Here is a 288,358-nt window from a genome sequence, read left to right on the forward strand (position 1 = left end):
TGAGAATGAATAGCGCAACTGACTGCACATAGTACAGCATAAAACAGCTACCTCAGGAGCGACATGCAGGAAATCAGTGCAGATAAAGGCACCTTCAAAAAACTGGCACAAGTTAATAAATCCTGTAGTCTGTCAAACGTTTCGGTGCACAATGTTCCTGGTGATCTAAGTAACGTTAGGCGAGTCTAGTTACACTGACAGAAAAAAAATGGCAAAAAGTAAAAAAAATAGTTAATGCAGGGTAATGAACTTCCGGGAATACATTTATTTGGTAACATACTGAAGTGATAAACATTACAAGGACACAGATTAATGTACGGACGAGACAAGCCACTGCAAATGTGAAATGATGGTACATCTATAAACGTAGTAACCGCCAGAATGTTGAATGAAAACATGAAAACGTGCATGCATTTTGTTGTGCAAGTGCCGGATGTCAGTTTCCCTGTTGCACTTGGTCGACCAATACAGTAACGACTAACAGTAACACTGGAGTTGTAGTCCGATGATGGCCCATGTGCGCGTGACTGGAGGTAGATCTGGTGATCGAGCAGGCCAAGTCAACATGTCGACACTCTGTAGAGTATGTTGGATTACAACAGCGGTATGTGGGCGAGCGTTATCCTGTTGGGATGCTGTTCATGAATAGCAGCTCAGTAGGTCAAATCACCAGACTGATGTATAAATTTGCAGTCAGTGTAGGGGGATAACCGCGAGACTGCTCCTGCTGTCGTATGAAACCACACCCTAAGCCATAGCTCTAGCTGTAGGTACAGTGCGTCTAGCACACAGACAAGTTGGTTGCAGGCCGTCACCTGGCCTCCTTCTAACCAACACCCGTCCCACTGTCATGGAGGCAGAACCAGATTGCATCGGTAAACACAACAGATCTGCACTCTGCCCTCTAGTGAGCGCTCGCTTGACACCATTGAAGTTGTAAATGGCAGTGATTCGGCGTCCATGGAATGTACACTACAGGGCACCTAGCTCGGAGCTATGCTTGAAGTAGCTGATTTGTAACATTTCAGTGGTAATCTGTTAATCACTATCTCTGGATAATTGATTTCACTTAAACTTTACATGACCAGTGAACAAACAATTTAAACAAAAGAGAGGACGTGAATAGTCCAATATACACTTTCTTACCCATTTACTTTTAAGAAGATACAGGAAAATTCTACAATCAATAGCAAAATCTGTATAAGCCTAAATTCTAGAGATGGGCAAAACTGTTCTTTTCAGTGATCGGATCAGAACTGTTCACTCCGTGAAATGAATTAGCTCTTTTTCATGACTCACCACTCATTTACAATAGAAAATAAATGGAAGGCACATTGTCCTTTAAACTTGGTTTATTCCAGTACTACACCTGTATTTTGATCTTATTTGATCCTATTTTTAAGTAACACAGATAATGAGTAAGAATTTTGTATTGTTTATTGAAATTTCCACTATATGACAAAGTTTTTGATTATTGATTTATTTTGCACTATCGTGGTTTTTTTGGGTGATCGGAAAATGTTGTAACTTGAGATTTACATTAACAATATATTTGGCTATAATGTATTAAAATTTCATTAACCTCGTACAAATACATCGCAAGCCATATATTTTTAAAGTGAACATTTCCCTCCAAAGACGCCTAAAATCGCAAAATCCGTATTACAATAAGAAAAAAAATACATAAATTTGAGTGTAAGACCAAAGTGCTGCATATAGCCTTCTGCAGAATAAAACAAGGAAAAATTGGGGTATCACTTTTGCTATACGTTTATCGGTTCGCTCGTAATTAAAGTGTAAATTCGAGTGACCATAATAAAAAACCCTATAGTAAGAGGAGCCATCAGGAACCTAATCTGATCAGTTTAAACAAATAAAAATAAAATAAAAACAAATGATGTATACATAACATAATTATGTAATATACATAACGGTATTACTACGAAGAACAATATCCAGTAGAGACGAATTCCGATGCAGAGGCGCTGAGTCAAGCAGGTCGAGCCGCGAGCTGTATTACTGCGCGAGCTAAGACGGCAGAGACCAGAGTGACACCAGAGTTGCTTTGCTCAACGCTCTGGCTAGAGTCGAGAACGGTGGGGTGAGCGTTGAGCGGGCGAGTTCCGAGGGTTGGGGGGAGCGGTGAACGGCCACCACTCACCCGCTCGGAGACAAATCGTCCGTTCTCTTGCGAGCAGGTTGTTGCAAGTAGTTCTTATGTTCTCTGCTAGGAGGCTCTCTGTCCTGTTGCTCGCATCAACTGCCCAGAGGGCAGGACGTGCGACTGAAACGATCGCTGACGGAGTTCAGGTGCGCCAGACACTGCACGCGGCAGAGGAAGCACAGAGACGGCACGACATGTGTGAAACACAAAATCCAATGGGGCACTGCACAATGCAGGCAGCCAAGGCAGAAGCAGGGTAGAGGCTGGCGCTGGCTGTGTTGTGTGGCGTGCAGTGTGCTCTGACCAGCAGAGGCCCCACTGGTCTGCTCCGACTCTCTCTCTCTCTCTCTCTCTCTCTCTCTCTCTCTCTTTCTGCTGTGGGAAACGTTTGGAGCTACCGTTCTTTTTTTCTGAATCACTGATTGTTCACTCCTTTGAAAGATTCAACTCTATGAATTAGTTCAGGAGCGGATCCCCCATCTCTACTAAATTCAGCGATAACACATAACACCTCGGTTAAAAACGTATAATCTCTGGAATACGTTCAGGCTACAAAGTGAGAAAATCGCTGTACGTTTTTAAAGCTACAAGAAACTCAATACGACGACAAGAATCACTGTACATTTCTATAGCTACAAAAACCTCAATACGACAACAAAAGAAATGTTAACAAGATCTTTTCTGCTCCCATTACCTTAATTCTCCGAGACCCTCAGAAAAACCTGTGGTGATCATGGAGAGAACAGGTTGTAATACGTCCGACCACGGCCCCTTTCGCAAACTCGCAGCGAGCAGCCGAGGAGGAGCAGGAGGAGGAGGAGGAGGGAGCCGGACATCTTGGGGCGTGTCTCCGAAGAGAGGACACTGCAGTCATTCTGCAAAGACGCATGGGAAGCCGAGCGGACTCCCTCACCTCACTCAAGGAGGGACACGTTGCAAAGGGCCCGTCTGACAGAGAGAAGCGTGCGGAGAACTGATGGACACTGCAGCCATTAGGACGGAACGCTAAGCATGAAAGCGCGAAAGCATCTGAGTTCTTCTGGCCTGGCGCCAGTCATTTTACCTGCCTTAGAAAGAAGGAATGTGCCGACATTTCCAGCACCTCATGGGCACAGCGAGAAGCGAACACAAAGCGCGGGGAATTGGCACAGGGAGGCGTGTGAAAGAAGTCTGCGTTCTTAAGATGATGTTTTTCTCAACAGTGAGTACATTCCTTATAAATAATGGACGCTAGCTTATTTTGAGAGACAGCCCAAACATGAGCCTGTCATGGCCTCACGCAGAGAGAGCCGTTTTAAAGAAGTGTTGTGTAGCTGGTCTCCCAACAGCCTCGGAATGCAGGAAAACATCTTAAGAATGTGAAATCGTGAGAAAGATGCCGATTCACAAGCCACACACCAGTCCAAGCTACATAGGAAATTTCTACCCTGCACGGAGGGGCGTGGCTATGAAACGGCGATCTGTCATTGTGCTGTACTGAAAATTTTGTCCGCCAATCACAACGTCAGGAAGGAAGAATGTTTCGAAGATCAGTTGAGCTGAGAGATGGTGGAGAAGCGAGAGGGGAGTCGTGGAGACACCGCCGAAGCGAGAGGACATGGGCGCTCGCTCTTCCACCCATCACCTACATTCGCCTTCCGACACCGTGAGAGCACAGCTTCGGCCACGCAAGAGGCAACGTGCAGTCAACGCGGAGATCGTACCTGGGACCCACCGCAAAGCCGCGATTGCTGATGAGGGCAGCCGACTCGCGCAGCACAGCTCCGAGGCGATGCGCCGTACCGACAAAGCGCCTGCCACCGACAGCAGTGTACGACGAACAATAACGAAGAATGGTGAGACGATTCGTTCCCTCCTCCTTTCCCTTAATAACTGAGTCGTGTAATTTGTAATTTTGTTTTGGTTTGTGTAAACAGCACGAAAATAAATACAACCATTTTTTGGTTTAATCATACAAACGATCATTTACGTCCATACATGAACACCTTAATTTCGTATCATTAGTGTTTGATTTTATTTAATTATTAATACCAATTAATTGTTGACTCCTAACGTTTGGCAATCTCGTCTGTCATCTGCTCGTCATTTCACATCCGACAGCAGAGAGAAGAATTCACAGTTCAATAAATCTTTGGAGCCCAACGTGAGGCGACATCATTGGTAATTTTCTTTGTATCTGATGTCAGAAAATAATTTCTCGAGCTCACTGCAAGAACAAAAAAATCTTTGAAAAAAAAAATCGGTCAAACATGTTGTGAAATGATGTCTCTAAAGGTAAGAAACGAAACAGATTAGAGAATTATTTCACGGACCTCATTTGGTGTACATGATTTCGAGCATTATGAAAAGTCACGTCAAATGTTTCTCCAATCTATTTTATTTATTACATTTAGAAAAACCATTTCACAAAACATTTGACCGATCTTTTCAAATGTTTTTTAATTTTTCAAATTTTGTACAGAAAGTATCTTACTGACACCTCCTTTTCTTTCCTAGAATATCTTGTTCACCTAATGTCCTGAATTTAGCACTTGATTCAGGTAAACCCATTTTGACAGTTAACATCACAATAATGTAACTTTTTAAACTTTTTACGCGCCAAATAGCTAGACTTTGAAAAAATAAATTTTTTGTCACCTCATTTGTCTTCCTAGTGCCTGCTGTTCTCGAAATGACATTAACATAGTACCTGTTTCGAAGGAGGCCGTTTTAAAAATCAAATGTCACGCCAAATAGCTAGGCCTTCAATAGATGAACGTTTTGACACTGCAGCTACTTTCCTAGCATCTTATGTTTGCAAAGCATCCTAAATTTAGTACTTTTTACGAAGGAAACCGCGCAAAATAGCTGGGCCTTGAAGATGAACTTTTCGATACTTCATTTATACGGCTCGCAGCAGCTGTTCATGAATTATTTCGATTTCCATTCAAATCACTAATCACGTTTTTATTGATCATCCTGCTTGTTTTCAAGTATTTAAATATTTTCTGGTAAAATTAGATGCCGCGCGGAGTGGTCGCGTGGTTTGAGGCGCCATGTCACGGATTGCGCATCCCCTCCCTCTGGAGGTTCGAGTCCATCCTCAGGCATGGGTGTGTGTGTGTGTGTGTGTGTGTGTGTGTGTGTGTGTGTGTTGTTTGTAGCATAAGTTAGTTTAAGTAGTGTGTAAGCCTAGGGACCGATGACCTCAGCAGTTTGGTCCCTTAGGAATTCATTCACACATTTTAAAAATTAGATCTAAATCAACACTAAAATTAATTAAACTTTTTTAAGTTGTATACCATAGCCTTCGGTAAAAATGAAGTATAAATAGGTTATCGAAACGCAACAATAAAGAAGCGTGATCTGCGCTCTCAGAATCGAAATAATTACGATCTTTATCCATTTGTATAAAAAGAATGAGCGTTTTTTGGTTCATTGTCTTCTCGATTCTGATGTACTAGCTGACGGACGCTTATTGTTCACGGTCTGTAATTCATACAATTATCTGTAGCAATATTAGAATTTGTTTGAATATATATGAAACTAATGGTTATAAAATGTATTTTTGTCAGTAGTGAGCACCTTTCCTGAATGTGATTTAGTTACGTAATAATTAAATGTTGCCCTGGCCATTTTTGTGTAGGTTCATTGTTGTAGCGACGCCATTAATGAAAAAAAACGATATAAACTCTTTTAATAGTCATTTCATGTTAAAAGTATTAAAAAGAACAATCTCAATAAATGGAAAACGACCTCTTGTAATATTTTCTAATTCATATTAGGCTAGAGGTACAGTTTTGTTATTAGCAGGAATTTCTACAAATGCTTACGCTGCCATTGCATATAGGCAGCTATCATGCAGCATCAAGCCTCACAGAAAAAAAAGCATTCTGTTTAATGGATTACCGCGTAATATTAAAGACAGATTTTTATTCCATCGTGAGGAAGACGGATATCTTACCTTTGGATACATCTATCATCTGTGGCGATAGCGCCCTGAGAAAATTTAGCCGCGGCTTTTAAAAAACATAAAAGAGTATTTTCAAAACCATTTCATGGAATAGGAATAACGCCACATTTATCGTTATATGAATTAACAGCATTTTCAAAAAGTTACGCGATAGTTGGGATACTCATTTCCAATGATAGAACACTACTACAAATTTTGTTTGTGATGACTGCCGGAATTTCAAAAAATGGTTCAAATGGCTCTGAGCAGTATGGGACTTAACATCTGAGGTCATCAGTCCCCTAGAACTTAGAACTACTTAAACCTAACTAACCTAAGGACATCACACACATCCATTCCCGAGGCAGGATTCGAACCTGCGACAGTAGCAGTCGCGCGGTTCCGGACTGAAGCGCCTAGAACCGCTTGGCCACCGCGGCCGGCGCCGGAATTTCGTTCCTCATTTACTTTTATTCAATGTTCACCTCTCTCTGTCGCCTTGATCTTCTTCTTTAGTTGCCATCGGAGCGAAATGCACACATTCTGTCTGTGTCTGTACGGCTATTTGACTGTACAGGAATCTGAGTATCGATGTAAAAGAACTGCATCCTGAGAAGCACGATTAAAAAATAAGATAAAAAATATTTATGAACTTGCAGCACTCTGAAGGAAAAAAGCAGGCCCGCAACTTGCATTAGAATTGAAATAAAAGTTTGTAGTTCCGTCATAAGTTTCAGTAAGAAGCATCTTTTTTATTTTTTGATTACTAGTTTCGGACACCTATGTCCATTTTCAAACTATCTGTAAATGTGACAAATGCGGGCGATAGCCCATGTACAAAAACTGCCCCAGCAGTAAAAGAAGCAGTACTCAACAAAATCAAAACACAGCACATAGGACAATCAAGAGGGACTTTATTATATGTACGTCCTATGTGATGTATTTTACTGCTGTTCAGTCGGCCATAGTACTACTCTTATCACTGCAGGAGACGTTTTTGTACATAGGCTATCGCCTGTATTTGTCACACTTACAGATGGTTTGAAAATGGACGAAAAAGATGTTTCTCTATGCAACTTAATGACGGAGCTACAACCACTTACTTCAAAAAATATATCCTGTGCGATTGATTTGTGGCTATTTAATACCTGAGTTATGTATTTGAACGAATGTTTAAGATTCAGTGCTTTGTGTATGTTGTGGCTGTCCATGTCTAACTACTGAGGTGGGATGTAGGCATAGTGTCAAGAATTATCAATGTTCACGAAGTCATCTTTCATTGCTGTAATTCTAGATAGCCTAGTGTGCAAACTTCAGTGAAGTTAGTACTTGCTATTAGATTTAAATCGTTTTAGTTATCCATTCTCCGCAAATAACTTATCATTAACTTAACGTGACACCATTTTTAAATTGAACTGCATTACTGGAATATTTTTTATGTACATTTACGTGGATACCTTATTGGCGACCATACAAAAGGACTCTATTGTTGTCCGCTAACCCATGCGTTGCTTTCTGTTTCATGCATAAAATCCTGATTCCAACTATTTTGAGTGGTCGGAGATATAGCAGTGGAGAAGGAAGGAAAAAAGTTCCAGACGAGCTAGATGAAAACTTCCATCGCTGGATTTGTAAAAGCTCAAAATTTTCCTTTTCTATCTAGTCTATTTTATGCGCAAAACAGTAGTAATAATTTTGTTCAGTGCGCTGGAAGTTTCTTAAAGATGACAATCTCAGAATTGTTGTTTGATTGTAGCAGTAGTCCACGTAGTGGTGGCATTCCTGTGCGTCAAGCTGTAAGGAAAGAAGTGTCACTGGTTTGTTTCATTTAGTATCTGGGCACCATTACATGATGTATGGCTAGAGCGAGAAGATTCCTCGCATGGAACGCCAAGTACCATAGATTCGGTTGCTTGTGTAGGTAAAAATTAATTATTATTCTGTGCAATTTTTTGTAATTTTTGTTATTCAGTTATCATTCATAATGGATTCTGATTATCAACATCAGCAGCAAGTTAAAACTTCCGTAAAATTTACGAGATTCTAAGAAAGCTCAAAACGCTCATAATAGCGATGAATACTGTTCTACAAATGCAACAACAGACTAGGCTGCGTTCACACCGCCGGCCGGGCCGGGCCGGGCTGACGCGTACTGGCTCGGCTCGTGCCTAGCCAGCTTAGGCCGACGAGTAGTGCATTCACATTGCGCGCCGCGCCGAGCCGGGACGGCGAAATGGGGGAAAATCCACTTCTCCGATTTTCATGTTTTAAAAATTCTTAAAAATGGTTCAAATGGCTCTGAGCACTATGGGACTTAACATCTATGGTCATCAGTCCCCTAGAACTTAGAACTACTTAAACCTAACTAACCTAAGGACAGCACACAACACCCAGCCATCACGAGGCAGAGAAAATCCCTGACCCCGCCGGGAATCGAACCCGGGAACCCGGGCGTGGGAAGCGAGAACGCTACCGCACGACCACGAGATGCGGGCTAAAAATTCTTAGCGGTATATAAGACTTCGCCACATCGTTTTATGAACTTATTTTTTCCTTAAAAGCGTTACTTACGTCGTGAAAAAAGAAAAGTCTACTTTTCGTTTCGCGTGATTTCTTAGTTTCGTAACGCTTCCCAACCGATTTTGAAGAAAGTATGCGGCTAAAGAATCTGATTTTTGTACACGTGGTAGTGCAACATCTTAGCTTCGTATTGAATCATTTATCTTTCCATATTTCTTAACAGTCATTGTGAAATGATGCTATTTGTCAACGTTGTGCACTTGATTTACAAATCTTGTAGTGAAAAAGTTATGTAGCGATTAGCTTACTGTTAGATCCGTTTTAGACCATACATTGTTGGGAATGAAATGTAGCTAAAAGTACCAAAAAGTTTTTGAAATGATAATGATACTGATATCTGTCTCTGGTCTCAAGTAATGCGAGCTATTCAGTGGCGTCAGTGCCGCGTCCGCAAGCCACGGAGTTCGCGCGGTTAAGCTTGGTTTAGTGTAGTCATATAATGCAGGACAGAAAAAAACTAATTACTAAAAATGGTTCAAATGGCTCTGAGCACTATGGGACTCAACTGCTGAGGTCATTAGTCCCCTAAACTAATTACTAGTGATCAGCGCAGACCTAGTGCAGGTCCCTCTTATTATTTTAATGGTCTCATTCTCTAGACAAATCCAAATGTATAAGAATTTTTCCCTCGGCTACTGGACAATTCATCTGCTATGCTTTTATAATTGGCCACACGTTGCATCACAAAAGACAAACAATTATTTGTCATCAACATCCTACAATTAGTATGATGTACATTTCGTATTTCGAACTAAAAGATAACTGAAGCTCAGTTCTGTAGTCTCGTTGTCTACTTTGACAGAAAAAATAATGGAGAGTTAATGAAACTACTGTAGATCGGCTAGATCGGCACAGATGTGCGTTTCATTGTTCTTCATTGTTTTTTTTTTCTTCCTTGTCGGGCTGCGCTGCACTGTCAAGGTAATCCCCATTCTTTGGCTAAATGGCTGGCGGGAGGCCAAATAAATAAATTTAAAAAGATCTCCACCCTTCGACAGCTGACAAGCAAGTCAGTAGAAAACGCAGCTGCAGTCAACAGTTGCTCGCCTTTAGCTAGTCTGTGCTGTCGTGTAGAACAATGTCTACACTCTTTTATTGGTATTGTTTTGACTCTGCAGTAACTCGTCGAATTTTGAAGTACAGAAGAACTAGGAGGTTATGGATTCATCCTATGAATAGCGACAGACATTTAGGAGAGTTTTTTTCTTTATATGAAGAACTTAAAAACTATCCTGAAAAATTTTATTCAAATTACAGAATGAATCATAATACATTTCAGTATGTGCTGCAGAACATTCAAGACAAAATTTCTAAACAGAACACAAAGTTTCGCAGAAGTATAACAGCAGAAGAAAAATTGTGTATAACGATAAGGTAAGATTCGTTAGTACACACTTTTTGGTTTGCAGTAGAACTTTGTACAGCATTCACTACCTCCAATTAATTGTAGTCATGCTTTTGTATTTTAAATTTCACAAACGCTTACCTCTGAGGGGAAGAGAGTTTATGGGACTCCTGAGAATCATTAGGAAGTAATTAGCTTCGTCATTTAGGGTAATGTCTTGCTGTAACTTCAACGAAGAATCGCAGAAATACTCCTTCAAAATTTTCCAACTTTTTTCTTCTTGGCAGTGGTGATGGTTGATCATGTGGAGCCACTGATGACCTCACAGAATTCTTTTCATTACCTTGTAAGATAGACAGATTGATAGGCGAAGAGTTTTGAGATAATGCCCTTTGACTCAGTGGTTCTATCTCCACTGATAAGGAACTGCCACAGCATGACTTTACAATGCATTATCATCTGGTAGGGACACATTTCCGTCCCTCAGTGACACTCATATCTGTCTCCGTTTACAAGTAAATGCGAACTATTCAGTGGCGGCAATGCCGCGATCGCTGGCAAGCTATTGTTGTAAATGCATGTAAATACGGTAGATTAAATAAATGAAATAAAAGTAATTTCGCATGTATCATCATAATAAACGTAATTTTTCCTCACTGATTGTGAAATGTGAGGTAACATCTTAAAATAAAAGACGTGTGCAGTCACACTTGTGATGAGAGCAGAAGGGAGACGTGTGATGCGTGTACTGCAGAAGCTGCAGTGCTGCTCCACAGGCTCGCGCCTGCGGTCGGCTCGCGCCGGCAATATGAAACACTCGGAATGTCGTCGGCTCGGCTCCGGGAGGCTCACGCCGTGTCGGCGAGGCCCGGCCGCCAGTGTGAACACCGCAATTCAAAACCAAGTGTTTGATATCGAAGCGGGCGGCGGCCCGGCCAGGCTCGGCTCGGCCCGGCCGGCAGTGTGAACGCAGCCTAAGTCAGAATTAATGAACAGTGGTGGCTGCTGTGTAAGAGCACAAGAGCACGTGTGCAGATTTTTAAAATATTGTTAAACGTAACGTAGATGCGGTAATCCGAAATAAATGGCCATAAACCTAGTGCACCATGCTACATTGCTACTCTAGACTTCGTGAACTTGGCATCAGCGTCACGAGCACACCTTCAGTTGTGCATATTTTTAGGAACTTTTGCGCATACGCAACTGGAGTGACGTAATTGCCTTGCAAGCCAAATACATACGGATTGATAAACAATGTGCACATTCACGGCGTCCACAGCTAGCCCTCACAACTTAGCTGCAAGTTTACATCAATGGCACCAGGTGGTAGCCCACTGCAGCAGACTTTTACCCCTATCCACTTGGCATAAATCCCGCTAGACGGTATCGCACACCTCAGATATGTCAATTCACTCACTATATAGTAAAATTAGATCGGACGTTAGCATATGTTTCAGTTATACTGACAGAAAAACCTATTTTGTGGATTTCTGAATTTTATCATGGAGTTATCCATTTGAGGCGCTGAGAACCATAAAGTACATCATCGTCGAGTCTGAGATTGTGGCATCTGTTCATCCTTCTGACATCTGTTGACTTTATGGTGGATCAGGTTTATCTGTGCTGTAGTCCCACTATTATATAAACATTCACGAAAATGTGCCTCATTGGTTTTTCTGATATTCACTTAAATGTGGGATCGACGACGTTGAGCTTTTGGTCCTTATGTTCCTCAGCACCTCATTTGTATTCTAGTGAAGTGAACATGTTGGCAGAGATTACTACCTGAGTTTAATCACTCCCACAACGGGCAGCTTGGAGTTAGTTGTTTATTGTACTGGAATCGGCTTTCGTGTGTAGTGTCAACACGGACTCTGTTGAATCTGTATGTGCTAACGGAAAAGAAAACTACGACGGTAAGGAAGTAAGGCCTCCGCCGGCCGCTGTGGCCGAGCGGTTCTAGGCGCTTCCGTCTGGAACCGCGCTGCTGCTACTGTCGCAGGTTCGAATCTTGCCTGGATGTGTGTTGATGTGTCGACAGAAGTGCCGACACAGTGTGATTTGAGGGGACCGCAATGCACGCTATAAACACACGAAGGATGGCGTGAGGTCTGAAACAGGATACGTAATGAATGCTATAAAGAAATGTACGTAGCTTTTGGAATACTTAACTTTAATCCATCCTTGTTGTATACATCGTTCTTGATGAGACATTCTTTATACGATAAGTATCAATTGCTATGTAAGGCTAATGGCGCCTTGCTAGGTCGTAGCCATGGACTTAGCTGAAGGCTATTCTAACTATCTGCTCGGCAAAGGAGCGAGGCTTCGTCAGTGTAGTCGCTAGCAAAGTCGTCCGTACAACTGGGGCGAGTGCTAGTCCGTATCTCGAGACCTGCCTTGTGGTGGCGCTCGGTCTGCGATCACTGACAGTGGCGACACGCGGGTCCGACATGCACTAATGGACCGCGGCCGATTTAAAACTACCACCTAGCAAGTGTGGTGTCTGGCGGTGACACCACATGTGTGATGTCCTTAGGTTAGTTAGGTTTAAGTAGTTCTAAGTCTAGGGGACTGATGACCTCAGATGTTAAGTCCAATAGTGCGTAGAGGCATTTGAACCATTTGAACTAAGGCCTCCCAAATCAGATTCGTTGCCTCAGAAAGTGATGAAACCAAAAAAGCGAGCCTACAAGCAACATGTAACGAAGAAGTGTATAATAAGCGTAAGTTGTTGTGTTGGTTGTCGTGTCCTGACATAGGTGGGAGAGGGAGAAAGGGGTATGTTGGTCAGTCTGCGCTCCCTAGCGGTATACAGCAGAAGGTAGAAGGACAATTCACATTTAATTCTTTTCTTCTATCTGAGCCAACACTGGTACAGGCATTTACTAGAAATGCAGGTCGTGAGACTTGGTAGGTAACTCGTTGTGGAGACTCTTGGGCAATCAGGGTTTTGAAATAGTTGTCTATTCCAGACAGGACTAACTAATACAATGGAGGCTAGTTCTAGGGTTAGAAGAAGCACGAATAACCCTGTTACAACAGAAGCCAGTGCAGAAGTCCCAGGAGTGGACGCTAACCACAGTAGCAAACACCAGCAGCATCTTAAGGCAACAACTTAGTTGCGAAACAATACATACTGAATGAGACACTGTTCACTGAGGCACTCCAAGTGAGAGAGCAGACTTACACGAAGCTGGACTGAGACTGGAGTCGACGGAGGCGGATTCGGCGCGCAGGACGTCTGACTGAGAACTCCGCCAAAATGCGGAATCTAAGGGTTTTAAAGAGTCCCGTGGGGCCACTGTTTTTCCCACTTAAAGCCACCCAGCCAATCCCGCAGGTTTCTTGCAGGCGCCTGCCAATCAGTTTAGTTAGGTCACCTCTACTGCTCCTAAGACGGGGATGTTAATGCAGTTACACTAACAAAGTCCGTATTTGGTATCAACATTCTGCAGCTGAAAGCTAAACTGCTCTGGCAAATAAGGCTTGCAACATTATTGTTATACGCCATTTAGCCCCGCCCTTCGGGCTCCCCGGAGTAGGGACTGCTAGGTCAACAGTTTTTTGGTGTTTTAGCTCTATTTCTAACCCTTGTGAGCCTACTGACGTTGCTGTTCTCAGGCCTGGTATCAAGCTGGCTTTATCGCTAATACGTGCCTGTTGGTTACAAAGCTCTACGGTGGCAACCTACCACAGCGTCTAGACGTCATATGAAGTTGCATGTTAATTCCTTGAAGAGTAACTAATGCCCTGAGACCGTGTCTGGGGGCGTCTGCATTTTCGCAAGGCTCTCCCCTTACGGTTTACTGCATGTAACAATATCTCTCCTAGTTTCGTCTGCCCTCAGCATCGTCTATGCTTCCGCGCCTGTCCTCCTTTCTCACAGCTTCAAGATAACACTACAGTAGCAAGGAATAATCAATACATTCCACCTCCCCTCGTGGAAGAAATTTGTTGACAATCACTTGTCAACAAATTTGTAAACTGGCTTCTGTTGTGCTTAAAACATCTTATCTCTAGAAATGATATTAATTATGTTCACTTTTTGCTTAACACTTCAGTGTATGAACAGTCCTTTAGTGTCTTGTTGCAACATAAAACACTTTTCACTGCTCACATAGATCATCACTATAAAATGGTTCTCTTTTGTCCAATACACTTTACATGAAAACATCGTTGTCATACATTCTTGTACAAAATGTTCACTTTACAAATACATCACGTATTACTTACGTAATTGCTATTCTTGGTTAATTGTTTTTGTTTATTCCATAACATTTTTTTTTCATCACAGATACACAACAAAAAATGGTTCAGATGGCTCTGAGCACTATGGGACTTAATTTCTGAGGTCCCCTAGAACTTAGAACTACTTAAACCTAACTAACCTAAGGACATCACGCACATCCATGCCCGAGGCAGGATTCAGACCTGCGACCGTAGCGGTCGCGCGGTTCCAGACTGTAGCGCCTAGAACCGCTGGCAGATACACAACAATACAGAAGTTGTATGTTACATTTAATATAAGCAATATCAAAAGAGTATACGTCTTTACATTATTCAGTTTACATAGAGTGACATGAATTACCATATTGGTTTCTTACGTACTAAGGTTTTTTTTTATCTTTGATCCCTACGCGGAACTGGCATCGGTAGCGGGATACTTTCTTCATTGCGTGCTGAAGTAGCAGAGTCCTCATTTCGCTCGTCACTACTTCGCCCGATGTTTCGGAGGGATCGTCTATTCCGGATGCGTGTCATTTCTGACCCTTCGCACGTATCTACTATTGTTGTTCGCAAACATATTCGGCCGCAACAATCATCTCCAGTGCCTTTCCACACGTATTTGAAACAATCTCGGAAACATCTGCAATATCGGTACGAACAACATATAAACAAAATAGTCAGTATTACAACTCTTAGGTAAGACCAGAACATATAACGATACCAAGAGATTTCCGAGAAACTGTGCTGTTTCCTCTATTTCGGCTATTTTATGACCAGCGACCTTGAGGTCGTTTAAATGCTGTACTACATGCTCTAACGGCAAGTCTAACTTCAGCTCCGATATTTTTCTTTGTTAATTATACAACAATCAATCTGCATGTTTATAGCGGGCACTATATCCTCACTGGTCACCTTAGTTCTTAAGATTTGTTCAGATTGTATGAACACTTGTGCCCGTATCCCTTGCACCTTCCATAAAAGGTCAGTTTTCCTGTACCTTTTACTAGTACAGCTGTGAGCTTGTTATCGTTACACAAAACTGTCAATCCTTCCTCTTTCGGGGCAAAAACCACTGATCCTGACTCAACCAATGTTCAAATGTGTGTGAAATCTTATGGGACTTAACTGCTAAGGTCATCAGTCCCTAACCTTACACACTACTTAACCTAAATTATTCTAAGGACAAACACACAGCCGGCCGAAGTGGCCGTGCGGTTAAAGGGGCTGCAGTCTGGAACCGCAAGACCGGTACGGTCGCAGGTTCGAATCCTGCCTCGGGCATGGATGTTTGTGATGTCCTTAGGTTAGTTAGGTTTAACTAGTTCTAAGTTCTAGGGGACTAATGACCTCAGCAGTTGAGTCCCATAGTGCTCAGAGCCATTTGAACCATTTTTTTTTGACAAACACACACACTCATGCCCGAGGGAGGACTCGAACCTCCGCCGGGACCAGCCGCACAGTCCATGACTGCAGCGCCTTAGACCGCACGGCTATTCCCACGCGGCTCCTGACTCAAGAGAGTCCATATACTATCATTCAGTTTCACAAACTTTTTAATGCAATCGCTAGGAAATTCCCTTAAGGGTTGCAACATTCTAGCTTCACACGTTTCATGTTCGTACGTGGACATTAAGACAAACTTTTGCTTACAAATTTTTCGAACACGATCTATTTCCTTACGCAATAGTTGTTCGCTACGCAGTTTGACATAGTGCAGCTTAGTTTCGTCAGTTAACAAATGCCGGCCGGTGTGGCTGAGCGGTTCTAGGCGCTCCAGGCTGGAACCGCGCGTCCGCTACGGTCGTAGGTTCGAATCCTGCTTCGGGCATGGAGGTGTGTGATGTCCTTAGGTTGGTTAGGTTTAAGTAGTTCTAATTTCTAGGGGACTGATGACCTCCAATGTTAAGTCCCATAGTGCTCAGAGCCATTTGAACCATTTTGAACCAATTAACAAATAATCTTTCTCGAGCTGTATGTACATGAATAAATTCCGATTTCCATCAACTTCTGAAGGTAAAGATAACACTTTGTATCAACTGAACAACTTATTTTCCACTAATGGAACATTTAGTACATAACTTAGTATATTGCCTGACAAGAAAGGCGCTTCCCACGCCCGGGTTCCCGGGTTCGATTCCCGGCGGGGTCAGGGATTTTCTCTGCCTCGTGATGACTGGGTGTTGTGTGCTGTCCTTAGGTTAGTTGGGTTTAAGTATTTCTAAGTTCTAGGAGACTGATGACCATAGATGTTAAGTCCCATAGTGCTCAGAGCCATTTGAACCATTTTTTTGACAAGAAAGCATCAACATCAAATATGCGTAGCAACTGGTACCCACTATGTTCTGTGAGTGCATCTGGATACTTCTTATCTTAAATGCCATCCCGTATTAATTGTAAGTATTTAGCTATTTGAACCGGATTAATTAAATGAGGTTCTAGTATTCCTTTTGTGCGTTTACAATTGCAGCAATTAGCAACTCGTATTCCCGTTATGATTCCATAAATATTGATACCAACTCTATCAGTTGTTCATTAACAGTATTAAGAACAGCTAAGTGTTGTGTTTATTCATTCATGTATCTATGAAGTTTCTCCGTGTTCTTGACAGTAATTTCTTCGTTACATGCAGGACTAGATATTGTGTGACTGAAACTTGTCAAAGTGGCTTTGACTACGGTAACTTGCTCTTTTGTCAGCTTAAGCAACTGCCTCTGTTCGCTTTCAAATAAATCAATCTTTGATTTAAAAAACAAGGCATCCTGTTCGTCTAAGGTTCCAAACAGAATATTACTGATTTCTCCCACAAAATTCAAGACACCTCTTTTTCTACGTGTCTCATGCCTTGTTAATTGCCCAATTAGACCTTCTGCAGTTCGTATGTTTCGGACATGCCATTCCAAAGCCTGTTCCACTGCTGTGCATCCCGATCACCAATTCCCAGACTGGTTAATTTCTGTTTACTATAACTAATAGACAAATGTGCAAATCTCTCTGTTTCATCAGCTTTTGCTTGGAGTTCTCCTAAATGAATATAACTCACGATTTTCCACGTCACACTGTAGATCTGTACCTTGCCATTGCTGTCATAATACAAGCCTGGGGACGAAGGGAATTTTTCCACACTAAAATCTTGATAGTGTCCGAGGGTGTACACGGCGGCGATACAGCTCACCATGTACAACACTCACGTCAGTTTCCTCATCTGTAATTTCAAGGAAACCCGGTTTTAATAGAATTCCTTTAATCTGTTGGCATGTTGTTGTTGTTGTTGTGGTCTTCAGTCCTGAGACTGGTTTGATGCAGCTGTCCATGCTACTCTATCCTGTGCAAGCTGCTTCATGTCCCAGTACGTACTGCAACCTACATCCTTCTGAATCTGCTTCGTGTATTCATCTCTTGGTCTCCCTCTACGAGTTTTACCCTCCACGCTGCCCTCCAATATTAAATTGGTGATCCCTTGATGTCTCAGAACATGTCCTACCAACCGATCCATTCTTCTAGTGAAGTTGTGCCACAGACTCCTCTTCTCCCCAATTCTATTCAATACCTCCTCATTAGTTATGTGATCTACCCTTCTATCTTCAGCATTCTTCTGTAGCACCACATTTCGAAAGCTTCTATTCTCTTCTTGTCCAAACTACTTATCGTCCACGTTTCACTTCCATACATGGCTACACTCCATACAAATACGTTCAGAAACGACTTCCTGAAACTTAAATCTATACTCGATGTTAACAAATTTCTCTTCTTCAGAAACGCTTTCTTTGCCATTGCCAATCTACATTTTATATCCTCTCTACTTAGACCATCATCAGTTATTTTGCTCCCCAAATAGCAAAACTACTTTACTACTTTAAGTGTCTCATTTCCTAATTTAATTCCCTCAGCATCACCCGAGTTAACTCGACTACATTCCATTATCCTCGTTTTGCTTTTGTTGATGTTCATCTTATATCCTCCTTTCAACTTACTGTCAATTCCGTTCAACAGCTCTTCCAAGTCCTTTGTTGTCTCAGACAGAATTACAATGTCATCAGCGAACCTTAATGTTTTAATTTCTTCTCCATGGATTTTAATACCTACTCCGAATTTTTCTTTTGTTTCCTTTATTGATTGCTCGATATACAGATTGAATAACATCGAGGAGAGGCTACAACCCTGTCTCACTCCCTTCCCAACCACTGCTTCCCTTTCATGTCCCTCGACTCTTGTAACTGCCATCTGGTTCTGTACAAATTGAAAATAGCCTTTCGCTCCCTATATTTTACCCCTGCCACTTTCAGAATTTGAAAGTGGGTATTCTAGTCAACATTGTCAAAAGCTTTCTCTAAGTCTACAAGTGCTAGAAACTTAGGTTTGCCATTTCTTAATCTAGCTTCTAAGATAAGCCGAAGGGTCACTATTGTCTCACGTGTTCCAATATTTCTACGGAATCCTAACTGATCTTCCCCGAGGTCGGCTTCTACCAGTTGTTCCATTCGTCTGTAAAGAATTCGCGTTAGTATTTTGAAGCCGTGACTTATTAAACTGATAGTTCGGTAATTTTCACATCTGTCAACACCTACTTTCTTTGGTATTGGAACTATTATATTCTTCTTGAACTGCAGATCTAGTTGGCATATAAACTTGAACTACTCTACTAGGCGTGGGCTTCGTGTCTATCTTGGCCACAATAAGGCGTTCACTATGCTTTTCGTAGTAGCTTACCCGCACTCCTATTTTTTTATTCATTATTGAACCTATTCCTGCATTACCCCTATTTGATTTTGTATTTATAACCCTGTATTCACCTGACCAAAAGTCTTGTTCCTACTGCTACCGAACTTCGCTAATTCCCACTATATCTAACTTTAACCTATCCATTTCCATTTTTAAATTTTTCTAACCTACCTGCCCGATTAAGGGATCTGTCATTCCACGCTCCGATCCGTAGAACGCCAGTTCTTCCTCCTGATGACGACGTCCTCTTGAGTTGTCCCCGCCCGGAGATCCGAATGGGAGACTATTTTACCTCCGGAATATTTTACCCAAGAGGACGCCATCATCATTTAATCATACAGTAAAGCTCTATGCCCTCGGGAAAATTACGCCTGTAGTTTCCCCTTGCTTTCAGCCGTTCGCAGTACCAGCATAGCAAGTTCGTTTCGGTTAATGTTACAAGGCCAGGTCAGTCAATCATCCAGACTGTTGCCCCTGAAACTACTGAAAAGGCTGCTGCCCCTCTTCAGGAACCACATGTTTGTCTGGCCTCTCAACAGATACACCTCCGTTGTGGTTGCACCTATGGTACGGCTATCTGACACCTACGGTACGGCTATCTCTATCGCTGAGGCACGCAAGCCTCCCCATCAACGGCGAGGTCTGTGGTTCATGGGGTGGGGGTGGGGGTGGGGCGGGGGGGGGGGGGCGGTGTCTGTCTGCATGTACTGTTAAAAATTTGCTTCTTCTTAAACAGAAAACTACATTCGGGCCTTTTGTCCTTATTACAGTGAAGGGGCCACGCCACTGGGTGCCAAACTTACGACTTCTACCTCTTCTGACACTTCCATCATACAACAGAACCTGATCACCTGTTTTTAAGTCTTTGGCGTTTTCGTTCTATCATAGTATTCCTTATCTTTATGTTTACTCTGTTTGTTATGATCCCTTGCGCACTGGTGCATTTGCCTCATTTTTCCTTTTAATTCATGAACATAATCATCGTAATTAGACTTAACGCCTGTCTAAGCGCGCGACCGCTACGGTCGAGGGTTAGAATCCTGCCTCGGGCATGGATGTGTGTGATGTCCTTAGGTTAGTTTGGTTTAAGTAGTTCTACGTTCTAGGGGACTGATGATCTTAAAAGTTAAGTCCCATAGTGCTCAGAGCCATTTGAACCATTTTTTAACAGATGTCTGATCTCTCTGCAATGTTCTAGGTATTTTGCATTCTATACCGAAAAACAACTCATGGGGTACGGTATATAATTGGTTGCACTATGGGGCGTGGTATTGAACACGAATTCAGCGAATTGAAGCCAGTCGTCCCAGTCTGTTTGATGTCTGTTGATATAGTGTCTTAGGAATTCTGTTATGGTGCGGTGCGACCTTTTCAATGCGCCTTTCGACTGCGGGTGGTAACAAGAAATTTGCACTCTGTCAATCCTTAACATTTTGCACACTCTCTTTAGCGTGTCACTCAAGAAGTTGCTGCCGTTATCACTGAGTATTACCGATGGCATTCCAAACTTCAAAAATTATTTTTTTCCATGAGGACGCGAGCCACAGTGTCTGCGTCCTGTTTTACTGTGGGTTCGGCCACAATGAACTTCGTTAGCGCGTCTTGAAATGTCAGTATTTATGTGTTTTTTTCTCGGTTCCCGTTAATGGGCCGACAATGTCAATATCACACCGCTCAAATACGCCTTGCGGCGATGGTGTTATAACCAAAGGCATTTTTGTCTTATTCTGTGTTATTGCCGCGCTGGATTAGCCGAGCGGTTACCGGCACGGTAGCTCAGCGTGTTCGGTCAGAGGGTTTAACTGCTCTCTGTAATAAAAAAAACTGAGTTAATCGATTAACTGTGGTGTCACCGCCAGACACCACACTTGCTAGGTGGTAGCCTTTAAATCGGCCGCGGTCCGTTAGTATACGTCGGACCCGCGTGTCGCCACTATCAGTGATTGCAGACCGAGCGCCGCCACACGGCAGGTATAGAGAGACTTCCTAGCACTCGCCCCAGTTGTACAGCCGACTTTGCTAGCGATGGTTCACTGACAAAATACGCTCTCATTTGCCGAGACGATAGTTAGCATAGCCTTCAGCTACGTCATTTGCTACGACCTAGCAAGGCGCCATTACCAGTTACTATCGATGCTGTAAAACATGTACCGTCAAGAGCGATGTTCACCATTTATGGATTAAAGTTAAGTATTCCACCAGCTGCGTCTGTTTTTCTAAGGTCTAAATTCCTTGTCCTGTTCCAGACCTCACGCCAGCCTGCGTGAGCTAAAACGCGTGCCTTTCGGCTTCCTTTCATAGGGGGTTGGCTGTCTTGCCAATCCACAACATTAACAACGAACTTAAACGGATGTCTTACGACGTCCACCCCGAGCAGATGCAACAAACAAAAGCGAACAAAATAAAAAAAAGCGGTCTAAGGCGCTGCAGTCATGGACTGTGCGGCTGGTCCCGGCGGAGGTTCGAGTCCTCCCTCGGGCATGGATGTGCATCTTTGTCCTTAGGATAATTTAGGTTAAGTAGTGTGTAAGCTTAGGGACTGATGATCTTAGCAGTTAAGTCCCATAAGATTTCACACACATTTGAACGTTTTTCAGTGTCATTTTGTTTTTCTGACAACTGGGGCATTTTCTAATATAGTCCTCAATGTGTTTCTTCATATGGGGTCACGTTCCATATTTTCGTATGCTATCGTAGGTTCTCACGATCCCTTGATGACCACATATGGGTGCGTCATGGAATTCTAGCAAATTTTCGCCTTTTCTGCATCAGTTATTTCCTGTTGTTCGTCAGCCTCATGTACCGGTGTTTCCTCAATTTTGTTTATATCTTCCGCCGTAACTGGCTCCGCTGGTGCACGGTCTCCTTGTGAGTCCGGGACCTGCTCTATGGCTGCCTCTTCGGCCGCGCCCTGACCTATGCTACTGTCGCCGTCCAGGTGGATATCAGACGCCCTGAGCTCTCTCACTCTCTAGAGTGCGTCAGCAACCTGATTGTTTTCCCCCTTTTTATACACAATTTCGTAATCTTATTCTTCTAATTTCAGTCTCATCTTCATTAAATGTGAGGACGGATCGCTAACATTTCTGATCCGCTGTAATGGCTTATGATCAGTACAGACGGTGAACTTGCGACCAAACACATACGGTCTGAAATGTTTGACAGCCCAAACCATGGCCAATAATTCCCGTTCAATTGTACTATAATTTCGATCTGCATTGTTTAGGTTTCTGGATGCAAAGGCCACGGGGAGGTCTTTGCCTATTTCTCCTTGTGATAGAACAGACGCTATCACGAATGTACTCACGTCAGTTGTAATGATAAACGTTTTTGAAAAATCTTAATATTGTAATATCGGGGGATTAAGTAGCTTCTCTTTTAGCATTGGGAACGCATTTTCTTGCTCTGTGCCCCATTAAAACTTAACACCCTTTTTAATAATTCATGGAGTGGTTTTACCACTTTGGTGAAGTCACTCAAGAAACGCCGATAATACCCTATTAATCTAATAAAAGATTTCAATTCTTTTGTTGTTTGTGGCTGCGGAAACTCCGCCACTGCTTTCAACTTGTTTGAGTCCGTTTTTAACCCATCTGCAGTCAAAACATGCCCCAAAATATGTGACTTCCTACCTTAAGAATTCACATTTACCAACCTGCAACTTCAAATTATGTTGTCTTAGTCTCTCGAAGGCTTCACCCAATTGGGAATTGTGCTCCTCCAGATATGGACCAAAGACTACTATGTCATCTAAATAAATAAACATTTTGTCACCCTGCAACCCCGTTAATACGGCATTCATCAATTTTTGGAAGGTGGAAGGAGCGGAACGAAGTCTCATGGACATCCTTTTATAATGAGCATATGATGTACTAAAAGCTGTAAGTTCTTTATCTTTTTCTTCTGATAACACCTGATAATGTCCTGTTGCCAAATCAAGCGTTGAAAAATATTTTGCTTTGCCCAAGCCTTCCAGAATGTCATCGATACGCTGAAGTGGGAAGACTGTGTTTAGCTTCCTGAAGTCCGAAACTACTCGCCATTTCTTTTTACCTGATGCATCCATCTTTTTTGGAATCATAGTTAAAGAAAGTTCTAACGCTTCTTTCTGTGCTTCCGGGATTCGGTATGGGCGGGAACAAATAATTCGCCGCTGTGCCTCAGGAATCAATTGTATCTTATGTCGAAGCGTCTCTGTATGTATCAACTTGTCCCCTGGCAGATGGAAAATATCATTATATGCAGAACACACCTCTATTATGGATTGTTTTTTTACATCATTCAAATGATCCAATAGTAAATTGGCGAGGCATTCGTCTTCACAGACGACAATTCGCTCCCCCATTGTGCACATCTTGTGAACGACTTCCTTCAGGATAACGACATCGCTGGACTAGAGTGGCCAGTACGTTCTTCAGACATGAACCCTATCGCACATGCCTGGGGTAGATTGGAAAGGGCTGTTTATGGACGACGTGACTCACTAACCACTCTGAGGGATTTACCCCGAATCGCCGTTGAGGATCGGGACAATCTGGACCAACAGTGCCTTGATGAACTTGTGGATAGTATGAAACGACGAATACAGGCATGCATCATTGCAAGAGGACGTGCTACTGGGTATTAGAGATAACGGTGTGCACAGCAAACTGGACCACCTCTGAAGGTCTCACTGTATGGTGGTACAACATGCAATGTGTGGTTTTCACGAGCTATAAAAAGGGCGGAAATGATATTTATGTTAATTCCTATTCCAATTTTCTGTACAGGTTCCGGAACTCGCGGAACTGAGGTGATGCAAAAATGGTTCAAATGGCTCTGAGCACTATGGGACTCAACTGCTGAGGTTATTAGTCCCCTAGGACTTAGAACTAGTTAAACCTAACTAACCTAAGGACATCACAAACATCCATGCCCGAGGCAGGATTCGAACCTGCGACCGTAGCGGTCTTGCGGTTCCAGACTGCAGCGCCTTTAACCGCACGGCCACTTCGGCCGGCGTGATGCAAAACTTTATTTGGTATCTGTGCATTTTTTTGAATATAGTGTGGGTAATGTTGCACCAATTAAGACAGACGCACCGTATTGTCCAATGTTCTCTGAGCGCCTCTAATTATGAGGGACTGTGTCTTAACCAAATGAACTCTCTTTTCAAAAAGAACACTTGATTTCGTACGTCTAATGTTTCTTGTTGGGTTGTTGGTACGTTTTACGTCTGGGTCACACTCGAACCACTGTCCACATCCGGGTCACTAGCTCTGCTTCACCTGTCTGATGTCACTTCTGTCACTCTGGCACTGCTACTCTGGCAATGACGACAGTTGCTTTATCTTCTGACCAGCGTCATTTTCCGCAAGTTTCGGTTGGTTTCCTGTGGGACTCGGGTAAATACCGGGGTGTAGCTAAACCACCATTTCAGGACATTCCCACCATTTGGGCGGCATGAGAAAAAGCGATTTTGTAGCATCCAGGTTGCCTAAGTTTAGGTATAGTACAAAAAAAAGAATAACAAAAATTTTTGCCTGTGTCTCCTGGGACATTTTGAGAGACGTTTCATATGATACAGACCTTCATAAAAAAAATCAAAGTATTTTAAGTGACGAAAGGCAAATTTGTAAATATACCCAGTCCGTTGGTAATGATTGCACCCTATTCAAAATATTTTTGTGTTATAAAAAGAGAAAACGTAAATGTTTCCTGTTTATTATACTTACGTTTTTTCATGTGTGTTTAGCTATTGGGGTAGGTAATCAAGGTAATTACACTGCTTGTTACAGTTTTGTTATTCATGATATTAAGTATTGAACATGTATGATTGTTTTTCTGCCTAGATACATAGATGCACTACAAATTAAAACACTTGCCACATTGCTAGCTTCGATGTGGAACGTCTTCCATTTCCCTGCAGGACAAACGAATGTCTTTGAACACTGTAATTCAGAATGAGTATGATTAGTCTGACTTTTACTACTTTCAATCATTAACCAGAAGCTGTTAACATTTAATACAGAACTCTCTGTGTTAAGTTTAGATTGAAGTTCTGCATGGACAACAAATGTGATTCATGTATCCCTTAGGGGCATAGTAACATCAACACTAAATTAATTAAACTTTTTGAAGTCCAAAGACTCATTTTGAAAGATAGAGGATGAATAGATAATTTTTATGTAATTGCTGCAGGAATTTCGCTCCTCATTTGTTTTTATTCGATGTTCACTTCCCTCTCTCTTCTTAAGCTTCTTCTTGGATTGGCAACGTAGCGAGCTGTACAGATTCCGTCATTGGTCTATGCGACTATTTAATTGTACAGTAAACTGATTCGAGTCGCTATGTAGTTACATCAGGAGCACGGGTAATGTAAATGAATCTGTCGTATAGCACGCCATGTCCTGAGAAGCAAGATTAAAAAATAATGTAAAATATTTTTCTTATGTAATTGATTTGTAGCTATTTAATACATGAATACACTCACCATATTTGCATCTGACTGAATGTTTAAGATTCAGTCTGTGGTGTCACCGCCAGACACCACACTTGCTAGGTGGTAGCCTTTAAATCGGCCGCAGTCCGTTAGTATACGTCGGACCCGCGTGTCGCCACTATCAGTGATTGCAGACCGAGCGCCGCCACACGGCAGGTCTAGAGAGACGTCCTAGCACTCGCCCCAGTTGTACAGCCGACTTTGCTAGCGATGGTTCACTGACAAATAACGCTCTCATTTGCCGAGACGATAGTTAGCATAGCTTTCAGCTACGTCATTTGCTACGACCTAGCAAGGCGCCATTATCAATTGCTATTTATCTTGTGATGCATGTACCGTCAGACCGATGTTCACCAATTATGGATTAAAGTTAAGTATTCCAGAAGCTGCGTACTATTTTTGCTACTATCAAGACCTTGTCCTGTTCCAGACCTCACGCCATCCTGCGTGAGCTTAAACGCGTGCCCTTCGGCCTCCCGTCCTAGTGGATTGGCTTTCTTGCCAGTTCACAAAAGTTGACGACGAGGATTTTGCGTTCGTATTGATATTGCCCTGATTTACTTGTGTCATGGCTTCGCCACAATCTCCAGGTGTACTGTCCGAATTTTATCGCTTGCAGAATCAGCAGACGCAGGCCTTATTGGACGCCCTTGGACAGCTCGTCCAGGGTCAACGTGCAATGCAAAACGATGCGGCAGCCGCCGCTCCACCGCTACCACAGCCACAACACACTGTTGCACCAACTTTTCGTCCTTTTGATGCTGCACTGGAAAGTTGGACGGAGTGGTCACGCCAATTTGGATTCCATCTCGCCGCCTGCAGAATTCAAGGTAATGAGCGGCAGCCTTTTTTGTTAGCATCCATAGGCGTCCAGTTGTACCGTGTGATAGTGAAATTGTTTCCCCGACGCGACGTAGCAACTCTGTCCTACGAAGAAATTTTGTCTGCATTAGACACCTATTTCAAAGAATCAGTCAATGTAGTTGCGAAATGGTATACCTTCTTTCGTACAAAACGTACGGCCGGTCAAACTAATCGGGAGTGGGTTGCAACTTTGCAAGGCCTTACTAGGGATTGTGCTTTTGAGTGTCAATGTGGACTTCCTTATTCAGATACTATGGTACGTGATGCAATTGCACAGAACATTTCTGATGTTCGTATACGGGAACAGAGTTTGAAGCTAGTCAATCCCTCCCTTCAAGAAGTGATAGACATATTGGATCAGCAGGACACACTTGACTTTGCTCAGGAATCATTTGAAACCTTACCAGCCATGTGTCGCATTCACCGGCCCGCCGGGCGTGCTGCACGGAACAGTAAACAGCCCCCGCGCCCGTCCGCGCAGCTGCCGCGCAAGCAAGCAAATGCAGTGCTAAAATCATGCCCGCAGTGTGCTACTAGACATTCGCGTGAGAATTGCCCGTCACGCCAGCCTATTTGCTTTTCCTGTAATAAAATAGTACATGTTCAAAGTGTTTGCCAGAAAAATCTCAGAACGGACACTCACAACCATTCCAGGCCCTTTGCTTCGCGCCGGAATCGGAATCTAACCCAGAATACTCAGGCTCGTGAACCTTCGCCCATGGAAATTCATGTAGTTCATTCCACTCCGCCCAGTGCCACTCTCTCTAACAGTGACTGTGTTCGTCCCACAAATAGTGTGCGTCGACATCGCCGGAAATCCCGTCAAGTCGCAAGTGATTCTGTACCAGTGTCAGTTCACGTTGCACGAGACAGTCGCTCTTGTCGTCAGCAGGACAATAAACTTTTTGTAGATTTGGATGGTGGTGGTGGTGGTGGTTGTTGGGATGTTTAAGGGGGACTAAACTACGAAGGTCATCAGTCCCCGTAGATTTGGACACTAACGGCAAAGTGATCCCATTCCAGCTCGATACCGGAGCTGCAGTTTCACTGATCAATCACGACATGTACAAACAGATGGGCACACCTCCGTTGCGTGCCGCAAATGTTAAGCTCAGTAGTTATTCAGGACAAGCAATCCCTGTGTTAGGACAGTGCAGCCTTCTTGCAACATGCAAAGGACAAACAAAACTTGTGTCATTGTACGTTCTTCGTTCTAGTTCTGCATTGAACTTGTTTGGTTTAAATTTATTTCAGTTGTATAACTTGTCTGTAGTCAATCAGGTCCTATCAGTGAACCAAACTGTGCCTTCAGACAGTGTTTCTCGTCTATGTGAAGAGTTTGCAGACATTTTTGCACCGGGCCTTGGTTGCGCTAAGAACTATAAAGCACATTTGGAACTGAAAGTAAACGCGCAACCGAAATTTTTCAGAGCGCGCGATGTTCCCCACGCATTGCGTGATAAGGTCGCAAGAACATTACACGATTTGGAATCACAAGGTGTGATTGAACGTGTGCAGGCTTGTCTCTGGGCGTCATCCTTAGTAATTTTGCCAAAACCTTCCGGAAAATTGAGACTTTGTGTGGGCTTCAAGGCAACAGTGAATCCACAACTAGTGATTGCAACTTTTCCTTTACCCTGCCCGGAAGCTCTTTTTGACAAACTGTGCCCGGGTAAATATTTTTCGAAGTTGGACCTAGCAGATGCGTACTTGCGACTACCGGTGGACGAAGAATCCCAGCACGTTTTGGTGGTTAACACGCATCTTGGTTTGTATCGATTCAAACGACTGCCAATCGGGTGTGCATCCGCCCCTGCATTGTTTCAGCAATATCTACAAACTGTTTGTGCGTCAGTCCCTACTGCAGCAAACTATCTGGACGATATTGTGATTTCCGGAAAGTCGGATGAAGAACATTTAGCCAATCTCAGAACATTATTTCAGGTCTTGCGCCAAAATGGTCTTCGCTTGCGGAAGGACAAATGTGTGTTTTTTGCTCGTGACTTACCCTACCCTGGTCATGTACTCAATGCCCAAGGCATACATCCCAGTCCCGAGCACCTCCGTGCCATACAAGACTTGCCTTCGCCGCAGAATTTGAAGGAGCTATAGAGTGTGCTGGGAAATATCAATTATTATCATCGCTATGTGCGCCACTCCTCTTCCATTTCAGCTCCGCTTCATCGCTTACGCCGTAAAGGTGTTCCGTTCGTCTGGACGACGGAATGCGAAAGCGCCTTTCGCCAGTTGAAATCGGCGTTGCTTTCCAATACTTGCCTCACGCCATTCGATCCCCGGAAGCCCCTTTTGTTGATGGTGGATGCATCGGATTTCGGGATCGGTGCTGTGCTTGCGCACAAAGATGGATCGCAAGTTCGCCCTATTGCTTTTGCGTCCAAATTGCTCTCGTCTGCGCAAAGAAATTATTCACAGATCGAGAGAGAAGCTTTGGCTCTCGTATTTGGTGTTACTAAGTTTCATGATTTCTTGTATGGTCGTCACTTTACCATGATCACAGACCACAAACCTTTGACATCCCTTTTTCATCCGAACAAGCCTGTACCTCCACGTACAGCGCAGAAATTCATTCGCTGGTCTATTTCCCTCTCGCAGTACCGCTACGATATCTTGTATCGGTCCACTGCTAAGCACGGAAACGCCGATGCGTTGTCCCGTTTGCCTGTTGCTGAGGATAGAGCATTCGATTCCTCCGAACTTGCTTGCATGTTCATTGATTCGGAAACCGATGACGTGGTCGAATCGTTTCCGATTGATTTTAGTCGTGTAGCTACAGCCACAGCTGCGACGCTGTCCTTGCTACCGTTCTGCGTTTTGTTGCTACGCAATGGCCCTTGTCTAAGCTTTCACGGATCGAGGATCCGTTGGTTCGCCGATTTTTTGCTCACAAGGAGAGGCTTTTTGTTCGACGTGGTGTTTTGCTGTTGCGTTCTGATAATGATCAGTCCAGGGCCGTGGTCCCACGTTCGTTACAGTCCTCTGTCTTACCGCCAGACACCACACTTGCTAGGTGGTAGCCTTTAAATCGGCCGCAGTCCGTTAGTATACGTCGGACCGCGTGTCGCCACTATCAGTGATTGCAGACCGAGCGCCGCCACACGGCAGGTCTAGAGAGACGTCCTAGCACTCGCCCCAGTTGTACAGCCGACTTTGCTAGCGATGGTTCACTGACAAATAACGCTCTCATTTGCCGAGGCGATAGTTAGCATAGCTTTCAGCTACGTCATTTGCTACGACCTAGCAAGGCGCCATTATCAATTGCTATTTATCTTGTGATGCATGTACCGTCAGACCGATGTTCACCAATTATGGATTAAAGTTAAGTATTCCAGAAGCTGCGTACTATTTTTGCTACTATCAAGACCTTGTCCTGTTCCAGACCTCACGCCATCCTGCGTGAGCTTAAACGCGTGCCCTTCGGCCTCCCGTCCTAGTGGATTGGCTTTCTTACCAGTTCACAAAACAGTCCTTTGTACACGTTGTGGCTGTAACTACTGAAATTGAGTGTAGACATATAGAAAAGTATAGTGTGAAAAAATAAATCTTTTATTGTCATAATTGGAGGGAGCCTAGAATGAAATCTTCGCCGGAATTAGTAGTTGCTATGAGATTTAAATCTTTTTGATTCTTCGCTCTTTTCAAGAAACTTAGCATTAGCATGATGTGACATCATCACTATATTGAACTATATTACTAGAATAATTTCTATGTTCATTTAAAGGGACGCTATATACACCATACGGTAGTCAATTTGATACCCCGTTTGTCTATTGCCAACTCTTCGTTAGGGTACGAAAATTCAGACAAAAATTTTACCCAAATCAATTGTTAATTTTTTCTTTATTTTCTTGATTCCTTTCAATCAAGTAAACAATGTTTTGCTATACTAAACTTCTCGCTGGTCAGTTTGATACCTCATTTGCCCATGTCCCACTCTTCATTTGTCTATAAAAATTCTGACAAAAACGCATTATAAGGAGTCTTGTTTTCGCTCCACTCAAGCATCTGAGCAACAAATATAGCTGATGCAGAATGGTTACTGGAAATATCTCTAAGTACTGCCGACTCTGAACTAGTGAAATGAACATAACTAGGGCCTGCATTCAAACCCGCTGCTTTTTGTTGCTTTACGATACTGCATTGCGGCGGGACCTGACGCAAAACTATAAATCAACACTGCAAGGCAGATATGTAGAATACAAATTCACGTCAACTACAGGTGGGATGTGCCTATAATTAATAGTAGTGTGTATGCTAATAGTACCCCGTAACAAAACGTTCTGAGACGGAGTTTGTTCATGATGTGTATGCGACGTCAGCGTAGTAACTACGGTAGCATCTTGAACTAAGAACTGTATACAACAAATGTGCATTAGACTTGTCAGTTGTGAGCAGATAGAGTTAAGCAGTGAACGTGCAGCCATAGTGTATCAATGTAGTACCACAAATCGCAGTGGAGCAATATCTCTAAATCAAGTGTTCAAGACATTCTTCAGAATGATGAGCCATTGTGTTATCAATATGAACCTACTGCAAACGAGAAAGTGCAGAAACTTCCACGAAGGATTAACGCTCTGATGATATAACTGGCATTCAAGACGGTGTGATGCCCAAGTTGAACAACATCCCAAAGAAGGAGTTTTCTGACAGTTTCACATGGTTTATGAACTTCACGGGGGACACCTGAGGCATCTTAATGTTTCTCAGTTCTTATTAATCCAGCGTTGAAACGCCTTGGACTGAAGATGTATTTTGTAAATTTGACCCTAGAGAAAATATGCATCTAGTAGATTTTATGAGAGACTTCAAAGTTGTTTTGTCTGTGCTCTGGACTAGTAGAGAAAATAATTAATTTCTTAAAGAATATGTGGTAGAAGTCGCATACAGATGGTCTCTTGATGTAACAGATTTCTGTTGGCCAGTAGCTGAACTGGAGAGTATGAACAAGATCAATTACTTAGATAATAAGCTGGATGAAGAAAATATTTTTTTTTAGAGGATGACTTACCTCTGAGAGTATCTGTATCCACGGAGTGGGTTTCAGGTTAAGAGTGGAAAGTAGTTTATGACTGGCAGTCTCTAATTTACAGCAAGAACATTCCAGCGTTACTTTATAAGTATATGTATTCTTAATTTTCGAAAAGGTACAGTAGACGATATTTGGGAGGGTTATCAAAAACGCGGTCGATTTCATAGACGAGACATAGAGGTAACGATATTGCTAATAGAACTGGGCGAATGTAGGTGAAAATATGCAACATTAGAATGGTTGGAGAAATAGCCAACTCAGACGTGTTTAAACGAATTCAAAAGGCCGAAACGAAGGTCTGAGTATTAGAAATAGGAAGTAGTGACGGTCAGACAACAAAATGAGGAGATTCTGTCTCACAGTCGCTGACGTACAACAAAAATATTCCAGTGTTACTCTGTTAGTGAATGGAAACAAAGCACTGCCATCCATACGTGTCAGGGTTGAGAAACTGTGTTGTAATGATGGAGAAACGGAAATCAAGGAACAGTAGTCAACTGTGGGGTCCGGTTTTGTCTCTGGTTTTAGTGATTTGATTAATGTATGTGCAATAAAGAGTTGTTTTTACAGCAGTGTTTATATTCCTTGTAGCTGTGAGTAGGATAGGGAGAATCTATGACTGAAAAATTCCAAAGGGTGTGTTTTACATCTTTAATTTCAATCTCATTTTGGAATTTATTTGTACTAGCCAACAATTTTGTTGAATGTTGGATGGGGACTTCTTCGGTGATCTCTATAATATACCACTTCTAAAGCAGGTGGGGTCAGAAAGTGTTACCGAAAAATACCTGCTTAGCGCCATCACGTTGGCCATCTTCGTGTCGGTTTAACTGCAGCCTCCACATCTTCTGATAGTGCTCTTAGAATTTTGGAAAAAGAGCCAGTCAGTATTCAGGGCTTAGCCCAGCAAACAGTGTGCGTGTACTTCAGGATTCTGTTTTCCGTCTGCCAAGAGTATGGCAAAACTGGTGGTAGAAAATGCCCCTTCCTTTCAAATATAAATTCTGTATTACCGAAAGAAACGAAAATAATTCACTGTAGTGTATAAAAAGGATGCCTTACCTTTCCTTTTTCTTTGTGTTTGCTTGTATAGAGAGGGAATTGATTCGGATAATCATCAAAACTGGCATAATTTCGATGTTTCCATTACGTCCAACAATTATTTATTCATATTGTGATGAGTCTCATTCTTACATTCTCATTCTCTTTGTTATTTAGAACCCAAACATGTTTCAACATTGATGTAGCATGATTAACAGGCGTTCCATTTATCCTTACGGTATATTCTTTATTTTCTGTGGCTGTAATTATTAAGCTGGAAAGACATGCGGGCCACAGTGCATGATATCGCCTGCGAAATTCAACAGTAGATAGTTTTCGCTTCAGATTTATTACGAGCTGTTCTTTGCAGGTCAGTAGTGCTCATTGCAGTTTTCTCTTTCTAGGCTCAGTTTTATTGTCTGTATTCTTCTACATACTTTAAATGTAGAGATTCGTGAGTTTTTATAGTTCACACTCCTTAGAACCTCCATGTCATGGTTGTCCCTTTCTCACTCGTTTTGCAGTTTAAGAACAAAAAAAGTAGTAGAGAACATTGCGAGGAACGTATCACACAGAATACTAACGTCTGCACATTACTGTTAAGAGTTCAGTGACGTAAAGAGTGTTCAATATTTCATTTTCACGTTAGTATAGTCGTGTGGTTTACTCTTGTAACACTATGTGATCACCGTTAACTTCTCACGTGAACAACGCTCTTACTCCAACTATGCTTTAGTCTCTAAAGACTTTCAGTGACTTTATTATGATAAGGTTTAAAAAGAAACTATCACTACAACACGCACCATTCCCTGTGGCTTTTAAAACTAAATAAAATACATTTAATTTTGACGTCGTTTTATTGTGAGTAGTGAAATATTGATACAATTATTTGACAGAATAAAGTCCAGACATAGAGTGATGCGAGTAAAAAACTGTTAAGTGTTTCACTGAGTGCACTGAACATGAAAGTGGAAGAATGTCTTTTAGCAGGACGCATTCGGCAGGACAGCGGTGGCGGATTTAACCGGTCATCATCTCCATGAATTCTGAAACAGAGAAAGCAGCGTTGTAATGATATGGTTAACCGGCAACACAACAGGAGTCCTGTGGGGAAGAAAACCAAGCAGAATTATTTAGTTCTCGCTTAAACATCACACTGACACTTCAGAAATAACTTGTAGGCGTTGCGAAGAGTCGGACAACTACTACTCAAACTGGAGCTGTCATTTGTGTACAGAATTTTATATGATAATAGCTGTTCTTAAATGTCGTTTATGCCACAGTGGGTAGCTATAATTTTGTGGGAGGTAATGCCCGACCGTGCGGGACTGTCACAAGACGAACTGTAGATTGCTGACGAAGGAAACTGAATAAAAGACATTCAGATTTTGAAGCAATCTGTGAGTGTATTGGATGTTGAAAATCCAATAGGGACATATCATAGCACTGTGAGCGTTACACGCACCTATTAAAAATGAAAATGGAATTGCCCCATGAACTACACTGGAAACTGAAACGTAACAGCCCATTAAGACCCACTTAAAACGAACATTTTTCAGTCTAATTCAGGAACACGCATGTAAATAAAATATGTAATTTGTCTAAAAAATTGTTGTTACTAAACTAATTATTGCACCCAAATTACGTTAAAGTATAGAAGCTGTAAATGAAGGGAACATTTTCCTTGAAGGGACCCTCTAGTAATTAATAAAATATGAAAATATATTATTGTAATTTCGTATTCGAGAAGTTATACTTGAATAAAATAACGGACATAAACTAATATAGAATTGTACTTGTGTTCTGGAGCAAATATAAGTTTATATATTTATTTCCAGTTTTTATATGTTAATTTTAATTGTTACTTACCCAGAAAATCATTTTAAACAATGCCGAGGATTGTTCGGGATTGTTAATAAAGTATAAATAGTTACAGCCGTATTGACGTAGGGAGTCAGTACTTTGTGTGTATTTGGACAATAAGCATGTAGCTTGTTGAGCACAATTCATTTCATTATTGTAAGTATGATACATCTTATTTCAGATTTGTCAGGATGCTTTTATTTACTTTGAGACTGTAATAAATATTCAGCTGAAACACTATACTGGATTAAATATTGTTTTAACTTTATAGTAAAAACCCACTGCCGCTGTTTTGCAGGACTTCCGCTGTGACAGACCGTCGGCTACAATGAGTACTTTAACTTTAATCAAAATTAATTCAATAGTAAAGTTTTAAAACTCTTCAAATACTAAATCGCTACAAGATGGATACCTCGAGCATTCACATATGACGAGGCAGATAATATTTAACTTTTGCACTTTACTGACATGTGGTAAGAAAGCTCTGTCGGATTGTACATATGAAGTGGGTGAATAAAAATACAGAAACACCAAAAACGGAACACATTACCATGCCTAAAGCGCTGCAGGAAAACGGTAGGCATTCAAAGCAACCCCCAATCATATTAGAACGAATAAGCCCTCTGTGACAAATATTAAGTCAAAATTGACCAGGTTTCGACGCTACTATGAGCGTCGTCTTCAAAATTAAACTAACTGTTCTAAAACGTATTAGGTATATAATACATTAATAAAATTAAAGTTTGTACTGACTGGAAAGAGATGCAGTACTTACAAGTCACATCTTAAAAAATCTAAGGCTTTGTTCACTCAAGTACGAGCAGCCCTTAGCGGCTCGCCGTCTTATTTACAACTATTCGTGACGTCGCCTTTCCGGCTTAGATTTTTTAAAATGTGACTTGTAAATACTGCATCTCTTTCCAGTCAGTACAAACTTTAATTTTATTAACGTACTATATACCTAATATGTTTTAGAACAGTTAGTTTAATTCTGAAGACGACGCTCATAGTAGCGTCGAAACCTGGTCAATTTTGACTTAATATTTGTGACCGAGGACTTATTTGTTCTAATATAATTCTGACACGGTCACTGAACCTTAACAGCTATGTTCAAAGTTCAACCCCCAGTCGTTTCACAATGGGTAAATACAGGCCATGTATGGTTTTCAACGGTATATTATAGCGTTGTTCCCGCGGAAACAATGACAAATTCAGCTAACGATGATGGAGGTGGATAGCGATCACACCCTTCTCTGCAAAGTGGACCACGAAGTCTCAATAACTCTGAGGTATGGTGACTGTGGTGCAACGGCAGATGCGACAGTTGATCCTGCCGATCAAAAACCAAGTCCTGGACGATGTGAGCTGTGTGAACAGGGTCCCGCCTTCTTGGAACACAGCTTCACCATTGCGCAACAAACATTGACCCAAGGGATGGAAGTGATCAGCCAAAATGGTCACGGAATCCTTGGCACTAATGCGACCTCGCAGTGTAGCCATGGGGCTCATGGAATACCATGATGTGGCTACCCAAATCACCGGCAAACTCCGCCATATTTCACTCTTGGGACGTAAACTCGGGGAGAAGTTGGAAACAGTGTGAAACAAGACTCAGGCGACCAAATGCCTTTCTTCCATAGCTCCATAGATCAGGTTTTATGGCGTCGGCATCACGTTTTCGTGTTACGGGCATTTGCATCACTTGTGAGTGGTTTTGGAATTCCACCTTGCCCTGCAGTTCCCTGCTCGTGGAGTTTCCCACGTATTGTTTTGGTGCTGACAAAGATCGTGAGCGTGACACTAAGTTCTGCAGTGACTTTTGCACCACTCATGCTATTATTTTTGGCCACAAGCCTGTTCAGCAACTGCCTGTCACGATCATTCAATACACTTTCGTCCGTGTTGTGACAGGCTGCTCTCACAACAATACAGGACACTGTTCTGACCGCGACTGACACCTATAACGTACTGACGACATTGCATTGGTGCCGTTCGTGGTCCAGTACAACAGCGCAACAAGGAGGCTTGGCTACCATCTGCATTTATGTTAAAGGATGCATTTTCCACGGTGTTTCCAATTTTTTTCTCCAACTGCTGTAGATACACAACGCCGCTTGAAATCCCACTTACTAACTCTTTCGACATGTAGCGGATGATGGAGCAGATATTATTTTGAATAAGAGCCCATATCTACAAAACTTAGTGTGTGATGAGTTAAAGATCGGTGGTAATCAACTGCGACTCTCGTAATTATTACATTTGCAGCTAGCGGAATTCTAACCAACACTAACTGTGACTGTAGTTGTCAGATGACTTCTGGACTCGTGCCTTAGCACTGAGCATTGTTACAACAATAGATAGCTGATTACAAATGCTATCGCCGCTCCACCTAGCTGTCAAGCGTTCTGGAGCACATTGTGTTCCTTGTTTTATTCATGAAACACCACAACGGTTCGTCTACGGACGTAGGTTAATGTGCAGATCACCTACCTGGCCCACCCTATATATCTTAGGATACTGTGAGAAAAATTGTGTTTTTTTTGCTGCCAATGTTAATCGTACATTGGAATTACGTATAAAAATAGGGCAGGCAAATGCTGTTAATGGCCATTTTTGTCCCTCGTTGATTCCTCCTGGAGGTTCGATCCATTCCCGCTTCACAGCGAGAAAAATAAAATCAATGATATAATTTGAACTCGTGTGGTAAAACTCTTAGCAAGTGTTTCTATCCATACAACAGTTTATTCTTTGTTGCTGATATAACACATAGATATCAGGAACGTTCACAGACTATAAAGCAATATACAGCTAAGGCCGATTTATGGCTTAAGCGATACAAGCCCCACTTGGGGCACCAAGCAGACAGGGACGCCATAACTGTAAAGGTTTCTACACAGGATGTGTCAGAAGTAGTAACCGCCGCTTGGGGCGCAAGAGTGAGAGGGCTACCAAAGTGCAAGATTTGTATGTTTAAAACAATTAATTGTGAAAACTAATTCGTGTGAAACTGTACAAGGGAAAAGGGGCGAGGAGGGAGGGAGTAATGACAAGTCGCTTATATGGGAATGTGGGTCGTCTAAGGATTCCTATATACAGGTTTCATGACATTTTCGTATCCTTAAGTGAATGACGTGTTGCTACATGGGCTCAAAAGGGGTAAGTCGACCCAGGGGTTCTCTATGCAAACTAGGAGAAGGACGTTCTTTGTTACAGGGATTATGTCATTTTCTTATATCTCTATTAACTAAACAGAAGCCCTGTAACGATAAATCTCTTTCACACAGTCCGTATTTTGTGTCTCTGATAACGAGAGCTGCGAACGAATTGAAAGGAATCGGTTCACTATCGCAGCACAGTAGAGTGTCATAAGCAGGATTGGTTAGTTGGTTTGTTGAGTTGCGGGAATGCCCCAACCATGAGGTTATCCGTCCCAATGGTTTAGGAAAGGATGGGGAAGGAAGTCGGCCATGTCCGAGGCGATTTAGGAATATCACGGTAAACCTAAATCAGGATGGCCGGACGCGGGTTTGAACCGTCGTGCTCCCGAATGCGAGTCCTGTGTGCTAACCACTGCGCCACCTCGCTAGGTGTCATAAGCAGGATGCCTCGTATGGTTTCAATGTCATGAAAGTAACTACTAGTTTTCGAGCAAGTGTTATGAAAATCAAGGATGTTTTGATAGTCACCCGATGCACTTGAAACTCCTGGTAAATTGTTGACATTACGAAAACTGCAGGTAACGATACGTCAGAGCAACGTCACCTAGAAGAATACACTGGTGTTTCCAATTTTTTAAACGTACAGATGGAGGTTTTTTTTCAGTTACCGATTTATGCGAAAGGAAGGAAATGTAAAGTTAGTTTTCCTTTTATCAGTGAAACATATTAATGAAAAAAGTGTGAAAATATTTCAGTCGTAATAAAAAAGTAATGACTGAGCTTAAAATAACTGAAATGAGAAGTGACAATAATTTATTTCTTTACCAAAAACGTCGTCAAATGTGAAGTTCACCGATATGTAATTCGAGTATTTTGGTTGTAATCGAGGAACGCCTCAGTATAATATATGACGCAAAAATAATACTATGTAGATACTCTAGGTGCTTCCAGTTTTTTGCTGCATTCTTTTCAAAATGCTGCTTTCAGATGCGTGTTTAAAGTACTGTCTTATGTTCGATAAAATTATGAGCTTCTTCGTTGTGATCTATCATTGCCTATAATGTATGGTCTCAATCTTTTCAGGTCAATGAAACGAAGTTATGTTTTGACTCTCCAGTATGATTGATTATAAAGAGCCTATCTGACGCAGTGTGCCACAAGGCATTCTGGCAGCGGACGATAAATGCTGTGCTGAACCTGATATGGCATTTTTATCATATTTCTCTCCTAAGTCGTTAGGAAGACGCAGCGGGAAGGTATGCTTCATGTACAGATTGTGTATTAGATGCCAAATAGTTAGGAGTAGTGCAAGATACGACAAAAAGGTAAGATGAAAATTTTGGAAATGGCTTCTTACAAAGACGAAACGTCAGAAAAAGCCCTCGAAGGATTCAAAGTAATACCAGCGTCATACGGAAGAGGATTGCGGAAGCGTTGAGAGATGCTGCACCGAAATCAGTTCGTCTTTCCACACATAAGCTTCGCAAAAGACAACTCATTATATTGTGTTATATGGTTTGAGATCTCATAACGACAAAGTTTCTGACACTCGAGTGCTTGGATATTTCTGAGAAATATTCTGAAAGAAACGATTAACAACATTTCTGCAATTTGCTGTTACGTGTGTCGCCGTGATGCTACTGATAATATTTCCTAGCTACTGGACATACTCGTTCATAATACTGTTGGGTCTTGATTTGACCAGTGAATCAATATAAAAGCAGACTAATTTTGATGCCCGTTAACTTGGGATGACAACGATGAAAAGTGATGAATCGGGGATTGATTATTCCATCAAGGCATTGCCGTAGCATTTTAAGTTGCCAAACAAGCGTCTTAAATAAGGATAACTAGTCTTTTAACAGAAATTGTGATGTTATTTCAAGGAGTATATTAACAAGAAGAAGTTGAGCGCTAGCTCTATACGGTGAAAATAAATGTTGTTGTTGTCGTGGTCTTCAGTTTAGAGATTGGTTTGATGCAGCTCGCCATGCTACTCTATCCTGTGTAAGCTTCTTCATTTCCAAGTACCTACTGCAACCTACATCCTTCTGAATCTGCTTAGTGTATTCATCTCTTGGTCTCCCTCTACGATTTTTACCCTCCACGCTGCCCTCCAATGCTAAATTTGTGATCCCTTGATGCCTCAGAACATGTCCTACCCACCGGTCCCTTCTTCTAGTCAAGTTGTGCCACAAATTTCTCTTCTCCCCAATCCTCTTCAAAACCTCCTCATTAGTTATGTGATCTAGCCATCTAATCTTCAGCATTCTTCTGTAGCACCACATTTCGAAAGCTTCTATTCTCTTCTTGTCGTTACTATTTATCGTCCATGTTTCACTTCCATACATGGCTAACCTCCATACAAATACTTTCAGAAAAGACTTCCTGACACTCAAATCTATACTCGATGTTACAAATTTGTCTTCTTCAAAAACGCTTTCCCTATCATAGCCAGTCTACATTTTATATCCTCTCTACCTCGACCACCATCAGTTATTTTGCTCCCCAAATAGCACAACTCATCTACTACTTTAAGTGTCACTTTTCCTAATCTAATTCCCTCAGTATCACCTGATTTAATTTGACTACATTCCATTATCCTAGTTTTGCTTTTGTTGATGTTCGTCTTATATTCTCATTTCAAGGCACTGTCCATTCCGTTCAACTGCTCTTCCAGGTCCTTTGCTGTCTCTTACAGAATTACAATGTCGTCGACAAATCTCAAAGTATTTCTTCTCCATGGATTTTAATTCCTGCTCCAAATTTTTCTTTTGTTTCCTTTACTGCTTGCTCAATATACAGATTGAATAACATCGGGGATAGGCTACAACACTGTCTCACACCCTTCGCAACTACTAATTTTCTTTCCTGTCCCTCGACTTTTGTAACTGACATATGATTTCTGTACAAATTATAGATAGCCTTTTGCTCTCTGCATTTGCCCCCTGCCACCTTCAGAATTTGAAAGAGAGTATTCCAGCCAACATTGTCAAAAGCTTTCTCTAAGCTTACAAATTTCAGAAACGTTGGTTTTCCTTTCCTTAATCTATTTTCTAAGATAGGTCGTAGGGTCAGTATTGCCTCACGTGTTCCAATATTTCTACGGAATCCAAATTTATCTTCCCCGAGGTCGGCTTCTACCAGTTTTTCCATTCGTCTGTAAAGAATTCGTGTTAATATTTTGTAGCCGTGACTTATTAAACTGATAGTTCGGTAAGTTTCACACGTGTTGACACCTGCTTTCTTTGGGATTGGAGTTATTATATTCATCTTGAAGTCTGAGGGTACTTCGCCTGTGTCATGAATCTTGCTCAGCACATGGTAGAGTTTTGTCAGGGATGGCTCTCCCAATATTGTCTTACCATTATATAATCTGTCTGAAACCTTCCAGTGTCTCCAGGCCTCTTCCACATGTACAACCTTAAGGAATGTTGTCTACTCCCGGGGCCTTGTTTCAGCTTAGGTCTTTCAGTGCTCTGTCAAACTTTTCACGCAGTATCATATCTCCCATTTCATCTTCATCTACGTCCTCTTCCATTCGCATAATATTGCCCACAAGTACATGGCCCTTTATAGATCCTCTATATACTCCTTCCACCTTTCTGCCTTCCCTTCTTTGCTTAGAACTGGTTTTCCGGCTGAGCTCTTGATATTCATACAAGTGGTTCTCTTTTCTCCAAAGGTCTCTTTAGTTTTCCTGTAGGCAGTATCTATCGTACCTCTAGTGATATATACCTCTACATCATTATATTTGTCCTCTAGGCATTCCGGCTTAGCCATTTTGCGTTTCCTGTCGATCTCATTTTTGAGATGTTTGTATTCCGTTTTACCTGCTTCATTTACTGCATTTTTATATTTTATCCTTTCATAAATTAAAATCAATATCTCTTCTGTTACCCAAGGATTTCTACTAGTCTTTTTACCTACTTGATCCTCTGCTGCCTTCACTATTTCAACTCTCAAAGCTACCCATTCTTCTTCTACTGTATTTCTTTCCCCCGTTCTTGTCAATTGTTCCCTAATGCTCTCTCTAAAACTCTCTACAGCCTCTGGTGCTTTCAATTTATCCAAGTCCCATCTCCTTAAATTCCTGCCTTTTTGCAGCTTCTTCAGTTTCAACCTACAGTTCATAACCAGTAAATTGTGGTCACAGTTCACATCTGCTCCTGGAAATGTCTTACAGTTTAAAAACTGGTCTCGAAATCTCTGTCTTAACATTATATAATCTATCTGAAACCACCCAGTGTCTCCAGGCCTCTTCCACGTGAACAGCCCTTCTGTCATGACTCTTAAACCAAGTATTAGCTATGATTAAGTTACTCTTTGTAAAAAATTCTACCAGGCGGCTACCTCTTTTATTTCTTATCCCCATTCCATTTTATTTATTTATTGTTGCCCAAGACATCATAGAATAGAAACAATCAAATTATTAAACAAAATTAAAACAAACATAGTTAACATAACAGAGCCACCACATGAAAATATATTACGTAATACTATTATATGTCATGTAATAACGAAAATGGTGTACACCAAGGTCTCAGGTGTTCAAATTCCAATATTAGTTCAGAAAATATCAGCCGGAATAGATTTGTAGCTTGCTGCATCCAAGTTGTCTTAGGACCACGGTACATCCAACTTTCTGCACATTTACAGGTGGGATAGATCTTGTAGTTCGTCACATTCACAGCTTTTATTAGCACTAATGTAGCCCCGTTTCTTCGTATGATCTCTACAGCTGGCTACGCCCGTCCTTAGGTTTTTCAGGACATTCAAAGTATATAAGGATGTTAGAAACCTTCATAAAATTCGGATTATTCCGTGGGCCTATTAGGGGAAGTTCCTCCACGGTTCTACACGACGTTTATTGGGTGGTAATGAACTTGCTTTGGTTGCTTGCAAAAAGCTCTCTATTGATTTCAGTCTCAGCGACTGAGGCATATGTCCATACTTTGGGTTTGTTTTCGGTTTTCAATCTCTGCAGTTGTTCTTCTCCATTGTTCTGGGGGAGCCCATAAACCCAGAAGCTGATAGAACTGAATTACAGGGATAAGGCGAAGACAACCTGTAATGATACGTCCTGTCTCGTTCCAGGGCACAGCTACTTGTCTTGCGTGGGTAGAGTTTCGCCAGACGGGGCCCACATACTCCGCAGCGGAAATACAAAAAAGACAAAGCAGAAGTACGAAGGACAGAGGATTGTGCTCCCAATCTACTGTTTATCAGCTTCCGTAATATGTTGTTCCGGATACATACTGTGTTCGTTACAGGTAAGGATGTGATCATGTTTGACTCCTAGATATTTCTGGTTAACGCAATGGGAGAGGCGATATCCATTCCACGTTATATTAACTACTCTCTTTGCCTGTCTGCTACGCAAAAGGAAAGCGCAGATTTGTGTTTCTTTTAGTGTTGGGCTTTAGGTGATTATTATTGCAACAAACGCTAATTATTTCAGGCACTCCCGTTAGTTTCAATTCTAACTCTCCGAAAATTTTGTCCTGAATGGAGATATCTGTATCATCAGATTACATAAAGAAACGGCTGTCCTGTTTCATGGGCTGGTCATGGGTCTATGTGTTAAACAGCAGAAGAGATAGACGTCTTTTCAGTGGACGTGGCCAGTGAAAAGTAGGAGACTTTTGAAAGCCTTACTTTGCGGCAGTAAAATTAATGCGGTTATTATCTTCTTCAAAAATTAATTTAACTTGGTGCTCAATATCACAATACTTCCATTATATGACATAATCAGTCGCAGAGCCGCAGTTCTATTTCGCTAACTAGGTTGAAATTTCGATGTTTCGTAACCAGATGAAATTTATGTGTTCACTTTAATGCTAACATGTTCATTCATTACTTACCTGTCTTTATGCTGTGTTTCTTTGGTCGCTTGGACTCTCACATTAGGTATCTTGAATCAGAATAAAAGAGCTTTCGCGTTTATATTGTTATTTAATTTATTTATCTGCCATATTATTATGATGGGAAGCTTCATGTTCAATGACTTATAACATCTTAGGAGTCAAAGAACGTTTCGACTAGCGGGGGATCAAGTGTTTCTCTAGATAATATAGGAATAGAAAATTAAAGAATATGCAAAAGTAGCTGCAGGTATAGAAGCTATAAAACAAATATCGGTGGATGCGATTGGAGGAAATATTTGTGACCAAGAGCAGAAGACAGATCTATACAAACTGCTGATCTAAATCCTTTACATTTTCGAACGTGATTGAAACATTCTATATCTTTCACATTCACTATCTGCACTATTTGAAAACATCTGATTTAAAAGCATTCCATCCATTTAGGTATGATCTTCACAACGGCGCTCCGTTGACTGTTTCCGCTCAGTAACATTCGTACGTGTTCTGTACGCGTAGATGGATTTGGCAAATCATCCACACTTTTCACTGTTCTAGCTTAAACCAAACACCTGTTATTTCCTAACGCTTCCTAAGGAAACGTATAGTAGGTTTCTGTGGGATGATCGCGGCTGTGATGTTACGGTATACTCTATAAACTCCTGTCGACCATGTTAGCTGTGTTCCCGCCAATAGTATACGATCTGTCTCAATCTGAGTCAACGTGGTGCTGTGTTAGTTGTCAAACTATACACATCGGAACATTTTCCCATGTAACTTCTGTTCTTGGTCCTATTTTTATCACGCTTCTGGACAGTATTTTCGTCATGCATGTTAACATCATATCACAGAAGAACAAAGAGCTGTTTTCATGAAATAAATATTTTTTGAATCACACGTTTACGTAGACATTTCTTCATCTCTTTTTCCCAATAACACCGTGGTAAGTCTTTATAATTATTTTTCTGGTACGTTGTGTTTTGGAGATGAAAAGAATTGTCTGGCTACGGTTGTCAACGTGTGTGGGAATCACTAAATCTTCCACAGTGATTAAGAGAACCCAGTTCCTAAATGTCGCAAATGGATCTTACCATCGAAGTCGACGGTGCCGGAGCCGTCGGAGTCGATCTCCTCGATCATGATGTCCAGTTCCTCCGACGTCAGCTGCTCGTCCAGCTCGTGCAGGATTTCCCGCAAGCAGGTGGTTGGTATGTAGCCGTTGCCTGCAACAGATCACCAGATAACTTTAGTAGTTGTAGGGTAGTCTGTAGAACTGGACACAGCGTTAAAAGAACAGCTGGAGGTTCAGGAATGGACCTTCTCCATTAGGCAGAAATTGTTTAAATTACATTTGCACTGAAAATCTTCACAATCTCTGGACAGATTTTATTTGCCATAAGATACATCTTGTCGGGTGAAAGTCTCCAGAGATTCCTATACTAAATGTTCAAAACACGTTTACCACTTCAAAAGAAATAAACTAGCGTATGTCTTTTGGGTCTGAGAAACTCAAATCGATATTGTTGTGGCAGCTCATCCGGAAAAAGGGGCCGAAACTCCAGTAAGTAAATACGAAATACTCGGGTCAGAGATAATGCTCCTTTTTCATAGGTGTTACTAAATATAGCAAACCGTCCATTCAAGTGCTTCAAGTTAGATGCTTCTTCCGCACGTGCGCGTAGCTGAAACATTCCGACAGACGGCAGAGCAAAAGCAAACCATCAAAATGGCATCTACGCAAAATATTCATTAGAAATGACCTGTTGTAATTGAATTCTTGATTTCGGAAAGAGAAACCGTAACTGCAGTCCTCAAACGTTTGTGTGCAACGTTAGGTAATCAAGCAGGTGTTAGGAGTGCGTAGAGTGATGAGTAAAAGAGATTAAAGCATCTCAGGAAACACAGGAACTGAGCTCCATGATCGGTCACGATCCGAACGTCCTGTCACAGCCACCGCTCCCGACACGATGAATCGTGCGGATGCCAATATTCAACACAGCTCCTTCTGCTCACCAACTAGTGCTGACAGTCTTTTGGGATAGCGATCATGATCATATCTTGTATTCGTTGACAAAAGGGTCAACGTTTAGTACAGAATCATAGATGAAGACTATGAACAAACTCAAGAACATTTTTCAAGTATAGCTACGCCCCGTGTTCGGTCTGACAACGCTCCAACACGACAATCACTCCGACACACAAGTTTCAGAACCTGGGAATCTATCGCCAAATTAGGTTGGACATCGTTATTTCACCACCCTACAGCCCAGATCTGGCTCCCTCGGACTTCCATCTGTTTCTTCATTTTTGCCTGTTACTAACATCGATACTGACGAGATATTAGTCCCAGGAATTCTAAGACATTCAAGAATGCTTTAATTTCCATTTTGATGTCGGATAAAAAATCACAAATACTTTTTTTCGTGTGATATAATGACAAATTAAAAAGTTTCGGATTATTCTCTTTAGTTCTACTGCGAAACTTTACTTCTTGCCAAATTTCGTGATTCTAGGTTAACTGGAACTACCATATAGGTTTCAGTGAGTGAGTTTGCGAGTAACAGAATATGTGACGTACAGGGCGACAATTATTGAACCATGTGAAATAAAATCGTCATAACTTCTGAACGTCTTGCGTTAGGACGTTCAAACTGCACGGTTGGCCTCGAGGCATGGTTAGAATTAAGTATGCGCAGTATGGTTTGGTGTAACGATGAAACTCACTTTCATTTGGATGGGTCCGTCAATAAGCAAAATTGTCGCATTTAGGGGACTGAGAACCCGCATTTCGCGATCGAGAAATCTGCTCACCCTCAAAGGGTGACAGTGTGGTGTGCAATGTCCAGTCGCGGAATGATCGGTGCGATATTTCTTGATGGCACGGTGACTATCGAACGGTACGTGAATGTTTTGGAAGATGTTTTCATGTCCATTATTCAAAGTGACACTGATTTCGATAGTAGTTCATGCAAGACGGAGCTCGACCCCATCGAAACAGGAGAGTATTTGAAGTCCTGGAGGAGCACTTTGGGAACCGCGTTCTGTCTCTGGGGTATCCAGAGGCCACTGGTATGGGCCGCAATTTTACGCCATATTCTCCGGATCTGAACACATGCGCCTCCTTTTTTTGGAGCTATATTAAAGGCAAAGTGTACAGCAATAGCACCAGAATCATTTCTGAGCTGAAAACAGCCATTCAGTAGGTCTCGACAGCATCGATGTTCCGACACTTCAGCGGGTCATGCAGAATTTCGCTATTCGTCTGCGCCACATCATCGCCAATGATGGCAGGCATATCGAACATGTCATAACCTAAACCCAAATATTTGTAGTGACGTTTATATGTTGAGTAAAATGTGTGCACGCCGTATTTTGTAACTAATTTACGTTTTTTTCATACAGTTCGATAATTGTTACTCTGTGTATTACTTCCAAAATTTCCGGCACCTCCCTGATTCTGAGATCTCTGTCTTAGTTACGACTGCCGGAAGTAGCGTTAATCTTCAAGAGCTCACAACAAAGTTATCAAGCGAGTGAGGAAGCATTCCTCGTCATGTTATCAGTAGGTAGCGAAATAGTCTTTCGATTGGTTTCTCTTCATTGATTTACGATCAATCATCTTAAGGATTAAGCCTGCTAGGCCGTTTGTTTTGTAGACGACAATGTCAGTTCTCAACAGACTCTGACCGGCAATGGAAGAGAGACCCAGTGACGGAGGCGAAGACAAGTATAGCTACGCCCCGTAGCGAACAGTCAGAAGAGAGAGCGTCGGAAGAGGAAGGGGGCAGGAGTGGAGAGACAGAAAGACGTAGCTCTTGTTCCATTTTGAGAATAGGGGGCACAAGAGCGACGAACTGGGTCGAGTGGTTGGCTTGGCAGCCCAGTTAGCTTTTGGAGTGTGGCGCAAATGTCTGCAGCAGACCTGCAGACGCGGGCAACATCTAGCACGAATCGTTTCGCCAGGGACACATGGCCAACCCAAGACATTTGTTGCTCAGGTCGCGACGAAAATTAGCACTTAGCATTAGCTGTAGCCAGTTGTACGCTCCTGAGCAGTATATGGAGCTTAATAATACACTGAACAACATTGCACCAGTATTTGTTTCATTTGCAAACGAATAATTATAGCTATTAGGAATATTATCTTTAGGTTGATTAGTACCTTCAGGTACATGTAGCAAGAACAAGCCATTAATGCTTATTTTCGCCTGGGCAGCTGGTCAGATATTGAAGCGTGAATGTGTGGACGCAAAGTGGGTAGTCTATACTGACAGGTGTTGCCCATTTAGTAGTACACTTAACACCCGTGCACAAAACATCAGGTCGAAAAATTTATGACGAGTTTGTGGGAAGACTGTTCGACACAAAGAAAAAATAACTAACACACTGAACTTGGCGTATATTAAGATACCAGTAACCACAAAATCTGCACTTTACCCTAACACCCTCTTTATCTACGCTCTTGAATAGTTGGCGGAAAGATCAGTTTGGGTTTGGCATATTTGCGGAAAGTTAAAACTTCGTGATGTACCAGGACTCAAGATATCCAAACAGGCCTCTCTGACAGACAAAAAAAGCGACTGTTTGCTACCAGTTCATTTCCATTCCTCTGCGTTCCAGAACACAGTTTTAATAATCACGAATATTAAGCACAGGGTGCACTGCAGAAAGAGTAAAGCGTGTCATTTTGGAATAATTATTTTTTTACATATGCCGGTTTAACATATATTTTCGTTGTTATGTTTCATTCTTATTCAATGTTTGTTGTTGTTGTTGTGGTCTTCAGTCCTGAGACTGGTTTGATGCAGCTCTCCATGCTACCCTATCCTGTGCAAGTTCTTCATCTCCCAGTACTTACTGCACCCTACATCCTGTGAATCTGCTTAGTGTATTCATCTCTTGGTCTCCCTCTACGATTTTTTCCCTCCACGCTGCCCTCCAATGCCAAATTTGTGATCCCTTGATGCCTCAGAACATGTCCTACTGACCGGTCCCTTCTTTTTGTCAAGTTGTGCCACAAACTATTCAATGTGCAGGGCGTGAAAAACAGTATAGACACCTCGTTCGTTTCTGGAGCCTGTTTTCTAACTTATTTCTAGCGCACATACGCTGTGGGAATACGCGATTCAGAAGATGCAAGGAAACACCAATCAAAAAGAAAAGCAGCACAAGAAAATATGAGGGACTTTAAGTCCGATACGGCAAGTGAGAAAGGTTTTATTTAGAATGATGACTAGAGGGATGTCTAGAAACTGAATAGCATCATCGGAGAAGAGGATTATGGTTTCAGACAAGGGGATAGGCACGAGAGATGCTGTAGGCTTACTACTAGTCCCAGGAGAGGGGTACATCGAAAAGAGTAGGGAAATTTTATATTGTGTTTGGTTATGTGGAAGAAATTTTTCTATTAGCTGAGGAGGGATGGGTTCATGCTTATCCTAAGAAAACAAGCCATCGACTGTAGAGAAATAAAATTGATTAAGGAGCTATATCTTCAGCAAAACCCAGTCAAAACTGGTGGAGAAGAAACGAAGGGAACAGAAATAGGAAGAGGAGTCAGGCTGGTGTGTTGCCGTTAACCTACGCTTCTTAACGCCTCTCTGGAAGAGATCTGTGTAGAGGGAAAGGGTGGGACTACACGAGACGAGCGAGCGGGTGGAGAAGGCAAAATGCTGGAATGTTCACGTTTCTCTGGCGTATTGGTGGTGTTGGCGGAATTCAACAAAGTGCTTAATAAATGGTGTAAGACTTAAATACAAAATGCGATAAATTAGGAATGAAAATAAATGAGAAAAAGAGTGCAAAATGATATTGAGAGGGAAAGGAAAGAAAAAGATATCTGGCGAGAACAGAAACCTCTCACACGCCATAAAGAAAGGAAAGAAAATTGGCCAGGTTACATCTTGAGGTGGTAGTATTTTATCCAGAAACGAACTGAATAGTTGGTAAAAGGAGAGACAGAGAGAGTGAGAAGAAGATACCAACTAACGGATACTGCTAGGAAGAAAAGCGCAAGACAGAGGTACCACGTCTGGACTCATGATTCGCTGTATTTTGCTATCTCGAATACTGTATGTAACATCTCTAGAGGTTCGTCAGTGGTCGTGGTGGTGCTGTGGTGTTCTGTTGCCATGTCAGTCCTCGTGGACATCCAGTGAGGTCAATCTGCCCAATGCTCCATAACAATCGTAAGTCTTCTAGAGGTACATAGCGGTGGGCTAATTTATAATACAAGGGGAAACTTTGAATGCTAAACACAATAGTCATGCGATCAGTGATCTTACCGACAGAGATACGAAAAAATTAAATAGGTATGTTACCACTAGTAAGCAGACGACCGTCGAGAAAAAGTAATTACTGAGCTTAATGTAAGTGTAGAGAACACATGGTTCAGAGAACACAACATGTCGGGAACTAAAAAAATCCATTATTCGTAGAGCAGAAATTATCAAAGTTCTTATAATCTAACTGAATTCAAAGGAGAGACTCCTGCCCTATGGAAATCTATAAGATGGTCTATGTTTGTAATATTCTCCGCCGCAGGACGTTGTTGCGTATGGAGAACACCAGATAAAAGGAAAAACCTGATATCTCCTGTTCTTTCTTTCTACTGTAACATCAAGTGGTTGTTTTTGTAATAGTTTGGATAGTTATCACACGATTCCTACGGTCACACTGAAAGATCTGATAACTGGTAAGATGCATGGAATCATTTTAAAGTGACGATGTTCAATCAATAGTCCGTTCGTTGTCAACAAGAGGTAACTGGGTCTCCCAAACTGATAATGATCCCATTAAAAGTAATATAAATATCCATAACCGGTTTACTTAGCACGAGGATGAAATACAACGTATTCTCTGCTTCGCACAGTGATTGGATTTGAAAAGTACACAACCATTGTTGTGCGTGCTCTGCAACCAATTATTAACTCTTAATCCTCTTCTAGAATATTTCTAGGAATCTGGACAACCTTCTTTGAGTAGAATGCCACAATATCCATTTGATCTCCAGGTTTCATGTGAGTCGATCTCCAGTGGGATCAACACCAATCTGGATGTTGAAGATGAGCTTGCTCAGTGTTTTGATGATTGCGATGTTACAGTGAAGCAGGAGGAACGTGCGCAGCTCACCTTGCTTGTCGTAGAGACGGAAGGCTTCGCGGAGCTCCTTCTCCATGACTTCGTCGTCCTCCTCTATGATGAACCTGGCCGCCAGCGTCACGAACTCGTCGAACTCAAGGCGGCCGGACTCTGCGGAGGGAGACACACTTTGTAAACAACCTGGTGATTTCGAACACATCGTGTAGCGGTTGTTGACATCTATCCTTGACCAAACACGGCATAAATATCAATGAGGAAATTGGCAATATACATCGCAAACAAACAGACCCGTCTTTTGTGTCGGTTACAGTGACAACAGAATTCATTGTACTGTTTATGAAACAAACTCTCTTTATTGAGATAGAGAGAGCAACAGAGGTGAGATAATTTGCTTGTTACTACAGTTTAAGAAAATCTCAGTATCAAACAGAGAATTTACAACAGATATACCAATGCTAATGCACGAATTGTGTCGTTTCTCCTTATTACATTTTACATAACAACATCTGCAATATAACAAAATTGTACACGACGTAACATTTTACAGGATGCCTCAAATCCATATGTCAAAATTATACACATCGTAGAGGATTGGAAACTGGGAACTTGCGGATAAAAAACTAATGATAAAAATAAACATGTAGTTTTTTTATTTACACTTGACAGAAATGACTTAAGCTAATAGCAGAATGTACTGGCTGCCACTCACGCATGCTTTACGACACATGAAATTTTGCCGCCATATGCACTTCAGAGACAATTGGGTATCGTTTTTATAGGAGGCGCTAACAATGTCGATACGTCAGGCAGTTCTTTGTTATGGACCATAAAGCAGTTTGAAACTAGTACCTAAAACGTTTTTCTCACTCAAGATCTTGAACCGCCTAAACTATTTATCTCCATATCTTAAACTACTCTGCTGAGAATCTACAGTCTATATAATTATAGCAGGTCACCAACTGGAAGCAGTTAATTCCATAAATTATCTGGGAGTAGGCATTAGAAGTGATTTAAAATGGAATGATCATATAAAGTTGATCGTCGGTAAAGCAGATGCCAGACTGAGATTCATTGGAAGAATCCTAAGGAAATGAGATCCGAAAACAAAGGAAGTTGGTTACAGTACACTTGTTCGCCCACTGCTTGAATATTGCTCAACAGTGTGGGATCCGTGCCAGATAGGGTTGATAGAAGAGATAGAGAAGATCCAACGGAGAGCAGCGCGCTTCGTTACAGGATCATTTAGTAATCGCGAAAGCGTTACGGAGATGATAGATAAACTCCAGTGGAAGACTTTGCAGGAGAGACGCTCAGTAGCTCGGTACGGGCATTTGTTGATGTTTCGAGAACATACCTTCACCGAGGAGTCAAGCAGTATATTGCTCCCTCCTACGTATATCTCGCGAAGAGACCATGAGGATAAAATCAGAGAGATTAGAGCCCACACAGAGGCATACCGACAATCTTTCTTTCCACGAACAATACAAGACTGGAATAGAAGGGAGAACCGATAGAGATACTCAAGGTACCCTCCGTCACACACCTTCAGGTGGCTTGCGGAGTATGGATGTAGATGTAGATGTAGATTCTAAGGCCTTGGTACACATTGTACATCACCTTAAGAGGCTTGGTCTTGGTGCTTCACATCGCGTGTTCTAGTTGGATTCACATCCATTCACGGGTGGAACGTGAGATGGATGGCTTTTTCTCATGCATATGACTATACGTATGATTCAACAGCATGCTCCATAAATTGTCGATATGTAGGTGGCGAATCATATGCGTCTTGTTTCTTGAGACATTCGGAACATTTGTAGAGCAAATATTGCAACAAATATCAGGTTTACCCTCTGAGAAATACGAGGGGTATTCGCAAATTAAGGTTTGGTCGATCGCGAAATGGAAACCACATCGAAAAAATCCAATGAGGCTTTGCATGGATATGTTGGACAGTGTCTCTTATATGCGTCGTAGATCGCGTCAGCTCCGAAAGCATAGTGAGCACGCAAACATGCCTAGAAAATTGTATCGCCTACCAAGTATGAGTGCCTGTGAGAGACTTCGCCTGTTTTTTATGCAACTCGCATAATGTAACTGTCATACATTCCTCTTCATGATAATTCCTGACTGCACACAGCAAGGACAATGATGACGGTCCTACAGCGTTTTCAGTGGGAAGTGTTTGGTCATTTCCCATACACCCCGAACTTAACTGCTTTGGTTTTCATCTCTGCTCACAGGAACCGTTGCATATGAAGACAGCATTTTGGCACAGACAACAAGCTGCAGATCAACGTAGAGAATCTGCAGAAAGCACACGCGGCCGCCTTCTATGACGAGGGTATTGGAAAGCTGGTGGAGTGCCACGACATATGACTCAGTCGGAGCGGCGACTTTGCAGAGAAGTAACTGGAAGGTGTAGCTAACTGTCGCAAATAAAACATTTTTCATTTTCACTGTGGTTTCTGTTTCGCGACCAATCGGATCTTTCTTTCCCAATAACTCTCGTGTTACCAGCTTCACAACTTTCGATTTCACATATCCATCGTGTGATTAGTTTTCTGAATTCGAGCGATGCCAAAACACTTTGTATGCTAAATAGCACGCTAAAAACTCGGAATGAAGGCGGATAAGAAAGCCTCTTGTATCGCTGGTACTCTCCAGCACGCTCACTGTAGACATGTCGAATTAATAATTACGCATTTCACATATTTGCAGTTCAGAATAACTTTAGAACGAACCAGGAAAACTCAACAACACGAATCTCGTTTAATGAAAATTCTAAGCAATCTATAGTAGTCCATCATAATGCTCCAACTTGCATTTAGAGCACTAAGCGGCGTGAAAACGAATTCGACGACGTCCCAGACATCACAGTGAAATTTAGACGGGGCAACAGAACTGAAGAACCACTTTTTCGAAACTCAATATTTCCCACCCATTGGGAGGCTTAATTTTGAAATTTGGCTCTAAAACACAACGTTCGTTTGTAATGGTGCAAAAGTGTAGCGCCGTACGACGTCACCCTAGGGCTCAACGAAACTGCAGGGTATCGACACATGCTAAAAACGGCCGAAGCCTAGAAGTACCAAAAATCACTACAATTCCTGTCCAAGTCACTGAGGATGTGTCACACGATGGAAACGTATTCGCAGCCCCTCTTGCCCAAATTTCATCCCTTCTTTTGATGCATATGCGATGGTGGTCAGTACCGCGGCAAACAGCGTTGAAATCACACGGTTTTTCTTATGATCGGCCGAGGAAAAGATTCCAGACACATCACCGCTCAAAATCGACACGGAAAGGCCTTAGAGAGCGCTATAAAGGAAAACAATCCCTTCCACTGGGGCCTCGATTCCCGCGCATTTCGCCGTCGAAAAGGGCCACTCGCAGTGCAGTCACCAATAGGAAGACGTTTTTCACAAATTTTGACACTGCTGATACCCTTCTCTAACGAAATTGCGTGGCTGAATATCAACTACAAGATGTACAACTTTGCTTCCGCCGTTTCTTCCCAAACATTTAAGGCTTTAATGAAACAAATTGGTTACACATGTATCATTCAAAGTATTTTCCATCGCTGGCGACTACTTTCTCCCATCTTTCGGGCAGTGTACGAATCCCTAGTCAAAAAATTGTTTATCTTTTGAAGCGATCCACGAATCGATCCAATTTGTGACTTCTTCATGAGATCGGAAGTGCTGGTCAGCCAGGCCATGCACCATTGATCTAAACAGGTGATAGTCAGAGGGAGCCGGCCGGTGTAGCCGAGCGGTTGTAGGCGCTACAGTCTGGAACCGCGCGACCGCTACGGTCGCAGGTTCGAATCCTGCCTCGGGCATGGATGTGTGTGGTGTCCTTAGATTAGTTAGGGTTAAGTAGTTCTAAGTTCTAGGGGACTGATGACCTCAGAAGCTAAGTCCCATAGAGCCATTGGAACCATAGTCAAAGGGAGCAATGTCTGGAGAATACGGCGGGTGAGGTAGGACTTCCCATTTTAACGTTTCCAAGTACGCTTTGACCTCTTTTGCAAAGTGGGGTCGAGCGTTGTCGTGCTGCAAAATCACTTTATCGTGCCTCTCGCTGTATTGCGGCCGTTTGTTTTTTAATGCTCAGCTCAAACGCATTAATTGCGTTACATAAGGAGCACCAATGATTGTTTCACTTGGTTTTAAGACGTCAAGTACACGACGGCAAGCTGGTCCCACCAAATGCAAAGCATTATCTTGGAGCCGTGAATATTCGGTTTGACCGTCGATGTGGAAGCATGGCCGGGATATCCCCATGATTTTTTGCGTTTAGGATTATCGTAATGAACACGTTTTTCGTCCCTGGTCACAAAGCGATGCATAAATCCCTTCCGTTTTTGCCTCTAAAGCAACTGTACACAATCGCACAAACATCGTTCAATGTCTCTTTGTTTTAGCTCACACGGGATCCAAGTTCCTTCTTTCCGACTCATGCCTATAGCCTTGAGACGTTTTGAAATGGCTTGCTGTGTCAGTCCCACTAATCGTGCCAATTCTTCTTGACTTTGATGTGAGTCTTCACTCAGCAATGTTTCCAATTATGTATCTTCCAAAACATTCTCTCTTCCACCACTATGCCGGTCTACGACGTTAAAATCACCGTTCTTGAAGCGTTGAAACCACTCACGACACGTTCTCTGACTAATAGTGTCCTTACCATACGTACTTGGTTCAAAAGGCTCTGAGCACTATGGGACTCAACTGCTGAGGTCATTAGTCCCCTAGAACTTAGAACTAGTTAAACCTAACTAACCTAAGGACATCGCAAACATCCATGCCCGAGGCAGGATTCGAACCTGCGACCGTAGCGGTCTTGCGGTGCCAGACTGCAGCGCCTTTAACCGCACGGCCACTTCGGCCGGCCATACGTACTTGAGTGCATTCGATGAGACTCAGCCGCTCTTTTCTTCATACTGAAACAAAATACCAACACCTCCCGCAAATGACGAGAATTAGGCTCATAAACTGACATTTTCAATCAAGAACAACTTTATGATGCAAGCACAAATCGACTAATGTTTGAATGAGATTATGTTGACCGAGGTCTAAGCTAACTGCCTGACATCTGCGATCTGTTTCTTTCGACCGCTACTTACCGTTATCGCCACCTATCGGCATACGGCTGATGCAAAGTAGTAGAGCTTGTAAACGTGATCTGACCTCTTTGGAGGACAGTGCAAACGCAATTTTCTCTCTCTCTGGTACAGGTTGGAACCAACATGCACAAGTCAACGCCATTCGACGGAATTTGAACGTGATCCGAAGCAGAAAAGGGTGCTTATTGTTTTTCAACTCTTCTATTTCGCGTCCTCCTGTGGCGTGATCACTGGCAGGGGTAGGGAGGGGGAAATGTGATGACACTGACACATAGGTGAATAAAACGGCAAAGTGTCCTCCTAAAATTCTCCAGTTCGGCAAAACTCTCTGTGCCATCCACCCGCCTTTGTCGAGCAGCTTGAAAACGCACCTGTACAGACAGAACCCGTGGCGACAGTATCAAGCGCCTGCAGCTAGGCTACACTGCTGCTCTTTCGCCGCTGCGCTTTTGCACTTACACCTGTTAGTGGGCCGTCCTGAATCGGAGAATGTCGAAGGGACTGCCGGTCTGTAACTGCCAAGGACTCTGTCACGGTTCCGTCTGTACAGCTATATTTTTAAAATTCTCAATGAAGGGAGGACGGTGCCACCGAGGGTTTTGGATTTTGCCGACATGGGGGGTTTATTCACGCATGAGTCAATGTAGCCTCTCTCTGTGATCACGCCACAGAAGGACACAAAATCGGAGGGCTGAAAAAGTATAAACACTTTCGCTGTTTCGGATCACATTCAAATTTCGTCGAATGGTTTTTAACTGTCCGTAGTAGTTCCACCTAGTACGCGACAGAAAAATCTGCTTGTTCACTGTGCTCCTCCAAATGGGTGCGATCACGTCCGGTGGCGATGCAGGTCCGAAATGTCCTTAGAGGAGGGTTGAAAGTCAAAGGCTGTGAAGAACGTCTTCCTATCGCTCGTAGTACTGCGAATAGTCGTTTTCCACCGCGGAACGTGTGTAAGCAACGTCCCAGGGAAAGGAATGGTTTTATAGACACCATTTATGCCAGCCACCGTTACTCTCTGCAGTGTGTCTCGAACGTTTTCTTCGGCCACTTGACAAGAAAACCGCGTGATTTAAACGCTGGGCGTCGCGGTCTTGGCCTCCTTTGCAGAAGCGTCAAAAAAAGGGGTGAAATTTGGGTAAGAGGAGATGTGACGACCTTCCAAGCGAGTGACACGAGAAAGGTCGCAGTCGGCAGAATTGTGGTGAAATTTGATGCCAATGAACCCACCTTATACGTCACATGATCTTCTTAACCGTGATTTTTTTTTCGAGTGTTTGAAGCGTTGTCGAGACCAAAGGGTGACGTCGCAAGGCACCATGCTTTTGCATCATTACAGAAGAAGGTCTTACGCACCTTTGAACCAAGTTTCAAACTTAAATGTCGCAATGGATGGGAAATACGGGGTTTCGAAAAGGTGATCCTTAATTCTGTTGTGCAGTGTATTTAGCAACTGTGACGTAGTTTTACTAAAGAAGATACAGATGTATTTCCCAGTTTCACTTCTCGCACCACTAAAAAGATAAGTGATAGCGAATTTAGTGTCAATGACGTTGAGAAACACCTAAACGTGCTTAAATTAAACAAACCTACAAGGCGTCATGAGATCCCTGTCAGACTCTGTACAGAAATTGCTGTTGGGTTGGCTCCCATTTTAACCCTAATATACCGTAGATCCTTTGGACAAAAAACACTGTCCACTGATAGAGAAAAAAGCACAGGCCACACATACCTACAAGAACTGTGACAGAAGTGATCCACAGATCTATCGTCCAGTCTTATTGACATCCATCTGTTGTAGAATCATAGACATATTCTGTGCTCAAACATAATGAAGTATCTCGAACGTAATGAGGTCCTCCGTTACAACCAGCCTGGATTATGTGAAACCCAACTGGTGCTTTCGTTACATGATATAATAAAATCCGTGGATAAAGGAAGTGAGGCACATGGAATATTTCTTGACCTTCGAAAAGCATTTAACACGATGCCACACCAATGCTTATTAAGCAAAGTGCGATTATACGGGATATCAGATAAATTATGTGACTCAGTCGAGGGTTTATTGGTAGGCAGGATGCAACATGTTACCTTGGATACAGATTAATCTACAGAAGTAGAAACAATGTCAGGAGTCGTCCATGGAAGTGTGGTGTGATCGTTATTGTTGTACAATAATGTCTTTGCAGTCAATATTAATAGCAATCTCTGACTTTCCGCAGATGATGCGGTTATCTATAATGAAATAGTCTGAAGAAAGAGGCAGAAATAATCAATGAGATCTTGATAAGATTTCAAATTGGTTCAAGGTTTGGCAGCTTGCTTTAAATGTGCAGAAGTATAAGATGATGCACTACAAAAAACTAAAAAACATAGTATCATATTAGTGCAATATCAATGATACACAGCTAGAATAAGTCCACTTATACAAATACCTGGGAATAACAATTTGTGGTGATCTGAAATGGAATGATTACATAGGGTCAGTCGTCGGTAGGGCTGGTGGCAGAATTCGGTTAACTGACAGGGCACTGAGAAAATGCATTCATTCTACAGAGGGGAATGCTTACAAATCACTTGTGCATGCCGTCTTAGGATACTGCCTAAGTATAAAGGGCGATAAAAAAGCTCCGTTTCAAGGCGTTTCTGCAGCTTACATGCAACGTAGGGCGACTCTTGTGTGGCTATATAGGCACTGACATGTTGGAAAGGGATAAGTACGACATTAGTGACTTTCCGACGTGCGTGCGGTAAATGCAGAAACGTGAACTATGGTAATGGAAATGAGCGTTTGGTGTCATTGGTCGGGAGGCCCCTCCTACGGGGCGGGTCCGGCCGCCTTGGTGCAGGTCTTATTAAATTCGACGCCACATTGGGCGACCTGAGACCCGGATGGGGATGAAATGTTGATGAAGACAACACAACACCCACTCCCTGAGCGGAGAAAATCTCCGACCCAGCCGGGAATCGAACGCGGGCTCCTTAGGACGGCAATCCGTCACGCTGACCATTCAACTGTCGGGGCGGACACTATGGTAATGTTATTACCAGACGCGTTCGAACATGACCAACGTGCTGTTATTCTTTTCTTGGCTGCCAAAGGACAAGCAACGGCAGGCATCCATCGGAGAATGATGAATGTGTATGGGGCAGCATGCCTGATGGAGACAAGGGGTGCTGCTTGCTTCATGATAACGCACGTCCCCATATCGCAAATATCGTAACGTAGAATTTACGCCAACGCTAGAGGGAGACTTTCGAGAACACTCCCTATAGTCTTGGTCTCTCTGCATACAATTATCAAGCCTTCGATTCTAAAAAAGCCTTGAAGTGTCGAAGATTCCTGTCGGACGAGGATGTGCATCAGACAGTTACGGACTTCTTCACGCAGCAGGACACAGTGTCTTAGCGAAGGGGTACCTTTAACTTGAGGGGTCGGTACGATGATTGCCTCAATGCTGGCGGAGATTTTGTCTGATTCTGGACTGTACGGAAACTTTTAGATTGCTCCTTATATATGGTACCCATACCAAATAGAACTAACAGGGGTTACTGAACGTATGCAAAGAAGGGCGTCACGGATACTTTCAGGTTTCTTTGATTCACAGGAGAGACTCTCAGAAATGTTGAAAAATGTGAATCGACCGACAGTTGACAATAGACGCAAATTATCCCGTAAAAGCCTGCTTACATAAATCCAAGAACTAGAATTAAGTGAAGAACGCAGAGACAATCTTCATCCTCCAGCGAATCGCTCCCGTAGAGACCGCGAAAACAAAATCAGGTTAATTACAACACACACACATACACACACACACACACACACACACACACACACATACACACACACACACACACAAAGGAATTTAAACAGCAATTGTTCCCGCGTTACATACACGATAGGATCGAGAAGATCCATGTTATCCATTGAAAATACCCAGTACCACGCGCTTCTCAGTGATTTGCATAATATATAGCGGGAGCGCTCTTTCAAGGTGCACCGAAAATTTTCCGGTAGAGAGTTCTCGAGATGCTATACATCTTCTTCGCATCCATAGTCATGTTGGTGCAGACAGCGTGGCGGTTTTGCAGCGTATTGATGAGTATACTAGGAGGGGTGAGCGGTGGTGGTGACGGGTCGGAGACTCCAGTGGGAACACTACCGGCAGTAAAGAATGCTTTCATTCCACCTCGCTACGTCCTTTGTCTTGGCTGAGCGCAGCGAAACACGCGCTCTGGCTACTTCTTATCACTTTTGCTAAAAGACGACACTTAAGTATGACGGCCGCTGTCTCGCCTCTTGTAGCTAGTTCTTTTGTTATCTTTTCAAAGACAAAGAAGCATCTGCTACCCCACTGGCAATTTTTTCCTCCAGTTCAGTTAATTACTTGCACAAAATGAAAATAACGGACCGCTCTATTTCATTTACTGTTGTTGATTACCAGTCACAGAAGAAACGCCCTTCTCCTCGATAGTGAACTGCGTGTTCTCCGTTTCTTCTGAGACAGACGTGCCGCTCAGAAAAACGACAGGCTATATTTTACTTGCGTGAGCCATTTGTTAGCTGTCTCCTCTGAGGGCACGTAAAATTTGTCTTGACAGAAGTCTGGAAACAATAACGTTACAGAGCTTCTGCTCAACTTGTTTCAACGAATTTACAAAAGACTTAAAAAACTGTCCACATAAGTGTTATAACTTCTGTCATGTTTGCAGACGGAAGCATTTAAATTGGCAGTAATCTCTGATTCGTTATGGTACAGTAACAAAGGATTGGGCCAAACGTTTCCTGCACAAATCCGAGCAGAGTTTCTCGATATTATAGTGACAATTGTGGAATTACTCATAAGAGAATTTAGTGCATACACAGGGGCGTTTAATAAAAGTGCCACATATTCCTATAGGAGGTAGTATTAGTAAAACTGTACTCAAGAGCCAAACAAACTGCTGCACCTGCTTATGTTGTATAGGGCCCCCGCGAGCACGCAGAAGTGTCGAAACGTGACGTGGCATGGACTCGACTAATGTCTGAAGTAGTGATGGAGGGAACTGACACCATGAATCCTGCAGATCTGTCCATAAATTCGTAAGAGTACGAGGGAGTGCAGATATGAACAGCACGTTGTAAGGCATCCCAGATGTACTCAATAATGTTCATGTCTGAGGAGTTTGGTGGCCAGCGAAAGTGTTAAACCCCGGAAGAGCGTTCCTGTAGCCACTCTGTAGCAATTATTGACGTGTGGGGTGTCGCATTGTCCGGCTGGAATTGCCCAGTCCGTCGGAATGCACAATGTCCATGAATGGATGCACGTGATCAGACAGGATGCTTACGTGTGTGTCACCTGTCACAGTCGTATCTAGACGTATCAAGGGTAACATATCACTCCAACTGCACACGCTCCACACAATTACAGAGCCTTCACCAGCTTCAAAGTCCCCTGCTGACATGCAGGGTCCATGGATTCATGAGGTTGTCTCCATACCCGTACACGTCCATCCGCTCGATACAATTTGAAACGAGACTCGTCCGACCAGGCAACAAGTTTCCAGTCATCAACAGTCCAATGTCAGCGCTGACGGCCACAGGCGAGGCGTAAATCTTTGTGTCGTCCAGTCATCAAGGGCATACGAGTCGGTCTTCGGCTCCGAAAGCTCATATCGATGATGTCTCGCTGAATCGTTCATACACTGCCACTTGCTGATGGCACAGCATTGAAATCTGCAGCAATTTACGGATGAGTTGCACTTCTGTCACGTTGAACGATTCTCTTTAGTCGTCGTTGGTCCCGTTCTTTCAGGATCTTTTTCCGGCCGCAGCGACGTCGGAGATTTGATGTTTTATCGGATTCCCGATGTTCAGGTACACTCGTGAAATAGTCGTACAGGAAAAATCCCTATTTCATCGCTACCTCGGAGATGATGTGTGCCATCTCTCGTGCGCCAATTATAACACCACGTTCAAACTCACTTAAATCTTGATAACCTACGATTGTAGCAGCAGTAACCGATCTAATAACTGCGCCAGACACTTGTTTTATATATGCCTTGCCGACCGCATCGCTATATTCTGCCTGCTTACATATCTCTTTATTTGAATACGCATGTCTATACCAATTCCTTTTGCGCTTCAATGTAGAAGAAAAGTTTCTATAATGATCTGTCTGGAAACTAATTCCTATTGAGACATGAACCAATTTGTCCTCTCATTTCCGTCTGTCTGTTACGTAGAAGTAGACACTATAGGGAGTGCTCCATGTGATTACCACACATCCTGAATTATCCTGCAGCCCTTCTTCGTAGTGAACCTTCAGATACATCTGGCTCCATTTGAGTTGCGTCACATGCACTGCTCACCCGCTCCGTCGACGAGTTTCCAGTTCTTTATAATGTTCCATAGCCATAAATCCAACGGATTCAGGACCGGTGAACGGTGAGGTCATGCTACAGGACTTCCTCGCCCAATCCATCGCCCATGAAACGTTGCGGCGTGGTACTGCTACACGACCCGTGGGAAATAGGATGGTGCCCCGTCATGCATAAACAACAGTCGTTGTCTTTCCGCGAGGGTAACGCTCTCCAGCAGTGCTAATGATTCACCGAGCAGAAATCTGTTAATCAATCTGGTAAAGTGTATGGCCCTGTGTGTCTCTCACCGAGAATTCCTGCCCATACGTTGATTCTGAAGCGATCTCGATGTGCCACGTCCATGATTGTTCTAGGATTTGTATCTCCCCACACGTCCATATTGTGGTAATAAACACCATAATTTCTTATGAATCGTGCCTTATCTATAAATACAATGGAGGGATGCGAATTATAGATCTTCAGAGTGACGATTTTTTTAAAAATACCCTGTAGAGACAAAGCCAGAACGTCTTTCACTCGATGTGTTAACATTGATTAAGGATTGAACCAAAGGTTGATGTGGAATTTCTGACAGACCTGCATGATATTATGGTTATTAAAGTCGATAGTTGCCGCGAGATGAGAGTGCACTGCGAACCTCATAGACGACGACTGTAGACGCTCAGTACTTCGCTCTTCTCATGGCTATTCCAAGTAGTGACGTACTGATTACCAACAACTTACCTTAGAAATGAATAACTTAGGTTCAGTCAACTGAAATGAAATCACTGCGAAACGAATGAGTGGTGCGCCGTTGTGAAGCGCTTTCTAAGATTCTGCCCATGGATAACAGGTTTTTCTCCGATGTCCACAACCGCAACTGTGTAACTCCACAATTAGTATTTCAGGGACACTCTGCGTAAGCTGATGTACATTACTTGTTTAATCATACGGATCTTAAAAAAAATTTCTCTGTTGTCGAACTTGAAGTGTGCAAAGCAGTAACACAATCTAGTGATCAACTTCATGAAAACTACTTACAATAAAATTAAAAAAAATCATGAACATTGTTTATGAAACGTGCCAACAGTCCTTTAGGAGCCGTCGATGAAAGTGAAGATGTGGCACTTACTGTCTGCGTCGACTTCCTCTATCATCTCGGCCAGGATCTTCTTGTTGAAGGGCTGCCCCATAAGGCGCAGGATCTCCTCCACCATGTTGGTCGAGATGCTGCCATTCTTCTCACGGTCGAAGGCGTCAAAGCACTTCTTCAGCACTGCAAGCAAAACAGTAAGTGGTGTAAGTAATGTGGTTTGTCATCCGTTAGGCAGGGGATGATGGCAGCAAAGCAAGGTAGCGTGGACACAAGGAGGCAATCATGGATTCGAGCACGAACAATCACACGCAATTATTCCCATGACTGCCTCGTCGTGTCCCTACAGGATATGACGTAGGAGACTACATGCAGGAGTGGTATACAACAAAACAGCGCCGTAGATTTCTGTCTAGCCGACAGATGTGACTAGATTTACAAAAGCTGCATACACGGCGCATATTGTTTGCTGAAGCAAGGTCAACAGTTTGTGAATCGAGGTTTGAGAGAAACGGTCTTAACCAGTAGGCATGTAGCACGATCACGGAAACGAATGTCTAGAAGGACTGCTCTGCGTTTGGTTCTGTTTGCCGTGCAGATTGCATAGGGCGCCTTTGTTGTTAATCTTGTTGTATCCCTACTGTCTCAAGAGGAGAAAAATGCAGATTTTGTGAAGAATTATACTTTGTGTGTCATTTAGCATCGGTCCCGAGTACACAATTAATTCCATGTGTTTTCCTCCGTAGCTTGTGTTGTAAAATAGTACATTTCAATCAGAACTTCTGAATTACCATAATATTAGCAACAGCATCGAGAATTATGACATGTAAATGTAACATACAGAACGTAATGTGCACCATCATCATTCCAAGTAATCTAAAAATGGCAGATCAATTATAATATCGCAAAAATTGTAATTAACTCACACTGATCACCAGATCTGGAAGGATGGCGAATACTTATTGTCGAGGGAACGATAGCCCACGTCTAAGAATTTGTAGGTAATCGTAAAAACAGTTACCGTGAGGAAATTAGTAGCAGGGACCATCAACAGAAATTTTAATTCTTTTAAATAATTTAGTTGCAGTTATCTTTTGCATTGCCCTTGCGGTTGAAACGGGTACATTCATGAAGGAGAAAAAGTCCATGGGTTTTGTTTAACACCGCGCCACGAATCTTCGACTTCACAATTTCCTGACGACAAATATACACTCATGCTCATAAATTAAGGATAATGCTGATATATGATGAAACGACGCTCTGGTGGGCAGTTTGCGGGTTGAACTCACCTCGAGGTATGACCATGCGGTGCATTGGACCTGCGGTCGTCGCACTGTGGCGCCGGCAGCAGTCCACATACGCAGAGGTGTGTAGGTGCATGTCAGCGTACGATGCAGCGAGTAAGTGTGCAGACGTTTTCAGAGGCACTAATGGTGACTGTGTGTTGAAAATGACTCAAAGAACACATATTGATGACTTTATGAGGGGTAGAATACTAGGGCGACCGGAGGCTGGTCAAACACAACAGGTCGTAGCACGGACCCTCCGTGTGCCACAAAGTGTGATATTAAGATTATGGCAACGATTCCAGCAGACAGGAAACGTGTCCAGGCGCTACAGTATGAGACGTCCACAGTGTACAACACCACAAGAAGACCGATATCTCATCATCATTACCCGCAGACGGCCACGGAATACTACAGGTAGCCTTGCTCGGGACCTTACAGCAGCCACTGGAACGACTGTCTCCAGACACAGTCTACAGACGACTGAACAGACATGGTTTATTCGCCCGGGGACCTGCAAGGTGCATTCCACTGACCACTGGTCACAGGAGAGCCAGTAAAGCCTGGTGTCAAGAACACAGTACATGGTCATTGGAACAGTGGTCCCCAGCTATGTTCACGGACGAGTCCAGATATAGTATGAACAGTGATTATTACCGGGTTTTCATCTGGCGTGACCCAGGAACCAGATGCCAACCCTTTAATGTTCTTGAAAGGGACCTGTATGGAGGTCGTAGTTTGATGGTGTGAGGTGGATTTATGATTGGTGCACGTATACCCCTGTGTGTCTTTGACAGAGGAACTGTAACAGGTCAGGTGTATCGGGATGTCATTTTGCACCAGTATGTCAGCCTTTTCAGGGGTGCAGTGGTCCCATCTTCCTCCTGATGGATGAAAATGCACGGCCCCACCGAGCTACCATCGTGGAGGAGTACCTTGAAACAGAAGATATCAAGCGAATGGAGTGGCCTGCCTTTTCTCCAGACCTAAACACCGTCGAGCACGTCTGGGATGCTTTCGGTCGAGGTATCGCTGCACGTCTTCAAAACCCTAGGGCACTTCAGGAGCTCCGTCAGGCACTGGTGCAAGAATGGGAGGCTATACCCCAGCAGCTGCTCGACCACCTGATGCAGAGTATGCCAACCCGTTGTGTGGCATGTGTACGTGTGCATGGTGATCATATCCCATATTGATGTCGGGATACATGCGCAGGAAACAGTGGCGTTTTGTAGCACATGTGTATCTGGACGGTTTTCCCAACTTGTCACCAATACCGTGGACTTACAGATCTGTGTCGTGTGTGTTCCGTATGTGCGTATGCTATTAGCGCCAGTTTTGTGTAGTGCCACGTTGTGTGGCACTACATTCTGCAATTATCCTTAATTTACGAGCATGAGTGTAGTTCCAACAAAAATTTTCATCACCACAAAACTGTTATTCAGCTGCGCTTTAAACTATAGGTTTTCATGAATTTCCCATCCTCCAAGTTGCTAACGGCTAAAAGCAGAAACTGTGTCGACGTGTAAGTGTCGATATTCTTTCATTGGGTAGGGGCCGAGATCAAGACTTCGGGACCCAAGATCTACTCCACTGTCAGAAATGTTTATTTTTCTTCTCTGTACATTAGCTTAACACATTCTGCGTAATGGACGCTACAAATGTTCTACTCATGCATCTTTCACTTTAAAAAAACGAGCGAGGCGGCCCAGTGATTAGCATACTGGACTTGCATTCGGGAGGAGAGCGCTACAAACGCGCATTCGGTTATCCAGATTTAGGCTTTCCCTGATTTCCCTAATTCACTCCAGCCAAATTCCGGAATGGTTCCTTTGAAAAGGGCACGGCCGATTTCTTCCCCCCTCCTTAACACAATCAGAGCTTATGCTCCGTTTCTAATGACCCGAATGTCCACGGGAAGTTAAACCCAATCTTCCTTCCTCCTTACTACTTCCTTCATTTAATTAAAATGTCTAGTATCGACTGCAAGCTTATGTCTGGTCGTGGCACTACTATAGTGTGAACTAGGCTACTGTTCCGCATCACTACGATTTATCGTAACTTGAGCTCCAGTAAGCTCCTCTGTACTATAAAACGCGAAGGAGATAAAGTTGGAGAAATTGATAGTATTTTGCGGACCTGAACGCATGTTCCCCATTCTTCTTCTTAAATCAGACTGTTAATGGTAGATGATTTCCTCTCACAGCGAGCTTTAGTTATCCCGACAACTTTTCAAAGGAACTGTGCATTGTATCTTCGATTCTGTGTTTGTACACACAAGTCTCCGAGAACAGAAGTTTGAGGAGCTGTAGACGCTTTATTCTGCCATGGGTTTGCAGTAAAACGTAACGGTAAAACTCGGTGAGCGAAAACCGATGCAGCGAGAGTGCGGGCTCGCCAACCGCCGAAGGTTACTTGTCTTTTTGCAGCCGATGCGGGCGGACGAATGGAAAGTCGCTAGCACAGGTACACTAGATCAGGCGTGACGACCTGATGTGTCTCCTCGATACATATACGACGGTGAGTCAAATGAAAACCTTAAATTTGTAATAACAAATCGGAATTTTTCGCCGTTATCCTGTAAGTTGGTAAGCGTGCCACAAACAGCGTGCAGAATAGACTACAGGTGGCAGCATAGTGCAGACGCACACATACTGTCGCAGTATAAAGATGGCCGCCCCACTTGCGACTTGCACCAGGGAAGAACAGCGTTCTGTTATTCGGTTTTTGCGTAGTTAAGGTGTGAAACCTATTGAAATTCATCGACGAGTGGAGGTTCAGTACGGTGATGCATGTTTGTCACAGCAGAAAATCTACGAATGGTGTAGGAAGTTCGCAAATGGCGTGACTTCAGTGGAAGGTGCTCCTCGTCCAGGTCAGGCACAACGAGTTGTGATACCACAGAACATTGCAGCAGTTGAAGCCATAGTGAAGGAAAACTGCCGAGTGACACTGAATGACATTGCAGCATGTTTACAGATTAGTCATGGGTCAGCACACCACATTGTGCACGATGTGCTCCAGCTTCACAAAGTGTTTGCAAGATGGGTGCCATGGCAGCTGACTCCTGAAATGAGAGTACGACGTGTTGATGCTTGTGAAGAACTTCTTCGGCGCTTTGAACGAGAAGGTGATGGCTTCCTTGCAAGAATCGTTACTGGGGACGAAACCTGGGTTTACTTCCACCAACCGGAAACGAAGAGAGCGAGCAAGGAATGGCGACATTCCTCATCACGAAAACCAAAGAAGTTTCGAACAGAACCATCAACAGGGAAGGTTATGCTGACTCTCTTTTGGGACGAAAAAAGCATCATTTTGGAACATTACATGCCTAGAGGAACCACTGTCACCAGTGCATCATACACAGATATCCTAAAAAATCATCTGCGGCCTGCAATCAAATCATAGTGACGTGGATTGCTGTCAGCAGGTGTCCTTTTGCAACATGACAATGCAAGGCCCCACACTGCCCGTACAACAGTTGTAACAATCACAGACCTGCATTTTGAGTGTCCTCCTCATCCACCATTCTCACCACACGTTGCCACAAGTGATTTCTATATGTCTGGGCCACTCAAAGACGCAATGGGAGGAAAGAAGTTCCGTTCTGATGAAGAGGTACGCCACGCTGTGCATGAGTGGTTGTGCGGACTACCAAAAGAATTTTTTTCTAAAGGCATTTATGCACTTGGTAAGCGCTGGGGACTTGCATTGAGCGTGGGGGAGATTATGTTGAAAAGTGATACAGCTTTGTACCATTTCTGCACAATAAATAATATTTAAGGTTTTCATTTGACTCACCCTCGTACACTTCCGGATAAAAATTAGTACATCTGGAAAGATGACGTCGATTTTGATACCATGACCCCAAATGTCAACTGGGGGATAGTAGATGTAATGATAATGATTTCAACGTCGTCTGCCAACAGGGTACATCGTAGCGTAGCTACCAGAACTCCGTCTGCGTCTACCCTTTAACAGGGAACGCTCACAGCCAAAAGCCTCAGTGTTGGTGCAAACTCGAGAAGGAAGCAGGCAACTATGCCACACAGATACACTCGTGCTTCCTACTGTCAACTGAGCAAGCTTGAGAGGGATCGATTTGTGGCCTTCCGAATGGATACTCAAGTTTGACTTGCTGCGACAGTTGCGCAACGATGCTGGTATCAGTGGTCACGTGAACATTCCCACACCCATGAACGAGGTTCTGGAGGTCTACGCAGCAAAGACGACACCCAGGACAGTCCTTTTGTAAGGGCAGCAGTGGCAGATCGTACAGCTACCACAGAACAGATAGAGGGCATGTGAGCTCAGAGGTGTCAACACGGACTTTTGCGAACCGATTATTAGCAGTGTCTCTAACCGAGCACGTGCAACCAACTACGCTTGCTTGACTAAGTGAACAGATCGAGCAGGCGTGGCATAACGTATCCCAGGACAGTATTCGCGACCTGTACGATCGACTGGACGCCAAAGTCAGCTCCTGCATTGCCACCTGGTGGGGGCTACACTGCGTACTAATATGGGTGTTTAAGCATGGAACGATACCTGGTACCTCTGAACCGCTCGTACTGTTGATCTGCAAATGTAATCATTTCATGTGCTCCATATGCACTGTTGCAGCAATAAATCTTAAGTGAATTGCATACTTCTAAAAGGTGTACTAATTTTTTTCAGGCTGTGTAGACGTCACAAGTGATCCAGTTTTAGAGTCAGAGTGTAACAGACTTTGGAACACATGTGGTCAAATAAGAAGGAAGACATAGATAACATTCTTCCAAAATTTGTGAAACCGCTGGCGAAAACAGCAACGAAACGATTATCCCAGTTGGTGAATAGAATACATGAGATTACAGACGTATCGCCGGCCGCTGTGGCCGAGCGGTTCTAGGCGCTTCAGTCCGGAACCGCGCTGCTGCTACGGTCGGAGGTTCGAATCCTGCCTCAGGCATGGATGTGTATGTTGTCCTTATGCTAGTTAGGTTTAAGTAGTTCTAAGTCTAGGGGATTGATGACCTCAGATGTTAAGTCTCATAGTGCTTAGAGCCATGTGAACAGATATATCATCAGACTTTCGGAAAAATATCATCGGCACAATCCTGATCAGTAGATTCCGGTGAACATTAATAAAACCGACAAACTGCAGAGACGTATTCCTGACTGGAAATGAAGGAAAGAAGAAATGGTGTATAGAATACATGAGATTACAGACATATCGCCGGCCGCTGTGGCCGAGCGGTTCTAGGCGCTTCAGTCCGGAACCGCGCTGCTGCTACGGTCGGAGGTTCGAATCCTGCCTCAGGCATGGGTGTGTATGTTGTCCTTAGGTTAGTTAGGTTTAAGTAGTTCTAAGTCTAGGGGATTGATGACCTCAGATGTTAAGTCTCATAGTGCTTAGAGCCATGTGAACAGATATATCATCAGACTTTCGGAAAAATATCATCGACACAATCCTGATCGGTAGATTCCGGTGAACATTAATAAAACCGACAAACTGCAGAGACGTATTCCTGACTGGAAATGAAGGAAAGAAGAAATGGTGTATAGAATACATGAGATTACAGACATATCGCCGGCCGCTGTGGCCGAGCGGTTCTAGGCTCTTCAGTCCGGAACCGCGCTGCTGCTACGGTCGGAGGTTCGAATCCTGCCTCAGGCATGGATGTGTATGTTGTCCTTAGGTTAGTTAGGTTTAAGTAGTTCTAAGTCTAGGGGATTGATGACCTCAAATGTTAAGTCTCATAGTGCTTAGAGCCATGTGAACAGATATATCATCAGACTTTCGGAAAAATATCATCGGCACAATGCTGATCAGTAGATTCCGGTGAACATTAATAAAACCGACAAACTGCAGAGACGTATTCCTGACCGGAAATGAAGGAAAGAAGATCCTATGAACATGTGTCCAGAAACGCATCGTTGCCACGGCAGATGACACAGACGAAAGACAGTTCCTCTGACCACGTGCCGAGTGTTCCTTGAGTGTTGCAGGCTGTGCGATTGACGCAGCGTACTGTAAGCAGCAGAATGGTCCGGTATTCGTGTCGGGAACAAGCCGAGGTGGTGTTTGTGCGTGGATAAGCAGATGGAAACGGTAGAGAGGCAGCATGTCTGTATCAAAACAAGTACCCTCACAGGCGCTAACCACATCACACAACATTTCAAGCCATTTTTGGGCGTCTGTATGATCATGGATCTTTTCAGACAGACGAATGTCCAGGGAGGCGGCGGTCTGTGCGTACACCAGGTACGCACAGACACGGAATATTGGATCGAACCCTGGTACAGGCTCCAGACAAATGGCCTGCCAACATGGTGTTAGCCAAAGAACGATTATGCATGACAACGACTACGATCTCCATCACCTGCAACGAGTGCTAGGACGCTGAAAAGCGCCCTCTATTTGTAGAGAGTGGGCCGTTCTAATTCGTGAGAAATGTCCCTTAGTACAGCATACAGAATTGATGTGGAATTTAAGGGTATTAAAATATTTTAAAAGAACTTTATAAAAGAAAGAAATTAAATTATTTTATAGAAAACCATACTGGTGCAAAGATTGTAGCGCTCGAAAGTGCCCTCTGTGGACTGGTATTATACATAAAAGATATTCCCAAATTTAACAAATGAAACGTCGATGAGGTCATTATTATTAAAAGCTTTGAAAGAACTTTAGAATATTCAAAAATATTTTCTGCTTTTTCCATCTGACGATCATAGAACAAGTGGCGCTCAGGAGTACCCTCGATAGACAGAAATAATTCATACATAAAAATGTTCCTCAGCATAACATACAAAAAAATCAGGGTATAATATCAATAAACTTTAAAAGTAACGTAGAAACTAATAAAATTTTCTTTTTTCCTCTTATTTGGCGCTTGTAGATTTACTACTGCGCTGTAGACAATGCAGCAATCAGATTTCTCAAGAATTTTTTTATAAAGACGTAGCAGGCCAGTTAGGACAATGAACTCTAGGTTCCACAATCGACACGTTACTCTGAAACTGTAACAAATAATATGTTGCACAAATTTGTATTATAACTGATTTCTTAGAAATCTTGATTTCTAAACCTACATTTTAAACCATTTGTAATTTGGACCATTTTTAATTACAAAATGATTTTTTGTAATACATCTGAAGATGGGTAGCTGCCCGAAACCGGTGATATGGAGATACAGGACAGCGACCTGAAAACTGCATTGGGGCACTTTTTTTATTTATAACTAACGATTGCGGTAAATGGATCAAGACGAGTAAGTTTAGTTTTCAGTGCAGCGAATATGCAACCAAAGTTGCAAATTTCACTTTTTTAGTTATTAGAAGCCTAGTTCCTCGCCGGGACCCACTTTCAAATCATCGTAAAAGATAGTCAAAATGGTATACCAGTAGATACTAAATCATATCAAAAACATATACTGGGAGGGGCAAATAAAAGTGGCCTGGACAAGTGGATATGATTGGAGGTGAATGCATGCACTTAACCACGCCCTGTGATGCGCACACCTATAGGATGGAGCAACTACCCATACAGCCGGTCGAATCTTGGAGCACATTTACACAGTCTTCACGCCTGTCAGAGTTGTTAGCAGACGTCTGTCTGGTCGCGGCCCTAGCTGGCCACCCAGGTCACGTGATCTGTCAGTGTGCGATCACTTAGTGTGGGGAGTCCTCAAGTCTAGGGTGTATCGCAACAACTCTCATAGTCTTCAAGTACTGCAGCAGAACATTTCGGATGAGATTGCAACAATTCCAGCAGTCCAGCTCCGACCCGCCTTCAGCAACCTGCTGACCAGGGCCCAAAAGTGCCAATAGATGAATAGTGGGTACTTTCACCGTCTTCTGTAGTCAGATTAGTACTGTATTTCCTTTCCTCTGCTGTGTTCCTTTGTACCCTGGAACTCTGTCCTCCGGGCCACTTCTATTTGCCCTACCCTGTACGTATTATGAAGTGCAAATGGACAGTTACAGCGCTTTAACTGGTCATTAGCACTTGATAATATGTGTTTATTTTTCACATGATTTTTGTATTTCCGGAAATACCATTTTGACTATCTATTACGGTGATTGTAAATGGGTCCCGGCCCAAAACCAGTCATCGAGTAAACAAAAAAAAAAAATTCCAACTTCTGCTGACTTTTCGTTGTATTGATTAACAGAACTTGATAACCTGCAATTATTCCACCATGCTGGAAGTTCGTACATCAAGTTTTGATTTGGGTAACGTGCTTTCCCCTCTCTGTAGCCATTTTCAAATCAGAAACATCGTTACAATTTGCAAACCGTTCACACAGTCAAGTGCTTCAAATGATCAGATGGCAGCTCATATCTTTTCGGCAGGGCGTTGTAGATGGAGTGCGCTGTCAGGTTACTGTAGACAAAGTCTGTGCGCGTGCAGTAGTGGTTGTGCACGCAGACGTATCGGTTAGTCCGGCGACTATTGCTAAGGAAATACCTCAGCAACAAACTGTCCCGAAAGAGGAGACATTTTAATACATTTGTGAAGTGCAACATTTATGATCATGTCTGAGAGACTAGTTACGTGATGTCAGACTCTCAGCTGCTGAAAGAAGAGAACGCTTTTTGTGTTATACGACAAAAGCGGAATCTTCTTGCATTTTATTCTCTTCGCGACAGAAAGAGTTGTACGCAAAAAAGTTTTCACAGAAACCTCACCCCAGAGGTAAATAGGATTGCAGCTGAATTTCAGTTTCTTCTTCTTCTTGACGATAACCTGTGTCGTACGGGATCGCTGTACTCAAGATTTGGCAAAATCGCGGCCGAATGCCACTCATGTCGCCGCGGTTGTCACTTACCTAACGGACTCGTGAAGTTCTCTGGTCTGATGCTTCTGTGATCTAGTAATGTGTACTACATATGAGATATTTTACCTACTTAGAGGAACAAATTCATTTTAACCTGGTAACCTTGTGAAATACATGGACACATATCTCCATCAATATCACCCACAAAAGACTGAATTTTTTTCGTTTGGAATTTATTTCACGATGTCGGTCGGTGAGGCTTGGCACGAAGTAGGCGTTCCAAAACATGCCAAAGGTGTTCTATAGGATTCAGGCCAGGACTCTGTGCAGGCCAGCCCATTACATGTTTGTTATTGTCGTGTAACTACTCCACCATAGGCCGTGCATTATGAACAGGTGCTCGATCGTGTTGAAAGATGCAGTTGCCGTTCCCGAATTGCTCTTCGCCAGTGGGAAGCAAGAAGGTGCTTGAAACATCAATATAGGTCTGTGCTGTGATAGTGTTACGCAAAACAACAAGGGGTGCAAGTCCCCTGCATGAAAAACACGACCACACCATAACACCACTGCCTCCGAATTTTACTGGTAGCGCTACACACGCTGGCAGATGACGTTCACCGGGCATTGGCCATACCCACACCCTGCCATCGGATCGCCACATTGTGTACCGTGATTCGTCTCTCCACATAATGTTTTTCCATTGTTCAATCGTCCAATGTTTACGCTTCTTACACCAAGCGAGGCGTCGTTTGGCATTTAGCGCCGTGATGCGTGGCTTATGAGCAGTCACTCGACCACGAAATTCGAGTTTTCTCACCTCTCGCCTAACTGTCATAATACTTGCAGTGGATCCTGATGCAGTTTCGAATTCCTGTGTGATGATCTGGTAGATCTCTGCCTATTACAAATTACGAGCCTCTTCAACTGTTGGCAGTCTCTGTCAGTCAACAGACGAGGTCGGCCTGTACGCTTTTATGCTGTATGTGTCCCTTCACGTTTCCACTTCACTGTCACGTAGGAAACAGTGGACCTAGGGATGTTTAGGAGTGTGAAAATCTTGCGTACGGATGTATGACACAAGTGACACCCAATCACCTGACCACGTTCGAAGTCCGTGAGTTCCGCGGAGTGCCCCATTCTACTTTCTCACGATGTCTAATGATTACTGAGGTCGCTGATATGGAGTACCTGGCAATAGATGGGAGCATAATACACCTACTATGAAAAAGGTATGTTTTTGGGGGTGTCCGGATAGTTTTGATCACATAGTGCATGTTTAAGGATGTTATTCAGATAAACAAATAGAAACACATGCACATACCCTTAACCAGGCATGTGCAAACTTCACTGGACGCGCGGACATGATTCACGTATTCAGCTTGCGGGCCGCCTCGTCGCGTGATGCTACAGCAGCGCTCATAGCGCATGAAGTCAAAAGTATAGCGTCCCTGACAGTTTTTATGGCGTAACACAGCGACTTGAATGGCACCTCTCTCCCGATACGCCTCGCCAACAAATTACGCCTCAAAACACGCGCCATAGAGAGTACATTCACTTTATGTTCAACCCATTTTCAGATGTTTGCATTTTTTTACGCGTCGTGGACATTGTTTCTTTACTTACATGTTACAATAGCTGTCTTAAAAACTTCAGTTGCAAGATTCTGCAGCGCCACGCAAAAATTTCTTCAGCGGGCCGGATTAAAGCTAACCTCTGGCCCGATGCAGCCCGCGGGCCGCCGGTTGCCCACCGGTGCCTTAAACACTCTGAGAGGTCTTGACCACAAGTTTATGATGAGAATAATAAAACTGTGGTCAAGACATCTCAGTGTTTAAGTGCATCCAATGGTCGCTTTGTCTCAAAGTGCTTTTATGTAAACTGTAGCATATGCACATACAGGTTCAAAAATGGCTCTGAGCACTATGGGACTGAACTTATGAGGTCATCAGTCCCCTAGAACTTAGAACTACATAAACCTAACTAACCTAAGGACATAACTCACATCCATGCCCGAGGCAGGATTCGAATCTGCGACCGTAGCGGTCGCCCGGTTCCAGACTGTAGCGCCTAGAACCGCTCGGCCACTCCGGCCGGCCACATATAGGTTACCCAAAATGAAAATGACTTGTAATATGTTTTCAGGGATTTCGTGACAACGTAATCCGAAATGCAAACATGTCGTTGGGGAATTATTCGGAAGTCCAGAGACCTGAAAACATTGCTGAAATTTACTTCAGCTATGTCTCTGTCTTTCTTATTCGTGCTTCCAATGTACTTCATTCGTTTGATATTTGTAATTTTATGTAGTCATTTAGGTTACACGTCTTTATTATTATCATCTTGTACGGACATTACAAGTCCTATTCAGTAATGTACACCATGTATCACTTTCTGTAATTATGTTTTTGAGCTCTACTAGTGTGCTGGTCTGTTATTTTGTTTCTACCTAATGTTCACATTTTGCAAACACCCATTACTTCGTAGACTCATTGCTTCTTTTCCGACGGCTCTGAAAATATAGTTATGAAAACGGTTGACATCGTTTGTTCTCTTTAAAATTCAAATTTGTAGCCTACATCCCATGCAATTTAATGTTTATTGAAATGTTACTATACTGTGGATTCTATCTCCTGGTTTACTTTAATCACTGCGTATACACCCAGGTGACAGAAGACATGGGATAGCGATATGCACATATACAGATAGTAGCAGAGTCGCGTACACAAGTTATAAAAGAGCAGTGCATTGGCGGAGCTGTCATTTGTACTCATGTGATTTACGTGAAAAAGTGTCCCACGACATTACAGCCGCACGATAGAAATTAATAGACTTTGGCGCGGAATCGTCGTTGGAGCTAGACATTCCGTGTCGGAAATCATTAGAAAATTCAATACTCCGAGATCCAAAATATAAAGAGAGTAAAAATAAGAATACCATATTTCCGGTATTGCCTCTCACTGCGGTCAATTCAGTGGCCGACGAGCAGCGGCGTTTAGGTAGAGATGTCAGTGCTAAAAGATGGCAACATTGCGTGAAATAGCCGCAGAAATGAATGTGGAACGTACGGGGAACGTATCCGTTAGGACAGCGCAGCGAAATTTCGCTGTGGCAGCAGACGACCAAACCGAGTGGATTTTGCTAACAGCACGACATCATCTGCAGGGCCTTTGCTAGGATCGTGACCATATCGATTGGACCCTAGACGGTTGGAAAACCGTGGCCTGGTGAGATGTGTCCCGATTTCAGTTGGTAAGAGCTGATGGTAGGGTTCGAGTGTGGCGCTGATGAAACGGGGGCATGGACACGAGTTGTCAACAGGGCAATGTGCAAACTCATGGTGCCTCCATAATGGTCTGTGTTGTGTTTGCATGGAATAGATTTGGTCCTCTGGTCCGACTGAACTGATAACTGACTGGAAATGGTCATGTTAGGCTACTTGGAAACCATCTGAAGCCATTCATGGACTTCATTTTTACAGATGACAGTGCGCCATGTCACTGGAGCACAGCGGTTCGCGACTGGTTTGTAGAACATTCTGAACAATTCGAGCGAATGACTTGGCCAACCAGATCGTCCGACATGAATCCCATCGAACATTTATGGGACATAATGGAGCGGTCAGTTCATGCACAAAATCCTGCAGCGTCAACACTTTCGCAGTTCTGAGGGCGATAGGGGCAGTATGGCTCCGTATTTCTGCAGGATCGTTCCAATGACTTGTTGACTCTATGCCACGCCGAGTTGCTGCACTACAGGCGATTTGGGTGGCCAAATCATTCGGTCGAATTGTCCAGAATGTTCCTCAAACCAGTTGCGAACAATTGTCGGCTGGTGATATGACAGTTGTTTGGGAACATGAAGGATATGAATGGCTGCAGATGATCTCCAGGCAGCTGAACATAAAGATTGCCAGTTAATGATTCATTTGACTCAGAGGAACCAGTCCATTGCTCGTAAATACAGCCAACACCATTGCAAAGCCGCCACCAGCTTGCACAGTGTCTTGTTGACAAATCGGGTCCATGGCAGCATGGGGTCCGCGGCACACTCGAACCCTACCATCAGCTTTTACCAACTGGAATCGGGACTCACCTGACCAGTCCACGGTTTTCCAGCAGTATAGGGTCTAGCAGACATGATCAGGAGCCCAGGAAAGACGCTGCAGGCGATTTCGTGTGTTTAGCAAAGGCACTCGAGTCGACGGCCGACTGCCACAGCCCACTAGCTTCATTGACCTAACGAATACGTTCGTCGTACGGCCCACATTGATTTCGACTGTTATTTTACACAGTATTGCTTGTCCGTTAGCAGTGACAACTCTACGCAAACACAGGTGTTCTCGGTCGATAAGTGGAATCCGTTGTGCCCGGTGAGGGGTAATGCCCGAAATTTGGTATTCTCGACAAACTCTTGACACTGTAGATCTCGGAAAACTGTATTCGCTAACTGTTGGAATGACTCTTGCGTCTAGCTGCAACTGCCATTCCGCGTTCAAAGTGTGTTAATCCTTGTCGTGCGGCCATAGGTCGGAAACCTTTTCGCGTGGATCACCGGAGTACAAATCACAGCTCCGTCAATAGCCTGCCCTTTTATACGTTGTGTACGCGATACTATCGCCGTCTGTATATGTACATATCGCTATCCCATGATTTTTGTCACCTCAGTGTAGTTTTGATACAGCGATACCAGATGTCACAGTTGTAATATTTGCTGGAGAGACGCGCACGACGTGTTAATCGCCCAAGGACCTCGGTCTCCGTGAGGGGTGAGTCGAGTAGCCAAGGGGGCAGGCCATCAGGGAGCGCCGCTGCCCTTCCACCCCGGCGGCGACAGCCACTCACCGGCGATCTGCTCTGGTGGGAGGTCCTCCTGCAACACAAGGAAAGCGGTGTCTCACACTCTGCGACTCAACCGCAACCAGCTCAACATACATTCATGTCACATTAAGGTCTTGTGCAAAATTTCGGGATGTGAATTATTCAACGAACACTTTTCTGATCAGAAGTGATCGGACAAGTCTCTGCGGAACTGACCGACAGATGTAACGAGAGGCGGACCTGCCGGTATAAAAGTAGGTGTGGGAGAATTATGTTGTCAGTAGAGAAGCAGTAAGCACAGGATCGGTCCGACAGGCGGGCTCAGTGACTTCGAACGCGGTCTAGTCATTGGATGTCTACCTGAGCAACAAAACGTTTCAACCCATCTGAAGCTGCCCAAGTCGACTGTTGGTGAAGTGGTTATGAAGAGGAAAAGCGAATGAACAATCATAGTTAAAGCAAGACCAGGTAGACCTGCAAACCTCGCGCACTAATGGACAGGGACTGTCGAACATTGTGGAGTGAGGTTGTAAAATAAAAATTCCCATGAATTCAGCGGAAGGAGTGAGTTTCAAAGTGCTAGCAGAAGTCCAGTTAGCTCAATGACTGTGGGCAGGAAGTTAAAAAGAATGGGATACACTGGTCGGGCAGCTCCTCGGGAGCCACACATTCATGTACTCAGTGCGAAGCGACGCTTCAGGTGGCGTAAAAAGACGCCATTGGATAGTGGATGACTGGAAATGAGTGATCTCGAGTGATGAATCGCGCTGTACCTTGTGGCAATCAGCTGGAACAGCGCCTGGAGAATTCTACCTGCCTTCATGTGTAGTATCAACGGTGGATTACGGAGGAGGTTGGGTTACGGTAAGGGGATGTATCTCCTGGGGGATGATCCCTCTATTCCACTTACGAGAACGGTAACTACGGAAGGATATCAACATATTTTACAACACTGTGCACAACATAAGCAGAGGAACATTTCTAAGACGATGATTATATCAGCATGAGAATGCATCATGCCACACAGCAGCATCTGTGGGGCAATGGTTTTGTGGACAATAATGTTCCTGCAATGGATAGGCTTCACCAGAGCGCCAACTGAACCTGACGGGAAACTTTTGGGATGAGTTAGAACGTTGACTTCGCTCCAGATCCCAGCGTCCAACATCACTGTCTTCTTTGGTTTGGGCTTTTGCGGAAGAATAGGCTGCCAATCCTCCATAGACATTCAGAAATCTTATCGAAAGTGTCTCTTGTTCAGTTCAAGTAATTATAAGTGCAAAGGGTCGGCACACCCATATTAATGTCCACAAATAGCTGTCCGGGGTCTTTTGATCAGATGAATCTCGATACAGACCAATTAATCACTACATCATACTTGTAATCCTTAAAAAGGGTCATTACTCAAATGACAAAATGACAGCGTGTACTTCAGTGATAGTTACTATAACAGATATAATAATAACAAGTATAATAATACCAATACATCAAAGTAACAAACTGAAAATCAAAACATCTGATCCAATTGTAGAGGTACCCCCTCTGATGAAATCATACTTAGTACAAGATAAAAATTAAAAAAAATAAGACTACAATCACTAATTTCATATAGTTGCAAATTTATAAAACTCAGAATTTCCTTTTTATAGAAAATCTGTAGCAAGAAATATTTAAAATGTATGACTACTTAGAGACCAAAAGGAAGTTCTCGTATACCCAGTACATCAACAAAAACGCAATCCTACCGTATTTGCCAAGTACAAAAGTACCTCACTGCTACACACAGCGAACAAAACTCTTAACTCACAATTCAAATTGAACATATTCTTGATAATGCGCAAGCAATTTCCGAAGAGTCCTATTTATGGTTGACATATATACACAAAGGAAAGAAACAGTAATATGATCAGGAAGTACACTCACGATTTGTCGACTTCAAAAAACGGTTTGACAGTGTTAAAAGAAACAATTTTTTACACGCTGTGAATGTACTTCGGATCTTGCAAAAACCTCTAAATCTAACTACAATATGTGCCTTAAATGCCAGTTTCAGAATCAGATTTACAAGTTTCGTTGCTTATGGCTAGAATAATGACTCTTTTGTCGAGCAAGAACACACACAATGTACCACCATATTTCTTCATTAGTCAAAAGGAGTGATCTGTCACATTAGACAACTAAACGATGGCAAAAAATTTAAAAAAACTTAATATTGGGTTGTTTTGATGTTATACGCATTAAACTTCTCGCTTAAATGACGCTTAAGTAATTGCATGCGTCGTATTCATAACCTCAGTAATGGTACCATCACCCATCTCACATCAAGTAGTTTAGATCTTGTCCGTCGTTGTATTCAGTTTCGAGCATTTGTCTCTGGCAAATGATGTGTTCTTAGAGAATGCTTTTATTATTTGTGGAAGATGTTTCACCTATGAACTTATAGAAGCATACAGTTGAATGTAGTTCATATACATCAGCTGATTTAATAGCTTAGGCCGTTGAAGCTTTTTTGACTGCAAATCGATATCCGGTTGAAGGGAGCATTGATAACAGTGAATGAAGCACTAAACAGAACCATAAGGGGCTCTTATTCATCCCAATTTATTCTATTATCTTTTTTATTTTGCTACTTTGTACCCGCTATATGTCTTCTGGTGCTTCATCGTGAATGAGAGTCATGACTGAATTGTTTGTCTTATAAACATGTGTGTCTCTAGTATGCCTATCTGTCGTATTCACGTCGTACTTTTGAGTTCTGAGCGCACACTGGGGGTATAGAGATGCTTAGAAGAATAGCGTCTGATTTTTCATAATTTCATGCAGCCCACATAAAATAACTTTCACGAATTTCCTTCTTCATGACAACGCCCGGCCGCACAATGCAGGTGGAACAACGACGTTCTTGTAGCGTTTTCGATGGGAAGTGTCTGATCATCCACCGTACAGCCAGGCTCTCTTTGATTTACATTTCTTCGCTCATATGAACCGTTGTGTATGAGGACAGCATTTTGGCACAGACAACGAGCTGCAGAACAGCGTAGAGAACTGTCAAAATCACAGGCGGCTGGCTTCTGTGACGAGGACATTGGAAAGTTGAAACAACACAATGACAAATGTCCGATTCAGAAGGGCGACTATGAAGAGAGTTGCTGGAAGGTATAGCTAATAGGTGCCAATAAACACTTTTGATTTTCGCTGTGATTTCCATGCTGCGATCGATCGGAGGCTGGAAAAAAGTAGCCCTCGTATTTAATTCTGTATCTTTCATTCTGCTGGCAAATCTAGAAAGAAGTTGCGCTGAACGTTTGCAAAAAGGTTCTTGGAGAACTGACATAGTAATGACGTGCTGTTTAAATCATGTATCATGTTAAAGTGAATTACTCAATAAATAACAATGCTATTATTGTTGATAATAATAATATCCTTCATCCATAAGGCATCTAAATTTCCAGTTACTTTATTTGAGCAACCAGTTCCAGCACCACATTACGCAATCTTCAGACACCTTGACCGACGTGTAGGAAGAATTACACCTCTGGTCCCTCCAAAATAGTGACAGACTCCAGTGACTGGTATCCGTTGATCTTTGACAGAGATCCCTTCGATCGTCACTTGCCGAATAGTTGGCAAGTGATGATCGAAGGGACAAGAAGAGATCCTCGTGATACCACTCACTGAACGCTGGTCCCTACTTTGACTAGACCAGAGGTGGGATTCTTCCTACACGTCGATCAGGGGCCGTAAGATGAAATAGTGTAGCTCTGAAACTGGTTTCTCAAATAAAATAACAACTGGAAACCTGGATGGCTGAAGGTGTTCTGGTTCTACTTTTCGTAATGGACAGCCGAGGTCCCACAACCACCTGTATAAAAATGGACGTACAGAGATTAGGAGGAAAGACCTACTCATAGTTAAATGTGGCCCTCATAGCTACGATTAAGCTATTACATTCTTCGAAAATAGTGCCATATGCTTAGATTTCGCACTGAGATGACAGAAGTCGTAGAATAGCGATATGCACATTTACAGATGGTGGTAGTATCGCGTACACAAGGTGTAAAAGGGCAGTGCACTGGCGTAACTGTACTCAAGTAATTCATGTGAAAAGATTTCCGACGTGATTACAGCCGCACGACGCGATTTAACGGACTTGGTGAACGCGCAATGGTGGCTGAAGGTAGACGCATGGGACATTCAATTGAATGGAAATGGTTATGCTCGGCTGCATAGGGAACGTTTGCAGCCATTCATGGTAGTCATGTTCCCAAATGACGATGGAATTTTTGTGCATGAAAATGCGCATGTAATCAGGCCACAATTGTTCGCGATTGGTTTGAAAGACATTCTGGACAATTCGAACGAATGATATGGTTACCCAGATCGCCCGACATGAACCCCATTGAACATTTATGGGACATAATCGAGAGGTCAGATTGTTCACAAAATCCTGCACCGTCAACACGTTCACAATTCATTATGGACGGCTATAGAGGCAACATGGCTTACTATTTCTGCAGGGACTTCCAACGGCTCGTTGAATCCATGCCATGGCGCATTGCGGCGCTACGCCGGGTAAACGAGGGTCCGGCACGACGTTAGAATCTCATGACTGTTCTACATCTACATCTACATTTATACTCCGCAAGCCACCCAACGTTGTGTGGCGGAGGGCACTTCACGTGCCACTGTCATTACCTCCCTTCCCTGTTCCAGTCGCGTATGGTTCGCGGGAAGAACGACTGCCGGAAAGCCTCCGTGCGCGCTGGGATCTCTCTAATTTTACATTCGTGATCTCCTCGGGAGGTATAAGTAGGGGGAAGCAATATATTCGATACATCATCCAGAAACGCACCCTGTCGAAACCTACACCGCGATGCAGAGCGCCTCTCTTGCAGAATCTGCCACTTGAGTTTGCTAAACATATCCGTAATGCTATCACGCTTACCAAATAACCCTGGATCTTCTCTATCTCCTCTGTCAACCCGACCTGGTACGGATCCCACACTGATGAGCAATACTCTAGGTCGAACGACTGTTTTGTAAGCCACCTCCTTTGTTGATGGACTACATTTTCTAAGGACTCTCCCAATGAATCTCAACCTGGCACCCACCTTACCAACAATTAATTTTATATGATCATTCCACTTCAAATCGTTCCGCGCGCATACTCCCAGATATTTTACAGAAGCAACTGCTACCAGTGTTTGTTCCGCTATCATATAATCATACAATAAAGGATCCTTCTTTCTATGTATTCGCAATACATTACATTTTTCTTTGTTAAGGGTCAGTTGCCACTCCCTGCACCAAGTACCTATCCGCTGCAGATCTTCCTGCATTGTCTCCTCAGTGAATGATTACTAGCAAGAGGAAGGCTCTACTCCGATAAAGGAACGGGGTGTATCTGTCATTCTAGTCGTGGCAAATTACATAACTTAAGAAAGCATCATATCCAAAATGTCAGATTTTGGTTCTTGACATACCTAGTCCTCGTACGTATGGTACCAGTCCACAATCCAGCTTCACTGTTCTTTATACTTTTTACTGTTAATTAGCAGCCTGAAAGATTCCCTCTCTGTCTTGGAAGCTAGTGGCTAACGGCAGGTTTCTAGAGTTCTATTATTGTTCTCGGGAATCGCGACTTCTTTTATTTTCTCCCTGTTGATGGTGAGCTGTTTCGTCTCGACATGAACTCACTGTTCGCACACGGCATTACGGCTGCAGAACGTTTGTTTTAACTGTTGCAAGATGACCCCTAAAAAAAAATACCTAGCCCCTGCTATCTGGAACTGGATCCTGTAGCGTTTGGAGTAACGATCGGTTCTATTTGCGATCACCGTAGATAAATACACTTCTCCTTCCTGTTTAGTTGAACTAGTTAGAAACGGAAGGGATAAGAATAAATTGTGATTAAACAAAGTAACTTACAGCTGAATAGTTTTTACAGATGTCAGAACTCTGTTTTCTTAACAAGGGCTAACCTGCTTACCGCTAGCGAACATTGTGTACCGTCTCCAGTACAGTAGGGATTGCGTGTATGCTAACAAACACATACTTTAGATGAACGTTACGGTACTGATTTATGACACCAAGGGTGAAACTTTCCTTGGTAAGGATAAGCCGAGTATTGAGGAAAAACGATATTTATTAATCTCCACAACGTGGATCATGTGCATGTTAGCTGAATAAAAATATTTTCGTATCAGAATATAGTCTGTGATTACCTTTATCAGTAATTGTGGCATGTATGTAAATAACGGATCAAGCGCCAAAAAAGGGAAATTTGAGTTATTGGTGAAATTCCACTGTAAATGACAAATCCAAAACCATATATTCTCACGTAAGTGCCAGAACAGCTGGAAACAGAGTATACAACTGTCTAGAGATGGCATTCGTGTCTAAGACCAACATCGACGTTCAGATAATGAGTCACGTGCCAACTCTCTGTTAGTGTCTTGGTGTGCACTTGTGTGAGCTGCAGACTATTGAAGTAACTCTGTGGCTTGTTTGGAACAACAGCGCATTGATGAAGTAATCATTACTTGTAAATAATACACAGTATAGCAAAAAGGAAAGGGAAACTGTGCCAAAACGGAGGAAGAGAGGTGTAGGTAGTGCTCAAAATGAAAGAAAGAAAGTGAGCCGCGTGGGTAAGGAATATACTCGAAAAGACAATAATGGGGTTCCAGCTAAAGAAGCTCTCAAGCACCAGGTAGACCTTTGCTGACACTTTAACATTTATTGTAAGGGTTGGAATCAAAGTAAATTTTTCTAATGCGTTTGATTTATTATTGAAACGAATTTTGTATCGACAACAAGCATCGTTCTGATTATGAGGTTATAATTAACCATTTGCATGGAATCGTTTACTTACCTAACAGAAAAGGGTTACTTTACGGAAACAGAACATATATTTCTGGTGAAAGGAGACTCTTGTCTTGCGATCTTGATTTTGCTCCCATTGAGAACCGAAAGAGTCTAAGTATGTGTGGAGTTCGAAAGATTTAGTTAGCCTCATCATTGAGTCTACGCCCGCAACGTCATTCACATCGACTGGTACGCAAGAGAGAGATTTTTACGAACTATAAGTCAGCTGCTGAAAAAATATGAATTTCACCACCGTGCATATTTCATGCGAACAGTGGATCGGACTAAGTGCTGAATGGATAGGGGTACTACAAATTTGGTAAAATCTCAATGCAGTTGAAGAATTCAAGGAAAGAGGAACGGTGTGCCTTGTGATGTTCAACAGATGCCACTGGAAACACTACACTGTGAACCTAGGTTGTCTGAAAAAAAGAGAAGGGATTTAGCTAAAATGTTCCTATTTGCAAAAGAGGAGACTAAGTTGTTTTATGAGAACTTTGTAAAATGAATGAATATGGGTATGATGGTACTTGTGTCGCTATTTATGTTACGTTTCAGTTTCTTCGAATAAGGTATCATTTTGTTCTTAAACCAAATGACGTAGAAGAAACACACACACACACACACACACACACACACACACATATATATATATATATATATATATATATATATATATATATATATATTATTGATTACCTCTAAATCATAATTTTGGCGCTTGAGCCAGTATTTAGTTATATGTCACAACTATAAATTAACAACTAATTTGATGTGATTGTTTTATATTATTGAGTCCCTGGTAGCATGGGCATCTCTATTGTTTTTAATCCGTTCGAGACCGAAAAAATTTCATACATAAGTTACACAGCTGCTGCTAAATCCGTAGTATTATCTCACTGCGATCAGCCACCTAATTCTACAACTGGCTAAACGAGAGGTGTAGCAGAATAACTGGAAATCACTTCTGGAGGTGTATGAGGATTCTGTAATGAATAAAAAGCCCTGTTTTTTAAATTCCAGAAGGGAATGGGTACAAGTGACCCCTGTTGCCCCCCTCACCCCCTCACCCGTCCTCCACGCGTCCTTTGCGGACACCTATAGGAAGACCCTTCTTTTGCATAATGTAAACTTTCAAAAGTAATTAGGCGACGAGTTTATGAAGTTTTTCTTGGATGTTTTTGTACGGATAGTTCACCATTCTAATAACGTGAACAGCGTAAGTTAATACTGACAATTTCAAGGACGTACCAGTCTTGTCTGCTTTCATATTGGGTTGGTGTTCTGTAGCCTCTCTTAACATCGGGCACCGCACCTCCTCCGCCCCCGGTAGCTGAGTGGTCAGCGCTACAAGATGTCAATCCTGAGGGACCGGGTTCGGTTCCCGGCTGGGTCGGAGATTTTCTCCCCTCAGGGACTGGGTGTTGTGTTGTCCTAATCATGATCATTTCATCCCCATCGACGAGCAAGTCGAGTGGCGTCAAATCTAAAGACTTGCACCCGGCGAACGATCTAGCCGACGGGAGGCCCTAGTCACACGACATTTATGTACTGCACCTTCTCATTGTTTTTGTCATATATCTTTTAATGTAATGGGCACCATTGGTTTCACAAGCAGTCAAATAGACACAACTGACGTTTTCTTCTTGGATCGCTGTCAGTATTCCTTATTTTGAACAGCAAATTTAAGGACTGATGCCCAAGATAACTCGAAACAGACTGTATAAAATACCATGTAATGGCCAATAGGAAAGTTTTGTCTCGTTGAACGAACTATTAGCAGCAAACTCCTTCACAACTGCATAGTTTCCCAATTATATTATTGAAAGGGCTACAAAGCTCGTAATGTCCAGACGTGACTCAAGTAGTGGAAACGTGTCTTTCTTTGTAGTGAATAAATCAAAACTAAGTTCGGTTTTGAACTCCCCCGGTACTGCTCAGTCGAAGCACGCCGGCCGCGGCTGGGATTCGTGCGAGCAAATCTTCGTCTCATTCTGCTGGTCTCTTGTAATTTAGACTATTCGTGCCGTTCCACAAGGAAAAAAGCGCCCGCAGCTAAATCCGGCGACCGCGGAGGCCAAACAGCTGGGCCGCCCCGTCCTATTCATCTTCTGCCGAATCTTCGGCCGAGATCACGTCTGCCTGCGCGTGCAGTGTGCGAACACGCGCCGCCATCCTGTGCTATTACGAGTGCGGGATTCACGCATGTAACAGTTTGTGACTCAGCCGCAGTTGCGAAATTTACATAACTGACCTGATTTTTTAATGTTACAAATGTCAAATCGTATATTTCTAGACATAGTCAATATTCGTCACAACCTCTCAAAGTAATAGAAATTTCTAAACATCCGTACATCGACGCAGTTTTCCTTCGCTTATCGGTAACACGATAGTACTTCGTATGACTGTGACTTCGTATGACTGTGAAACATTTGACGCATTATTCGCCGAAATTTGCAAAACAAGAAAAAAAACAACAACATACAATTAAAACTGGTGAGAGATCCAATATTAAACTGCTTCACAGTCTAATGTTCTCACACAATTAAAGAAAATATTAATTTCAGTTTCAATTATAACCAATTACATCAATGTATTAAACATAAGTTACAAAAGTGCTTCTGTAGAGGAAGAAAACGACGTAGAGGCTGTATGTTAACTTTCTCTACGTCCCCGTATTTAGTCTTTCTGTAACAGTTCGGTGGTTTCTATTACGAAATTATTGAAGCCCATGACTTCATATCGAAAGTTTATCCACCTCCCTTCCGTTTCTTTCTCTAAAATTAAAGAGCCTTTCTTAACTAGAATAGAACTTATAAAATCATGTTCTTAATTTGATACTGTATTTATAAATACATAGGAGGATAGAACCTTTACTAAATAATTGTTTCATTGTTAATTGTATTTATTTTTAGTTCTTTCCTTTACATTAAAACAAAGCGGCCATACGTTTTATCAGTCCCATCTACAGAGTAACAATATGTGGTGCTGTTAATGTACTGACAAATCTAAGAGTCCGCTTTGGTATGTTCTTAGCAGAGTCTGAAAATGATACTTCGGAAATGATTCAAAACATTAGTATAAAAAGCCTGATATTAATGTTTTATCTTACAAGGAGACCACATAGCAATCGGATTTTCGTATTTTTTTATATTTATGGTTCGTGAGGTTCAGAATTCAAATACGAGTCCCACAAAGCAGTTACATGGAATTCTCAAAAATTGTCGAGAAAATGGACTTTGAAGTTTCTCCGAGCATCTTTAACATTCAAAAGTAAGATCGAGTTCTCGACAGGCAGAGTGGCACTCTGATCAAGTTCTTGTCAACCACGCGGGCAGCCCGGTGCGACCGCCAGCAGTGACAAGTTTTTAAACAAAGATTCTTGGTCTATGTGCATTTATGTGAAGAATAAGATACGTAAAGATGACAAAAATAAATTATAATGTTTTTTTAATTGAAAAAAACTTTATTAACAAACTTCTTAACACATCGGTAATTAAGAATTTACACTAAGTGACAAAAGTCGTGGAATACCTCCTAATATCGTGTCAGACCTTCTTTTGCCGCCGTATTGCAGCAACATGACGTGGCATGGACTCAACAAGCAGTTAGAATATTGAGCCATGCTGCCCCAATAGCCGTCCATATTTGTGAAACTGTTCGCGTTGCAGGATTCTGTGCACGAACTCATCTCTCCATTATGTCCCACAAATGTCCGATGCGATTCATGTCGAGCGACAAGTGTGGCCAAATCATGCGCTCGAACTGTGCAGAATGTTTTTCAAACCATTTGCGTATACGTGTGGCCCGGTGACTTGGCGCACTGTCATCCATAAAAATTACATCTTTGTGGTGTCACCGCTAGACACCACACTTGCTAGGTGGTAGCCTTTAAATCGGCCGCGGTCCGTTAGTATACGTCGGACCCGCGTGTCGCCACTATCAGTGATTGAGGACCGAGCTCCGCCACACGGCAGGTCTAGAGAGACTTCCTAGCACTCAGCCCAGTTGTACAACCGACTTTGCTAGCCATGGTTCACTGACAAAATACGCTCTCCTTTGCCGAGACGATAGTTAGCATAGCCTTCAGCTACGTCATTTGCTACGACCTAGCAAGGCGCCATTACCAGTTACTATTGATACTGAGTCATGTACAGTCAAGAGCGACGCTCATCATTAATGGATTAAAGTTAAGTATTCCACCAGCTGCGTCCGTTTTTCTAAAGTCTAATTTCCTTGTCCTGTTCCAGACCTCACGCCAGCCTGCGTGAGCTAAAACGCGTGCCTTTCGGCTTCCTCTAGTACCCGGTGTTGGCTCTCCTGCCAACCCAAAACAATCTTTTTTTTGGGACCATGAAGTCAATGAATGACTGTAAATGGTCTCCAATTAGCCGAACATCCAGAGGAACCAGTCCATTACATGTAAACATAGCCCACACCATTATGGAGCCACTATTAACTTGCACAGTTCCTTGTTGACAACTTGGGTCCAAGGCTTCGTGGATTCTTCACTACACGCGAGCCCTACCATCGTTTCTCACCAACTGAAATCATGACTCATCTGACCAGGCCACGGTTCTCCAGTCGTCTAAGGTCCAACAGATACGGTCACGAGACCACAAGATGTGCTGCAGGCCATGTCGTGCTGCTAGCAAAGGCAGCCACATCGCTCGTCTGCTGTCATAGCCCGTTTACGCCAAATTTCGTCGAGCTGTCCTAACGGACACTTTCGTTGTACGTCGCGCACTGACTTATCCAGTTATTTCACGCAGTGTTGCTTGTCTGTTAGCACTGACAACTCTACGCAAACACCGCTGCTCTCGGTCGTTAAGTGATGGCCATCGTCGTCTTTGTTCTCGGTGGTGAGATGTAATGCCTGAAAATTAGTGTCTCGGCACTCTCTTGATATCGTGGATCTCGGAACATTGAATTCCCTAACTATTTCCGAAATCACCCTGAAGCGTCTAGCTCGAACTACCATTCCATTTTCAAAGTCTGTTAAATCCCGTCTTGCGGCCATTAACCTCGTCGGAAACGCTTTCATATGAATCATATGAGTACAAACGACAAGGTCGCCAACGTACTGATCTTTTATACCTTGTGTACGCGATATTATCGCCCTCTGTATGTGTGCATCCCTCTATCCCATGACTAGTTACCTCAGTGTATATTTGCAATAAAAACTGTATATTTGTGTGCGATACTTAATTAGAAATAAAAAGACGACTGTTTTCATAAAAGTCATAATTCGGTAGTTTATTTAGCATATTTGTGTTAAATTTATTATTTAAATTGAAAATCTCTTCTGAAAAGCACGTTCCAAGGCATCCCAGATATGCCCTTAATGTTCATGCCTGGGCAGTTTGGTGGGCAGCGGAAGTATTTTAAACTCAGAAGAGTGTTCCTCGGACAACTCCGTGGCAATTCTGGACGTGTGGGGTGTAACATTGTCCAGCTGAAATTTCGCCAAGTGCGTCGGAATGCACAGTGGACATGAGTGGATGCAGGTGATCAGACAGTATGCTTACGTACGTGCCACCTGTCAGAGTCGTATCTAGACGTATCAGGGGTCCCGTATCACTCCAACTCCACGCGCCTCACACCATTACAGAGCCTCCACCAGTTTGAATAGTCCCCAGCTGACATACAGTGTCCATAGATTCATGAGATTGTCTTCTCATCCGTACGCTTCCATCCGCTCGATACAATTTGAAACGAGACTCGTCCGACCAGGCAACATGTTTCCAGTCATCAACAGTCCAATTTCGGTGTTGACGGGCCCAGGCGAGGCGTAGAGCTTTGTGACGTGCAGTCATCAAGGGTACACGAGTGGGCCTTCGTCTCCAAAAGCCCATATCGATGATGTTTCGTTGAATGTTTCGCACGCTGACACCTGTTGATGGCCAAGCATTGACGTCTGCAGCAATTTGCGGAAGGGCTGCACTTCTGTCACGTTGAACGATTCTCTTCAGTCGTCGTTGGTCCCGTTCTTGCAAGATCTTTTTCCGACCGCAGCGATGTCGGAGATTTGATGTTTTGCCGGATTCCTGATATTCACGGTACACTCGTGAAATGCTCGTACGCGAAAATCACCACTTCATCGCCACCTCTGAGATGCTGTGTCCGGTCGTTCGTACTCCAACTATAACAGCATGTTCCAACTCACATAAATCTTAATAAGCTGCATTGTAGCAGCAGTAACCGATCTAACAACTGCGCCAGACACTTGTTGTCTTATATAGTGGTTGCCGACCGCAGCGCCGTATTCCGCCTGTTAACATATCTCTGTATTTGAATACGCATGCCTATACCAGTTTCCTTCAGCGTATATAGCAAAGGATGAACACAGTAGAAGATTCACTGACAATAATGATATATCCCGTTGTTGTTGTTGTGATCTTCAGTCCTGAGACTAGTTTGACGCAGCTCTACATGCTGCCCTATCCTGTGCAAGCTTCTTCATCTCCCAGTACTTATTGCAACCTACATCCTTCTGAATCTTCTTAGTGTATTCATCTCTTGGTCTCCCTCTACGATTTTTACCCGCCACTCTGCCCTCCAATGCTAAATTTGTGATCCCTTGATGCCTCAGAACATGTCCTTCTAAATGGTCCTTTCTTTTTGTCAAGTTGTGCCACAAACTCCTCTTCTCCCCAATTCTATCCAATACTTCATCATTAGTTATGTGATCTACCAATCTAATCTTCAGCATTCATCTGTAGCACCACATTTCGAAAGCTTCTATTCCCTTTTTGTCCAAACTATTTATCGTCCATGTTTCACTTCCATACATGGCTACACTCCATACAAATACTTTCAGAAACGACTTCCTGACCCTTAAATCTATACTCAATGTTAACAAATTTCTCCTCTTCAGAAACGCTTTCCTTGCCATTGCCAGTCTACATTTTATATCTTCTCTACTTCGACCATCATCAGTTATTTTGCTCCCCAAACAGCAAAACTCCTTTACTACTTTAAGTGTCGCATTTCCTAATCTAATTCCCTCAGCATCACCCGACTTAATTCGACCTCATTCCAATATCCTCGTTTTGCTTTTGTTGATGTTCATCTTATATCCTCCTTTCAAGACATTGTCCATTCCGTTCAACTGCTCTTTGCTGTCTCTGATAGAATTACAATGTCATCGGCGAACCTCAAAGTTTTTATTTCTTCTCCATGGATTTTAATACCTACTCTGAATTTTTCTTTTGTTTCCTTTACTGCTTGCTCAATATACAGATTGAATAACATCGGGGAGAGGCTACAACCATGTCTCACTCCCTTCCCAACCACTGCTTCCCTTTCTTGCCCCTCGACTCTTATAACTGCCATCTGGTTTCTGTACAAATATGTAAATAGCCTTTCGCTCCCTGTATTTTACCCCTGCCACCTTTAGAATTTGAAAGAGAGTATTCCAGTCAACATTGTCAAAAGCTTTCTCTAAATCTACCCCTCCGAAACGAAAACCAGCAAGTACTTTAATTTCTTGGAAATTAAGGCAGATAAGAATTTAATTTGCGGATTCGCTCTATTTCCTCGAAAACAAGCAAATTAGAACACCTTTGAGAATTGTAGGCTACTTTGAGTCTCTAAAGGTACTACAGTAAGACGTCAGAAAAGTAAAGGGAGGGATGTCAAATGTGGCAGAATATGCTGATATGTTCGAACCTCTCACGATTCGTCCAACCAACATCTGAGAATTTCTGTTATAGATTCAGCTGTCAATCAAGTGCCTTCTTTTGTGATCTCATTACATGCTTATTTAATTTCCAAAGCTCGCCAGTATTAGTTCAGTTTTTGTATCTGTAGTGTACTTCACGATATCTTTTGTCTAGCATTCCTATGGCGCTTATACGTTCTACCAAATGTGTTGCAATAATATTTGCATCGTTCTTTCCTACAAAGACCATATCAAAGACAAGATAGACCAACAAATGATCAAAAGAAAGCCAGCACAAATCAGAGCTTTAAAGCAGAGCACTAGGCAAAGAATGCAGATAGGAGACCGTTGTACTCTGGCCAGTCCTAATTCCGCCATCCCGCCGCCACTCGCGTGACAGCTCACGTGAAGGCAGGAAGCAGCGCGCGCGTGGCAGGGCGGGCGGCAGGGGCGACGGGATATTCATAGCCGCTTCCGCTGCGCGAGCGACCCGCCACCGAAAACAGGTGTCACGCGACTTTGTCACCTGTTAAAGTATCTTTCCGCGGTCCAGGTGTGTGACGCAACCCGTGTTTTGAAGAGCACGTTTTTGCTCCGGTCATCGACCCTGAGATTGGCCTCGATGCTGTTCGCCATTTCTGTCGCTTGCAAGCTATTCTCTTCATTCCAGAGTAACTACTGCATCTAATACCATCAGAGATAAGCCTTATTTACATATACACTGATGTGTCGTGCTGTGCCGTTGGACGCTGTGGTTGCTGGTCCTACGCTCTCATGGGTTTGTTTGACGTGGGTGTGATCCCCAATGACCACCACACATATATGCTTTCATTTGGTGGCACCTGAAGATGAAGCTTTAAGCTGCGAAATCGGTTTTGGAATGAATTAAAAAAAATTACTAGCAACTGATGCGGATTTTATTCTCCAAATATGTTCCTCAGTTGCGGCTGTCCACCTGATCATATACTTTGTTGTGAACAGTGTCCACCTCAAGAAAAGAGATGACTGCTGAATCATTCTACAGGATGAAAAGTATTTAAACCGACAAACTCTGGGAGGTTGTAGGGGACATCAAAACAAATATTTTCCCTAATGCCATTTTTTCTTATGAGGAGTATTTAAACCGATAGAGGAAGATTCTGGTGGCAAATTAATTAAACCGACAAACACTATTCCATTTTTTTTATGACCAAGAGACAACACATTAACACAACCTAATTTCAGTTACAGTAGATTTTCAAAAATGCCTCCATTGACATGTAAACAAAGGTTACACCGTTGGATCATGTTCTGTCTGACACGGGCAAAACCCCCAGGACTATCCTGCTGCTACTATCCGGGCATCCAGATCCTCTTCTGATGCAACAGGAGTTGCGTAAACAAGGTTGTGCATCTTTCCCCACACAAAAAAGTCCAGAGGGGACATATCTGGGGATGGTACAGGACCACCTCTGCCAGTCCACGTTTCTGGGAACCGTCGGTCCAGGAATCGACGCACACGACGACTAAAATGTGCCGGCTCCCCGTCATGTTGGAACCACATGCGTTGTCTTGTAGGGTGCGGGACGTCTTCGAGCAATTCTAGCAATACTCTGACGAGAAAATTGTAATAGTGCCTGCCATTTAATGGCCTAAGTAGCAGCTACGGCCCAATTAAACAGTCCTCAACAACACCGACCAACACATTAACGAAGAACCGCACTTGATGAGCGCTAGTAGCTGTGGCATGTGGGTTATCCTCACTCCAAACATGCGAATTGTGCATGTTGAAGACTCTATCACGCCCGAACGTTGCTTCATGGGTAAACAACACAGAAGATGGAAATGTAGGATGCATTTCACACTGTTCCAGGTACCACCGCGAAAACTGTGCTCTGGGTGGATAATCAACTGGTTCCAGGTTGTGGACATGCTGTAGGAGAAATGGACGTGACAACTGTTCTTGAAGGACTGTTCTTACATTCGTCTGATTCGTCCCTATGTTACGTGCAATTGCACGAGTGCTGATTGAAGGATCCCGCTCCACATGCTGCACGACAGCTTCCTCAAATTGCAGCGTTCTTACCGTGCGACGGCGTCCCTGTCCAGGTAATCTGCTAAATGACCCGGTCTCACGCAGACGTTGGTACACAGCAGCAAAGGTCGTATGATGCGGGATACGGCGATTAGGATATTGTTGTTGATAAACCCGCTGTGCAGCTCGTCCGTTGTGGTGCGCACCAACCATGTCAGTGTACTCACTCCAGGTGTATCGCTCCATTAGTAAACAGAACAATGCACTACTACACTGGTGGACAGCAGTTGCCTACAACTGAAGAGCGTAACACGCCCTCTAACAACTGAAGATCGTAATACGTCCTCTAACAACTGAAGAGCGTAATGCGGCCTCCACCGGTTTACATAATCCTCATAGGAAAAAAATTACATTAGGGAAAAATATTTGTTTTGATGCCCCATACAACCTCCCAGAATTTGTCGGTTTAAATAATTTTCACCCTGTAGAGACGACAAGGGGAGCAAGTGGGGAAATCCACCGACATAAGCGACGGGCAGATTGTTATGGCCCACCGCCTGGGAACGAGGATCTCAGTAACGGCTGTTCGCCCGTTGTTGTCCTGGGGATCTATCAAAAGTGGTTGAAAATCTGTGAAACAATGAATAGGCGACAGCGTGTTGGATCTCCATGTGTCGTCACAAAATGCGGCTGAAGGCTGGCCGCTCCGTTAAGTGGCACAGACGGCGACGTGTGGCAGATCTGACGACTCTGTATAATGATGGTACAGGCACAAGCGTTCCGGAACACACCGTACAAGATGTACACACCGTTGAAGATGTGGGCTCCGTAGCAGATGACGTCGACATGTTCCCTTTTTGAACCAACAACATCGTGAATTACAGTTGTATTTAGCAGAGGTCCATCGAGATCCACTCGCCGTTCAGTGCAAACATGTCACCTGGTCACATGATCCACGTTTCTTGTTACATCAGGGTGATCCTGCCGTCCGGGTACGCCTTTATCCAGGAGAACGGCTGCTCGGAACATCATTCACTGGACCAGGGAAGCAGGGCAGTGTAAGCAGTATCATACTATGGAGAGCATTCACATTGGCTTCTCCTTGGGATCTTTGGTAGTAATCGAAGGCATCATGACACCAGTGGCCTACGTGAAAGTTATTGCGGACTACTTGCATTCCTTCATGAGTGATGTATTTCCCGATGGCGATGTTATCTTCCAGCAGGATAAATGTCTTCACTTGAACGTCAGAATTGCACTCCAACGGTTTGAGGGGGCCGACAGTGAAGTCACGTTGATGTCTTGACCGTCAAATTCGCCTGATCTTAATCCGATGGAACACATCTAAGACGCTATATGGCCACAGCTCAGCGCCCTCAAAAGCAGGTCCCAAATTGATAGGAATTTCGTGATCTGTGCTTAGACATCTAGTGTTACGTATCTCAAGAAACCTACCAAGGATGTGTCGAATTCAATTCACGCACAGTCGCTACTGTACTGCTTTCTGAAGTTGTAGCAAAGCTCTGTTAAGTAGGTAGTCGTGATGTTTTGGTTCACGACCGTTTCTGCAGCTTGATGTGTTTTGCTAGTTAGGCATCACACTGAATACTAGCTATGTAGTGGCGGATTTAGTCAGGCCCCACGCTGAGTGCCACTTATATGTCTATTGAATACAGCATTTATTGTTTACTAGCCTTTCCCGAGCAGCCTCGCCAGCATAAGGGTTTGACACATAATTTCTGTATATTGAACACATCACCTCCTCAAACTCTCTCTGTCCACCTATTCCTCCCTGTGTCTGTTCACATCCTCCCACCTCTATGTGCCTATCTCCTTGTCCCCACTCTCTTTCATCACCTCCTCCCTCTCTCTTTGTCTATTTCCTCCATCCACTCTCTAAGACCATATCTTCCTCTCTCTGACAATATCTTCCTCCCCCTGCTACTTCCCGTCTCTGCCACATCTCTTCCTTGTCCACCTTCCCACTACTCCTCTATACCTTCCACCTGGCTTATGCATCCACCCCTCATCCCCTCTTTGTTTACTTCCTCCTCCACCTTACTCTGTCCATCATATCCTCTTCCCATCTCAAACTGTCCACAGCCATGCTGATTGACACAGATAGCCACTGCAATATAGTTCAATAAAGCAAGACCATACTACTCCAGTACAACATGCCTGTTGTACAGGGTAGGATGCATACCAGGTCCCAGAAAACCGTTTCTTGCCCCTGACATGTAGGCTCCCTTGCAAACCAAGTTGATCTGCTGTGCAGGGCACCCTATATACCAGGGACTGGGATAAACACGTTTTGCTCGTATCTCTGCTCCCATATGAGCTAGGGCGTTTAAACCCCATAGTGCTGATACTTGTGACACCTGCTGTTTCTGGGGTAACTTTGGTTGAAATAGATTTGAGGGGTTTGGAAGGAGATCCCAGACATACACACATACACTATCCTTTATAATTCTAACAGATATTAGTATAGTACTTGAGTGCAGCATCTTAAAAAACATTTCATATGCAGATGAAAGATTGTTATTGTTGGTAAAACTTTAGCAGATTTATGGAACCGATTTAAAAATAGCTCTGAGCACTATGGGACTTAACATCTGTGGTCATCAGTCCCCTAGAACTTAGAACTACTTAAACCTAACTAACCTAAGGACATCACACACATCCATGCCCGAGGAAGGATTCGAACCTGCGACCGTAGCAGTCGTGCGGCTCTGGACTGAGCGCCGAGAACCACTAGACCACCGCGCCAGCACTGATTTAAAGGAATGAGTATACATTAAATACATACCTACAATACTGAAATGTGTACAAGAAGCATATCTGCTGCTATAAGTCATAAAACGTGCCATACATATGCTGAAAATGAAATACTAAAAAAATATGCAAAATATGGGATAGTAATTGGCAATGAGATGTGCTGACTGATTACATAAAGTGGTGGGATCAGAGGTGTCTGGAGGAAGGGGGTCAAAAAGGACGCACTTTCCCTCCTCCATCTCTCCCCAGAATTTGAAGTACAAAGTTTTTATCCATTACAGAATTCTAACACACTTCTAGAAGTCATTTCCTGTGATTGTGCTAAGGCTCTCATTTAGCCAATTGTAGCATTATGTGGCTGATTGCTTTGAGACAATACTCTGGCGGTTCGAGACAGACGATCTCATTTATGTCGAAACGGCGTTTTAAAGTCTTTCCTCCTCCTGGGTATCGGTTGGGGTGACAGGTGGCATCTAGCTTATGCAAAGGACGCAGTGCGGATGATTACCAGTTAGTCTGACTCACTGGAGGGAATCACTGGAAATGATGAAAAAGCTGAACTGGCAGACACTCAAAGAAAAGCGTCCTATGCCTCATGAAGCCTAATTAGAAAATTCAGAGAATCTGCGGATATTCTCGAGTCCCCTGCGCAACGCTCTCACTGCCGTACCATGAAGATAAAATTACGTTAATAATACTTCGCTCAGTTTCATGCAAGCAAATATTTTTCCGGTCTGCATTAAGAAACCCGAACGTGTAATACAACGAAAAGTAACTTAAGACATGCAATTCATAAAAAGGGCAGAGTTTATATATAAATTCAGAGACATGCAACAGGTCATATGAGTGTTGTTAAAGGAGAGTCACTGTTCACATAATATAATCTGAGACCAGGAGGAATCTAAATAACAGAGCGAATGTCGACTGTTTCAGTATAACAGCTAGAAACGCAGCTAGAAACGTTTATTCATAGACAGTTAATGAAAAAGAAATTCTTGCTCTCGCTCGCTAATGATATTATTAACCTTAGTAGAGAGTAGAATGTAAAGTAGAGGACACCCAGTTCTCGTCACTGTGTGTTATATGGTCATCGGCGAACGGCGTAAAATAGGCCAAATGTTATTCAAGACCTGTATTATCCTTTGTCAAGACATTTGCAGATTGTAAAGACAAGAGATGTGAGTCATTTTATTAATAAATGTACATCATGATAGTGAACAAATTCGAAATAATTTCTCACATGCTCCGAAATAGACAACATTTGTTAAAATATAATATTCACATACACTCAGTCACTTTGCGCAATGAGCAACACAGTATTCTATTCGTTTTCACAGTGGTTTTTCTGAAATCCAAGCCATGGTGGCGTTACTTCATTATTCCGTTTACTCTCCTCCGCTTAGTCATCACTTCGAAACCGATCACTGTAATCACTTTTCATATGTTTTTTCTAACGTGTTGGAATATACTCTGGTAGTGTCTCTTTCCCTCGTTCTGCGTAATGGATCAAGCCCGTACCTTCTTAGTGTGGATGATTTTGATACGTTCGTGGTACAGTATAACATGATGTTTATTTCTCTGTGGGTGCTATGGATGCTTTCATTTCCAATCTGTCAAAATACACTGACATGGCAGTGAATCTACAAGTTAATGAGATTTACTGGTACAAAAAATTGTTCAAAAGGCTCTAAGCACTATGGGACTTAACATCTGAGGTCATCAGTCCCCTAGACTTAGAACTACTTAAACCTAACTAAGGACATCACACACATCCATGCCCGAGGTAGGATTCGAACCTGCGACCGTAGTAGCACCGCGGTTCCGGACTGAAGCGCCTAGAACCGCTCGGCCACAGCGGCCGGCTTTACTGGCAAACCTCGGAACGTAACTAATATGGCGTTGGCGGTGTGCAAATCTTTGCATCCTGCTACTTTGAAAGTATCAGTAGAAAATTTCTGAGTCAAGGTAGCAGCAATAGTTTTTTCGTGTCTTTAGTGCTGGCGTGTAGACGGGAGGTCGCGGTAGAGCTTACGCAGCGTAGTGGGGAACTTTTCGATGAGAAATGTAAAGCTACATGGTTCTTTTTGGATTGTGTGTGAAATCGTTGTCCATGGTGTGATACGGGGTTATTTTAATCTTCATTACTAAGCACTACCTGAAGTGTGATTAAGGTGCGAAAGACAGCAAAATTAGCGAATGAAGTAGTTTAAACCGATAGCAAATTTTATTGCCAGGAACGTCAGTAATTAGTCCGCTTTGAACTATTGGACCTACTGATAGACGAGAACTTTAACTTGTTGTTACGATGAAAACTGACAAGTAGATGCTAGAGAAACGAAATACACGTCTATTTCGCAACCTGCTTGAAAGCAACAGCAGTACCCTTTCAACATACACAAGCTAGGGAACGATCTTCACGTCATGAGCACATTTTAAGTCTGAAAAACATGCAGCACATCGAACCATATATTTACGAAGGGCTTTTAGAAGATATGTAGTCAGGAATTTCATGTCTACAGGAATACCTTGAACTTAATTAGTTCACTGTAGCTCATTAAAATGAAGTTTAAAAGTACGACAACTGATCATATCAAGGGCATTCGTTTTTATTTACCTGATCCGGCCACTCTGATTTGTATATTTTAGTGTATTATTTCAGGTGAATGCGACTGTCGTTTCTGCTAAGTGGAGACAGTCTCTTTTCTTGACATTCATTATTGTAAAAGGAAGTAAATTATTTTTCTGTGAGTTCAGTATTGTTACTGTTAGTTTATTTACTATTTTCGTTCTGTGACTTCTTATTTTACTGACAGAGAGGCCCAAACGAATTAAAATAACATTCAAGAAATAATGCAATATGAAAGAATAAGATTTTGGGGTTCCTATACTTTTACGAGAGGTGCGACTATTTGAGTAAGAGTTTTGTTACATTTTGTACCTGTGTAGCAGCTGAATGTATATTAACACTTAAAATGGGAGGGGAGAAACTGTGTGTTAGCAATCAGTCGACACGGATGTGCATTTGTTAATGTGTTACATGAAACGCAAGATAAGATCAGATAGTGTGAGCATTGCTTAGTGTGAAACTCGCTCACAGGGGACTGCCCTGTTTCAGAGTGAAAATAGATATTGGAAATTTCATTGGCTAATTATTGCTCATCGTGATTACCCAAATATGTCTGATTTCCTTTCTTCCATTTGTATTCTGCATCTGTCACGTACTTTGAAAGCAACTTCATGGTTACAATTTGTTTTCTTCTATATATATATATATATAGTCTCAAGCGACTGGAAAAAAGCGCAAATGATTCCAGAATATAAGATGAGTAACAGAACAGACCCGGAAAATTACAGACCAGTATCCCTAACTTCGGTTTTTGGTGTAGAATCCTTGAACATATTTTCATTTCGAATATACAAATTTTCCTGAGACTGAGAAGCTTATGTCCACGAATCCGCACGGCTTTAGAAAGCACTGCTCTTGCGAAACTCAGCTTGGTCTTTTCTCACGTGATATACTGCGAAATATGGATGAAGGGCAACAGGCATATTCCATATTTATAGATTTCTGGAAAGCTTTTGGCACGGTGCCCCATTGCAGGTTTTTAACGAAGGTAGGAGCATATGGAGTAAGTTCACAGATATGTCAGTGGCTTGAGGACTTCTTAAGTAATAGAACACAGTATGTTTTCATCGACGACGAGTGTTCATCAGAGGCAAGCGTATCGTCAGGGGTGCCCCAGGGAAGTGTGATAGGACCGCTGTTGTTCTCTGTATACATAAATGATTTGGCGGACAAGGTGGGCCGCAATCTGCTGTTGTTTGCTGATGATGCTGTGGTGCACGGTAAGGTATGGAAGTTGAGTGACTGTAGGAAGCTACAAGACGACTTAGACAAAATTTGTAGATGGTATAATGAATGGTAGTTAGCTCTAAATGTGGAAAAATGTAAATTAATGCGGATGAGTAGGAAGAACAAACGCGTGTTGTTCGGATATAGTATTACTGGTTCAAAAATGGTTCAAATGGCTCTGAGCACTATGGGACTTAACTTCTGAGGTCATCAGCCCCTTGAACTTAGAACTACGTAAACCTAACTAACCTAAGGACATCACACACATCCATACCCGAGGCAGGATTCGAACCTGCGACCGCAGCGGTCGCGCGGTTCCCGACTGTAGCGCCTAGAACCGCTCGGCCACCTCGACAGGCAGTATTACTGGTGTCCTACATAACACAGTCAAGTCGTTTAAATATCTGGGCATAATGTTGCAAAGCGATATGAAATGACACGAGCTTGTGAGAACAGTGGTAGAGAAGGGAAAGGTCGACTTCTGTAAATTCGGAGAATTTTAGGAAAGAGTGGTTCACATTTAAAGGGGACGCATATAGAACGTTGATGCGACCTATCCTTGATTGCTGCTCGAGTTTGAGATCCGTACCAGGTCGGACTGAAGATATACATCGAAGAAATTCAGAGGCAGGTAGGTTCGAACAACACGTAAGTGTTGCAGAGTTACTTCGGGATCTCAAATGGGAATCCTTGGAAGGAAGGCGACGTTCTTTTCGAGAAACGCTGTTGAGAAAATGCAGAGAACCGGCATTTGAAGCTGACTGCCGAACAAAATACTACCGCTAACATGCACTGCGGGTAAGGACCACGAAGATAAGATTCGAGAAATCAGGGCTCATACGGAGACGTATAGATAATCGTTTTTCCCTCGCTCTATTTGCGAGTGAATGCTGATAAAAGTCAGACGATATCGTCTGAGGGAGATTCGTAGAGATCCACCACAACTGATGGTGTGCGGAACATTATTACATTGTATGTTGGCGTAGAGTGTCTTAGGATCACTGGATGAGCGGTTATTGCGACGAACGATAAGAAGTAAAATAGAGGGTAGAATGAGGTTGTTCTATCATTAGACGTAGCGAGGAATGCTGTTTTGTCGAAAATTGGCATGGCGAGACTGTGACTGAAAATACATGTTGAGCTTTACAATAAAGTAAAAACAGCAACCAGCTACTCTCAATGAAGCCATTTATTAGAAACAAATAGTGCCGCCACACATTTCGAACCGACAGATTCATATTCAGACGGCTGTTCACATTTAAAATTACAATATCCTGTACAAGTGACGTTTGCTGATTTTAGCGATGGTTTCTTAGGGTGGTAGTGTTCTACTGAAAAAAAATCTAAGAAAGAAAGCCTATATTATTCTAACTATACATTGCACCCTGTTGAAAGAGATAGGCCCTTGGATCCCCTTGAGCATACACAAAAATACAGACATAAAAGAATTTCACCACATCATGTTCTTAATGAAGAGACTGAATTAGCCAATTCAGCAAAGTAGTTCCTCAGTTTGCCTCACTAGGGCTGAGTGCACACCAGTCACCAACAGTGCTTGGCAGTCCCGGACGGTCATCCATCGAAGTGTTAACCAGACCCAACAGTGATTAACTTCAGTGACCTAGAGGTAACCGGTGTTACTACAGCGTCAAGTCCATTGGCTCCTAAAACATAGCAGCCTGCTCATTCACGTGAAACATTTTTGCTAAGGTAATGAAGTAGTTAAATTAAACAAGACTTTCAAAACGCTGTCACACTTTTTGCTATATGTGTGAAGTTGTATCTCAGCTTTTCATATATATTGTCGAATATTGTGTTGAGAGTGGAGAAGCAGTAACAGCAGAATGTGTCAGTCACGAGAGTTCAGTGACTTCGAATGTGGAGTAGCCATCGGATGTCACCAGAGTAACAAACCCATCGGGGACATTTCAGTCGTTCTGCAGCTGCCAAGTCGACTGTTCGAGAAGTGACTGAGAAACATAAACGCGAGGGAACAACCATAGGTAAACCAAGACTAGGCAGACCTCACGTACAGACGGACGGGGACTGTCAAGCATTGCGGAGGGTGGTTGCGAAAAATCCCGTATAATAAATAAATGGATGACACGTGATTTCCGAAATACTACTACCAACAGTCCAGTTAGCACAATGTCTGTGCGCATGGAGCTAAAAAGAACGGAATACTATCGTCGCCCAACTACTGACATCCCTATAGTCAGTGCTAAGCAATACTTGGGGTGGTGTTAATATTTGAAAGTGAAAGAATGAAATGATTGTATGGCACTGACGTCAGGGAGGCCCAGCCTGGGAAAGTTCGGCCGCCGAGTTGCAAATCCTTTCAGGTTTGGGGGACTTGCGCATCAGTGATGATGAGATCAACACAGCAACCGGTCCCCGAACGGAGAAAATCTCTGACCCGGCCCCCGGAATCGAACCTGGTCCCAATGCATGACAGACCAATACAGTGACCACTCAGCTAAGGGGGCATACGCTTGAAAATGGTCGTCTGGAAGCGAGTTGTTTGGAGTGATGAGTAGCACTGTGCTCTGCGGCAATTCGATGGAAGGGTTTGGGTTCGGTGAATCCCTGAAGAACTTGCCATCATGTGTAGCGACAACAGTGACGTACAAACGAGGTGGTTTTACAATTTGGGGATGTTTTGCGTAATTAACGTGTGGTCTCGTAACTGTTTATAAGAAAACGCTACTTACGGAGGGATACAAATACATTTTACAGCATTGTGTACTGTGTCAGGTAGAGGAAGAGGTCGGAGATAATGACTCCTTGTATCACCATGGCAGTGTTACCTGTCGTCTAGCAGCGTCTGAGAGCCAAAGCTTTGTGGACAGTAAAGTACCTTAAACAAGCTAGCCTACCCAAAGTCCCGACCAAAACCCAATGGAACGCCTTTGGGATGAGATAGAACGTTTGTTAACTGATTGGTCGATTCGGGGGTGAGAACCAAACAGCGAGGTTATCGGTCCTATTGGATCAGTGAAGAATGGGGAAGGAAATTGGCAGTGCCCTATCAGAGGAACCATCCCGGCATTGGCCTGAAGCCAATTAGGGAAATAACAGAAAACCAAAATCAGGGTGGCCGAACGTGGGTTTGAACCGTCTCCTCCTGAACGCAAGTCCAGGTACTAACCACTGCGCCATGTCCCTTGGCGTGGTAGAATGTCTACTTGTCTCGAGACTCCAGGTTGAACATCACTATCATCTCTGGTTTTGCCTCTTGGGGAAGAATGGACTCTCATTCACACATTTAGACACCTCATTGTAAGTGTCCTTGGGAGAGCTCAAACCAGTAGGCAGGGAACGGTGGACACACCCCATCGTCTCTGGTTTTGGCTCTCAGGGAAGTATTGACTGTCATTCATATGTTCAGACACGTCATTGTAAGTGTCCTCAGGAGAGTTCGCGCTAGTGCAAAGGCGAAGGACGTGCATATCTATTATTATCAGGTGTCCGGAAACTTCTGCACTGATAGTGTTTGTGTATACACTATGTGATCATAAGTGTCCAGACACCCAAAGACATAGGTTTTTCATATTAGGTGCATTGTGCTGCCACCTGATGCCAGGTTCTCCATGTCATCGACCTCAGTAGTCAATAGACGTCGTGAGAGGGCAGAATGGGGCGCTACACAGAACTCCCAGACTTTGAACGTGATCAGGTGATTGGGTGTCACTTGTGCCATACGTCTGTACGCAAGATTCCACACTCTTAAACATCCATTGGACCACTGTTTCTGATGTGATAGTGAAGTGGAAATGTGAAGGCATACGTACAGCACAAAAGCGTACAGGCCGACCTCGTCCGTTGACTGACAGAGACTGCGGACAGTTGAAGAGGGTGGTAATGTGTAATAGGCAGACATCTATCCGAAAAATCAAACAGGGATTTCAAACTGCATCAGGATCCACTGCAAGTACAATGACAGGTGAGAAAACTTGGATTTCATGGTCGAGCGGCTGCTCATAAGCCACACATCACGCCGGTAAATGCCAAACGACGCCTCTCTTGGTGTAAGGAGCGTAAACATTGGATGAGCCGGCCGGTGTGGCCGTGCGGTTCTAGGCGCTTCAGTCTGGAACCGCGTGACCGCTACGGCCACTGGTTCGAATCCTGCCTCGGGCATGGATGTGTGTGCTGTCCTTAGGTTAGTTAGGTTAAAGTAGTTCTAAGTTCTAGGGGACTGATGACCACAGATGTTAAGTCCCATAGCGCTCAGAGCCATTTGAAACATTGGATGATTGAACTGTGGAAAAGTGTTGAGTGGAGTGACGAATCACGGTACACAATGTGGTGATCTCATGGCAGGGTGTGGGTATAGCGAATGCCTGGCGAACGTCATCTGCCAGCGTCTATAGTGCCAACAGTAAAATCGGAGGCAATAGCGTTACGGTGCGGTCGTGTTTTTCATGGAGGGGGCTTGCATCCCTTGTTGTTTTGCGTGGAACTATCACAGCACAGCAATTCGGGGATGGTGGTTGCATCTTTCAACACAATCGTGCACCTGTTCAGAAAACACGGCCTGTGGTGGTGTTGTTACACGACAATAACATCCCTGTAATGGACTGACCTGCACAGAGTCCTGACCTGAATCCTATAGAACACCTTTGAGATGTTTTGGAAGGCCGACTTCGTGCCAGGCCTCACCGACCGACATTGATACCTCTCCTCAGTGCAGCACTCCGTGAAGAATGGGCTGCCATTCCCCAAGAAACCTGATTGAACGTATGCCTGCGAGAGTGGAAGCTGTGATCAAGGCTAAGGGTGGGCCAACGCCAAATTGAAGTCCAGCATTACCGATGGAGGGCTCCACTAACTTGTATGACATTTTCTACCTGGTGTCCGGATACTTTTGATCACATTGTGTTGATTTAGATGTAGGTCGTATTTTATTGAACTCGACCCCACTCTTGTTCTAATGAAAATAGTGAGAAACGTTCTCTCAGCAAGTTAAGATTGTCACTGTAGCGGTGGCGATCGCGCGAGCGGGAGCGGCGGGGTAGGGCGGCGAGTGTTTACAGGCTTGCTGCCGCGCAGCGCCGCGCCGTCTGCGGAGGGCGGCGGGGGCGTGGCTGGGAGCCCGCGCTGCACAGCGCACAGCGCAGAGCGCGCAGCGGCCAGGTTAAATTTGGGCTCCGCGGCGGCTTCGGCGGCGGCGGCCGGCGGCGAGGCCTGCAGCTCGAGTTTCGGGGCGGCGCCGCTGCCTCTCCCACGCCTCGCGGCTGACACACGTCGAGGCAGCTCTGCGGGCCTCTGAAGACGTCGCGTGTCGCGCGGGAAACAACAACAAAAAGCTGGCGCTCATCGTCGATCATCTCGAGAGCCGTCTGTTACAAACGTCTTTCGTGTTGCGCATAGAAATCAAAAAATACAAGAAGGGCGACGCCCGTGTTATGATAGGGAAACAGAGAACGACAGCAGCGCTCCTAGTGCCCTGGCAGCCAACTTTAAATACGAGACAATATGGCGCGAAAATCTGTATTTTTAATTCGAACAGGGTGGTGATTCGTATGGAAATCTGTAGTTCTCAGGAAATTACATTTTACCCAGAAAAATGAGGGAAATGTCAGTGAATTTCATGTTTTTATAAAATCTCAGGATATTCTGTGTTTTTAACCTAGCAATAAATGTGAATTTTACTCAGTTTTAAAATCACGAATTTTATAATGCACAGAATATATGTGTTATAATCATATGAATCTTATTCCATATAAATTAACGATGTTTAAAAACTGCTGTTAAATATAGCTCAGCTGAGAGGAAAGAAAAGTCATTATTGTATTGCCTCCCCCCCCCCCCCCCCCCTTACTCACCATCAATTTATCAGGAGCATCTTCCTGTTCGAAATTTGGGATTCAGAAGACATTACATTTATAGGTCTATTTTGTGAGTTGGCCTCATAGTCTAGCAGTAAAATGACTGCCTGGAAAGATTTATGTGATTTTGTAAGGTAATATATTCCAGAAATCCAACAAAAAATAACTAAGGTTAACTTCTCATAGGTGGGGTTCCCACTCAATTAAAATTGTGTAAATGACATCGTGCCCCCCTCTTGACGGTCAAATTATTATATTGCTCTTTCCATCTGCGGCCATTATCAAGTAGGAATAACTGCGCTTTTGCACATATCAAAATCTAATAATCTGGCACGACATTTCACGGAAGCTGTTTTCCCTTTCATTTATGTTTCTGTTTGCAACTTCTTCTTACTACTGCAATATGTTGTTTGTATTCTGCTTTGTTGTTACACGCATCTCTAATAGTGTATGGAGTAAATGATTACGTATTTGTTTTTCTTTCATGTAAAACGGGAACTGGTTTCAACATTTGTTCGTGCTTACAAATCCTGTGTGAACCGCTCGATTTAAATGCGTTGCAAGTATGTTGTCCGTATTCTATTTTATTTTAGTTCACATCCATTTTTCGTACTACGTTCTCGCATTTAGTGGACAACTCAATATTAGCAGCTTTTAACAGATTTGGTATTTTATTTATTACATATTGCCACGGAATGGGTATGTATTTCTGCTTTAAATGCTGTTGCTTCTTGCTAATGAGTATTGTTCGCAGTCTTAAAGTCTAAGGCATTTTTCTTTGCAAATGCTAAAAGTGCTACATTAGTTACGTAAATGTTTTGAAACCTTATTAACAGATACTCCAAACAATAAATTTTAGCAGAAATCAATGTACTACAGCTATCCTTCCTCTCCCATGAAAATTTAAAAGCAAATAATAAACACTCTAATGCTTTCGTCATTGGATCTGCTAGTGAATTGGCCGGGCGGGATGACCGAGCGGTTCTAGGCGCTTCAGTCTGGAACCGCGCGACCGCTACGCTCGCAGGTTCGAATCCTGCCTCGGGCATGGATGTGTGTGATGTCCTTAGGTTAGTTCGGTTTAAGTAGCTCTAAGTTCTGGGGGACTGATGACCTCAGATGTTAAGTCCCATAGTGCTCAGAGCCATTTGAACCATTTTTTTGCTAGTGAATTATATGCAACTACAGTTTACCAAATGCAGTATCATTAAATACCTAACAGTGTCATTTACAAATATACACTTCGATGGAGAATATTTTTGCTGCACGATAATACCTAGCACAATAACTACTTACTCAGTCGCAAATTGTACAAAGCACTGGCAAAAGACAACACCAATCAAAGCAGAAATACATAGTCACTCCGCAGCAAGATGTAATAAAGATGAATACCAGTTCTGTCAAAGGCTGCTAACATGGAGTTCTCCATTAAATACGAGAAAGTATGGAAAATGAATGCGAACTAAAATAAAGTAGAATACCAATAACACACTTACAACGCCTTTAAATCGAGCAATTATCACAGAGGTTCGTAGGCAGACACAAATGTACGCAAAACACTATGCTACGAAACTCGTTTCTGTGTTATATGAAACAAAAACAAATACGTAACCATGTATTCCATACAATATTATTGATGCAAGCAAAAATCAAGCAGTTTACAAGCAAAATATTCGCAATGTAAATCAAAGAGTTCAACACATACACAAGAAATAGTAATTACTAATTAGAAACACAATGCTATGAAGCCAGCTTCTGGTTTGAACGAAATAAAAACAAAAGTGGAAGACTTAAAAATCAGCCAATAAGAAAGCTAGATGATGGACTGATAAACTTGCAGCGCTCCAAGTGGCCTGGCAGCGAACCAAGGTTGTGTTACCGGAAGCGCTACGTGAGTTTCACCTCCGTGATGTTATGTGCGTGTTGCGAACCACTAGAATGACTCAAACACCTTACAGTCCATGCTTTCGTCTCTGAGTGATCTTTGGCTGACTAGAGAGAAGCGTGTATTCCGGCAGTACATTGGGGCCAGAGCCTTCTGAGCCAATCAGACTGCATGACGCAGACTTCCAAGTTCCACTGGGCAGTGTGTTCTGACAGACGTCATGTTCTTCTTTTTTAATTTCGTCTGGTCTGCGCCGTACGTTGCTTATGTCGTACACTGTCTGCCAACAATTTGTACAGTCCAGAATTTTATTCTGTGGATTACTTGCCATGAGCATGATTAAGCTGCAGCGCCTAGCGTTATTGGTGGAACATTGCTCAATTCAGATACAATGACGTGATTCCGTATTACGCGATTTCTCACATGCTGCTGGTACTCAATTGTTTATGTACGTGAAGGAGGTCAGGAATTTGTTCGGACCGCGTCTTTGAATATGCGAGCATCAATATCTGTTTTTCAGTGAGTTATCCGAAGCCGTAGGTCGCGTTGATGTCAGTTTTTCCACTCTCTAAATACTATTAAGGGGATTATAAACCAGTTTCTTTCTTTATTTTTTGAGCCATCCCTCTACTGTCTGGTTTGATGTTGCCCGCCACAATTTCCTCTCCTGTGCCTAGTTTTCATCTCAGAACAGTACTTGCAAACTACATCCTCAATTATTTGTTGGATGTATTCAAATCTCTGTTTTCCCCTACAGTTCCTACCCTATACAGTCCCCTCTAGTACCACGATGCTTTAACATATGTCCCATTATACTGTCCCTCCTACTTGTCAGTGTTTTCCTTATTTTCGTTCCTTGGCCGATTGTGCGGAGAACGTCCTCTTTCCTTATCAGTCCATCTTATTTTATTCATTCTTCTGTAGCACCACATCTCAATCACTTTGATTTTCTTCTGTTCCGGTAAAGCATATGGGATTATTGTTCTGTTTTTCCTGAATCTGGTCCATCAGAGGACATTCGTGTATGCTGTTCATGAATTCCGTGTCTGATTTCTGAATAATAACTGAAATTAATTTAAAATATCTTAGTAATTATTTCCCTCTCAAAGTTATTTTTCAGTTCTAGACTACATATTATCTGCTCATGCGCATACTTGCTCTTTGTTCATGCTAGTGCCAAGTGCGTATGCAGCTTATTGAAAAAGAATTTCCTTTAGTAGAATTAATAACGCATTAACCTCTTCTCAGGAGGTACGGTATATTCCTGTTTTACGTACAATTTTCAAGAAGAAGACAAGGGCGCGTTGTAGAGAACATCAAAATGGCTCTGAGCACTATGGGACTTAACATCTGAGGTCATTAGTCCCCTAGACTTAGAACTACTGAAACCTAACTAACCTAAGGACATCACACACATCCATGCCCGAGGCAGGATTCGAACCTGCGACCGGAGCAGCAGCGCGGTTCCGGAATGAAGCGCTTAGAACCGTTGGGCCACAGCGACCGGCAGAGAACTTCAAGACATGTACTGCAGCAGTAAAGGCTTCAAGACTACACTGCACTGATCCATTTTCTTGCCGTTCGGTTTTAGGGCATTCCATGTGCAGGTATATCTGCATAGCACTCACCCCTTCTACAAGGAGATTGCACTCATTGGTTGTGTTACGACGGTTGAAAACCTTGGTTGCGATTGTTCCCCTTTAATTCATGTAAGACGCCAGTTTTATATAATGGGCGATCAAAAAGTTTCAGTTCGAAGGCCGTACAGTCCAGAATCGATATGCCACTCAGGCAAAATCGTCGCGAGCATTGAGGCAATCATGGCGTCGACGCACCGGGATGAAGATACCCGTTTGGTGAAACACCGTGTCCTGCTGTGTGAAGAAGTTCGTCACTGGTTGCTGCACATCCTCGTCCGACGCAATGGTCGACGCTTCAGGGCCTTTTTTTTAGGGACCGCAGGCGTAACAATCTCGTGGGGAGAGATAAGGGCTGTAGAGTGGATGCTCGAGTGTTTTCCACTTGAGTTGGTCCGCAATGGATGAAGCTGGCCTTCTACATTGTGTCGAACCGCGACCAGCACGGAACTTGGTGCACCATCCCACAATGGTCGTTTCCGACAGACATGCCGCCCCGTACACATTCTTCATTCGCCAATAGATGCTTACCGGTGTTTGTCCTTTGGCAGCCAAGAAAAGAATAACAGCACGTTCGTTCTGTTTGGACGCATTTGGTAATAACGTCTCCAGGGTTCACGTTTCCGAATGTGCCGCACGCAACGTCGGAAAGATGCGAATGCCATACTAAACCCTTACCTACACGCCGGTGCGTATGTAGGAGAGGCACTAAGTTGCATATACACCGTAGCAATGCCCTAAAAAAGGACACTTTTTTCCGTCCCTTATCATAAATGTGTTTTTCCCTCAGTGCTTTTTTGTTTTCATCAAAAAAGAAATTTCTGGCTTGTTTTGGTTTGCAAAATAAAAACTGACAACACACCCCTTTGCCCCGCCTGCCGAAAAGGTTGGCCACTCCTGAGTTAGATGTTAATGCGGTTTCAAATTGGTGCAAAGACTATCAGTTTGCTATAAAGGTTCAGAAATGTAAAATTTTGCACCACATAAAATGTAGAAACGTGATACCCTAGACTGCAATATCAATTGACTCGCAATTAGAATTGGTCAACTTATACAAGTTGCCGCGTGAAATTAGCCGAGCGCTCTAAGGCGCTGCCGTCATGGACTGTGCTGCCGGTCCCGGCGGAGGTTCGAGTCCTCCCTCGGGCATGGGTGTGTGTGTTTGTCCTTAGGATAATTTAGGTTAAGTAGCTTAGGGACTGATGACCTTAGCAGTTAAGTCCCATAAGGTTTCACACACATTTGAACATTTGAACATACAAGTACTTGAGCACGACAGTTTGTAAGAATATGAAGTGCAATGGTCACGAAGACTTTTGTAAGCAATATGCTTCGTAGACATTATATTTTCCCAGTATCCAGCTAATGAACCGAGATCGACCACCTGCCTTACCTGCGACTGAGACTACATCTAAATCTACATCTTCAACTACATCTACGTGTGGATTTAGACGTAGATGTAGCCTCATTCGCAGGAAAGGCAGATGGCAGATCACGGTTTATTAGCAGAATACTGGGAAAATATAATTTCTGCAAAGGATATTGCTTACAAAAGTCTCGTAAGGCCAATGCAAGAGCATTGCTCATGTCTGTGTGGCATCCATATGACATAGAAATAACACACCTATTACTTATACGAAGAAGTTATAGAAGGTTACGCAAAGGCAAGAGGCTTTCAATGAATTAGAAAGTAAAGTTCTGTGTACTGACTTGGCAAAAAATCCTAAGAAATTTTGGTCTTATGTCAAAGCGGAGGGTGGATCAAAACAAAATGTCCAGACACTCTGTGACCAAAATGGTACTGAAACAGAGGATGACATGCTAAAGGCCGAAATACTAAATGTCTTTTTCCAGATCTGTTTCACAGAGGAAGACTGCACTGTAGTTCCTTCTCTAGATTGTCGCACAGATGACAAAATGGTAGATATCGAAATAGACGACAGAGGGATAGAGAAACAGTTACAATCGCTCAAAAGAGGAAAGGCCGCTGGACCTGATGGATAACCAGTTCGACTTTACACAGAGTACGCGAAGGAACTTGCCCCCCTTCTTGCAGCGGTGTACCGTAGGTCTCTAGAAGAGCGTAGCGTTCCAAAAGATTGTAAAATGACACAGGTCATCCCCATTTTCAAGAAGGGACGTCGAACAGATGTGCAGAACTATAGACCTATAACTCTAACGTCTATCACTTGCAGAATTTTGGAACACGTGTTATGTTCGAGTATAATGACTTTTCTGGAGGCTAGAAATCTGCTCTGTAGGAATCAGCATGGGTTTCGAAAAAGACGATCGTGTGAAACCCAGCTCGCGCTATTCGTCCACGAGACTCAGAGGGCCATAGACATGGGTTCCCAGGTAAATGCCGTGTTTCTTGACTTCGGCAAGGCGTTCGATACAGTTACCCACAGTCGTTTAATGAACAAAGTAAGAGCATATGGACTACCAGACCAATTGTGTTATTGGATTGAAGAGTTCCTAGATAACAGAACGCAGCATCTAATTCTCATTGGAGAGAAGTCTTCCGAAGTAAGAGTGATTTTAGGTGTGCCGCAGGGGAGTGTCGTAGGACCGTTGCTATTCACAATATTCATAAATGACCTTGTGGATGACATCGGAAGTTCACTGAGGCTTTTTGCGGATGATGCTGTGGTATATCGAGAGGTTATAACAATGGAAAATTGTACTGAAATGCAGGAGGATCTGCAGCGAATTGACGCATGGTGCAGGGAATGGCAATTGAATCTCAATGTAGACAAGTGTAATGTGCTGCGAATACATAGAAAGAAAGATCCCTTATCATTTAGCTACAATATAGGAGGTCAGCAACTGGAAGCAGTTAATTCTATAAATTATCTGGGAGTACGCATTAGGAGTGATTTAAAATGGAATGATCATATAAAGTTGATCGTCGGTAAAGCAGATGCCAGACTGAGATTCATTGGAAGAATCCTAAGGAAATGCAATTCGAAAACAAAGGAAGTAGGTTACAGTACGCTTGTTCGCCCACTGCTTGAATACAGCTCACCAGTGTGGGATCCGTACCAGATAGGGTTGATAGAAGAGATAGAGAAGATCCAACGGAGAGCAGCGCGCTTCGTTACAGGATCATTTAGTAATCGCGAAAGCGTTACGGAGATGACAGATAAACTCCAGTGGAAGACTCTGCAGGAGAGACGCTCAGTAGTTCGGTACGGGCTTTTGTTGAAATTTTGAGAACATACCTTCACCAAGGAGTCAAACAGTATATTGCTCCCTCCTACGTATATCTCGCGAAGACACCATGAGGATAAAATCAGAGAGATTAGAGCCCACACAGAGGCATACCGACAATCCTTCTTTCCACGAACAATACGAGACTGGAATAGAAGGGAGAACCGATAGAGGTACTCAAGGTACCCTGCGCCACACACCGTCAGGTGGCTTGAGGAGTATGGATGTAGATGTAGATGTAGACGGGCAGCGGGGATGACGGCGGGTTTGCCTCAATCGCGTTGGAGCGACACGAAAACGCTAAAATCCCTGGGTGGCGAATGCCAAATATTTCACGAATACCTAGTTGCAAAGTTCTAACCATCAATATTAACTAATGGATTTAGGAATATGCTAAAGCTAGCACGTATGTCTCGCGTGTGGATCACGAAGACAAGTTTAGACTAGCTGCAGCGCCCGCAGAGGCATCTAAACATTCTCTCCGCACAGAGGGTATAATCTGCTATGTCGTTCACAGTGGTTTACGGGGTATGACTCAGGATGTACGTGTATTGTATTATTTCTACGTCTACGTCTATATTCCGCAAGTCGTCTTTGGTGAGTAACGAAAGATGCTACAGATACCACTGCCTCACTGCCTTTTTCTCCCCTTTCATGTTCCATTCGCGAATGGTGTGTGATCAAATTATTCCGATTCTTGCCACATGTTGATTTTGCTAGAGATTGTGGTGGCAGGTAACGTGCTGTCCGTCCTTCCGCCTCCTTATGGGGGTCAATTTATTCTGAGTTGCCCCTCATATTCATTTTCCTAGAGGTGTCTGGGGGCAGGTAACATGTTGTCCGTCCCTTTCTCAAACATAGGCTGTCGGTATTCTAACAACAAATTTCTCCATAGTGCACAAGGTCTCACTTGGAGGGACGGCCACTGAGAATCTCCGTAGCGCTTTCGTACTTATTAAATGAACTCATGACGGTAAGTGCAGGTCATCTTTGGATCTTCTCCATCCGTTCTACCAGGTGATTCAAAAAGAAAGAATAGATTTCATTTGTTTATTACAGACAAACAATAAATGAAAGAAACACATTGCGCAATGTCACAGGGTAGAGGAAGTTTTCAGGTTTTGACACAACTCCGCTACTGTTTGTTTGTAGCGACATGGCAACTACGCCGAAAGAGAAATCACTTTGTGAGCTGGAATTTATGCGACCCACTCTTCAAGACCACCGTGGATTCTGCCGTCGATTCAGTAAGAAGCCTCCACTGCGCAAGCAGATTTACAACTGGCATACAAAACTCTTGGAAGCTGATTGCATATACAAAGGGAAGATCACTGGTCGCCCACACACGTCTGATGAAAATGTCGAGCGTATCCGAGATACGTTCAGAGGCAGCCCGCGGAAGTTCACAAGACGGGTAGACCAGGAACTTCAACTCCCTCAAACAATGGAGTGGAGTGGTCTGAAACAACGCCTGCATATGAAGCCTTACAAGTTGTAGTTACTGCAGCAATTGCGTTCTGGGGAGAATTACAGAAAGTGCGAAGTTTGCATTTCAATGTTCCAGTATACGTATAACAGAGGACACTTTTTCCGAATTACCCATCTTTTCGAAAGAATCGACGTTTCATCTACCAGGTGAAGTAAATCGCCATAATGTAAGAATTTGGGGTCACAAAATTCTAGCGTCGTCGTCGAACAAGAAAGAGACTTACCGCAACTGAATGTGTTTTCTATTCACCTTTCCTTCTTGCGCCGTAAAGTGTGTCAGGAATGTCGTACCTGGTCATGCTGAAAATTGGTTGTCTCCTCACCTTCGCGAAGATTCCACTGATTTCATAAGCCGACCGGGGTGGCCGAGCGATGCTAGGCGCTACAGTCTGGAACCGCGCGACTGCTACGTTCGGAGGTTCGAATCCTGCCTCGGGCCTGGATCTGTGTGATATCCTTAGATTAGTTGGGTTTAAGTAGTTCTAAGTTCTAGGGGACGGATGACCTCAGAGGTTAAGTCCCATAGTGCTCAGAGCCATTTGAACCATTTGAACTGATTTCATATGACAGTGGCCCGCCACTGTTATGTTAACAACGCCATTCCACAAAGCTGGATTGGAAGAGATGGACAACAAGATCTTGTTTATTGTTTTTGGCCTCCAAGGCCACCAGACCTGACAAATTACGATTTTTATGGGAGGGGGGGGGGGGGGGGGTACATAAAAAGCAGAGTCTTTGTCCTACCAGTGGTAGCTATTCTTCAAGAGCTGAAAAATTGAATTGTTGAAAGCTGTCGATTCAATAAACAGTGACCTGTTATTCATGTGTTTTTATGTTTGTCAATTTATGTGTAATAAACAACTGTATTCTGTTCTTTCTTTTGGAATTATCCTGTATCAATCCTCTCTGGTATACATCCAGGGACTGACCAGTTCTTCAGAATAGGTCGAACGAATGATCTGAAAGCTACTTCTTTCATTGATGAATTAAATTATCTAATGAGTAGCCTATCTGCTTTTCCTAACTCCGATTTTACTTGGTCATTCCACTTTATGTCGCTCTCATTGGTTACTTGAAAATATATTGCTATTGTTTCCAGTGATTTATCGGCAGTAATTTAATCTGGGTCTTTATATCCGTTTATGCACAGTACGCTACATTTATTTATGTTCAAGGTTGACTGGCAATCTCTGTACTAAGCGTCGATTTCTGCACTTTTTGCGGCGTTTGGCTACAGTCTTTTCCATATGAAGAACAGTATCATCCGTGAACAGTCTCACAGCCCTTCCGACGTCATCATAGACCATTTAAGTATTTTCTAAACATCATCGGCTCTATTAGACTCTCCTGAGATACTTCCGATATTATTTTTACTTTCGTCGTGTTCCTCCCATTAAAAGTGACATGTTGAGCTACATCTACTAGGAACTCCTGAAACCAGTCAGAAATCTGGTCCGATAGTGAGATCGTATTCTGTTCACAAATGACGGTGCAGAGCTGTTCCTTCCGGAACACGGCATCAACCTAGGCCTCACTGTCCACGGTCTGCTGAATCTCATGAACGAACACAGCCAGTTGTGGAATCCACACTGATCTGTACATACACAATCACGTCGATTAAATACCAAGGCGTCACGTTGCAAACCGATGGGGAATGGATTTCGCACTTGAGGACGGTAGCAGGGAAGGCGAATCGTCGAGTTCGGTTTATTGGGAGAATTTTACGGAAGTGTAGCTTATTTGGAAGAGAGATCACATTCTTAAATACCGCTCTAGTGTTTAGAATCCCCGCCATTTCGGATTAAAGAAAGGTATCGAGGCAGTTCAGAGGCTGGATACTAGTTTTTTTTTTTTTTTTTTTTTTTTTTTTTTTTTTTTTTTTTTTTTTTTTTTTGAGCGCTAGTCAATAGTCAACAGGCAAATATTACAGAGAGACTTTATGAACTCAAATGGGAATCCCTCCTGGTGGAAAGACGTTCTTTTCGTGTAACACTGCTGAGAAAATTTAGAGAACAGGCATTTGCAGCTGTCTACGGAATGAATCTGTTGCCGCCAAAGTACATTTCGCATAAGTGCTACGAAGACAAGATAAGAGAAATTATGGTTCGTACAGAGGCATACAAACAGTAGCTTTTCCCTTGTTTCATTTGCTAATGGAATGGGAAATGATTTATAGTGGTACCTCTAGCGCGCATCAAACTGTGGCTTTCGAGTACGCATGTAGATGCAGATGCCTGATCGGCTAATCAGTGAGTCCTCTAAATCACTTCCAGACTATAGCTCAATTAAAAAACTGTAGGTTTGTTGGCATGATTTTCGCTGACAATGTAGGACTGGGAGAGCTTCTTGTAAGTGTATCAACCTTTCATATCTATACTCAGTTTTTTTATATTAGATGTTGCCACGTTGAGTATCGAGACAGAGAAAAGGACACATTAGGATGGGAATGTAGATATTTAGGCCATACATTGAACCCGTTTATCGCTCCTCCACTACATCCGTCGAAAATATGTAGAAAAAGAACTTGAAGTCACTCCTGAAGGTTTACCTTTCGTATACACACATCAAAAAAAGTTTTGCATCACCTCGTTCCGGAACCTGTGCAGAAAATTGGAATAGAGATCAACATAATCATCATTTCCGCCCTCTTTATTGCTCATGAAAACCACACAATGCATGTTGTACCACATACAACGAGACCGTCAGAGGTGGTGGTCCAGATTGCTGTACACACTGGTACCTCTAATACCCAGAAGCACATCCTCTTGCATTGATGCATGCCTGTATTCATCGTGGCATACTATCCACAAGTTCATCAAGGCACTGTTGGTCCAGTTGGTCCCACTCCTCAACGGTGATTCGGCGTAGATCCCTCAGAGTGGTTGGTGGGTCACGTCGTCCATAAACAGCACTTCTCAATCTATCCCAGGCATGTTCGATACGTTTCATGTCTGGAAAACATGCTGGCCACTCTAGTCGAGGGATGTTGTTATCCTGAAGGAAGTTAAAGATGTGCACGATGGGGGTGCGAATTGTCGTCCATGAAGACGAATGCCTCGCCTATATGCTGCCGATATGGTTGCACTATCGGTCGGAGGATGACATTCACGTATCGTACATCCATTACGGCGCATTCCATGACCAACAGCAGCGTACGTTGGCCCCACATAATGCCACCTGAAAACGTCTGGGAACTTCCACCTTGCTGCTCTCGGTGGACAGTGTGTCTAAGTCGTTAAGCCTGACCGGGTCGCCTCCAAACACGTCTCCGACAATTGTCTGGTTGATGGGATATGCGACACTCACTGGTGAAGAGAACGTGATGCCAATCCTGAGCGGTCTATTCGGCATGTTGTTGGGCCCATCTGTACTGCACCGCATGCTGTCGTGGTTGCAAAGATGGACCTTGCCATTGACGTCGGGAGTGAAACTGCGCAACATGCGGCCTATTGCGCACAGTTTGAGTCGTAACACGATGTCCTCTGGTTGCACGAAAAGCATTATTCAACATGGTGGCGTTGCTGTCAGGGTTCCTCTGAGCCATAATCCGTAGGTATCGGTCATCCACTGCAGTAGTAGCCCTTGGGTGGCCTAAGCGAGGCATGTCATCGACAGTTCCTGTCTCTCTGTTTCTCCTCCATGTCCGAACAATATCGCTTTGGTTCACTCCGAGACGCCTGGAAACTTCCCCTATTGAGAGCCCTTCCTGACAATGAACTGTGGCACTGACCGTCTAGGCATGGTTGAACTACACACGAGCCGTGTACCTCGTTCCTGATGGAATGACTGGAACTGATCGGCTGTCGGACCCCCTCCGTCTAATAGGCGCTGCTCATGCATGGTTGTTTATATCTTTGGGCGGGTTTACTGACATCTCTGAACAGTCAAAAGGACTGCCAGTGATACAATATCCACAGTCAACGTCTATCTTCAGGAGTTATGCGAACCAGGGTGATGCAAAACTTTTTTTGATGTGTGTATTTTCCTTTTGCCTTATTTTATATTTGTGCCCCTTATTCCACAGTTCAGAAAAGAAAAGTCAGTAATATTAACATGTAATTTGCAACTACCAACGTCCTTCGAGAAGGAAAATGGAAGTTATTTAACTTAAAAGCATGGGATGCGACGGGAAATGCGGTTGTACGCCCTTTTAAAACCAGCTGTACCACGGTACAGATGAACTTTTTATTCCACTGCGTCGTAGCATAACGCACACTGAAAAGGGTTGTACTTTATATCGCATTTCTCTGCAGTTAACGTGAATAATCCGCGCAAAAACACTGACGCAACTTTATTGTAAGCAGTCATTTCGGCGTCGTGGTCTGTCGTTAAAGTCAGTTTTCTGTCATAAATATGTTAATAACAATTAGCCTGTTCAGTCACAATAAATTGCTCCTCTATTAATGCCGAACGGATTTAAAAGTTACAACTGTAATTCCGGAGACTGATCAATGATTCCGGGAACTGTATGAGCTTCAGTTCTTATCTGCGGTCAGCCACAGACCGTGTGTCAGCTTCGTCGGTAGAGCACTACTACATTCGTATTTAATCTTCACGAAATTTGTAGTTTTTTTTAAAGTTGATGCTGTTGTTTGTAGTTTAAAATGAGATTTTTTTAAAAAAAAAAGTGGCGAGGCGTATAGCATGTTTGATGGCTTCGAATCCAGCGTAATTTCGCCCCATTGTGTGATGTGTACGTGACTCTTGTATTCAAATGATCAATATAACAAATATCAGAGAAGAACGTTATGATGACAAAATTTAACAAAAAATTCGACCTTTTACCTTGTACGATCTTCAAAGGATTTTTGGAAAGAGCGAAGGACGCGCTAAATGTGAATTAAGACATCGACGAGAGGAATTACGCTGAGAAACGACAGTAAAAGTAAAAGCGGCTCTTCTAGTAGGAGCTAAAATATTCTGAAATATCTATATCTCTGATGTACAGATCCAGAAACAAATGTATAGCCATAGGAGTTTCCAAAAGGCGCCGCAACACGTATGGGTGGCCACGAGAAATGAAGAAATATTTAGTGCTACGCAGGAAACAGATTTATGAGAATGAAACATTAGGAATGTATGTATCATTTGACGCAGCCTGTATATGAGTTGCGTGTGACCATAAAAAGGTGTGTGACTTCTGGAAAATTATCACAGACAAAGATTTTAGATTTTCAGTTTACAAATAACGTAGTCGAAAATCGTCTTACTGAAAAATGCCTGGATGATATCATCTTCAAGCGTCTTTCATAAACATGTCTCAGACGCCATATTTCGAGTGTTTTTCTTTTTTGCCTTCCGTGTGGCACCTTAGGCCACGATTGGGCGTTTAGATGTTGTGAGTGACTGGAACGCCTTTGAGTGCGGCCACTTCAGAGAGCCGATCCGTCGAGACGCGCGGTCGTAGCAGCCCTAGCTGCTTCCAGGAGCAGGAGAGCAGCACGACCGGAAGCGACTATTGAACACCGGTGGCTATAAATACGGAGCTCTCTCTCAGCCAGTGTCAGCCTGTTCCGATCTCTGCGGCGTACGTCCGTGCGCAGGTCTCTGTACCGCAGGCTCCACGTGGGTGGTCTTCGTACGAGAGTACGTGTATAGGGCGCTGCTGTGGTCGAGTAAGGCAGTGACACTGGAACGTGGAACGAATGTTCAAATAGCCACCTGTTCGTCCAGATTTAGCTTCATGAGCAGCTGAGAAGAGTTATTGGATGGTTCCTTAAATCTGGCCACGGTCGATTTTCTTACCCGTCCTCACGCTTCGTCTCTAATGACCTTGATGTCGACGGGACGTTGAATTCTAGCTTTGCTTTCTTTCCATCAGAACTATTTCGATAATATAGTTCACAATTTTTGTGAACGGAACAGTGTGATATGAATGCCGAGCTCTGACAAGTATCTTTGATAAATGACAAACTTAGTTGAGTACAGTATACGGAGAGCATATACTCCATTGAGAGTGTTCTCAGTACGTTGTCCGGCTTCGGTTGATTAATCGCTTTGAATAACTTTCTGGAAAACGAAAAGAATTTAATTTTTCGGTCAAACTGCGAGCAGTTTTCGTATGCGCTGCCGATTTCAATCGGAAATAGCCGACGAACAACAACACAGTTTCTGCCTTTACAGATTGTTCCAGAAAGGGTTTTTAAACCTGGCGAATCGAAGATACTAGCGGTAAAAAGAGAAAACAAACTGACGAGCCTATGTTTGTCTTGTTAAAGACAGTTATTAAGGTATTCTCTTTGTGTTATAATAAATGAAAGGAAAACCTGATGGTATTCTCTTATTGTTGTGATAGAAACAATATACAGGCTGGTCAGCTGCCCCTCCCGCTGGGCTTTATGCAACCCGCAACATCATATATAAAATGAGAAGTATGGTAACATCATCGATAGCTATTTTGAAACGTTCTTCTGCACTGTATCGTAATTCCATATTCAGGATATTCAGCTGCACCTGTCACTGGGTTTTATGCAGCCTGCAACGCCATCAGACGCAACGCACAATATTTTCGTATTCTTTCGCTTGTTCCATACAAATTATTAGTCCTACATAAAAAAGAATCGACAGAACCTTGTTGTAGGAAATGTAATGTAGTTAAATTTAGTACTGGCATGCCTTTTCACCGTAGTTTTGGATTTATTCAAGAAAAACGGGTGATCCCTGAACACGTTCTATTTCTTGAAGAACTCGAAAATCGTGGTCTCTAGCAAAAACCTATACCAGTACTAAATTTAACGACATTGCATTTCCTACAATAATGTTCCGTTCATTTTTTGCTGTAGGACTAATAGTTTGCATGTAGCAAGCAACAGAATGTGAAACTATTGTGAATGGTATTTGAAGGCGTTGTGGGCTGCATAAAATCCAGCGGTAGCAGCAGATGAATTACCTTGTATATGGAATTATGATACATGCAGAAGAACGTTTCAAAATAGGTAGCGTTGATGTTACCATATTTCTCATTTTATTTCTGGTCTATCAGGGCACATCAACTGGGCCATCTTTTATTCGGTAACAGCAAATCAACAAAATATACGCTATCGAATAAGTTATTGTCTATTTTATTACAAAAATACAGCGGTATATATTTTTCGATGTTGCACTGGGTGTAAATTCGCCAACGAGCTATACTTTCACTTTCCAGTAGCACTGTTTTCAAGATTTTAGGTGTTAAATATTGTTTTCTGAGTACTGCACATATTTCAGTTATTTTCAACCATAAGTGGCTTTCACTTTGAAGGTGCCCTATAACTGTGGTGAATCATATAAATTATTTAAATGTAGGACTTTAGTTTTATTTTGTCCCAGAACGATGCACTGAGCGTCAATACAATCTTTTCATTCATAAAATGTAAGCTCATAACCAACTAGCTTCTCAACCTGGGCAGTACAGTGAGTCCATTACCATATTTACTGAGTCCCAGAGAGAGCTTAACATGCTGCTCACAACAAATCTGTGCCATTGAGCAGGAGGTTCCGAGTTCTGCCGTGTCTCCTTTGACCAGATAATCTACTTGTTCAACGAATAACTACACCATGATCAACAGTTGTCATCCCCTTATACCTTCTTCAATCTCTTGTGAATGTTCGTCACTGCCTCGTTCTCACAACAAAGGAAGTTTATAACGGCACGTTGCTTGTGACGAACATCAGCTGCAGCAGTTAGTTATATTTACATCTGCATCTACATCTATACTCCTCAAGCCACCTTACAGCCTCTGGCAGAGGGTACTTTCTGCACCACTTTCACGCCCCTCTTTTCCTGTTACAGCTGCTAATGCTGGTAGGCTTCTGTGTGGATTCAGATCTCTAATTTTGCCTTCGCGGAATTTTTAGCGATATATATGTAGAGAGAAGCCATATATTGATTGACTTTTCTAGGAATATACACTCTCAGAAATTTAACAGTAAATTTGATGCAAAACGCATCTCTTGCAGCAACTGTCAGTGGAGGTGGATGAGCATGTAATGATGTTATGGCACTTACACCATATGGCAAGTCAGGTTTTATTACGTTTCTCTATACAGCGTAGAAAGGCTAATACTGCTGTGAGCCATATAGCAGCTACGTTCTGTAGCACTCCATCCCCCAAAACGACAGATTGTCAAGAAGCGCGAGAACGAAGGTATCAGTAGTAACTATGTCGTGCTGGAGAGTATAGACAATCCTATAATAAACAACGGTTGGTGGCAAATGTATAACTCTGTTTATTAATATTAATTGTTTAAATGTTTATAAACGCTTTCAACTAAACTGTTGCCATTCTCCACACTGACAGCTTCATAACCATGATTTCAATATTTCCAATATTAGGCTCAAATGTTAATTAGAATTTGTAAGTAATGTTGTAAACATTGTCGGATTGAACCGACCAACTAGAAACGTGCCCTGTGCAGGCAGGCGCAAAACACTGAAGCTAGCTCACTGCAGAGCTTTCGGCTAGCATTCACTCAGTCACTGCCACACTGACAACATATAGTTGACTGAGGTTTAAATTTTATATTAATCAAATTAAGTGAAACTACTCGTATTAGACAGCTTCGGGAAACGTTTATGACCCAGTCTTGGGCTGGTTTTTGGAGACGCAACACGTATATGATGTATTTCCACGCAAAAGTGATTTAGTGATTTAAAGTGCCTCGGAAAAAGTTTATATGCGATCTTGTATGATTATTGATGTAGTGTGCAGATAATTTTGTGAACTTGAAATGGTGCTCAATAAATGAAGATTAGACTCCACGAACTTAGATTCAAGTATTGCCGTCTGAATGCCTCTAAACACTTTTCTTTCCCTTAAAATACGGTGGCATGCTCTTATTTCGAGACGTTCATTGTGGTTGCTGTCCGCCCCGACAGCTGAGTGGTCAGCGTGACGGATTGCCGTCCAGCGGGCCCGGGTTCGATTGCCGGCTGGGTTGGGGATTTTCTCCGCTCAGCGACTGGGTGTTGTGTTGTCTTCATCATCATTTAATCCCCATCCGGCGCGCAGGTCGCCCAGTGTGGCGTCGAATGTAATAAGACCTGCACCAAGGCGGCCGGACCTGCCCTGTAAGGGGTCTCCCGGCCAATGACGCCAAACGCTCATTTCCATTTCCATTGTAGTTGCTTTGAGCCTTTCTCATTTACCATTCCGTCATTCACAGCTGACTGTACGGATGTTAGAAGCTATGAACAGCGGAGAATGAAACACATGGGAACCTCGAGAGAGCTTTACAAGAACTGACGTAATCCTACTGTTGAGCTACAGAAACAGTAACACTCCACATGGGACAATTCTCAAAGAACAGCTTGGACTGCCAGTATGTTTGTTGCAGTAAGGTTTCACGGCGGAATATTCCACATACAATCCTAATTAGTTAATCAGTTAGGGAGGGGTAGGAACCGCGGCAATGCTTTCATGTCTACTGGATGAATCTGTAACGAAACTTGACAGAGTGGTACAACAGAGCGACTTGCGGAAAAAAGATTGCATTAAATTCGAATACAAACGGGAATATTGTTTCAGTGAACAGTAAAGATGCACACTGTGCAGTTACGTTATCGTGACCACCTGTCAAAAGCCTGAATAACTACCTTTTGCAGCGCGAGGCGCGCAGGAAGAGATTCAGTAAGGTTCTGGAACGTACCGACGGGGATGTGAAGCCGTGGCCAGCTGCGCAAGAGTATTCGGTTGAGGATCCGTGGCCCAAACAACACGATCGAGGTGGCACTACGTATTCTCGACTGGGTTTAAATCCGAGGAGTTTGGTGGCGAAGAGAGTGCGATAAACTCACCCTGGTGCTCTTCCAACTACGCACGTACACCACACACTGTGGGACATGCTGCATTGCCCTGCTGGAAGATGCCATCGTGCTGTGGGAAAAAAAAACTGCATGTAAGGGTGGACATGGTACCCTGGATAGATGCACACGTGTGATGATCTACTGTGCCTTCCCGAACGACGAGATCATCGAGGGAATTCCACGAAAACATTGCCCAGACCATAACGCCCCCTGCTGGTTGCAGGGTGTTTGCTTCCAGACGTTTCACGCCGTGCACGCCAACAGGAGTCTCTCCGACTGTCCGACGGAGCATAAAACGTGATTCTTCTCGAAAGGCCACCTGTCGCTGTTCAGTGGACGACCAGTTGCGGCAGTGGCGTGCAAATTCCAGCCTTCGTCGCCGATGGATAGCAGTCGCCACGGATGCATCAACCAGGCGCCTCCTGTAGAGGCCCATGTACAGCAACGTTCGCTGAACGGTCGTTGAGGAGACAGTGTTGATAGCCCCTTGGTTGATCTGGGCAGACATCTGCTCAGCAGTTGCTCTCCTATTTGCCCGTAAACATCTGCGCAACAGTTTATGATCCCTGTCATTTGAACGACACTGCAGTGCCTGTGTTATTCTGAATTACGATGCCATGCTTCTTTGGACACGCATGCATGTTAAAAGGAACGTTATATCGTAATTCAGAATAACACAGGCACTGCAATATCGTATTTACCCGCCGACACGGGGCAAGCGAGTTTCAAGTAAAACGTGTCACGTGTGCTGGAATATACATAATAGATATACGAGTACAGGTTGTAGACACGTGGCTGACAACATATGGAAGTTTGGGTCTGACCGCGAATCGTGCACGGATAGCCGAATGGAGCCGGCACGGTAACTCAGCGTGTTCTGTCAGACGGCTAGCTGCCCTCTGTAATAAAAAAAAAACTGAGTGAACGGATCTACAGTGAACTTGAACGGATGGCATGGGTCCACTCCGAACAAATGCAACTAACGATAACGAACAAAACAAGATTTTTTAGAAAAATAGTACACATCTACAGTGAAGTTGAACGGATGTCATGGGTCCACTCCGAACAAATGCAACTAACGATAACGAACAAAACGAGATTAAAAAAAAATAGTACACATCTACAGTGAACTCGAACGGATGTCATAGGTCCACTTCAACTAACGATAACGAAAAAAACGAGATTTAAAAAAAAATAGTAAGGCGACCACTCGCGAGAAGCGGGAAATGCGGGTTCGACTCATGGTCCGGCACGAATTTTCATTATCCCCGTTCCATTGTACAGCTGATGGTAGTCCATATTTGCATTACGGTTAACGCCTATCATTTGTGGCCTTTGAGGCACTACGGTTGCCTCGGCGCCGGTTTTTGGATAGCGCCATTTTGCCATGCAGCACATGAATAGTTTACAAACTTATCCGTTTCGGAAATGCTTCCACCCTTGGCTCGAAAGACAATGACCGCACACTTCTGGACGTCAGATAAATCACCGGGTTTCCGCATTTCAACAACGATTGCACTGTTTTCCACGACCCCCTGGCACGCTTTAGATTGCCTCCACTGCTACTGCTGTCACATGCCAACCGTGGTGTCACCGCCAGACACCACACTTCCTAGGTGGTAGCCTTTAAATCGGCCGCGGTCCGTTAGTCGGACCCGCGTGTCGCCACTATCAGTGATTGTAGACCGAGCGCCACCACACGGCAGGTCTAGTCTAGAGACTCCCTAGCACTCGCCCCAGTTGTACAGCCGAATTTGATGGCGATGGTTCACTGTCTACATACGCTCTCATTTGCAGAGACGACAGTTTAGCATAGCCTTGAGCTACGTCATTTGCTACGACCTAGCAAGGCGTCATATTCAGTTACTATAATTACTTAAAGAATGTATTCTGAACAGATAATATTGTGAATCATGTGCCGTCAAGAGCGACGTTCATCATTAATGGATTAAAGTTAAGTATGAAATTAATTACGTCCGCTTTATGAATTCTCATTCCTTGTCATGTCCCAGACCCCACGTCAGTATAGTTCTTCCCTCCTCACGCCAGCCTGCGTGAGCTAAAACGCGTGCATTTCGGCCTCCACTCGTAACACGGTGTCGACTCTTCTGCTAACACAAAACCATCTAAGAGTCATTATTGGACTTTGATGTGGACGATAGGCGGTGATCACATTAATGAGGTTGGATCGTGTAGGAAAACAGCACAATTTTTGAAAAAAAGATGTTGCACTTTTGTTTTGTGGCGACCCTCGTAAACTGGTAGATGAAGTGGGCAGGTTCCAGGTACCGACACAACGTACAGCGGTCTGCGGAGTACAGACGTAAACAGGACAGGTACAGGTGGAGGAGCGCGCCAGCCGTTCCGTCGGTGCCAGACTGCGTCCTCTGTGGTGCGTAACCGGACGCAGCCGCGGCTTACGACCTGCTGGGTGTGCCGACCCGGGCGCTGCCTTTCAGAGGAAGCAGGGCGGCAGGGGCTCGCGTTTCTGTTTCGCAAGAGCGCCGCGGCCGCCGCTGGCGCTCCGGGTATTTCTGGAGGAACAAACACGTCTTGCGCCGGCGAGCCGGGCCGGGGATGTAACTCGGCGGCTGGCGCGTAAAGCCACTGCTTTATCTGCGGCGCCGCGCAAAGATAGCGCCGCGATACGCCGCGTGGGCGGCCAGCAGCTGCAGGCAACCGGCCAGGCGGCGAGCGGCAGCAGCGGGCGGCGGCTCTGGAGGCCAGCGGGGGCCTCGCACGCCGAGGGGCGGCCGCTGCGCTGCGACTCCCAGTGTCCGCACAGTTGGCCGACTACACGTAGTCCTACACTGGAGAGCCAAACAAACTGGTACACCTGCCTAATAACGTATACGGCCCCCCGCAGAGACCTCGGAGATTTCGATGATTATCACCATGTTGCTCATCAGGAGTTGCTGTCTGTCAGGAAAGCAGTCTGCTTCCCTCTCTCCTTTCCCCCACCGGGCCGTGATTGAGGGGAAAAGGGAAACGAACACAACCCTCAGCATCAGCTGTCACTTAAGAGTTACGATTTTTTGTTGCATATCTTTGAAGACGTTCCGCTTCAAGTGCTCATCTCCAGGGATCACTCCATCTGTTTGTTACTACACATGCGAATCTCTACTGCTTCTTTTATTACGGCATCGCAGTGAGGATACTTCTTCTCAAAGCTGTCCTGACTCTTTAGTAAGGATGATTTCTCAGAATTTCTATACGATACGAAATGTGCTGTCCTTATTCAGAGCAGCGTTCGGATACTGTGCGGAGTGTCTACCTTACGTAATTAGCCGCCGACAGGGGGCAAGCGAGTTTCAAGCAAAACGTGTCACGTGTGCTGGAATATACATAATGCATATACGAGTATAGGTTTTAGACACATGGTTGACAACATATGGAAGTTTGGGTGTGACCGGGAATCGTGCACGGATAGCCAAATATAGCCGGCACGGTAACTCAGCGTGTTCTGTCAGACGGCTAGCTGCCCTCTGTAATAAGAAAACTGAGTGAACGGATCTACAGTGAACTTGAACGGATGTCATGGATCCACTCCGAACAAATGCAACTAACGATAACGAACAAAACGAGATTTTTTAAAAAAATTGTAAGGCGACCACTCGAGATAAGCGGGAAATGCGGTTTCGACTCCTTGTGTGGCACTGAATTTTCATTATCGCCATTCCATTCTACAGATGATTGTAGTCCATATCTGCATTACAGTTAACGCCGCCGGCCGCTGTGGCCGAGCGGTTCTAGGCGATTCAGTTTGGAACCACGCGACCGCTACGGTCGCAGGTTCGAATCCTGCCTCGGGCATGGATGTTTGTGATGTCCTTAGGTTAGTTAGGTTTAAGTAGTTCTAAGTTCTAAGTTCACATGGCACACAGTAGACTCAAGAAACTCGCAAATCTAGACTGACTTTCATTGGACGCAGCAAATGTTTAATCTTCCTCGGAAGTGCCGGAGTGCCGCAAAACAACGTGGCATGGACTCGACTAACGTTTGAAGTAGTGCTGGAGGGAATTACCGCCGTGAATCTTGCAGGGATAAGAGTACGATGTGGTGGAGATCTCTTCTGAACAGCGCGTTGCAGGGCATCCTTGATATGCTCAATAATGTTCATGTCTGAGGAGTTTGGAATGTTTAAACTTGAGACGAGTGTTCCTGGAGCCACTATGTAGTAATTCTGGACGTGTGGGGTGTCGCATTGTACTGCTCGAATTGCGCAACTCTGTCGGAATGCGCAATGGACATGAATTGATGCAGGTGATCAGACAGGATGCTTACGTACGTGTCACCTGTCAGAGTCGTTACTAGACGTATCAGGGTCCCATATCACACCAACTGGACACGCCCCACGCCATTACAGAGCGTCCACCAGCTTGAACAGTCTCCTACTGACATGCAGAGTCCATGGATTCGTGAGGTTGTCTCCATACCCTTACACGTCCATCCGCTCGATACAATTTGAAACGAGACTCGTCCGACCAGCCAACATGTTTCCAGTCATCAACAGTCCAATGTCGGTGTTCACGGGCCCACGCGAGGCGTAAAGCTTTAAGCTGTGCAGTCATTAAGGGTACACGAGTAGACCTTCAGCTCCGAAAGCCCATATCGATGATGTTTCGTTGAATTGTTCGCACGCTGACACTTGTTGATGATCCAACACTGAAATCTGCAGCAGTTTGCGGAAGGGTTGCACTTCTGTCTTCTCTTTGGTCATTGTTGGTCCCGTTCTTACAGCATCTATTCCGGCCGTGGGAATGTCGGAGATATGGTATTTTATCGGATTCCTGATATTCTCGGTCACTCGTGAAATGGTCGTACGGGAAAATCTCCACTTCATCGCTACCTCGGAGATGCTATGTCCCATCGCTCGTGCGCCGTCTGTAACTTCAAGTTTAAACCCACGTAAACCTTGAAAACCTGATATCGTAGCAGCGGTAACCGATCTAACGACTGCACCAGACCCTTTCTTGCCTTATATAGGCGTCGCCGGCCGCAGCGCTGTATTCTGCCTGTCTTTGGCGCTTCAGTGGAAATCTTAGCGGTCAAAATGGTACCGCCAGTAGGAAGACGATTGATTGTCCCGTTGACAATGAAGTCACAGAGGATTGTGGAAGGACGGGGAAGCAAATCAGCCGTGACCTCTTCAAAGGAATCTTATCGACCTTAAGTGATTTCGGGAGACCACAGAAAGACTAAACCTGGGTGGATGTTTACAACATACATAAATGAAAACGTCGGAAGTTCCATGAGGCTCTTTCCAGGTGATGCTGTTGTCTATGGAAATGTCGAAATGCATCTGGAGTGGAAGGCTAGTTCAAATGACTCTGAGCACTATGCGACTTAACTTCTGAGGTCATCAGTCGCCTAGAACTTAGAACTACTTAAACCTATCTAACCTAAGGACATCACACACATCCATACCCAAGGCAGGATTCGAACCTGCGACCTTAGCGGTCGCTCACTTCTAGACTGTAGCGCCTAGAACCGCACGGCCACTCCGGCCGGCGGAGGGGAAGGGTTAGGTAAATTTCCGTTAGTGTAGTAGTCGATAGTCGATACCAGTTTTTTAACAGCTCCCCATTCTTAATTATATCTGAATTATGTGATACACGAGATCTCATGTCTCTTGAGAGAAGTCATTTTCCTGCGTAATATGTCTTCAACTTTAACATAAACACATTATTTCATGATTTTGGTACTGACTAATTTCGCCCCCTTGTGCTTTTTTCAAGCGTTATTTGCCTGACAGTGAAAAACTGTTACCACATATTGCCTTAAGTTATACGCATTTGTGAGGAGAAAGCTTCATCTAATGGTGTCCTTAATAAAGGTTTTTATCATCATAATGTTAAGGAGATGAACTGTCACAGACGTGAGTCCAGTATGCAAGACGGAAAAAAAATTGAACCCTAATGTGTGCAAGATATTATGTGACTGTAATATTTCACTATTACAGAGGTAGCAGAGTTAGCTTTAAAATGGCCAGGGGGACGAAATAAGCCAATAGCAAAATCATCAAGGAAAGGGATTACCTCAAAAACAAAAGCGACCTTTGTACGACAATGGTTTCCCTCAAGAAATTCGCAGCGGCTGTACTGTGACTAATAAATGCATTTCTTTTGAGATATAGTCAAGCAAAATATGTATGTTCGACGTATAGACTATAGTAATAAAGATTCATCATCAAATCCCCTGTTTTAAAATAAAGTAAATAATTAAAATCAAAAGCGTCTATTAAACACATAATGCGTTATCATTACATTCCATAAATTTTCGACATTTTGTTACAGGTGTTTCGTATTACTCAATATGTAGCCGCTAGTGTTTTGATAATTGGTGTTATCAAAAATATTTCATTTATAAAAGAATATGATGATATTACGATCCTACAAAATAGGTTTTACTTAAAATTTCTGTGCAAGTGAATATTATTTGCATTAGCTTTGACATACCTATTCGGAAACATTATTTTCCTCACTTTTTAAAGAACAATTTTCGTTTTCCGAACATTGTGTGAAGAGTTACTGATGATAAAAAGTTTCATACCCATTTGTAAATTTGAATAAGATTTGAATAATAGTTAACTTTACATCGTGGTGGACGCTGGGAACGCAGCTGTATAATGACTTGCAATTATAAATAAATTAGGTTCTAGCTACAACGATCATTTTTATTTTATTTCATGCATAATCGATTTTTGGAACTGCCGACCTTCAGATGCACCTTGAAATAAACTTCTCATTGATGTTAGATAGCCGGCCGGAGTGGCTTAGAGGTTCTGGGCGCTACAGTCTGGAACCGAGCGACCCCTACGGTCGCAGGTTCGAATCCTGCCTCGAGCATGGATGTGTGTGATGTCCTTAGGTTAGTTAGGTTTAATTAGTTCTAAGTTCTAGGCGACTGATGACCTCAGAAGTTAAGTCGCATAGTTCTCAGAGCCATTTGATGTTAGATAATACTTTTTTCTGGAATCACCACTGGCTGTTATCACCTATCAGGAAACGTGCAAGCGTCCATAACATCACGCAATATTACATATTAGTGGTCGGAAACAGATAGATGATTGGGTCATTCTGCGTTCAGAAAGGCAACTCATATTGATCTTTATTTAAATAACCGTAGTTTCCAACATCCAGCCGAAAAGCATTCTATACTATACTGAGCTTATTACACAGAGTGCAGACAGTTTCGGACCAGGGCCATTTCAAACATGAATTGAACGCTTTAAGAATGCATCTAGGAAAAACGAATACAGACCATATCAACCTAGAGCTGCATTCGCTGGCAAACGTAGGTGCAAATCCCTGCAGCGAAAGGAAGAAGAAAAACCACCAGTATTCCTTCCGTTCTGTGGAGCGACGTCAAGCAAAATTGAGCGCACGTTACGTAAGTATGATATTAGACCAGTTTTCTACCTCCATCTGCGTCCAATGAAAGTCAGTCTAGATTTGCGAGAGTCTTGAATCTGCTATTTGTCATGTGAATGTGGGGAAAATTACGTAAGGCAGACACTCTGCACAGTATCCGAACGCTGCTTTGAATAAGGACAGCACATTTCGTATCGTATAGAAATTCTGAGAAATCAGCCTTACGTAAGGGCACAGGATAGCTTTGAGAAGAAGTACCCCTTCTGCGATGCCGTAATAAAAGAAGCAGCAGAGATTCGCATGTGCAGTAACAAATAGATGGTGTGATCCCTGGATATGAGCACCTGAGGCGGAGCGTCTTCAAAGAAATGCAACAAAAAATCGTAGCTCTTAAGTGACAACTGATGTTGAGGGTGGTGTTCGTTTCCCTTTCCCCCTCAATAACGGCCCGGTTGGGGAAAGGAGAGAGGGAAGCAGACTGCTTTCCTGGCAGACAGTCATCTCCTGATGAGGAACATGGTGATAATCTTCGAAATCTCCAGTTTTAATTCCGATTTGATGCCGAGAAAAACTTCGATTTCAAATGATTCTGAGCCGGATTGAACGCCACATTGATGCCGAGGTGTCTAAGAAATGCTTACAGAAAATAACAGAGACAGCAATGAAGTTATGACCATTAAACGATTGTATTGTTGTAGGTTACGAAAGGAAAATTGAATTTTCGTGCAGGATGTTCCGTTCTGTACAGCGCTTATTAGTGTCGTATGCGTAGAACAGAAGGTAGGTTGTAACACTCCGGTTTATTTTACTGACTTATCCCGCTCGATCGGGATCTGATAGCAGCCCAAATAGATATTAATTAATGTGACCGTGTACCTAATGGGGCTGGCAATCGGATTGGACTGCTACGGAGTTGTTACATTCCATTTTGTCCTCCTCGAATGCTGTAATAATGAAATGTCTGGTGCCAAGAAGAACGACAACACAGCTTCATTAATCAACAACCTATATTCATCACAAAAACACAGGTCAAAGGAGACAGCCACTGCCTTCGTCGTACAGGATTAATAACGGCTAATATCAGCACAGGTCCTTTCGTTATTCATTATCGTCACACGCAATTTCAATCACTGTAATCCAACACTTCAATCCAACACTGCAATCCAACACTGCAATCCAAATAATGCCGGCGCGGTAGACGCGTAATTACAAATATCGGCACAAAAAAAAATCACTGAATCACACTAGTAACTATACTTTTTCACTTTCCCGTATATTTCTAACACAAAGGGGTTAAACCACGGCGATGGCCACTCCCTTTGTCGGTACGGTCTTGCATTCCAGCAACAGACCTCCACCCGGCTCGGCCCGCAGCGCGTACCACACACTACAATCTCAACACTCGCTCTCGCTCTCGCCACCCGACGCACACTATCGATTGTTTGTCCTGTCGACCTGTGCTGTCGCAAAACTTATAGTAAGGGCCTACGGACCCCTTACAAGGTGAAGACTCATTCTCACGACAACATCGAGGTCATGAACGTTCAAAGTGGGAGCGGGAGGGAGGGTGGGGGAGATGAGGCACATGGAGGGGGGGGGGGGGGGGCAGCTGTTACCTCAAAAAAAAAAAAAAAAAAAAAAAAAAAAAAAAAAAAAAAAAAAAAAATCCCAGATATGATCTTGATCGAAGTCAAGGACGAGATGACGTGACATTCGTTATTCGTTAGTTAATCACCTCAGAATTCTTCTGATGTGCTGTAAGGAAAACTTGGAAAACCTAAAGTAATAAGGGTATTTAAAAATTAATTAGCGATATAAGGGAAATTTGAAATATTTCACGAACTCTTGCTCATATATATATAATTAAAGTGTCAGGAAGTTCATTGCTTCAAGCGGTAGCTATTTTGCGTACAAAAAGTTGCATTGCTATGATGTTTGATTTTTAAAATGACTTCCTTCAAATCGAATACTAAACTTAGGTCATTTAGAGAATAGGAAACGCTGGGAAGACAAATGAAGTGCCAAGAAATTTATCTTTCAAAGGTCTATTTTACGGTTTTAAGCGTTACAATGGTGTGCCAAAATGGTTTCCTTCAAATTAAAATAAATTCAGGACATTTTGTGAACAGTTGACTCTTGAAAAAAATATCTGTTAAATGTTTTGTGAAATGATGTGCCTAACGATAAGAAATAAAGTAGATTGGAGAAACAATTGACACGCCTTTGAGTAATTCTCGAAATCATCCCAAATGTTTGTCTACTCTATTTTATATCTTACTTTTAGACAAATCATTTCACAAAACATTTCTTTCTTTTATTGCTAATCGGCCGTCTGAAGACCACGTTCCAGTTTCAATTCTTCGTTCTTTGTTCCCTATGTTCCTTCCTTCCGTCTTCAGACCATTATGAACCAGTATTTTTAGCTATCCTGCATTGGAATCCTCCCATTTTCAATACTTTTTCCCGAAAGGTTTCTCTGTTGTTTATATCTTCCGTTTTTATATTATTTCTTTCTAAATCAGTTTTTACTTCGTTGACTCAGCTTGTTGTGGACTTGTTCTCCCACAAATATTTGAAAATCTTATTAGTTAATCTACTGTCTTGCATTCGAAATAAATATCGAAAAATCATGAGTCTTCTTTTTCTTATTACGTTTGAAATATTTTCTATATTTTGGAAAATTTCAGCATTACATCGTAATATCCAACCTTCTGCTGTGTTTTGTGGTCCTAATATTTTTCTTATAATTAGTCTTTCTAGTGCTTCTAATTGATCTAAATTATAGTTTAATGCCAGGCATTCGCTAGCATATAGGCATTCTAGCTTCACTTCTGTGCTGTATTGTCTTATTTTTTAGTTTTTGGACAAGCACTTTTTATTGTAGAGGTCTTTGGTAATACTATACGCTCTAGCTATTTAATGCAACCTTTCCTTTATTGCAGATTTTTCCGAAGCATTTTCTTAGATTATCTCCCATAGATATTTGAATTTGTTTGCCTTCGCTACTTGGCCAATATCTGTTTTCAGGAATTTTGGAACATCCTTAACGTTTGTTACAAATTTTGTTTTTTTCTGCAGAAATTCTTAAGCCAGTTCTGTTGGCTGTATCTTCCAGGAGATTTATTTGTTTTGTAGCAGATATCACATTTTAGGAACGTATAACAAAACCATCTGCAAATGGAAGACAGTTGTTTTCGATCTTTTTGCTGACTCTTCTTAACCTTATAGGCGAGACGTTGAGTTCAATAAGTTTTTCGTTCCAAATTCTCACAGTTTCCTCTAACACACTATTATAAAGAATTGGAGATAGGCCATCACCTTTTCGTACAGATGTTTTTATTTTGAAATGATGTGAAATTTCTCCCATAAATTTTACTTTACAGACTGTGTCTGTAAGTGTTTCTCGGTTTAGATTTGCCAGTTTAGACTTTACGCCAAATTCTCCAATTATTTTACTTATAATTTCTCTGTCAACAGAACCAAAAGTGTTTTTGAAATCCGCAAACATAACTACAATGTCCTCTGAATTAAGTAAGCTGTGGCGAATTACTGACCTGACATTAATTATTTGTCTGTGCATGATCTTCCCTTGCTAAAACCGCTTTGATATTCACCTAAATGACTATCTAGTGCCGTTTCTGTTCTTCTTAATAAAATCTTGTAAATAATTGTATCGTTACTGGCAGTAAAGAGATTCCTTTGTAGTTGTTTACGCCCTCTTTATTACCTTTTTTGTGGAGTGGATGTATCAAGGCAACTTTCCAGTCCTCTGAGACTTGTTCTGTTTTCCAGATTTCTTCAAAGAGGAAATTTAGCTCATTTTCTATATTTGGCAAGGACCACTTCAAAAGTTAAGCTGTATTAGAATCTTCTCCACTAGCTTTGTTGTCCTTGAGAGTTTTAATTACTTCTTCAATTTCTTCTGTAATTGGTGGTAAATCCTGAGAATTCCAATGACTTGGTTTAGGACAATTCAGAAGCTAATAAAAATATCTTGCTAGTATTTAACAATTTTGCCGTTTTCATTTTTGAAACAGACATTTGGGGTTTGGTACCCGTTTAATTTGTTCTTAAAAGCCATTTAATTGTTATTTAACAAAAATTAGTGAAAGCTGTAACTACACGTAGTGCTATATGACTACAACGCTGCAGCGTAGCCGTTTTTTATGTTTCCTTTTTTTTCTTCTCTTTTTATTTTCCATGAAGGATTATGCAACCTGCTTCTGCTTTTAGTGTCAGACAATCTCCATTGGTCGACATCTCAGCAAATTTTGTCCCTTTTTGTATAGACACTACGTTACCTAGGATCAAATACACGAATACCTGATGAAATTGCTTCAGAGGAGACTTTTTTTTGTTCGCACTTTTGTTGCTTAATTCCAGGACAAACCGCAATGAAAAGCGACACGAAAGTTATTTTTCTGAAGAGCTAAATTTCTTTGGTGGTAAGTGTGACGGCGCTGCCTTCAAGAAGACGACAGGAGGCTTCAGCTTCAGTGGTTGTGTCAGATTCCGAAACGAATTCAGTCCCTCCAGAAGTGAACGAGCGACATATGAAACCCTAGCCACCTCTGCGAGCGGCCAAGAGGAGGACGATGCTCCTTGGCGTTGGCCGAGACGGACGCTAATGTTTACGACGACTCTCTATTCGCCAGCGCCCTAGTTCATTAGGAATCCTACATTTTGCGTGCGCTCACACCTTGCCAGAAACAACAATCGTACGTTACTGCATTCCAACGAAACTGGATGAGGCTGCGGCGTCATATCTCATGCTGAGCGGAACGTGCCAAATGGCTTCCACAGTAGCACTGTTGGCTGCGGCAGAACCTTGGTATTTCTGAGTAGTACCTGCAAAATTATTGGCAGCGTCGTCTCTGCGACTGTCTTATCTGAGATATCGTTTCTGTGCAGGGACCATCGATTTAATAATGAACGAAATTTTGACCGACTGTCGCCTACCTGTAACTAATAGATTGTCGGTAGGGTTGAACATGTTCTGGAAGCCATGGGCAGCCCAGTAAGAACCGGTGTAGCGGTGTAGGGTTGCCCGCTGTAATCGTTGAGATCCTATTACTGCTGGACTTCTATAGGCCAGGAGCGATTCCAATTTTGTACACTGCTGACAGTGTTTACGCCACGTTCCCTAAACTCTCGACACGGGGGGAAAACGGGCCTTCACTCAGTAGTAGCTCCCACCCGACCCCCTCTAACTCTCCCCACTCACCACTTCCCATCTACGCACGCAGTCACACACCAAACATAAACGCGCACCGGAGCAGATCTACGCCCCCGCCTCCCTTTCTCCCTCCGTCACAAGCATACACACAAAAATGCACATACGCAGAAAAGAAGCGAAGCGAAATGTAGTGTGAGGAGGGCTATGCGATAGGCGTTCAATGAATTCGAAAGTAAAGTTCTATGTACTGACGTGGCAGAAAATCCTAAGAAATGTCAAAGCGGTAGGTGGATCAAAACAAAATGTCCAGACACTCTGTGACCAAAATGGTACTGAAACAGAGGATGACAGACTAAAGGCCGAAATACTAAATGTCTTTTTCCAAAGCTGTTTCACAGAGAAAAGATTGCACTGCAGTTCCCTTTCTAGATTGTCGCACAGATGACAAAATGGTAGATATCGAAATAGACGACAGAGGGATAAAGAAACAATTAAAATCGCTCAAAAGAGGAAAGGCTGCTGGACCTGATGGGATACCAGTTCGATTTTACTCAGAGTACGCGAAGGAACTTGCCCCCCTTTTTGCTGCGGTGTACTGTAGCTCTCTAGAAGAGCGTATCGTTCCAAAGGATTGGAAAATCCCCGTTTTCAAGAAGGGATTTTTGGAACACGTATTATGTTCGAGTATAAAGACTTTTCTGGAGACTAGAAATCTACTCTGTAGGAATCAGCATGGGTTTCGAAAAAGACGATCGTGTGAAACTCAGCTCGCGCTATTCGTCCACGAGACACGGGCGCCCAGGTAGATGCCGTGTTTCTTGACTTCCGCAAGGCGTTCGATACAGTTCCCCACAGTCGTTTTAACGAACAAAGTAAGAGCATATGGATTATCAGATCAATTGTGTGATTGGATTGAAGAGTTCCTATATAACAGAACGCAGCATGTCATTCTCAATGGAGACAAGTCTTTCGAAGTAAGAGTGATTTCAGGTGTGCCGCAGGGGAGTGTCGTAGGACCGTTGCTATTCACAATATACATAAATGACCTTGCGGATAACATCCGAAGTTCACTGAGGCTTTTTGCGGATGATGATGCGGTATATCGAGAGGCTGTAACAATGGAAAATTGTACTGAAATGCAGGAGGATGTGCAACGAATTGAAGCGTGGGGCAAGGAATGGCAATTGAATCCCAATGTAGACAAGTGTAATGTGCTGCGAATACATAGAAAGAAAGATCCTTTATCATTTAGCTACAATATAGCAAGTCAGCAAGTGGAAGCAGTTAATTCCATAAATTATCTGGGAGTAAGCATTAGGAGTGATTTAAAATGGAATGATCATATAAATTTAACTATCGGTGAAGCAGATGCCAGACTGAGATTCATTGGAAGAATCCTCAGGAAATGCAATCCGAAAACAAAGGAAGTAGGTTACAGTACACTTGTTCGCCCACTGTTTGAATATTGCTCACCAGTGTGGGATCCGCACCAGATAGGGGTGATAGAGGAGATAGAGAAGATCCAACGGAGAGCAGCGCGCTTCGTTACAGGATTATTTATGAATCGCGAAAACGTTACGGAGATGACAGATAAACTCCAGTGGAAGACTCTGCAGGAGAACGCTCAGTAGCTTGGTACGGGCTTTTGTTGAAGTTTCGAGAACATACCTTCACCGAGGAGTCAAGCAGTATATTGCTCCCTCCTACGTATATCTCGCGATGAGACCATGAGGATAAAGTCAGAGAGGTTAGAGCCCACACAGAGGCTTACCGACAATCTTTCTTTCCGCGAACAATACGAGACTGGAATAGAAGGGAGAACCGATAGAGGTACTCAAAGTACCCTGCGCCACACACCGTCAGGTGGCTTGCGGAGTATGGATGTAGATGCGTTGACGAGAAGATAGTAATGAAACATCTGAAAATGATTCTTTCAGGTCGTACGAAGAAAACAGCTGAGTATTTACGTCGATTCTCTCTCACTGTGGAAGTGTCCATTACGAGTCAAGGTAGTGAAGAAAGCTTTCGCTTTACCACGACATAAGTCTGTCCTGAAAAACTGCTGGTATTGCAGTTAGAAATATTGACTACTGCGAAGCTGATGATGATAAAAGGGTTGTGAGTACCGTTTTATTTATACGATACTGTATTGACAATATTTACGGAATAAAGAGTTGACTCTCTGCAATTCTATTCCATATTACTCGTCTAAGAGTACGTTCTCATGCGGCACACTTTCCACAGTATTCTTGGAACATTGCTCATTTCTTTCCACAAATGATATAGTTGAATCTGTCATTTTATTTCAGTTCTCTTCCCTCTTTTTATTCCAAATGTCGTGATTTAGTCGAATCTCCAAGCCGTCAATTTCCTAAGCAACTCTACCTACCATGTTTTCTATTCGTTTGCCCCATTGCTCACACTGACTATAATATAAGAAAGAGGAAACTCCTTCCAGTAATTTTTTCCCCTAGCATGGTATCTGGCCTGGGCGACACTGGCGTGTAATCATCGTCTACTGGAAATAATCAGATGATGAATGGGGCAAAGAATCAAACATTTATATTAGTAATCAGTAATGGTGGAATCTTGCGTACGGCGGCCAGTCTGAGGGTGTATTGCACGTCGCTTTCAACACTCAGTTTAGCGAATGTAAGGCTGCGTTCCGTTTCCTAGCGCACATTGTTTACGCTTAAAGAGAAGAAGAACGAACAAAAGCGTTAGGTGATGCGTCCTGCAGAAGAGATGGGACACAACCTACTTACAAGGGAACCTCCCCATCGCACCGCCCTCAGATTTAATTATAAGTTGGCACAGTGGATAGGCCTCGAAAAACTGAACACAGATCAATTTAGAAAACAGGAAGAAGTTTTGTGGAACCGTGAAAAAATAAGCAAAACGTACAAACTGAGTAGTTCATGGGAAGATATGTAATATCAAGGACATTAGGAACGCACGAGCGCTGTGGTTTCGTAGTAACGTGAGCAGCTGCGGAACGAAAGGTCCTTGCTTCAAATCTTTCCTCGAGTGAAAATTTTAATTTTTTATTTTCAGTTTATGTGACAAACTCTTATGTTTCCATCACCTTTTTGGGAGTGATTATCACATCCACAAGAAAACCTAAATCGGGCAAGGTAGAAGAATCTTTTTACCCATTCGCCAAGTGTACAAGTTAGGTGGGTCGACAACATATTCCTGTCATGTGACGCACATGCCATCACCAGTGTCGTATAGAATATATCAGACATGTTTTCCTGTGGAGGAATCGGTTGACCAATGACCTTGCGATCAAATGTTTTCGGTTCCCATTGGAGAGGCACGTCCTTTCGTCTACTAATCGCACGGTTTTGCGATGCGGTCGCAAAACAAAGACACTAAACTTATTACAGTGAACAGAGACGTCAGTGAACGAACGGACAGATAATAACTATGCAAAAATAAAGAAAGTAAAATTTTCATTTGAGAGAAGACTTGAACCAAGGACCTCTCGTTCTGCAGCTGCTCACGCTACCACTGGACCACGCCGCGCCCGAGCTCACTTTGTCATGATGTTGCCTATGTGGTCCATGGACTACTCAGTTTGTATATTTTGCTTATTTTTTCACAGTTCCACACAACTTCTTCCTGTTTTCTCAATTGATCTGTGTTCAGTTTATCAAGGCCTATCCACTGTGCCAACTTATAACTAAATCTGAGGGGGGTGCGATGGGGAGGTTCCCTTGTTAGAAGAGCTGAGGAGGGGGGGGGGGGGGCGGGGGGCAGCCTACCAGCAGGCGCAACTTAAAAGGTGAGGGCACGACGTTGGGATGAAGGGTTTACTTCAAACTTTGTACACCTTTAGTGGCTCACTAAAACAACATAATGTGCAAGTAGTAAGGTGCACTACTCTGGCAATTCCGAGAAAATCGCAAGAGAAGTTTTACTCGTCTTTTATGCAACTGATGTATCAGTGCGAATTCACTCGTTTCGTAAGAAGTTTTGGTCAAGCGGCGGTTCGAAACCACTTACATTTTAATGTATATTTTTCATCACTGGTCACATTATTTAATTTATATGATGTTATGTTAACCGGGGACCCAGAAACGACGGAGAGGCTCCGTCCCCGCCGCAGCCGCAGTGGTCCACAACGCCACGACGACTACCGCAGTCCACTTCATACCTCCGCCGCCCCACACCTAGCACAGGGTTATTGTGCGTTTCGGCCCCCGGTGGACCCCCCAGGGAACGTCTCACACCCGACAAGTGTAACGCCTATGTTTGCGTGTTAGAGTAGTGGTGGTGTAAGCGTACGGGGAGAACTTGTTTGTGCAGCAATCGCCGACATAAGGCGGAATAAGGGGAACCAGCCCGCATTTGCCGAGGCAGATGGAAAACCGCCTAAAAACCATCCACAGACTGGCCGGCTCAGCGGACCTCGACACAAATCCGCCGGGCGGATTCGTGCCAGGGACCGGCGCTCCTTCCCGCCCGGAAAGCAGTGGCATTTATATGATACTTGAAAGGTAATATAATGAAAAAATACCCACGTGCATTTTCATAAAGTTGTAGTGAATTTCATATGTTATTTGACTATTTTGTATTTGTAATTAAATTTTCAAGGACGAGGGACAGGTTTGGAAAACGCAAGTCAAACCTCGATAAATAATGATGCGAATGACGTTATTCACAATCAGTAATATAGTAAGGCACAATGTGCCAGACCGCAAGATTAATGTACAGTTACTCGTCGGATGTGCTCTCGACATCACGCGTTGCAGGATGGTATTTGTCGTACAGACACGGATAACATAAGCTGAAACTTCATGGAAAGACATGTCGTTTTTTTCATTATATTATCTCTCAAATGTTATATAATTTAAATAATATTAACAGTGACGAAAAAATAGATTTATAACTAACTAGTTATGGTCTTTATAATTATTGTGCTCGTTTTAATCAATATTTCTTTATATAATACGTTTGGTAATTGTGACTATAAGACCTGTTATTAATACATTATGTCAATGGCAAGATCCATCTGCGCCTTCACAACACCCGATCACTGCCACTGCACAGCCGATGTTGCCTCTACATCATGGCACAACGGTGTACAACTTGTTGAGGTTTCGGTTACCAAAACACTCGACCGGCGAAACCCAGCTTGGAAGTGACTTGAGAGTGCTGTGATTACAGGGCCGTTCCTTACTGCTCCGTGTTTACAACTACGCTGATTCACGCTGAGAGGAGACTCGGCCCTGCTCTCAAGTTGTCAGCTGTGATCTCCCATTAGCGGGCATTTCCGCGCTTCTAGCAGTGAGCAGTGGACGCTCGAAGGAGTAGCGGAAGCCCCACTGCCCGCCGGCCACTGCCGTTGTGTATACCGGCTGTGACGCTCGCCGCGCTATGAATAGCGGACCGCGAGTAATGGCCGCACTAAACAGCCGACGCAAAACAAACGCCGGCGCTGCTGCGCGCGCGGCCCGCCTTCCAGGCGCACAGCTGGTTCCCAGTCGCGCGTCAGCTGCGCCGCGGACCAGCGCTCTGCTCGAGTCCGACTCGAAAGGCTCGAGCAGTTGACGTCACAGCTAGAGGAATCAGCATATGGTCGCAACGCGATCAAACGACTTCTGTTGGTACTATCTCCAAGACGTATTCCAGTGTTATTAATGTAGAGTGTATTTTAATGATAAGAATAGCTAAATCTGCAATATATTAGGGAAACCAAAGTACATGTACACCAGCGAATGTTTAGTATTAAGTCATAAGCTTGATAAATTAGAAACTTTAGGTAGAAGAATTGTACTGAAAATATTAGGTCCTCAAAAAAACTCAGCATTTTGGAAATAAAAAATTAACGATGAACACAGTAACATATCAGAAACTGTGGGGAAGAGGAGATGACTATTTTTTGGATTGTTTCGGGTTCAAAATGGTTCAAATGGCTCTGAGCACTATGGGACTCAACTTCTGAGGTCATCAGTCCCCTAGAACTTAGAACTACTTAAACCGAACTAACCTAAGGACATCACACTCATCCATGCCCGAGGCAGGATTCGAACCTGCGACCGTAGAGGTCGCGCGGTTCCAGACTGTAGCGCCTAGAACTGCTCGGTCACTGTGGCCGGCTGATTATTTAGGGAGAAAGTTTTAAAACTGGAAGGATTAAAAGGAAGGAGGGGAAAAAAGTAAACTGGCACAAAGTGGTCTGAATACAGGAAAAAGAAATATGTTGAAACAATGAAGAATACTGGAAGAAAAGGCACAACAAAGGATTAACAATTGAAACCGGAACGTGATCGTTAGAAGGCTTTAATGCAAGAATAAGATGCGGTATTACCGTGCAACACAGACTGTAATATCTTCTAGGGTACAGGTCACGTGTAAAAACAACTAGTACAACGCATAAATAAGAATCGCATTCACGAATCAGTACACTTCTCCCGTTTCCGCTATCCCACGATATAGTAATGTCTGTTGGTACTACCTCCACACCAAATATCCCCGCTGTAATTTATTTTCGCAGTTTAATATAATTTATTTCGCAGTTATTACCGGATTAATTTTGTTCCTTATTTCATCTGAATGCCACCATCTTAATTTTCAAGCTGATTAAAAGCTGTTAACTCTTTAACCATTGTTCTAATACCCGTAACTCTGCTCCCACCCCCAATTCCTTAAACAGTCAGACTCCCACGCATAAAACAGTGTCAAACTTCTGATTACAAATGAACTAACGTGTTAAATATTTGACGTTAAGCATATAAAACCTTTATGGTTGGTTTAATTAGTTTCGGACTATTCAATCATGGGCATAATATAAACAACTTATATTATCGTTATCATACCAGTCATCGGAATCGTACTGTAGCTATCGATGTCTGCAGACCTCTCGATCATCTTTCGATGGAAAATGGTTCAAATGGCTCTGACCACTATGGGACTTAATATCTGAAGTCATCAATCCCCTAGAACTTAGAGCTGCTTAAACCTAACTAACCTAAGGACGGCACACACATCCATGCCCAAGGCAGGATTCGAACCTGCGACCATAGCGGTAGCGCGGTTCCGGACTGAAGCGCCTAGAACCGCTCGGCCACAGCTGCCGGCTCTTTGGTTGGACTTGTAATCAGTAACCAGCTGTGCAGTCGGCATCATCTAGAGTGTCTCCTGTCGTAACTTATTAAGTTAACTGCTGTTATACCACGAAAGAGAGCAGTGTCTAGTATATTGTATAGTGAAATCGTTGAGTCCGCAGACAGGCACAACAAAAGAGACAGTGGTCCTGTGTTAGAGTTACATTTGCGTGAATGTGTCGGTGTGTGTGCTGTGTAAGTCAGAAGAAGGCTTTTTGGCCGAAAGCTTGCGTGTTTAGCAGTCTTTTTGTTGTGCCTGTCAGCGACTCAGAATCTCCACTGCATGGCGAGTAGCAGCCTATCCTTTTAATAATAATGTCATTATTCCATCTTGGATTTTCCTTTGTTTGATTAAGTATTTAGTAATATGCAGTGACACAGTGTGTCACATTACTTTCGGAATCGTACTTTTACTTTAAAAAAAAAGTCTCTGAGCACTATGGGACTTAACTTCTGAGGTCATCAGTACCCTAGAACTTAGAACTACTTAAACCGAACTAACCTAAGGACATCACACTCATCCATGCCCGAGGCAGGATTCGAACCTGCGACCGTAGAGGTCGCGCGGTTCCAGACTGTAGCGCCTAGAACTGCTCGGTCACTGTGGCCGGCTGATTATTTAGGGAGAAAGTTTTAAAACTGGAAGGATTAAAAGGAAGGAGGGGAAAAAAGTAAACTGGCACAAAGTGGTCTGAATACAGGAAAAAGAAATATGTTGAAACAATGAAGAATACTGGAAGAAAAGGCACAACAAAGGATTAACAATTGAAACCGGAACGTGATCGTTAGAAGGCTTTAATGCAAGAATAAGATGCGGTATTACCGTGCAACACAGACTGTAATATCTTCTAGGGTACAGGTCACGTGTAAAAACAACTAGTACAACGCATAAATAAGAATCGCATTCACGAATCAGTACACTTCTCCCGTTTCCGCTATCCCACGATATAGTAATGTCTGTTGGTACTACCTCCACACCAAATATCCCCGCTGTAATTTATTTTCGCAGTTTAATATAATTTATTTCGCAGTTATTACCGGATTAATTTTGTTCCTTATTTCATCTGAATGCCACCATCTTAATTTTCAAGCTGATTAAAAGCTGTTAACTCTTTAACCATTGTTCTAATACCCGTAACTCTGCTCCCACCCCCAATTCCTTAAACAGTCAGACTCCCACGCATAAAACAGTGTCAAACTTCTGATTACAAATGAACTAACGTGTTAAATATTTGACGTTAAGCATATAAAACCTTTATGGTTGGTTTAATTAGTTTCGGACTATTCAATCATGGGCATAATATAAACAACTTATATTATCGTTATCATACCAGTCATCGGAATCGTACTGTAGCTATCGATGTCTGCAGACCTCTCGATCATCTTTCGATGGAAAATGGTTCAAATGGCTCTGACCACTATGGGACTTAATATCTGAAGTCATCAATCCCCTAGAACTTAGAGCTGCTTAAACCTAACTAACCTAAGGACGGCACACACATCCATGCCCAAGGCAGGATTCGAACCTGCGACCATAGCGGTAGCGCGGTTCCGGACTGAAGCGCCTAGAACCGCTCGGCCACAGCTGCCGGCTCTTTGGTTGGACTTGTAATCAGTAACCAGCTGTGCAGTCGGCATCATCTAGAGTGTCTCCTGTCGTAACTTATTAAGTTAACTGCTGTTATACCACGAAAGAGAGCAGTGTCTAGTATATTGTATAGTGAAATCGTTGAGTCCGCAGACAGGCACAACAAAAGAGACAGTGGTCCTGTGTTAGAGTTACATTTGCGTGAATGTGTCGGTGTGTGTGCTGTGTAAGTCAGAAGAAGGCTTTTTGGCCGAAAGCTTGCGTGTTTAGCAGTCTTTTTGTTGTGCCTGTCAGCGACTCAGAATCTCCACTGCATGGCGAGTAGCAGCCTATCCTTTTAATAATAATGTCATTATTCCATCTTGGATTTTCCTTTGTTTGATTAAGTATTTAGTAATATGCAGTGACACAGTGTGTCACATTACTTTCGGAATCGTACTTTTACTTTAAAAAAAAAGTCTCTGAGCACTATGGGACTTAACTTCTGAGGTCATCAGTACCCTAGAACTTAGAACTACTTAAACCGAACTAACCTAAGGACATCACACTCATCCATGCCCGAGGCAGGATTCGAACCTGCGACCGTAGAGGTCGCGCGGTTCCAGACTGTAGCGCCTAGAACTGCTCGGTCACTGTGGCCGGCTGATTATTTAGGGAGAAAGTTTTAAAACTGGAAGGATTAAAAGGAAGGAGGGGAAAAAAGTAAACTGGCACAAAGTGGTCTGAATACAGGAAAAAGAAATATGTTGAAACAATGAAGAATACTGGAAGAAAAGGCACAACAAAGGATTAACAATTGAAACCGGAACGTGATCGTTAGAAGGCTTTAATGCAAGAATAAGATGCGGTATTACCGTGCAACACAGACTGTAATATCTTCTAGGGTACAGGTCACGTGTAAAAACAACTAGTACAACGCATAAATAAGAATCGCATTCACGAATCAGTACACTTCTCCCGTTTCCGCTATCCCACGATATAGTAATGTCTGTTGGTACTACCTCCACACCAAATATCCCCGCTGTAATTTATTTTCGCAGTTTAATATAATTTATTTCGCAGTTATTACCGGATTAATTTTGTTCCTTATTTCATCTGAATGCCACCATCTTAATTTTCAAGCTGATTAAAAGCTGTTAACTCTTTAACCATTGTTCTAATACCCGTAACTCTGCTCCCACCCCCAATTCCTTAAACAGTCAGACTCCCACGCATAAAACAGTGTCAAACTTCTGATTACAAATGAACTAACGTGTTAAATATTTGACGTTAAGCATATAAAACCTTTATGGTTGGTTTAATTAGTTTCGGACTATTCAATCATGGGCATAATATAAACAACTTATATTATCGTTATCATACCAGTCATCGGAATCGTACTGTAGCTATCGATGTCTGCAGACCTCTCGATCATCTTTCGATGGAAAATGGTTCAAATGGCTCTGACCACTATGGGACTTAATATCTGAAGTCATCAATCCCCTAGAACTTAGAGCTGCTTAAACCTAACTAACCTAAGGACGGCACACACATCCATGCCCAAGGCAGGATTCGAACCTGCGACCATAGCGGTAGCGCGGTTCCGGACTGAAGCGCCTAGAACCGCTCGGCCACAGCTGCCGGCTCTTTGGTTGGACTTGTAATCAGTAACCAGCTGTGCAGTCGGCATCATCTAGAGTGTCTCCTGTCGTAACTTATTAAGTTAACTGCTGTTATACCACGAAAGAGAGCAGTGTCTAGTATATTGTATAGTGAAATCGTTGAGTCCGCAGACAGGCACAACAAAAGAGACAGTGGTCCTGTGTTAGAGTTACATTTGCGTGAATGTGTCGGTGTGTGTGCTGTGTAAGTCAGAAGAAGGCTTTTTGGCCGAAAGCTTGCGTGTTTAGCAGTCTTTTTGTTGTGCCTGTCAGCGACTCAGAATTTCCACTGTATGGTGAGTAGCAGCCTATCCTTTTAATAATAATGTCATTATTCCATCTTGGATTTTCCTTTGTTTGATTAAGTATTTAGTAATATGCAGTGACACAGTGTGTCACATTACTTTCGGAATCGTACTTTTACTTAAAAAAAATGTCTGAGCACTATGGGACTTAACTTCTGAGGTCATCAGTCCCCTAGAACTTAGAACTACTTAAACTGAACTAACCTAAGGAGATCACACACATCCATGCCCGAGGCAGGATTCGAACCTGCGACCGTAGCGGTCGCGCGGTTCCAGACTGTAGTGCCTAGAACCGCTCGGCCACTCCGGCCGGCATTTTTATTTTCATTGACGAATCATGAATTTTATATTATTTGACGTAATTGATTCTTTGTAAGCTGCTTTAAATAGTTCATGTGACTATATGACACCTTATTATGTGAGGTTTTTTTTTTAACTTGTGGACCTGTTATCGGTATGTTGACAATTCAATTTGTAATGCTTTTCGTGTTTTCTGTTCATTAGTATACAGGACACCTGATGAGGGTCCCTATAGCGAATCCCATAGTGCTCAGAGCCATTTGAACCATTTGAACCAACCTACAGCGAATCTGGTTGTACAAAAGAAATTTTTATCAGCAACTCTTGGTGATGAATTATGAGGTCTTCCAAAAATTTACGAGATGTGGGCATCACCTTCTTAAAATATTCTAGTGTGTTTCCTTACTTAGGCAGCAGCTGAAGAATGTTTTGCTGATATTCATTCGTGAACATGTCGACTATCATAGCAGCGCTGCTGGTGAAACGCTAAGCAACGGTTTAGAGAGGAGGGGAGTTAAGGCTGTGAAAGAGGGGAGAGGGGGCTGAACCTCTGTGAGGACAGACACGTGGCAAAATGGTTACACGGCGCTGCTCGTAACTCACTGGCGCTTAGAGGAGCCTTTTGCAGCCAGCCTGTCTGCGCGTCAGAGGCGTTGGCTTGTTGTGCAAACGCTGTCAGCAGTCGTCTTGCGTCAGAGATGATGAGAAGTGATGCTAACCGATACCACACCACACGTGGACCGGTACGGAGCAACTCGTACAACACCAGCCGCATGGATTTGCTAAGGATGTGTCACGCATGTAATCGATGGAAGACACATACTTCGTGGTGTAACAACAATGGCGTGTTCTGTATCAAATGCCTAATAATACTTGCTCCGACTTAATGCTACTGGCGTCATTGTTATGAAATAACTTTTTTTCCGCTGATGAACACTGCTTTTTCTTCTGCATTTATTGTAAAGAAACCTCTTTCTATGACTTGGAGACATAAGGTCTGTAAATAAGTCCGGGTTCATGTTTGGCAGTTTATTCACAAATGTCCGTCTTGATTCACATATACCATACAATTCACAATGAACTGTTTCGGTTTACTGAAATCGTCAGATCATTTATAATAAGTTCAACTGACTGAAGGCCAAATATACAGAAAAATCTAAGAATATGTATAAAAGATAACTGTAATTTAGATAAACTAGAAACACTAGAAAGGTGAATCATTAGGAAAATAATAAGCCCGCTAAAAACTACGGATGATTGGAAATAAAATAGTAATGATGAAATCTGTCTAAACATTGAAAACATATCAGAGGTAATGAGAAAAAAGGACTGGTATGTTTGGGTATTCATATCGAATGCAAGACTGTAGATTGACCAAAAAGATCTTCAGATTTGTGTGTTAAGAAGTTAACAACTTGGATCCATAAGGTAACAAAGGATTTAGAAAAAAAATAATATAAAATCTGAAGAAACAACTTGCAGAGAAGTGTTAAGGGAAAAAAGTGGAATTATGAAAGCAATCCTGGTATGAAGTAATCAGAAGACAGGAAGAAAGAACGTAGTGAATAGATGAAAGAGCACTGAAAGAAAAGAAGACAACAACGAATAAGGAATTGAGATCGGCATGTGCTCCTTATTTAACCTATCGGAGAGATAGGAAAAGAAAAAAAAAAGGAACAAAAAAGATAGATTGATTTACAGCATTTTGATACAAGTATCATGGTCAAACAATCTGTGCACGCAGATACATAAGTCCTATTGAAAGATTGAGGCTGTAATATTCGTTATAACCTTCATATTATTTAAAAGAGGTGCAAAACTTGTCAAGTTGTTTTAAATGTATAGAAATTTAAATTTATGCACGCCACTAAAAGATAAAAAGGTAGTGCCCTATGACTACAATATCAATGATTCACAGCTATAAACAGCCACCTCTTACAAATAACTGTGTAAGGCAATTTATAAGGATATGAAATGGAACGATCACATCGGCTGTCACAGTAAGGCAGGCGGCAGAGCTCTGGGAAATGTAGTCAATCTACAAACAAACTACTTACAAATCACTTGCGAGTCCAGTCTTAAAATATACTTCAGTTTTGTGGAAACTATACCAAATAGGACTAATTAGGCATATCGAAGGTATGCAAAGAAGGGCAGCATAACTTGTCACAGATTTGTTTGATACACAGGAGAACATCACGGAAATATTAAGAAACCAGAACTGACAGTCTCGAAAATCGATGCTAATTATCCAGCGAAAGCGTGTTTACAAAATTTGAAGAATCTATACTAAGAGAAGAATAACATGTTCGTCACTCTGCTACGTATTGCTCCTGTAGATATATCACCACGCAGAGAGGCATTCAGCAGTCTGTCTTCCTGCATTCCAAACACTCTTGGAAAGGGAAGAAACAATAAAAAGTACCCTCATCTGTGCACTTCACAACGGTTTAAATAGTGTGGACGTAGATGTAGATATACCACATGGTTATACTAAAGTGCCGGCCGGAGTGGCCGAGCGGTTCTAGGCGCTACAGTCTAGAACCGCGCGACCGCTACGATCGCAGGTTCAAATCCTGGCTCGGGCATGGATGTGTGTGATGTCCTTAGGTTAGTTAGGTTTAAGTAGTTCTAAATTCTAGGGGACTGATGACCTCAGAAGTTAAGTCCCATAGTGCTCAGAGCCATTTGTCCCATTTTTATACTAAAGTGCTGCTACTCACAGAGGTGCAGTGTGTACTGTAATTTTCGTATGACAACGAAACTGGATAGATGCGCAAATGTGTTAATGCGAAACCAATCTATGCTGGAAAAAAGTTAATTCCAACTTTGGCCACCAGGTGAAAATCTGGCGCTGTGAATGCAAGAAAGACATACAGGATTTTTTCCATATGGAATGGATTAGGAATGGGACAGGGGCAGAAAATGTCAAAGAAGTGAGGAAGGCATAATGCTGATTGTATTATTAACCACCAAAGACACAATTTGTTTAATACAAGCACCGAAGACGTAGACGAGATGCTGTGCAGTGCCAGATTGACTCCTGGTGGCCAAAATTGGAACTAATTTTTCTCCATCGTAAATCGGTTTCGCATTAACGCATTAGAATATCTACACAGTTTCGCTGCCATACGATAATTACAGCCCTGACTAGACTTCCGTGAGTAGCTGTAGTTTAATTGCAAACACCCGGTAGAGCCCTGTGTAAAAGATGTAGTTCAGGCTGGAGGTGGATCTCTGTTGTTTTAAGGGGCATTTTTCGTACCATAACTTGGGTTCACTCGTTCACGTTACGGTGAAAATTCATTACTCTTAGTGACCATGTGGTGCCTTGTTTCCTTGCATCTTCTCGAGCGTGTGCTGTGGCCCAAGATGACAAATACAGTGCTCACAAGGAAGCATCCATACGTTCCTGTTTCACGAACAGTGAAGCACCCAAACGCAGCTGGTCTGGTCCACTAATTTATCCATTTCTAACCCACAGAAAAAAAAAAAAACTGGGGTTATCTGGAACCACAGGTGGAAGGTAGCTATCAACATCCTCTTAGTTTGGTATCTTCGCAGGACCCAATCATCAGTCAGTGACTTTAGCTTGATATGACAAGTCTAAAGAAACCTATGGACTTGTTTCTTCGCTCAACTGGGACCATTGTCAACGCCAGAGTCGGTGTCACACGGTATTACCGGTGAGGAGGCGGTTAATTTCTCGAGCGGTGTGCTTATAATGCTGTACTCTGTTCTGTTGCTCGAGTGTCACGATATTTTAGTCGGGCCTGCCACATTGTCTAAGGACGTCCCTGCTAATGGCGGCCGACAAGAGGAACGAGGCCGGAATGAAATACCGCGAGAGCAGTGCCAGCAACGCCGGCGGTGGCGGAGCGCGAAATGAAGAACCATAGTGTACTATTGTGGTAGCGGGCGCTGATTAACTGCTTGGGCAACGGGGCAGCAGAACTGTCATCGCCTTCTGCCAAAGACGCACTGCGCAGCGGGACGGCAGCCTCAGGGGCGTTAGTGGAGGAGATGGGAGTGCCCTGGCTGCCTGTAGGCGGTAAAAAAAAATCGTGTGTCCGGTGAGGACTCAAACGCGCCTTTTACGAGAAATGGCCTCCTATAGTGAGCTGTCCGAGCAGGTGTTTCCAGCTGTATTCAAAGCTTCGAACTGCCAGTACTTTCCTCCTGCATTCCTTACTCTATAGAAGTTCTCCAGCACGCCTCACAGGGAGAAAGATACCTACAGCCGGCCGCGGTGGCCGTGCGGTTCTAGGCGCTCCAGTCCGGAGCCGCGCTGCTGCTACGGTCGCAGGTTCGAATCCTGCCTCGGGCATGGGTGTGTGTGATGTCCTTAGGTTAGTTAGGTTGAAGTAGTTCTAAGTTCTAGGGGACTGATGACCACAGCAGTTGAGTCCCATAGTGCTCAGAGCCAAGGTACCAACTGCACTAAGCGGCTAAGACGATGCACGGTCTCAGTTGCACGTTATCTATCTAAAGGCTTGCAGAGGCAACAAGAATTTGATTTTCAGTATCTCATACTATCTTAGCACCCACTGCTTCGCTCGCGTAGATTGTATGGTCTGTATAAAATTTTAATATTGTTCACAAATTACAACACCTTATAAACCTTTCACGATAGTTAAGGCCATAAGGCATAATGTTTTCCGAATGTACTTCTGACCAAAAAAGCGATTCTGGTTGCTAGAGTCCATGCTAACCATGCCTTTTGCGTTCTTGTGGTGATATTTCCATAGAAATTTTGATCCCCTAACACACATTTCTTTACATCTAACGGAGAACTGAAATACCAATTTATTCAAATTTAGGTTTCAAAGTTTTTTATTGTAAGGAAATATTTTCTTAAAATTTTCATCCTGTGTTTCACCCCCTTACAAGCTGAATTTCCAAGAAAAGTGAAATATGTATTTTTTAAATTTTTAACAGAGAAGCCAAACACATACTTTCATAGATTCAGCTGTGAAAATGCTTTTATAATGAAATCATTTCACAAAACTTTTCATCCCCTATCTCACTCTCTTAGGGGGTTGAATTTCTGAAAACACTGAAACAAGTATTTTTTTATTTCTAATCGAGAAGTGAAATACCAATTTTCATAGATGTAGCTTAAAAATACTTAATCAGTTCTTTATTCAGTGATTTATTTTACAAAAAACATTCACCCATTATTTTATCCCATTAGTGGTTGAATTAACAAAAATGCTGAAGTATGTGTATGTACAGAGAAACCAAATACAAATTTTCGTCTTTCTAATGTAAAACTGCCTTAATAGCGACATATTTTCAAAAAGCCTTTCATTCCCTATTTCACCCCATTAGGAGTGGAATTTCGAACAATCCTTTCTTAAATGATGCGTGCAGTGTAGGAGTCACACACCCTCTCCAAGTTTCAAGCTTCTATCCTTAGCGGTCTAGGCTGAGTCAGTGAATCAGTGAATCAGTCTGGCCTTATTTCACCCCCTTAGGTGGCGAATTTTCAAAAACATGTATTTTTCATTTCCAACCAAGAAGCCAAACACTAATTTTCATAGGTTTACCTTTAAAAATGTTTTCAAAATGAAATATTTTCATAAAACCTCTGAAGGGTTGAATTTCCAAAATCAGTGAAATGTTTATGTTTTTATTTCTGGCAGCGAAGTAAAACGCAAATTTTCATAGATTTAGCTTCAGGATTAGTCGCAAAATAAAATAGTTTAAAGAAAAGTTTCATCCACTGTTTCACCCCGATGGGGGTTGAATTTCCAAAATCAGTGAAACACGTATTTTTTATTTCTAACCGAGAACCCAAATTCAAATTTTCATAGATTTAGCTTTAAAAATGCTTTCATAACGAAATATTTCACAAAACATTACATCCTCTATTTCATCCACTTTGGGGTTGAATTGCCAAGAACACTGAAACACTTGTCTTTTGAACCTTTATGGCTGATTAAAACTGTGTGCCGGACCGAGACTCGAACTCGGGACCTTTGTCTTTTGCGGGAAAGTGCTCTATCATCCCCAGTTCGAGTCTCGGTCCGGCACATAGTTTCAATCTGCCAGGAAGTTTCCTGCACTGGCGCACTCCGCTGCAGAGTGAAAATCTTATTATGTAAATCAGAATGGCCGGACGCGGGATTGAACCGTCGTCCTCCAGAATGCAAGTCCAGTGTGCTAGCCCTGCACCACCTCGCTCGGTGCACAAAATTGTGCTTTATGCTTTGAGTTCGTTCATACGGGTATCTGAGAAATCGGCAAGACAGTTTTTCATGAATGTTCCTATATACAGTGTTGGCCTACAGATACAGATACAACTGGCTTACCATAAGATCAACAGATCTCGCGAGCATGCAAACATGCTAAAATCTCAGAATCGATGACAGCATGCGTCAGACCCTTATAGTTCTCAGCACCTTAATTATTGACAAAGTTCAAAAATTTAAAATGCTGCCATAATAAGGTATAACACAGTTAGTCGTGTATTAATGTTAGAAACTGTATATGCCTTGAGGCAGTGTAAATCGTGGCGCGCAAATTACCCACACTTTATTCAACCAGTATTTGAGATGAGGGCACTTAGACTTCCAACAAGCTTTATACATGGTTTCAAACCTCTTCGAAACTCATTCACATTGATACCACACACGAAAGACTGAAGTGAAAAAGTTTATCACTTTCTACTTTTTAACTGTTCATGCCATAGAACTTCAGTACCAAGCATGACGTTTTAAATCAATAATTATCTGCTAATAACTTCTGAAGAAGAGAAATTTGTTAACATCGAGTATAGATTTAAGTGTCAGGAAGTCGTTTCTGAAAGTATTTGTATGGAGTGTAGCCATGTATGGAAGTGAAACATGGACAATAAATAGTTTGGACCAGAAGAGAATAGAAGCTTTCGAAATGTGGTGCTACAGAAGAATGCTAAAGATTAGATGGGTAGATCACATAACTAATGAGGAAGTATTGAATAGGATTGGGGAGAAGAGAAGTTTGTGGCACAACTTGACCAGAAGAAGGGATCGGTTGGTAGGACATGTTCTGAAGCATCAAGGGATCACCAATTTAGTACTGGAGGGCAGCGTGGAGGGTAAAAATCGTAGAGGGAGACCAAGAGGTGAATACACTAAGCAGATTCAGAAGGATGTAGGTTGCAGTAGGTACTGAGAGATGAAGAAGCTTGCACAGGATAGAGTAGCGTGGAGAGCTGCATCAAACCAGTCTCAGGACTGAAGACCACTACAACAACAACAATAACTTTGTCCGGAGCACATTTGCAGATACTACTTTTTGTGTCCCGCCTGGAAGGCGGCGCGTGGGTCTGCTCCTGAAAACTGAATGGTAGGACGAATGTAGGAAGCCAGGAGGAGCAGGTGACGTAGAACTCTCGGTACAACTTTTTACGTAAAAGTACATTTAATAGAGAATATTAACCAATGACATATACGTAACTTTACAACTGAAGAGCCCGTAGGTGCAAACCCGTATTCCCGTCGTAAGTAGTAAATAGTCTCAATAGCAAGCTGAGGTTGAAGCAATGTTTCCAGGACGTCTGCTCGGTGAAATTGGGCGAATCTGGAGAGGAGGCCGTAGAGCTCACCGCCTGTTAGAGGGCGTTGCCGTCGGTGTCTCGTAGTAGTGCCAACTTAGCAGAGCGTACCTACGTTGTGGCATCGTAGCTATCGATACCACAGTACCCTCTTGTACCACTGAGTATAACTGCAAAATTGCGTCATTGCACGAGACGTTGTTCAGGACATACGACGTCATGAACGTTGAGATGTGTGAAAACTAGTTTTTGCTTAGAACGGAGCGCAAATTACAAGGCTATACACATTCAGTGTTGCATAATAGCAGTTCTTAGGGATTTTGAACAAACTTTAAACACAATTTCAAACTTTCTCGTTCTACAGACCTGTGGATCAATAATACGAAACTAATAAAGCCAATGCAGTTAGGGTTTCCATCTTGAACTATAACGTCAAGTATTTAACGCATTAACTCATTTGGAAAGTAATTTTAGGCTTGAAGCCGTTTGATATACGGGTGTTCGGACAAAAGGGGGGGGGGGAGGCGAGATGCTACTATGCTACTAACTGGTATTAAAGAACGCATAAGTGTCAGCTTTTGGGTTCTCTTTGAAATAATTTCCTCATCGCTGAATTTTTCCCTTCTTTAATTATTTTACGGTTCCGTATTGTTTGTAATAAAAATACACTCATGCCCATAAGTTATGCGCCCCTTGCTGTAAATTACACAGATTTACTGATTTAAATAAATAGCTAGAGAGTACAACTGCGAACAGCTTAAATATAAACTTTCACGTAGAAAATGTTGTGATGAAGGCGAACCAGATACCGTGTTTTATTGGCAAAACACTAAGAAAATGCAACAAATCTAATAAACTGACTGCTTATACCGCGCTTGTCCGTCCTCTTGTGGAATACTGCTGCATACCATGGGATTTCTACCCGATAGGATTGACGAAGAGCATCGAAAAATTTCAAAGAAGCTCATTTTGTGTTATCGCGAAATACAGGGGAGGGTCTCATAGTTACTGTAAGCAAGGCGAGGGAAGCGGTAGGGTAGAGGGGTACGCAGTCTTTAAAAACACTTGTTTTTCGTTGCGACGTGATCTTTGAGCTAAATTTCAACCACCAACATTCTCCTTAGAATGTGATCTTACAGGGTGTTCCAAAATGAATATAAGGGTTTTAAGGCTTTGTGGCATTTATTACATTCAACCTACACTCCTGGAAATGGAAAAAAGAACACATTGACACCGGTGTGTCAGACCCACCATACTTGCTCCGGACACTGCGAGAGGGCTGTACAAGCAATGATCACACGCACGGCACAGCGGACACACCAGGAACCGCGGTGTTGGCCGTCGAATGGCGCTAGCTGCGCAGCATTTGTGCACCGCCGCCGTCAGTGTCAGCCAGTTTGCCGTGGCATACGGAGCTCCATCGCAGTCTTTAACACTGGTAGCATGCCGCGACAGCGTGGACGTGAACCGTATGTGCAGTTGACGGACTTTGAGCGAGGGCGTATAGTGGGCATGCGGGAGGCCGGGTGGACGTACCGCCGAATTGCTCAACACGTGGGGCGTGAGGTCTCCACAGTACATCGATGTTGTCGCCAGTGGTCGGCGGAAGGTGCACGTGCCCGTCGACCTGGGACCGGACCGCAGCGACGCACGGATGCACGCCAAGACCGTAGGATCCTACGCAGTGCCGTAGGGGACCGCACCGCCACTTCCCAGCAAATTAGGGACACTGTTGCTCCTGGGGTATCGGCGAGGACCATTCGCAACCGTCTCCATGAAGCTGGGCTACAGTCCCGCACACCGTTAGGCCGTCTTCCGCTCACGCCCCAACATCGTGCAGCCCGCCTCCAGTGGTGTCGCGACAGGCGTGAATGGAGGGACGAATGGAGACGTGTCGTCTTTAGCGATGAGAGTCGCTTCTGCCTTGGTGCCAATGATGGTCGTATGCGTGTTTGGCGCCGTGCAGGTGAGCGCCACAATCAGGACTGCATACGACCGAGGCACACAGGGCCAACACCCGGCATCATGGTGTGGGGATCGATCTCCTACACTGGTCGTACACCACTGGTGGTCGTCGAGGGGACACTGAATAGTGCACGGTACATCCAAACCGTCATCGAACCCATCGTTCTACCATTCCTAGACCGGCAAGGGAACTTGCTGTTCCAACAGGACAATGCACGTCCGCATGTATCCCGTGCCACCCAACGTGCTCTAGAAGGTGTAAGTCAACTACCCTGGCCAGCAAGATCTCCGGATCTGTCCCCCATTGAGCATGTTTGGGACTGGATGAAGCGTCGTCTCACGCGGTCTGCACGTCCAGCACGAACGCTGGTCCAACTGAGGCGCCAGGTGGAAATGGCATGGCAAGCCGTTCCACAGGACTACATCCAGCATCTCTACGATCGTCTCCATGGGAGAATAGCAGCCTGCATTGCTGCGAAAGGTGGGTATACACTGTACTAGTGCCGACATTGTGCATGCTCTTTTGCCTGTGTCTATGTGCCTGTGGTTCTGTCAGTGTGATCATGTGATGTATCTGACCCCAGGAATGTGTCAATAAAGTTTCCCCTTCCTGGGACAATGAATTCACGGTGTTCTTATTTCAATTTCCGGGAGTGTAATAGAATCTAGCTATTTAAGCGCTTTGACTCTTTGGTTTTTCTTTCCCATTTAAGTTCATTGAAGCCTTTTCGCTATCCCTGCCAGGCTCCCCTATCATCATATACTTTGTTTTGTTCACTTCCGGTCCGCTGTGCTCCTTCTAATGGAGCATAATGGAGACTTCAGTTTTGTCCACTTTGGATGGCCAGCAGGTTGGTGTGTTGTCCACGCACGAATCGCAAAGAGTGTCTCTGTTCATTTGGCGAGTTTATGGGACAGATTCCATTACCGATGGCTGCAATTTATTTTATTTATTTATTGTCCAATTATAGACCTATTACCTGACGTTTAAAACAGGTCGTACATCTTACAATTTTCGTTTTTTATCTTTTTACAGTTTTCTTTTCTTTCGTTTTATCTACAACATTTACAAAGAATGATACTTTTCAAAACAACAATAATTTAAGGTTGAAATATAAATAAAGTGGCTGCAATGTGTGTAGATAAAATCTCGCAATGGTAACGGTAAAGGTGGTACCTTTGGACCTCGCTTCAATCTTCCGGACGAAACGTATGGTTGGCGGAGGTGTAACCGCATCATCACGGCATGGCTCGTGCAGCCAGCTCATTGCTCCAACTTAAAACCAGTATAGCACGCACTGGACGCTCTAGATGGAAGGATTACGGTATTACCACCGCCACCAACACTGATGGCCTCTAAGTGGTGGGAAATGATACTGCAAGCTATACCGACCAATCTACTCCCATTATGTGGAGTGTTGGTTTGGCTTGAGGTGCACAGATTATCTCTGTATCTCATATTTTTTTCGTGGATTTACAATGTTGTTATGAACAACAGTTTACAATCAATTTTTTGCACGTATGAGTCGAGAAAGACATGGTTTTCCGACAGTGGTCGTAATTAACTTCACGCCACTACTATTTTTGTCGAGTGGTCGAGTGAAACGAAGTTCACTTCGCTATTCAGTCTATGATGTATATATCCAGATTGAAATGACGAACAAAAAATTTGTAACAGGTCTGGATTCGAACCTGGGTCTCTCGCTCAGTATGCGGGTACGCTAACCACTACGCCACTACGCCCATTCAGTCGTTCTGATTTCCGTTTTTGTCTACGAAGGTGTGAACTTTTTTGTGAAAACTCTTAAAGCTTTTTTAATAAAACAAACCTTATTAAGATTCTACGTCTTTGTTCTTCATGTCTACATATTTATTTCTCAAAATGCTCACACTGGCGACGAGAGGCCAGTTTGTCGTTAGCGTCACTGTGGAAGGTTTAACTTCCTTGATGGAACCGCAACCTCACCTCTATTTCAAAGTCATGTCCTCGCAGGTGTTCTTTAAGTTTTGGGAGCAGACGAAAGTCGGGTGGGTCCAAGTTGGGTCTGTATGGACGACGATCGATGACAGAGAACTGAAGACGTCTGATAGTTGCGTACATCGCAGCGTTCGTGTGTGGTCAGGCTCTGTCATGATGAAGGAAAGGATGCTCCATGTGTGGACGAATTCGAAACTCAACTACAGCAAGATGTTTCTCACGCACCGACTTAGTTACGCTACAACACTGGCGTATTACTCGCTATAGTTCGGAGCCCTTTAGCGCCAGAAAGCTGTAAATATGCAGAAATGAAGAATAAAGACGTAGAATCTTAATACCGTTTGATTCATTTAAAAAGCTTTAAGGGTTTTTACATAAGAAATTCGGAAGATTTACTTTTCAGTACGCTCTCAAAAAAATGGTTCAAATGGCTCTGAGCACTATGCCACTTAACTTCTGAGGTCATCAGTCGCCTAGAACTTAGAACTAATTAAACCTAAGGACATCACACACATCCATGCCCGAGGCAGGATTCGAACCTGCGCCCGTAGCGGTCACGCGGTTCCAGACTGAAGCGCCTTTAACCGCACGGCCACATCGGCCGGCCAGTACGCTCTCATATACGTGTGTAAGGCGAATGTCAGGTTGGTTGCTACTCGAGAATTAGTGCCGACTTTTTTTCTTTCCTTCTCTACACTGTTCCTGACGGCATTAAATTAAACTAGAAGTTCTTCTTTCTTGTCTTACACTATTTTTGTAAAACTCATATCCTCCCAACTGCTTATACATAATAGCATGTACAAGTAAAAATGGTTCAAATGGTTCAAATGGCTCTGAGCACTATGGGACTCAACTGCTGAGGTCATTAGTCCCCTAGAACTTAGAACTAGTTAAACCTAACTAACCTAAGGACATCACAAACATCCATGCCCGAGGCAGGATTCGAACCTGCGACCGTAGCGGTCTTGCGGTTCCAGACTGCAGCGCCTTTAATCGCAGGGCCACTTCGGCCGGCCGAGTAAAAATCCATAGGAAATATGAAAATATAAAAACTATAGTAAATTCCCATAAATGTAGTTTACTTAAATAAAAATGAGGACTCAAGTTAAAATATATTCTGATCAATGTCTTTAAATAGCATATTTTAGAAAAAAAGTATGTGACTTACAGAAATGATTGTTCCTTAACTGAAAATGCGATAGTAGTCCATCACAAACATCACGACGACATTGGACTGTGTTAATGAGGACGTTAAACAGCCCATCTGGTATCTGCGTCTATTGTGTTCGAGCGGTGTTTCGAAACATTGTGTGATTCATGCTGTTGGAACAATGCCAGAGGGGCGCCGCCTGGATACAGTCCACGAAAGGATTGAGATGTGTGCGTCTAGCTTTACATTTCAATCTCTCTGTTGTACGCTCTCTCAAAGTCTTTACCAACACGAGGTGCTCCGTTATAACGGACATAATCGTTGTTGAGAATGATTTCCCCTCTCCGTTCTTTCGCGATTCTATACGTTATGCCGTGAATCCGAGCGTCTGATACCTCACGCGGCACCAGGAGAATTAGTTATGTGTGCCACTGATCACTTGAACGATTTTCTTGCCGAAATTATGTGTAACGAGTTAGTTTAGAGGATATGTACACATGTTAGTTTCAGTGGATGTGGACACCCTGGCCATTCACAAGTCACTAAATGGCACACTGTTAACATTAACGAACTGCTTATATTTCAGTACAGCTTGCGCAACTACGCTTAGATTCTTTTAAAATTTTGTCATCTTTTTCACAACCTCCCAGTTTTTAAACAGAAATTCGCCTATGGGGTGGAAGGGTTGTGCGACGAACTACTTTAATGTTAGACTTAAAGGTATGACACATTTTATATTATTTGACAAATGACCAAAACTTTTTGTTTATGCATACTAAACTTCTTTCTGGGGTCTTTCCAGAATGAGATTTTCACTCTGCAGCGGAGTGTGCGCTGATATGAAGCTTTCTGGCAGATTAAAGCTGTGTGCCGGACCGAGACTCGAACTCGGGACCATTGCCTTTCGCGGGCAAGTGCTCTACCAACTTTTTTTTTTAAAAATCTCATTTTGTTCGTTAAAGTTCGTTGCAATTAGTTCGTGGCGGACGTCCCCTGACGCCCATTGAAGTTCGTTATTGATCCATTCACTCAGTTTTTTTTCTTACAGAGGGCAGCTAGCCCTCTGACCGAACACGCTGAGCTACCGTGCCGGCTAGCCAACTGAGCTACCCAAGCACGACTCACGCCCCGTCCTCAGAGTATTACTTCTGTCAGTACCTCGTCTCCTACCTTCCAAACTTTACAGAAGCTCTCCTGCGAACCTTGCAGAACCATCACTCCGCTGCAGAGTGAAAATCTCATTCTGGATACATCCCCCAGGCTCTGGCTAAGCCATGCCTCCGCAATATCCTTTCTTTCAGGAGTGCTAGTTCTGCAAGGTTCGCAGGAGAGCTTCTGTAAAGTTTGGAAGGTAGGAGACGAGGTACTGGCAGAAGTAAAGCTGTGAGGACGGCCGTGAGTCGTGCTTGGGTAGCTCAGTTGGTAGAGCACTTGCCCGCGAGAGGTAAAGGTCCCGAGTTCGAGTCTCGGTCCGGCACACAGTTTTAATCTGCCAGAAAGTTCCTTTCTGGGGAGTTTACAACTATAGTAATGAGTAATAAAGGTCTTTTTTCTCTAGTGTTGTAAATATGGACGTCGCTACTTCTGCAAATTGAGATTTCTGACGAATTTCATTTGCGAATATTGTGAAGGTGTACGTAAATACCTATCTCCTTGAAGATGTGTCTACAAGATGTCTTCGGGTGAACGCCACGTATTATTCTTACTGCAATCAGTACTTTCTTAGTTACGAGATACCCCACGTAATTATTTCATAAGACGTTGTTCGGCAATATGCGAAATATGTAAGGAGATTGGTTCATTTCCTTGCAAGACTGGCAATATACGAAGAGCAGGTGCAATGTCCTCTGTCTAACGTTGCCACGCGGTATCTTGTTTCCTGTGCTTATTTTTATCCTGTCCTGTCTTACGATTACTTAGTGGCAAGTTTGTACTCCGACAAAGAGTTATCTTAGACCAGAAAAGGGAGGTCAGTACGATCGACGCTGCCTTTTCGCAGATTTGGACTAGGCCGCTATTCAGTCGTTACAGTACAGGAAAATGTGCACTGCATTGCACTTTACAGTAGGGTTCCAGCAGGAATGAAAAATGAGTGATTCCTTGATTTTCTAATCTACCTTGTGAGACTCCTTTCTAATACAGTCCTTTCATTCTATAAAGTTCCTTGAAGTATTTTAAAGTTTTTCACTTTAATATTTTGTATGCATATACCTTGAAACTCTATTTTTATATTTTTTGCACGGCGGAGTGCTTTTGGACTATTTGTAAGTAGGCCGTTTAGGTTTTTATGTTGGTAACACCACGTAGTGCTCTGTATGAAAATCGCTGACTGCGCTGCTTGCAGTCTATGGCTGGTTGGACTCATTGTTGGAATATTCACTAGTGTAGCGTTGGTCAGTTGGATGTGAACAGCCGGCAGTGGTGGATGTGGAGAGAGAGATGCCAGAGTTTTGAGAGGTTACTATGAGCCGACAATCTGGACGTATCTCCTTCAGAAAAAGGAAATTTGTTTAATTGAATGTCACACACACACACACACACACACACACACACACACACACACATACATATATATATAATGACTTTTGAACACTATTAAGGTGAATGCATTGTTTGTTCTCTATCAAAGTCTTTCATTTGCTAACTATGCCTGTCAGCAGTTAGTGCCTTCAGCAGTTAAGAATCTTTTATTTAGCTGGCAGTATTGGCGCTCGCTGTATTGCGGCAGTTCGAGCAACGAAGATTTTTGTGAGGTAAGTCATTCATGAAAGGTATAGGTTATTGTTACTCAGGGCTGTTCTTTTGTAGGGATTATTGAAAGATTGCGTTGCGCTAAAATATTGTGTGTCAGTTTAGTGATGATCAGAATAAATAAAGAAAAAACTGTATGAGTACGTTGAGTTTTTCTCAGCTGTTTGAAAATCAAATAACGTAAGAGTTTTTCCAGCACTGTCATTCTTTACATACAAAGGGGAAGTTTCATATTGTACACTGGACTCGCTGATGTATGTTTTCCGTGACGTCCCTAAATCGCTTCAGGAAAATGGTGAGGTGGTTCCTCTGAAAGGACGCCCCCGATTTCGTTCTCTCTCTTTCCCAAACCGAGCTTGTGCTCCGTCTCTAATTACTTCGTTGTCGACCGGACGCTAAACACTAATCTCATCCTCCTCCTCCCGACTACTGTATTTTTTTTGTTATAAAATCGCAGAAGGGTTTTAGGCTTTTACTCACTATAATTCACGACGTAAAACTAGCATTCAATCTTTCCTTTGTTCCAAAGATATCAGTGGACTCACTGGTGGAGAAATGCATACTGTAGAAACCATGCTATTGAAACATCCTTTTGTTATTATGGATTACTATTGACGGGTAGGCTACTTAAAACTAATAATTATCGTCACTTGTAAGTCCTATAATTATCATTGCATTGCTTTACCAGTGCATTGATATGGAGACATTGTCTGGCTGATAGTATTAGTACGTCGTACACACCGTCTAAACGCTTAATAAACACATTGGGAAAGGATGGGGAAAGTATAAGAGTAGCCCACGATAGAGTTTGAAATTTGGCTTACTGAGTGTCCATTTGGTGGCAGCAACGAGCAATTTTGAGAACTTCGAAACCACAGTGTTGGGATATTGATCTAATGTGATGCATAACGGTCATACACACTGCTGTATTCCTTTTTCGTTTTACACCAATTTGGAAGTTATCGTAATAATCACAGTGTCTTCTATAAAGCATGATTTTATTTTATTCCGTATATTCTTTTTCCGGATGTATTTGTGTACGAGTGTATAATCTATAGCTTCACGTTAATTGCAGCAGAAGGTGTGAGGCAAAATTTTGAGAGCAGTCATCTCCTTGTTATTTCTGCATATACTGTAAGCGGTAACGAAACACAACTCCTCTTCAGTTTCTCCGAAGTTCTACTGTTGAAATGTTAGGGTTTCTGTTCTGCTTAGTATATGAAAAAGAAACCAGTCCATACATTTTCAAATTCGCCTATGTAAACAAAAATTGTGTACGGATATTTGTAAGCTTTTTGCTCTGCACGTAACGGGATTGTACGAGTTTAGATTCACGCGGGAATTTTAAAGATTCTGCTTATTTATTTGACTTATTTTCTTATTTCGTCTGATCAGATTACCTCTTTGAGGTCCTCTCTAGTGTCACGAACACAAAACCTTTTGCATTACACAAAAATTAAATAATACTTTTTATTATAGAACTAAAAATAATAACAAAAACAATACTAATGGTAACTATAGAAGGGAGATGCGTAATTAAACAATATTTGCATGAATCTAAGGGCTTTGGAAGAACATTACTGATTAGGAACTGATAACAATAGCAATACTAATATTACGATTACTAGAGGGTAGTCCACGGGTAGTTGTATATTTACATTTGATTATTATGAGGTTTAGCGTATATTTACGTCACACTGCCACCCATTTCCATTATTAAAAGGTTAAACATAAGTTTATTTATTAAAAAGTACTTCATCAGTGGCCATGCGTTGCTGAAGATGTTCGCGGAAGCTCCTCATGACCATTTTGACTATTTCTTGAGGAATCGTCTCTATCTCTTGCCGGATTGCGGCTTTCAACTCAGAACTGTTGTGGAGTCGCGTTGAAAAACCTTTGCTGTTGAGATGACCCCACAGGAAAAAATCCGGGCTGAAAGATCAGGTGATCTCACCGGCCATGTGGTAGAACCGATACGTGAGAGTAATCGATGTGAAAAATGGCGGCCTAGTGTAGCGTCTGAATTACGTGCCCTATGCTGACATCATATCGCGTTTAGACAGCAGTGACTGTAGCTATTGAATAAAGAAATTATTAATCATGACTGCATGGTGCTCGGAGCTGACACTCACTGGCGGGCCGTTGTTATCTTTAAAAAATATGGCCCAACCATTCCATAGGGCTGTCCAATTGAACACAGTCGAGGTCCTTTAGGCTACCCTGGACGTTTTTCTTTTTGACAGATCCACTCAGACGAAAGTTTGCCTCATCGGACATCACAAGATTTGACAGAAATGTGTCATCGTGGTCAATTCTGTCCTGTAATGTTGTGCATAAATTGCGACTGCTCATGTTATCTTCAGGCCATAGCTGCTGAACCACTTATTGCAGCTTGTAGGGGTGAAACTTTAAATCCTGTTTCACAGTCCTCTGCAAAGATGTGCGAGCGATTTGTAATGTCCTGGAATGACTAAGGACAGATCACTGTGGGCTTGATTGCAGAGCTGCAGAAACTCGTCGATATTTTCCCGCGTTCAAACTGTCATTTCAGGTTCTTTATGCTTCACATTAGTTACGCAACCCGTCTTCCACCATTGTTTTATCCACCTGTATTTTGTGCTTCTGTCTGGAACACGGAACTGGCGGTCCCTTACGTTGCACAGTTGCATATGACAGAAATCCACCGCCTCGACATGCATCTGCAGTAGCCGACGTTCCGTACTGAACTGGATAGTATCCTATGAGGCTCCGATTAGATGTGGCAGATGGCTTGAGCACATCTACATATTAGCAGGGTGACCAGCTGAACATGTGCTGTTTCCCGTGGGCCAAACTGTATTGTTATTACAACTACTACAAATAATAAAGAAACACTAGAAAACGGCAATCTAATTGCAAGTATGGGAAGGAATTTGACGTATTATGGCACTGTGAGCTATAACGGAGAAAAACTGAGGTAGACTGTCACGTCTATAGATATTGGGAGCTCCTGTTTGGGGCGATTTAAGGCGGAACAACTTACATATCAAGCTACTCGTGCGGAAGGCGGATACAAGACCCGGATCTATTGCAAGCTTTCTGAGAAAACGTAATTCACGCGAGAGAGAGATCGCTTACAAGTACAATCTTAAGTATTGTTCGTCAGCCCGTGCCCTTAAACGTAAACGAAATACGTGTACAAAATATAAGCATTCAACAGATACACAAATTTTGAGGCATATGACTGAAATTTTGTACAAAGGTTAACAATAGTTAAGTGCATCTGCTCCTTGACAGTAGCTCAGCGCCTCTGAGGACTATTTTTCATTATTTTAACTGAAAAATTTGAAATTATTTTGAAATTTTTAAATTTTATGACCCCGTGATTCACAAAGGTACCATTTTCTCACTAATTTTCCAACAAATTGTTTTGTAAATTTTACAGTGTAACCTCAATATGTGTTTAATGAATTTTATGTTTAATTATTTTTTAACTTGAAAGACATGCATAAAAATTCTGTATTCTATATCTTGGCATACAGGAATGATATTAAAATTTCCCTTGTGCCTATGTTTCTTATACACACAGCAAAGGGTATGCCAAAAATCATGGCTCTACCCTTTATAGTTTCTGAGAAGAATGTCGCTGAATAATGAAAAAGGTAACTCTGAGAAAATGCTGTTTGTAATTGAGCTTTCTTTTTCCTTACCATTCACTGCACGAAAAGGTTCCTCCAGAACTGCACAGAGTGTCTGCCTTTTCTTCAAGATTTCTCGTCTGTCTTCTTCTCTTTTATTTTGCATTCTTTGCAAGACCTCAGTGGATTTGTCGGCTGCAGTTGTACGTATCTGTCAATTCTCTCCAAGATGTCTGGAGTGAATGGTTCAGCCTTGAAAACCCTTCTCAGCAAGATCTTTATTTTGAGTTGCCACCATTAAATACAATAACTTCGTCATAAACTCCAATGTTGTTTTCGGGCAGCACAGTCCTAGCATGAGGACATTACACACCATGCCTACTCTATTACAATCATCGAATAATTGCAGATTGTTGGAGCCACATTTCTTGCAGACACGTGCAGACTTCACTGCACTGGACAACTCAACGCCAATCAACAAGTATCCACTGGTATTTTGTCATTCATCACTATTATCAATAATATTGAGCTTCTGCGTTGAGTTCACATTTTCAAAACATGTGGTATCATCGGACATAGCTCTATTTCTATTACCGGAACTATTAATGTGCTTACAATGAAATAAAGCACGCACATCTTGTTGCACATCTTGCTAAACTTTCTGTTGTCGTGGCATGATTAAAAAACGGATCAAAATATGCCAAAGTTTTCCAAATAATGCAAACAAATACAAATAATAATACTTTGTAAACAAATATTACGATTGCCTATTGTTGCCGAGGAGACTATCGAAGTGTCAAAGTGGACGTACAAAATAGTAGTACATTTGCTTGAACGAAGATCTCAAAAACGCTCATTATACGACGGTTGGAACTTGGATAGTGGCAACTATTTATTCACAACCGATACAAAAGAGTTCCAATTTTGCACCTGTTACTGTCCTTCAAAGTAGTCGTCAGCGCTGTGTAAATCCCGTTGCCAGCGAAGTGGAAGGCGCGGTATACCGTTAACAGCGCCTGTTCTGCTGATGGTGCGAATGGGGCGGTCTACTGCCTGTCGAGTCTCTGGAACAGTTCCGAAGCGAATGCCGCGAAGTGGTTCCTTCATCTTCGGAATCAAATCAAAGTCACAAGGACTTAAGTCCGGGTAGTATGGTGGATGGTACAGTACTTCCCAGTCCCATCGACCGAACAGAGCAGCCACGGCTTGCGCTGCATGCACCCGCGCATTGTCGTGCAAAATGATGGGTGGGTTGCGCAGAAAGTGTCGCCGTTCCTTTCGCAAAGCTGGCCGCAGGTGATGCTCCAAAAACAACTAGCTTTGCGAAAGAAGCGGCGACACTTTCTGCGCAACCCACCCATCATTTTGCACGACAATGCGCGAGTGCTTGCAGCGCAAGCCGAGGCTGCTCTGTTCGGTCGATGGGACTGGGAAGTACTGTACCATCCACCATACTACCTGGACTTAAGTCTTTGTGACTTTGATTTGATTCCGAAGATGAAGGAACCACTTCGCGGCATTCGCTTCAGAACTATTCCAGAGGTTTGACAGGCAGTAGACCGCTCCATTCGCAATTTTCTACCTATCATACTTATTTCGCTTCGGCATTTGTAAAACTTGGGTCCCAGAAACACATGAGAATTCTACTCATATATTCTTCTATCAGTAACATTACATTCTCTTAGTACTGCTTCAACTCTCACCCAACTAATTTCAACAACAAAAGCAGCGAGCGAGTTGGTATAGTGGTTAGAACACTGGTCTCGCATTCCGGAGGACAACAGTTCAAACCCGCGTCCGGTCATCCTGATTTCCCTAAATCGCTTCAGGCAAATGCCGGGATGGTTCCTTTGAAAGGGCAAGGTCGACTTCCTTCCCCATCCTTTCCTAATTCGATGGGACCGATAGCTTCGCTGTTTGGTCCGCTCCCCTCAAATAAGTAAGACAACAATCAACCAACCAACCAGAGTATACAGACAGCAGACGAAAGATTTAAGTACTGCTAGAGAGGATGTGAAATTCCTGTGATTGTTCGCTATAAGACCTACAACAAGTGGAACACGAACGAACACATGCGAGTGCGAACGGAACATAACGGAATACCGCTTGCTCAAGCACGCCTAGCGTTGACATCAGAGAGAAATCTCGTTCTGCGTTCACTTGTCTTCGTTACGGTTAAAGGCGGCTTAAGAGATCCGTCATGAGTTTTCTTTCGAAGCTATAGATGTGACGTATTTCCTTGTTATTGTGAGGCAGGTAATTCTAAAGTTAGGTTCCTGTTACAGAAAATTATTTACAGGTGGCGTGTGTGTGATGGCACGGAACGAAAAGCATGATGCTCTGATGATAATGCTTACATCTGTTGAGCTGTTCAGGTAAGTGTGTTAAAGGCGGAGCAGAGATTGAAGGGACAACATACGGTTATCAGGCGGTGAAGCAATAGCCAGAATAGCTGTGTAGACATGAGCACCTGATTCACTCAGAGTAAAACCTCTTTGCGATCGCCTCCTTGAAATGTTAACACAGCGCGCGGGAGGGAGAGCAGTTTTGCTTCGTATCAGTTCGTATGAATCGATAGCACAAGAAAAAGTCAATTTATATTAAAGAAACTCTGCTTGTAAGCTATTAACTCGTCCAACACTAACAGAAATCTATTCGCGTCACATTTCTGTTCCGTTTATAGTGATTCAGAGGCTAATGGTGAAACGCTAGGACCTTTCCGCTTCTTTAAAGTTTGTTAGAAACAGATTCTCTCACACATTAATTAATAGTAAAGCTAATAACACGTCAACAACAATCCTGAGCATAGCCAAATGTGGGAAAGGTAAGTAATACTATACTTTTGGAACTATTATGATGCTATAAACCTGTACAAGGTATTCCTTAGGCTTCAAATAGACACTGTAATCGGTAGGAATGTTTGAAACCGTATTATTTTCATAAAATCGCTAAAATGCAGTTACGATCATTGCCTCTGATACATATTTTAAATCTGATGTTATCTGAAAGTAAAGAACAGAATCTGATTAATATATGAGTCTTATTATGTAATTGCAAAGCATTATCCTGTCTGCCAGGCTCATTTTCGAAAGACTGTCATTATTGAGATGATGTACGTTTTTATTAAAAACAGGAAAAATGCTGCGAAGAAATTATATTCGATATTTTACGAATAATCCACTAAAATGTAATATGTATTGTTATATTTACATATGCACCTATTTTCATTGTGATGCATACAGTGTCATTCACTGTTCTGATAGTTGTCAAAATTCATTGTATTTCGTTAATTTTATATTTTTAACTATCATATCGGTGTAAAAAAATGTATATAACATTCGTACTCAAAGTTTCGATGTGGCCTCCGTACCGATCTGATTTGTAATTAAGTAATCGATTCTTAAGGGCATACACTGTGCCAACTTCGTACAGTTGTACAGTGACGTGACTTTTACTGGAATGACTTCAGCACAGAAATAAACGACTTTGAAACTTAAAATCACATGTGATACGAATTAATGTGAGCGTTATTACCCACTCTGTCAGTCTTTGTTATACCAGGACTTTAAGTTATTCCTTTTCCACACCAACAGCAACAACTGAAGTATTTGATCCCAGCCAAAAGAGGAAACATTTCAATGGGACAATTGCGACTGATTTGATTCGCAGCTTTGCATATGCACGTGTCCTTTTCAAGGGCATTCGTCTGACATAAACAGAACTTAAACTTCCTTATACGGACTGAATTTGTCGATTTTTTTAAATGCAGAAACTGTTGGCAGAAAATCATTTTTGATACGTCACGCTGGTAGTGTAATTCGCACATGCATCTGTAGTTATATATCATTAAGTCTGTGGCAAGTTAAGGCGTGCCAGTGATCGATAACGACCCATGATCACGAAATAATTTAGTTTTAAAAAATGTAATATTCTTACTAGAGACGTTTTATTTGCCCAGGTCGAATAAATACGCATGTAGACAACGTGTTTCGGCTATTTAAATTGCGATCTTCATATTATCGACATACATCAACCACTGTGCCGCTCAATGTAATGCCCTGTCATCTAGTCATGTACATATTTGGGAGCAATTCATTCAGGAAGATGCACCAATGTAACTTCATACATCTTATAGCAAAACCGTATCCGAGGTAAACATTTACAAAAGTTTCTGATAAAATACAGCTGGTTCACAGGATATTGCATGCTGTGTCTGTATTGACAGCTGACGACACACGATACTGAAGATGGCATTTTAAATTGCCGAAACTAGTTTTCTGTAGATACATTTATTGCTGTCTGGGCGAATAAAACTTCTCTAATAAACACAGCGTATTTTTCAAATGTCATAGATCGCACTCCTGCTGACAATTCTCTCCCCCATTTTGCGATAATACAAAACGTGCTGCCCTTCTTTGAACTTTCCCGATGTACTACACTCAGCTGGCGGCTACACGGGTAGCGGAGGCTGTATGGCGTGGACTAGGGGCTTTTTTAGGTTAGAAGGCCTCGGGAAAGTATGGGGTGGGCTGCAATTTCAAAGGGTGCATGGCAAATACAGGACGTGCTTGGGTCAAGGAACAGTCGGAATTGTAGTTGTAAATTGTTGTGGTTGTGTTGGGAAAGTCCCTGAGCTTCAAGCGCTAATAGAAAGCACAGAAACTGAAATCGTTATAGGTACAGAAAGCTGGCTAAAGCCTGAAATAAGTTCTGCAGAAATTTTTACGAAGTCTCAGACGGTGTTCAGGAAAGATAGTTTAGGCAGAATTGGTGGTGGAGTGTTTGTGTCTGTCAGTAGTGGTTTATCTTGTAGTGAAGTCGAAGTAGATACTCCGTGCGAATTGGTATGGGTGGAGGTTATACTTAACAGCCGAACTAAGTTAATAATTGGCTCCTTCTACCGACCCCCAGACTCCGATGATATAGTTGCTGAACAGTTCAGAGAAAATTTGAGTCTCGTAACAAATAAATACCCCACTCATACGGTTATAGTTGGTGGGGACTTCAACCTTTCCTCGATATGTTGGCAAAAATACTTGTTCAAAACCGGTGGTACGCAGAAAACATCTTCCGAGATTGTCCTAAATGCTTTCTCCGAAAATTATTTCGAGCAGTTAGTCCACGAACCCACGCGAATTGTAAATGGTTGCAAAAACACACTTGACCTCTTAGCCACAAACAATCCAGAGCTAATAGAAAGCATCATGACTGATAGAGGGATTAGTGATCACAAGGTCGTTGTAGCTAGGCTCAGTACCGTTTCTTCCAAATCCACCAGAAACAAACGCAAAATAATTTATTTAAAAAAGCGGATAAAGTGTCACTAGAAGCCTTCCTAAGAGACAATATCCATTCCTTCCGAACTGACTATGCAAATGTAGACGAGATGTGGCTCAAATTCAAAGATATAGTAGCAACAGCAATTGAGAGATTCATACCTCATGAATTGGTAAGAGATGGAATTGATCCCCCATGGTACACAAAACAGGTCCGAACGCTGTTGTAGAGGCAACGGAAAAAGCATGCAAAGTTCAGAAGAACGCGAAATTCCGAAGATTGGTTAAAATTTACAAACGCGCGAAATTTGGCAAGGACTTCAATGCGAGATGCCTTTAATAGGTTCCACAACGAAACATTGTCTCGAAATTTGGTAGAAAATCCGAAGAAATTCTGGTCGTATGTAAAGTACACAAGCGGCAAGACGCAGTCAATACCTTCGCTGCGCAGTGCCGATGGTATTGTTACCGACGACTGTGCCGCTAAAGCGGAGTTATTGAACGCAGTTTTCCGAAATTCCTTCACTAGGGAAGTTGTTGTTGTTGTTGTTGTGGTCTTCAGTCCTGAGACTGGTTTGATGCAGCTCTCCATGCTACTCTATCCTGTGCAAGCTTCTTCATCTCCCAGTACCTACTGCAACCTACATCCTTCTGAATCTGCTTACTGTATTCATCTCTTGGTCTCCCTCTACGATTTTTACCCTCCACGGTGCCCTCCAATGCTAAATTTGTGATCCCTCGATGCCTCAAAACATGTCCTACCAACCGATCCCTTCTTCTAGTCAAGTTGTGCCACAAACTTCTCTTCTCCCCCACCCTATTCAATACCTCCTCATTAGTTACGTGATCTACCCACCTTATCTTCAGCATTCTTCTGTAGCACCACATTTCGAAAGCTTCTATTCTCTTCTTGTCCGGAAGACGAATGGAATATTCCAGAATTTGAAACACGAACAGCTGCTAGCATGAGTTTCTCAGAAGTAGATACCTTAGGGGTTGCGAAGCAACTCAAATCGCTTGATACGGGCAAGTCTTCAGGTCCAGATTGTATACCGATTAGGTTCCTTTCAGATTACGCTGATACAATAGCTCCCTAATTAGTAATCATATACAACCGCTCGCTCACCGATAGATCTGTACCTACAGATTGGAAAATTGCGCAGGTCGCACCAATGTTTAAGAAGGGTAGTAGGAGTAATCCATCGAACTACAGACCTATATCATTGACGTCGGTTTGCAGTAGGGTTTTGGAGCATATACTGTATTCAAACATTATGAATCACCTCGAAGGGAACGATCTGTTGATACGTAATCAGCATGGTTACAGAAAACATCGTTCTTGTGCAACGCAGCTAGCTCTTTATTCGCACGAAGTAATGGCCGCTATCGACAGGGGATCTAATGTTGATTCCGTATTTCTAGATTTCCGGAAAGCTTTTGACACTGTTCCTCACAAGCGACTTCTAATCAAGCTGCGGGTCTATAGGGTGTCGTCCCAGTTGTGCGACTGGATTCGTGATTTCCTGTCAGGAAGGTCGCAGTTCGTAGTAATAGACGGAAAATCATCGAGTAAAACTGAAGTGATATCAGGTGTTCCCCAGGGAAGCCTCCTGGGACCTCTGCTGTTCCTTATCTATATAAATGACCTGGGTGACAATCTGAGCAGTTCTCTTAGGTTGTTCGCAGATGATGCTGTAATTTACCGTCTAGTAAGGTCATCCGAAGACCAGTATCAGTTGCAAAGCGATTTAGAAAAGATTGCTGTATGGTGTGGCAGGTGGCAGTTGACGCTAAATAACGAAAAGTGTGAGATGATCCACATGAGTTCCAAAATAAATCCGTTGGAATTCAATTACTCGGTAAACAGTACAATTCTCAAGGCTGTCAATTCGACTAAGTACCTGGATGTTAAAATTACGAACAACTTCAATTGGAAAGACCACATAGATAATATTGTGGGGAAGGCGAGCCAAAGGTTGCGTTTCATTGGCAAGACACTTAGAAGATGCAACAAATCTACTAAAGAGACAGCTTACACTACACTCGTTCGTCCTCTGTTAGAATATTGCTGCGCGGTGTGGGATCCTTACCAGGTGGGATTGACGGAGGACATCGAAAGGGTGCAAAAAAGGGCAGCTCGTTTTGTATTATCACGTAATAGGGGAGAGAGTGTGGCAGATATGATACGCGAGTTGGGATGGAAGTCATTAAAGCAAAGACGTTTTTCGACGCGGCGAGATCTATTTACGAAATTTCAGTTACCAACTTTCTCTTCCGAATGCGAAAATATTTTGATGAGCCAAACCTACATAGGTAGGAATGATCATCAAAATAAAATAAGAGAAATCAGAGCTCGAACAGAAAGGTTTAGGTGTTCGTTTTTCCCGCGCGCTGTTCGGGAGTGGAATGATAGAGAGATAATATGATTGTGGTTCGATGAACCCTCTGCCAAGCACTTAAATGTGAATACCTATCTGGTATGGATCCCACATCGCACAGCAGTATTCTAAAAAAGGACGGATAAGCGTTGTGTAGGCAGCCTCTTTAGTAGATCTGTTACGTTTTCTAAGTATCCTGCCAACAAAACGCAGTCTTTGGTTAGCCTTCGCTAAAACACATTCTATGTGTTCCTTCCAATTTAAGTGGCTCGTAATTATAATTCCTAGGTATTTAGTTGAATTCACGGCCTTTAGCTTAGACTGATTTATCGTGTAACCGAAGTTTAAAGGATTCCTTTTAGCACTCATCTGGATGACCTCATCTTTTCTAAATCGTTTTGCAATTTGTTTTGATCTTCAGATGACTTTATTGGTCGATAAACGACAGCATCATCTGCAGACAACCTCACATTGTCTCCTAAATCTTTTATATAAGTGAGGAAGAGTAGAGGGCCTATAACACTACCTTGGTGAACGCCAGAAATCACTTCTGTTTTAAAACTTTGAACATAGCTGCTAAGGTTCAGTGACGATGTCAGAATTATATTAGAACCCTCTGTCACAGATATTAAGTCAAAATTGACCAGGTTTCGACGCTACTATGAGCGTCGTCTTCATAATTAAAATAACTGTTCTAAAACATATTAGGTATATAATATATTAATTAAATTAAAGTTTGTACTGACTGGGAAGAGTTGCAGTACTTACAAGTCATCTCTTAAAAAATCTAAGCCGGAAGGGCGACATCTTGAATAGTTGTAAATAAGATGGCGAGCCGCTAAGGGCTGCTTGTACTTGAGTGAACAAGGGTTGCAACTAGAGTCTTGGAGATTTTGCGTCCGTCTGAATTTGGCATTTTTTTCGTTGTTTCTGCAACAGTGTTTGTTAATTTATTTGGTATAAATCTGTCAACTGCTGCCGATACTATTTCTTTGAATTCAAGCGACGTCTGGTCTACACTTACATTGTTAATTTGGAAGGAATGGAGATTGTCTCTCAGGAAGGCGTAAAGTGAATTTTTATCTGCATTTTTGGATAGGTACGTTTTTCGTTTATTTTTGGAGGATTTAGGGGTGACAATATTCAATATCGCTACAACAACCCTGTGTTCTCTAGTCCCTGTATATGTTTTGAAGCTCGTCATTAGCTGAGGATTATTTATTGCTAAGAGGTCAAGTGTGTTTTCACAACAGTTTACTATTCGCGTGGGCTCATGAACCAATACATACAAATTACTGACTCAGTAGAATAAAGATAGGGCAAGGCATCAGACGTTATCTGTAATAAGAAATAGCGAGGAATGGAATCAGCTGAGGAAGATTAAATTAGAATCTCTGGACAGAAAATTTAGCTCATTTCCTTTCCAGCTCCCTTTAATTATTCCACGCAGTGTCGACCACTTGTCACCAGTGCTTGCTACCCGTAGTATTCATTTCCAAACGTACCAGAAATATGATGATCGGGCAACACTGTGCCGTTTTGTTGTAAATCAGATAGTATTATATTAGTTCAACGGCCTTCTGCAGTATAAAACAGTCCGGACAAGCTTTCACACGTGATAAATCATATACTTTTTTGGCCGATAGTTCGCTCTTCTGCGTGGGAAGTGTGATCGCGAAACGAGAACGAAGCAATTACAGTCGAAATAAAACTGGTTAGCGGGTGAAAGAGGGCGAAGTCGCATTGGCGCTGCGCGTCCTATCTCTGAGGCACGGCCGTTCAAAAATAAACTGCTGTAAACTTCACCGACTACTGATTATCTCACAGCAGAGAAAAAAAGTTAATGGAGAACAGTTTAAGCGCAGTGTAGAGTTTCGCCCCGAAAATAACAGCGGCTTCGCACGCGCAGACGGGCGATTGCGCAGGAGCCGAGCTGGCCAGGGGCAGGGGTTCGATCTAAGGCGAGCCGCGACTGTCGATGCTCCCTTGTTACGGCACGGCGTTTGTTTATATCGTTTAATAAAAAGAAACACATAACGGAGTAACAAAAGTCGTCGTGGGAATTCTGTGTTGACTATCCTTGGTTCTATGAATCCAGAACGGCATTCCGAGCTTGTGCCACGACCCTAATGTCCTCGTCGTCGACGGGACGCTAAAAACCCTAACCGCCTTTCCTTAGTCTACAGGTCAGAGATGAGCAGTGAGACAGCATCTTCAGGAGTTTTCATCATACGCAGTGCAAGTGAAAGACACTTAGCCCATTGCGTGACTACTCTTATACGTCCGTCCACGTTTTATTTGTCACTGACATAATAACGGAGTGAAGAGCAGAAAAACTACGCTCTCCGTCAATCAGGAGGCTTGCGGGCTGTGAAAAGACTTATTATCCACTTCCTCTAGACAGCATGGTCAAAGAGAGAAAACATTAATCTCTCATTTATCGAACTGTAGTGTAGTCATTAATGTTTTATATTATCTGGTGCTGCCCTCCATCTCTTTCTCACTTGTATCAATATCTTCATCTCTGTAGCAGCTAAGGTAGTCTGTGCCTAATTTTCCAGGCCCTATCTGTACCTACTTCTTTTCTCCTCTACGTTCAGTGCCAGATTAACTTAGCGTTTAACAAAGGCCCGACAGACCTGCTTCTCTTCTGGTAAAATTTTTTCGTAGACTTCCTTCCTAGCTTATTATTTGTAACACTGTCATCGTTCTTCATTTGTCTATATAACGTTAGACACCCTTTTGTTCACCTTCACTTGAAGTGCTTACAATTTCTTCGACTCCAAAATTCCTACTCTCCAAAATTTACTCGTGTACAGCGCAGAGGTAAAAAAATGATTTAGCATTTTGTATAGTCAGAACTCGTTTTCGCACAAAATATTGTACAAACTGAAACAAATGAAGTGGCAGACTCATTAAAACACTGGATTCGTATTCATTATAAGTTATGTTCAAATACCAGCACAGTCGTCCTGATTTAGGATCAATGTTATTTATCCCAATCGCTTGAGATTAATATCCGGATCGTAAATGAAACAAGACGACAATCCTTATAGTCCACTGCTCTAACGACGACGAAGCCCTAGCACAACACGAGACCATCCAGACAACGGCGATTCTGGTGCAGCTGTACAGTAGTACTGATTGAATGAACAACGGGGAGGACACACTATTTCTCTCGAAATCTTCCAATTTCTGGAGATTTGTTTCAAGGCGACTGAGAAATAATATATGCACAGACCACACATTCTCCATTGGCTCACGACTGCATGGATCAATTGAAATTGAATTCCGCATCGACCAGAACTTCACCGACAATCCTTTCAAGAGTTTTTCAGGTATACTCTCAGTATATTTTGATACAAGGCACTCACGGTCTCTGGAAGCACGTTACAGAGTAATAATGTAATTATGATTTATTCGGTTTGTTATTGGCATACTTCACACAGTCAGGATCTTCCATTCTAACCTGAAGCATCTAGTTTCCCGTTGGCGCCTACATACAGACGCAAAACTACTGCAACGTGGTTGCCGTCGTTGCGGAAACAGCTCAGCATAGCGCCTTCGTGTCGCTTTTCCATTGCATTCAGTGAACCTGTACACGAGGTGCATATTAACCACCTCTTCATCAGTAAATCTATCGACTGGAATGCTATGTATCACTGTTAACGCACAAATAATACTGCCGGTAAACAAAACCGTCGTCACCATTGAGTAGTGCTGAATGAAAAATTGCAACAGCCGGTACTACCCGACCAAGATATTACTGCACTTTGCCTCCCCTGGCTGTTACCGGAAACACGCGGGGATGTTATTGTAAACAAGTACAGTGGTGTCTAAGGAAAACTCATCGCACTGTGAATACTTTCATGAGAGTTTCGCACTTGTTGTGCAGTAGTTCAGCACTTCCTCGTCAAAATCACGATGAAAACTCAGGATACGCCGACCGAAGCATAGTCACATCCAGGTGAGGAATAATACCTTGAGCGAATGGAAACAGGACACGCAGCGCATATGGTCAACAAGTGCACTGTTGTTCACCATTTTCAGTGCAATAGAGATACGAAGCTAACTAGGATAAGAAACCAAACGAATTCACTAAATCTGTAATGAGCCACTGGAGATACCAAAATATACAGAAGGTGTCCCTAAACAATCTCTGCAGGTGGAGTTCCGTCAGAGCCTCTGTCTCGACTACAAACGGCTGTAGCTATTTAATGAATAGCAATACGTCGGTAAGAATTACAGAGCATGTAAAAGAGAGTTCAAAAGTTATTTTAGATAATGGTAAGTTTTAGATATCACCTCTCTTGGGCACTTGGACAACACCGAAGCCATAATTCACTCCCAACATACATTCCGAAGTATATGTGGATTCATCGACGCGAGCGAGTTAGAAATGCGCGATCTGAATCCCTGAATTGTTTTCAGAAAAGGAATCAGATTCACAAGAGCTTTGCTATAGTCCCACTAAAAGAAATCCATCGGTTTTTTAATGCTCTCGGGTGTCCGAGCGGGTGAAATCGTTTACGAAACACGATATTTCGACAGCGCACCTTGCCATCATCTTCAGGTGATACCTGTACAATGATTGTCTTTGCTACATTGGGCGACGTGTCAGAGACGCTCATTTTACAGCTGTTACCTGAAGATGACGACGTTTTGTAAACGTTGGTCACGCGAGGGCAAGGACGACGGAAACAATTGATTTGTCGCGAAAGCTTAAGATAACAAATCCGGTGCTGCCAAGAGGAGAACACAACATAGTGATACGCCTGACCCCACGGTTAAGGAGTAAACATACCCTGTAAATCATATCGATGTATCGCAACGCATTAAAAAGTTATAGCCGTTTGTAATCGCTTTATTCATTTTTGACGGCGCTGTATAACGGATTGAATACAACAGCAAGTGGGCATCGACAGCGCAGCTGGAGACTGTGGGTCCTTTATTCTAGTATACCCAGACGGTATCCTCAAACCACTCAAAAGTTTGTCGGTGAAATTCTCTATCGGTTACAGACGGCTATAACTATTAAACGAATAGCAGTACATCGATAGCAGTTACAGAGAATGCAAAAGAAATTGCAATTTTTTTACGTAATTTGTATTTTTTCTATGTCACTATTCTTGGTCACACGAACATCTAAGTTATATTTTATCTCATGCCGTACATTTGAAGCATATGTACAGTTACCTAGACGAACGCATTAGAAACGCGACATGTGTATTCTCCGTCTTAGAACTGTTTCGGTAGAGGAAGCACGTTAACAAGATCTTTGCTATAGTCTCTTTAAGAGAAATCCATGGGTTTGTAAAACTCTCAGGAGTTCAGTAGGGTGCACTCATTTACGAAATGCGATATTTCGGCAGCGTACCTTGCCGTCTTCTTCAGGTGATACCTGTAGAGTGACTGTCGTTGCTTCATCGGACGATGTATAAAAGATGCTCATTTTAAAGTTATCACCTAAAGATAATGGCAAATTACGCTGTCGAAGTATCGTGTTTCGTAGACGACTCCACCCCGCTGGACACCCAGAGAGCAATACGAACAGTTAAATCGTCGGGAAAGTTTAAGATCTCAATTCCGCAGATCTGGGCGGCCAAGAGGAGAACGCAGCGTCGTGATACTACCGATCTGATGGTCTGAAAGTGTGTATTCTCTGTGAACCGTATCAATGTACCTCTACGGATTAAATAGTTACAGCCGTTTGTAGTCGCTGTATTCATCATGAAAAGTCCAGCGTAACGGACCGAATACAACAGCAAGTGGATTTGGACAGCGCGCCGCGCTGAGACTCACCATGGCGTCCGCGGTGAGGGTTGAGTGTGGCGGCGGCGCTGGCGAGTGGGGCCCTGTGGCGGCGGTGGGAGCTGAGGCGCTGTCTGGAGACGCACTGCCGCCGCCGCCCCCGCCGCCCCCGGTATACGCGGCCGGCGCGTGCAGCCGCTTGCGCCCGCGGACTAACTTTAGCCGCCGTCACGCCACCGACAGCTCCTCGGAGACCTTCCCTTACACTCGTTGCTCCCCACAGTTTCTCCAATTCTAGAGCCATCAAAGCGGGCCCCCCGCATCCGAAGGTCTACGACCGCTGCCGTTCCGCAACTAAGTTGGCAGCGCCTGTGCTTTTCGGACGTTTTCGGGCTGTAAAGCTGTAGAAAGTTTCCTGAATTTAACGGCGTGTTATTCCACAACTTTACATCTCGTTTCCTGTAATCATCTGAGTGCTTTGGTTGGCTGTTAAAGCAGTTTTGTACGAAAATCCTTCTGATGTTGCAGTGACCCCCTTTTATTTTGCCTCTAGAATGTACAAGGTGAACTCGATCTCTACCAACAAAATTTTGGAAATTGTTCAGCGATATTCTCTGAGTATTTCGGTTAAGAGACTCGATGTCTCCGGGCACTCGTTATACACTAAATTATATTTAGTTTGATCTCGTAAAAGTCGCAATTGACCCTGAATAAAGAAAAGTGTGAAGCTATTCACATGAGTACTAAAAGAAATCCGCTAAATTTCGATTACGCGCTAAGTCACACAAATCTGAAGGCTGTAAATTCAACTAAATACTTAGGGATCACAATTACAAATAACCTAAATTGGAACGATCACATAGATAATATTGTGGGTAGAGCAAACCAAAGACTCCGATTCATCGGCAGAACACTTAGAAGGTGCCACAGGTCTACTAAAGAGACTGCTTACACCACGCTTGTCCGGCCTATTCTGGAGTATTTCTGTGCGGTGTGGGATCCGCATCAGGTGGGACTGACGGATGACATCGAAAAAGTACAAAGAAGGACAACTCGTTTTTATTATCGCGAAATATGGGAGATAGTGTCACAGACATGATACGTGAATTGGAGTGGCAATCATTAAAACAAAGGCGTTTTTCGTTGCGACGGGATCTTATCATGAAATTTCAATCACCGGTTTTCTCCTACGAATGCGAAATCATTCTGTTTGCACCTACCTACTTAGGGAGAAATGATGATCACGATAAAATAAGAGACATCAGGGCTGGCACAGAAAAATTTAAGTGCTCGCTTTTCCCGCGCGCCGTTCGAGAGTGGAACGGTAGAAAAATGTTCAAATGTGTGTCAAATCTTATGGGACTTAAGTGCTAAGGTCGTCAGTCCCTAAGGTTCCACACTACTTAACCTAAATTATCCTAAGGACAAACACACACACCCATGCCCGAGGGAGGACTCGAACCTCCGCCGGGACCAGCCGCACAGTCCATGACTGCAGCGCCTGAGACCGCTCGGCTAATGCCGCGCGGCTGGAACGGTAGAGAGCTTGAAGGTGGTTCATTGAACCCTCTGCCAGGCACTTTATTGTGAATAGCAGAGTAATCACGTAGATGTAGACAGAGAGGATTTTTTTATACTAGCATGCGGCTTGATGTGGTGAACATGCGACAAACGATATAAGCAAAATGACAACTACAACATATCATTGGACAGATTTTGAAACATGAATAACGCAGACGGTTTTGATTACGAGAATTTCATACACAGGGAAAAATAATTGGAGTTACTACTACACTCGTGTAGAAAAGGACGAAAGTAATAATATTTGCATTACCTGTAACTACCAAGTAACATAGTTAGATGAAAATTACGCCACACGTAGAAAGAACTGCTACAGTATAGTACAGAACGTAAGTGAAAGAAATATACAACGACACGAAAGGAAATAACACTTTTGCTCAAAGAAAATAATTACACCGAAATTAGAATTATATATCAATACCTTCAGCTGCTGACGGGCGTTGATATATATCAATGGGGACAGGTGAAAATGTGTTCCCCGACCGGGACTCGAATCCGGGACCTCCTGCTTACATGGCAGACGCTACATCCATCTGAACCATCAAGGGCACAGAGGATAGTGCGACTGCAGGATCTGTCCTGCGCACGCCTCCCGCGGTACCCAGATTCTCACCTAATGTGTCCACACACTACATTCGTAGTGTCCCTACCCATCATACTCATTACTCGTGGAAGACATTCTTACCAAGTCCCGTAAGAGTTCAGGTAATATGTGTGCATCCGCACAGAGGAGGAAGGTCATGGCCGGTATTGCCGTAACTATTTACTTATATGGATATGGTGTCTGTTCTTTCGGACATGTCCAAAAGAACACTTATCCATAGAAATTACACCGAAGTCACCGCAAATGATGACGGTCGTCTGGACATTAAAAACGTCGGGACGTGGTCCTTAATAGGGTGTGTGACCACCATGGACGGCAGTGCACGCTCTGCAATGTGCTCCCTGTGGTGTCACCGCCAGACACCACACTTGCTAGGTGGTAGATTAAATCGGCCGCGGTCCATTTAGTACATGTCGGACCCGCGTGTCGCCACTGTGTAATCGCAGACCGAGCGCCACCACAAGGCAGGTCTCGTGATACGAACAAGCACTCGCCCCAGTTGGACGGACGACCTAGCTAGCGACTAGATGTACGAAGCCTTTCTCTCTCATTAGCCGAGAGACAGAATAGCCTTCAGCTAAGTTAATGGCTACGAACTACCAAGGCGCCATTAGCCTTACAGTGATTGTAATTAAAGTCTCCTGTGTATAGTCAAGAGCGATGTACCACAATGATTGATTAAAGATAAGTATTAATCCAGCTACGTACTTTTCTTCATAGCATTAATTACGTAGCCTGTTCCAGTACTTCACGCCCGTCTGCGTTAGTCTAGCGTGCATTTTCAGCCATCTCGACCTACAAGGTGTTGGCCCAGCTGCTGACACATCACTCCCATGCTGGCGTTCCTCCTCCAGTGCCGTTGACAACCAGTGGATGGTCGCTGGTGCGTGTAGACGTGCTGCAATCCGTGTCACCACTTGCTCGACAGGATTCAAGTGGCGGGGTGGGGCGACGGGCAGGTCAGTCCATTCACCGAATACCTTCTCCTTCCAAGAGCTCCTCAGCCTGCACTGTTGGTGGGGTCGCGCACTGACATTGAAGCCAGAGTCCAATGCACCCCTGGAAAGACGCACGTGGGCAAGGAGTGCAATGTTACAATAACACTGATCGGTCAGCTCAAAGATTTGGAGCTCAATACAAGTGTGCGATATTACGCCTCCTCCTCCCCCCCCCCTCCCCCCTACCATAACACCTGGGCTGCCAGAACGACCTTATCCGGCAATGTTCCTGCGCGTTAGGTGTTCTCATCTCTCGCCATATGAGGGTAAGTTCAGCATTGGCGAAGATTGTACTTTTGGTGGTCTAGGTGTTACTGTGTGGGGAGAATATTGTTGCTTCGGCGTACTGACCTCCAGATCTGTGAATACGGTACACTCACCGATTAACTTTCTCGCAACGCTCAAGTATTTCACCTTGTGCGTCTTTTCAAGGCTCCATTCGACCCTGACTTTATTTTTATGGATGATTATTCACGATCGTATCGTACCGCTCTGGTGGAGGAATTCTTGGAACGAGGGGATGTTTGGTCAATGGACTGGTCTGTCCGTTGCAGAGGGTTACACCTCATCGAGAGCATGTGGGATGCAGTGAGGTGATGCGGCGCAGCACGTCAACCCAGCAGTTCTCAACCCCCTACCACAAGAACTTGTGGTCACACAGTACGAATTTAGCAGTAGTATTAGTAGTAGCTTTATTCATCCGTAGATATCTTTTTACAAGGACATGTCGAAGTATTCACAAGTTTAGATCAATTTTAAATAAGCTAATTCGTATACACATATATTTACAGACTTCTAGTTAGAGACAATCATTAGATTTACTCCTGGTATACAATACTTTTTTTACAAATAACTTTTTAAATTATGTAATGCCACACTGTTCACTCATATCTCACTATCAGTCACTGTACACACTATTCACACATTGTTTGATAACACTTCACTCACTACACACACAAACACACACACTCACACACACACACACACACACACACACACACACACACACACTGGTGATCTCTGGACCATTTTCTGTACCGCAACTTCCCATTTGGTATCCTGAAAAACTGAGTCAGCATCCCTCCATAATGAGTGAGATGTCGAGCTCAGAAAGAGGAAGAGGTGTTAGTATTGTGCTATGCATAGCTTGGGGGTAAGTATTTCTAGAAAGGAAAAAAACATAAAGAGAAGATGTTATGTGGAGTGTTGTATATTTTATAATCATTATTATTATTATTTATTTGTATAACATTATTTATAGAACCCTACTCTGTTTTAGCTAAGTAATCATTCAATGTATAAAATGCATTGCATAACAGGTACTTTTTAGCTGCCTTTTTAAATAAGTGTATGTTTGCAAATTCTTTAACCTCTTTTGGTAATTTACTGTACAGTTTTATTCCTTGTTAGAAAATGCTGGTTTGAGTATTATCTTTATGTTTTCTTGGTAAATGTAAGTTGAGTCTATCTCTTCTTGCATGGTCATCGACAGAGCTGTTTGTGCAGTAATTACCAATGTTATTTTTGATGTGTACAACTGACTGGTAAATATATTCACATGGAGCAGTTAAAATCCCCAGTGTTTTGAACAGAACTTTATAATGACCTCAACTATTACTTTTGGTTATTATTCTTATGGCTCTTTTCTGGAGTTTGAAAATTGTGTTCATATTTTGTGCATTTGTTCCCCCAAAAATAGTGCCATAGTTAAGAATTGAGTGTACGTATGAATCATATGTAACTAAAAGACACTGCTTGTTACACACTGATGACAGGATTCTAAGGGCATAACATGTCATTTCAACTGAGAATCAATATTCATTCCTAGAAATTTTGCATTTGTTACACTGTCTATAGAGGTGCCATCTACATTTAATTTAACGTTGTCATTTTTCCTCTTCAAACTGAAATGCATGGCATTAGTTTTCTGTATGTTCAATGCCACTTTATTGCTTACTGACCAATCATAAACTTCCTTGAGAGTTTCATTTGCTTTCTCGGCAAGGAGTTCTCTTGTTTTCTCAGTGACTATAATATTACTGTCATCAGCGAAGAGAATTTTTTCACCATGAGTAACACTACTCTGAAAGTAATTGATTTACATCAAGAACAGTATTGGACCTAACATTCTACCTTGTGGAACCCCTATATTACTGTACTTTGATTCTGATAAGTGTTTTACTAAAAGTTTAGATCTATTTGAAGTATGCGTTATCTCTACTCTTTGTACCCTATCTGTTAGATTTGATCAAAACCAGTCATTAGCTACCCCTCTTATTCCTAATGCTTCTAATTTATTTAATAGAATCTTGTGGTCGACTGTATCAAACGCCTTAGAAAAATCCAAAAATATCCCTGTGGCACACTCATCTTTGTCAGGAGCATCAAGTACAACTTTTGTGAATTCTACTATGGCTGACTCCGTGTTTTTGCCACTTCGGAAACCAAACTGTGATTCGCTTAAAAGATAGTATTTATTCAGGTAATTCATTAATCTGTCTTTCATCATTAAAAAAATATCGTAATTACACAGACAAAAAAATTATTTACCACACCGATATGTCCTACAGGTATGTCGCTATTGTGATTGTTCCTGTACGTCTCGAAAGGTCACCGCTGTTGTTGTTTGTAAGTATACACACAGTTACCATGACTGCTGCCTGTGGGTAGAACGACGCTCTCGAATGGACTGGGATTGCAGCATTTTTATTGAAAGTGATGCAGCAGTGGCAGCGCATTAAAGACGTCTATGGAATAGTAGAGTGAACATAAAAAATGCCACAAAGGACAATCGCTACCAATGATCTGGTTCACATCATCGCGTTAACCAAGGAAGTTTCTCGACGCCTGCTCTGCAGCCCAAGTTACGTGTTTATGGGCAAGGAATCGGTTGCAATAGACAGCCAGTATTGATGACTTACATTACACAGGCTGTCCACAGTCGATAGGTGCACGAGATGAACGGTATCTACGACGTATGAGTCAAAGGAACCGTGGGCTGAGTGCTCCAGAACTGGATACGGCGTTCGAATAGGCCACAGGACATAACGTGACGCTTCAGACTGTTAGGAGACCATTGCATTATGGGAATATCCGTGGCCGACGACCGTGGCAGGCACTAGAAAGTACACCGCATCACCACGGATTCCGTGACACATGGTCTGGAAGTCATTCAAAATGGGCGCCCGAGGACTGGCGTCGGGAGTTGTTTTATGAACGAAAAAAAAAATGGTTCAAATGGCTCTGAGCACTATGGGACTTAACTTCTGAGGTCATTAGTCCCTAGAACTTTGAACTACTTAAACCTAACTAACCTAAGGACATCACACACATCCATGCCTGAGGCAGGATTCGAACCTGCGACCGTAACGGTCGCGCGGTTCCAGACTGTAGCGCCTAGAACCGCTCGGGCACCCTGGCCGGCTTTATGAACGAAACTCGCATCAGATCCTACCCTGATAATCACTGACAACCTGTTTGGAGACAACCCACTGATATCGAACGTCTCCAACAATGTGTCCCACATGTGCAACAAGGTGGTGGAGGAGTGATGTTTTGATGTGGCATTACTTAGCTGTTGTGGTTGTTGAGGGCAATCGCACTACTGTATGGTACAAGGACGAGATTCTGCAACCGATAGTGGGGCCGTATCGCCATCATTTTGCAGACAATTTCGTCTTTTCATGATAATTCGTGCGCTGGTCGTGCTGTTTTCGTGAGCACATTCTTTCAGCATGCTAGGCTCGCCAAAAAGTAGTGGTCTGCTTGTTCCCCAGACAGTAACCAAACCGAAAATATGTGGGATCGATAGAAATGAGCCGTTTTCGGACTCTGACAACGACCGCGTACTCTGCGCCACTTACACTGAATTTCCGCTAAGAAGTGGGACAATCTGGATGTGGGCTGGTTTGATGACGTCACCGATGGCGTGACACGACGGATTGAAGCGTGCATCCGAGCAAGGGAATGTTCCACCACCTATTAACATTGCTCAGTTGTCCGCCATTGGCAAACAGACGTTTTTTATTGTTATGCAAATGATCGTTTATTTTTTTATTTGGTGATCTGGGCACATAGGAGATTAATATATACAGACACAATTTCGAACAAATGTGGTTATGTAAAACCTTTATTGATGTGTGTAAATCGAATCCATTCTTCGTTTTCTTTGCCTTTATCTCGCACCAGCGCAGGGTCGGCAAGATTATTAACGGATTTGGCATGGTTAGTTTTAAGGGATGACTGGATGCCCTTTCTGTCGCCACCCCGTTACCCCCGGGACGGAATGTGTGTATCCCAACTTGTCTGCGTGTAGCCTTATTCATGTGAAAATGAGCGAAGATTGAGGGGTATGGGTGCCAGCCCGGTATTCACTTAAATGGCTCTGAGCACTATGGGACTCAACTGCTGTGGTCATCAGTCCCCTAGAACTTAGAACTACTTAAACCTAACTAACCTAAGGACATCACACACATCCATGCCCGAGGCAGGATTCGATCCTGCGACCGTAGCAGTCGCACGGTTCCGGACTGCGCGCCTAGAACCGCGAGACCACCGCGGCCGGCGGTATTACTACGATGTGGGAAACCGCCTAAAAAGCCATCCAGGCTGGCCAGCACACCTCATCGTTAATACGCTGGGCTGATTCGGTCTGAGCCTTGCGTACCTCCCCGTCCCGGAAGTGACGCTTCAACAGACACGTCTGTTCGGGAGGGTGTGTGTAAATCAAAGCTAGTTTCGTAAAATACACTTCATCTATATAGCTCAAGTCGAGTCTGCGATACGCGGTTACGAATATTAGTATGTATTGGTAGTGAATCTAAAAGGTTATCATGAAAGCAAGTTATCGGAAAGAACACAAATCCAGTACTGTAAAAACTCTCTACAGCTACAGTGGGGAGCACGTTAAGCAGTACGAATAAAAAAAACTGTTTATAGAAAAAAAGAGAGAAAAGAGAAACAGAATGTTGTAATTCCCTCCGAAACAGAGGAGACAGTGCCTTGAAACTTCCTGGTAGATTAAAACTGTTTGCCGGACCGAGACTCGAACTCGGGACCTTTGCCTTTTGCGGGCAAGTGTTTTACCAACTGAGCTACCCAAGCACGACTCACGCCCCCTCCTCACAGCTCTACTTCTGCCAGTACCTCGTCTCCTACCTTCCAAACTTTACAGAAGCTCTCCTGCCAACCTTGCAGGACTAGCTCTCCCACCGAGCGAGGTGGCGCAGTGGTTAGACACTGGACTCGCATTCGGGAGGACGACGGTTCAATCCCGCGTCCGGCCATCCTGATTTAGGTTTTCCGTGATTTCCGTAAATCACTCCAGGCAAATGCCGGGATGGTTCCTCTGAAAGGGCACGACCGACTTCCTTCCCTAATCCGATGAGACCGATGACCACGCTGTCTGGTCTCCATCCCCAAACAACCAACCAACCAACCAACTAGCACTCCTGAAAGAAAGGATATTGCGGAGACATGGCTTAGCCACAGCCTGGGGGATGTTTTCAGAATGAGATATTCACTCTACAGCGGAGTGTGCGCTGATATGAAACTTCCTGTGAGGACAGGGCGTTAGTCGTGCTTGGGTAGCTCATTTGGTAGAGCACTGGCCCGTGAAAAGCAAAGGTCCCGAGTTCGAGTCTCGGTCCGGCACACAGTTTTAATCTGCCAGGAAGTTTCATGTCAGCACCACAATCCGCTGCAGAGTGAAAATCTCATTCTGGAGACAGTGCCTTATTTGTCATACACAGCAGAGAAAAAAATATAATTCCCCTCGAAACCAAAGCAAAAATGACAACAAATAGCGCTATAAAGAATTGCATTTCGTAATGCGCACAATGAAGTGATGTCAAGCTGTCTTACGCCGGCCGCGGTGGTGTAGCGGTTCTAGGCGCTCAGTCCGGAACCGCGGGACTGCTACGGTCGCAGGTTCGAATCCTGCCTCGGGCATGGATGTGTGTGATGTCCTTAGGTTTAAGTAGTTCTAAGTTCTAGGGGACTGATGACCACAGATGTTAAGTCCCATAGTGCTCAGAGCCATTCAAGCTGTCTTACCATTAAGTTACTGGTCGAAGCGGACAGTTAGTGTCGCAAATTCGTCTTGACTCCTACATTTACCTTTGTGTCTGTATTGCACTAAAAATATTTGCACCATAGTGCAAATGTCAGGTGTGCGTCTTCTTTTTTTTTGGAGGGGGGAGGGGGGAGACAGCTTGTTCGATTCATTCACGATACTTACTGGTCTTCGACCTCAATCTTTTATTCGGTTCTTCTAGGTTCTGATTTTTCGGCAGCATTAGTTGTGGGTTAACGGTGATACACAGCAGTGTCAATGGCTCTGAGCACTATGGGACTTAACATCTTTGGTCATCAGTCCCCTAGGACTTAGAACTACTTAAACCTAACTAACCTAAGGACATTACACAACACCCAGTCATCACGAGGCAGAGAAAATCCCTGACCCCGCCGGGAATCGAACCCGGGAACCCAGGCGGAGCAGTGTCAATTGTTTGCTGATCAGGTGCTGCCCGATATGCACCTCATGTATGTATTCACTGAATGCAATGGAAAAGAGGCACAACGACCATATGCTGGACTGTTACCGCGTCGCTGGCAATCACATCACGGTACTGTTATATGTCTTTCGTCAAGAAATTGTTGCCTTGCTCTGTGTTCTGTGCAGTACGTTTTGGTGATACCATCTTACATGCTTTTTCAGTGTTGTAAAGATATTTTCACAGAAGCAATGGTAACTGCAATGACTCACCGAATAAATCACAATTATACTTTTACCCTGTAACGAATCACCGAAGAGCACGAGTTCCTTATACCAAAATACTCAGAAAATAATTCTGAGGAGTTTCTGAAATTTTGTAAATAGAGTTGGCGTTCAGCCTGTATATTCTTGGCAGGAAGAGGCCAACATGTGGATCGGCCTTGTATGTCCTCTGTGATGGTAGTGGAAGATTTTATTTATTTATTGGTTGTTTATTTAGACTGACCTGATTAGTGCCTTATAGCTTTCTTACACCTGATCAGGAACAACACATACCAAAGATATTACAAAAAATTGCCTATAATAATAACAATAACAATAGTAGCTGTCAATAATAATACCGACAATAACAATAACACTGAACTGCAGTTAGCTTAGCACATTTGATGCCATGTTTAGTATTATCATAAGCGGAATGGAAAAAGGAAGAGGAGAAGACTGAGATGACAGTGGAAGTGGCTGTCAGGAAATAGCAGAAAATGTGCGGAGAACTCTGCTCACAAGAGGTAGAGATTATTTGTGGGGTACGGGTACTGAAGAGAATGATCTGTAGATATATGGGAGAGATGGCTATTGTGATAGAAGGTATACCATCAGATATATTTTTAGGTTTGGAAGAAATTCAGTTTTTAGGTATTTTCAGAAAGATTGCTCCAAAGTCGAGTTTCTGATACAGAAAATGATTTAGAGAACGTATCAATGTTACGTGATGGTACAGAGAGAATTTTACTTTGTTGAGAACGAGTATTTCTGTTGTGCTGTTCAGATAGTAATGTAAGAATTGAAGACAAATACGAGGGAGTACAACGACTGACACAGGCTATAGAGGAAAGACAGAGTATGACTACTCTCTACGTTTAACGACTAAAAATGTGGACAACTAGACAGAGGATTGTTGCGATTTTTTTCTTATGTGGATTCCATTTCTCTTCGAATGTTTTCAGAGTAACCACAGATAGTCAAGCGTAAATTCTATAAAGGTGTGGGCCATAAATAACCTGTAACGACAATGCATGTGTCACTGATGTTCACATCCATTGCTTTGTTATGGTGGAATCTACGAGTACTCAGTCATGACAAATTTTGCAAATACTAAAATCTCTCGTAATGTCACGGGAAACATTAAGGATACTCCGTGCTGTGAAAGCATTGCTGAGTGACACACCGTGCCAGGATTCGGAGAAAATCCGATCCTACCCTCAGGCTGCTGACAAAGGAAAACAGAAACTGTTTTCCAATAATCGTACTGAACCTGGCGCCTATGTAAGCGACTGATCTGTAAGGCACCCCTTATTTGTAGATAAGAGCATATTTTACTTTATTTCTACTTTTGCGATTTCACGTACGTGAAGTGAGTGCATCAACACTGCTGTTAAGTGCAGAGCAAGGAGCGAGCGGTAGATTCCCTCGCTGGCTAGCAGGGGCGGTTGGCCGTCTAGCGCTTTCAGAGCCAGTGGCATGAGGTGCTGATGCAGAAATCTCTCGTGACGTCAGCAAAGAGATATGTAGGGAAAGTGCATTTATTCTGGGGCGAATCAAGTAATTGTAATTAATAAATATGTGCTAACAAAAGTTTCCTTTTGTAACCCAGGCATTAGGAGGAGCCTACAGGTCACAAATACTACCTTTCAGTAATTTAACCATGCAAGAAACGTTGATATTAATAAATGAATAAACAGCTTTGGCATAACTGAAGATTTACGATCTTATACGAACTATACTAATTGTGTGCTTAAGTTACAGACCGTGCACCATAGTCGGCAGTCATCGATGGGATGCCTTACGATATAGTCATGTGGTAGACCATGCTCTAGTACCATTATTAGTTAGCTTATAATCAGTCTGAACAAATTAATTTTATGGTGTATCTTGATAAACGCACTATAGTGGCATCCTATGTAAAAATTATGAGCACAGAAATCTTCTTCCCACTTCATTGCGTAAAACATGTATAGTAGGTACTACACTTTCAGTATCCAACGGTGCTGCTATGGGTCTGCAAGCAGACATTAAACTACAAGAGCATCTCCACATAATAGGTAGAAAGAATACCTATGCGACTGCTCACTAAGTCAGTTCAAGGATGGACTGGCTTATTTATCGCAAAACTCGGGTGAGAGAGCGTGGGCAATTATACTGTGCACGCCTTGTACCACCGTCTACGGACTCACCTGCTAAACTGAGACATTTCTGGAGGTTTAATACGAGTGGGGGATTCTTGCAACGCTCACCAAATTAAACTAAGTAAATGGCTTTACGAACTGTAGTTCACATCCAACTGATGCTGTTACAATACATTTCTACTGGTACGGGCAATATACACTGTAAGGTGACAGAATAAATGAAGGTCAATTTCGCACCTTAAATAAGAGTTTTAAACGTCGTAACGGGAAGGTGAACTTGACACCTAACTTACTTTGGCAGTAATGAGGAGATTTGCCTATATGTATGTAATGAAAAAGGGATGACACTCAATCGACATTATTAACACACCACTCCTATATGTCGCATGTGAATAGGCAGAAGGTGAAAAAGCAGCGAGAGGAAATGTTTTGTGTAGAAGTCAGCATGGGCAGACGCAGAGGCCGCTCCATGGGAGGCACTACAAAAAGCTCTTAGGGGCCGTCCCGCGGCGGGAGTCAGCTACCAGACAGGTGACGTATACTGCAGAGCAAGTAACGGGCCACCAGAAGTAGGGCAGAAAGAAGCTTTAGAAAAGTGCATTTCGGAATTCCAAATGGACACGAACAAAACCAGTGACGCAGTTGATCACGTGAACAGTGAATGGTACACATGTGGGTGGGCACGAAACGTCCGATTGGCGGAAACGAACGAAGAAACAGTAAAGTGCCGAGATTTCGATGTAGTTCGATTTTAGGGCCCTTGAGATTGGCAGAGAGAGTTTCCACAAAATAAGAGGAATGCTCCTATTGATAAAAAAAAAGCAGTGACGTGGAGAACGAAAGAACCCAGGTGGGGAGAGAGTTCGGCTACGAGGAAGACGAGAGTGAAATTTCTGAGGTCTCTTTTCTGAAGTGGCGTCAAGTGCAGAATGGGGCGCATAACGCTCTGTACAATGCAGAGGAGAAATCTGAGTGACCATTGTGTTCACTGTGGCTGACATTCAGCTAGTTATTAGCTGAAGCGTCGTTTAGCTTCCACTGTGGATAAACGGACCAGCCAGTCAATTAATTGTCTTTGCGAGGACTGAGAGGGCATTTTAATATGCACGCTGCTCCAGCCATGTGCGTGGATATCGCCATATTCCAAGACTAGGAATGAGTGCGTATTTTCTCACATAACAAGAAACATAGGGAGAGTTCCTGCTGAAATATCAGCAAAGGCTTAATTAGGTGTTACAGGAATTTCAGAGTACGACAGCAGCCATGCAGCCAGCCAGCAGCTCATCGCAGCTAAGGTAAATACCGCACACAGAGATGTAAACTTGTTGGTTCACCAGCTTGCGTCCACTTTAAACTCAAGCGACCTTGGGTAATCTTTTGCTCAACTTCTCACAAAACTAACCATCCTCCTTAGACTTGATTGTCATCCTAAATAGTACCAAACTATGAACCGGAGATTTATCATAGTACTGGCCAACATCGTGACGTAGTCATAAGACTAATTTTGTAAAGAAACTTCTAGTTAAAATTTACCACTCTTGTGTTTAGAATTATTTCACTTTCTGGGGATGAGATACATTCGTTTGACAATTGCCTTAACATTGTCACAACGTAAACTGTGTAAATGCGTGTATTTCTGTGATAAGTTTGCAACATGAAACCAAAAGTTATTTACAGCTGACACAGTTGTCGTTCTGACCTCCAAACCTTACAGGATGACGACCCTGCCAGGATGGCAGTTAGTCTGCCTGGGTGGAAATTAGTCGAATTATAAAGGGAAATTAAAAATTTTGAATTAAAGAAAATTGTTTTGTTGACGAGTTTACTCAATGTATGTGTATGTATAGTGGTCAGAATACAGTAAATATGTGATCCAAAGTGTAGAGAAGTTGTATTAATATACAAGACAATGTATATGTTTGTGTAAATGTAAATTGTGCGTGACGTTGCTGGCGTGCGCGAAGTTATTCACGGCGTTGTTGAGTTGGTTTGAAATTCTACAAACAGAGAGCGGCGTTGCTAATGATGTGTACATAATCTAAGAAACTCTCTATGATACTTTGGAAACGTGTAAGATCATATAACTTGATGTTGACGAGAGCTCAGGCTTGCGCATTTCGAGAAAGACAGAGGTTAGTTGGACGATCGGAGATGGCAAAAGAGAGAAGGCTATCGATGATCAGAGATCGCAAAGGAACGAAGGCTATCGCAGATAGGGCAAACTGAAAATCTTCGCAGGACAGAGATTGAGGTACAACAAAAAGTATCAAGTGCGAGTCACGGAACGGAACGTAGTGATAGTGCAGAGGGAATGGTTTTAGTTTCACGATTGGTGTCACAGTCTGAGAATGCACAAAAACAAACAAATGACGGATCTAGTGGGTCAGAAGTAGAATCAGAGGACGAGCAACTTCAGTAACTAAATCATACGGGACAGTTTCCAACAGAAAGAATGTGTGTAAGTGCGTCCGCAGTATGTACGGAAGTCGGTGAGACGCCACAGGAAAGACGCGAACGGCAAAATTTACACCAAACAGTGGCAGGTGACCATGGTGAAGAGTCAGACAGTGTGTTTGCAATGTTGAAGCAACTCACTATTGTCGTAAAGCAAACGAGTGAAACGACAAAAAGCAAGGTTAGCAGAGTTGAAAACAGAGACAAATGCTGGCTTAAACAGTCTCAAATTGGAAACCTGCGCTGGACTCGAAAAAGTCCGCGAAGATCAGCAAAAACTACGAACGGAAGTTAATGAACAGTTTACTAAAATCAGGAGAGAGGCGAGAGACCGTGCGAGCTTATACCATCTTTAATGACTGACCAGAAAAAGATGCGTTCTGACGTTGACCAGGTGCAGGATGCAGACCTAATAATTTATCATGTAAGACGTCTGGTAAGGCGCAACAAATCGTGGAAGAGTTCAATGTCAGAAAACGTGTCACGTGAGCCGCATTAAAAAGATTCGATACACGCATAGAGAACATCGTCTCGAAAAATCAGAAACAATATGAACAGTTTCGTACAGAACTGAAACGGTGTATCGAGAGCCGTACAGAAAGCAGTATTGAGGCAACGGAATCGGTAGTATCATCCGACATAGTGACGGAAAGAAATCAAGAAGTAAGTAAGTCAGTTGTACAATCTTCTGTAGCAGTAGGTGAAACACAAAAAAGTTAGGAGATTCCAGCCGTATATCTACAAGAGGTTGCGTCAATAATTACCGAAACGAAACAGAAGCAAATGGGAAGAGAACAGTTAACACAGGTGAGCGAAGAAGGTAATGTGCGGTCACAACAGACAATGGAGCGGTAAACGGTAAACGCGCGCATTCCAACAGAGCAGCAGCCGACCCACCAAACGTACGCGAGTAACGCGAGAACAGAACAAGTTGCGATGACACATATACCAATTTCTCAATTTCCAAGTTACAGTACAACAAGTTATAGAGCACAAGTCCATATGAATCAAATAGGAAGACAAAACACTGATCCAGTAACGGGAAATTTAAACGAATCTTTCAGTCCAATACATGAGGAACGGTATGGTTTAGATAACTGCACACCACTGTGTAGATATGATGCTAGATGGGACGTAAATCTGTCATCTCAGGAGCCAAACATGGTATAACGAACACGAGAAAACATGACAAGTTGAAGGGAACGGATAATGTTTAGAAAACACAAACGCTGTATGATGGAATAGAAAAATTTGACAATGATCACTTTTTGACAGTCAGAAATTCCAACATCACAAAGAAAGCGGGAATGGCTTACACCCACGCACCTTTATAAATAAATTCCACATCGCTTTACGAGAGAATTGGCCACTTAGACATAAGCTTGACTTCATTTGTGGGCATATGGACGGCGCAATAGGGGAAACCATGCAAGGAGTAGCTGAAAACTGTCAATCATATGAGCAATTTAAATCCGCATTCTTGGAGCGATACTGTTCCACAGAAACCCAAACTAGAATAAAGTATGAGTTGTTACAAATGATGAAGTTAACTATATAATTAAACATGTAAATAGACTTAGTTTTAATCAGCAAGATTCAGAAGTAGGTTTAGGGGGAGATCGGATACAAACACCAGCATGCTGGGGTTCAATTGACTGGGAAACGACCGATGATGAGGAAAAGGAGTTATTAACGGTGAATATAGACAGTAGTACCAAAACTGATGATGACCAAATTGTAAATGATGTAGCTCATTTATACGAAATGGAGAGAGAAATGGTATGCCAAGAGGACTGGGCACCATTGCTAACACCAATAGTGATACCCAAGATAGAAGTGAAGTCCCGTCAGTACCCAAAGTAAAACATCGACTTCTAATTAAATTAGCAATTTGCAGAATGCAGCGTTAAAGAGGAAGAACCGAGCAGACAGAAAGGCAAACGCATGAGTATTTTCACTGGGACAAAAGGTACGAGTAAAAACCCACCATCTCCTTAGAAGGAAAAAACACCAAAGCCACAAGTTATTTTCTATATACACAGGCCCCATGGAAGTGAGTAAAGTAGTCCGTGATAATGCAGTAGAACTGATTAATCCAAAAACAGGCAAATCATTGAGTTTGCACCATGTGAACCATTTGAAATTGTATAGAGGGTAAACAAAAGAAAAAAAGAGTAACTTCACATGAGAATTTAGTTGTATTAAATGTCCAGAAGCCAAAGAAAAAAAATGCACACAGATAAAACTTTTAACGTGTACTTATCTCAGAAAAAAAGCAAATCTCGTAGGAAGGAAATAGGATATTATGAAGAAAAGACAGGAAAGTACCAACTAAAGTAACGCTTCTGGGAACGAAATGTGTTTTGGGGTAAGAGCAGAAAGCAAGGAGGAAGATATAGATCAGGATGTGGATAGTTTGACAAAAAAGTAGTAGTAGATTCTCTCTTAAAGACATAGTGTAAAGGAGAAGGAAGTTGATTTTTGTGGACAAAAGGAGGTGAGGAAGTAGTAAGGAAATAAAGAATTATGTAAGAAGGAGGTAGTCACTTCTAATTTGTTCCATCGAGGATGGTGAACAAATAATTGAGGAGATATTTTGGGGGAATATGTGAAGCATATATGATTTGTGGAAGGTGCAACAAACGGATATTGAAATAAAGATATGAGAGAAATAAATATAAGAAGGCTTTAGGAGGTAATAATTAGGAAAGAGAACTGAATTATTAAGCTAAGCAAGAAACATGTTATTTCGTGGAAGGAGGTAAACAGTAGGAAGTAAGATTAATCCAGAAAATACTTCAATAAGGAAGGAACATAAAAGTTTACTATCGAGAAAAAGGAGAAAGGGATAAGAACAACAAAGGAAAAAAAACTTTAACCTTTAAAACAATACAAGAGGACAATAGAAAAAATTTTTGAAAAGGAAAAAGAAAAGAGCAGAGATTTATTTTATTCTGAAGTTCTGTTACAGCTAATGCCAGAAAGAAGAGTTTGCAGAGGAAAAGACTTGGGAGTCGGAGTCAAGGTGCGAAGTTTTTAGAATAACATAATATACTTGTAGTTAGAAAACTAAAATGTGGTAAAGGAAGGAATTCACTAACTTACTAATCATTGTCACCATCAGTTTCACTCTTACTACCCAGCATGATGAAGATAGGAAATCACAACCTGTAGATTAGGAAAAGCAAATAGAATGGGGAGAAAGATGAATAAATAAAACAGTGATAAGAAAACCATTTTATAGAGTAAATGACAACTTGTGTAAAGTTAAGTTAGAAAAAATTTTTATGTTTGTAAAATTGTAACATAATTTAAGGGAATAAGGCTTAGCCCCCCCCCCCCCCATGAACCATGGACCTTGCCGTTGGTGGGGAGGCTTGCGTGCCTCAGCGATACAGATAGCCGTACCGTAGGTACAACCACAACGGAGGGGTACCTGTTGAGAGGCCAGACAAACGTGTGGTTCCTGAAGAGGGGCAGCAGCCTTTTCAGTAGTTGCAAGGGCAACAGTCTGGATGATTGACTGATCTGGTCTTGTAACAATAACCAAAATGGCCTTGCTGTGCTGGTACTGCGAACGGCTGAAAGCAAGGGGAAACTATGGCCGTAATTTTTCCCGAGGGCATGCAGCTTTGCTGTATGATTAAATGATGATGGCGTCCTCTTGGGTAAAATATTCCGGAGGTGAAATAGTCCCCCATTCGGATCTCCGGGCGGGGACAACTCAAGAGGATGTCGTTATCAGGAGAAAGAAAACTGGCGTTCTACGGATCGAAGCGTGGAATGTCAGATCCCTTAATCGGGCAGGTAGGTTAGAAAATTTAAAAAGGAAAATGGACAGGTTAAAGTTAGATATAGCGGGAATTAGTGAAGGTCGGTGGCAGGAGGAACAAGACTTGTGGTCAGGTGACTACAGGGTTATAAACACAAAGTCAAATAGGGGTAATGCAGGAGTAGGTTTAATAATGAATAGGAAAATAGGAATGCGGGTAAGCTACTACAAACAGCATAGTGAACACATTATTGTGGCCAATATAGATACGGAGCCCACACCTACTACAGTAGTACAAGTCTATATGCCAACTAGCTCTGCAGATGACGAAGAAATTGAAGAAATGTATGACGAAATAAAAGAAATTATTCAGATAGTGAAGGGAGACGAAAATTTAATAGTCATGGGTGACTGGAATTCGAGTGTAGGAAAAGGGAGAGAAGGAAACGTAGTAGGTGAATATGGATTGGGGCTAAGAAATGAAAGAGGAAGCTGCCTGGTAGAATTTTGCACAGAGCACAACTTAATCATAGCTAACACTTGGTTTAAGAATCATGATAGAAGGTTGTATACATGGAAGAACCCTGGAGATACTAAAAGGTATCAAATAGATTGTATAATGGTAAGACAGAGATTTAGGAACCAGGTTTTAAATTGTAAGACATTTCCAGGGGCAGATGTGGACTCTGACCACAATCTATTGATTATGACCTGTAGATTAAAACTGAAGAAACTGCAAAAAGGTGGGAATTTAAGGAGATGGGACCTGGATAAGCTGAAAGAACCAGAGATTGTACAGAGTTTCAGGGAGAGCATAAGGGAACAATTGACAGGAATGGGGGAAAGAAATACAGTAGAAGAAGAATGGGTAGCTTTGAGGGATGAAGTAGTGAAGGCAGCAGAGGATCAAGTAGGTAAAAAGACGAGGGCTAGTAGAAATCCTTGGGTAACAGAAGAAATATTGAATTTAGTTGATGAAAGGAGAAAATATAAAAATGCAGTAAATGAAGCAGGCAAAAAGGAATACAAACGTCTCAAAAATGAGATCGACAGGAAGTGCAAAATGGCTAAGCAGGGATGGCTAGAAGACAAATGTAAGGATGTAGAGGCTTATCTCACTAGGGGTAAGGTAGATACTACCTACAGGAAAATTAAAGAGACCTTTGGAGATAAGAGAACCACTTGCATGAACATCAAGAGCTTAGATGGAAACCCAGTTCTAAGCAAAGAAGGGAAAGCAGAAAGGTGGAAGGAGTATATAGAGGGTCTATACAAGGGCGATGTACTTGAGGACAATATTATGGAAATGGAAGAGGATGCAAATGAAGATGAAATGGGAGATACGATACTGCGTGAAGAGTTTGACAGAGCACTGAAAGACCTGAGTCGAAACAAGGCCCCCGGAGTAGACAACATTCCATTGGAACTATTGACGGCCTTGGGAGAGCCAGTCATGACAAAACTCTACCATCTGGTGAGCAAGATGTATGAAACAGGCGAAATACCCTCAGACTTCAAGAAGAATATAATAATTCCAATCCCAAAGAAAGCAGGTGTTGACAGATGTGAAAATTACCGAACAATCAGTTTAATAAGCCACAGCTGCAAAATACTAACACGAATTCTTTACAGACGAATGGAAAAACTAGTAGAAGCCGTCCTCGGGGAAGATCAGTTTGGATTCCGTAGAAATACTGGAACACGTGAGGCAATACTGATCTTACGACTTATCTTAGAAGAAAGATTAAGGAAGGACAAACCTACGTTTCTAGCATTTGTAGACTTGGAGAAAGCTTTTGACAATGTTGACTGGAATGCTCTCATTCAAATTCTAAAGGTGGCAGGGGTAAAATACAGGGAGGGAAAGGCTATTTAAAATTTGTACAGAAGCCAGGTGGCAGTTATAAGAGTCGAGGGACATGAAAGGGAAGCAGTTGTTGGGAAGGGAGTAAGACAGGGTTGTAGCCTCTCCCCGATGTTATTCAATCTGTATATTGAGCAAGCAGTAAAGGAAACAAAAGAAAAATTCGGCGTAGGTATTAAAATTCATGGAGAAGAAATAAAAACTTTGAGGTTCGCCGATGACATTGTAATTCTGTCAGAGACAGCAAAGGACTTGGAAGAGCAGTTGAACGGAATGGATAGTGTCTTGAAGGGAGGATATAAGATGAACATCAACAAAAGCAAAACGAGGATAATGGAATGTAGTCGAATTAAGTCGGGTGATGTTGAGGGTATTAGATTAGGAAATGAGACACTTAAAGTAGTAGAGGAGTATTGCTATTTGGGGAGCAAAATAACTGATGATGGTCGAAGTAGACAGGATATAAAATGAAGACTGGCAATGGCAAGGAAAGCGTTTCTGAAGAAGAGAAATTTGTTAACATCGAGTATAGATTTAAGTGTCAGGAAGTCATTTCTGAAAGTATTTGTATGGAGTGTAGCCATGTATGGAAGTGAAACATGGACAATAAATAGTTTGGACAAGAAGAGAATAGAAGCTTTCGAAATGTGGTGCTACAGAAGAATGCTGAAGATTAGATGGGTAGATCACATAAGTAATGAGGAAGTATTGAATAGGATTGGGGAGATGAGAAGTTTGTGGGACAACTTGACCAGAAGAAGGGATCGGTCGGTAGGACATGTTCTGAGGCATCAAGGGATCACCAATTTAGTATTGGAGGGCAGTGTGGAGGGTAAAAATCGTAGGGGGAGACCAAGAGATGAATACACTAAACAGATTGAGAAGGATGTAGGTTGCAGTAGGTACTGGGAGATGAAGAAGCTTGCACAGGATAGAGTAGCATGGAGAGCTGCATCAAACCAGTCTCAGGACTGAAGACCACAACAACAACAACAAGGCTTAGAATGAAATAGATAATGATATATGTAAAATAGAGAATAGGACAAGACGTAAGAGGAGTAAGATACGTAAATCAGGGACAAATATTGTATTTGATATGAAGTCAGCAGACAAGATGGAGCATCGTTGCAGCCACACCGACGGCAGGTCTGAGAAGAGCGGTTAGGGGGGAGCAGAAGGGACAGTGAGTGTGAGTGCCTGGTATGTCACCTTACGAGATGACGAAGGAAGAGGCCTTGGTGGAAGCAACGGTCCAAGAGGATAACACCTCTAGGGGAAAGGTTTGGAGAGCTACAACGCATCCTGGATACAATCAACATGTACCCTGACGTGAGTTTTATTCATACGAAAGCAATATACAAGGGTTATGACAATGGTTTTGCGTAAGTGTTAGATACTAGGCACTTCAATCGCAAACGGTTTAAAGCAGCATATGGAGAAATGCTGGATGTCCACTGAACCAGAAAGGAGGTGCGGACATATTACAGCAAGGACGAGCGGGTGTTTAAATTCACCACAGGAAGGAGAAGAGATGCGTTTCTGTAACTCAGTGTGCAGAATAGCGGAAACAGTTATCAGACCATATGGAACTCAACAACGACGAAACAAATATTACATGGTCATGGGCTGAAGGAAGAAAACGATGGAAGGCTGTCCAATCTATCTAGATGAACAACTGAATACAATAAAAGAATACACAACAATTTCAAAGAACATGCCATAAGAACGAATTAAATGATAACGAGGTTAAACAGGTCTTCAATTCCAATTCCTGGTCCAGAGAAGAACGAAGACACAAGTGAGAAGACGGCAAGATGCACCAAGAAAAGAAAATGAAATACAGAAGATTTGGAAGAAAGAAGAGCCTGGACCAGAAGAGATCAAGATACCTTTCAAAATACCTTCTCATACAAGACCATTATTGCATTTAACTGTTCTGGCAGAACAAACTTCCGAAATTTCTTATGGGAAATTGCAACACCTTCAGATATCATACTGAGAGATGGGAGAAGACTACTCATAGGAAAACCTGGAGACAAATAGACCATTGATGAACTGACAAAGATTCGTCAAATAAAGAAGAAAAGTTTTATGATGCCAGAAACGGATCTCCAGTACAATGTCGCCATAGACACATGCAAAATGGAACAAAGGCAACCACGAATCCACGACACACTCAGATCTTCAGCGACCTTTCTCTCTGCCGACCGGCATTCCATGCTCATCAGAGATGCGGGGAGGCCCACAGCTGATCGTCATTCCGTGTTCGACGATGTGACAGACTAGTACCCAAACAAACTGAAAAAAAACTAATTTTTTGCTATTGTGTTAAAACATTTTGAACTTCAGGACTTTTATGTGTCAAAAACAGATCCTTATTGGCGATGCATTTAAGAATTTTATGATGACAACGATAATATTTCCTCGTATTTCATGTTTTGCAACATGTTTAAATTAAGAAAACCTAAAGTTAACATTTCTTGGAAGGTTCATATATATATATATATATACATATATATATATATATATATATATATATATATATATATATATATATATATATGGTGGTCCATTGATCGTGACTGGGCCAAATATCTCACGAAATAAGCGTCAAACAAAAAACTACAAAGAACGGAACTTGTCTAGCTTGAAGGAGGAAACTAGATGGCGCTATGGTTGGCCCGCTAGATGGCGCTGCCATAGCTGAAACGGATATCAACTGTGTTTTTAAAATAAGAACCTCCATTTTTATTACATATTCGTGTAGTACGTAAAGAAATATGAATGTTTTAGTTGGACCACTTTTTTCGCTTTGTGATAGATGGCGCTGTAATAGTCACAAACATATGGGTCACAATTTTAGACGAACAGTTGGTAACAGGTAGGTTTTTAAATTAAAATACAGAACGTAGGTATGTTTGAACATTTTATTTCGGTTGATCCAATGTAATACATGTACCTTTGTGAACTTATCATTTCTGAGAACGCAAGCTGTTACAGTGTGATTACCTGTAAATAACACATTAATGCAATAAATGCTCAAAATGATGTCCGTCAACCTCAATGCATTTGGCAATACATGTAACAACATTCCTCTCAACAGCGAGTAGTTCGCCTTCCGTAACGTTCACACATGCATTGACAATGCGCTGACGCATGTTGTCAGGCGTTGTCGGTGGATCACGATAGCAAATATCCTTCAGCTTTCCCCACAGAAAGAAATCCGGGGACGTCAGATCCGGTGAACGTGCGGGGCATGGTATGTTGCTTCGACGAGAAATCCACCTGTCATGAAATATGCTATTCAATACTGCTTCAACCGCACGCGAGCTATGTGCCGGACATCCATCATGTTGGAAGTACATCGCCATTCTGTCATGCAGTGAAACATCTTGCAGTAACATCGGTACAACATTACGTAGGAAATCAGCATACATTGCACCATTTAGATTGCCGTCGATAAAATGGGGGCCAGTTATCCTTTCTCCCATAATGCCGCACCATACATTAACCCGCCAAGGTCGCTGATGTTCCACTTGTCGCAGCGTATCGTGGATTTTCCGTTGCCCAAGAGTGCATATTATGCCGGTTTACATTACCACTGTTGGTGAATGACGCTTCGTCACAAAATAGAACGCATGCAAGAAATCTGTCGGCGTCCCGTAATTTATCTTGTGCCCAGTGGCAAACTGAACACGAAGTTCAAAGTCGTCGCCATGCAATTCCTGGTGCATAGAAATATGATACAGGTACAATAGATGTTGATGTAGCATTCTCAACACCGACGTTTTTGAGATTCCCGATTCTCGCGCAATTTGTTTGCTACTGATGTGCGGATTAGCCACGACAGCAGCTAAAACACCTACTTGGGCATCATCATTTGTTGCAGGTCGTGGTTGACGTTCCTTAAATAACGTAACTCTCCGGCGAACGGTCCAGACACTTGGATGATGTCATCCAGGATACCGAGCAGCATACATAGTACACGCCTGTTGTGCATTTTGATCACAATAGCCATACATCAACAGGATATCGACCTTTTCCGTAATTGGTAAATGGTCCATTTTAACATGGGTAATGTATCACGTAGCAAATGCCGTCTACACTGGCGGAATGTTACGTGATACCACGTACTTATACGTTTGTGACTATTACAACGCCATCTGTCACAAAGTGAAAAAATTGATCCAACTAAAACATTCATATTTGTTTACGTACTACACGAATATGTAACTCGGGCGAGAGTGCGTGGCCATTTGTACTGTACACCCCTTGTACCACCGTCTACGGACTCACGTGAAAAACTGAGATATTTGTGGAGGTTTAGTACGAGCGGGGGATTCCTGCATCCCTTACCACAATTAAACGAAATAAATGACTTTCCAAACTGAAGTTATGACCAAATAACTGTTGCTGTTACAAGACATTTCTGTTGGTACGGGCAATATACACTGTAAGCTGACAGAATAAATGAAGGTCAATTTCGCACCTTAAATAAGAGTTTTAAACATCGTAACGGGAAGGTGAACTTGACACCTAACTTACTTTGGCAGTAATGAGGAGATTTGCCTATACGTATGTAATGAAAAAGGGATGACACTCAATCGACAGTATTAACACACCACTCCTATATAACGCATGTCAATAAGCAGAAGGGTGAAACAAGCAGCAAGAGGAAATGTTTTGTGTAGAAGCCAGCGTGGGCAGACGCAGAGGCCGCTCCATGCGAGGTACCACAAAAAGCTCATAGGGGGCGTCCTGCGGCGGGAGTCAGCAACCAGACAGGTGACGTATACTGCAGAGCAAGTAACGGGCCACCAGAAGTAGGACAGAAAGAAGCTTTAGAAAACAGCATTTCGGAATTCCAAATGGACACGAACAAAACCAGTGACGCAGTTGATCACGTGAACAGTGAATGGTACACATGTGGGTGGGCACGAAACGTCCGATTGGCGGAAACGAACTAGGAAACAGTAAAGTGCCGAGATTTCGATGTAGTTCGATTTTAGGGCCCTTGCGATTGGCAGAGAGAGTTTCCACAAAATAAGAGGAATGCTCCTATTGATAAAAAAAAGCAGTGATGTGGAGAACGAAAGAACCCAGGTGGGGAGAGAGTTCGGCTACGAGGAAGACGAGAGTGAAATTTTTGAGGTCTCTTTTCTGTACTGGCGTCAAGTGCAGAGTGGGGCGCATAACGCTCTGCACAATGCAGAGGAGAAATCTGAGTGACCATTGTGTTCACTGTGCCTGACATTCAGCTAGTTATTAGCTGAAGCGTCGTTGAGCTTCCACTGTGGAGAAACGGACCAGCCAGTCAATTAATTGTCCTTGCGAGGACTGAGAGGGCATTTTAATATGCACGCTGCTCCAGCCATGTGCGTGGATATCGCCATATTCCAACACTAGGGTTGAGTGCGTATTTTCTCACATAACGAGAAACATAGGGAGAGCTTCTGTTGGATAAATTAGCAAATGCTTAATTAGTTTTTATAGGAATTTCAGAGGACGAGAGTAGCCATGCAGACTACAGCTCATCGCAGCTAAGGTAAATACTGTGCACAGGGGCGTAAACTTGTGGGTTCACCAGCTTGCGTCCACTTTAAACTTGAGCGACCCTGGGTAATCTTTTGCTCAACTTGTCACAAATCTAACCATCCTCCATAGCCTTGATTGCCATCCTAAATAGTACCGAACTTTGAACTGGAATCGGATGATTTATTGTAGCACTGGCCAACATCATGAAGTAGTCGTAAGAATAATTTTGTAAAGAAACTTCTAGTTAAAATTTACCATTCTTGTGTTTAGGATTATTTCACTTTCTGAGGACGAGATGCGTTCGTTTGACAACTGTCTTAACGTTGTCACATTGTAAACTGTGTAAATGCGTGTATTTCTGTGATAAGTTTGCATCATTAAATCAAAAGTTATTTACAGCTGTCACAGTTGTTGGTCAGACTTCCAGACCTTACAACGCTATAGCACGTTTATAAGTTTTACTGGCTCATTACTGGGTGCCAATTATGTAGCTCTTTAACAATTGTTGAGTACCATGTGACTTAGGGAAATCCGACAATTACTATATTTAAAGACTTGGGAAGAACGTATGATGAAGGAAAAGTTGGTAATACCGAACCACACTAATTAAAAGAAACAAATATATTATTAATTTGTATTTTCAATGAAACAAGTATATTAAACAATGACCAAGACTTGATGCGATTAGAACATCAACTGTATGTGAATTGCAAAGCTGATAATTACAAACAGCAACATCAAGAACAATACCTAGCGATATTTTACTCATTGTGCATGCCTGGTATAGTAGTAGGAATACATGATTAAATTTGAAGGCGATATCCGCGTTGTTCAGAGAGTGTGAAATTTAGTACGCATCTGAGACAGTAATACAGGCATCGAGACGAACCGAGCTTAGATGCCAGATACGGGTACGTCATTCCATGCTGCAGCTGCAATCGTACTGGCTGGCGAGGTGTGGCATGCTGGTATCTTAGCAACGCATGACCACATATTTTAAGCGTGTGAGAGCTTGAGAAGAATATTCTGGCCATGGCAATAGTCGAACACTGTTTGCAGCGAGGTGCCGTGTACCCGGGAGCAATCCAACGCATCAAAAATTCAAAATGGTTCAAATGGCTCTGAGCACTACGGGACTTAACTGCTGAGGTCATCAGTCCCCTAGAACTTAGAACTACTTAAACCTAACTAACCCGAGGACATCACACACATCCATGGCCGAGGCAGGATTCGAACCTGCGACCGTAGCGGTCGCGCGGTTCCAGACTGGAGCGCTTAGAACCACTCGGCCACTCCGGCCGGCGCCAACGCATCACGGCAGTTGTTGGGCTCAATGACGATGACGAATGCAGTCTGCCAATGTTCGTTTTCGCTGAAGCCGGCACAGACGAATATCCCCACCTTGAAGTTGTGCGAAGACTCATCTGAAAAGATGACGTAGTCACATTCCACTGTCCAGTGCTATCTTTGGGCACATCACTGTCGATGCGACGCGATTCTGTCCGCTGCCGTGTGTTGATGCTCCAGACGCAGTCACACTGACCTTGTGGACAAACCCATTTCCTAGCTCAGATATGTGACGACGCTGTACGATCTTGAATGGACGAGCAAAGAATGTGTCTGTCTTCTCAGACGATAGCCGCGAGGATCTGTTCAGATGCTGCTTGGTATTGAGTATCGCATACCTCAGCCCATCAATCGCATATTCGTGTAATTATCGTGGCTCCCCAATTAAAGCGAGCGGAAATATTGCAGAACGATAAGTCGCCGACACCATAGGCCACGTTCCAATCTCCGTCGCATTCCGCTATGTGCTGGTAGACTTTTCTTAAACAATTGATAATAGGATCTATGTGTTTTTTGTGTACTGCAAAAATGTACGGGAGGCGTTAAATAAGTAATGCAACAGATTTTTTTCTGAGAGATGGTTAGTTTTATTCAGGATCCCAATACACCACATTACTCCCAACTCTTTTGGTGACAGAATTCTGATTTTCAAAGCGGAGGGACAATCTCCGTTCACTGTGACGGCCTTCCTCTACCTTGCTGGAGGGTCTGTATGCCGGCATAGTACCACTCTACTGGTCAATGAGATCTGGGCTGCATGGCGGACGAAGAAGAATAGTCCAATGAAGTTCTGTGAGTTTCTCTCGGGTACACAGACTTGTTCAAATGGTTCAAATGGCTCCGAGCACTATGCGACTTAACATCTGAGATCATCAGTCCCCTAGACTTATAACTACTTAAACCTAACTAACGTAAGGACATTACACACATCCATGCCCGAGGCAGGATTCGAACCTGCGACAGTAGCAGCAGCGCGATTCCGGACTTAAGTGCCTAGAACCGCTGGTTGTCTAAATCTTGTCAATAATGTTCCTCGAAAGAAAAGATTCCCATATGAGATAACTAAGGATCTTCGTGACAACGGCCTTGCCGCAGTGGAAAGACAGGTTCCCGTGAAATCACTGAAGTTAAGCGCTGTTGGGCGTGGCCAGCGCTTGGATGGGTGACCATCCCGCCGCCATGCGCTGTAGCCATTTTTCGGGGTGCACTCAGCCTCGTGATGCCAATTGGGGAGCTACTCGACCGAATAGTAGCGGCTTCGGTCAAGAATACCATCTTACGACAGGGACAGGGGTGTGCTGACCCTACGCCCCTCCTATCCGCATCTTTCTCTGAGGTTGACACGGCGGTCGGGTGGCTCCGGTAGGCCAATCGTGGTCTGAAGACAGAGTGCATTTTTTAAAGCATCTTCGTAACACTTGCATGTGTTCGAATCTACTGGTAATAAATCTAGCAGCCCGCGTCCGAATTGCTTCGATGTCTCCCTTTAATCCTACCTGGTAACGGATCCCTAACACTCGATCAGCACTTGAGAATAGGTCGCTCTAGCGTTCTGTATGCGGCCTCCCTTACCGGTGAACCACACTTTTGCGAAATTCTCGCAATAAATCGAAGTCGGCTATTCGCCTTCCCCACCACAATTCTCGCATGGTTCAAATGACTCTAAGCACTATGGGACTTAACATCTGAGATCATCAGTCGCCTAGAACTTAGAACTACTTAAACCTAACTAACCTAAGGACATCACACACATCCATGCCCGAGGCAGGATTCGAACCTGCGACCGTAGCAGCAGCACGATTACGGACTGAAGCGCCTAGAACCGCTCGGCCACACGGCCGGCTACACAGTCTTGTGTGAGGCCTTGCGTCGTCATGGAGAAAGAGATGTTCGTTTGCATTTTTGTGGCTAATCCCATACTCCTGTCTAGTACCAACTTGGGCGCAAACCTCATTCACGATTTTATATCGCAAATGCAACGATGAAGTCGTTTCTTCAATTTCCTGAGAGTAGCACAATACACTTCAGACTTGATCGTTGCAGCATGAGGGTGGACATCAAACAGAATAACCGCTTCAGAGTCGCGGAAGACGTCTCCATGGGTTTGAACGTTTTCTTCAGAGGAGACGTGATGTGGCGCTACTCCATGGATTGCTGTGAAGTTTCCTGTTCGAAGTGATGAACCCACATCGATGTTCGATAAAAAAAAGATATTATGAGCAGCCTCGTAATGCGGAGACAATTCCACACAGATGGTCCTTCGTAGCTCTTTATAGTCTTCTGTTAGGCGGCGAGGAACTCAGCGACCACATGTTCTTAGGGACCCCAACTGGCGGACGAGGTTGTCAGCACTACCAACATAGACGTTCACTTGTGCAGTGAGGTGTTTGCTTATGATCCGTGGATCACCTCCAATGAGAGTGTCCGCACGTTCCGACATTGCAGGAGTCACAGCTGTGTGGAGCCGGCCGGCACGCGGGAGACTGGACAGGTTTGCGTGACCTTGCTACGATGATGACAGACGTCTCTTCCAACAGCTAACAGTACTTTTATTCATTGCTAGGTATCCGCAGACATTCTGCAGGCACCCATGAATATCCGCGACGCTCTGGTTTTCCGCCAAAAGAAACTGAATGACAGCTCTCTGCCTGGAACGCTCCTCCGTTACAGACGCCATTTTGAAAGCTGTATATAGCGCCGCCATCTGTCGGAACTTCATGAAACGACTGGGGATGAAGCGGGAATATTCCATGATGTCCTACAACAAATTCCACATTTTTTCAACCAAAACTGGTCAAGAAGAAATGTTTCATTACTTACTGAACGCTCTTCGGGGTAATAGTTACCCTCTTGATTTTTGTTACTTTCAGTTGGAGGATGCAATACTCCTAAACCCCACTTCTGACCGTTTCCTAATGAATGAAATGTTCGCAGTTAATCACATAAATATGTGAATTATCAAGACTTCTTGAGTGTATTTTATCAACATTGCCGTCCCCCTTTTGCTTTCTGTTTTAACTTTCCGCATTTTTACGCCATTTTCCACTTTAAATCACCATTTTATCGCCTGTTTTTTCTTGTTTCTTTCTTCTTCCTTTTTTTTTAAAAAAAAGTCTGCAGGCTGTAGAGCAGCGTAGTACGCTGCTGCCAGCCCGCCCCCCTTCTGGGGGGAATTGAAAATCAATAAAGAAAAAAAAAAGACTTCTTGACTGTCGAAAGTCATTCATGGTAGAACGATCTTTCTTGAAACAGGAAAATCCCTTTCTGACGTGATGTGTTCGACTGCATTCGTCCCACACACTACAAAAATGTTCCAAGCTGCTTCTGCTGCTTTCACGTCTCTATGAAACCCAAAGTGAATAACATGATGTAAATGTTCGACCTTTTTTCGCTTGCTTAACTTTCAAAGATTGAAATGCGCAAAATTTAATTCGTAAGTTGCAAGCCAAACACCAGAACTTCAAATAAGAAAATAACGATTGATAATTACACTCATGGTAACTTACGCTTTTTGTGTAAGTGCATTATGTTCGCTCGGTTTATCGAAGTCATTTCCCACGGAAAACCAAACTAGAATTATAAACAATTTTATACTTGAGAGCAGAAACGTGCCCAAGTCAAGACGCACTGCGCCGCGCTCACCTGTTCGGATGGCGGCCGGAGAGCGGATGTCCCGTTTCTGGTGACAGTTACAGGCCGACGAAACGCTCGAGCATAAACTGTTGGGATCTTGATGTAGCCACGAGCTCTTTCGAGGGAGGTGTTGCTGTTACTGGTAGGTCAGGAAGTGAGACAAATTATCTTTGAGATTCCATCAGACTGACAACACAGTCTGACATAATAATCGCTATACTGCGTTTCGGTTTTGTTACCCACAGTGATCGCAGCCCCACAGTTCATTGAATTGAATGTAGTATTCAATGAACTGTGGGTGAAGCCCGATCAACAGGGACTTACATACATTGAGCGAAAATAATAGTGGATTGAGAATAGCTACCTTCTAGCCGAAATCTAGATTATTATTATTATTCTGGATTTACAATGTGAGTACATTTTTCCAGCACCTATTCTAGATTACAGTAAGTCACTAATTATTGTTCTCCACTCTTCTGCCCGCATCTCGTGGTCGTGCGGTAGCGTTCTCGCTTCCCACGCCTGGGTTCCCGGGTTCGATTCCCGGCGGGGTCAGGGATTTTCTCTGCCTCGTGATGGCTGGGTGTTATGTGCTGTCCTTAGGTTAGTTAGGTTTAAGTAGTTCTAAGTTCTAGGGGACTGATGACCATAGATGTTAAGTCCCATAGTGCTCAGAGCCATTTGAACCATTTGAACCACTCTTCTCTATTTGTCCATAAATCTTCAGGAATGTTGTTCTTCCTCATTGCTGACTGAACTCCCTGTATCCATGTATCAGGTGGTCGTCCCCTCTTTCTTCTTCCAATTGGTACCCAGTCGATTATGCATTTTGGTATCCTTTCCTGCTCCATTCATCTGATGTGTCCATACCATTTAAGTTGTTTGTGCTCGATGAAATCAATAATTGAATTTTTACATTTCATCTTGTCTCTGATTACTTCATTTCTTATTCTTTCTCGTCTTGATATTCTTGCTGAACGTCTCCAGAAATCCATTTCTGTGGCTAATAATTTTGATTTCAGTTGCCATTTTGTTGTCCACACTTCTGAACCATATGTAATAATGCTCCTAACTATTGTTTTAAAAATCCTTATTTTGTTATCAGTTGTTATGTGTTTGTCCCAGAGAATTCCATTCAATAAAGAGATTGTCGTCTTTCCAGAATTTATTCTTGATCTAATTTCTTTGTCCTGTTTCCCATCATTTGTAATTTTCACACCTAAATATTTATATTCCTCAGTAGCTGTTATTGTTCCCATCCCTTCTTCTAATATTAAGTCTCCATTCACTCCACCAATTACCATGTTCTTTGTTTTATTCATGTTTACATTTAGACCTGATTTTTTATTTTCTTGAATCAATTTTCTGGTCATATACTCTATGTCCTCATAGTCTTGGGCTATAATCAGTTGGTCATCTGCAAATTGTAACGAGTATATTGTTCTATCATTTATTGGTATTCCCATAGCGTGACATTTTTTCTTCCAATTCTGTAAAGTTACTTCTGTATATATTTTATACAATGTAGGTGAGATGCTACATCCTTGACGTAATCCTTTTGTGACTTGGAATCCATGTGATAGATATTTACCAATTTTTATTTTTGAAATAGAATTTTTATATAAATTTTGAATTGCTTTAATTATTCTTGGATTTATTCCTATTGATATTAAAGCTTTCCATAAACTGGATAAAGGCACACTATCATAGGCTTTTTCTATATCTATGAATACTAAATGTATAGGTTGTGCCCGAACCATTTTTTTTTCAATAATTTGTTGTAGACAAAAGATATGATCAGTTGTTGATCTTCCAGCTCTAAAACCTGCTTGTTCTTCAGCCTCCTTTTCTTTCTTACATACATTGAGCGAAAATAATAGTGGATTGAGAATAGCTACCTTCTAGCCGAAATCTAGATCTGTACATTAAAATTTAAAATAAGACGACTGGTTGCTGCAATTTATAATTTACAAAAATTTGGTTTCTTCTGAGCACTTCCCCTCAGTTGTTTTGTATTTCCTTTTCTGTTTGGCTTATTCTATGCGCTTCCGTTTCTGCTTGTTTCGCTTTTCCTTCTCTGTACCTTCTGGGAAACGGGTTTTCAACTATCGTGTCATTGGTCAGAGATGCGAGCTTGCTGAGCCAGTGATGTAATAGTTAATTTACCGATTGCACTAATATTCCTCGATTCAGTTGACGCACTAACATGAAGATCCTAGATACCGCAATAAATGACTGAGAGACAGAAAAATAATGACGAAATAAATCTCGGGTGAACAGCCTGGTATGAGTGTGCTTAGGACACAATATTTCGGCAATTGACCACGTTGCCATCACCAGGTGCGCTGATGTACTGACCGGCGTTCAGGAGGGTCTGCCGGCACTGCTCTCGTTATTCTTCCCTCCTCCTCCGAAGTCGGTACACTCCGGGAAATATCCTCTTTCTTCTTAAACTGGGTGATCGGGAGTTCCAACTCCTTGCTAAGGATGTAACCGCTGTCACGGATTAGTTGTGGCTCCCTTACTCTGATCTCTATGGCTTCTTTGATGACACAGTCCCAGTATTTGGAAGTCTGTTTCAGTACTTTGGTTTGGTCATAATCCATGCTGTGGAGTTCCGACAGGCAATGCTCAGCGATTGCCGACTTACTGGGCTGTTGCAGTCTAGTGTGCCGTTGATGTTCTCGGCATCGGTCCTCAATGGTACGAATGGTTTGACCTATGTATGCACTACGGCACTGGCACGGTGTCTGAGAAGACCTAGGACGCAGCGCCCAGACGGCGCGAGAACGGATGCTACCGCGCTCGGGGTGCGGACCGCACCGACTCGTAGGAAGCGCCTGAGGGAGGAGCAGGAGGGGGATTGTCCTATATATACACTCCTGGAAATGGAAAAAAGAACACATTGACACCGGTGTGTCAGACCCACCATACTCGCTCCGGACACTGCGAGAGGGCTGTACAAGCAATGATCACACGCACGGCACAGCGGACACACAGGAACCGCGGTGTTGGCCGTCGAATGGCGCTAGCTGCGCAGCATTTGTGCACCGCCGCCGTCAGTGTCAGCCAGTTTGCCGTGGCATACGGAGCTCCATCGCAGTCTTTACCACTGGTAGCATGCCGCGACAGCGTGGACGTGAACCGTATGTGCAGTTGACGGACTTTGAGCGAGGGCGTATAGTGGGCATGCGGGAGGCCGGGTGGACGTACCGCCGAATTGCTCAACACGTGGGGCGTGAGGTCTCCACAGTACATCGATATTGTCGCCAGTGGTCGGCGGAAGGTGCACGTGCCCGTCGACCTGGGACCGGACCGCAGCGACGCACGGATGCACGCCAAGACCGTAGGATCCTACGCAGTGCCGTAGGGGACCGCACCGCCACTTCCCAGCAAATTAGGGACACTGTTGCTCCTGGGGTATCGGCGAGGACTATTCGCAACCGTCTCCATGAAGCTGGGCTACGGTCCCGCACACCGTTAGGCCGTCTTCCGCTCACGCCCCAACATCGTGCAGCCCGCCTCCAGTGGTGTCGCGACAGGCGTGAATGGAGGGACGAATGGAGACGTGTCGTCTTCAGCGATGAGAGTTGCTTCTGCCTTGGTGCCAATGATGGTCGTATGCGTGTTTGGCGCCGTGCAGGTGAGCGCCACAATCAGGACTGCATACGACCGAGGCACAAAGGGCCAACCCCCGGCATCATGGTGTGGGGAGCGATCTCCTACACTGGCCGTACACCACTGGTGATCGTCGAGGGGACACTGAATAGTGCACGGTACATCCAAACCGTCATCGAACCCATCGTTCTACCATTCCTAGACCGGCAAGGGAACTTGCTGTTCCAACAGGACAATGCACGTCCGCATGTATCCCGTGCCACCCAACGTGCTCTAGAAGGTGTAAGTCAACTACCCCGGCCAGCAAGATCTCCGGATCTGTACCCCATTGAGCATGTTTGGGACTGGATGAAGCGTCGTCTCACGCGGTCTGCGCGTCCAGCACGAACGCTGGTCCAACTGAGGCGCCAGGTGGAAATGGCATGGCAAGCCGTTCCACAGGACTACATCCAGCATCTCTACGATCGTCTCCATGGGAGAATAGCAGCCTGCATTGCTGCGAAAGGTGGATATACACTGTACTAGTGCCGACATTGAGCATGCTCTGTTGCCTGTGTCTATGTGCCTGTGGTTCTGTCAGTGTGATCATGTGATGTATCTGACCCCAGGAATGTGTCAATAAAGTTTCCCCTTCCTGGGACAATGAATTCACGGTGTTCTTATTTCAATTTCCAGGAGTGTACACGGCGCCGGCCCACCGCCGGTCAGTACATCAGCGCACCTGATGATGCCAACGTGGTCGATTGCAGAAATACTGTGTGCTATGCACACTCATACCGGACTGTTCACCTGAGATTTATTTCGTCATAAAATACGCCTGGAGAAACCGAAGAATCACAGAAAAATAATGACAATCGCTCAACACAGGAAGGCCGACCGGGCCTGGTGGCGTGTTTATACGAGTATACACAGTCCTGTCACATTAATATGACCACCTGAATAACCACCTTCTTCAGCGCGGTTGTGCGGGAAAACTGTCAGTGAGGCTCTAGAAAGTACCGACTGGAATGTGGACCCATGTCGACTCAGGTGCCGTGGTCAGTTGGGTTTCTCGGTTGACGATCCATGGCGCGAACAGCCCCATCGGGGTGGTCCCACAGATGCTTAATTGGGCTTAAATCCGGGGAGTTGGGTGCCCTGGGGAATAACACGGTAAACTCGTTCTGGTGCTCTGCGAACCATGCACGTACACAGCGAGCTGCGTGACTCGTTGCATTTTCCTGCTGGTAGATGCCATAATGCAGAGGAAAAGCAAACTGAATATAGCGGTGGACATGGTCCCGGAGGACAGATGCATACTTTTGTTCATACACTGTGCATTCCAGAAAGACGAACTCACCCAGGGAATGCCACGAAAAGGTTTCCCAGACCAAAACTCTCCCTGCTCCAAATTGGACTCTCCTAACGATAGTTTCGGGACCATAGACCCCAACAGCAATCTGTCCGATCGAGTACAAAACGTGATTCATCGGAAAACGCCACCAGTCACCACTCAGTGGACGTCGAGTTGCGGTGTTAGCGAAAATTCCAGCCTTCTTCGCCGGTGAACAGCAGTCAGCATAGATGCACGAACCGGGCGCCTGCTGTAGACGCCAACACGCAGCAACAGTCGTTGAGGAGACACTGTTGGCAGCACCTTGGTTCATCTGGGCAGTCAGTTGCTCAACAAGTGCATGCCTACTCGCCCGTACAAATGATGACCCCGTCATCTATGGTCATCACAGTTGCTTCGGCACCAGTTCTGGATATCGCCATTTTGCCATGCACGGAATAAGCTAATCACGGAGGCACACGAACAGCTTAGAAACTTAGCCGTTTCCGAAATGCTTAATCTTCTGGCCCTAAAACCAATGATCATGCCCTTTTGGACGTCGCTTAAATCGTTCTGCTTCCGCATTACGACAACGACTGTGGTGTTTTCCGCGTGCCCCCGACCCTCTTTATACATCCTCCACTGCTAGTGCTGCCACGTGCCGTGTGCGAGTGGTTACTGCGCGTTGATGTCGAACATAGGCAATGGTCACATTAATATAACTGGACCGTGTACGTAAAGTATGCAGAACAACATGCTCATCTTCTGGCAACAGTGTATTGCAGGTCGCTGAGGTGTGACGCGTTTCTAGTGATTGGAAATAGCGGAGGTCATTCCAATCTTTGTGAAAGGTCATCTAACAGACATTCACAACAACGGCTCGCTACAGTACTACTCGTGACGTCGCTCTGTTGTGGAGTTCTAGAACATTTTATGCTCGCTTCTGGAGAGACTGAAAATCTCCATTGTAGGAATCAACATGGATTCAGCAAGTAACGATCTTGTGAATCCCAACTCGCTGTGTTCGTCCACCAAACCCTGAAAGCCGTTGATAATGCTGGTCTGCTAGATTTTCGGGAGGCTTTCGATGCACTACCGTACCCCCGCCTACTGGTAGAAAAACGAGCGTACGGAATGTTACACCAGCCTTATGATTGAAGATCTAACGAAGAGAACACGTGTAATTTCTGGCGGCGAAAAATGTTCAGACGAAGGAGAACTTGGGGTGACCCCAAAAGAGTAGTGGAGCATTACAGGATCGAAGTCTGTTGCAGAGATTGTCAGTTGACACTTGACATAAAAGAACTCTAACGTACTGGGCATAAACAGACAAAAAGACGCGATACTGGATTACTATACGTTGCCGAACAACCGCTGAAAGCAGTCAAATGGTTCAAATGACTCTGAGCACTATGGGACTCAACTTCTGAGGTCATTAGTCCCCCCGAACTTAGAACTAGTTAAACCTAACTAACCTAAGGACATCACACACATCCATGCCCGAGGCAGGATTCGAACCTGCGACCGTAGCGGTCTCGCAGATCCAGACTGCAGCGCCTAGAATCGCACGGCCACTTCGGCCAGCGAAAGCAGTCAGATTCATGAAATGTATGGGAATACGCGTAATGAATGATTTAAAGTACAATGACCGTATAAAAATAAGCATAGGAAAGACGGATACCAGACTGACATTAATAGGAAGAATCCCCAGGGAGTAATCTTTCGAGCTATACTTGACTTATAAGTTTATTTAGCAAATGCGAAAGAGCGACTGACGTGTTCATTTAACTCAAGCGGCAGACGCCAAAGAGAGGCCTTCTTCATGATGGTGTGATCCGCTACTAACATTCTGAGACTGTACGTTCCTGGAAGAGCCAACCAATATATTGTTTCCTCCTACAAATAGCTCACGGAAAGACAATGAAGGTAAAATCTGAGAGGTTGGAGCTAACACAAGTACTTGTCAACAATCGTTCTCCCTGTGTACCATTCCCGACTAAAACAAGAAGTTTGCAAAAACGGACACGATGTCTGATGGGATTCCGCAATCACTGGTTATACGATGTTACTTATAATCCGTCTTGATTGCAAAAATGTTTATAATAAAATAAAATTGGCCAACCAATTTTATGAGACGCAGCATGTGAATGTTGCTGTGTGTGGACGGGTTACTTCTGTAACCGAAATTGCAGATCTGAAGATGGTTCTAGAGAAACAGAAACCTGGCCGGCCGAAGTGGCCGTGCGGTTAAAGGCGCTGCAGTCTGGAACCGCAAGACCGCTACGGTCGCAGGTTCGAATCCTGCCTCGGGCATGGATGTTTGTGATGTCCTTAGGTTAGTTAGGTTTAACTAGTTCTAAGTTCTAGGGGACTAATGACCTCAGCAGTTGAGTCCCATAGTGCTCAGAGCCAAACAGAAACCGGTCATGTGAATAAACATTTTTGCAATCAAGACGGATTATAAGTAACATTGTAAAACAAGAAGGGAGGAAGTGACAGAGGTAACAGCTTATCCTTCACGCACACAACGTAACATACCTTGCGGAATAAAGTTATAGATGTATATAGAAGCTGTTACTAACTGTCCAAGCTTCTCAGTTCTTCTCAGTTATCGGCGATCCTTTCCCACTCCGATAGTTCGTTACATTCCACATGAGTATGTTAAAAACCTCTCTGGGTGAGTTCCATTAGTTTCAAGGCGTCACATATCTTCAGGGAATATGAGGTGGGTCCAGCATACTCTCAAGAAGCACCGCGCTATGGCGGGGAGGGGGTTATTTGTAGTATACGCTGATGAACCAAAGCATCATGACAAACCTACTTGATAGCTTGTTTGTTTGTCTTTGCAACGAAATACGTCACTGATTCTGCATATCAAGGATTCGGCAGTTTCTTAGTAGCTTTGTGGAAGTATGTGACGTTAGATGTCTATGCAAAGGTCATGCAATTCGCGTAAATAACGGGACGCTGATTGGCGTACGCGGTGATGGCGCCCGATAGTGACCAGTATGGGTTCCATAGGATTCACGTCAGGCGAATGTGGTCGCCGATAGCAACGTGAATTTACGGTAATGTTCCTCAAACCACTTCTGGCTCTAAGACGAGGACAATTATACAGGGTGTTACAAAAAGGTACGGCCAAACTTTCAGGAAACATTCCTCACACTCAAATAAAGAAAAGATATTATGTGGACATGTGTCCGGAAACGCTTAATTTCCATGTTAGAGCTCATTTTAGTTTCGTCGGTATGTACTGCACTTCCTCGATTCACCGCCAGTTGGCCCAATTGAAGGAAGGTAATATTGACATCGGTGCTTGTGTTGACATGCGACTCATTGCTCTACAGTACTAGCATCAAGCAGGCATTGTTGGTGATGTCTTGATTGGGCCCCATGTTCTTCCACCTACGCTCAATGGAGCACGTTATGATGATTTCATACGGGATACTCTACCTGTGCTGCTAGAACATGTGCCTTTACAAGTACGACACAACATGTGGTTCATGCACGATGGAGCTCCTGCACATTTCAGTCGAAGTGTTCGTACGCTTCTCAACAACAGATTCGGTGACCGATGGATTGGTAGAGGCGGACGAATTCCGTGGCCTCCACGCTCTCCTGACCTCAACCCTTTTGACTTTCATTTATGGGGGCATTTGAAAGCTCTTGTCTACGCAACCCCGGTACCAAATGTAGAGACTCTTCGTACTCGTATTGTGGACGGCTGTGATACAATACGCCATTCTCCAGGGCTGCATCAGCGCATCAGGGATTCCATGCGACGGAGGATGGATGCATGTATCCTGACTAACGGAGGACATTTTGAACATTTCCTGTAACAAAATGTTTGAAGTCACGCTGGTACGTTCTGTTGCTGTGTGTTTCCATTCCTTGATTAATGTGATTTGAAGAGAAGTAATAAAATGAGCTCTAACATGGAAAGTAAGCGTTTCTGGACACATGTCCACATAACATATTTTCTTTCTTTGTGTGTGAGGAATGTTTCCCGAAAGTTTGGCCGTACCTTTTTGTAACACCCTGTATTGCCGAAAGATGACACGCTGTCGGGGAAGACATCAAGCATGAAGGGATGCAGGTGTTTCGCAGCTGTCAACGTGTCTTCGATTACTACCACATGTCCCGTGCAAGCGCAGGAGAGTGTCTCCCACAGTATAACACTGCTTCAACCAGTCTGCGTCCTTAGCGCGCTCCACAGCGTCTGTGGGGACGACCACCGAACTAGTGTAGCAAAAATGTGGTTCACCCGAAGAGCCGACGCGTTTCCACTGATCGACGTTCGATTTCCGATGGGGCCGTCCCCACTGCCGCCGTGACTGCACGTGATCACGTAGGAGTGGTCGGCTCCAGAGCTCCACGTTCAACAGTGTACGATGAGCGGAGTGCTCCGAAACACTTGCGCCTGCACCAGCATTGTGCTCTTTCGGCAGAGATGCCAAAGGTCACCATCTACCCTACTTTACAGAGCAGACAACTCTCCGAACCCCACATTCTGAGAAGAGTCGTCGACGTTCAGCCATTTAGCGATTAGTGGTAGTTTCGCCGATGGTCTACTTCTTTCTGCAGATGATCACGGCGACAGCACGTGAACATTCGAGCAGCTTCGCCGTTTTCGAGATACTCGTTCACAGGTTCTGCACAGTAATAATCTGCCTTTGTCAAAGTCACTTATCTGAATGGATTTCCCCATCTGCAGCCCACACGCTGGTATCTGCCGCGCTTACATACTTTTGTTACCGCGTCACGTGTCCACCCCGCCACCAGGTGGCTTCCGACGTCACGGTGGGAAGTGGTCATAACGTTTTCGCTTATCAGTGTGCAGCAGAAGAAACAGCTGTCTGTCTGGGATTTAGCTGCATGTTAGCCTATTGGTTGGCAAACCACTGCGTCTGATGTTATATCCGCTCACTATAAAATCAGTTGTAGGAAGACATAGAATACACCCCATGTGACAGACCTCGGCTCCAGAAAATCATAGAGAGGAATATTTATTCCACTGGCTGAACAGGAAAGTGCTTCAAACAGGATCTTTCGATACACTTCACCTGTTCTGGACACCTGCCACTCTAGGCATAAATGCATTCATCATATATTCCATCCACGATGATTGCCCATTCAGTTCCCTCACTCTCTCCCTCCCCTCTTCTCTAGTGTCGACAACAGCTTAGTAGTTTACTAGGCAATAAAATGAAGCAGCTGATCACAATTTATCTGTCAAATTAAGTAAGCTTCACTTGAATTGCGTAAAATGACATGTTTAAAGGTATTTGAATTGGCATCATGTTCCAAAAATTACGTAAGCATCACTTAAACCGCGTAAAAATCGTCTTTCTTGAAAACAATAACGTAATTATTAGAGGTATTTAAAAAAAAAAAAATATGTTACTTCCGCTGGAATTGGCGCCATATTAAAACACGTTAAAAAACTGCACAAGACTCTTCACCTGAATTGTGTAAATTGGCGCATTCTCTCACTCACTCACTCTCTCTCTCTCTCTCTCTCTCTCTCTCTCTCTCTCTCTCCCACACAAACACACACACACACACACACACACACACACACACACACACACACCTCCGTATTTCATATCACAAGCAATGTTCAAAAAAGTATTGCTCTGAATGTTTGAGCCATGTTCAAGCTTTGTCATTAGTAACACACACACATACACACACACACGCACACAAACTGAGAAACATACACTCCTGGAAATTGAAATAAGAACACCGTGAATTCATTGTCCCAGGAAGGGGAAACTTTATTGACACATTCCTGGGGTCAGATACATCACATGATCACACTGACAGAACCACAGGCACATAGACACAGGCAACAGAGCATGCACAATGTCGGCACTAGTCAGTGTATATCCACCTTTCGCAGCAATGCAGGCTGCTATTCTCCCATGGAGACGATCGTAGAGATGCTGGATGTAGTCCTGTGGAACGGCTTGCCATGCCATTTCCACCTGGCGCCTCAGTTGGACCAGCGTTCGTGCTGGACGCGCAGACCGCGTGAGACGACGCTTCATCCAGTCCCAAACATGCTCAATGGGGGACAGATCCGGAGATCTTGCTGGCCAGGGTAGTTGACTTACACCTTCTAGAGCACGTTGGGTGGCACGGGATACATGCGGACGTGCATTGTCCTGTTGGAACAGCAAGTTCCCTTGCCAGTCTAGGAATGGTAGAACGATGGGTTCGATGACGGTTTGGATGTACCGTGCACTATTCAGTGTCCCCTCGACGATCACCAGTGGTGTACGGCCAGTGTAGGAGATCGCTCCCCACACCATGATGCCGGGTGTTGGCCCTGTGTGCCTCGTTCGTATGCAGTCCTGATTGTGGCGCTCACCTGCACGGCGCCAAACACGCATACGACCATCATTGGCTCCAAGGCAGAAGCGACTCTCATCGCTGAAGACGACACGTCTCCATTCGTCCCTCCATTCATGCCTGTCGCGACACCACTGGAGGCGGGCTGCACGATGTTGGGGCGTGAGCGGAAGACGGCCTAACGGTGTGCGGGACCGTAGCCCAGCTTCATGGAGACGATTGCGAATGGTCCTCGCCGATACCCCAGGAGCAACAGTGTCCCTAATTTGCTGGGAAGTGGCGGTGCGGTCCCCTACGGCACTGCGTAGGATCCTACGGTCTTGGCGTGCATCCGTGCGTCGCTGCGGTCCGGTCCCAGGTCGACGGGCACGTGCACCTTCCGCCGACCACTGGCGACAACATCGATGTACTGTGGAGACCTCACGCCCCACGTGTTGAGCAATTCGGCGGTACGTCCACCCGGCCTCCCGCATGCCCACTATACGCCCTCGCTCAAAGTCCGTCAACTGCACATACGGTTCACGTCCACGCTGTCGCGGCATGCTACCAGTGTTAAAGACTGCGATGGAGCTCCGTATGCCACGGCAAACTGGCTGACACTGACGGCGGCGGTGCACAAATGCTGCGCAGCTAGCGCCATTCGACGGCCAACACCGCGGTTCCTGGTGTGTCCGCTGTGCCGTGCGTGTGATCATTGCTTGTACAGCCCTCTCGCAGTGTCCGGAGCAAGTATGGTGGGTCTGACACACCGGTGTCAATGTGTTCTTTTTTCCATTTCCAGGAGTGTATTATGGACTTCAGTGCAGCTACTGACTGGATGACTGAAAGAGAGAGACCTTGAGCTATTGCGGAAGAGCCGACACCCTCAACTCAGTGGGGTGGTGTCTGACAACATGCCCATCCAGCTGCTAGGAGTTGATGCATGTAATTGATATCCAATGTCCTTACATTTTTCACCAAGTACAGTTTCGAATTACATATTCACTATCTGAGTAACTACGACGGTCATTTCTTGATTGAGAACGTATGCGAACAATCAGCGACAGATGGCGACGCACAAGTTAAGGTAAATTGAGGTCACATTTCTGTACTGCCATTGAATGTGGAAAAATATAGATTATTTATGAAGGGTGTTGCAGCAGTGCATCAAGATAGGAAATGCAATATAAATTTCCAGTTTATCTATTCTTGTAGTTTTTTGACACGCTGTCTGAAAAAGTGTTCACCATACTTGAAATCAGGTGAACTTAAGTGACGAGAACTGATGACTGCAAGTTCAATCCAGTTAAACAAAAAGGAGTATTTCTTTATGAATATTAGAATTTACATCAGCTGCAAATAAGATTTACATATACGGGTGGCAGAGACACCAAGCTTCAATTACGATTGACATTTTTCACACACATACACACACACACACACACACACACACACACACACACACACACACACGCACACGCACACTCACACATACATTCTACTTTTTTATTTTTTTTTAGATATTTGCATTATCCGCAATAAAATTAATCACCAGCATCATCACTTTTCAAGCAGTAGTGACCGTAAACCAATGTATTCATCTTATCTCGAAGTATAAAATGTATGTCATACTGTTTTGATACACCTAGCTTATGTTGCTTAACAGTAGAATCTACGTGGCGCTTTGATTGATTTCACAGAGCGCAGATGTTTTAATTTCCAAAACCAACATTAATTACCTGTAATCATAGATGATTAACTCCTTAGCAGAAGAATGTTCAAACCCTTTGCGCTGTGCATTATGCGGCTTGACTCAGTCTCGGATGCATACATTTTTGCTTATATACCGACAAATTTGGTAATCTATTGAGCCTTCAATTTGTCTTTCATTAATTCAACTTGCTTTTTATTTACTGTATCTGTTATTTACAGGAAAGCCTGAAGTATCGAACAGTGTATGGACATCATTTCTGATACATTCACAAATATTAGGAATTTTAATGTAGTAAATTAAGTCATCGGTGTCTTCGTAGCATTCTATTACGTGATTTGCTGCAAACTCCTTTAATATATATCCCCAATGAAAGTCTACAAAAAGTGGCTTTGAAATATTCAAAATGAACATTCCTACTGCAAGAGGTTTATAAAAGAGTACATGAAACCTGTTCAATTCAATGCCAACTAAATTTTCGTTGTTAATGCAGCTGCTTTACACCTACTGTCCCGGGATTTCCCTGGTATTACGTCCCGAATCTTTCGCACATTTGGCATGGTTTTTCCAAACATATTACTTATCAGTTTGAAAATTTTTTCCTCTAAATCATTTCTTACACTCATACGTTTTTGTGCATTTGTCTCAATGTATGGCGTCGTCTAGATGTTATCTAAACGATAACATTTTGTGAACCTATTTCTTAAAATAAATTTATGTTGAAAACATTGTTTCAGATTTCTGTAGTGAACAACATAATTTTTTATCATACATGGTCTAATTAATTTATTTTGTTTCTTACAGCCTGATGGTGGAGACATTTTTTCTGAACATAATGGAAAATACGAATAAAAATCGTAGGTACGCTCACGATATTTGAGAAACACTTCTAAAATGCACACTATGTCAGAATTGTCTGGCACGTTTATCACTTAAAAAATTTCATTCCATTTTGGAGAAACTTTTACAAAACTGGACACCAAAAGATACTATAAAGTTGCCCATATGTGAAGGCTATTCACATCGAGATGTACGAGGGTTGGAACTTTAATAGTGGCAACTATTTATTTACAGCTTGTACAAAATAGATACGTGTTTCAAAGTTTTACTGACTTTCAGAGTAGTCACCTGCATTGTGTATAACCCGTTGCCAGCGATGTGGAAGTCGTAGAGTACTCTTAGCAGTGCCAGTTGTGTCGACAGTTCGAGCCGCGCGGTCTATTGCCCGGTGAATTTGTAGCAGTTCTGAAGCGAATGCCGTGAAGTGTTTCCTTTAATTTAGAAATCGAACTCACGAGGGCTTAAGTCAGGGGAGTGCAGCCCCATCAGTCAAAGAAATCAGTAACACCTTGCACTGTACGTGCTTGAGCATTGTCCTGCAGAATGACGGTCAGGTCCTGCGGAAAGTGTCATCACTTCTGTCTCTATGCTGTTCAATTTTTGAAACACAAATTACGACCGGCATTCGCTTCAGAACTGTTACAAATTTGTCGGGCAATAGACTGCGCCGCTCGAACTATCAACACAACTGGCACTGCTAAGAGTATCCAAGACTTCCACATCGCTGGCAACGGGTTAGACACAATGCTGGTGACTACTCTAAGGTCAGTAAAACTGAAACAGGTATCTATTTTGCACGAGCTGTAAGTAAATAGTTGCCACTATTAAAGTTCCAACCGTCGTATAACGTAAGAGTCGACATACTTGTCATCATAGGAAACCATGAAACTTCTTTGCATAAGAATGACTGCAAGAACGTTGCACAGTTCTGTCTCGAATGCCTTTTTAATAAACTGGAGTCGTTCAGTATTGGTAATTACCTACAATATTGCTCTAGTAATTTTCGACAGAGCGTCCCATGCCAAGCCAGGTGAAGTAATGGAATGGGCAGGATCTAGTTCATATGTTGTGAGAAACAGACCATGAAAGTTTTCGAACATGTCAGCAAGGAGCAGAATTTCAGTTTTCAAAGTGAATCGAAATAATCCCAATGTTTTACACTCGAATGCATGCCACACATTTCAAGTTATTTGGCACTTGCCTTCTTTTATCGTTTCAACTGCTAAACTTTTCAACTGAGGGTAAATGATCTTCTAGTAAAAACGATTCATTGTTCAGATATTCATACTGAAATACTTCCTGACTGACTAGATTACAGTCATTATCGTCAGAAAAATATCTCCTAGTTCATCTGAATTCAAGTACGATGCGTACTTTTCGAGGGAACTCATCAAAAAATTTGGCGAATCGATAAACGAGAAATGTATGTTGCATCTGCTCTCTTGGTGCAATACTGAAATACTGTTGTAAATGTTTTATTTTCTTCATATTAGGCAGAAGCAGAGAGAAGCAACCTGTCTTTACTTTAACTTCTTCCTCACAATCCCCTTCATTTGTCTGCATATGTTCGTGAGCAAGAAATGGCTAACGTAAGCACTCAGATTTTGAAATACTACTGCCACTGTATAATGAGGTCTGTAGTTCACACTGCAGATGGCATGTGCAGCGCCTCGATATGCACCGGTGAAGTGGCAGCAGTTTCTGTATTTCTTATGACATTCCTTGCACATTTACTGGCAAATGTGACAGCCCATCTTGAGGACTGATTCACATCTTTTTATTTCAAAAGTCATTCACAATCTAAGTGATTAAATATAGCTGTCCAGTGAACAGTTTGATGCAGTTGCAGCCTCTTTACAGTTTAAACTTAGAGTATTCTCCACATAACCAGTGTGTGTATAGTAGGCTATGCTGAATAGTGTACTAAGATGTATGTGATCAGAAGACTAACCAGAGTCACTACTATGGCTACAAGTAACAACTGGTTCTAATGTGCTTTCTGTATCAGCTTGAATTATAAATGGCAGCTTCTGTTTTTTGCTAAACTTCGTAAATTTTATAAAGGCGTTCTTGTCACTGGCCGCAGTGCTGTTGACTGGCTTAAACTCTTTGCTATCAATTCAATGTGCATCTTATTTTTCTTTGGAATGAAAATATCACAGGTAACACTTATTTGCTTCAATCGCGCACTGATAATCAGTAATTTTACCAGGTCCTAGACCCAAAGGTTTTTTATGCAGTACAAATGAAATGTTTCTGTATTATCAACCTGCAATATTCGATGTACATATTTGTCGTGACAGTGCTTTGTAACATATAACAGTACAATCCTAAATTCATCCTCACCTCTCTTGTCTCCTGTGGTCATCCATTCGTAATCAGAATATTGGACGCTATAAATATTTACAGAGACGCTTTGACTTCTGTTTGGCAGAGTGTAATTTGTTTACATGTGGCCAATATTCAGACTCAAATTCTGTGTGCTTATTTGCAGCGTATAGTCCTGTCAGAATTGACCACTTTAAACAGGCATTGTCCTTCAATCCTTCGAGTGAACGTTTATTCCTGTGTGTTTACTTGATATCACATTCTGTAAAAAATGGTTCAAATGTCTCTAAGCACTATTGGACTTAACATCTGAGGTCATCAGTCCCCTAGTCTTAGAACTATTTAAACCTAACTAACCTAAGGACATCACACACATCCATGCCCGAGGCAGGATTCGAACCTGCGACCGTAGCAGCCATGTGGTTCCGGACTGAAGCACCTAGAACCCACTTTCTGCAGTTTCGTGTATAGTCCTCATAAAATTTTTATATTTACATTAAGATGCAGTTGAACTATTTTTTTCAATGACAAATGTAAACATCTGCCCTGAAAGGTCTCAAGTTCCTTCAGCACTCTATCAAAAACATTATCTGAGGAATCATCAGTAATTTTGGATGGCATTAAACTAGCATTCTGTGTACTGAGGCACATTTGTTTTACTTCAGCTGACTTGAACAAGAGAAACTCGCAGACTAGTGAAAAATTAATTATAAGTGGCTCGTTAGTTAGACAACCTCTGTTCTCAAGGAGCGGAGAAGGGTGAGGTGGGGAGAAAGAGGTAGAGGACATGACGATGGCATTGTAAGGGGGCGTGGCGTGTCACGTAATGGTGATAATGTTGTAAGATGGCAAGAACTATTCCCCTTACATGAAGTCATTTAAGATCACCTAACTCACGTTGAGGGAACAGTAGGGCTGAACAAAAATGACTGACAAGGCACAATGCATCTTCTAAAGGGTATAGTATGGACGTATTGGAATAATTAATGTCAGGTGATGGTTTTAAAGTAATTCACATGACATGAAAACTTTGTGGAAACGCGTCGATTTACTGGAGGCTAGTTTATCCCAGGGAAGTATTCTAGTTGACCGTGGCCTGCTGGGGAATGGCGAAGAGAAGCGACAATAGGCAGCTTAGGGTGGCTCAAGCTCTGAGGAAGCAGTAACAGGGCGCGGCCTCCAGCTGCCTTAAGATGAGCGACAGTGAGTGGGTAGTTGACCCATGCTGGTGTACCGGGAAGCAGACGGAGAACTTGTACGCCTGTTGATAAATGTCCGTCGTCCCGTTTTCAGTGAAACATGCGAGAAAGCCGCTCAAAGCTATGGTGGAGTGGTCAACAGAGGCCAAAATAATCGTGTTCATGACTATAGCAACTTCACGCTGAATTCACGGTCCGCAGAGTCTGAAGTAAATCAGGTGAAGAGCGGCAGAATGAAAAACTCTGGCCTCCGATGGGAACATAGGACCGAGGAATTTGAAGTACTCTCCTGGGAGTCAGAATTCCGGAAAAATTGGTGTTTTGTGTAGACGCTAACCTTGATGGGTGGCCTGGGAGAAGCTAAATAGCAGAAGTTGAGAGGAAGGGAAATTTTGTGGGAATTTGTTCACTTCCCAGAGCAGGCATTGGTTGGCGCTGGGAAGCGACGCATAATTAACGCGACTTGCGCTGCAATTGGCGTAAGTGATTTTGATGGAGGGGAAACTGAGGCGAAGAACGAATTGGGAGAAGTCCCTGTAGAGGTCTTCCGTTCCCAGCTTGCCTAGAGTGCAGACGTGGCGTTCTTTACTCAGCTTGCCTGAGAGAGAGTGAGCATCTCTGCAGTTTAGGACTTAGCAAATGGTAGGATTGAGCTTGGAGATAGAAAGTTTTGGTTCAGCTATGTACTGAGGAAGATAGCTAAGAGTGAATAGATGAGCGCAGCCTTGCAACACCATGAGGCCAGCCGACGTCCTCACAACAACGCCGCCCCGCCACGCTGAATTCGGTGATATTGCACCCGCTCCGGCTTGAATTATGCCACAGTAATTTGTTGGATCACGTCGGCAAAGTTTTCACGAGGATTTCATGGACCGTGTATTGGGGAATTCTTCTTGGACTTTGCATTACGCCTGGGTCAGTCGATAGGAATTAATTTTGATTTATCGCGCTTTACTCCACGTAAACGCAATGTATTACCACTACCTGAGAGGAGAGTCATGTAATGTGATGATGGAACGTCGGGAGTTAAAATAAATTTGTGCTAATCGACTGCATCTGTTTTCAATCAAGTAGTTGAAATCCCAAGTCATTTTCTTAATTAATTTTATGTTCAACATTTGCATCTGGTGTTCAGTAGCTGAATATAACATCAATGTGCACCCCTTTTTAATTAAAAGTGATCAATTCTGAATCAATTAATGTCAACACTGCCACCGCAGTTCAATCAGGAGACACAGGGCCTTATTACTTTCTTTGCGTTATCCGACATTGCGGCAGTTTTGCACTCTTTGTTGATCTGTTAGTCAATTAGCTGGGGTGAACACAGGCCAAAATCATATAAGTGACGGGTGGGGTGTTACAATGTCATTGATAAGGAGAGGATGACTTATAATATTGTGAGAATGAGAGATCGTTCATAGGGGTGCGTAGCTTGTGACGTCATGAATAGGACACTGAGGTGCACATGCGACGTCACAAATGCAAACAATGTGAATCAGAGTCGCCATGGCCTGCTACTGGCACACCATATGGGCCTATCTCTATCTGCTGCTGCATGAAGAAAAGCCGCCAATGATAGTCATCACGTTGACAATCCGTGCTTTTGCACACGTAATATCACTGCTAATGTCAATTGCCTGAATAAAGGTGTGAAAAGTGTGACGAGGAAGCTCGATTCATGAGGGTGCGTAGCTTGTGACGTCATGAATCTCTGCAGACAACTGCGAAGAATATGCTTAACATTGCACCACATATTTAGATTTCTTCCTGTTGTGACGGACGAAAATACTCTCGTCTGTAGACTGGTGTGTTCATTAATTTGCTCCGAGAGGAGAGCGAGTGGATACTGTAACACATAAAATATTAGTTCACATAGGTAAGAGGAATTACTTAACTTTGCTCAGTCCATATCCACAGGAATGCCTTCAGTATATACAACTGTCTTTGTATTACACGATATAGACAAAATACTAGTCTCTGTCAGAATACATTTAAAAATAACTTTCACATAGAATTCTGCCTAATACAAAGATTGCACTGCTGTCCTACTATAAGACGATGCTATCAGCTTAGTCGATGATCGCGGACTAGGCTGAGCGTTCCTGTGTTCGGCTATAACTAGAAGAGTGGTTGCGGCGGCGTAGCAAAACGTGTCTGGGCGTGGCTAGGCCGCTATTGCTGATTCGTCGATGTGGCTTGCAGCGAGCATCTTCTCTTTTGGTTGTGTTGCGGGGTACCAACCTTGCTTTGGCACCTCGCTCATCAGAGGGCACCCAATTCCCGTTCCTATCACTTATGGTCCGGGGAAGAAAGACTGCTTAGAAGCCTCTAGACATTGTGCAACTAGTCTAATCTTGTCTTCGAGGATCCAACAACAGCTAAACAATAGTGGCTGAGGAATACTTCTTGACTGATTTCTTAATACTATTCGGTGGAACTTTGTACGCAGATCTTGACGTTTGTCTGTGAGCATCTGCTAGTGCAGGCTTTTCAGCATTTGCATGACATTCTCCGATGAGTTGAAGATACTGTGACCATTACTGCCACTTTTCGTTGCGTATGCTCAATACGTCCAGTGGCCATGATCGGTATGGATCTCTCACGACTGAGCAATATTCTGAGATCGAACGCACGTGTGACCTGTAAGCAGTCTCCTTTGCAAAGTGACTGCATTTTCCCGGTATCGTGCAAATAAATCGAAGTCTGCCACCTGCCTTATCTACGACTAAGCCTGTGGGATCATTCCATTTCATATCCCTATAAATTCTGTAGCGAATGGAGTTTTATCACTTGGTCGTATCGGAATGTTACGGTGATCGTGGCTGTTTTCTCGACAGTGGCGACTGTGATTAGAAGAACGATGGATGACCTAGCACCTTTTCCCTAACAGACAGTGAGAGTGTCACTCATTTGCTGATGTTCTGTGCTGGATTACGAACGTATCCCTCCTCTTCATCTACACGCAGGGCCTTCTGTCAAGTTGCTGTTGTAAGTGATAAAAAAACACAGGGGAAAGCTTCGCCCAACCACTCTGCTCCCTATATTAGGAAAAGGTTTCGAAATAGTAATAAAAAATAGACCCACCATTTTCGCAGAAAAAACAACGTAAAACCAAATTGCCACTCTGGTTCAGAAACCACCATTCCACCATAGATCCAATTGTGCAATTATGCAGTGGCGTCACCAATGGATTAAATCTTCTGGACAGTGCATCCGCAAAACTTCTAGGCATTGAAAGGGCGCTCGACAAAGTGTTGCTTAGGGGGGGGGGGGGGGGGGGGAGGGGGGGGACTATACTACAAGCTCCACAAAATAGGTATATCAGAAAACTCACCGCTCTTTTGTCGAACAACCTCGACAATCGCTCATCCAAAGTATATAACCGTAAACGAAACCGAATCTAAACCCAGTACCACAGAGAGCCCACCAAATGGAACGAGGCTTTAACAGTTTACGCCGACGATACGGCATATGGCACCACGCACCTACACCGGAGGATACGGGCAATCACAAGCCTACCTAACTCGTCTAGAAGAATGGCTCAGCAAGTGGCAATGCATCTAAAACACAACCAATCATTTTCAAATATAAACCAAAAACCAGAAGAAGTCAAACAAAAGCTATGAGAACAAACCATCACCGCACAAGACAATGCAAAATATCTAGGGATCAAACTCGACAAATATACATAATGGACCCAACATGTAAAAGACATCACAGTAAAAGCAAAAACAAAGCTAAACCTACTTCGCCTGCGAAGAGGCCGAACAAATGGCGCAAACACAAAAACGATGGTGTACACCAACAAAACCTTCTTTCACCCCGTCCTAGAGTACGCCGAATCAATACGGATGTCAAGAAAACAATAGCGGAAAAAATAAAGGCAACAGAGAGGAGAATGTTAAGGATTACAGCAAAGGTGAATCCCAGTACCAAAAACAACGTAGTCCACCAAAACACAAAGGTAAAACCACCAAAGAAAAGACGGCTGGAATTAACAGCCAAAATTGGAACTAACTGAAATCAGAACAAAACTGCGAGAACCGAACTTCTAGAAAGACAATATACTGTCCTAAGGTATTGAAAAAAATGTCTATCCGCCCACAATCATTAAAACATGCATAGAGGCGACTGATAAGCCAACCAAAACAAATTTTACCGCCTTAGACATTCTAGAGGACAAGATAAAACACCTATTAGACGATGAACCTGAAGAGGAAGATGAGTTCTCAAAACACCGACGAACACAAATCAAGAGAATACGAATTAAACAATAGATGAAGAAGAAAAATAGCCAAGATATAAAACTTCCTGGCAGTTTAAAACTGTGCGCTGGACCGAGACTCGAACTCGGGACCTTTGCCTTTCACGGGCAAGGTTCGCAGGAGAGCTTCTGTAAAGTCTGGAAGATAGGAGACGAGGTACTGGCGGAAGTAAAGCTGTGAGGACGGGGTGTGAGTCGTGCTTGGGTAGCTCAGATGGTGGAGCACTTGCCCGCGAAAGGCAAAGGTTCCGAGTTCGAGTCTCGGTCCAGTACACAGTTTTAATCTCCCAGGGAGTTTCATATCAGCGCACACTCCGCTGCAGAGTGAAAATCTCATTCTGGAGCCAAGATATAATCAAGATAAGATTAAACACATGCTTGCTGAGATATTAGGGACTTTTCCCTCAATACTTGCGCGATGGCAGAATTATTACCACCCTCTCACGCGAAAGAAAGCTATTTGAAAAGAGTAGATACTCAAAAGCAACACAAAAATCCTAACACCAACCCAAAATAAAATGTGCCTCAACAGCACAAAGTAAGTTAACGTAAGGCATCACAGAGCAGTAGGCTCTCTATGTGCCCGCCTTCCCCCATCTGAGAGAGGAATGAAAGATGAAAACAAAATTACAGAAATACCATTACCAGAAGAGTCATATAGGCATAACCACGAAAGAGCGTAAACATGTGACAAATGTGTGGATTCATAAGGGACCAAACTGCTGAGGTCATCCGTCCCTAGACTTACACACTACTTAAACTAACTTATGCTAAGAACAACACGCACAATCATGCCCGAGGGAAGACTCGAACCTCCGGCGGGAGGAGCTGCGCTATCCGTAACATTGTGCCTTAAACCGCGCGGCCACTCCGCGCGGTACATGTGACAGTTGACGCTATCATGAACATGGCGTGAAACAAAACTGAAGCCGTTGCCTACAACCAGCACAGATAGCGAGAATATGCCTCACTGAAGGAACTGTATTGCTCTCTGTTTCAGTATACGTCCGAGAAGAAACAGCTCAATTTTATACAAGACCATAAGCATTAAATGGATCTCGCCTATGGGTCTACACTGCGAAAAAATTGTATCGAGTTTTATAATACCAGTAATAGATTAAAAATCCGTTAGATTAAAAATCCTGCGATCGCTGCGGGACTACGGCGTAAGCGAAAGAAAGAAAGAAAGAAAGAAAGAATATTTATAACTGTTACATAGCTATAAAGGTATTGCTGATCCATACATATTGTAAAAGTGTGTGTGTGTTTATCATTTTTATACAACATACGAGGGTTATTCCAAAAGTAAGGTCCGATTGATTGCCAAATTGAAACCACAGTGAACATCAGAAATGTTTTACTTGTAACAATTAGCTACACCTTTCAGCTACTTCTCTACTTAGTCGTCGTTCTGACTTAGACTTTTGTCATAGCGTTGTACCAACTTTTCAATAGCCTCATCATAGAAGGCAGCCGCCAGTGCTTTCCGCCAATTCTCCACGCTGGCCTACACCTCGTTGTCTGTGTCAAAATGTTGTCGTCAAAGACAGCGGTTCATGTGACCAGAGATGAAACTCAGGGGGAGACAATTGCGGACTGTATTGTGGGTAATCTAACATTTCCATTTGAAAACGATGCAGGAGCATCTTCATTGCCCCTGCAGAATGCGGCTGAGAATTGTCGTGAAGACGAAACAGCACGACAGTTATGTAATGTTGGCTGCATAGCTTCAGGCGAAATTTCTCACCAGGCCCTCGTACTTGGCGGCAGACACTATTTTCTAGACATCTTTACGCACTCACTGCGAGCGCAGAAATGAGAAGAGCGACGTGATGCTAACTGGGGTTATACTAGAGACACTACCCAACACATCTGTGCAAAGCTTTATCGGATTTTCATAGTCGTTTCCATTTCGCGACCGATCGGACCTTACTTTTGGAATAACCCTCGTATTTCATTAATGCGTATCTAAAGGTATAAAGAGACATTGTGAATTAAACCTGAAAAATCTGCAGTAGCATAAAATAGTGCCACCAGAGGCATGAGGCGCTCTCTCTGAGATTACGTTTGAGAGAGGTAATAATTTAAAAACATTTTATATTAAATAACCTAATCTTTGGATAAATGTCCATTTACACACTTCCATATTTATATCTGTTACGAACACGCCAGGTTAGCCGAGAGCGCTAACACGCTGCTTCCTGGACTTGGGTAGGGGCATCGGCCCAGGATCGAATCCGCCCAGCGGATTAACGACGAGAGCCGGTGTGCCGGCCAGCCTGAATGTGGTTTTTAGGCGGTTTTCCACATCCCGCTAGGTGAATACTGGGCTGGTCCCCACGTTCCGCCGCAGTTGCACGCATCGTAGACATTTAAAAAAAAAAAAAAAAAAAAAACGTCCGCACTAATTCACGATTTACACTAGATGCAGACATCTGGTGTTCACTGATTCCATCCGTGAGGGTATAGGGTGGCGGCGGGAACGATATCTGGCCAACCCTCGAACTAACCTTGCCAAATCCGTTGTAACCACGCCGACCCTGCGATCGCTGCGGGACTACGGCGTAAGCGAAATAAATAAAGAAAGAAAGAATATTTATAACTGTTACATAGCTATAAAGGTATTGCAGATCTATACATGTTGTAAAAGTGGATGTGTGTGTGTGAGTGTGTGTGTGTTTATCATCTACCCTAAACCACTCGAGAGATTTCTATCAGTTTTGGAACACATCCCTTGTCAGGCAACAATCGCGGCGCGGGTGATAACCACCTACCTATCACAGTTCAGGAGATATGACGTCATAAATAATGAGATGTCCGAAAAATTGCCACGTTTTCCATGACGTTCAAATGTATTACTTCTGTCGTATTACCTATTCACTACGAATTTCTCACGCACCGTTAAATGCACTTACAGAAGTATATCACGATACCACGCATGCGTTAGGAGAAATGACGTGGTAAAGACTGCGATGCGTGAAAATCTGCCACATGGTGCATTATGTTTAAATTTACTACTTCATTTCGATTCACAACACAGTTTGCAGGCAGTATCCACATATGCCGCTGAATGCACCTACAACATTATATAATTGTACGACACGTAGATCTGGAGATTTGATGTCATAAACACTACAATGGATGAAAAGTCCCGCATCAAGAATGACGTTTAAATTTATAACTTCTTACATACTAACGTTATTCGCAACGTATTTCACCGAAAATATCCACATATGCAACAGCGGTAAATATCTAAAATTCTTATGGCGTCATCACACAGATTTCAGCCTACTTAAAGTTCAAAAAGACAGTTCGAAGAACAGGACTTTACATCAATATTCGACGCCTTCGGCAAGGTCCTCCTGTGTGGAGATATTAATGCCAAACACTACGCATCGAGTTCCCAACGTAACAACCCTCGAGGCGAGAGGCTGCACGACTTACAGAGGAACGCTGAGAGGCAATCACTCCTGGACATGACGATCTAACGCACATCCCACCAAAACGTAATGATCTCCAGCTGACCACCGTTGACGGCTTATCCTTGTTCATAACCCTGTCATCGGCTGGTTAGTGAGCTACTAGATCACCTCCGACAGCCAGCAACCAACATTACCAACTGGCATCAGTTGAGTTCCTGGCTGAATAAAAACTTTCGACCGATAGAGGCCGTATCAACCCCAGCATCCATCGATGACGTCCTTTCAGCCCTGACAGGCAAGAACAGGAGAGCGTTTCCCCAGGCGTCGATCAGGACGACACAACTCTAAATCAGGAAGCCAACTGTTGTCTTAATCCGCATCTATAATGACTGTATGCTGGAGGGATATTTCCTGACTGCATGGAAGATCGCCCTGGTGGTGTCAATACAGAGCCAGGGAAGGACTTAACATGCTCAGAAAAACACCCTCCAATAAGATTACTCTCGACCCTCTCCAACATCTTGGAAAGGCTCCTATTGAAGAGAATTCGGTAACCCATTCCTGGCAACAATATTACACTACTGCACGTTAAAACTGCTACACCAAGAAGAAATGCAGATGATAAACGGGTATTCATTGGACAAATATACTATACTAGAACTGAAATGTGATTACATTTTCACGCAATTTGAGTGCATAGATCCTGAGAAATCAGTACCCAGAAAAACCAGCCCTCGCCGTAATAACGGCCTTGATACGCCTGGGCATTGAGTCAAACAGGGCTTGGATGGCGTGTACAGGTACAGCTGCCCATGCAGCTTCAACACGATACCACAGTTCATCAAGAATAGTGACTGATGAACTGTGACGAGCCAGTTGCTCGGCCACCATTGACCAGACATTTTCAATTGGTGAGAGATCTGGAGAATGTGCTGGCCAGGGTACCAGTCGAACATTTTCTGTATCCAGAAAGCCCCGTACAGGACCTGCAACATGCGGTCGTGCATTATCCTGCTGACATGTAGGGTTTCGCAGGGATCAAATGGTTCAAATGGCTCTGAGCACTATGCGACTTAACTTCTGAGGTCATAAATCGCCTAGAACTTAGAACTAATTAAACCTAACTAACCTAAGGACATCACACACATCCATGCCCGAGGCAGGATTCGAACCTGCGACCGTAGCGGTCACTCGGCTCCAGACTGTAGCGCCTAGAACCGCACGGTCACTCCGGCCGGCTCGCAGGGATCGAATGAAGGGTAGAGCCACGGGTCGTAACACATCTGAAATGTAACGTCCACTGGTCAAAGTGCCGTCAATGCGAACAAGAGGTGACCGAGACGTGTAACCAATGGCACCCCATTGGCGATGACGAATACACGCTTCCAATGTGCGTTCACCGCGATGTCGCCAAACACGGATGCGACCATCATGATGCTGTAAACAGAACGTGGATTCATCCAAAAAAATGACGTTTTGTCATTCGTGCACCTAGGTTCGTCGTTGAGTACACCATCGCAGGCGCTCCTGTCTGTGATGCAACGTCAAGGGTAACCGCAGCCATGGTCTCCGAGCTGATAGTCCATACTGCTGCAAACGTCGTCAAACTGTTCGTGCAGATGGTTGTTGTCTTGCAAACGTCCCCATCTGTTGACTCAGGGATCGAGACGTGACTGCACGATCCGTTACAGCCATGCGCACAAGATGCCTTTCATACGAGCCGTTGGGGCCCAGCACGGCGTTCCGCATTACCCTCCTGAACCCACCGATTCCATATTCTGCTAACAGTCATTGGATCTCGACCAACGCGAGCAGCAATGTCGCGATACGATAAACCGTAATCGCGATAGGCTACAATCTGACCTTTATCAAAGTCGGAAACGTGATGGCACGCATTTCTCCTCCTTACACGAGGCATCACAACAACGTTTCACTAGTCAACGCTGGTCAACTGCTGTTTGTGTATCAGATATCGGATGGAAACTTTCCTCATGTCAGCACGTTGTAGGTGTCGCCACCGGAGCCAACCTTGTGTGAATGCTCTGAAAAGCTAATCAGTATATGTCGAGGCTAGTTTGACTTTTAACCTTCATTGTCCGCAGAAATGCAACCCATCCTATTATCCGAATTTATTACATACAACCTTACGTGTCCAATAATACAGCAGTAGTTTTTTGGACGTCGAAAGGGTGTATGATCGAGTTTGACTGGACAAACTGGGGAACTTGCAATTGCTCGCGGACTGCAGCCTCAACATCATCGTCAGCTTTTTGCAAAATAGACATATATACTAGTGATGATCGAGGGACAGCACTCCAGCCTCAGATTCCTCACAGGCGGCATCTCTCAAGGTTCCGTGTTGTCTCCACTACTCTTTGGCGTCTATGTCAGTGACAGTGCGCTTTTGCCTCGGGTGGTGCTTGCCGATTTCGTAGACGACTCCGACTTGCTGACCAGTAGCTGGAGGATCAATGCACTCATCGCTCGCTTACAATGTCAACTAACGAGGGTAGATGACTGGGCCAAGGAAAAAACAATTGCTACCAATGCAGACGAAAGCAGTAATTTTCACCTTACGCTGTTCGGATTTGAGAGTCGGGCTGATTCTTCATTATCAGGATATCTCATGGAGAAATCACGTCAAGTACCTTGTGGTCACATTCTACAATAAGCTACTTTTCAAAGTGTATGAGCAGCGTAAGAGGATCAAGATTTCACAACTCATCTGCCAAATATATCACCTAGTGGCCAGCTCGTAGATGAACGTCAATACGAAACTTCCCCTTGACAGGGAAGCAGTCCTCCCAGCTATTTTATATGGATGTTCCACATGGGGGAGAACCAGTCCCTCTAATTTGAAAACCATCCATACTTTGCAAAATCATTGTCTTAGACTCATTCTTGGGGCGCCCAGGTGGGCAAGAATCCGTGGCCTACGTGAAGAGCTTAACCAACCAACTATCCAGGAAACCATCATCCAAAACAAACGGAAGCCCACGGACAATATAGAAGCCATGCGGCCCAATTCACATCACCTAGAGTTTGCTGTGTCAGTAGGCCCTGAGTGTTCGCCCCGCTCACATGGCACAGGGCACAGGCCACAGGGCTCTTCACATCTGAAGTTAATTCTACTTTTTCCGATAGACACTCCATTCGAAATAATATGTAGCGTCCTTCCTACCAAGAGATCTTCAACACATTTCGCTTGATATCACATAAGATCGCATTTTTTAAATAAATGTTGACATGTTACTGAGTCAAATGCTTCTCATATGTCAAGAGAAAGTGTGTTGCCGTGACCAACGACTTTCAGGGTGTTATGCGAGGAAATGCAAGTTTGTCTTAACGTGTTTGATGTTTTCGGAATCTATTCTGGTTGGCATGGAGGAAACCATGCAGTGCAGGGTTGTCATATATTTATATCTAAAACAATTCCTAACTTGATCATCTCCTAAGGTATTTTAAGACTTTCAGTAACGTTCGGTTTTAAAATAGTGTATTTATCATTGTTGCTATGTATGGCGAAGGAGCAGCAGCTTAACATGCATTCATCCCAGAATAATTACACTGTACAATATTTTAAAAAGTACAGATTATTTTTCTGTTACTGGAGCTCTTAGTTTCATGAATAGGTCTGCTGAAAAATGTATTTGCCATCTCATCTGTCTTTGTAAAAGGGAACATTTCAAAAGTTACATAATTTTTATGATGAAATGAGCTTTGCTTGGAATATATAGTAATAGTAATAAAACATTTGACAGTCGATTCCTCTTGAAGGAGGGGGACTGAAGTGAACAGCAAAGACAGAAGGTCTAGTTTTTTATCGGATCAGATAAAACATAATGTTTTTAATAAATCATCAAACGATTTTAGTGATAAAACATTAGTACAGAGGAACAAAGGACAGCAAGGGGACATATCCCAGCATCTAGGTTAGTGGTCGGAATTGTCAACTGAAACAGTCTGTGGTAACCGGGAATTCAGGTAGTGGGGCGATAAAGAGAACAGAAGGCGTGGGTGTTGCTATGGTAGCTGTTCCTGTAAACAACTAGCTATCACTCACTGCGTAAGTCTGATCTAGGTATTTTTTTATAGACATTTATGAGTGACTGAGTTATTGTAAACACAACACTCGATACTTTAAACAGTCCAACTGCCATGTAGAAAACAGCTTCAGACGTCTGATAAATTTACAAATGAGTTAATGTGTTAAATATTTGACGCTGTGCATGTTAGCCCTTTATGGTTGAAGACACATTTCTCACACAGCTCAGTGTTTAAGACATCATATCGCCTGTATTACGTGACGTAAAATGATATAATTTTTGCAGCTACATTCAGTGATGTACGTGGATAGTGTCTGCAAAATGTGGTGTGATTAGAGTTAACACTAAAGAAATAATAAATTAAACTTTCAGGCCCGTTGATGCATGATTCATTATAGGATGTTTGTAAATTAGTTATACAAAAGTAAGCTTTAATTGTGAAAAAGATAGGTAACTTATAGAAATGCTTGATACAGCACTGAATGCAGTATACCTTCAAGTTTTATTTACAGATGTTCACTGTGGTCATCTTTTGTAACTCGACAAATGTCCACCTGAAGAAAATTTCCTGCCAAATCCTATTGAGAGGTTTCTACCGTTATCTTTCCCGGTCGCAACTCTCCCACCTGTTGCATCTAGTCAGTCAGGCCTACTAAATGTGTGGCCTGTCAGGCGAGTGCTTTTAATATTCGTGCATCGGAAATGTTGATATGACTTAATCGTAACCACTGCTACTGTACATTGATAGCAAGTCCTATCACCCAACTGTTTTGCTATAATTTTTTATTTTTTATTTATCTCAACGCAACGAAATTAAACGCGTCTGACTAATAAATTTTAAATATGGCACTGTCTGTAAAAATTTCCGATGGGCTCATTCCACCTTGGCAAGACCACATTCCCATTCTATTGCATTCATTTTAATTAGAGCTTGGCTATTCTAGTAATAGGGATCTCATGAGAAAAAATGTCTGAACAAAATGGCTGCCCGCTACTGAATGATCATGACCACCATTTTGTTTCATATCTCCTCTATTTTTTCTGAGAGTCTACCACAGCAATTATACAAAATTTCCTCCAATACATGTAAACATAAAAGAATAGAATCGGATCACTATCTTACAGAAGTTAAGTGCCTTTGGACTGCCACAGACGAATAGAAGCACAGAAAACATAAAGGTAGACCGAGACAAATTAAGACACAATCGATCCAAATATGAGGAAGGAATTGAATCATTCAGTGAATGGGACGACATGAAGCGAAATATGGCGAAACAGGCTGAACTATGGGGAAAGGAAGAAAAGAAACGGAAGCACTGGTGGTGGAACAAGGAATGTGAGGAAGCGGTAGAGACTCGCAGGAAAGCCTGGAGAAACTGAAGCAGCAAGAAGGACCCGTAAAAATGGGAATTTTTCTTAGGAGGAAGAAAGGAAGCGGCCCGAACAATAACATTGACCAGAAAACAGAAGATGAAGCAGGAAATGGACAAGATTGAGACCAACTTCAGGAAAAACAACAGCAGACACTTTTTCGGGAAATTCAAAAAGAGTCTGATTGAATACAGGGGTAGAGAACTGTTTATAAGAGATAAGAAAGGGGAGCTGGCTGTTAGTGCTAAGCCACTACAAGGCAACAGTGAGGAATGCAGTATGATATGCTGCTGAGACGATGACACTAGGAAGAAATGGGGCAGAACAACTAGAGAAATAAGAGAGAAAAATACTGAGAAAAATACTAGGACTCAAAAGAGGTGGAGGGAGGTGGATGCGAAGACCTAGGGAAGAATTGTACCGGAACATGAGAACAATATCTGGGGAAATCAGACTCAAACGGGCAAGGTTTGCTGGACATGTAGTTAGGATGAGTATGGACAGAATGACGAAGAGAGTGTGGGGAAACAACAGAGAGGACAAGGGGAAAGACAGGAACCAAGTGGGTTGTTGAACTTCGGAAGGACTGGTTGGAATTCGGGATCAAGGTCGAAGGAAAGGAAAATTGGAAGAACAAATGTACACCGACCAATATGCCGGAGATCAATGACAGAGAAGAATACAGGAAAAGATTAGAGAGTCACCAGTGGAGCCGACAGGAGAAACAGAAACTGAAGATCTCGGAAGAAGAGCGGGAGAGAAGAAGAGAAAGAATAAAGGTGTTCTGGGAGAAGAACAGGAAAATGTAGTCCACGAAGGGGCTACCCGTGGTCCTACAGAGGCCTTAACGTAAGAAGAAAAAGATGAAGAAACATAAAAGAAAAGAAGGAATTCCCTTCCCAGTGAGCATGATATTACATACACATTTAAATATCCTATGGTCTCCTAATGTTTTTCCTTATTACTACAGTGCACGTTCTGGATTGGTACGGAAATCCACTACTTCTATCTCTCTCTCTCTCTCTCTCTCTCTCTCTCTCTCTCTCATTCTCATAAGTTCATTCATTAATAACCTAGAGAATTTACTAGCGGTCAGGCTATTCAAAGAAAATTCTTTCTTTTTGGTACAGTACTTGTAACTTACTTGTAACTTAGTCACCACATTCCAATTACACAGATTAAACATGTAAAATAAAACAGAACAACAGACTTTAGCCAGTACATATCAAATCTTCCTCACAACAAAATTTCAACCCAGATTAACAAGTCCCAGAGCTTCGAATTAAATTTCACATGTAATCTTTCCTACGGACCTATCACATACTCTGGAGGATTTATGCTCATCTTCGACTGCAATGTACCCTCATTGTTTCGCTGGGCAGATGGCTAACTCACCCTTTTCTCTCTCAGAGTATCAAAACTGCTAAATTGCTTCACTCGAATATAATTAATAATGGTAGTTTTGGTATCGTGATTATTTAATTATCTCACACACGGATCCTCAACTGAAAGTTTGCACAAGTACTTCTGTTTTCCATTGTCTCTTGGTTAGATTGAGACAAAGTCAGTACTCACCATGTGGAAGTGCTTGTTCCTAATTCAAATTCTGCACACGCAACTCTTAAATATTCTCTGCTTAAATTTACACACTCAAGTATCTCAGCTTAAAATTATCACACGCAAGTATCTAAGCATAAAATCACCACACGTGGGTTCATTGTGACCGTTGCTCACTACCGAAGAATCCTAAGTTCCCCATGAGTTTTACCTGCCTACCTTTACATGAATCTCCCACCAAAAAGTTTTGTTCTCGTCGATAGGCTGAAAATGGAAATAATTATTTCTAGTTACACTTAATCATTCCACATGCATATCATTCCCATATTCCTTAGTTTTACGGAGCAGACTGAAAATAGGCGTTTCGACTTCAGGAACCAGCGACAGAGTGTCGGAACACGGCCATTCACTAGGCCATCCCACGTTTTCTCAGAAGTGGGGGAGGATCCTGGTACCGTATTGGTCAACCACACTCCAGGCCCTCTAGTGCTCTTGCTTTCTTTGGTTCTGCCAAAGGTGACCACAGGACTGCCTCAAAGCTAATTACAGAGTCTGATCCACTATCTGTGGTCAGCAGACAACAAACCATTCACTCATTTCTCAAACATCACAAAACTGGATATAGGGATCTATTTTTGAAGAAAGTGCACATATGAATAATTAAATATACAAATCGTCCTTCTTTTGTAGATCAGTATCCGGTTTCAGTGTATTGAATAAAATTGCTTTACCATAAAACCGCTGTTCTGACAAGAACAACGAAGTATGTTGTTATACAGCGGGTATTACTGTGCCCAATGAGGCAAATATTTTCTATGTCGGGTAGTACTAAGCCGTTTCACTATCAAGCAAATCCTGAGGTATGGTTGGAACTGCTTTTGTTATCAGTTATCGCAGATTGTCGTTGTTTCCCAGAAGCGGAGGAGAAAACACTCTATCTTTAATGTAACCCAGTACAAAGATCTTTACTGGGGTTAAACCAGGCGATCGTGGTGGCTAAAATGTTGTTCCACCGCATCAAACGGAGATACGTGACAACTTCACAAAGATAATGTGGTGGCGTGCCATCTTGCTGGAAAATAAATATTGTGCCAATATCGTGATGTAATTGAGGCATTAGATGATGTTCAAACACATCCAGGTACGGTTGGCCACTTACAGCTGACTCGGCAAAAAAGAATGGACCATAAATCTTGTTACAGCTTACAGCCTACCCGTTCTGCTATGTGATGCACATCAAGTTTCGGGCCACGCGGGCTAGCCGTGCGGTCTGAGGCGCCTTGTCGCGGTTCGCGCAGCTCCCCCCGTCGGAGGTTCGAGTCCTCTCTCGGGCATGGGCGTGTGTGTTGTCCTTAGCGTAAGTTAGTGTAAGTTAGGTTAAATAGTGCGTAAGTCTATGGACCGCTGACCTCAGTAGTTTGTCCCAATAGTCCTTACCACAAATTTCCAAATTTTCCAGTTTCGGTGAAACGATTGTACCAATTAATAAAACGATGTGATATTTCAGCGCCTCTTTGTTAAGAAGAACTATGCAATGTTCCTGTGGACATGCATGCATGTTAGAAGAAACGGACAATATAGCGACTACAGGAGTTATGAATCACATGAAATGTATTCGCAGTTACGAATATGGACAACCATGACCAGCATAATGGAATGACGACAACGAAATTTTGTGCCAGACCGGGACTAAAACCCAGATTTCCCACTTGTCGCTGGTGGTCGTCTAACCATTTTTTGTTGTATTTATAAAATTAATTTTGTTCCATTAGAAAAAGATCCTACAACTGCCGTAGTCGAGTTATCTTTTCGTCTGTTGGTAGGGGTTCCCCTCTATTCCGCCCGTAGTGCGTCAATATGCTCCAGGATTCTTCTTCAGTTTCAGTATCTCATACCCAGAACGCCCCAGTGAGCAGGAGAGTGCTCAAATAATGAGCCTAAATCTTCAACTTTTATAAAAAAAAAACTTTTATATAAAAAAATGTATATATATATATATATATATATATATATATATATATATATATATATGTCACACCATAAAACACACACACACACACACACACACACATACATACACAAACGCACACACAAATGCACACACGAACAGACCACAGATACTTCAATAGTTACACTCATAAGTTTGGCAATAACATTCGATCTTTGGCAAAAACATTTGACAGTCGGTAACAGAAACCAAAACATTGCTTTAAAACAAGCGTTCAGTGCATAGTGTTGTGGAATGGGGAAAAAACCGCAAATTGGCGTTCATAAGAAGAAGAACAACACCAAAAATGCAACAGGAGCGTAATATGTAGGAAATTGTCCACGCAACCTGTAAGTACAGTTCAAAACATTACTATTTAATAGGAAATACCAACCACCAGAACTGTTTATAACCTATAGGCACAATGACAAAAATGTAAATAAAATAGCTAACATATGTACATATTCCAGGCCACTGATGATGCCTTGCAGAAAATAAAGGCGAAACGCGTATGGCACTAAAATTGTGTTTTATTCAGTTGCTGTCAGACAGTCCACAAGTAAAAATTATTAATATACCGTAATAATGAACCTAAATAATTAGTGAAGTGGGTCCTGTACTTCGGCTGGCGGCAGAAGCCTGCATGTGTTGACATTAGTATGGACCAAAAGTCGAGTGTGCCTTTGTGAGCATCACGAAATACGTGGTAAAGGGCCACGCCTTTTAGGGTCACGCCTTTTAGCCAGTTAACGGCGTTCGTACTGGTAGATGGAAAGTATACGCCGTCGGGGCGCAATATATCATCAGGGGAGATAGACTCCGGAAATCGCCGCAAGAGTAAGGGCAGTATGGGCTGCGTCAGTGGCCAACACTCGCTGGTCGCGCTACAAGTCAGGCGGTGTGCATCCGATTCAACGACTGACTACTGAGCATGTCGGACACAAGGGGTCGTCAGTCAGATGAATGGAATGTAGCCTCTGACGAGTAGCGAACATCCCGTTCACAACCACGTACCACAATGAACGCACCGTCGTAGGTAGAAAAGGCGTGTGAACTGCTCGCCACACCGTGTTCCAACCAACTTTGGGATGCCTGTGTGCGAACGTATTGACAGGTTGCTGCAGTTGATAATGGTGGTAATAGTCTTTCGTGCTGGGCATCCGTATCGTCGGAAGGTCTGATCTTAAGTAGCCGAGGTCAATAAAGAACTCCCTGATGTGGGAGTGTGCGGTGAAATGCGTCCTACGGAAACCGAAAGATGCAGAGAGTGTGGTGCCACTTCAGCTACCGGCGTACCCGGCAGGTTGCTGTCGGCAGAGGTCCACGTGCGGACGGGTAGTGTTGAGATAAAGCGATCGCGCACCGTTAGAGACATGAATTAAACCGATACCGCACGCCCGCTGCGGCAGTGTCAGGGTGGCGTATCGGACTTTAAAAACACGACCGACGCTCACGAAATGTCCATATTCTGATTGAAATCTGTCGGTCATCGTAACGGTCAAGGGAAGGAAATGCGCAAAATAATTGAGTTTGGAGACAAGATAACTACTGACATAACGTGTTCGTAGGAGCATGTCCATGCGACGCAATTTGTTGTCCGGTATCAGAGCACGCGTCTAGTGTAGTAGCCGGCGGTACGTAGCCGCCGTGCGGCGAAAATTGCTATAGAACTGTTCTCCCAAACGTTTGAGTGCTGGCACTTTGTCAAAGGGCACCGATGTTACGTGGGAAGGCCGCCCTCCGACATCCATGTGTTTTGTCTTCTCCACGTCGATGACGCTCCCAGCGACCGCCCCGTACTGGCGTAGCCACTGAAGCGCCATGTGCATTTCATCGTCTGATCTGGCCAGGAGCACCACATCATCGGCGATTGCACCACAATGAAAGCTCACGTCCCGCATGCAAATGCCTCCTAATCGCCTCCGTAGACCATGCAAAGCTGGTTCAAGCGCTGCTGCAAATAATATACCCGACAAGAGGTATTGACCGTCCAGCAACAATGTGACCAGACTGGTAACCGTTCACCATCATGCGGGAATGCACTCCGTGGATCAGTCGAAGGGCCACCTGTGCAGACTCTGGAGAGAGGCCTATGCATACCAAAACTGCGCACAGGAATCCGAGGTCGACGCGGTCGAATGCGTTGTCAGAATCGACGGCGACAAGGGTGCCTCGTATTTTGCAGGTCGCCGTCAAAGCAATTACGTCGCGGTATGTCCCTAACGCTGTATGAGTGTTACTGACACCACCTAAACATGTCTGATCGGTGTGGGTGGCGTTCCCGATAGCGGTGTGGAGACGCGCGTGGAGGATGAGGGCGGAGATCTTGTAGACGTTGTTGAGGAGTGTGAGTGGACGAAAGTCCTGCCACCCACAACCACCATTCGGTTTCGGTACTGAGACCAACATGCCGTCTGTGAATTCCGTGGGGACAGTGAAATCAGGGCGGACCAGTTCTTGAAACATTTGGAGCCACTTGTCGCCCATAAGGTCATAAAAAAGTGCGGTAGAATTCCAGGGGTAAACCGTCCGGCCCGGACGATTTGTTTGGTGCTCCACGAGCCAAGTCCGATGTCAGCTCGTTGGATGTAATGGGCAATAGCAGACTATGATCGGGTGCCATGTCCCTAGGGGCGGGAAAATCGTGCAGCAACTCCTTGTAATTACGTATGTTTCGCGAATCTTACGTGTACAAGGTCCCATAGTGTCGGGCGAACGTGTGCGCTATGTCCGTTTGCGTCACTGCGCGGCCGCCCTCCTCCGTGTTCATCGCCGTAATGAGCTGACGTTAGCGGCGGCGCCTCTCGCGCAAATTGTGATGGACTAATGCCGTTTCGCTGGGGATGCAGGCTTGCACTTGCTCACGGATACAGACACCTTCTAGCTGCTGTGCCCTGAGGCGAAGTAGACGAGCTTTAATGCGTTGGACGGACATCTGACGTTCGGGAAACGGCGGATGTGTCGCCAGCTCACGTAACGCTGTATAGTAAAATTCCGCTGTCATCCTTTGCCAGTCCGATCTGTCACGCCAGTAGGCCGTCAGGGTCTTTCGGAGTACAGGTCTGAAACATCCCTGCCACCACAGAAACATGGAAGCGTACATGGGCAGGCACCTCAAACAACGACGCCACATGTAACTGCTTGCCGACACGCTTCTTCGCGAAGGAGGGTCACGTTTAGCGTCCGTGGGCCTCTGCTGCGTCTGGTGTGTTGTCGGGGTAAGGTTATAGTGCAGATATACGCGAGATGATCCGTGAAGGCCGTCGGTGAGAGTTCTGCATCACGGGTCGGTGTAGGAGGCCACGCGAGACGTATATCGGGTCCAGAGGACTGGCAGAGGGGATGGTAAAATGCGTATATCCTTGCTGATTCCCATGACGTAAGAGCCATGTATCGTGGAGCGCGAGGTCACGTACCAGTGGTTATAGAGCCGCGCATGGGACGTAATGCGGTATGTGGTCCTCGGGCCACAGAACACTGTTAAAATCGCCGCCCACTATATAATGGTCCATATTTCCTTGCAAAAGGGAGGCGACCTCCTCCAAGTGTGAGAGCGATGCCTCGCGCGTTCGGCAAGTACTCGTATGTCGCTTCTATGCCATCTCGGATAAGGATGGCCGTTCCTCCTGCGCCATCACTAGATGGTAGGCTGTAGGTTGAGTAGCCATATAGGTTTAAACGCAGTTCGGGACGGACCTCTTGGGGAAGAGCTATGTCGAAGTCTGCTGCTCTGATCACGTCGTGTAACATGCGGGTCTTGACAGTGGAGTAGATGCCTGCTCCCACACGGGATGTCTGGGACATATCAAGTGGTGCAGGCAATGTACGGGCGCAATCCCACCTTGAACTCGTACACCACACAGCCATCCGGCCGCATGACGCGCACTACTGTGTCGTATGATCCCCTGAATGGAGGGCCCTGCGGGCTCAATGTCAGCCATGAGCTCTGGAGTAGTTGCCGGTGTGTGCGGAGCATCATCTGCCTCCATGTCGTCCTCCCAATCACCAAGAGAGGATTGGGAGGTCAATGGTGGCTGGCCACTTTCACAGGAGCCCACATTTTGGGAGTCGACCCGATGCGCGTCGTTTTCATGGCCATCAGGTGTAGGAGGGTGTTCCATATCGTCAGTCGCCTTCTGGTGAATGAGGCCGCTGGAATTAGTTGCAACTGCAGATGCGGCAACGGAGTCCATGTCTTCCATCAGTCTCACATCCCTGTCCCATTCTTCAGCTGACAATCGTCTCTCCTTGTGTCGCTTAGGTGATTTTTGCTTGGAGGTCCGAGAGTTGACATCCACTGGAGGGCAGGGCTCGACACGGTCTCGTTCATCGGGAATCCCTGTGTCCGATCGCGACAGTGGCAGCGGATGGGTGCCCCCGACACCGTGCAGGAACCGCTGCACCGTTTGGTTGCGGTGGTGTCGTCGTCGTCGTTGTCGTCGTCGTCATCAGTGCCGACTCTCCACCGACGGAGCTCGCAGCGGCTTGAGAGGGGATCAGATTTTTATAATCCGTCATATCATGTCGTGACGCCTCCACACACGTTAGCGGGAGAAAGGTCATCGTGGATCGTTGGGGAAGGTCATTGCCGGGCACCTGAACGAGGCGGCGCAGCAGACACTCAGTTCTAACATGGCACTCCTGGCCGCAGCCCGAGCAGGTCCTCGGTTGGCCACCATATATAACAATTGCACAGCAGCCGCCAAAGAAAACATATGATGGACAGTGCTTCTTAAGTTCTATGCGCACTTGGCACACCCCGTTAAGGACAGTGACGCTTTATGTCCTTTCCCCCGTCCCGGCACACGCCTAACATAAACCAGGTCGCCCCCTCTGATGTTAGCAGGACGACGCCCCTTGTTGCATCGTGCCGCCTCCCTCTTGTGGGCGTGATCTATATTGGCCCTTGCTCTCTGCCAATTCTCGCGGATAATTTCTGCTCATATCTCCTCTGGCAACAGGTCCGAGGTCGACCACAAGTCAGCAAGCGGAGAATTTACAGAATAGGCCAACAATAAAGCGGCCGGGGTGGTTTGATGCGGCTCATGGCTGGCTGTATTGAAGGCCAAATTGAGCCACGGGAGGGGTCTATCCCATTTGGTCCGGCTCTTCTAGTAATAAATTATCAAGGCTGATTTAAGGTTTCGGTTAAAACGCTCAGCGAACGAAGGCTGCGGATAATAGGGTGTCGTCGTGACATGAGTCACGGATTGATGAAAACAAAATCTTCGAAACTCTTTTCAAACGAAGCCAGGCGCATTATCGCTAACCAAAACCTTGGGCGGACCAAACAAGGAGAAAATCCTCTCGAGACGAGTAATAGTATTCTTGGCCGTGACTCCGGTGCTCGGAAACATCCAGACAAATCGAGTGAAAGCATCAACCGCCACCAAAATATATTTGTACCCAGCCTGCGTACGGGGCAGTTGGCCCACATAATCAATAAAGAGGCGCTCCATTGGGCGCTCAGCACGTGAAGACTGAAGCAACCCCCGACGCGCGGTAGAACTGGGTTTAGCCATACTGCATTCCCTGCAGGCTCTCACCATTTTCCTAACATCCCGATATAGGATTGGCTAGTCAAGGATTATCTAATCTTACTAATAGTTTTAAAGACCCCCAGATGTCCTCCAAGAACCGAACAGTGATAATACCTAAAGACGACCGGGATCAAGGATTTGGGCAAGCTAATCTTAAACCTCTGATCATAGCGAGTACAAAAACACAAAATTCCTCTCCTAAGCTCGTAACCCGAGATAGTACCTCCTGCTTCCAGCCGCTCCCTGGTCCTGGCCAACTCCGTGTCCTGATGCTGCTCCTCTTCCAGGTTTTTAAACAACTCCGGCAGCAGCTACCAGAGCTTCTTCTCGCGTGCCCGATTGGAAACGTAGTTGATCCTCGCTAGCCTCTTCATCGGATTCCTCAAACATGCGACTCAGGGTGTCGTCTAGCATATTTTCGGTCCCCTTGACAGGCCGAACTACGAACTTAAAGGCCGACAAACGCACAGCCAAACGTGCAATCCGACTCGTTTTCCGCGGTTGCGCCAAAACCCAAGTGACAGCCTGATTATCGGACTCTAAAAGAAACTCGCGATGCTCAAGATAGAACTTGAATCGCTCCCTGGCGAAGATCACCGCTAACGCCTCCAACGCATAGGTGGAATACTTCATCTCAGTAGCAGTAAGGGCACGTGAGGCATAACCGATCGGTCGGCGCTCTCCGTCCTGTTCCTTAATCAACACGGCCGCAATACCGGAGCCCAAAGCATACGCTTGAAGAATGAAGGGCAAATCAAAATTTGGAACGGCCAGAATCGGGGCATAACTCAATGCAGTTTTAAGAGCATCGAGGGCGCCTTGCTGGCTTTCAGTCCAATTAAAGGGCACCCCTTTCTTTCTTAGAAAGTTCAACGAAGCCGCCAGTTCCGCAAAACGGGGAATGAATTTCCTAAAAAAATTTACCATACCCACGAACATAGCCACCCACTTTTTTCTCTTATGTGGTCGAAAATCACGGATGGCATGGGCCCTCGAGTGATCAATCTTGATGCCACTGCAGGACACCACATGGCCCAGAAAGGAGATTTCCTGACGGGCAAACTCGACCTTACGAGGTTTAACAGTTAACCCTGCCTGTTCCAAACGAGCTAGCACTTTATCAATATGTCCTAAATGCTCTTCGAAGGTCTTACTATAGATGACCAAGTCATCCAAGTAATTAAAAACAAACTGAAACTTTATGTCCCCCAAAACAGAGTCGAGAAGCTTAGAGAGAACCGCGGCTCCGGTCGCTAAACCAAAGGGCGCGCGGTTAAATTCGTGTAGATTCCAATCTATCGTGAATGCAGTAAGGGGCTTAGACTCCTCGGCCAGCGGAATCTGGTGGTAGGCTTGATTGAGATCCAATACATTGAAGTAACGCGCTCCTGAAAACCATGTAAAGCAGTTGTGCAAATCAGGAAGTGGGACCGATTCCAAGACCACCTTTTTATTTAAGGCCCGATAGTCAACCACCGGCCTGTAGCCACCTCCATTGCTTTTCGGAACCAAGAATATTGGGGAAGCGTAAGGTGAAGTAGACGGCCGAGTAACCCCCTTTTCAAGCATGTCGTCAACTATCTGCCTCAACACCTTCATCTTAAGAGGCGACAACCTATATGGTACTTGCCTCACCGGTTGATTATCGGTGACAAGGATACAGTATTGAATTTTATTGGTGACCCCCAGCTCGTCCGTAAACACACGAGGAAACTTCTCCAAGACTTGCAACAACTGCGAGGCTTGCTGCTCGGTAAGATGACTCAGGGCGTCGGCACCCACAAATAACACAGGCTAAGAGTCAGGCTGGGAGCACATCCTACGATAACTTGTTCACACTATGCTCACCACAAACTGTAGACATTCCGGCCGAACATCGGCTAGCGGTGGCTGCCAGAAGGACGAAGCAACCAACAGGCCCACGCCGTGCTTCTCATACAGGCACCTCAATTTGTACAAACATCTAGGCCAACACGAACTCCGGACTCCCCTCTCACTGCGAGGCTTGGCACAGTTTATATGAAATGCCTTCCAGGCAACCAGTAACCGCCGCAGGAGTTTCACGATTAGCAAACAGGGGCCTTCGGTCTCGTATACGATGCGTTGAACGTTAGTTTGATTGTGACTTGTCAATATGATAACGCCATGTCGGGTCGCTACCGGTACTAAGAGTCAATACAACGATGCACGATCGCGGGCTAGCGGGTAAACAACAACGCCTGCGGAGCGCTGCTGAGCCCGTCCGCACGGTTTCACGGCTGAAAGCCGATTGGCCATTCGGCTGTCCGAGCACGACTCACCGCCAGACCCAAACTTCCATATGTCGTCAACTACACTCCTGGAAATGGAAAAAAGAACACATTGACACCTGTGTGTCAGACCCACCATACTTGCTCCGGACACTGCGAGAGGGCTGTACAAGCAATGATCACACGCACGGCACAGCGGACACACCAGGAACCGCGGTGTTGGCCGTCGAATGGCGCTAGCTGCGCAGCATTTGTGCACCGCCGCCGTCAGTGTCAGCCAGTTTGCCGTGGCATACGGAGCTCCATCGCAGTCTTTAACACTGGTAGCATGCCGCGACAGCGTGGACGTGAACCGTATGTGCAGTTGACGGACTTTGAGCGAGGGCGTATAGTGGGCATGCGGGAGGCCGGGTGGACGTACCGCCGAATTGCTCAACACGTGGGGCGTGAGGTCTCCACAGTACATCGATGTCGTCGCCAGTGGTCGGCGGAAGGTGCACGTGCCCGTCGACCTGGGACCGGACCGCAGTGACGCACGGATGCACGCCAAGACCGTAGGATCCTACGCAGTGCCGTAGGGGACCGCACCGCCACTTCCCAGCAAATTAGGGACACTGTTGGTCCTGGGGTATCGGCGAGGACCATTCGCAACCGTCTCCATGAAGCTGGGCTACGGTCCCGCACACCGTTAGGCCGTCTTCCGCTCACGCCCCAACATCGTGCAGCCCGCCTCAAGTGGTGTCGCGACAGGCGTGAATGGAGGGACGAATGGAGAAGTGTCGTCTTCAGCGATGAGAGTCGCTTCTGCCTTGGTGCCAATGATGGTCGTATGCGTGTTTGGCGCCGTGCAGGTGAGCGCCACAATCAGGACTGCATACGACCGAGGCACACAGGGCCAACACCCGGCATCATGGTGTGGGGAGCGATCTCCTACACTGGCCGTACACCACTGGTGATCGTCGAGGGGACACTGAATAGTGCACGGTACATCCAAACCGTCATCGAACCCATCGTTCTACCATTCCTAGACCGGCAAGGGAACGTGCTGTTCCAACAGGACAATGCACGTCCGCATGTATCCTGTGCCACCCAACGTGCTCTAGAAGGTGTAAGTCAACTACCCTGGCCAGCAAGATCTCCGGATCTGTCCCCCATTGAGCATGTTTGGGACTGGATGAAGCGTCGTCTCACGCGGTCTGCACGTCCAGCACGAACGCTGGTCCAACTGAGGCGCCAGGTGGAAATGGCATGGCAAGCCGTTCCACAGGACTACATCCAGCATCTCTACGATCGTCTCCATGGGAGAATAGCAGCCTGCATTGCTGCGAAAGGTGGATATACACTGTACTAGTGCCGACATTGTGCATGCTCTGTTGCCTGTGTCTATGTGCCTGTGGTTCTGTCAGTGTGATCATGTGATGTATCTGACCCCAGGAATGTGTCAATAAAGTTTCCCCTTCCTGGGACAATGAATTCACGGTGTTCTTATTTCAATTTCCAGGAGTGTATGTGTCTACAAGCTGTGCTCGTACATTCATCTGGCAGAAATTTTCATTGCCGTCATTACATTGTACGACTGATGGTTCTCCATATTCAGAAATGCGTATACATTTCATGCAGTGACTTGCGATATTTAGTCATGAATTGTCTCTAACCTGTTGATTTATGAAGCCATGAATAGCACTGCACATGCTCTGCACAGTTGTACGATTCCATGATGACTTTTGGAATAACTCACTCGCGCATGACAACTAGCGGGAACGTCATGAAATAACAATGTTAGGCGGGAAGAAACCTGGAAGATATGCTGCCTTCAGTGCAGTATAAAACATTTCTATAAGTTATTTATTCCTTTGCACAGCTAAAGGTTACTTTTATACAACTAATTTGGATTTTTTGTGAAGCTTTTAGCGACAAAAAGTTTGCAAAAGGTTTTAAATTACGTGTAAACTTTGTTAGAAGTCACGATGTGCTCTGATTCTCAAAGACTGGTTACTCTAGTTCTAGATATATGCACAGTTTCTAACTTTAATTCTTGTCTTAGTGAATTGAAACTTTAGACCCTTCCTCATAGCTGTGTGTGTTAAAGCGCCGCTTCGCGCTGGGTAAATATTGTGCTGATAGGCAAATCCCGAGTCAGTTATAAAATTCGTAAATATAGAAAAGTCTTTTGCTCACTTTCACGTGAATAACACCTGCACAGACTACCCCAGTCCAATGTTCTCCCACAAGTTCATTCGAAGTATAACTGACAATAAATTTTAGGCAGAGTTCTGAATAATTTGATGTTTGCACTGCTGGCCTTGTAGAAAAACGATGGTGTCGTCACTGTCGATGACCACGGACTTGGCTGAGCAGTACTGTGCTTGGTCGTAAGAGAGCGGAAGCGGAGGTGTATCGAAACTCATCTGGGGGTTGTTATTCTTCAGTTTCTCCCGGCGTATTTGTTGCTCGAACAGTCCACGGATATACTGCCGGTTCATAGAGTCCAACGGGCACAATATTTCGGCGATCAGACACGTCGCCATCGTCAGGTGCGCTGACGACCTGAGCTCCTGAGGGCGGGCGGCCGATTTAAATCCCCTCCCCCCGCGGACCGCTCTCTTCGCCGTCCGCTCCGGCGCCCGCGCGCCGGCGGTCGCGAAGACGTGGGCGTCGGAATCTGCCGTAGCGTCGATGTGCTTGTTACGTCCGCCCTGGTAGCCAGTTCGTACTTCTTGCTGAGAGTCTTCTTAATTACATTCAATGCCGGGTCCCAAGCCTTGCTGAGATTGTAGCCGTAACCTCGGTTGATAAGATCTTCCCTGGTGTGAATTTCGATAGCCTCCCTTATAATGCTGTCCCAACATTTAGAGGTCTGAGCCAGGATCTTGGTATGCTCATAATCCATTTCGTGTTTCTCGGACAAACAGTGCTCTGCTACCGCCGACTTATTTGGATGTTTCAGTCGAGTGATGTTCTCGGCAACGATCTTCGATGGTGCGTACTGTCTGTCCGATATAAGTCTTCCCACACTCATAGGGAATTTGTTACATGCCGGCCTTCCTCAAACCGAGGTCATCTTTCACGCTTCCCAGTAATGCCCGTGTTTTATTGGGCGGGCAAAAGACGGTTTTAACTCGGTGTTTCTTTAATATACGGCCGATTTTTCCCGATAGTGCGCCATTGTACGGAATAAAGGCAGTGGCTACCTCTTCTTCCGTGACTTCATCCGTCTCCACAGGTTGTGCTGTGGTGGTGGGACGGAGAGCGCGTCTAATCTGCTATTCCGAGTACCCGTTTTTTCGGAACACGGTTTTGAGGTGTTCCAATTCCTGGGGTAGATTCTTTGCGTCTGAGATGCTGCGCGCCCTGTGTACTAGTGTTTTTAGTACTCCATTCTTCTGAGAAGGGTGGTGGCAGCTGGCTGCATGCAGGTACAGGTCAGTGCACGTTTTCTTCCTGTACACACCGTGGCTGTACACACCGTGGCTCAGGGTACCATAAGCTCTTCTCTTGACCATGACGTCTAGGAATGGTAATCTTCCTTCTGCTTCGGTCTCCATAGTGAATTTGATGTTTGGAACTATGGAGTTTAGGTGTTTAAGGAAATCCAGGAGCTTGTCCCTACCGTGGGGCCAGATGACGAAAGTGTCATCGACATAACGGAAGAAACAAGTAGGTTTCCAATTGGATGACGCCAAGGCTTCCTTCTCGAAGTACTCCATGTACAAATTCGCGACCACTGGCGAGAGTGGGCTGCCCATCGCGACTCCATCCGTTTGCTTATAGTATTCCCCATCAAACAGAAAATACGTTGAGGTCAAGGCATGCCTAAAGAGTTCGGTGGTCTTTTCGTCAAATTTCTGCCCAATAAGCTCGACTGACTCTCATAGAGGCGCCCTGGTGAATAGTGAAACCACATCGAAGCTCACTAGGATATCAGTGTCTTTCAGTCTAAAGTTGTCGAGACGTTTCACGAAATCCACGGAATTATGGATATGGTGAGGTCATTTACCTACATAGGGGCTAAGTAATTCAGCCAGATATTTTGCCAGCAAGCAAGTGGGTGCCCTAATGTTGCTGACAATGGGGCGCATAGGTACCCCCTCTTTGTGGACCTTAGGGAGTCCATAAAGTCTTGGTGGTTCAGGTTCTTGAGGTGAAAATTTCTTGGCCTCCCTCTCTGGTAGATCCGCGTCCTTGAGTAGAGCCCTGGTCTTGTTCTCCACCTTTTTCGTGGGGTCAGCCTTGATCTTCCTATAAGAGTCGCCATCTAGCAGGCGCTTCATCTTCTCAATGTAGTCCCTACGGGAAAGAACAACAGTGGCTTTGCCTTTGTCAGCAGGTAAGATAACAATCTCAGAGCACTCTCTGAGGTCCCGAATGGCCGCCCTCTCTCTACTGGTAATGTTAGTCTTCGTAGGTTTAGGTCTGATCAGAGCCCGGCAGGTTTCCCGACGCACTTCTTCTGCTGCTTCAGGTGGTAATCTTCAGCGCACCTGACGATGGCGACATTTTTTGGGCAACTGCAGCCACATGTCCTGGTGTGCGGGCACGTTTCGGAATGTGTGTGACGCCATTTTCGGAATAAGTGTTACATGGCACTCCTTGCTGGCACTTTGACACCATCAAACTTCTCAGCAAGCAACTGACTACACAATCTCCACGACTTTGTACCCATGAAATCTTCCACAATCAAGACCCGCTGCTCGACTGTGAGTACAGCTCCCCCTTTGCACTGCTCCACCCACACTGATGCAGCCCGTATCACGTTCTGAACCGTTGTGGATCACTGGCGGGCGTACACGTGGTGTGGTTACACGCATACCCTTACTTCCATTCGTATCCACTCGTCCGGGCCTCTTCTATTTGCCTCACACTGTAGATTTCGCAGCGCTCGTGTTATGTCTGGTATTGTCATGTTGAAAGCGAGAGTACTCTGTGGACGAATTCTCAAAATTCGAAACTCAATTTCAGCACGCAGATCTCATGCGCCGGCATAGTTATGTTGTACATCACCAGTTACACGCTACAGTTCGAAGCCATCTAGCGGCAGACGTCTCAAAATAAACAGACGCGAAGAAAAAAGATGTAGAATGTTAATAACGTTTGTTGTATGTAAAAAAAGCATTAAGCATTTTCACATAAAATATTCGGATGCATTACTTTTCAGCACACCCCCCTATTTCATTCTAGATCACTGCACCATCTACAAAAAGTCCGAAATTGCTTTAAATATTGTCAGGGCATTAACACACACACAGACAGACACACACACACACACACACACACACACACACACACACATATATATATCCAGACACCCCGAAAAACATACGTTTTTTATAGTAGGTTCATTGTGCTGCCATCTACCATCAGGGACTCCTTATCAGCGAACTCAGTCGTCATTAGGCATCTTGAGAGAGCAGAATGAGGCGCTACGCGCCGGCCGGGGTGGCCGAGCGGTTCTAGGCGCTACAGTCTGAAACCGCGCGACCGCTGCGGTCGCAGGTTCGAATCCTGCCTCGGGCATGGATGTGTGTGACGTCCTTAGGTTAGTTAGGTTTAAGTAGTTCTAAGTTCTAGGGGACTGATGACCTCAGCAGTTAAGTCCCATAGTGCTCAGAGCCATCTGATTTTTGAGGCGCTCCGCGAAACTCACGGACTTCGAACGTGGTCACGTGATTGGCTGTCACTTGTGTGATGTGTCTGTAAGCGAGATTTCCACAGTCCTAAACATCCCTAGGTCCACTGTTGACGATGTGATAGTGAAGTGGAAACGTGAAGGGACACGCACAGCACAAAAGCGTATAGGCCGACCTCGTCTGTTGACTGACAGAAACAGCCGACAGTTGAAGAGGGTTGTAATTTCTTGTAGGCAGACATGTAGCCAGACCATCACATAGGAATTCCAAACTGCTTCAGGATCCACGGCAAGAGGTGAGAAAACTTCGATTTCATGGCCGAGCGGCTGCTCATAAGCCACACTTCAAGCCGGTAAATGCTAAACGACGCCTCGCTTGGTGTAAGGAGCGTAAACATTGGACGACTGAAACTGGAAAAACGTTGTGTTAAAAAAAATGTGTGTGAAATCTCATGGGACTTAACTGCTAAGGTCATCAGTCCCTAAGCTTACACACTACTTAACCTAAATTATCCTAAGGACAAACACACATACCCATGCCCGAGGGAGGACTCGAACCTCCGCCGGGGACCAGCCCCAAAAAACGTTGTGTGGAGTGACGAATCGCGGTACACAATATGGCGATCCGAAGGCGAGTGCCCGGCGAACGTCATCTGCCAGTGTGTGTAGTGCCAACAGAAAATTCGGGGGCGGTGGTGTTATGGTATGGTCTTGTTGTTTTGCGTGGCATTATCACAGCGCAGGCCTACATTGATGTTTTAAGCACCATCTTGCTTCCCACTGTTGAAGAGCAATTCAGGGATGGCGACTGCATCTTTCAAGACGATCGAGTACCTATTCATGATGCAGGGCCTGTGGAGGAGTAGTTACACGACAATAACAGCCCCGCAATGGACTGGCCTGCACAGAGTCCTGAGCTGAATCCTATAGTACACCTTTGGGATGTTTTGGAACGCCGACTTCGTGCTAGGCCTCACCGACAGACGTCGATTCTTCAGTTGATCACTTCTTGAAGAATGGGCTGCCATTCCCCAAGAAACCTTCCAGCACCTGATTGCACGTATGCCTGTGAGAGTGGAAGCTGTCATCAAGGAGAAGGGTGGACCAACACCATATTGAATTCCAGCATTACCGATGGAGGGCGCCACGAACTTGTAAGTAATTTTCAGCAATGTGTCCGAATACTTTTGATCACATAGTATATATATATATATATATATATATATATATATATATATATATATATATGAGCATCAAGGGTGCCAACACATTTCCAAAGGGCACATCTATAGTTGCTTCTTCCTCTGTCGATGAAGCTCCGTCCAACACAAACATGCTGTGTCTTGCCTGCCAAAAACATCCTGATTCCAGTGACAGATTTCGCTTCATATCTGATTGCCTTGACTCACTGCTTTCAAGGTGTCATATGAATGAAAGTGCGAGTTGGGTTTCACAGGACCTGTGTTTTCGTAATCGATTGCGACTAGTTTGGTGGAGGTCATTGTGTTCGAGATACCTCATTATGCATTAGTTCGTGACATTTTCTACTTTAAAGGTGTTCGGTGCTCTTCTGTCACAGCGTGACGTCAGGTATGGATTAATGCCAGAAAACTATGTGGCTGTTGTTCTTCTTGTTTCATGTGTCTGTCTTATGACAGTTATCGCCCAGACTCTCTCCATATTCCTTTTTCCTGTTCCTCTTCCTTCATCTGCTAGGAACTTTATTCTCTTTTAATCTCATCTAACATTCGATGTCTTCTTCCTCCTCCCTCTCTTTCTTGCAGTCTTTCTTTTAATGACTTTATTGCAGGCTTCCAGGCTTTTTTATTTGGGCTGCAAAGAACTCTTTATCTTGATGTTTGAACCAATTTCCCACAGACTTTTTCGAGTCCTTGCCACGTAATGCCTCCTTCAGTGTACCAAACAAATGGAAATCACTAGGCGCTAATTCACGACTGTAAAGGGGATGAGGCGATACTTCTCAGTCCATTTTGTCGATGGTTTCACGGATTAGTTGAACAATATGAGGACGTGAACAATATGAGAATCACACCTCTCCTCTCATATCCACGACGTCTCTCTCTCATGGTTGGCTTCACCTTGTTTAAAAGAAAATCTGAGTAGTAATGGCTGTTCATTGTACGCTGCTCTTCGAAATAATCACAAAAAACTGGACCTTCAGCATCCCAAAACACAGTCAGCATGACTCTTCCTGCTAATGGTTGGCTTTTGAATTTTTTCTTGACAGGTGAGTTGGTGTGCTTCCACTCGATGCTTTGTCTTTTTGATTATGGCTCATAATAATTAACCCAAGTTTCATCAAAAGTTAAAATTTTGTTGAGGAAGTGCTCGCCCTGCCTTTCATAACGTTCCTTTAGCTCTGTGCACACTCACAATTTTGTTTCCTTGTGTAGCCACGTCAACTCCTTTAGTACCCATCTTGCACACGTTTTGCGGTACTTCAGCTTGTTACAGATAATAAAATTAATCGTCGGGAAAGCAGATGATCCATTGGAAGAATCCTAAGGAAATGCAGTCCGAAAACAAAGGAAGTAGGTTACAGTACACTTGTTCGCCCACTGCTTGAATACTGCTGACCGGTGTGGGATCCGTACCAGATGGGGTTGATAGAAGAGATAGAGAAGATCCAAGAGCAGCGCGCTTCGTTACAGGATCATTTAGTAATCGCGAAAGCGTTACGGAGATGATAGATAAACTCCAGTGGAATACTCTGCAAGAGAGACGCTCAGTAGCTCGGTACGGGCTTTTGTTGAAGTTTCTAGAACATACCTTCACCTAGGAGTCAAGCAGTATATTGCTCCCTCCTACGTATATCTCGCGAAGAGACCACGAGGATAAAATCAGAGAGATTAGAGCCAACACAGAGACATACCGACAATCTTTCTTTCCGCGAACAATACGAGACTGGAATAGAAGGGAGAACCGATAGAGGTACTCAAGGTACATTCCGCCACATACCGTCAGGTGGCTTCCAGAGTATGGATGTAGATGTAAATGTTGATAATGTTATGAACTGTACCAGCACTAACTTGAACATTATCAACTATCATTCCCACAGTCAAACGGTGGTCGGCATGAATAATGTCATCAATTCGGCTTTCAAGTGAGGGAGTTGAAAATGCAACTGGTCGGCCAGAACGGTGTTTGTCAGTCACCGTTTTTGAACTGCTTGTAAAATCTTGCACGATTCGTACAACTTTCACCATAAACTTTAGACATTCTGAAGTATATATTCGCTGGTTTTTCTCCTTCAGAAAGTAAAAAACGAATAACAGAACGTTGTTCAACTAATGTGGACGTTTCAAGCGGACTCGCCATCTTGAAATATATTTTTGAGGTTATAGACAAAACAATGTTGATGCATCAGATGATCAGGGCTCATCTCAGTGATGCCAACGTAAAGCCATAAAAGTACCAAACTTACCTTACTAACAGTTTTTTCCCCAGTCTAATTTGTCTCTTTAATTATTGAATGACCTTCGTATAAATTATCAAAGCATCAAAAGAAAGTAGTATGTGCGTGACTCATACACCATACAGCTGGTGCACTGTATGTAAGAGCTCATCACAAGTACGAACTGTAGTGTGGTAGCCGTGACAATACAGGAGTAGTCGGAGTCGTAAGGCGCAGGGCCCGAGCAGGCACACGGGGGCAAAGGCTTGCTGGTTATTGGGAGCTCCAATATTAGGCGGATGATGGAGCGCCTTAGGGAAATAGCGTACAGGGCTGGAAAGAAATCCAACGTGCACTCGGTTTGTCTGCTGGGGGGCCTCATCCAAGATGTGGAGGCGGCCTTGCCTGCGGCTATTGAGCGTACGGGGTGCAGTCGTCTACAAGCAGTTGCTTACGTCGGCACCAATGATGCCTGTCGCTTGGGTTCTGAGGCGATCCACAGTTCGTACAGGCGGCTGGCAGATTTGGTGAAGACCGCTGGCCTCGCACGCTGGGTGCAAGCAGAACTCTCTATTTCCAGCATCGTTCCCAGAGTGGATCGGGGTCCTTCGGTTTGGAGCCGAGTGGAGGGTCTCAACCAGAGGTTTCGTCGACTCTGTGACGGTCTTGGCTGCAGATTTCTAGATTTGCGCTGTTGGGTGGGGAATTGTAGGACGCCCCTAGATAGGTCAGGGGTGCACTACACAAAGGAAGCGGCTACTCGGGTAGCAGAGTACTTGTGGCGTGCACATGGAGGTTTTTTAGGCTACGTGCAGGCAGGGAAATCAGGACGCGCTCCGTGTAAAGACACTTCAGCTATCAAGATATTAGCAGTAAATTTTCAGAATGTTCGGAATGAAGTTCCTAAATTTACTGCCCTCCAGGAAGCGTGTGGCGCGCAAATTATTCTCGGGACTGAGACCTGGCTGAACCCTGAGGTAGGAAGTTCTGAAATATTTAGTGAGGGTTGGAACGTGTATCGGAAAGACAGATTAGACACCGTAGGAGGTGGTGTCTTCATTGCAGTTGACAAAAATATTGTGTCTACTGAGGTCGAAGTAGAGTGTGATTGTGAAGTTATCTGGACACGTTTAACGGGGCTAGGGGAAATAAAGTTAATTGTGGGGTGTTATTACCGGCCACCAGGTTCCACCGTGACAGTTCTAGAATCATTCAAAGGGAGTCTACATTCTGTATTGCAGAAGTACCCGGATCATGCTATACTAGTCCGGCCCCGGTAGCTGAGTGGTCAGCGTGACAGAATGTCAACGCTAATGTCCCGGGTTAGATTCCCGGCTGGGTCGGAGATTTTCTCCGCTGAGGGACTGGGTGTTGTGTTGTCCTAATCATCATCATTTCATCCCCCCCGACGCGCAGGTCGCCGAAGTGGCGTCAACTCGAAAGACCTGCACCAGGCGAACGGTCTACCCGACGGGAGGCCCTAGCCACACGACAGAACAACAACACAACAACAAAGTCGGAGGCGACTTCAACCTACCTAGTATAGACTGGGTTGTCTATGGATTCATTACAGGTGGTACAGACAAGCCGTCATGTGAATTACTTCTGAACACATTATCCGAAAACTGTCTTGAGTAGCTAAATCGACAGCCAACGCGTAATGGAAATATTTTAGATCTGGTAGCCACGAACAGACCAGACCTCATCGACGGTGTCAGTGTTGAGATAGGGATTAGTAATCATGATGTTGTCATTACGACTATGGTTACGAAAGTTAAAAAGTCGGTCAAGGAGGCTAGGAGAGTATTCTTACTAGAAAGAGCAGATAAGCAGTTGTTAGAATCCCACTTAGTAAAGGAATCGACTTCATTTACTTCCGGTACGATGAATGTGGAAGTACTATGGGCAAATTTTAAACACATTGTAAATCACGCATTGGACAAGCATGTGCCGAAAAAGTGCGTTACGGACGGAAAAAACCCACCGTGGTTTAACAGCGCAATTCGGAGAATTCTCAGGAAGCAAAGGCAGTTGCACTCACGGTACAAGAAAGATCGGGAGAATGAGGACAGGCCAAAATTAGTAGAGATTCGTGCTACTGTAAAAAGAGCGATGCGCGAAGCATTCAACCGCTACCACGGTCATACCTTAGCAAAAGATCTTGCTGAAAACCCAAGGAAATTCTGGTATTACGGAAAATCGGTAAGCGGGTCGAAGGCTTCCATCCAGTCACTCACTGATCAGTCTGGCCTTGCAACGGAAGACAGCAAAACGTAAGCTGAAATTTTAAATTTAGCATTTGAGAAATCTTTCACGCAGGAGGATCGAACAAACATACCGCCGTTTGAGTGTCGTACAGATTCCCGTATGGAGGACATAGTGATAGACATCCCTGGGGTTGTGAAGCAGCTGAATGGGTTGAAAATAAACATATCGCCAGGCCCTGATGGGATTCCAATTCAGTTGTACAGTGAGTACTCTACTTAGGTTGTATTTATCGCGAATCTCTTGCCCAACGTAAAGTTCCGAGCGACTGGAAAAAGCGCAGGTGACGCCTGCATATAAGAAGGGTAGAAGGACGGATCCTCAAACTTACAGACCAATATCCTTAACATCGGTTTGTTGCAGGATTCTCGAACATATTCTCAGTTCGAATATAATGAATTTCCTTGCGACAGACAAGTTGCTGCCCATGCATCAGCACGGCTTTAGAAAGCATCGCTCCTGCGAAACGCAACTCGCCCTTTTTTTCACATGATACCTTGCGAACCATGGATGAAGGGTATCAGACGGATGCCATATTCCTTGGCATCCGGAAAGCGTTTGACTCGATGCCCCACTGCAGACTCCTAACTAAGGTACGAGCATATGGGATTGGTTCCCAAGGATGTGAGTGGCTCGAAGACTTCTTAAGTAATAGAACCCAGTACGTTGTCCTCGATGGTGAGTGTTCATCGGAGGTGAGGGTATCATCTGGAGTGCCCCAGGGAAGTGTGGTAGATCCGCTGTTGTTTTCTATCTACATAAATGATCTGTTGGTTAGGGTGGATAGCAATGTGCGGCTGTTTGCTGATGATGCTGTGGTGTATGGGAAGGTGTCGTCGTTGAGTGACTGTAGGAGGATACAAGATGACTTGGACAGGATTTGTGATTGGTGTAAAGAATGGCAGCTAACTGTAAACATAGGTAAATGTAAATTAATGCAGATGAAGAGGAAAAAGAATCCTGTAATGTTTGAATACTCCTTTAGTAGTGTAGCGCTTGACACAGTCACGTCGATTAAATATTTGGGCGTAACATTGCAGAGCGATATGAAATGGGACAAGCATGTAATGGCAGTTGTGGGGAAGGCGGATAGTCGTCTTCGGTTCATTGGTAGAATTTTGGGAAGATGTGGTTCATCTGTAAAGGAGACCGCTTATAAAACACTAATACGACGTATTCTTGAGTACTGCTCCAGCGTTTGGGACCCCTATCAGGTTGGATTGAGGGAGGACATAGAAGCAATTTAGGGGCGGACTGCTAGATTTGTTACAGGTAGGTTCAATCATCACGCGAGTGTTACGGAAATGCTTCAAGAACTCGGGTGGGAATCTCTAGAGCAAAGGAGGCGTTCTTTTCGTGAATCGCTACTGAGGAAATTTAGAGAACCAGTATTTGAGGCTGACTGCAGTACAACTTTACTGCTGCCAACACATATTTTGCGGAAAGACCACAAAGATAAGATAAGAGAGATTAGGGCTCGTACAGAGGCATATAGGCAGACATTTTTCCCTCGTTCTGTTTGGGAGTGGAACAGGGAGAGAAGATGCTAGTTGTGGTACGAGGTGCCACGCACCGTTGGTGGATTGAGGAGTATGTATGTAGATGCAGATGTAGGATTTCACCAGCGAAGCCTCAATGTCACAGTGCTGAGATGAATGCCGTGCAGAGGCAAGCTACCTGCCAGGAAGACGGTATTCCATTTGGAAGGACAACTGACTTACATGAGAATAGCGCAGCAGAAATTTTGGGTGTCTTTGTCAATGTGTTAGATAACAGAAGAACGAGAGCACTCTGGACTTTGCTTTACTGGCGAGCTGAGGTATCTGTTTCTGTAAGCAGTTCGAACGAACCATGGCATAGTATTCGTGTTAGACACAGCTGAGTAATTAAACTGTATTATCTACAGCTACGCACGTAATGAAACAGTACTCATCTCTGTTGGCTGGAGACAATATCGCTAGAGTACTCGGAACAGTTTGCACTAAGCAGTTTTGTCTCGAAGTTAGACCAGCGAACCAACAAGATTAAGGTCCATTGTCAGACACGTCTCCCAATGATGTGTATACGGGTAACAAATTGTTGAACTGTTTAAACAGTACCTGTTTGAAAAGCAGACTACTTCCTAGTCGTCTCGGTACCACTCACGTATCCAATTGTAGCGTTTCGTGATTCATAAGTATTTCATAAACCTGCAAATAAAATGCGACGGACTATTAATACGACGATAAATGTAAAATACCTGCGCGAGAGATAAATACTCTGTAGAATTTAAGCATCTCCGTGCGAACTCGATAACAAAGATATACAGACTGTATTAAGCTACGGCAAAGAGAGAATTATTCCATGTTGGACAATGGAAGAGAGATGTTCTATGTCGGATTGAGAGGAGATTGTTGGAAGCCGCCATCAACTCAGTAATCTATGTTTTATGATACTGAAGAAAATAAATACATATAAAAGCACAAAAGGAGTATCAAGTGTGTGTCAAACATTTGAAAAGAGATATTCTGTGATTACAAAGATGCAAATCGTTCGGAAGTCTTGTGTGGTTTGATGGTGCGAACCTGCAGTTTTACACGGTTTTGGGATTCGTCGAGAATATTTCTCCGAAGACCTATATAATTTCACGAACTAACGTTGGACGCCACATTTCATACACATGACACAGCATAGCATTTGGCTGTACCGATCGATTTCCGTAGAGCGTTAATTATCTTTAGCGAGACTCAACGAGATCTGCTGTTGCGAAACGCATCTCGTATTACCGTATTCTTTAACTTACGGAGAACAGTAAGCAATATAGACTTCATAACCACCGCAAACATAATTAAAAGGACTCAAATAAAAGGAGCAAACAGTAAAAAGGAATCGCTAAACCAAACCATAAATAAAAATCCAGTAATAACAATGTGCAATCACATTAATAAAACGCTCATGAAATAATAGAGCGCATAAAAATATGAACTTTAAACTACGCAAGTGAAGAAGGCTTGTATTCCTTCTTACGACGTTACAGAGGAGCCAACCACAATTCACTGTCGCTCAACTCCTGTCCGTAACTGATGACGACTTCGCAGATTTTCATCACTTTGACCTTCCTAAACTTATCCTCGTTTCCTCTCCATCATCATAAATTGTAGCTCTTCATGATTCGTCCGCCACTGCTTGATCGTTTGCGTATTTCACTGTCTTTAACTTTCTGCTCCTAATACCATGCTATCCACTTTTTCTGATGCTCTGTTACTTTCCAAGCCTGAATACTGAAAAGGGTTGCTGACAAGAAACACCTTTGTCGAACACCTGTTCAATACCTGTCTCACCAGATTCTTCATCGGCAAATCTTGCCGACCCTTTCCGTCTAGTGGAGATTTCGTTTATGTGGTGTCACCGCCAGACACCACACTTGCTAGGTGGTAGCTTTTAAATCGGCCGCGGTCCGCTAGTATACGACGGACCCGCGTGTCGCCACTGTCAGTAATTGCAGACCGAGCGCCGCCACACGGCAGGTCTAGAGAGACTTACTAGCACTCGCCCCAGTTGTACAGCCGACTTTGCTAGGAAAGGTTCACTGAGAATTACGCTCTCAATTGCCGAGAAGATAGTTAGCATAGCCTTCAGCTAAGTCAATTGCTACGACCTAGCAAGGCGCCATTTATCCTTTGCTATGTATCTAATGAAGCATGTACAGTAACAATACCAATGTTCACCAATTGTGGATTAAAGTTAAGTATTCCAGCAGCTACGTACTTTCTTTATAGAATTCATTACGTATCCTGTTTCAGACCTCACGCCAGCCTGCGTGAGTTTAAGCGCGTGCCTTTCGGTTACCCGTCACTGTGGATTGGCTGTCTTGCCAGTCCACAACAGTTTATACGTTTTCTGTGTTTCAACTCCAGACCAACATCTTTTAAGGTGTTCAAGACGATACTTTAACCTACTCTGTCGAAAGCATTTGCACAATCATCACAAGCGCTTATCCTTGTTAACGTCCAAGTTAATTTGGCCTATCATCCTCAAGCAGCCAACAGCAACTTGTCTTCCTTTATTTTTTAAACTCCCCTAGTTTTCTTCAATTTTCTTTTCTAAAATGCTTTTGTTTAGAGTGTTTCACAGTTTTTGACCATTGAAATTGGAATAACGCTCCCTGAAAACAAGATACAGGGACGGTGGCGCCGTGAGTTAGAAGTGCTGAGTGTCAAGTTTCATCGCATATACAGGTCGGCAGTCATGTCGTACTGGTCGAAGGAACATCGCGTGCTAACGGTGGAGTGCTATTTTCGCTACGACGAATCTGCCGTGCGCGTGCAACGTACCTTTCTTATGCGTTTCAAGATACAGCCGCGATAGCCGATTCCATCTCGTGGAACAGTCTTGAATTGGATAAGAAACTTGCGTGCAACTCCAGTGCATCGAATCGAAAGTCAAGCGGCCCTCGGAAAACCGTCCGGACTCTCGAGAACATCGAACGTGTGCGTAGCAGTTTACAGGCAGGCCCTCGTCGTTCGTTACGAAAACTTGGCTTCAACAAGACGACGTGACGTGCTATACATCCAAAAAGACCCTCCAAGTTCTCTGTGAATCGTTCGGTAACCGCATAATTTCTAAACGCGCTTTGGTCGAATGGTCACCTCGGTCGCCTGATTTAACCGTTGCAGGCTTCTTCTTATGGGGTTATTTGAAGCCGAGAGTGTATTCCGACCGACCAAGAAGCTTGCAGCAGTTGCAAGATCGACGTCACAATGAAATTTCCAGACTTCGTCCAGCAGTTACGAAAGATGTGTCCAAACTGGGTAAAACGCCTCAAGTATCGTAAAACGGGGAATGATCGTCATTTGTCCATTGTAGTGCTTCATAAATAAACTTGAATAAGTGTTGTACCTTTTGTAAGACGTTCAACTTTATTTTGCGATTAGTTTGTGGGTTACTCAGATCTGAAATCGTAAAAACATTGTGAAACACCCTGTAGTATGGTATCATACGAAATGAGCTGTCCTGTGAAATTTGCGTTCTTAGACGTTGTAGCTCTTTGGTAAACGGATTACAGTAGTGACAACTAGATCTTCAGATCAAATGATGTTGTCATACACCTTGTCGATGAGGTTGATTAGTCCGGATATCGCTCTATTTTCCACGACTTTTAGAGCTTCAGATGGTATTTTATCACAGTCCACTGCTTTCCTCATTATGAGATCCTTATCGACCTTCTCCACTTCATATCTCAAAGTCTTCAATTGACTATCCATTTAGTCTCATTCCAATTCATATTTCGTGTATGACCGTGTTTTACATACACTGCGTGACACAATAGGGGAAGGAGAAGCGGAGGAAGAAACGGAATGAACCTTATCCGATTAAAAAATCATGCGATGTTATTTCAGAGAATATAAAACAGAGAGAAATTTGGAAACCAGTTGGTAGTATGAGCCTAGTTATCAATATCACACTGCACCCTCTGGCCTGGATTCGTGCACTGATGCGATTGGGTAGTCATAAAGCTGTAGCATCCTGTCCTGAGGGAAGCTTAACAACGACTGTTGTAACTGATTCTTAATGTCTTGGTGACTGGCACTGGGATGGAGTTGATGTCCGCGCTGGTCCTACGTATGTTCTACTGGTGACAAATCAGGGGATCTTGCTGGCCACAGGACTACCTCAGCGCCTGGCAGACAGTTCACAGAGACGAGTATTGTCCTGTTGAAAAATGCCACAACGATAGTATTTCAGGGGAGATAACAGATGGGGACATTGGATCTCTGTGACGTACCATTGTGGCGTCTGAGTTTCCATAATAGCTACCAGCCGTGACCTGAAGGCAGAACTGATGGCTCTTCACACAGTAAGGCCAGGGGTAGCACCGCTGTGTGTCTCAAAAACTTTGAAAGAATGGGACCCCTCCTCAGGGCTCCACCATACTCCCCGCCGATGAACACCCGGAGTACTGCAGATCCGCGATTCATTGTTGAACATAATACAACGCCAATTGTCAGCAGTCTGTGCTTATTGGTCAGAAACCATTCCAAATGCTGTTGTCTGCATTGTGGTGTTAACGGAAGCATACTCACGGGACGGCCAATCCCTAGTTTGGCTGCTGCTCGTCACTGATCGATGTTGTGGGATGACACAAAATGTTGCAGGGAATTGGATGGGAGGCGCAGATGTGGAAGGATCAAGATTTGTCTGGTGCAAAAGGGGACAACCCTCTCTCGTGGCGACCCGACGTGGCGGAACATTGACGACGAGTACATTCGTACGCAGTTCAACATCTGGCCACGGTCACGTCCTTATGCCTCACTACTATGGATATTACACGATTTGACCAGCCAGCCAACTATAGACCTACGATGAGGCCCATTTCAAACTGTGTAAGGGGTGATAACGCTGTCTCACATGAATACATACCATCTTTGTGACCTTCGTAGCGATCATTTAACATCTGATACTGCTCGTGCTCCTTATACATGTTGTTATGTTGGTAATCTGGCTCTTTTTTTTCTGTGTTATTGCAATCTACGAGGTGTGGACTACCTTTGAGTCACTCTTCTGGGTGTACAATGTGAACACGTTTTCTGTGAATACAAGTATTATGAACAATGTAATCGTTATTTATCTTTACCACTACAAACGTCGCTCTGTTAGCAGGTTATGGGCCCAGAACGGTAAATGTATGTACTCCGTCTCCTCCGTCTTCAGGCCACAAGTGGCCCATCGGGACCATCCGACCGCCGTGTCGTCCTCAGTTAAAGCTGCGGATAGGGGGGACGTGTGTTTAGCACACCGCTCTCCCGGTCGATACGATGGTTTTCTTTGACCGGAGTCGCTACGGTCGAGTCGCTTCTCAATTGGCATCACGAGGCTGAGTGCACCCCGGAAAATGGCAACATCGCACGGCGGCCCGGAAGTTCACTCATCCAAGTGCCGTCCACGACCGACAGCGCTCAACTTCGGTGATCTGACAGGGACCGGTGTATCCACTGCTGCAAGGCCGTTGCCTAAATGTATGCAGTGAACTATATATGCCGGCCGAAGTGGCCGAGTGGTTCTAGGCGCTTCAGTGTGGAACCGCGCGACCGCTACGGTCGCAGGATCGAATCCTGCCTAGGGCATGGATGTGAGTGATGGCCATACATTAGTTACGTTTAAGTAGTTCTAAGTTCTAGGGGACTGATGACCTTGGATGTTAAGTCCCATAGTACTCAGAACCATTTGAACTATATATGTTGCGCGGGTAAGAAGATAAATATATGAACAAGCGTATAAGATGATGCACCACGTTGTGAATGATACTTGTTTCCATTTGCGGTTCATGAAATTCATCGGCGTTTGAACTCTCGGTTTTTTGAAGAAAATGATTTACCGAGATCCAGAAAATGTCTTCAAATGTAAGTGTAACCAAAACCACTACTCTAGTTGTAGACAAACTGAGAAATAAGGATGATGGCAACACGTGGAAGCTTGGTATGAAACTCACTGTAATGCGCGAAAAATTCTGCCGCAGTTGTAGGTGCTGCTACGGATGCAGAAAAGGATATAGATGATGAACACCTATTGTTTAGCACTTGGATAAATGCTGCATGTACGCATGGAAAACACAGCAAAGACAAAGGAAGCTTGGGATACCCTGGAAAACCTGCGTTTCGGTAAGAATAAAACTAGGTGAATGAATCTCTGGGATGCTCTGATGGATACTACGTTCAAATGGTTCAAATTTCTCTGAGCACTATGGGACTTAACTTCTGAGATCATCAGTCCCCTAGAACTCCGAACTACTTAAACCTAACTAACCTAAGGACATGACACACATCCATGACCGAGGCAAGATTCAAACCTGCGACCGTAGCGGTCGCGCAGTTCCAGACTGTAGCGCCTAGAACCGTTCGGCCACCCCGGCCGTCGATACTACGTGATCCCAATTTGTTCACAATTACGTTGCTCATACTCTGGATGCAGCCTACAAACTGCAGAGCATGAGCAAAATTGCTAAATAGAACTGTGGAAGAATACCTCAAGTTGGACCAACAAAGCGGTGACGGTGCCTTATTCACAAAGCATTGTAAGAAATCACAGCGCGGTTTCTCCGAAGACAAACAAGAATAGAAGAAAATAAAATTGCTAGAAGTATGATCACTCCAAGTCCGACTGTTCCCAGAACCAAGAGTCGTCAAAGGATTCCTAGGGAACAGACAAGTCACTGTTTTACGCACGTTGTATATAGGATTTCAACCGGATTAAGTGGTTCTGTTGTTATGTTGGCAATCTGGCTCCTCTTTCATCTTTGTCATTGCCGTCCACGAAGTGTGGACTATCTTTGAGTAGCAGTTCCTTTTCTGTGTGTACCATGTGAACATCTTTTCTGTGAACACAAATATTATGAACAATGTAATCGTTACTTGTCATTACGACCGCAAACCTCGGTCTGTTAACGGTAGAGCCTACCAGGCCGGGTAATAACATTAAACACGAACATCGCTATGCACTCTGTTGGCCGTTGTACGAGTCACAGATAGTTGCAACTGCAGTCACTTACATTCGCATTGAAGATGTGTACGTGTAAGAAGTTAATTGACATCTGGGTTTTCCTGGAACATGAGAATAGATCGCTTTAATAGGAGCGACGCTACTAGCTACTGAAAAATATTTTTCCGCTGTCCTGCGTTATTCTGGTCCTGTGTATAATTGCTAAGCAGGTTTAAAGCTTTCATCCAGTCACTCGTTGATCAATACGGGGTGGCAGTTGAAGATAGAAAACCGAAAGCCGACGTTTTAAATTTCGCCTTTAAGAAATCGTTCAAGCAGGACACTCGTACAAATATATCTCGTTTGATCATCGAAGAGACTCCCGTATGGACGATATAGTAACAACCATCCCAGGCGCAGAGAAACAACTGATAGAGGATGAAATCCGGATTCAGTTTTATAAAGAATAGTCTAGTGCATTGACCCCTTACCTAACTTGCATTTATCACGATTTCTCGCCCATGGCAAAGTCCCAAGCGACTGCAAAAACAAGTGCAGGTGAATCGCGTATATAAAAAGAGTAAAACAAATTATCCCCAACATCATTTTTCTGCAAAATACCTTGAACGTATTCTCTGTTCAAATACAACAAATTTTCTTGAGACCAAGAAGTTTACGCCCACGAAACAGTACGGTATTAGAAAGCATCGCTCGTGCTAAACGCAGCTTGCCCTTTTTTCACACGTTATACGGTGACCCGTGGAAGAAGGGCAACAGGCAGATTTCCTATTTCGAGATATCCCGAAAGCCTTTGACACGGTACCACACTGCAGACTGAAGGTACGATGATGTGGAAAAGGTTTACAGATCTACATCTACGTCTACATCTACATTTACACTCCGCAAGCCACCCAACGTTGTGTGGCGGAGGGCACTTTACGTGCCACTGTCATTACCTCCCTTTCCTGTTCCAGTCGAGTATGGTTCGCGGGAAGAACGACTGTCTGAAAGCCTCCGTGCGCGCTCGAATCTCTGTAATTTTACATTCGTGATCTCCTCGGGAGGTATAAGTAGGGGGAAGCAATATATTCGATACCTCATCCAGAAACGCACCCTCTCGAAATCTGGACAGCAAGCTACACCGCGATGCAGAGCGCCCCTCCTGCAGAGTCTGCCACTTGAGTTTGCTAAACATCTCCGTAACGCTATCACGCTAACCAAATAACCCTGTGACGACACGCGCCGCTCTTCTTTGGATCTTCTCTATCTCCTCCGTCAACCCGATCTGGTACGGATCCCACACTGATGAGCAATACTCAAGTATAGGTCGAACGAGTGTTTTGTAAGCCACCTCCTTTGTTGATTGACTACATTTTCTAAGGACTCTCCCAATGAATCTCAACCTGGCACCCGCCTTACCAACAATTAATTTTATATGATCATTCCACTTCAAATCGTTCCGTGCGCATACTCTCAGATATTTTACAGAAGTAACCGGTACCAGTGTTTGTTCCGCTATCATATAATCATACAATGAAGGATCCTTCTTTCTATGTATTCGCAATACATTAGATTTGTCTATGTTAAGGGACAGTTGCCACTCCCTGCACCAAGTGCCTATCGGCTGCAGATCTTCCTGCATCTTCTGGGAGTGGCTCGAAGATTTCTTAAGTTATAGAACCCAGTGTGCTGTCCTCGATGGGAAACGTTCATCAGAGACAAGGTTATCGTCAGGAGAGCCCCAGAGAATTGTGATAGGGACGCTGTTACTCTCTATATAAATGAAAGATTTGGCGGACAGGGTAGGCAGAAATCTGCCGTTGTTTGCCGATGATGCTGTGGTGTACGGTAAGGTGTCGAAGTTGAGTGACCGTAGGAGGACGCAAAATGATTTAGACAGAATGTCTAGTTGGTGTCATGAATACCAGATAGCTCTAAATGTAGAAAAATGTGAGTTATCGCGGATAAGTATGAAGAACAAACCCGTAATTATTCGGATATGGCATTAACAGTGTCCTGCTTGACACAGTCACGTCGTTTAAATATCTGAGGTGTGACGTTACAAAGCCATATAAAATGGAACGAGCATGTGAGGAGGCCGGCCGCTGTGGCCGAGCGTTTCTAGGCGCTTCATTCCGGAACCAAGCCGCTGCTGCGGTCGCAGGTTCGAATCCTGCCTCGGGCATGGATGTGTGTGATGTCCTTAGGTTAGTTAGGTTTAAGTAGTTCTAAGTCTACGGGACTGATGAGCTCAGATGTTAGGTCCGGTAGTGCTTAGAACCATTTGAACCATTTTTTCACGAAACAGAGAAACATCTTTTCCAACCGCACCAGGGTCTTGCCAGTCGGATAGGCTAGGCCTTCAACTTCAGCTTTCCATGTTTCTCCGAAAGACGTAAAAGCAGTACTGATAGCTGAAACAAACGAACAAAAATCTGATAGAAGAAGTGGAAAGACAGCTGTTCTTACAAGTTCACCTTATAAGGAAGAATTAAAGTCTTCTATGAAAAAGGGGAAGACTCCCAAAAGGAATCCTCAAATGAGGCCACATTCTAACAGTTCTGGACCTACTGAAGTCAGAAATATTGGACATAAGAAAGCAAAGACAGTTGGAAAAGCACAGGAGTATAGCACATCGTCAGAAGAGGAAGCAGAAGATGATAATACAGCTTGCGTTTATTGTAATGAATTTTCCTCCAATTCTAAGTCTGAAGAAGACTGGGTGAAGTGTTATAAGTCTAGTGAATGGGTTTATCAACAGTGCACCGGCATTAATGATGATGATGATGATGATGATGAACCATCTAAATGTGATTTTTGCACATGAAGTGATTGTCAGGGTTTGTAAATGGAGTTTTTTTAAAATTTTCATTGTAATGTAGTACCCTGTTTTATCCAAGTAGTCTGATAAAACGGGGTAGTAAAAATTATTTCTGTGATGAGGCATTTTTTTTAAAATGTATGTTTTTCATAGCCAATTGTAAGTAGACAGATTGGAGAACTAGTCATTACAAATGACTGACTGATGACCTCAGATGTTAACTCCCATAGTGCTTAGAGTCATTTGAACCTTTTGAGGATTGTGGTGAGGAAGGCGAATAGCCGACTTCGATTTATTGCGAGAATTTTGCAAAAGTGTGGTTCACCGGTAAGGGAGGCCGCATACAGGACGCTAGGGAGACCTATTTTTAAGTGCTGATCGAGTGTTAAGGATCCGTTACCAGGTAGGATTAAAGGGAGACATCGAAGCAATTCGGACGCGGGCTCCTAGATTTATTACCAGTAGATTAGAACAAATGCAAGTGTTACGAAGATGCTTTAAAAAAGCACTCTGTCTTCAGACCACGACTGGCCTACCGGAGCCATACGACCGCCGTGTCAACCTCAGAGAAAGATGCGGATAGGACGGGCGTAGGGTCAGCACACTCCTGTCCCGGTCGTATTCTTGACCGAAGCCGCTACTATTAGGTCGAGTAGCTCCCCAATTGGCATCACGAGGCTGAGTGCACCCCGAAAAATTGCAACAGCGCATGGCGGCGGGATGGTCACCCATCCAAGCGCCGGCCACGCCCAACAGCGCTTAACTTCAGTGATATCACAGGAACCTATCTACAGCGGCAAGGCCGTTGTCACGAAGATGCTTAGGTATCTCATATGGGAATCTTTTCTTTCGAGGAACACTACTGAGAAAATTTAGAGAACCAGCATTTGAAGCTGACTGGAGACGGTTCTACCGCCGCCAAGATACACTACTGGCGATTAAAATTGCTACACCACGAAGATGACGCGCTACAGACGCGAAATTTAACCGACAGGAAGAAGGTGCTGCGATATCCAAATGATTAGCTTTTCAGAGCATTCACACAAGGTTGGCGACGGTGGCGACACCTACAACGTGCTGACATGAGGAAAGTTTCCAACCGATTTCTCATACACAAACAACAGTTGACCGACGTTGCCTGGTGAAACGTTGTTGTGATGCCTCGTGTAAGGAGGAGAAATGCGTACCATCACGTTTCCGACTTTGAAATGGTAGGATCGTAGCCTATCGCGATTGCGGTTTATCGTACCGCGACATTGCTGCTCGCGTTGGGCGAGATCCAATGACTGTTAGCAGAATATGGAATCGGTGGGTTCAGGAGGGTGATACGGAACGCCGTGCTGGATCCCAACGGCCTCGTATCACTAGCAGTCGAGATGACAGGCATCTTATCCGCATGGCTGTACCGGATAGTGCAACCACGTCTCGATCCCTGAGTCAACAGATGGGGACGTTTGCAAGACAACAACCATCTGCACGAACAGTTCGGCGACGTTTGCAGCAGCATGGACTATCAGCTCGGAGACCATGGCTGCGGTTACCCTTGACGCTACATCACAGACAGGAGCGCCTGCGGTGGTGTACTCAACGACGAACCTGGGTGCACGAATGGGAAAACGTCATTTTTTCGGATGAATCCAGGGTCTGTTTACAGCATAACGATGGTCGCATCCGTGTTTGGCGACATCGCGGTGAACGCACATTGGAAGCGTGTATTCGTCATCGCCATACTGACGTATTACCCGGCGTGATGGTATGAGGTGCCATTGGTTACACGTCTCGGTCACCTCTTGATCGCATTGACGGCACATTGAACAGTGGACGTTACATTTCAGATGTGTTACGACCCGTGGCTCTACCCTTCATGCCGGCCGCTGCGGCCCAGCGGTTCTAGGCGCTTCAGTCTGGAACCGCGCGACCGCCACGGTCGCAGGTTCGAATCCTGCCTCAGGCATGGATGTGTGTGGTGTCCTTGGGTTAGTTAGGTTTAAGTAGTTCCAAGTTCTAGGGGACTGATGACCTCAGATGTTCAGTCCCATAGTGCTCAGAGCCATTTGAACCATTTTTTTCTACCCTTCATTCGATCCCTGCGAAACACTACATTTCAGCTGGATAATGCATGACCGCATGTTGCAGGTCTGTATGGGCCTTTCTGGAAACATAAAATGTTCGACTGCTGCCCTGACCAGCATATTCTCCAGATCTCTCACCAATTGAAAACGTCTGGTCAATGGTGGCCGAGCAACTGGATCGTCACAATACGCCAGTCACTACTCTTGATGAATTGTGGTATCACGTTGAAGCTGCATGAGCAGCTGTACCTGTACACGCCATCCAAGCTCTGTGACTCAATATCCAGGCGCATCAAGGCCGTTATTACAGCCAGAGGTCGTTGTTCTGGGTACTGATTTCTCAGGCTCTATGCATCCAAATTGCGTGAAAATATAATCACGTGTCAGTTCTAGTATAATATATTTGTCCAATGAATACCCGTTTATCGACCGCAACGGTCGCAGGTTCGAATCCTGCCTCGGGCATGGATGTGTGTGATGTCCTTAGGTTAGTTAAGTTTAATTGGTTCTAAGTGCTAGGCGACTGATGACCTCAGAAGTTAAGTCGCATAGTGCTCAGAGCCATTTGAACCAGCCAATACCCGTTTATCATCTGTATTTCTTGTTGGTGTAGCATTGTAGTGTACATTGCGCGTAAGAACCACGGTGATAAGGTACGAGAAATTAGGGGTCATACGGAGGCATGTAGATAGTCGTTTTTCATTCTCTGTATTTGTGAGTGGAACAGGGAAGGAAATGACCACTAGTGGTACAAGGTACCCTCGGTCACCCACCGTACGGTGGCTTGCGGAGTTTGTATCTAGATGTAGACGTAGATTTGGGTTTTGCAAGTGGCGACTACACCCTGCGAAAGCGTTCCCCGTGCCCCGGGTTGCCGCAGAGCGCCAGCACCCGCTCGCCCGCTGCTGCTGGAAGCTTGCCAGTGGCGGGGTCGTGGGAAGGGGCGGCCCCCGGGACTGCCTCCGCTGCGCTGTGTCCGCAGTCTCGAGTCTCGATTGTCCGTCTCGGCGCTAACGAATTGTCAGCGCGCCAGGGCTATCACAGCTATTTCAGAGAGGCCGCCCCCACCCCACCGGCAGCCACTGTGCGCAGAACTGCGCCGTTGCAACCCAGGAATGTGGGGATCTGGCACGGCCACCGCGAAACACGCCCCGCTGTCCGACAAAAGACGCCGCGTTTTAAAGTAGCGCGGCACGCTTGCAGCCTTCGTCCTGTGCGGGTCGTAAACGAGGAAAATATTCTTCTTACTGCCTCATAATTTCCTCAACAATTCGAGAACAGTTGTTCTTCTTTTCACTTGGATATGCGGTCGAAAAAGTAAAGAAAAAATCTCTACATGTGCGACTGGGACTTCTACACAGAGGGATTCCTACGAACTTAATTACGTACCGGGTGATCAAAAATTCATTATAAATTTGAAAACTGAATAAATCACGGAGGTACAAATTGACACACATTCTTGGAATGACATGAGGTTTTATTAGAACAAAAGAAATACAAAAGTTCAAAAAAATGTCCAACAGATGGCGCTTCATCTGATCAGAATAGCAATAATTAGCATAACAAACTAAGACAAAGCAAATATGATGTTCTTTACAGGAAATGCTCAATATGTCCACCATCATTCCTCAACAATAGCTGTAGTCGAGGAATAATGTTGTGAACAGCACTGTAAAGCATGTCCGGAATTGTGGTGAGGCATTGGCGTAGGATGGTGTCTTTCAGCATCCCTAGAGATGTCGGTCGATCACGACACACTTGCGACTTCAGGTAAACCCAAAGACAATAATCGCACGGACTGAGGTCTGGGGACCTGGGAGGCTAAGCATGACGAAAGTGGCGACTGAGCACACGATCATCACCAAACGACGCGCGCAAGAGATCTTTCAAGCGTCTAGCAATATGGGGTGGCGCGCCATCCTGCATAAACGTCGTACTTTCCAGCAGGTGTTTATCAGCCTGACTGGGGAGGATGCGATTCTGTAACATATCGGCGTACCTCTCACCCGTCACGGTAGCAGCTACAAAACCAGAATCACACATTTCCTCGGAGAAAAAAGGCCCGATAATGGTAGATGTGATAAACCCAACCCATACCGTGACTTTTTCGTCGTGCAATGGAGTTTCCACGACAGTTCTAGGATTTTCGGTAGCCCAAATTCTGCAGTTGTGGGCGTTGACAGACCCTCGGAGCCTGAAATGAGCTTCGTCGGTCCACAACACGTTACTCAACCAATCGTCATCTTACGCCATATTTTGAAACGCCCACACCGCAAATGCCCTGCGCTTCACTAAATCGTCAGGTAACAGTTCATGATGCCGATGGATTTTGCACGGATAGCATCGGAGGGTACGCCTGTGTCAACCGAACAGTAGTGTATTGAATGCCGGTGCGACGTGCGACTGCACGAGCGCTGACTTCCCCGTGCATAGACGAACCCGTTACAGTCTCCATTTCTTCCTGAACTGTCTCAGGAGCATTACGCCTTGTGCTCGGTCGGCCACTACGGGGTCTATCGTCTTAACAACCCGTGGCTTCGAACTTCGAAATCATTCTCGCCACAGCTGCATTTGTCAACGGAGCTCTACCCGTTCTAATCCCCTTCCTATGGCGATAGGATCGTAACGCTGAACTAGCACATTCCCCATTCTGATAATACAGCTTCACTAAAAGCGCCTTTTCAGGTAACGTCAACATGCTGCGACTGCTGCCGCATCTGATTCTCTCTTTTTTTTTCTTTTTCTTTATTTTATTTCAATTCCCCATCGGGGCGGGCTACAAACTTCCCGATTCTCTCTCTCATTACAGCTCCTTTTATACACGATTGTCATATGCAGTCACTTACGTTTTGCTGTCCAGCGCCATCCGTCGGATATTTTTGTGAACTTTGTTTTTTTTTTTTTTTGTTCTAATAAAACGCCATGTCATTCCAAGCACGTGTGTCAATCTTTACCTCTCTATCTACATTATTCCGTGGTTTATTAAGTTTTCAAATTTATACTGACTTTTTGATCACCCGGTATATCATGACAGTATTATGAAAAGGCCAGATTGCTACTCACCGAAAGCGGAGATGTTGAGTTGCAGACACAACAAAAAGGTTACTAAACACGTAAGATTTCTCTTCTGAAAAAGACGATACACACACACACACACACACATTGACGCAAAAGCAGCTCACTCACACACACATGACCACTGTCTCTGGATACCGAGGTTGCCAGAGACGGTGGTGAAGTGTCTGGGTGTGAGCTGCCTGTGCGTGAACGTGAATGTATGTGTTGTCTATTTCAGAAGAAAAAACTTACGTGTTTAGTAATCTTTTTGTTGTGTCTCCGGCTCAACATCTCCGCTGTTGGTGAGTAGCAATCTGATCTTTTCATAATATTGTAATTATGTGTATAGACAGTTCATCAATCCTGGGAATAACGAACTTCGACGAGTTTTGCCTGTTATCGATACCGATATAGGCAAAATAAGCGTCCACCGATTCCTGAGAAAAAGAGATTTTAATAGAAGGATCAGATCAAAAATTAACAATTTCGGATTTTTTTCCTTTAGTTGTACTGTGAAATCCTGCCTCTTGTCAAATTTCATGGTTCTAGGTCAACGGGAAGTACCTTACAGGTTTCAACTAGTGAGTTTGTGACTATTAAAATATGGGACAGAAATGGCCGTTTCTTTTCATTGCATTGTCTTAGGTTAATTTTTACACCGCCAAGGGACCGTACACCTTAGTATGTTACATAAATTTGAAACTGATACATCCAACCATTCCTGAGAAAAGGGGGTTTTAAGAGGAAGGTGGAGACAGAGAGACGGAGAACTAATATAAAAATTTTTTCTTCGTGTGTTATAATTATTACAAATTAACAACTGTCGGATTTTTCCCTTTAGTTATACTGTGAAACCTTGCTTCTTGCCAATTTTCATGATTCTAGGTGAACGGGAAGTACCGTATAGATTTTGATAAGAGAGTTTGCGAGTATTAAAGAATGTGACATAAATGGCTCTATCTTCTGATTGCATTGACTTAGAAGCTTACATTCATTACACCACCAAGGGACTATACACCGTAGTCCTCGACATAAGTTTCAACTTCAAACGTCTATCCGTTCCAGAGAAAAAGGGATCTTAACGGATGGACAGACAGGTAGTCGGATAAAAAATGACCAAAAAATGTTTTTAGTGTGTTATAATTACAAATTAACAGTTTTCTGATTTTTGCTTTAGTTGTACTGTGAAACTTTGCCCCTTGTCAAATTTCATGATTCTAGGTCAACGGGATGTCTTCTATATCTTCTGATGAGAGACTCTCAAATTACGTGACACAGATGGACGTATCGTCTGATTGCATTCACTTAGAAGCTTATGTTTTTCACACACAAAGGCACTGCAGACCATAATATGTGACATAAATTTCACCTTCATTCGTCTACTCGTTCCTGAGAAAATGGTTGTTAACAGTTGGACGGACAGGCAGACAGACAGACGACAAAGTGATACTATAAGCGTTCCGTTTTTGTCGATTGAGGTACAGAACCTTCAAAATAATGACCATTTAGCGGTACATTGAACAACCTTGATCATTATGCACGTTTTACTTTCGCAGTTGCTATAAATGACACATCAGCGGCCTTGTGAGCGGTTTTCGGTACTGTGATTTCAAAATATAGGTAAGTCCAACAGCAAAAATGTTTCTATGTGAGAGACAGCAACACTGTGAGGTGTTACCAAAGATAGTACACTCGAGTACCAGCTGTCCCTAAGCATCTGCCTAGGATGGCCTTCATGTTACCACAAGAATTAGGACAGGTGAAAATATGGTGTAAGTCTATATACACGGACGTAGGAATTTTGGGCCCGATATTTTCTGTCTGGGACAAAAGAACTTGACATCATTTTATACCTGTATTCTCCTTTTTTTTCGTTATTGTATTTCAATTCCCCATCAGGGCGGGCTGGCAGCAGCATATGCGCTGCTCTTCATCCGAAAGACATAGAACAAACAATAGAAGATATTTAAAAAGAACAAAGGAGGGAATATGGTGAACATAGATATAAAAAAGGGGAAACATCATGGAAGGCAATAGACAAAAAACGGGGTGACCGTAAAATGGAGATAAAAAACTGTTAAAACTATTTAAAAGTAGCACACACAAAAAGCCACACACTGCGACAATTAAAAGAACACAAGGCACAGTATGACTGGAGCATAAAAGGTATCGACAGATGGCGTAGCACATAATAAACACTGACGGCGAACCTCAAGGCAGTACACAATTAAAATCACACCTCTTGACGCACAGGAGAAACAGCACTAAACACAACACTGATGTGGGACACTGACGATGATCAAAACAGAGGATCTGACAGGCGCAAGGAGATGAGGGAGACTGGAAGAAGGGAAGAAGGGAGGGGGGGGAAGAGATGGGGGAGATGAGTGGGGGGCGCGCTGAAGAGGGCCAGGTAGGGAGGGATGTGGGAAGGAAAGAGGCAAGTTTGGGGTGCAAGATCTCAGGGGAGGGGGGGGAAGAGGAAAATCTGCTCTGGGAGAAGGAGGGAAGAGGAAAAAAGGGGGCCCTGGGGAGGGGGGGGGAACAAGGCCAGGTTATAGTTGGAAGGAAGGGTAGATGTCACAGCGAAGTTCGTCATCCGGGAGGGGGAGGCATTGGAAATTGCCTTTATGAAGGAGATGGAGGATGTGGAGGTGGAGAGAGGGAGGGATACAGCGATAGAGGTGCGGCAACGGGTGGGGGGTGGAGAGGAAGGAGGAAAGCAGAGGGTGGGGGGGGGGGGATCAAGCCTGCGGACAATGTAAAGGATGCGGAGATGTTGGAGGAACAGGAGGAGGTGGGGGAAGGGGATTAGTTCATACAGGAGCCGTGTGGGGGAAGGAAGGCGGATACGGAAGGCAAGGCAGAGCACATGGTGTTCAAGGATTTGGAGGGCCTTGTAAAAGCGGGTGGGGGTGGAGATCCAGGCAACGCTGGCATAACAGAGGGTAGGACGGATAAGGGATTTGTAGGTGTGGAGGATGGTAGAAGGATGCAAACCCCATGTCCGGCCAGACAGGAGTTTCAGAAGGCAGAGGCGGGAATGGGCTTTCTGCTGGACGGTCTGGAGATGAGGGGTCCAGGTGAGGTGTCGGTTGAGGGTGAGGCCAAGGTATTTCAGGGTGGGGGTGAGCTGGATGGGACGACCATAAAGGGTGAGGTAGAAATCATGGAGGCGAAAGGAGCAAGTGGTGCGGCCTATGATGATTGCCTGGGATTTGGGGGGGTTGAGACGGAGGAACCACTGGTTACACCAAGTGGTGAACTGGTTAAGGTGGGTTTGGAGGGTACGTTGAGACCGTTGAAGGGTAGGATACAGAGCCAGGAAGGCGGTGTCATCAGCATACTGGAGAAGGTGGACTGGTGGGGGTGGCTTGGGCATATCAGCTGTGTACAAGAGATAAAGGAGAGGGGAGAGGACAGAACCCTGGGGGACACCAGCTGTGGGATAAAAGATACGGGAGTTGGTGTTGTGGAGGGTGACATAGGAAGGATAGTGCGAGAGGAAGGAAGCGACCAGATGGACAAAATTGATAGGCAGGGCGTAGGTTTAGATTTTAAAGAGGAGACCGGGACGCCATACACGGTCATAGGCATTTTGGAGGTCAAGGGAAAGTGATGGGAGTTGAGCTGGAGGGACAGAAGGTGAACAAGGGTGAGGACTTGGTCTTCAGCAGAGAAGGAGGGTCGGAAGCCACACTGGGTAAGGGGGAGGAGGTGGTGTTGAGCAAGGTGCTGACGGATACGGTGGGAGAGGATGGATTCATGGACCTTAGTGAAGACGGAGGTGAGGCAGATGGGACGATAGGAAGAGGTGGCAGAAGGGAGTTTGTTGGGTTTGGGGAATAAGAGGACGCGGGAGGTCCTCCACAGGTCAGGGTAGAAGCCAGTAGAGAGGATGACATTATAGAGATGGGCAAGGACAGTCAGGAAGGGCTTTCTCGAAGGTGACGGTAGGTGACACAGTCGTGACCAGGGGCCGTGTTGCTTTTGGACCGGAGGATAAGTTTAATGTCTTGTGCTGTGATGGGAGTGTTTATGTTGGAGGGAGGCAACTGCCCCAAGTACTGGAGACTAGGAGCAAGTGGAGCGACCGAGGTATCGGCACGTTCCATGACGGTGGGGAAAAGAGAATGATCAAAGTGGGGATCATCGGGGATGGAGAAGACCTCGGAAAGGTGGGAAGCGATGTGGTTGGCCTTACTGAGGTTGTCAGGAAGGGGGCGATCGTTACGGAGAAGGGGGTAGTGGGGAGTGGAAAGGGAACCAGTAAGGCGATGGAAGGCGGACCAGTACTTGGAGGAGTTGATAGGGAGGGTGGCGTTGAGTCGTATGCAGGTCTGGCGCCAGTCTTGGCGTTTCGTTGCTGCAATAAGGTTCCGTACGTGTCGCTGTATTTGCCGGTGGCGTTGGAGTGTATCCCTGTCACGAGTGCGCAGGAAGGAGCGATAGAGGCGCGGGATTCACGGAGGAGGAGGACAGCCCGCGGAGGGAGTGTATTCTCCTTGTGGGCCAGGTATTTTGTTTGTTTGGTTTTCCCTCTGCCGCGTTGAGTACATCATATCATGGCCACGGTTTCTCACTCAGAACTCTTCATGGTATATTATACAGCATGTTAAAACAAAGTGCCACCAATTGTGTTGTTCAGATCAAGGAATAAACCTAATGTTCAAATGTTCTATATTTGTAGGGGAGAGTATGATAAAACAGGGTAGTCTGGTGAAACAGGGTATCGTACGTTTCTCGTTTGATACGTGCTGCCGTCTCCAGGTAAACATAGTAACCTCTTCCCCACTCGATGACCTTCATTCTTAGAGCAGCTGCGGCCCGTTGAAAGGAACCGTGAGTTCTCTCGGCGGAAAAATATGTTTTTACAGTGTTGTGTTCTGATATTCGACGGTGAATTGTGCGTTTATATTTGCAAGACACTATTTTGGAGACTGTAAAGTATGTATGACATAAGTTAAACGTTGTCTGCACCATAGATCGTTGAGTGTTTCAAAATGTTTGTCCCGCTCAAGGGCTGTTGAAATCAACTTATTCTTAACATGGCGTTGTCGGATAAAACAAGGTGTCACTAAGTTTGAAAAAACAGGCTAGTATCCCGTTTTATCGAACTGATTTAAAAATCGCCGTTTGCGATTTTCAAATTGCCTATTTAGTTTGTTCAATTAAAAAATGTAATATTATTATTATTATTATTGACAGGATTTAACTTAAATTATGCCATAAAAGGAAAAATGACAGACAGTCATGGAGTCAAGAGAGTATGAAAGAAGCTGTAGAGGCAGTTTGGGCCCAAACAATGGGCTATTTGAAAGCATCAAAGTCCTTCGGGGTTCCTCAGTGTACTCTGGAAGCACATGTAAGAAAGGCCCAGAGTGGAATGTGTTTAGAGGATGCTACAAAGAAATGCAGGCCTATTTACTATTTTAGAAGAAATTAATTAAACTGTTGCAGTTATTATTGTTGTTGCTGTTGTTGTTCCAGGTCTAGGCTGCTACAAATTTGTATTTAATTAGGAGCAGGAAAATGAACTGGCTGAATATATCCTGTTAATGGAAAGCAGATTGTTTGGATTGACCATCGATGAGGTGCGGAGTCTTGCTTTCGAACTGGCAGAGAAAAATAAGTTGCCGCATAACTTCAGCAAGACTATGAAGATGGTAGGTAAATGCTGGTTCTATTCGTTTTTGAAGAGGAATCCGGAAATACTTTCTGCCGAGCCAGCATCTCTTGCCAGAGCAATGGGCTTTAACCGTTCAGAGGTGAAGCAGTTCTTTGGTTTGCTGTTAGAACTTTATAATAGGTACAACTTCACAGCTGATAGAGTCTATAACGTGGATGAGACAGGAATAACAACAGTCCCTAATAAGCAATGAAAGGTGCTTGCCTTGAGGGGAAACGTCAAGTTGGTGGTTTGGTTTCTGTGGAGAGAGGCATCTGAGTGACTGCTGTAACCTGTATGAGCGCTTTTGGAATTTATATGCCCACAATTTTTGTGTTCCCTCGACAAAGAATCAAGCCTGAGCAGCTGGATAATGCTCCATCCAGATCTACTGCGGAGTATCACCCCAGTGGATGGATGCAGAAAGAAATATACCTGAAGTGGTTTGAACGATTTGTTGAATTTTCTAAACCAACTGCAGAGAAACCTGTTCTTCTGCTCTTGGATGGTCACTCAACACACACAAAGAGTATTGAACTTATTGATATGGATGGAGAAAACCATGTTCAATTTTATGCTTTCACCCCCACACTGCACCCACAGAATGCAAAAAAATGGCTCTGATCACTATGGGACTTAACATCTGTGGTCATCAGTCCCCTAGAACTTAGAACTACTTAAACCTAACCAACCTAAGGACATCACACACATCCATGCCCGAGGCAGGATTCGAACCTGCGACCGTAGCAGTCGCGCGGTTCCGGACTGAGCGCCTAGAACCACTAGACCCCACAGAATGCAGTCCCTGGATGTTTCATTTATGGCCCCACTGAGTAATTATTACTCTCAAGAGGCTCGAAAGTGGCTTCAGTGCCACCCTGGACGAGTGATAACTATCAATCAAGTTGCAGGGCTGTATGGGACAGCATACATGAAAGCTGCTTCTATTGAGACTGCTGTAAATGCATTCTGTAAAACTGGAATCTTCACACTGGGTGCAGATATTTTCCCTGTTTGGATGTATTAGCCTGCTGAAACAACAGACACTGAACCACCGTTGGAGAAAGGTGATGTCCCGCCTTCGGAACCTACTTCTGAGTCATTAAACAGATGAACATCTTTTCCAAGCACACCAGGGTCTTCCCAGTCGGATAGGCCTAAGCCTTCAGCTTTCCACGTCTCTCCGCAAGACATAAAAGCTGTGCTGATAACTGAAAGAAAGGAACAAAAATGTGATAGAAGAAGAGCAAAGACAACTGTTCTATCAAGTTCACCTTATAAAGAAGAATTAAAGTCTTCTATGAAAAAGGGGAAGATCGCCAAAAGGAAACTTCAAAAGGGGCCACATTCTAACAGTTCTAGGCCTACTGAATTCAGAAATGTTGCGCAGAAGAAAGCAAAGAAAGTTGGAAAGTATGGGAGTATAGCACACCGTCAGAAGGGTAAGGAGAAGATAATAATACAGCTTGCATTTATTGTAATGAACTTTTCTCCAATCGTATGTCTGAAGAAGGCTGGGTGAAGTGAATGGATTCATGAACATAGCGGTGGTATTAATCATGATGATGATGTATCATATAAATGTGGTTTTTGTACATGAAGTGATTGTCAGGGTTTGTAAATGGAGTTGTTGTTTTTAAATTTTCATTGTACCCTATTTTAACCAACTAGTGATAAAAAGGGGATAGTTGACACAAGTGTAAAAAATTATTTCCTGTGATGAGGCATTTTTTTAAATGTATGTTTTCCATTCCCAATTGTAAGTAGACAGATTGGACAATTAGTCATTAATAACTCAAC

At 43.7% G+C, this 288,358-nt stretch overlaps 1 protein-coding gene across 1 annotated transcript; it reads right to left on the bottom strand.

Annotated features, from left to right (window-relative positions):
• Positions 1 to 33,240: 33,240 nt before the first annotated feature.
• LOC124620561 (troponin C, isoallergen Bla g 6.0301) lies at positions 33,241 to 180,911 on the bottom strand. Its single transcript, XM_047147078.1, has 6 exons — positions 180,769 to 180,911; positions 77,835 to 77,862; positions 62,988 to 63,131; positions 50,419 to 50,538; positions 44,379 to 44,510; positions 33,241 to 33,448 (listed from the first exon to the last, which is right to left on the bottom strand). The coding sequence occupies exons 1-6, from the start codon at positions 180,769 to 180,771 to the stop codon at positions 33,423 to 33,425; spliced, it is 453 nt and encodes a 150-aa protein (XP_047003034.1). The 5' UTR covers positions 180,772 to 180,911; the 3' UTR covers positions 33,241 to 33,422.
• Positions 180,912 to 288,358: the final 107,447 nt, after the last annotated feature.

The sequence above is a fragment of the Schistocerca americana genome, chromosome 1 (assembly GCF_021461395.2).
Source record: "Schistocerca americana isolate TAMUIC-IGC-003095 chromosome 1, iqSchAmer2.1, whole genome shotgun sequence".
NCBI classification, from domain to species: domain Eukaryota; kingdom Metazoa; phylum Arthropoda; class Insecta; order Orthoptera; family Acrididae; genus Schistocerca; species Schistocerca americana.

Excerpts from the sequence above, each read along its gene's own strand:
- LOC124620561 (XM_047147078.1), bottom strand. Across the intron at positions 63,132-77,834 it reads CCCACCAGAGCAGATCGCCG|TGCTGAAGAAGTGCTTTGAC; the intron begins GTGAGTGGCTGT and ends TTTTGCTTGCAG. Across the intron at positions 44,511-50,418 it reads CCGTCTCTACGACAAGCAAG|GCAACGGCTACATACCAACC; the intron begins GTGAGCTGCGCA and ends GATCTGTTGCAG.